General features: G+C 43.4%; 10 protein-coding genes across 21 annotated transcripts; 4 read left to right on the top strand and 6 right to left on the bottom strand.

Annotated features, from left to right (window-relative positions):
* Window positions 1-2,091: 2,091 nt before the first annotated feature.
* On the top strand, window positions 2,092-14,486 carry znf395b (zinc finger protein 395b). Of its 2 annotated transcripts, none has more exons than XM_076756209.1 (10): window positions 2,092-2,387; window positions 4,594-4,772; window positions 5,371-5,546; window positions 5,629-5,741; window positions 6,422-6,621; window positions 6,793-6,893; window positions 7,760-8,054; window positions 11,918-12,013; window positions 12,217-12,323; window positions 13,604-14,486. In XM_076756209.1, the coding sequence occupies exons 2-10, from the start codon at window positions 4,641-4,643 to the stop codon at window positions 13,713-13,715; spliced, it is 1,332 nt and encodes a 443-aa protein (XP_076612324.1). In that variant the 5' UTR covers window positions 2,092-2,387; window positions 4,594-4,640; the 3' UTR covers window positions 13,716-14,486. The 2 variants fall into 2 exon arrangements, with proteins under 2 accessions (XP_076612324.1, XP_076612325.1); XM_076756210.1 differs by having other exon boundaries at window positions 7,763-8,054.
* A 77-nt stretch (window positions 14,487-14,563) lies between these two features.
* On the bottom strand, window positions 14,564-34,673 carry pnocb (prepronociceptin b). Its single transcript, XM_076756211.1, has 3 exons — window positions 34,571-34,673; window positions 22,980-23,241; window positions 14,564-17,525 (listed from the first exon to the last, which is right to left on the bottom strand). Exons 2-3 carry the CDS (start codon window positions 23,115-23,117, stop codon window positions 16,872-16,874), a joined length of 792 nt encoding a protein of 263 aa, XP_076612326.1. The 5' UTR covers window positions 23,118-23,241; window positions 34,571-34,673; the 3' UTR covers window positions 14,564-16,871.
* A 5,932-nt stretch (window positions 34,674-40,605) lies between these two features.
* Window positions 40,606-47,930, top strand: LOC143336387 (serine/threonine-protein kinase pdik1l-B). Its single transcript, XM_076756531.1, has 4 exons — window positions 40,606-40,785; window positions 41,332-42,103; window positions 42,726-42,951; window positions 46,696-47,930. Exons 2-4 carry the CDS (start codon window positions 41,363-41,365, stop codon window positions 46,938-46,940), a joined length of 1,212 nt encoding a protein of 403 aa, XP_076612646.1. The 5' UTR covers window positions 40,606-40,785; window positions 41,332-41,362; the 3' UTR covers window positions 46,941-47,930.
* Window positions 47,931-49,678: 1,748 nt separating this feature from the next.
* Window positions 49,679-82,755, bottom strand: elp3 (elongator acetyltransferase complex subunit 3). Of its 5 annotated transcripts, XM_076756002.1 has the most exons (18): window positions 82,459-82,755; window positions 79,649-79,810; window positions 75,494-75,609; window positions 68,695-68,798; window positions 68,244-68,343; window positions 67,539-67,677; window positions 66,917-66,987; window positions 66,593-66,656; window positions 66,295-66,363; window positions 65,516-65,670; window positions 62,965-63,126; window positions 62,691-62,817; window positions 55,337-55,530; window positions 54,236-54,326; window positions 53,278-53,343; window positions 52,914-53,141; window positions 52,524-52,605; window positions 49,679-51,534 (listed from the first exon to the last, which is right to left on the bottom strand). In XM_076756002.1, exons 4-18 carry the CDS (start codon window positions 68,714-68,716, stop codon window positions 51,443-51,445), a joined length of 1,662 nt encoding a protein of 553 aa, XP_076612117.1. In that variant the 5' UTR covers window positions 68,717-68,798; window positions 75,494-75,609; window positions 79,649-79,810; window positions 82,459-82,755; the 3' UTR covers window positions 49,679-51,442. The 5 variants fall into 5 exon arrangements, with proteins under 5 accessions (XP_076612117.1, XP_076612118.1, XP_076612116.1 ...); XM_076756003.1 differs by lacking the exon at window positions 79,649-79,810 and having other exon boundaries at window positions 82,459-82,742; XM_076756001.1 differs by lacking the exons at window positions 79,649-79,810; window positions 82,459-82,755 and adding an exon at window positions 76,167-76,445.
* On the top strand, window positions 69,141-99,271 carry LOC143336107 (kinesin-like protein KIF13B). The gene is made up of 42 exons (XM_076756010.1): window positions 69,141-69,263; window positions 69,389-69,478; window positions 69,773-69,855; window positions 70,933-71,026; window positions 75,692-75,704; window positions 75,906-75,966; window positions 76,443-76,535; window positions 78,757-78,937; window positions 79,065-79,152; window positions 79,279-79,413; window positions 79,724-79,836; window positions 80,193-80,304; window positions 80,767-80,979; window positions 81,074-81,184; window positions 81,349-81,483; window positions 81,588-81,718; window positions 82,465-82,551; window positions 82,766-82,956; window positions 84,346-84,577; window positions 84,691-84,853; window positions 85,657-85,803; window positions 86,045-86,194; window positions 86,462-86,590; window positions 87,209-87,382; window positions 87,485-87,642; window positions 87,994-88,126; window positions 88,205-88,351; window positions 88,596-88,625; window positions 88,740-88,839; window positions 89,426-89,552; window positions 90,123-90,178; window positions 90,273-90,391; window positions 90,531-90,707; window positions 90,818-90,910; window positions 91,755-91,907; window positions 92,238-92,315; window positions 92,701-92,754; window positions 93,029-93,122; window positions 93,427-93,545; window positions 95,806-95,871; window positions 96,722-98,090; window positions 98,221-99,271. Exons 3-42 carry the CDS (start codon window positions 69,786-69,788, stop codon window positions 98,475-98,477), a joined length of 6,153 nt encoding a protein of 2,050 aa, XP_076612125.1. The 5' UTR covers window positions 69,141-69,263; window positions 69,389-69,478; window positions 69,773-69,785; the 3' UTR covers window positions 98,478-99,271.
* Window positions 99,272-99,546: 275 nt separating this feature from the next.
* hmbox1b (homeobox containing 1 b) lies at window positions 99,547-118,993 on the bottom strand. 6 transcript variants are annotated; one of them, XM_076756008.1, is made up of 10 exons: window positions 118,762-118,993; window positions 115,492-116,154; window positions 111,467-111,552; window positions 111,020-111,130; window positions 108,808-108,961; window positions 108,463-108,545; window positions 108,116-108,211; window positions 106,146-106,237; window positions 105,100-105,183; window positions 99,547-103,914 (listed from the first exon to the last, which is right to left on the bottom strand). In XM_076756008.1, the coding sequence occupies exons 2-10, from the start codon at window positions 116,145-116,147 to the stop codon at window positions 103,771-103,773; spliced, it is 1,506 nt and encodes a 501-aa protein (XP_076612123.1). In that variant the 5' UTR covers window positions 116,148-116,154; window positions 118,762-118,993; the 3' UTR covers window positions 99,547-103,770. The 6 variants fall into 6 exon arrangements, with proteins under 6 accessions (XP_076612123.1, XP_076612119.1, XP_076612121.1 ...); XM_076756004.1 differs by having other exon boundaries at window positions 106,146-106,240; XM_076756006.1 differs by having other exon boundaries at window positions 106,146-106,240; window positions 115,492-116,151; window positions 118,762-118,969.
* A 3,479-nt stretch (window positions 118,994-122,472) lies between these two features.
* Window positions 122,473-196,218, top strand: disp1 (dispatched homolog 1 (Drosophila)). 2 transcript variants are annotated; one of them, XM_076756110.1, is made up of 12 exons: window positions 122,473-122,625; window positions 124,723-124,809; window positions 144,245-144,322; window positions 172,848-173,571; window positions 187,889-187,918; window positions 188,442-188,565; window positions 189,050-189,177; window positions 190,947-191,041; window positions 191,429-191,526; window positions 191,619-193,208; window positions 193,434-193,697; window positions 193,825-196,218. In XM_076756110.1, exons 4-12 carry the CDS (start codon window positions 172,889-172,891, stop codon window positions 195,658-195,660), a joined length of 4,848 nt encoding a protein of 1,615 aa, XP_076612225.1. In that variant the 5' UTR covers window positions 122,473-122,625; window positions 124,723-124,809; window positions 144,245-144,322; window positions 172,848-172,888; the 3' UTR covers window positions 195,661-196,218. The 2 variants fall into 2 exon arrangements, with proteins under 2 accessions (XP_076612225.1, XP_076612226.1); XM_076756111.1 differs by lacking the exons at window positions 122,473-122,625; window positions 124,723-124,809; window positions 144,245-144,322 and adding an exon at window positions 166,916-167,036.
* A 5,248-nt stretch (window positions 196,219-201,466) lies between these two features.
* Window positions 201,467-208,684, bottom strand: LOC143336482 (toll-like receptor 5). Its single transcript, XM_076756687.1, has 5 exons — window positions 208,565-208,684; window positions 207,393-207,452; window positions 204,507-206,796; window positions 203,892-203,980; window positions 201,467-202,093 (listed from the first exon to the last, which is right to left on the bottom strand). The coding sequence occupies exons 2-5, from the start codon at window positions 207,438-207,440 to the stop codon at window positions 201,848-201,850; spliced, it is 2,673 nt and encodes an 890-aa protein (XP_076612802.1). The 5' UTR covers window positions 207,441-207,452; window positions 208,565-208,684; the 3' UTR covers window positions 201,467-201,847.
* A 1,258-nt stretch (window positions 208,685-209,942) lies between these two features.
* On the bottom strand, window positions 209,943-212,185 carry thbd (thrombomodulin). Its single transcript, XM_076756688.1, has one exon. It carries the CDS (start codon window positions 212,004-212,006, stop codon window positions 210,354-210,356), a length of 1,653 nt encoding a protein of 550 aa, XP_076612803.1. The 5' UTR covers window positions 212,007-212,185; the 3' UTR covers window positions 209,943-210,353.
* A 667-nt stretch (window positions 212,186-212,852) lies between these two features.
* LOC143335927 (thrombomodulin-like) lies at window positions 212,853-216,094 on the bottom strand. The gene has a single exon (XM_076755631.1). It carries the CDS (start codon window positions 216,077-216,079, stop codon window positions 214,415-214,417), a length of 1,665 nt encoding a protein of 554 aa, XP_076611746.1. The 5' UTR covers window positions 216,080-216,094; the 3' UTR covers window positions 212,853-214,414.
* Window positions 216,095-252,222: the final 36,128 nt, after the last annotated feature.

Raw genomic sequence — 252,222 nt, forward strand, 5'->3', positions numbered from 1 at the left:
CCACTAGCAGCAATGACATTTCAAACACACTGTTATGAATTGAAGTGTCTTAAAATGCTAATATTGGATATAATATGGTATCTGTCCACCGATCAATGTCCTCTTCAGTTCAGCAGTTATTTTCAACAAAAATTTTAATCAACCTTGTGGCAAGGAACAGGGAATGGCAGTGTCAGTCCATCTCTGTGATCCAAACTGAAATATCTCAACATCTATTGGATGGACTGCTGTGAAATGTTATGTTCATGGTCCTCAGAGGATGAATCCTCATGACTTTTATGATTTTTCCTCTGGCACCATCATGAGGCTGACGGGTGAAATGCCTCAACATTAATTGGAAAAACTGACATAGAATTTGGTACACCAATCAAAAGGTTGGTGGTTTGATGCATGGCTCCTCCAGTCCGCATGTTGAAGCGTCCTTGGATGAGATTCTGAACCTCAAATTGCTCCTGATGTTTTGCCATCAGTGCGTGACTGTGTGTGTGAATGGATGAATGTGGCATGTGTTATAAAGCACTTTGAGAAGTCAAAAGTCAACTAGGAAAGTGCTACACAAATGCAGTTCATTTACCATAATGAGCCGTACTGACATTGGTGATCCCCTGACTTTTCCTCTAGTGCCACCATGAGGTTGACACAGTTGGTTTTTTTTGTTTGTTTTTTAGTGAAATGAGGCTGAAATTTGTGGTTTCGATTGAAATGTCTATTGGATGAGTTGTCATGAAATTTGGTACAAACGTTCACGTATTTCATTTCAATTCATTGAATTTCATCCAGCATCATCATCACTTCAAAATACTTTGCTCATGACTAAATACCTTCAACACTGACGGCATTCCCATCAGCCCCAGCTATACTTTGCCTTTAGTGCTACAAATGTTGCCATGCTAACATGCTAAACTGAGAAAACAATTGCCCCGCTATGCATAGGCGCGTTAGCAATGTCATCCTCTAAGAGGAGGTGCCATTACTTCTAATGGAATATCTCATTTTGTAATGACCGAAAATTGGACTTCAGCCTATTTTTAAGGATCCACCCAAACTGTAGCTGACGCCACCCATCTAAACCGAGCTCCGCATTTACCCTTAAAATCATTAATACCTACTGTGCAATGACACATGAATGCCTCGTTAAAACCTACTGTCTTGTGTCTGTAAATGTTTACTTGTTATCTCCTGCTATGTAAATTCATTATCTGTGTCTCTCTCTGACTCAGTCTGTCTAACCAGTCAAGGCAGTTGCCAGAAGGTCTGTGGAGCTTACATGGCGTCATTAATGAATGAAATTGAAAGAGAAGGAATTCTGTCTGGTTTAGGAATCAGATTGGGACTAGGATTGGGTTTCTCTCTCTCTCTCTCTCTCTCTGACTGTGTTGGTGCTCAGACCCTAAAATCCCTGCTGACTGGATGTCTGGTGGAGAGGGTGCAGACAGCCGACACTAATCCGGTCTCTCAAACACACACACAGGCACAGGCTCTGCAACACACACACACACACACACACACACACACACACACACACACACACACTGAAAGCACATGCTAGTAGTGTTTGATCTAAGCAGGGAATTTATCATGTGATGTTGGGGGTTGATATGCTGTGCACCATGGTGTCAGCAGTTTCATTACTTTTCAGTTATTTGATTAAAACTGTTCAAATGATGGACAAATCGATCACTGATGTGTGCTTGTTTTTTTTTAAATAACAGCCAAATGACAGCTCTCTATCAGATGAATGGCAGTACTACAGTGAATTGCATATACTAGCTGTATGCTGTATCCTCAATAAATATCACTGCTATGGTACTTGGCACTTCTCAGTGAATAGTGATATCTGACTGCCTTCATGGTAATGTGTGCTATATTTTATCCAGTTTTGCATTATATCTGTCATGCATATTACAGAGTTCGCTTATTTGCATATATACACATATATAGCAGATCAAATCTCTGCAGATTCAATGCAATGCATTTTATTCTGGAAAACTGAATTGTGTATGTCTTATTCCTTTCACCACCCGCACAATTTCTAAAGCTCATGTGTGACAAACACGCATATTTGTATGTGCTTGAGACAGACAGACAGACAGAGAGAGAGACAGGCAGACAGACAGAGAGGATGCTGCTGCTGCTGCTCTGGTAACCCCTCACCTAGATCATCCTTTTGTGCACAGCGCGCCGCAGGTTGATATCTCTGCGCTCTGTCCAGCTGTCACCGCCTGCATTGGTTCACCGAGCAGACGCACGTAGGCGCGTCTCCGACCGACCAACCCCCTCTTCCCCCGGCAGACTGAAGAGCCGGCTAGCGGCGGGACAGCCAAGCAGCGACGACCCGCTGCTGCAGCTCCGACGGGACGGACAGGACAGAGGTCTCCACCGACTGAGTAAGTACGCGGAAATCTGTTGTTCTTGGCTTTTTGGACGGCTTTTTGTGCTGCAGCGAGCTCAGTAAAACATATTTGTTCTCCTTCAGCGGCGTGAGCTGGGGGAGGGAGGGGGGGGTGTTCCTCCTGATCTCTATCTGCGTCGCCGGGTGGAGATCAGTGATGTAGTTGAAGGATGAGAAACTATGACTTGGAGTCGATTATTATCTTCAAACACATCACAAGCAGCAGAATAAACAATGCTCACAATGTGTTTGTTTGGGAAAGTGTGAATTGCTTAAACCTCTATCATCGTGTGCAACTTGCATCACATTCGCAGTCGCCCTCGCGCAGGGACTCACATGGATTTTACTGCCTTCCATTAAAATGTGTGTGAGCTCTTATCACGCCTCCGTAATTACGACTTTAATGGCATTTACCTCTACTACTCCAGGGGGGGATGACGTTATTGTTTTGTGTTAATTTTAGCAGCACTGTTTACTCATACTACGTGTTCCTCCTTCGCTTAGTCGCTGCATGACGTGTGACGTGTTGAATTCAGACTTTTCGGCGACGTTTTGATTTGTCTTCGCGTTCAGCCGCAGATTATTTTCAGCAATGGGCCTTTTCCCTCGTCCAGCTCAGTCCCTCCCGGCGAAACTCGTGTCTGAACACGTTGTCAGAAAGGGGGTGTGTATCAGAGAATCCGAGCCCAGCCAATGAGCGGCGGCTCCCCGCCTACACTGTGCCACTTGTTTACTACTGAAGCTGCGCGCTGATTGGTGGAAAGGTGGGGAAAAATCGGGCTTTATGCTGCGTTCGGGTGCATGGCGAAAGAATGGGAGATCTGAACTTTCTTGTAAAAAAAAAAATATTATCAATCGAAGGATTGCAAGTAGCAAACAACTCGATAACTGATGCACTGATACCCCAGACTACCACTTCTGTATGAAAGTAGCAATTTCATGTCATAGATGTTAATCAAAAGTAACGATTGGTATTTTTTGTTGTGTCTTAGTGTGGGGTTGTATTTATTATTATTATTATTATTATTATTATTATTAGAAGGAATACTATGAAATAATACAAACAATCAAATAATCGTCATCATGACCACAATAAACATTGGTATTATTAGTTTAGAGCTGCAACTAACAATTAGCAATAATTAATATCAGAATGCGAACACTGCACACATAACAGTGTACTTGCATAGGACATACAACTCACATAAGATCCGCTCATCAATGACAGAAACACCAAAAAAAAAGACAAAAATATAAAATGAATCATAAGCAAAATATGCAAGAGTCCAGAAAGTAGTGAAGACTGGCGTCATAATCTTTGGAGTTCAAGGCGACGTCTATTGTTTGTTCTGTACAACAGTGTAAAACCGAGGAAAGCCCCACATCTGAGAATCTGACAACAGAAAATATTTGGCACTTTTGTTACTGATGCATTAATGCTACCGCTTCTATTATATATTTATTTATTTCCTGTATGTGAGCTCAGATGTGCTCTTCAGGAGACTCCAGTCAATGACTTTGACAGCCAAAATTGCCATAATACTTCAAATACAGTATCTCATGGCTGCTGAATGCTGCAAAATCATTGCTTTGAGTCATTCGACCATTTATGTTGCATGTGCCCTGAATGCAGCTTTGCCCCCATTTTGCCACTGTGAGAGACGGGCCACAGTGAAGTCAGATTACGTCTCCGGAACGCGTTATCAGTCTTATTGGTCACGTACTTAGCGTAGACAATAAAGCTTCGGCAAGATTTTGGTTCAGCCACTATCTAAATCCACACAAGTCTGTGTTCACTTCACATTCCTGCAATCATTTTTAAATCCCCTGTGGTGATTTTGCTCTGCACTGTCAGGCAGAGAGATGCAAGATGGAATGAGTACACGAGCATTTGCCAACGCTCGCTAGTTGGCAAAGCTGCCTTCTGTTTAGATCAACATATTTATTCATCAAAGAAAGTACAATATTTATCCTTGGGTGCCATGGTTCATTGTGAGCACATTCTTCCTCACTGAAAATAACTAAAGCTTCATTACTGAATGCTTTTAAGAAGGAAGCTGTTGAAATTCATATTTTACTCGACACATACCAGAGATTCAAAGCTTCTGCTGCTTTAACTCCCTTAAGAATAAGGAGTAATAATGCACTTGGTTATTTCGATCGGTTCAAGTCTCACCTCGTCCCCGGTGTCTCGTCTGCAGGGAGGTGTGACACTGTGCTGAGTCCCCTCACTGTGTGCAGCAGCACCATGGCAGCTGTGGGACCTGAGGACAGAGCTGGAGCAGGGCCAGGCGGGACGTCTGTCTGCCCGTCGGGACCACAAGCCCGCGTCTCTACGACGACGCAAAACAGCAACGGGCCAGACAGGCAGCAGACTCTGGTGAGTAGAAGGAGACTCCCATACAGGGTCCCTGAGATGAGAGATGTTTCCTTTTTACGTGTCTTATTTTGTTTTGTTGGTCATCCAACCCATAATCTACACTGTCACCGTCTATGCATCCATTCAATCGTCCAGGCAGTTTGGGTAAACACAAGTGTAGCTGTCACCAGGATGCAGCACGCAGGCTTGCATGGCATAATGGGTGCATTTTGATGATATGATGAATGTTACAGTAAGCCAAAGGCCAAGAGCCCATACTGAGAAAAAGGAAGAGCCCCCATAATCATCATTTCCTCCCCCTGTGTGCGACATAATGAACTACCTGGTCAGAGGCTGGCACACACGTCTCTTTTCATACTCTCCTCCTGGCAGGTTGTGCTGTCTGCAGGCAGGACGCCACAGATGGACAGAAAATGTTCTCTTTTCTGCGTTATTCGTGGCAGCAGTGACGGTGTCAAAGACTCATGTAAACAGCCTAACCCAAATAACGCCTGGGTTACTCTGTTCATGTCAGCTTCCATTCGTTTACTGCCTGAAAGTGGAGTGTTTGAAGACTGTTGCAGGTTTGAGCTCATTATTCCATTACTTCTGTCTGAAGGTGTACACACAGAGCTGCGTCCAGGCTGACAAAGCATTGGTGGAGAGTGGGCATCACAAGAACAAGACATCCGTTCACCTGCCGCAGAGGGAGGCTGAGCGAGGCTGGAGCAACTTGGCTGCTCCCCTGCAAGCCATGGGAGCCACAGTGCACCACACTGGAGAGGCACCATACAGGTGAGGGATGAGCAGCAGTACAAGTGTGCGGATGGACTTCATCACACTAGAGTCTAAGGATATTTCTTTGTGTTATCTGCAGCTTCCGCAGCCCAGAGTCAGTGGAGATGGATGAAATCATGGCAGCCATGGTTCTGACCAGTCTGTCCTGCAGCCCCGTCGTCCAGAGTCCTCCACAAACAGACCCTGGACCAGGTCTGTCTCACCTTACGAGGACACAGCCTCACCAGTCTCCCTTCTCTTTCCAGTACCACCTTCCAATGAAGCTTTGCAAGAGCCACATTCACTCTTATGAGCTTTGTTAGCAAAGCAGGATTGCATGAGCTGCATTTACAGCATGTGAGATAATTCAAGAAACTCATGGAACTGCAGTAGTAGTAGCAGTAGTAGTAGTAGTAGTAGTAGTAGTAGTAGTAGTAACAGGATGCACTACTAGGTCTACTTGTCCTGTCTATCCATGATGAAAGTAAGCACGTTTATTGTGTTTAAGTAGAAAATAAATAGCTTTCTGGCAAAGTGAACAATAAAATATCAATAAACAATGAACAGAGAGGAGAGGTAGGGAAGAGAGGCTGAAGTGATGAAACTGGCACCAGTGTGGGACACCTGCTGTTGTCTGTAGGATGGACAGAGAGCAGTCCCAAATGCACAGTGTCTATTTCAACTAAAAGAGAAGAGAGAATATTTAATATCTAAACCATAAGGTATGTTTTCACTGTAAACCTTTTAGGTGAGTATCACCAACTCACTGACTGCTCAGTTAAAATAACCACGCTGGCATTTTTATTATTGATGGTGTTAAGAGACAATTCAGTGTGGTATGAAGGACAAGAGGTCATTTCTGAAAACTGAGTGTGACTCTTCCTGTTTTCCAGCTGGCTCATCGTCACCAGCCGACATGGAGTGCGGCGGCGGCGAGCTCTCTGACAGCGGCAGCAGTGGCTACTGGAGCTGGGACCTCGGCAATGTGAGTCCCGCCCCCTCGCCGTCCGTCACTGAGATGGACAGCAGTCCTGACGAAGGCCTGCAAATGGAACTGGAGCAGGGAGAGGAGCTTAATGCCAAAAAGCCAAAGGTACTGAGCTCTACATGCACCATTTGGTGGAAACTGCTGTGTAATCAGCAAAGGATGTATGTTATGTTTTCTCTGTCGCTCTCTGTTCTCTGTGTCTTTATGTCTGCCTCTTTATTCTGTGTCCCACCCTCTGTCCTAACCTTTACCGGTGCTGTGGTCTTTCTCTCACAGAGCTCTTTCAGAGGGGTGTATAAGTGTCTGTGGCCCAGTTGTGGCAAGGTGCTCGCGTCTTCAGTCGGAATAAAAAGACATATTCGTGTGCTGCATCTGGGGTGAGTTGGAATACTTTTGATTTACGTGTATAATTAGTTGCATGCTTTGTCTGGATATTGCTTGAATTTGTCTGTTCTGGTGAAAGTTTAGGTACAGATAGCCAAAATTACACTGTTTTAGGGACTGTGCTCCGTGACCGTTTTCAGCTACCAACACCTCACATGCGTCATCCCACGTCACACAGGAAAGCCTTTTTTTCAATGGAGCAATTTTTCAACTGTATTTTTCAAGCATTAAATCTTTCAAAGGATGGCAGAAATGAAATATATCTCATATATCTGGGGTGGGAAATGCTTAATGTTAGTCTCCTCCTGTCCGCCTAATAATTAGTGTACAGTCTCTTATTTTGAGAGCTTTGTCCACAAAAAGAAGTTCTCAAATGCTGCAGCCGTGCAGACTTCTGCCTTAATAAAACAGTTGAAAATAGTCATTCCATTGGTTTTGAAAAAGTACGAAACTACTTGTCATGTGGTTTGTAGAATATGAAGGAATTATCGAGGTGTGTCTGTTGTTGCAGAGGTGAATTTTATCTGTTTGACGCTCTCAGTTTTCAGCTTTAGAGCCACTCCTCCGTTGTAGTCTGAGGTGGAGCAGACAGTTTAGCCCAGTGAAACATTTCCGAGCTACAAAACTACATTAAAAAAACAAGAGGGGATAAATTTTTCAGGCTGTGGAGGAGCTCTGGCTGAATTACAGGAAGTCATGAAGTGATTTCGGAAATTTTATATCTGGGCCAAAGTGAGGGCTACATTCAGTAACAGTCCAAACAACCAGCTCACTCTTTTGCTCTGCTTGTCCACTGGTCTGCCCCTTCATGTGCCAAACACACATACACACCCACAAACACATTTACCCACACACACAGCAGTGGGTCAGATCAGTCCCAGAGAGAAGAGGACTTCTACTACACCAAGATCTCCTGTGAGACCGTGGACACCAGCTCCGCTCCAGCTCCCTCCCAGCAGGCTCTGGGCCAGGCCTCGTCCTCTCATCTCAGCTGGGCCTCTTGCGGTTCCCCTCCGGCCTCGGGGCTCCAGATTCCCCCAGCTCACAGGCCCAGGTCCAATTCCAGCTCCGGGCCCGGCCCGAGCAGGCCCAGTCCGCTCAGCCAGTCGGCCCCCAGCAGCTTCTGGCAGATCCACTCGGAGCATCTCTATCAGGTGGGTGCAGCAGTGTTGCACTCGTTTGGCCAGCAGACTGTGGTGACTATGAAGTACTGGCAGGGAAAGCACGAGTCTGTCACAGAATACCAAAATATGGCATTACAACATTTTTAAACGTGTCACGTCTAGCTAACGACAGATAATAAATTCTGATGATTAGTTAGTGCAGTGTGAGTGGATGTGGAAGGAAGATTTTGAATGTTTTGTTATTGTCTAAATACTGCTTGCAGGCTGAAATTTATTCTGAGAAGATAAACTGCAATTTGCTGAGGTCATATTGAGTTTTGGCACAGAATACCTGGTTTAGTATTGACGTTTATGATCCCGAATTTCAGTGAATAATTGTTTACTTCCCAGGATGCGAGTGCTTTTCTGAAAGCAGGCCATGTTTTGGGGGTTGAACTTCTTTGAGAGCTATGAAAGGAGACAGCCCGAATTATTAAATGTCAGGGGGGAATTTACCTTCCAAACATCGTAGTTTCCTGTTGCCCATCTTTCCCATGAAATCAGAAACTAATGGATCTAGATGACTTTTTCTGCTAAGTATGTCAAAAGAACGTTATCTTCATTTTACTGGAGTTTCTGTGCAGGGGTTTCATGTTACATGGCTGTGGTGTTGTTTGAGGGGTCCTCCTCTCCCGGCGCCCCCACGCTGATACCCCTCCAACGAGCCAATGAGCTCCAACTTTGTTAATGCATCACAAAGCAGCACATTTCACTGGTGACCTGTATTTACCCTGTGCCACTGAGCCTGTAAATAGATGCTTTGTGACAGTGAGAGAGTAAGCTGTGGGCTCGCTCGCTCCCCCAAGGAGACTCGACTCTCACCAGCCTGTACAAGGCAGAAAAACACGCCATGAATTCTTCCTGTGTAGCCGTGCAGTGGTTAGAACTTGATGTGCACGTATCCATGCCCACTTGGGAGTGATTCAGCCTATACATATTGTGAAAAACGTCCCTTAGATCTTGAGAAATAAGCAAGACAAGTGATTTTTTTCATATGCTACAGATGTTGGAAAATGTGTTCATTTTGCACCACATTTGTCTTTAATTTCCGCATTGATGCAGAAATCCAGTGGGATCCTGCCTTAGCTCGAGTGTGGGTTGAATTGTGGGTCAGTGCTGCTGGTGGAGCAGTGTTTACTGTGTGTGTCATGGCTGCTGGCGGCTTGTGGCTTGAAATGCCTGACCACAGCGCTGAACTCACACTGGCATGTTTTTTTTTTTTGTGATGGGGACACACTCAGTGTAACACCAGAGGTAATGCAGGGGATAAAGTTTAGAAAACACGCACATCCAAATGCGCTAAATGCTCAGTACATGTGAAAAATGGAAAAATATAGCCCACATACTAGATAATGGTCCTGTGAAAATGGATTAGTATACCACCATGTGAAGTCTATGTGAAGCCACATTTAAATGGTTCCACTCTTACCTTACAGAGGGCACTCAGACTGGAACTCAGTCAAACCGTCTTACCACCAGACACGGGTTGCCACATGAGTCTATCCTTGGTCCATTGCTGTTTACACTATATATAAATAACATAATTCTTCCTAATCAATGCTTCAGTGTCCATTTCTTTGCTGATGATGCTGTTTTATATGCTGCAGGCTCCCCCCAGCTCAGGCCCTGACTCAGGTTCAGTCTGCCTTTGATGCTTTCCAACAATCACTCCTTAATCACACACTAGTTTGAAATTCAGAAAAGACAAACTAAATGGTGTTCTCCACCTCCGTCAGTGATGCTGACTACGCTGCAATCCAGTAACTGCTTAAACTCAGATATGCCTTTTTTTACACACTAATGTTCGCAGAACCTTTTAAATGGAATCAACTGCAAACTTCCCTCAAACTAGAGTCCCACATTGGGGATTTTAAAGATTTATTGTCTGATAGTTTCATGATTGTTGTACCTTTTTCTATTGATTCCTCATTATTGTGTAATTGTGTTGTTTCTACTTACTGATTGTGTGGTCTCTGTTGGAAAAGAGATCTTAATCTCAGTGAGACTGCCTGATTAATTAAAAATTAAATAGATAACATAAATTCATAACCACCTAAATATACATTATATGCACATAATGCAGTAACAATGCACAAAACAGTTCCCAGAAAATACACCATAAATACACAAGAAATGTGCAAAGCTCCATAGTACGCTCAGCAGTCCACATTTAGCTCGTATTTTTAACCAAACCTATTTAACAGGCATGATTCCAGTGTCATGGAAAAGAGCCTTAGTGGTACGATTACACAAAAGTGATGATATTTCTGATGTCAACAACAATCCTAGAATCATTAGTCAGTTTACAACTACACACCTTTATTGACTCACTAAACATGCAGTCACAGCGGTCTGCTTTTCACCAGCACAATAGCAGGTTCAGTCGTTGATAACAGGATCTCCACCCTAGATAAAAATCTTGTAACCAGTTTAAAGTACAGAACATAGAGCGTAACCAGGGCAACCTGAATATCACATGACTACAACATCAGGCATGAACGGTCATAATGTAATGCAATAACAAGACGAAAAGGGAAAATGTAACCTCACAAATTTTCAAGGCGCCTCTGCTAATGTAAAAGGTGGTAATATTGAATGGCAATGAAAACACCAAAGCAATGGAGAGGCAGGGCAAAAAAGTATATAATCTACAAGATGAGGATATAGTTTCAACATCAGATCAGTCTTTAAAACAATCATAAAGACACTGTGCAGGTTATAGTCATACAACCACAAACACACTCATGACTGCCACATAAAGCAGACTGAGCAGAGAGAGAGAGTCTCTACAGAAAGGCTGCGAGTCAGAGTCCTCACGTAACCCTTCTGGAGCCAAAGTGTAAATCCAGAAACAGTGAGTTAATATCACCTCCAACATGTTTGAGCAGTTCGATACTCAAGTATCCAAGAAGAGACACTGTGAGCAGCTTGTGTGAAAAGCACTGCCGCTGAATTTCTAATGTCATTGATTTGAATGTCGAGTCAGAGAGTCTGGTTTTCAGCGGTCTGGTAGTTTTCCCGATGGCGACCAGGCCGCATGGGCATTTCAGCATATACGGTAGATAATATTATTGATGTTGCATGGTACGACACTATGGACGTTCGTGGGATAGTAGTGCAAGTTTTCTCCTTGTACTTGTGTCAGCAGTGTGGGATGAGTCGTAGGAATGCAACAGGATGTGCTTCGTTCAGAGTTCAGGGCTGCACAGGGAGGAGAAATAGGACAGAGGAGAATGGGAACTGCATCACAGGAAGAGATCATTTACTGTGTGGTGTTTTGGATGTTGCCCATTGGTTACCGCAGACGGATTAGTTGTCACTATTTGGCAATTCAGCTGACGCATGGATCAGAGTTTTTGTGTTGGAGTCGTGTTTCTGGAGCCTCACAGGTAGCCACTTGAATCCTCACTTCCCCTCAGCTCCACAAAGCCTTTAAGCATCTTTCAGCTCATTGTTTGGTTTTATGGCACACAACTTTACTGTTTTGGTTCACTCAAAAGGCTTAAAAACCACTGCGAGCTACATGTCCAGCACCAAATGAGCACAGAGACAAAGCTGAATATTGGACTTAGATTCACCAGCCAGTCAGAAACATGACTGACTCCAGATGAATGCTAATGTTGCTCCTTGTCTGCTGGAGGTGTAAATTAGCCATCTGTTACTAACATGTTTGCCATATCAACTTTTATGTGATAATAGCTTGTTTCTGGTGCCCCCAGGTGGCCAAAAAGTCAGCTAAAGCAGGCTGAAATGGTACCAAAAATGAAACTTATTAACTTTTCATATGAAACAGTACATCATGTCCTACAGATGTGATGAATCATGTGCTGTCTCCTCTCTCCCGCTCCTTCCAGGCCTGTAGCCCCGTCCAGGTATCTGTGGCCTCCAGAAGCCCCGCTTGCCAGGGTTGGACCCCGTCCACCTCCGTCTCCGGCCACAGTATTGCTCCGGTGTGTCTTCTGTCCACATCTGTTTGTTTACCTGCCTGACAGCCTGTATATCACTCAGTGTCTCTCACATTTTAACAATAGGACCAGCGGGGGGACAGAGCATGAGTAAAGACCACAGTCCTGATTCACATAGATACAGCTGATTGTGTAAATGACCACAGTCTCTGTCTCCGTCATGACTTGCTGGTTGTGTGTCTCTTCAGATGGTGAAGCCTCGCTGCCGGTCTGTCAGTGTCGGGGAACAGTGGCTCCAGCAGAACAGGCTGCAGCCTATGATCGCATCGCCCTCCCGCACCCACTGCTCCTTCAGGTGAGGCATCACCTGGCTGGCTGTGTTCCTGTCCACTCTTTGACTTCCTATAGTGTCTGTTTGCACCTGGGTGAGAACTGTCACACAGCAGCCATTCGACTAGTTACACCTCATCAGGTGAAGGAGTATAAAGAGCGGTCAAACTTTCACCCAGGAGACCGGGGTTCAGGTCCTGTGTGGAACCAAAAATCAATGCTGATGTCTTTGATTTTTCTTTTTTTTTACATTTAGATTACTTTTAGCATCTGCTGATTGACCTGACAATGGCGCTACAGGGAAAGTTAAGGGATGACCAAACTTCTATTATTTTCATACTTTATGCACTAAAATCACTCGAGGTTTCGCTTTCTTTTTTTGTCCTTCATCCTAAAGTTAACATTATTTGGGGTTTTGCTTGTTCCACCCATGTCCTCCCACTCCTCTCAGGCTCATTCACACAGTACAGAGAACAGCAGGAGATCTTTGATTCAGTTGTTGGTGGAAATTCATCACTGTGACTAAATCACAGCATTAACAGTTGTAATAATTTTTCTTTAAAAACGTTTTTGTGTTCCTCAACTAACAAACTTAAAGACTAACAAACTTGTTATACTTCAGAAAACAAGAGGAACTTCACATTATTTGTTCCTCACTTGAAGTCTGATTATTTTCTTTACTGTCAAGTATTATTTTCAATGAATCAACCAGTTCGTCAATAAAATTCCTAAATTGGCTTTGTGTGATGAACCCTTAAAAATCTAGATATCCATTTATTACCCCAGAAGACAGATAAGAGCAGCACATCTTCACTGTTGAAAAGTTGGAACTTGGGAGTGTTTTTCTTGAAAATTACTCAAATTATTAATCCCTGATCAAAGAATTTCTGGGTTTTGAGATTTAGTGGTGAGGCGATGCTGTTGTTAAACTGTAGATTTAAAGGCAATGCAAAGTACTATCAGGAAGGTGCCATATATTTTAAACATGAAACAAAGCTTTACAAATGAAGCTTTATTGATGTGGGTCCATGCCTCTTTCTGCTGTTCCCTGCTTTGATTCCAGTATCTGTCCACTATCTTTCTCCTCCAGGTTGTCATTTTATCACCCACTTTGTTGCCGTCTGTAAAATCAAATTTCCCCAGCTCAGACAGGAAAGATAAAATAGATTCAATCACCTCTTCATTTGCTATCAGTCTATTTTTCCTCAGTCTCATTTTTATAGAGACTGATCACATCAGGCGCGTGTTTTCCTTTCCTGCCCTTCAGCATTGCTTCTCACCCACACGCTGCGTGTCTTTCTGCAGGAAGGGTCGCGGGGAGGCTAAAAAGTGCCGCAAGGTGTACGGAGTGGAGCGCAAGGATCAGTGGTGCACCGCCTGCCGCTGGAAAAAAGCCTGCCAGCGCTTCCCCGACTAAAAACAGCTGCATGGTGGAGAGAGAGAGAGAGCATGAGAGGCAGAGAGATGGATGGATGGATGAGTGATAAAAGAGACTTTTATCAAAAAAAGAGGATTTCAAATCGAGGCCGTGGAGAAAACAGCTGTTCTTTTACTACATGTGATTTTTTACTTTCAGCCTGTTCTGTTTCTATCCTTACAAAATGCAAATGGAGTTTTCTGTATCTTTGTAACTTGATCCTGAAAACTGAAGTCTGCGATGGTGCTAACTGTTGACTGACTTTGACCATGTGATGTGCTAAGCCTACAATACTCTCCTACTTTATCCAAAGGTCATATTACTGCCCCTGTAGCTCCACTGTATTAGACTGCTACTTGGCTGTTTCCTGTAGTCCGACCCTCTCTTCCAGTGGTTACACAGTGGTTATGATGTATTGTGTGCTTTGAGTTATGTACGAGTATTTTATACTGTTTTTGTTTTGTTTTTTTTTTAATCGTCTCGTTCAGCCCGTGTATTTGGGCCGATTCCTTTTTTTTGGGAATTTTCATGTTTTTCTGCACTTTGTTGGAATATTAACTCACAAGGATAAGCTACATTTGGTTTTACTCAACCAAGTTCCTGTTTCCTTCCTGCCCACATGTTGGCATACGACCAGTGTTAATGGTTTTATCCGTGAAGCTATGGAGTCATGGCGAGGGGATTAGCGTTAGGGAAATGAGTTTGTAATAGCAATAAAAAAAGAGGAAATATATTGTCAAACACAAATTAAAAAGCACTGAGAGTTTGAAATGTTTTTTCTTCTGTTGTTTTTTTCTTCTGCATGACAGTCCACAAAAGAAATAGCAAACTATTTTATTGTTGTTTTCTCTATACACATTTTATATGAAGACTCAGAATAATGGTATAATGTTAGAAATGTGGTCTGAAATGTACACTGTATTCACAAATTCCATTTTTTTTCTTGATTGACAAGGAAGCACACAAGCATACACGCATGCACGTGCACAGCAACACACACACACTCTCTGCAGTCGCCCGCACACTCATATGCAGAAGTTATTACATGTTGGAACCAAACACTAGTTAACACATAAACACCATTAAGATGCAAAAGGATGGATGTGACCTGCTAGTGGAGGAAAATATCTCAATGGAAACATTTTTTTTTTTTTTCACCCGAGCAGAAACGCCTTATTGTGTGCAATAATGACCACAGCTGACACACACAGTTCATTTCATCCTGCTGCTCTCAAATGGTGCATTAAGATGGAGGTTTTCAGGGCGGGTGTCATTAAGATCCTACAGTGTGATAACACACCCAATGGCCCTGCCAGTTTCCAGCGTCATGCACTTAAGAACAATTGGACTAAAGTGACATGAACAGCTCTGCAGAAAGCCCCGGGTGGAGCTATGTTTGAGAACTGACTGGGGATCAGCTTCTCTTTGCTCTTGTGGTCCGCCTTAGCAACACTTTAAATTATTGCTTCCTCATTTCTGTAATTGCAGTGTGAGTTAGGGACTGTATGAAAGTTATCACACGGGAAGAGAAAATAGTTTTTTTGTTTGTTTGTTATCTTTTCTTATTATTTTATATTACATTTTTGATATTTGGAATCTGGGTGTGGAGATAAAGTATTATGGTGCTCAGGTCTATCAGCTGTGCTCCGTTCATTCATTCAATGACAGCAATTTCTCTGAAGCTGTTTTTGTAGAAATGAGTGGCAGTAATTCCACCTCTAATGAGCGCAGTTTTGACTGTTAAGCTATTCACATATGATGCTTTGAAAGTGGCTAGACCCACTCGTTTTACACTTCTCTACACTGTTCCTCCCTTTAGCTTTTAATAATGAAGTGTACAAATTTACTTATATTCTTTTGATATATTCTGGAGGGTGTTGCAGTTTTCCTTCAGTCAATGAGAGTGTCCAAAGTTAATATAAATAACACTGCAGAGGGCTTTGCTTTCCAATAAAACTAAACATTAGGTCCAGCCCCCTCCCCATACATACCTTACATACAGTTCCTTAAATGTGTTGATTATGAGCCGTCATACAGACACGACTGATGCTGTGAGAATGAGGAGTAATAGACTCTGGTTTTCTCTGTTAAGAATTTTCTGGTCAATCCAGAGAATTACATAATTTATTTCTACAGACATGGCAAAACTGATCCCAAGTCAGTATCCGAGGGTAGCATGTTTCTTCCTCAAACACTAGAGGACAGTATTGTTCCACTGAAAGGAGCCCACGGGAGCCTGCCAACCTACAGTTTCTGATGAGTTCAGTTGTGGGTTTACAGGGATAACCTCTGCTTCATGGCCAAAATTAGAAGACAAGAGAAAGGAAAGAGAATTTTTTTTTTTTTCATTAATACTCAGAATGAAGCAAAGGGAACAAGGCTTTTTTTTTTTTTAGGAGCAATGTGGAGTTTTGCTGAGTTTGAAAGTTCAGAAAACCAATTTTACATCCATTGTGTTTAATTAATTAAGTTATTTAAGCAGAAAATTAGATTCTTATATCAGTAATTAACAATTTGTGCTTCAGCACTCCCACCGTCCGACCATATTTACATCTGACTGAACCATCTTGAAAGCACAGTGCGGCACCACTTCCAGTTTGATTCTACGGCATGTTTCTGCTCGGACATGTGGGAAGATTAGCAATTACGGTCCAGTTGAAGGCAAACATTTGTATATGATCTGTTTAGTCCCACTTCTACATCCCATTTTATAGGAAAGGGGGAACCTAGAAACACATTATGTCCATTTCTGAGCTGGATAATAATAACAACTCTCAGAACACAAACTGCAGAGTGCAAAACAACTGCTGAAGCCATCCACACATGCAGGAAAGTCACACCGTCAGGTCTCACCTCACAGCGAACCAGTTTTTCCAATCTCATTCCAATCCCTTTTATTATACCAACACACAAAAATATATTCAATTGCACTTCTCTAATTCTTTTTATTTCACAGAATGGCATGGAAATATGCTTAATAAGAAGGACATCACGGTCAAAACATTCCTTGTTACTTAGAGACACAAAGAGAGGTGCAGCAAGATGGCGGAGTCTGTTCATCTGATGACGAAGGTGATGTCAAATTGGAGTGAGCTGCTGAAAACATGATTGGCTGAGGTAACTGGGGCAGGATTCTGTGAGAGCAACGGAAACACATTACAGTTTGTTTTGCCTCCAAACCCGAGTTACAGGGATGTTGTTGAACCTGCCGCTGCGGCTGCTCCTCATGCCCAGGTACTGCCGGAGCAGCTGGTTCACCCGTTTCTGACTGTTCCATTTGCGGGCTGATTTCCGGACACCTATGAACCCACCGTAGCGCTTTTGTAGGGGCCTGATGGGTGAGCCGATCAGCTTCCTGTATCCGTGGCGCCCCCTCTGAAAGCCACCAAAGCGTTTGGATAAGGTGACGGCCTGTGAGGTGTCATCCTCACCCCCTTCTAGCTGGCTGTCGCTCTCCACGTTCCCCTCCTCCCTCGGCTTCCTCTCTTCGTCCACCAGACTGAGATCCAGACCCCGCAGGCCCTCCCCCTCCTCAGAGGATTCCAGCAGTGATGAGTCATACTGGACACTGCGCTGCTCAAAGGGTGCCTCATCCTGATCCCCCTCCTGGAAGCGCTCTGCGGCTGCAGACTGCAGCAGTTCACTGTCTGAGTTCAGGTCAAGAGAGGTCAGCTCCAGCGCCTCTCCTGTTCTCTTGAACAGAGCACCTCCCTCAGAAAGTGTAGGATGGTGCGATAGCTTCATGGCACGTCTGCACACCTCCCATGTGAGTGAGGGGGAGATGTGACGCTCACACTCCAACAAACACACCTGCAGAGGAAGGAAAAGAGTAAAGGTAGTGCATTAAACAATGAATTTGACTATGCTATCAATCCAAAGGATGATCAGAACCTTTAAATTCTGGTCAAAATCCCATGATGTGAGTTTATTTAGGTGTCATTGAAGCAGTTTCTAGCCATAGGTGGATAGTTTAAGTGGCAAAGACCTGCGAAGTAGTTGAAGTCCTTATCATAGACTTATCCCCTCTTCAGTGAGGCTGCTGAGCATCTTGGTGTTTAATTTGAGAGTGTTGGGTCTGCTTTCTCATTATGGTGACACAATGAAACAAAATGACATGTAAACTGAAAAGTTAATTACCCACAGGCAGCAGCATGAAGGCCCAAACAAAGACAATGGTGGCCATGGTGGCAACGGTATGACAAGTACTCAAAGCGAGTAAATGCCTCCGTTGCCGAGAGCACATCATTTCTGATTCCTTTGAAGCATAAATCCACCACAGAATCCCCAAAAGATTCATGATACAGGAGACTGGGCACAGTGTATCAGAGAAGAAGTGCAAAACAAAAAGCGGGAGCCTAACAGGGAGAGTTTTAGGAGAATGTACATTCATGCTGTTTTTGATTGAAAACTGAAATATCCCCACTGACATCTTAATTATGTTGTTTTATTCTTTATAGATTACCAAGATACTGCTTCACGGACCATGGCAGCGTAGCACTGTGTGATCATTTAATTGTCCATCAGATTTGATCACGATTTGTTCAGCTTCCCTCACCAAAACATTGATTCTAACAGTTGTATGTTAGCAGCTGCATGATAGGAGCCACATTAACATTAGCAACATTACTGTTCTCTGAGTTCAACGTAGATGCTTAAAGCTGCATTACTCAGCTTTTTGCTTCTTGGGACAATAACTCAACAACTGATGGACTGATGGGAGAGAGCTTAAAGGTGTTAAAATGCTGTGTGGAGTTGGTTATCAATTGTGACTTTGTCACTACGAGCCACCTCTTTCACATTACATGTAGTTATTATAGCCATTTCTCAGGTAAAAATATTGATCAGTGTAGCTTCACAGGCATCTTCCTGTGTGCACATTGCCTTCAGTAGTCATTCAGTGAGGATAGCAGAGGTTTAAACCTCTTTAAAAACTTAACAATAACAAAAATCATACCTAAAACTAAACAGGAAACAACAATCACACACTGTAAGTCCAAAAAAACTAAAAATGCACTTATTCATATACCTCATAAGCAGAAGGATTATGTTAATAAAAGACTGTTACATGAAAAAAAAAAAAAAAAAAAAACACTTATAGCAAGCCTTCACGCTTCTTTTTTAGCCTGAGGAGTGCGACTACTTTGCTGTACAACCAGAGCGAGGCTGAGACAGCAGTCTCTCGACCTGGATGCCTTATGTGTCATGGGAGTTAATGGCCTTGTTCCTGCTGTGTTCAGCATGTATGGAAAGTTACAGTATGTGCCAATATGAGATGTCCATCATGTGATAAATGTGGCCTGCACTTCTGCAAAATGATTGACAGCACAAAATTGGAAGAAATTACAAATCAGTTTGAAGGACAGCTGATAAATTATGTCGATTTTTTTTATGACTGGCCCTTCAACTTGTGATAATGATATTTTTTCTGGGAAAATGATACACGACTTTAGTACAGTGATTTGCAATTGAACTTTTTATAGAAAATGAATGTTGTCAGTGCTGAGTCACTGACTCTGCGCAGTTTTAATGACCTTCCTCTCTTATTATCATCACACCTGACAGTCTGGCGTCATACCTGAACACTCTGGTAGAACCACAACTTTATCAGCATGGAGGTAAGGACATATGAAGAACACTTGAAGTGTATCTTTTCTTAAAAGTTCCATCAAGTCAGTCCTTTTCTGTTTTTCATTGCCTCAAAACACTTGAGTTTTATTTTAGGCTGACTGAAAATAATTTTGCCCTAACATTTAACCTCAATATAAGACTGAATTTATCAGTTGTACCCTTAAATGTAGACAAACACAGGGCATTAGTTTGTACAGAGTAAATGTATCTGAAAATAGGCTCCAGCTGCCACGCTATAGAGATTTATGCATACACATCACTCCTTTCTCCTGTCTTAAACTCCCGAGTTAAATTTCAGTTTGAGGTAAGAAGCAAATCCCATTTACTCGTCAAATCTCGCTCAAATGAGATAAATTGCATTGTTATCGGAAAACCTGCTCACATCAAAGGAACGAGAAGAGAGGGAGTTCCGCTGTGAATCTATCAACGGAAATTAATTATCCATCGTAAATGAAATGAGCACACGAGGGGATTCTCCACGTCAGATCAATGGAGCAATCTAAAGGAGTTTATGAGGGAGAGCAGATGTGTGTGTGTGTGTGTGAGCGCGCACGCAGGCATGTATTTCTACACTTACGAGGGCCAGCTTAATAAAAAGGTTGTAGTGAGGATGCTTCAAAGGCTGTTTTGTCAGAAGAGTGTTGTTCAGCTTTGGCACTTACAGCAAATACAATGTTAGAGTTAAGAATCAGAAAATGTTATTTTTAGGTTTAAACTCCTCACTTACAAGGGTGTATCAAGGTTTACTGAAATGGAACTGGCCCCAGCTTGGCGCCAGGCAGGAGTCTGTACACATGAATGGCTGATGGACACATCAATGCTGCAACCATCAAGCAAACAACATGCTACTGTATCTCATGTCATCCTATCAGTACATACCTGACTTAAGAGGACAAAACCATCTGGGATTCTTTGAGGTGACTTAAGCAAAACATATGTCCAATCACACAGAATTACTACACCACACATCCGAGGATTAAACCCAAAGGAAACAGATATATTTTTTATGCATATGGGAGGCTGGTTTTCATTATGTGACAATGAGTCAAGAACCAGCTGTGCCACATGTGAACCCATCCGTCAGACAGCAGCATCCATCCAGGAATTCCGTCAACATGGGGTCAAATCCGGACTTCACGATTTATGTCCAGTTCCAGCATTCAGTGCCAGTGCAGGACAGAGTGTGGCCTTTAGGTGGTGAGTAAGAGTGTGGAGGTCTGGGTGGTGGATTGGCCTTTAGCATGTCTGACTTTCATGCAAAGTCTTGAGTCTAACTATACCTTAACCACAACTTATTTGCCATGGCCTCAATCTTTCCTCAATCACACTGTAGCTGCCGTGCACAGATATTGTGGAAAGTGTAAATTCTAAACTTATTGGCAGTGGACATTAAGAAAATGCTGCCACTGACTGCAATCCAGGGTTTTGCAGAATGGTCCAGCACTGAATACTTGTCTGGTAATACAGCTGATCCCAGATATTTAGTTCAGTGCAGGTTTGGATTTACAATTCAGCATCAGTTTTCACCCACTGATAGCAACATCAGATGGATGTCTTGTACGTGACCAGGTCGTATCGTGCTCCGAATATATTTCCACCTCACTGACTGTATTTCCATTCTTTAGTTCACTTTGTGATACAAAGCAACAAAGGAAAGGTTTGCCATGTTTCAAGACTGAATAGATAATAGATAATAGATAATAGATGATAAAGAATAGAAGATCTGCATTGGAGGTGGCTTTGTTAGCCACGTGCTACTGAGCAGGACGGGGCAGATGACTGGGCCCTTTTCAACGTGCTTAATTTTGTTAGTTTCAACAGTCTCCACCAGCACTGGAAACTTGTATCTGAAAACATAAGGAGCTAAAGCCGACCGCTCAGTTCTTGTTGTCTCCACATGCTGTACATCTCTGTATCTGCTGTAACTCCAGCATACAGTTGTATTTTGGAAAAAGATGCAGGTTAGTTACAGCGACTATGTGCAAAGGCTGCAACCTGTGCTGTAGCTCCCATTGAAGGACAACTACAAATCCCCCAACAGCCTCGACTGGAGGGGTTGAATATTGTGTAGGACCCTCCAACTGCTCCTGCTGGCTCTATATTCAGAACAACCAGACCCAATCTACTGTGCGTGCTATTTATTAGGTTCTGTTCATACTGTACATATCAAAGCTGCTTTATATTTTGTATAATGTTTTGTTTATTTAACATATCACAGTTACATCTTTTCACTGCTTCACTGGTCTTTTGTTTATTCTGTACATTACTGTATTTACTGTATGGTTAGATGCTTAACTCTAATAAAAAGCAGAATCTAAGGTAACATGTTTGCTGTTGTGCAGTAGTGTACTGAGGCTTTTTTCAAGCCTGTGAGGTGTGTTTTTCATTGCAGCGTAGTGTAATGGCTTCCACAGAAGGTGATACATTTTTATTTATATGCAAGACAATATGCAGAAACTGGTTGGAATGGTGTAAATAAAAGCTGTAGCACAGATACTAAGCAAAAGCTACCATTTACCTTTAAGATTAGCATTATGCAATGAATACAGTCAGTGGATGATATAATAGAATGCCTGGTGTGTGTGTGTGTGTGTGTGTGTGTGTGTGTGTCTGGGTGCACGTATGGATGCGTTCATGATGAGTGTGTAGGTGTCTGCAGTAATAAATCAATGGGTCCTGACATTATAACAAACACCGGCGGCCTCACACACACTCTTTCAGTCTGGAGTGGGAAACAATGGAATTGCTCAGCGGATTCCATCTGTGGCTCAATGGGAAAGCGGCAAACACAATGAGGAACTGATAAAATGTGTCAGTCACCAATGTAAGCCTGGGCTGATGATACTGAGCAGCAGTCAATTACAGAGTTCTATTACAACTCCCAAAAAGGTCCCAGCTGTCTTTCTCTGCATCATTATCAGCTAAATTAGCCGTCCTACAGCTATTCACGGACGCCCACGGACTATTTTTACCCGCTGACGTGTCTCGCACTGTTTGGAAATGAGATTGTGTGCAGCTCTGAAGTTTTGGCTGGAGTTTGGGGAGCAATCGCGCTCTCTCTGCGCAGAGGCTATAGTATCTCCATGGTGGTCACGAAGCATTGCACAACAACTGTAGCTACACATTACACATGCAAATAATCCCCCTCCACTATGAGACAGAAACAATACTAATCCTGTGCAGCTGACACCACATATCTCCAGAAGAACTGTTGAGGAACTGTTTTCTTACTCCATCTGAAGTTATAACCACTATGCAACAGCTGTAAGTTGTTTTTTTTTTAGTTTTGTATAATTTTGTATGATTATTGACAATAAATTGAAAAAAAATGAAAAATCGAAGTGCATTGCATGAGAAACACAATAATCACACTGCCCTCCTCCACCATGTTAACTCCCATACACACAGGTAAACAAAGTGCGCACAGCACTATCAAACTGTACACAACGCATTACACGGAAGCTGTTATCGTGATTGAAAATAACTTACTCCGGCAATCACAAACACAAACACACCTGAAGGCTTGGTGCAGCTGAACCCACACTGAAACACACACTACAGTGTTGACAAGGCATTTAGCGGATGCTCTTATCAACTGTGACTCACGACGACTGACACACACATACGCACACTCACCATGGTGTTGAAGGCTTGCTGCAGCTGCTGCTGCTGCAGGAGCAGACCACAGGCCACACACTCCCCCTGGCAGTCAGTGCGTCCAGGGGTGAAGAGACATGCCAGCAGCACCACCAGGTACCACAGAGGGATCTTCATCGCTCAGCACAGCCAGACAGGCAGGGACAAGCAGGAGCCCAGCAGGAAGAAGAGCTGAGTCTGAAACAAGGGTCAACAGCTGGAGAATCTGGGAGATGAAGCCTATGCGGGATCTGGATCCAGCCTACGGGGAGAGAGCAGACAGAGTGACGGGAACATTGCGTCACGTCCAATTTACAGGAATCATTAGCTGGATTTGGGCGGTCAGTCAAAGCGTTGGTGGTGGGAGAGTGTTCAGCCAACACCAGGAGATGGACAATGTGAGTGGGATGAGAGAGAGCACAACCTGAGGCAATAACTGAGAAAATGGGTGTTTTCTAGTGGGCAGGAAGTGTCCACTACAGGCTGGTGCGGTGGATCGCTGATGGAAAACATACAGCACAAGTCGAAGGTTCGTATGAGTGGATCTGTGCTTGAAGAGATCAGGGTCATCGTGGGACATGCCTCGTATCAATAAAAGCCGCTCGGCAGGGGGATAAAGCAGCAGCACATTTTATTCAGCCAGATGGGGGGTGTGAGGAGGGTCTGTGTTAGAATAAAACATGCCAATTCCAAATGGATAACACACTTAAGGTGAAGAAATGTTTTGGAATACATGAAACTGTAAAACTATGTCAAAGAAAGTGTGTTTGGTGGAAGATAACTGGAGGAATGAATGAACTTTAGAGGGTCCTGGTGTGAACCAGGTGCAGTGTCCTTGCTGCCTGACCTCCACTCCCTGACCCCCATCTATCGTGTCACTCACCACTATATCACCCAATAACACAGAGATAACAGAGAAAAAGCAGCCACTCAGAACAGCAGAGATTGCTTCTGTCTCACTAGAAACATTTGCTATGGTCTCTGCAGGTTTATGAATCCGGACCATGGCTAGGATAGACCGACATACATCATTATGTCGCGCTCACTCAGTTACGAGGGTTCAGGAAATTCATCGTTTTGTGATTTTGACAATTATTAATGTATCAACCACTTCAGCAACTTTAAAGGTTCCCTGCGCTTTTAGACCTCGAGCAGCACTAAGAAGCATTTTTTTGTATGAGTGGATCCCTGTTTTGAAAAAACACACATATAAAGTTTCCAGTAATAATAATGACTGAATATTTACTTGCATTTCCAGAGTAAATGCGACTGGAGTTCACTAAACAATCAATGAACCTCTGGTAACCTTATCTGGACTTTGTCGCCATTGTTCTTGTAATAAGTGCCAAATTGTTGGAGTTCTTTACAAGAAACTAAGAAATCTTAAGGAAATTACAAGACCCATAAATTAAAGCATGACCTTTCCTTATGTACACAGCCTGTATATTATACAATTAGCTTCTGCTGTTGGGCAATGCCTGCTGAGCACTCTCTAAACCCAGCTGCACCTTATCTGACTGTGCACTGATATTTATTCTGGAAGGATTTTTAATTTCTTATGGCTAAGACAGCTGTGCAATCACAATTTCATCATAGGAATGGTAATAGAAATTAACATAATAGGAATAATAAGTATTGTCTGCGGATCGACTTTGAAAAGGTCAGTTTCTATAAAAACAACAAAGCTGCAAAATGATCATAGTGGGGCTCAAAGAAAGATGGATGAAAAATGAAGGCCTGTTTGTGAACGGAATTTACGTTGACAATGATAAGAATTGCTGTGGATGAAAAATGCTCTCAATGCCACGTCGACCCACACAAGAGCCCATCAGAATGGTCCGGAGGTTTGACGAGGACGAGCGGCAGAAGACGCGGCTATTGACAGTCAACACAGTCCCACAGTAAAGACATCACACTGATGAGAGTGAATGGAACCCTTTGACAACACACAGAGTGGGTGTCGTATTGATGGGTGCACCGAAGTAAAAAGAAATAAATACCTAAAAACTAGCACGCCGTGACCATTCCCACTTTACCACATTACCAGTCGTAGTCAATAGCACATGAAACACATCATGTGTGACTGCAGCCCATTTACAAATATATAAATGGCTTTATGGGAAATCATTAGAGGGACCTGTTTGTTTGCCTTGCTGGGATGTTTTGTGCACTGATCATTTGCTGGCCTGCTGACTAAGCCCGTTTGATATTATGTTCTCCCTTAAGTGGCCCCTACTAAATAAGTAGAACAAGTGAGCAAACCAGCACGGCGTAAGTGATGGTGTGGGCCCTGGATGCACTCCAGCATTACAAAGATGTGGCTTTCACAAATTAATAATGTTCTCCCACAGTGTGTTAGTATGAACAGGCATTTGGGGCCACTGTGAGCTTTTCGTCAACATTATTAGTAATAAACAAAGTCATGCTGTGTTTGTCAAAAGCTTTACAATTTGACGTGAATGTCCATCTGTTTGCCTGCACACATTCAGAGGTTCACGTTGGAATATTGTGATTTAGGCTTTTAGCTAAACAATATGGGGACGGCATCAGATCATCTGAGGTACGGCAGCACATTATCAGTGTCCTTCAGGCGGCTGATATATCTTCACAAAGCTTTCGCACTTTTATTTCCTTTTTTTATTTTCTAATATTTGTTTCTTCAGTATCTTCAGCACACGTTTCTAGCTTGATTTATGGCTTTGAGGGCATAAGATCGTGAAACACGCGTAAGATAAACCTTTCAAATGTGTTGCATTCAAGTGCAAACTTGTTTTTTCAAAGCCACGGCTCGGTTCAATTTATCCAAGAAATTGTTGTGATTTTTACCAAACCTCCGTGAGTTATGCTTTATGCACTCATTTTGATTAGCCTGATTGTTAAACAAGGATTTATTTAGCTGCATCTGGCTTTCGATGAATTGGCAGGAGAGCGATTCATATCTTTCTAAGGGCTCAGAGAATGAGTCACCATGCCATCGCCTGCAGCCATCTAGCTTATGAATGGAAGCCATTATTGTTAGTGAGAAACAATTGACAAGGATATTAAGTGTTAATGGGCTACAGTGGCATCAATCTGCGGCCTTGAGATGTTTATAGTGGTGTAATAGTGGGCTGGTTGTAATGATTAGTTTTGGTCAAGGCATTGACACAGGATGGGTTAAAGAGACTGCACTTGCTCGATGCTTATTTATTGCATACTCACATCTGTTTGCACACCTCTTGTCCCCAGACGGCACAGCACACTTAACCCTTAACTACCCAATAATACATCTTATTAAGTGGAAAGTGCCCTGCTCTGACTGCTGCATATGCGATATGTTTTATGTAGAACAGTATTTCCCTCAGGATGGCCACTTGCAGGCTGCAGGTTTCTGTGGTCTAGCAGTCATCATAGCTCTGGTATGGTACAGTGCATGTGACTGGTTTCAATTTTTCTGTCTTTTTGGGATACAATCACCTCACTTAATATTTCAGCAAGCCCGTGAAAAACCCTGATGATGTCACCAGGGTTATTGCTGAGACAGAAAACCAACGTTACAAACTGGAGATGTGAGTTTTGAAGTCAGGATATCAGCCCGCTGCGTCAATTTCGAACACTTCCCTTTTTAAGCTGTGTTTAGTGAGACCCCCAACTTTGTGGAAGTTGGAAGCTGAAGTGCACCTTTAATTGACTGATTTTTGCTGACTGAAGAGCAGTGAAGGCTAGAGGATATTATTTCTTACCTGTGATGAAGTTTGATAATATCAAGGCTGAAGCATTTAAGTCAAGCGGTGAGCAGAGTTTCGTTCTTGAAAACTACAAATTGAGAGCACTTGGCCTCACTGTAAGAGTTTCTTATCTTTCTGGGTCCCTGTGTGAGTCACCCAGTACACCTGGTAGTGAATGCTAACAGCATGGCAATGCTTGTCTGTCAGTTGGTCCTCCACTTTTGTCCAGACTGAAATATATCACGTCAAAGGTTAAGAAAACCTGAATAATGTTATAAGATTGTCAGTTATTTGGTATGAATGGTCATTTAGTGTTAGAAACACATCTGACTATGAAAAGTTTATATTTCGGGGAACATCTACAGCAACAAAAAGTTATGTACCACCGGACCAATGAATAAAACATCATTCATTTATCAAAAAAGGGTCGTTTTGGAGTATTTATAATGCTGCAGGCAATCAGTAATCTGTAATTTATCTATTGTTTTTAGACTTTAACAAACAGTTTGAGCCAGAAAGAGTCACAACTTTCCCATATCTCAATAGCTTCAAGCTGAATCCTCACATCTGTGACACTTTGAGCCATGAACCTAGACACTCCTCTCTCTGCTCTATTTCGGTAATGGTTATGAAATATTGCCACTGGTCCATTTTAGCCACCCTTTCCTATAAATTTGCACACTAGTTCAGCTATCTTTTACATTTCATATCATTTGCATAATCTGAATGACAGAGCAGGCAGTTGACTGGGTGCATGGGGCTGATATATGATGTAGTGTACACGGATAAAGTGGTGATCGCTGGGAGAGGGAGGCCCATGCACACCAGGCTTTCCCCCGGGGCACCAAGACAGCATAATCCATCCAGGAGCCTGAGAATTCATTACCGGAAGTTTCATTTGAAAATAGATCCTCATCATTGGCAAATATAAACAGCCTTGCTCTTATAAATGAACGCTGGCGTGAAAGCAAAAAGAAAATGGAGTACAGCAAAGGGCCTGATGTCCCTCTACTTTCAGACAAGTCTTTCCATCTTGCACGAATGAATGCTTTTACCCAGTTGTTCCAAAACAAAATGCGTTGCTTTGTGCTTCCATTAGAGTTAACTAAGACCCTGAAAATGTTAGGTGTTTTCAAGATAAAATGCTTTTCCCTTCCAAACAAACAAGAAGCAATCAGCGCGTTCGTAAAAGGACCGCTGGTCTCATGCATTTGGTTTTGTTTTCTGAGCACACTTTTTGGCTGAGCAGAAAAAGCTTGAGTAATGTTGCATCGCTTTATTGTCCTTCAAGGGGCCGTGTGAGAATTATTTGGGTGGTAAGCACGAGTAAAGGTAGGCTAAGCCCAAAAATTCTATAGATTTTTTTCATTTCTTTCCTCGTGAAGGTGCATTTGGCCACTTTCAGATGGTAAGAATTCTGTTGTATTAGGACTTTATTCTAATTCATTTTGTGACTATAATAATAGTTTATTTGGCAGCTTATTTCTCAAAAATAGGGAGGGGGGATTTTTTTTCTCTCACTATTATCTTATGCTTGCCGTAAATATCTCTCATGAGATATTAGGGGGACGGAATAGCAGAGCAAATAACACAAGGGATGGTCTTGCTTTTTAATACAATGAACTACTAGATTCAGGCACCGTCCCAGCTCCATTGCTATTTATACGGTCCCTCTAAAAGACCTTTTTGCCAACAAGTGAATGAATGAGAGTGATCCAAGCCGCCTGTACACCGTGTACAAAGTTGCAAAGTGAAGTGTATTAATAAAACTAACGGTGGGATAAATTAGCATTAACAGCTTCAATGAAGGGTGGAGAGGAGGCCAAGGTGTCATGAATGTGAGTGTGGGAGAAGAAAAGCTCCGTGCTTGTCTCTGACAGAGCTCTGACTCACTCCATCTCATCCATTAGTCGCCTGCACGGAGCTGAAAAACACAAAGGAGTCTGCTAATGCATAGATAACCTAGGGGTCTCTCTCCCTCTGTTTCCTTCTTGCTCCCTCTTCACATCCACTTTGCGGTTCTTCTGGCTCCACTCGCGCCTCAACACTCCCTCTCTCCCCCCACTCATCTCTCAGTGTTTCTCCTTCTCCATTTCCACATCTGTGAATTATGGCTGAGATCTTTTTTATCTTTAATGACATATTGCAGAGGGTTCCAGCCTCTGGTAGTGGTGTGTGGATCTTAACTCCCCTTCATTAAGGCCAGGCTGGAACCAGGAGCCACCAAAGATGGATGGCATGAAGGTGTGGTCACTTTCTAGGAGGGAAAATGATTAAACTTCATGTTCTACCTATTAAATCTCATGGGCCATTAATGGTACTTGATTAATTCTTTATAACCCGAGGAGATTCACGAGTGTTTTATCACCACACACTCCATAATCGCTGGTTGAAAATGCGTTGATCAGATATAATGGGCCAAAGTGCTGCTTAGAGTGTGAACGGAGAGTCGAGGAAGATGAAGACAGGCCTCATAATATCGATTCCAAATTCATAGTTTCTCCAATCTCTCTCTGACATGTTATCTGTCGTGGTTTGCAGGCGGTTCTGGTTTTGTGCGTCCAGGTTTTAAACAGTCTCTGTGATTTCTCCATCCATTCTGATACAGTGGAGCTAATTTTGTAAGTGATGGTCAGAAAAAAAGAAAACTATTTGGTAGAAAGTAGTTCGACTGAAAACTGTAGACACCAAGGTCTGCAGATTATCCAGAGCAGCTAAAGCAAAGTTAAACTTTTTTACAGTTGTGTTTAGGCAACATGAGCCCTTGGTTACGACTATGTTCAGTTTAATACAGAAAACTCCACAGGTGCACAACGTATTCATCAACATTTACACACAAAATGCTTCTAATTCAAGCGTGTGCGTGTATGTTCTTTGTATGTGTAGCATGAGGGGCAACAACTCCGACAACCCTGTGCTGCACAATGACAATAAATGAACCTTGATAATTTATTGCGAAAAAACTAAACCTGAGAAGAATTCATGTTTGTTTTGATTGAATCAGCCGTGTAACCAGGCAAAATCATTCAGCTTTAGTTTTTCTTACACGGTATCGTTTTTGTTCAGTTTCAGTTTCTGACAAAAGTTTTCGTCTTTCTCTTCCCTTCCTGGTCTCCTCTGTCTTTCTAAACTTTTACTAATCTATGTAAAGCTAAATAAGAAGTTATGTTTGCATATCTTGAATTGGTTCCGGGCTGCTGACCTGTTTGCACTCTGCCTTTTCGCCCTCTGTATGCAGGGATTGGCTTTGGCTCCTTGCATCCATCAACAAAACAAGCGGTTCAGAAAATGGAAGAATGTGTTGTTCGACTGCACACAGAAATAAGACTTCAAACTACTTCTGCTCCCACTTTTACTTCAATTACAGCCAGAATCAACATTGCAAAGGCCTGCTGACCTTAAATGAAGCGGTCATGCTTGTGTACTGTGGCTTAAACCATTTAGTCTTCTAACCCAGGCTCCCTACAACACGCTGCATTAGTGCACATCATGTGGTGACTCATCGGGCCAGCATCTTGACATGAGACGCTGTATCTCTCATAGGTCACCTGATTGCTTGAAATTAGACGGTGCTCAACAAACCTGTTTAAAATTCCAACCCTAACTGAATTATTTTCTGATAGTTTCTTTGGTTACTCTCATCCCAGAATGAACAGTTTACAAGCTATAATGCAAATGAATTAGGTGTAATTTCCACTGGGAATTGAGGCGAAGTTCAACGTCCCTCTCACTTTACAAAGCCTTATTTCTGTCCTCCTAACTTTTATAGTTTCGGGTTGATTCTCAAACTAAAACCTCTCTAAGCGTCGTTCTCTGACTGTCCTGCTGCCAAAACCCAGAAACTCTGATGAAAACAGCGACACTCTCATCTGATTTGCCTTCGGCAGTTATGACCACACACTCAGAACAATCAGTTTAACAAGCAGCAGTGACTGGTGCAGCAAGTGCTTGGTATTATTTCTCCCTGGGTTTTGCCTCTCAGGCTACCCTATCTCATACCATCTATGCTATTTTGTTAATATTGTCCTAAAAAGACAATAGAATTGAACATGAGCAACGGACCAGACAGTAACACAGAGTGCCAACCACCTGCCATTTAAAACCAGCATGCATTGACATTACACTAATGTGTGTTTAACTGTTTATTTCAGTGTGATTTTTCATGGCCCAAAGCGACATATTCAAATTAAAACAGAGAGAAGCTGCAAATGTTTGGCATTCTTGCTTGAGAAATTACTTGAGCAATTAATCGTTTATCAGAACTAATGTTCCCCTTCTGGTGTTTCCTTATTCTACATCCTTGGGCAAAACTCACACAGAAGCCCAAAGAAAAACTCATGCAGCACCACTGAAACCACCACCAAATGTGACCACCGCTATCCTCTCAAACCACCCATAACAAGTTACTCTACCAAAAACCTTCAGTTTGAGGAGGATTTAGACACACAGCCACAGGATCATCTCTCCCACAGCACTGTAAATCCAGCCGCTGCAGCCACGACAAACAGTGTGTGACTCAGTGGAGAGTTTAGAGGACCAGGAGCAGGAGACGGTGCGCTTGCAGTTGTACCTTTTACTTGGAGAAAGCACCCTGAAAGCACTAATCTGGGAGATATTGCTTAATCCGGTTCAGCTGTCTGCCACAGCTGTACCAGACTTCATGATTGGACCAATTACCTGCCTGGTTGCAGCATTCAAGTCTAGTTATTGGCACACTGAGGCAGAATCGACACATTATGATGATGATAAAGGGGAAAGAAGTCAAGAGCTGAAGTCATGATGATGGTGTATATATTGCTAACTTTGAGCATATAAAGTAGTATAAGATACTGTGCATTTACATGCAATGGAGATTCTCTTTATTTCTTGAATTCTATTTGTCTTACTGTAATCATATCTGCTGGAAGAATCACAATTCCTGCTCCTGGATAACGACGTGCCTTTAGGAAATCTTATCTCATGTAGACTGTAGAGCACACAAATTGAGTGAAAACTTGATAAACTTAATCTTTTTCTCTCATATCCCGCATAGGCTATAACACTCTCACATACACATTAGTACAAATATTGAGTGGAGATATGATACTCTTTATATTCATATCTGCTTCTTTCCAAGGCACCATCATATCAGATCAATTGAGCATATTATTACTATGGTTTCCATCAATTGTACTCGCAGGGTTTCTTTTAATTGCGAACACATTTGCACCTGAGGGCAGACACTCAACTGGGTGACATCTCCTCTGCAATCATTGCGAGCATCAGATATGCCCTTCATAAGGGGAAATCACTCCAACAATCATCTCATTTAGTCCCCATGAAGCTGTGTTGATAGCCCCAAAATAATATCCTCCCAGTGCGGTTCAACTTGGATGATCGCACCCTGAGAGAGAGCAGAGTGCACTACAGACATATCATCTTTCAGTTTGGCTGATAAACTGTCGCACGGGTAGATGCAGCATTAGATGTGTGGGAGTCTGTGGGAGATGGGTGCTTTAAAGGAAAAAGGGTGGACACTGGGAATGCAGAGAAGTGATTTCATGTGAATCTTAACACTTTCCATGTCGACACTACGCAAAGTGGAGTGAAGGGACAGGCACTGATGCAGGGGAACATGTTTCATGACACTGAAATCAAGTCAAAGCATGTGGAGTAAACTCTAAAAAAAGGTCATGGAAAATGTCTTGAATGTCAATCATCAAAGCTAAATCAGCTTTTGACTTTCAGAAAACAAAGATAACACAGGGACACCACGCTCTAAATGATGCACTCAGTCCTGCAGTGCTGCTCCCCACCAGCCCCAGACTGTATTCTGCAGAGTGTTAGGCAGCTGACATGGTGTCATCATTGATCTGGCTGTTAAGCTGCGTTGACACCTGTACTAATCCATTGGACATGGAGCCAATGGGAGAGCAATCTAGCACGGCCACAACAGCTCCCTACTTTTATCAAGGTGAGGACAGTGAGGCTGGAAAAAGTGATGAACTGCAAAATACTTGACAGAAACAGATACGGGAACATCTGGCAACTTTGCTCTTCTTATTCCTCAGTGTATCATGTGGTGATGAATTCAGATGCACCGAGATCCAATACTGCATATCGGTCCGATACTGACTCAAACAGCTGCATCGGCTGATCTGGTATCAGTACATTTTTATCTGAACATTTATTTGTTACAGAAAGAAAGGTATGTTTAAGTCAAGCCTGATGTTGCTTTACACATAAAAAGCTTGTTGTTTAGACACTGGTATCGCATCAGTTCTCGGTATGGGCCATATAAAAAGACTGATAGGTGCACAAGGAGGATTTGTGTGTAAAACACTACAAACACTCTCAATTAATATTGACAGAAAAAAACTGTAAGCAGTGTAATCAGTTCAATCTTCTCGTAGGCAGCAGAAATCCTAAAAGCTTTTTTTTTTTTGCAGATTAAAGACAGAATGCTCATGATGCGCTAGCAAAACCTTTTTTTTTTTACAAGACAGAATAAATGAAATGCAAATGAAATGACATTCTTCGCCAATGATGTGAAGTATGATGAGATTAAAACAATTTTAGATTTCTGAGTAACATGGAATTTCATTTACAAAAATAAGACGAATGACGTTATTAATTATTAAAAAAAAAAAAAAGAAAAGAAAAAGTCTACATGCCAAGGCACACATTAGCACTAAAACATTTACTTTTTATGACACAACAAGGTCTTTCCTTTTGTATACCACACATTTTTACACAAAATTAAGACAAAAAACTCCATTGAAATTGGGTGATTCAAGGCACTTCTCTCCGATTACTCTGCTATACCTCTAAAATACTATATTTGTCTCCGTCCTGTAAACATGTTTCAGTCTTCATAAAACATTTCCCCAGTGTGAAGTGATTTATCTGTGAATGGCACATTAACCACCATCTTCTCCCCTGTCTGCACGAGGATCGTCTTCACTGATAATGGGAAAAGATTATGCACATTCATTACCATTATCATTAAAATCATCATTATCCTGCGCTTAGCATAATAACAGCGTTCAACTGATTCACTTCTCCAGCTTTTCTCTTACATGTTGGGGTTGACACTGGAGCTGCTTTAGGAAGAATAAGCTTTTGTCAATGTTTCTTTGAAGCTTTAGTGTGATGTATTTAATCTGACATACAATATTCCATGATCAATCACAAGAGCCAGCCATAAATAAGCTGCTTCTGGAGTGGCATTCACCGACTTCCAGCAGTGCTCTTTTGATAAATTCGGCTTAAATCTCAGGGAAAACTAAGGACTGGAGGAATGTTTCGAAAATGCATATTTATATTTGTTCTTTTTTCATTTATTTCTATATCTTTTTATGTAATCTCCTCATGTTAGATTAAAGTCAGGTACATCTGATCCCATAGCAAAGTGCAGCCAAGTATCTAACTGCTTTCTCAGCACGATCTGAGACTTTCTCCCTTGTTAATTAAGTAGTAATCAGGTGCAATGTGGGTGCTGCTGACGGTGAGTCTGGCGCCTTTAGTGCCACAGGGAGACAAACAGAGTAATGGAAAAAAAAAAAAAAAAAGGATTACTCCAGGTGAGGGGGGGTTATTTACAGAATCACCTCTGAGGTCAAAATCCAAAATCACAGAGCCAGAAACAGATAAAGCAGACGTGACGGACTCGATCGAAAAAGGGAATGAAAGAGGGAGAATCCTAACAGAGGTTGTCCTTAAACAACAGTATTCCCTTAGGATTTATTAGCCAGTGGTTTGTGCATGCAAGAGATAAGTCCTCCCCTAATTAACTGTTTTCTCATGTCTGAACAAGTGTCTTCTCCTCCTCTCGTCTTCGTTTGAACTACACAATCTCTACACGCAGGTAGGCTCACCCTCATGTGAAAAAAGTCACTTCCTTACCTGTATCTGTGACGTAAAGATGTGCTCTCAGAGTCCTCCTTCTGTGGCTACAGGAGAGTTTGGTGGTTCAGCTCGTATCCTTAGGCTAAGGGTTTCAACAACTGAACGCGTGCCTCCTCTGAGGCTTCTTATAATGGCACACCCCTTCCCTCCTGGCTCAACCCTCCATCCCCCCCCCTCCCCTCCCTTCCCCTGTATATCACCATTCACATCACCATAGAGGAGAGCTAGAGAGAGGGGTGGATTCCCCCATTCTGTTACGCACAAACCCTGGACAGACACACAAGCCATGGCCCACACTGACGTAGGAGGCATTGCCTACGCCACTGGTTTCGTCTTCATTGAGCAAATTAATGGGGCTCTAAAAATACGCATCATCCACCGTGAGATTGATCCAGAATTCCTATGTCTAAGGTGTCCATAAAACCCACAACCTCGACGGCAACCTGCTGCCAAGGTCATGGAAACAGTATCACTTTAAATCGAATGTTTACGCCAGAAATGCAAGTTAAATACAAGCTAGAGAAGCAGTGGCATGGAGATGATCATGGATCGATAAGGTTGCTCTGGGACAGAGAAAAACAAGCATTTTCTTTTTGATGATGATGCCACACCTGAATAGCAGACTATATTCTCCTTGTGAATGAAAGATTGAACAATGTAGAGTAGGGCAGTCAATGGATAGAACAAGCAGACAGCCCAGGTCTGCAGACAGGAGGTTAGTATGAGTCATGCAAGAGATTTGGGAACAGAAAACAAGATCTGTCCCAAGGTCCTGAGAGTTGATGATGTTAACCAGAAGATGAACTATGCAGCAGAAGCAGATACAGATATAAGACAGAAACAAGTGACAGGAAATTAGACCGAGGAGAAGCAGGATGAAGAATTTGGGAATTATAAGACTAAAAGTCTACAGTTGTGGTAGTAGCTCTGTGAAGATGTATGCTACTTAAAGTGGCTTTAATAAGTATTTTTAGAATAACAGGGGTCTGTCAGAATGATGAACCTACAGAGAACTGACACCTGAATCTACAGCTCCGTCTTGGCTTTACGGAGATTTATAGCAAGTTTGAGCTCCTGTGCAATCTTTCAAGACCTGGTATGTTGTCTGGACCAGCAGCCTTGAAGTCATTCCTTCATACTGGCTGAGGAAAGGCACAGAACCTGGTTGTTGGAGGGTGTCTTCTGTGCAGGCGTTTTGTTTCGTGCCTCGAAACATGCAGAGAAGATGTTCAGTTGGTTCAGCAGAGAGATGTTGCTGTCACAAGCCAGTGTTGATGTGGTTGTATGGACTTTGGCAATACCGACATAATGGTTAAAAACCACAGCAAGAATGAGGAGTCCATCTGAGTGAGCTCTCTGTTGTTCACTGATGACAAAATACAGTTAACTGAGTGCCTCATTTCTATTGTCGTTGGGGCCAGGAAGTATGTAGCTACCAAAAGAATAGCTGTAAATTCCCTCGGTAGATAGACAGGCCAGCACTTGGTAATCATAGGGTTACAGCATCCAGCATTGCTGACGTAAACACACGCACCACTGTGGTGAGTGGAATGGTTGCGATAGCTGGCTTCTTTGAGCTAGCTGCTAGCCTACTCACGCCACCTGTTGCGACCCTGCCCAAATTGAAAGCGGCAGTCAAGACCGGTAAAGTCATAAACAGGTGGGGTAATCCAAGGTTCTGAAGTTTCATTGTTTTCGTGGGTGTCAGGTTGTTTTCCTTTGTTCTGCCAAAGTCTATCAGAAACTGACAGCTGTACTCAATCTTAATAAACACAAACATAAAGACATAGACAAATGTACACGTGTAAATATTGTACTATTGAGACTGACAGAAACTGCTGCGTCCATTTGCGCTGCCATCTTGTCATCTATGAAATATTAAGGGATCATCAAAGTTATTACAAGTTTTCCTTTGAGGGACATGCATGTCAGCGCTATATTTCATGGTGATCCATCAAATAGTCAGGGGACCATCAAAGTCATTAGACGACATTGTCTGAGTACCATTAATATTTGTGTTCGTGCCAATCCATCTGGATGTAGAGACATTTCACTGGTAATGTGAAAACTGACCTGCTGGTGGCACTGGATGAAAAGTCAGGGAATCACCAGAGTCATTAGAATTCATCCTCTGGGCACCCTGGATATCTGTACCGAAACTTCAAGCAATCCATCCAATAGCTATCGAGACCTTTCACTCTAGACGAAAAATGTGGAAAAACTCATGGTAGCACTCATAGAAAAGTCAGGGGATCACAAAAATCATTAGGATTCATTCTCTGGGGTCCATGAATGTGAAAATGTAATGGCAATTTATCCAATAATCATTGATGTATTTCAGTCTACACCACAGTTTTGGACCAACTGACCGCCACTGCAATCCCTAGATGGCAGTAGCATTTGATTGTAATAATAATGATAATACAAACAATGATTGTGTCTTCGATAATAACAACAGCAACAGCAAAAACCTACTTTCTGGGTCTTGAAGTTACTCCTCATGTTCAACTCCTTGGTCATCATGTGCTGACATTACCTTTAGCTCCCTGTAAAAGTGTGAATGCTGGCCCTGAACCTGTGTGCGGTCTGATAGTGATGGATGAATTGGGTACATAGACAGAGCCCTCGGTGTGGCTGAGATAAGGAGCCCAGAAGAACAAGCAGCCGTAGCGGTGCCTGTCTGTCATTGATATCGCTGTTATCCACTGGCTGTCCAGTGTCCACAAACGCTTCCTCTGGTGGCCAAGAGGCAGTGATTACCTTGATGACAGAGAGGGTCATGCTTAACTTGGCACCACATCACATTAGAACCTTGTCAGTCTAGTTTAGGTAGAGATCTTGTAGATGTCATGAACAGGGAGCCAGTGAAATCCAGTGAGCACCTATTTGTCTGAAAAATCAGTCTCAAATTTTTTCCCAATGTATGAAAAAATGGATGACAGTTTCATCAAACACGAGCCAGCATGTTTGTTTTCTCATGTACACACTAAGGCTCTGTCAGGTCGCTCTTTTGTCACTGTTGTTGAGGTTTTTGTCATGAACATGAACTCAACCATCAACTCAAGGGAGAATATTATTATTTCCTTGGTGTAGAGCCAAACACGTTCTATTGGCTAAACATGTGTGTTGTTTTAGACTGAAGCTTTCATCATTCAGTAATTCTCCACCAGGATTAGAAACTCAAATAACCCTCGATAGAAATGTGTAATTGGATTCCAGGCAGCCATATCACAACATTAAAGCTGTGAGGGGTTTCAGTTATTCTGTTGTGATTTAATAAAATAGCTCTGATTTGGGTCCATGATTATGATAATTATTCTTATCAGCACTTCAATCAATTATCCCTTTACCATGAATCAGGGAGTGATGTGTAGTAAGCACAAGTAAAGTTAGTAAGCAAGAAAGTATACATTTTAATAGGCATTGCAAGATGTTTTATATGTAGCATTTTAAAAATGTGGAAAGAATGATAGCTGACATAAAAATAAAACTTTTTATACCATCAGTATAAATGTATTATCTGTCCCAAGACAGTAAGCACTTGGCAGTATTTCCCTAAACTTACATATCCATTACATTCCACTTTATTGGTTTAATGGCTGTCGCACCAAGTTATACTTCAACTTTCTACATTAGCAACTAGATTTAAAAGATTTTTTTTTGTAACAACCCAAAGTATCCCTAAGGATGAAAAAATGCTGACTTGTGGCTGGTGGGCTCCACGCCAAAAGAGTCTATAGAACTCAGACAGCTGCAACCAAAACTGACCGGCATTTGGCTGGAGTTTTGAGCTGAGCTCCTCGTCTCCTCTCCATCTCATCCAGCTGAGGAGTTTTACCATCCTCCTCCACAATTAAACCCAATGATGTGAAACCAAAGGGAGGGGGGGGGATCACTGCGAGGTTTATGGCGGCTCAGGGCTCTCACCTGTCAAGACACAAGTGATTGTTATTAACAGCGGGGCCGAAAATGAAAAATTACATTTCTATCCCAAAAGCCGCCTTAATTTTGCATGGAAGAAGAATTACTCGTCTGCTCGGAAAATCTGCAGCGTCAACCACCAAAAACTTTCAGAGTGTAAGCATTCAGTGAGACACAGCAGTATTTCATGTGTTTGTATATATTGATCTTATTGCACAACTCCTCTCAGATATTTTCTTTTCAGTGCCAGCTGCAGATAGCAAAGGGCGTCTGAAAGCAGAAAAGCACTGTATTTCTCATTAAAACTGTCGTGTGAAGACATCAGGTTAACACAACGGAAACATGAGAATGGCAGCAGACGGCGTGGCAGGCTCTCCGACGAAAAGCCGGCTCAGTGAGGAAGAAAAACATTATTTGTGAAAGAGTGACTGCTGTGAGATTGAGTACGGGATGCAGAGAAGTTGTTTACTGATGTTTACTCCTTGTGTGTGAGGAGTGCGGGATAGACCTCAGGATTAAATGCAAGGGTTTTGACCTCAATCAAGGAAATAATTACTGTTGCCCCTCCTGTTGGTGGACTCCGTAATTAGCAAGCAAAGCCCCCACAGACTCGCAATTAGTCTGAAAACAGAGGTGATTAAAACTATAATTCTTATTGGACTCATTAACATCTTTTTGGGGTGCCTTGAATGCTTTATTGAATTTGTCGGGAAATTCAATTCTGGCCCCTCTGTGAGGTTCCCACCAAACACTTCCTCATAAAGTCTCCAGCCAGAATGCACTCTACATTATGCCCAATGTCTGCATCCAGATATCTGTCAAAGCAAGCGAGATATGATAATACAATAGAGGGCATCTGCTTCAAGATAAAAAATAAGTCAAGTATGACTGATTCCATCTTCCTCAAGTAATGAAGAGTATTCATGATTGGCACCACTGATAAAAGCTATGGATCACATAAGCATGCACACGAGCACATATCACACACACGCACACTTCAAAGCTGCTCTTTTCTTTCACAGTGTGCTTCAGTGCAATGAATCACCATGTATCCTATTATATTCTCTCAGAAGAACAAACAAACACACGCACACAGACACACACACACACACACACACACACACACACACGCACACGCACACACACACACACACACACACACACACACACACACACACACCGCTGCTGTTATCTGTCATCACCACTGTTGCCTCTCCAGTCGATACAGATGCAGCACCCACTCATTGTACGCGTGTGTATAGGTGCGAGTGTTTTGTTCAGGTCTTTTGTGATGAAATGGGACTGCAGCAATGAGGGAACTTTGGCGTTTTCGCATTTTCGGTTCTTTTTTTGTCAAATGAAAAGGCTCGATTACAAAACTGTCCCACCTTTATATGAGACCACTGACTCAGATTCGCCACTTAAGGCATTCTCAGCGCTTCCATCGTGTTTTTTTCTTTCTTTCTTTCTTTTCTTACAAAATGCTGGTCAGGACTGAAAAGTGAAGACCCACTGAAGTATTTTTAGTCTAATGTGTGAATAGGCCAAAATACTTCCGGCCAGATATTACTTATTCTTTCTCTCTCTAAGCAATTTAGCCTATTGAGTTGCCAACTGTGCCAGATAGTTCTTCAAAATAATACAAAAGCATAACGTTTCCGTTTTGTAACATGTATTTGAAATCAAAATAATATGAGGAACTTCATCAACTTGGATATTTGTAACTACAATGCATATAAGATAAAATGTTTCTATTGCGATTATGATAACAGACATTAACATCGGCAAATGTGCGCACTTCTGACTGATTGATACGTCTGACAAACCTTGAAGCTTTGAGCTATTATCACCTTATTATGTTAAAATATATTGCTATCCCTTAAAACGAATGCTTCATTGACTGTCTTCACTCCTGAAATCAGCATTCTGTGTCCATACCTTTGAAAATCATTAATAGATGACAGTACGCGACAACCTCCTCGTTAGTATTGCAACCTGGTGATTTGAACAATTCGAATTATTGAATACTCCGCGGCTCTGCTACCAACCAATCACAGCACGCGGTAAAATTACCATAGCCAATCACGATGCACGTACGCACAGAGCGGGACGCTGTGAATTTATCGAGACGCGGAAGTTTGTCCCATTTGTTCAGTGCCATTTTATCACAATTGTTTGTCAACAATAAAAATATCCAAATTACTTGAATATGGTGTGAGACGCCGTGTGAATCTGGTAGAGTGCAGTTTGAAGTGGATTTATTGCTGGTAATGTAAGCCGAAGTCTTGAGGGTAAGTCTAAAAACTACAACCAGAACTCACCTTTAGCGAGAAGTTACGTTTCGGTTCCTTTTTAAACTAGCGCTGCTGTGGCTATAGAGGCTATGACGAATTCATTATTTAACGCTTGCCATAACTAACTTCATATGGCCTCGGGACATCTTTCCAACTTTAAGTTATTGTTTGTAAACTAACAATGGTCTATGTATCGTTGACTTCAACTAAAAAAAGTAACTCGTCACGGTAGGTTATGTTTGGACTGAGAAGCTAACTTACTGGCTAGCTCTAGCACATAACGTTAACATTACAGTAGTTGTGAAGTGTAACGTTAACATTAGCTCGACGAATAGTGGCTGAATTTTATGAAGCATAAGGTTTCATTCCGGAGCGTCATAACGTAAACTTAAAGCTCTAAACCTAAAGCTGAGGGACAGTCTGGTTAAGTGTTGTAGCTAAACGTTACGCCGTTATTACTACTAGACGAAGGCGTACACAGGCGTACAGCATCGCTACATGTCGTTTTGATCATGCTAACCTTAATTATTTTATCTTTGTTAGCTCTCACATCAGACTGCAGCTGCTGGCTGAGATGGAGGAGCTCTACACTTTAGAGAGGGAGGTAGGACGAGGCAGCTATGGTGTGGTCTTTGAGGGCCATATGGCCAAAACAGGACAGAGGGTGGCTATCAAGCGGCTTCCTTGCAGCAACCCGGAGTGCATTGAACTCTACCTGCAAGAGCTGTGGGCCATGAGATCCACAGCTAAGAACCATGTCAATGTTATTGCACTGCACAGCTGTCTTCTGCAGACAGGGCCAAGGAGCCTGAAGCCCCTAAAACCAGGAAAACTGCCTGTCCTTCTAGTTGAGAGTGTGCTGAAGGGCAGTGTGATCGGAGCACCACAAAGTCAGGAAAGGAGCAACTCTCAGTCTGACACTCAGAGGAGGATCGATTCTGCCTCTAGGCTTCAGGACAAGACCAACACCATCCAGGCCAAGGCTAAGCTACAGAACAAGACTAAATCTAATGCATCTGATGCTACAACTCCACAAAGACCTCAAAACAGAGCCAGGAAGAGACCAGCTCAGAGTAAGGAAGAGGAGTCTGGATCCCTGCGCTGCTTGGCCCTGTGGCTCGTGATGGAGTACTGTGATGGGGGCGACTTGAATCAGTACCTGCTCTCCAGGCCACCAGACGCCCAGCGCAACCACAGCGTGGTGCGACAGCTCTGCAGCGCTGTGGCCTTCCTGCATAACCTGGGTATCACTCACCGAGACCTGAAGCCTGACAATGTGCTGGTCTGTGTGACACCCAAAGGCCCTGTTGTCAAGGTAGGCAGAGTGTTGTTATGTGACAGTATTCACGTCAGATCAAGTGGCATCATCCTTGAGTCATCACACAACTTGTTCAAATTTAAAAGCATCATTGTATTTAATAGTGTTTTCTCTCAGGAGGTGTTTAATTTTCACAGCAGCAAGGAGCTCAACGCACAATAACCAATATTACAGAAAATCTGAAAGAATAATTGAAAGTAAAAATTCTGTGTTTACCCCTGTGTCCCCATACAATTAAATTACTGAGAAGATATTGATCAGATTCATGTCAGGAGTTCTACAACTTTACCACGGGTGCTTTAAAAGAGGAGTATGATAAATATTTAGCATATTTGCTTAAAGTATGATGATGACTGTGATTAAATCGATTATCAAAATAGTTTCTGATTAATTTTCTGTTTATGTACTATTGATCAATCAACTAATTGTTCAAACTCTACTGTATTGACATTTACACTAGAGACTCCCTCAGACTTCCTCAACAAAATTTTCCATAGCTTTTTTTTTTTTTTTTGAAGGGAAGAAAGTTTCTAGAGTTATACATTTGTGTAAAAACTTCTCCACCATCACAAGACATACTGTATTTCTTTTTCAGTGAGTCTCCCTGTCCATCCTCTAGGTGGCAGACTTTGGTCTGAGCAAGATGAGAGAAGGTCTTGTGGACGGTGATCTGACCAGGCAGCACTTCTCTTCCACCTGTGGCTCTGACTTCTACATGGCTCCAGAGGTCTGGGGTGGATTGACCTACACAGCGCAGGCAGACATCTTCTCCTTGGGTGTGATGTTCTGGGCTGTCCTGGAGAGAATCACCTTTGTTGAAGAAGGGACCACGCAGGAACAACTGGGTAAGTTTCCAGTAGAGAGTCAGTACAGTAGACCAGAGACTGAGAATGTCTCCACAGCAACCAGACTCGGGTGGAGATTTAGTTCTACAACACACGGTAATATGCAAATATGTGAATACAGATTTTGTCAGCATCTTTGTGCATATGGCAGAGTGTTAACATGTTGGATAACACACCACCATAGGCCTGTCATGTTGTATCCTGCTCACAGAAAGGTTGAGTGTGTGGTCAGGCAGGTGGATGACGCATCGCACTGAATCGAGTTTGACTTAATTAACTGGCACGTAATAAAAATGTCACATACTATACATCATACATTCATCAACCACGGATGGTACAATCATAAATCTAAATGGCAAAGCGATGATGATTTATGCTATGTACATTTTGATATGGATTATAGGACCTCTGCTTGTCACAATACAAGATGACAGTATGTAATTCAGCCTTTCCTGCTCCAGAAGTGCTGTTGCTGGCAGCATGTGAGACACCAGCTTCTTCGTCCCTACCTTTGGGTCCTGACACAGTGCTTTTAATAATATCCACCTACTTTAATGAAGATCAATTACATTTTGATTGTAATGCACATATACGAATGTGTAGGTATTTGTGCAGTTTAATTTCATTATTTGTGATTGCATAGAACTTTGATGTAGTGAGCTGGAGCCATAAAGGCTGTGAGGCTCTGGCCAATTCAATATGAGCAAGGAGAAGCACTTTGCCAAGCATTCCCGTCTAGCACTGCAGAACAGCATTTAGATTTTAATCTCTCGCTTTTTTTTAATGTCCTATTTCCTGTCAGATATCCCATGTGGCCACAGGATGAGGAAGCGTCTTAATGGACGTAGGGCTCAGTTCTGCTCTGCACTCCACTGTCAGAGACTAATGAAATGGCTGTAATACAGATGTCTCATTTTATTCACAAAAAATGGGTCCGGCCAGAGCCGACCTGGAGGCATGAACCATTATCCCCAAGTTTAGTGCCTGAGAACCTCCCTGAGTCACTGATACTCCATTAAGCTGAATGAAAATGGTTATGATTGGGGGGGAGAGAGGGGTTCCAGTGGATTCAAATAAAAAAAAAGGCAAAATGGAATTTAGCAGCCCTGATCACAGTCTTCTTTGTCAGTGAGAAAATGGGGAGAGGCAGCTGGAGGCTTTTCACAGACAGATAAAATGGTCCATTATTTTACTCCATCCTCTCTCAAGACCCACACACCCACACAGTTATTTGACTAGGCAGGGGAGCGAGAAGAATATAGTCAAGAGGGAAGACACAGCCCCTTGCGTTTGTCCTTTGTGAAGCCCAGTGCTTGATGTCAACGTTGGCCTTTTGCTCAGGCAGGTCAGGAAATCATTGGCTGCCTTTCACCAGGCCAGTCCTACACTTGACTGTAGACGTCAGCTCCGGCGTTTAGGCAGAGTGCAGTGTGGAGCGTCATCAAGGGCAGAGGGCTCGTGCTGTCATAACAGCCCTGATGCTAACAGTGCTCCATTAAAATCAAATCATGCTCCCAGAAAACTGAAAAAGGGCTTAAGTATGAATTGATGCATTTTAATTACTTTCACAGATAAACCTCTTTTCATTTTGGCTTGGCTACATTTTAGGGATGCAACTAATGATTTTTTTTCTCCTTGTTAATCACCTAATTTTTGTCAATCAATCATGTAGTCTCAAATCTCAAATAAAGACAAATGACCAATTCAGGTTATTCGAGCCCAAAGTTTTATCTTTCATAATTATACTGATCACCAGCCAAAACACCAAAGTTTGATTTTCATAATGATATGAAGAAAAGAGGAGGGAGTTCATCCTGGTACTTCAACTTTGCCCAACTTCTGAGGTCCAGTCAGCCAGACAGGTTTCCAGAAATAGTGACTTACTGGAGCTGCTTCACCAGCGTCCACGATTAGTTTTCATTTTTGCAGCTGCAAGCAGTTCTTGCATAGAATGACACCACTTTCTTAGTGGAAACAAGCGAACGCCAGATTGTTTCAGTTTGTCCCAGTGAAGATGTCTTAGCCTGCTTCGGGCTAAGGTACGTGTCGTTTGTTTGAAAAACTGCTCTCCTTCGTTCTATTTTTTCAAAGTTTCACGCACTTGCTCCACCTCCAACCCTGGCCAAAATTGCCGCTGACGACATGGATGATGAGACTAATTTACGATGCTGAGAAGCAGCACATCTTACATGAACCACAGGTGAAAGAAAGTTACATTTGTTCAGAATAAATTACATGGGCGCTCATGTGCAGAGGGAGAAATCACAAGCAGTGCCTAAACAAATCTCATCCATTCTTTGCACTGCAACATTGCTTTTATTATACCTGGATACATTTTCACCTCTATCCAGTAGAGTTCACTCGTTTGTTGGTTGTTAGGGAGAGGTCTTAGTAGGTAATATGGCATTGGGACATAGCTGTAGGTTAGCGCCCACTGTAGTTTCAGCTGGGAGATGTGTGCAACACCGTCACTTCATTTTATTAGTCTAACAAACAAAGTAAACTCACAATATGTCAAGAAGTTTTCTTACCCGTGTTTTCCTCATCTAACAGAAAAACACAACTGGACACCTTCTGAATTCAACTTTCTTTTATTGAACGAAGACAAACTTAATCGCCTTATTAACTCATCGTAAAACGCGCTTCATTCAAAGTCGACAGAAAGGAAATAAAACTCAACAAAACTGCTGTGGTTAGTCCAGCAGTCACTAACTCTGGTTTGGTCAATACAAACCTTTTCATTCACTGAGTTAGATGTTAAAGTATTGTGGCTCTACACTCGTTTTTCCCTGCTGCCTCTCTCCACCGTTGCTGGCCCCTTTGTGCTTCTTGGTTAGCTCGCCGGCCGAGAGTGTGTGTCACTGAGCAGCAGCTCTCACACGCTCTTCAAAGGCAGACATGACAAAAATCGCCAAAAAAACAACCGTTAATGGACTCAGCCGATATATTTTGTCCAGTCGCTCAGCCTTTAAACAGAATAAGTGTGTGGGTGTGTCATGGGTCTGTAGGGGCTTTAGATGTTAGCCACACCACATATATTAACCACACTGTATGCCCTGAGTGTGTCAGTTAAACAGCAAACTGGAGGCAGCTTACTAGAAAGCACTTAGCAGATGATGTATTTAGAAAACACGTCTAGTAATTTGGTCTCCTCTATATCATATTGACATAGAGCTGCTAGATGCAGCTTTATGTTTACAGACAAAGTAACGCTCTGTCACAGCCTGCTGCCGGCACTTTTGGTAATAGACTCTTACATGCATGTTCACGTGTAATCGGGTAATCATGCAAGTGCCCCTCTTATTAAAAAAACGTCATCATGCAGTACTCTTAACCCGCTCTTTGTACGCACTGCCTCCCAGCCGCATTCAGAGCCAACTGTGTTCCACCACTGTGTGTGTTTCTGGCTATGATGAAACTGTAAGTAGGTTAGCTGTCTGACAATATTTAATAAACACAAAGTTCATCACATCTTGGGTTCATGATCAGATGATCTGATGCTGGATTAAGTGTAATACATTTCATGTGTGTCCCAGTGTGTTCTCAAAACCTTCCACACACTTCTCTCTCTATTGGCGATTACTGGAAATATGTCACACCAGTAGGCACTTGACTACTTGCAAATCCATGTGTGGTCCGTAATCACAGAGATCAAGTGGCTCCCTGCCGTGTCTGTTGTTGCCATCAGTCAGGAGCCTCCGGCACGATGACTCAGCAGTGTCTTCTCTCGTGTTTCCTCTTTAGGTGCCTATGTGTGTAAGGGTCGCTCAGGCTGGTTGATGCCGCTGGGGGAAGCTTTGTGGGAGAACGCCGACCTCCAGCTGTGCATCCCTATGAAGTTTAAGAGAGCTCCCCCGCTGCCACCCCCTCCTGGTCCAGCGATGTGCATCCTGCTTTTAGACATGCTCGCCTCAAACCCGGATGCCCGTCCCTCAGCAGACCAGCTGGGGGCCAGAGTGCACTCTGCTCTGAAAGAGGACTCCCACTGACAGAAAGTGGGCTAAAGAGACCATAATGGCTATAACCACTGTAGCCACTACATGGAAGTATTGACCGTAGACCCCCTGACTGCAGTGCTTCCTACATGTGTAAGCAATAGCCACTTTGCTGCCACAGGGAAGTGGGGATAAGAAATGATTATTGGGAGTGCAGGTGCTATTTTTGTCGCACAAACGGAATAAACTGTGTAGGAAACCACATAAAGGGAAAATAGCAATGAAGTAGAGGGGGTCCATGCGAGCCCCTGATTGCACTGCAGACAAAACACGCAATGATATTTAAGTCCATATAGAGTTCTAGTGGGATTTAACTGAAGCTGTATTTGATGTTAGCACCATGCTGTTGTTTAGACCTTGAATGCTTGACATGGAGAATCGATTTTAGTGTGTAAATACGGCTGAATTGAAAAGCAAGGGGTTACTGCTGCTGCTGCTGCTTGTCTGCTCTACAGTGTTTTGGTGATGATCTCAGCTTTATTTCAGGTGTTCATTTTGACTTGATTTGTGGACCGTCAGCTTTCACTTGTTGAAAAGTGGAGCTAGCATTGAATTCTTTTATGCTAATTACCCTTTTTCAGATATTTCCAAAACATATCAATGTAGCATGGATCTAAGAGGTCACTGGGCTTCCACGTCTTAAATATGTAAAGTTCGCAAAAAATAACCTAAAAGTTGTTATTGATGCTATGTTTGCAACAGGTGTCTTATTTAATGCTAATGTTTTAGGGCAAATTTTGGGGTGTTTTTCTCCAAATACATGGACATTGTATGGCGAACACGTCAGATTCAATGTATACAGCTGTATTTATTGCAGGGCTGGCTTCATACAGGTGTCTTTTTCTGCTTTCTGTGTATTTAAATTTGTAATACTCGTTCTGACACGTTGCTCTATGCCATGTTTGCTTTACACATGAATTTAAATGACTTGAAAATGTATATTTTTTGCACGGTTTTCTTCTCATAAAGTATGATCTCCTCATCATTTCACCTGTTCGCTGTGGGTCTGTAACATTTTAGGATGTTGATTGGTGTATGGAGTATGGAGGGCTTTGAAAGTTGTCAAACACGCGTCACATTTTTGTGATATCTGCGCAGAAAACCAAAAGGGCAAAGCAGCACAAAGTTCACGATGACTAACGATCACTAATATAGCATCCCCTCATGAACAGGAAATTAAAGCCAGGCATTAGGATTGTTGCTGATCATATCCACGCTGAGTCCACAGCATTTATTACTGTCATCAGTCTTAGTCATTGACAGTCCATATCTCAGATTACTACCTACTTCAGAGCCTCAAGAATTGATATATATATATATTAAAGCATGAATCATGTCCAGGAACCCTTTAGAAATTTAAAATAAACATGAAATTCTAACATGACTGTTATTATGTCACATTCGTGCTTTGCGGTGATGCTGAAGCGGAAATAATGACCCATAAAAAAAAAAGGGCCTTCATAATTAAAACAGCACTGGCGTAAAAGCAGCAATCCTCTCACCTATTGTCTCAGCCTGTCCTCGAGCTCAGCAGCGTCCGCGATGTGGACGTCAACAGGAGATTTAAGCTAGCGAGGCTGGCTCACCTGACCTCTCTGCTCCCAGCTCATGAGGTTGTCTCTGACAGATCTGCGAACTTTAAGCGGTGTGAGTGAATCCTCACGCTCTGCTGGCCAGCCAGCAGCTCGGCGAGTCGACCGCTGACCTCCCCACTGCCCGAGAGAGTTCAGAGGAATTGATAGTGCAGGGTTGGATGTGTTACAAGTGTGGTGGGAGAATGTCTGCATACATATTCAGGATGGTATATTTGGTTCAGCCAAAGCTTCAGCAGTCACTGAAGTACTGCAGGTATTTTTCAAAGTTCTGGTCTTTTCAGTGCAAAATTCCCTGTTGTCTCGCTGAGCTGCATGGAGGGATGGTCACATTAAGGGGCTAAAGAGACGGTCTTTAGAAGGTGCCAACTCGATCTGGCTACTCATACTGCTGAAAGCTTATTCGCTTCAGCTGACTTCAGAGTGCATTGAGGAAGACTGTGGATTTGGTCCCCCATTTCTCACAATTGGTATCACATTAGGAGGGGATCAATTCGCAGCCTGTCTGGACAGGAGGTGTGATTACAGTGACTAAGAACTCTTTCAGTGTACGCAGGGGACTTCCTCACCACTCCTGTGATCCTCAGACAGTCCTTGATGCTCAGTCTACGACCATGTGAGTTTTCATACAGGACAAAGTGGTGCTTTGAGCTAAATGCTAACATGCTAAAATGGTCAGGGCGACAATGCAAAGTATTTGGCAAGTTAAAAGTCTGATGATGGTATTAGATGAAACATCAGAGGGTCACCGCCAACCGTTGGATTCATCATCTGGGGACCATGAATGTTGGTACAAGATTTTATCTGCACTAGTTTTTACAGTTCTGTAATGTTTGTTTTCAGTTCAGTTTAATTTCATTTAGTTTCCAGTGTGGCTTTACTCATTTCAGTTTAGTTTTTATTGTTTCAAAATATTTAGTTTGTATTCATTTTAGTATTAGTTTTTATCCCACATATTATAATATGGGAGGTATATGTCAGGGGGCAAGATTTAAGAAGTTCAGAATCGGTATCAGTTAACTATAATAACCTTGGTCTGCACCTCTAGGAGCCTTTATTTTTACTCTATGTACATTTGAATTGCTTACATAAAGGTGGTGACTACTGGTGGTGTCTTGCATCCACAACAAAGGGCCTTTTCGAGTCTTTTAAAACTTTATTATAGTAACGCAGGACTGATGATGAGCCATTATTTACAGCATTGAATTGAAATCAGATAATGCATACATGAATGTAATGCATACATGATCTGGGAGGAGAGCAGAATACAGCCTTAACATGCCCGAATCCATTTTCTCTTCTTTTACTCAGGTAACTGTGGTCGACAGGCCCTGTAACCTTCACTTCAGTGGAGTTGAACTCAACTTGCTACACTTCTGCCCTGTGTTGCAGTGAAGATTAGACCAAACTCTGCCTCCTCTGCGGCACAAATCAGCTCGGCACAGACTCAGCGAGTGTGAGCGGAGGGAAAGTCCTTTCTGATTTCACAACTGATAGCAGGAGTGAGCAAGCGTGGAGAGAAAGCCTGAGTGTGGCCTATTCTTCAATGCGTCAGGGCTGCAACACCGACACACAGCACAGCACAGTCACGACACAGCAGCCGCATCCAGGAAATTACGCATGGCCGCTCGGCTTCAATTGCTCCGTGCAGTCGGAATCTATATGAGACACAGGTCGCCGCATGAGCCTTTTTGCGCTTTATTGCTGGCTATTTCTCAAATGACAAACCCTTTCCAGCAACAGTGCGGCTGAACACAGCATTCGGTCATTGCTCAATAGACAGGTAACTGATGGAGATGTAATTGGAAAGGCTGTGTCAAATGAGCCAGTGAAAGTCTCTCATAGGGCAATCATCAGGGGTCCCCTGCTAGGGCATGCACCCTTGACATTGGGGAATACATTATAGGAGCCACTCATACACTGTGACCTTTCTATTCCAGCTTTTGGGCTATTCTCATTTAGCTTTAATTATTGAAATGTCTTGCAAAGATTTCTGCTGCAACTAGGACTTAGCAGGACACAAACAGACATTGAAATATACTTTATTCTTTGAGGCAAAAAAAAATAGTCAAGAGATGTGTTCGCCATCTAGAATTTCCCAGAATACATGAAGCCCGAGAATGCATGACAGAAACACATGAAACAGGATTAACTGCGGGGCTTTAAAAAGCAATTTATGTAACACTAATATTCAATTTCCTGCCCTATAAATCAAAATTGAGCAATTACACAACGGCTGTCCAGCGAGGACACTTCCCTCTGTTCATTCATCCCCTGCCAAACACTAATGAACGCTTGACTCGTAATGAGTTTCCTGTTTAATTGCAACATAAACATGATTAACTCAGACAAACATACAGAAAGGATTTCAGGGATACCTAGACATTCAGGATCCTCCTTTTGTCAGACACATGCAACGTTTGAGTGGAATTAAACGTGTCTCGGCAGGACTGTTCGGATCAGCACTGCTCGCTGAGAGAGTTCATGAGCAAGGCACTGCTGCTGCCCGCTAAAAACCCAACATGCTGTTGTTTGTGTGTCAAACAGACTAAAATTTAACTTTAAAACAAAAAAAACATTCTTTTTCTGTAAAGAATGTTTGGACCTAAAAGTGAACTAAAAATCTGAGTGAAGCTCTGGATTCATCCCAAATAACCTTCCTCCTCACGCTGTCTCCTTATCTACATGAAGTGGAGGAGATGCAACAGCACTGCCTGCTGTGCACCAGATAAAAAAAAAAAAAAACTGGGCTGAGAGAAGGAGCCAGCCATTATCTCCTCTGACGCTAGAAAACCAGAACAAGTTTCAAAAAACGCACGGCACAAACTGTGTCCCTGGGATATTGTCTCGATAAATAAAATAATGTGTGTGTGTCCACTGTCCAGATAAAAACAGTGTCCAGATTCAGTCCAGTCCAGGTCCATACAGGTCCTTCACCATATACGGCCCCTCCAACTCATATCCCATCTTCCTGTAATAGTTCCTCGTGCCTACACCTGCAAAACACACCAGAGAAGACAACTATTTTTGAACATTTTCCAGCTGGTAGATGTGTTGAAATCAGCTGTTTGACGCGCTGCGTTGGTGTATCAATCTAAAGTACACTGTACCTTGATTTAATCACGCATAAATGACATCGGGCTGCTACAAGCTAACCACGCACACCTTCACACACCACCACACGTCATAACTCATTATTCTGCTGGTTTATGTAGCAAACGTCCTACTACCACGCCTCATTAATCCTCTGTGTCACAGCCTCAACTTATTCGAGCAGAAGTGTTGTTTCACGTTTTACTTTTGAAATGCGTCTGATGCTGGCATCAAATACGATACGATGAGACCATTTACAATGTGAGATACCATAGAATTAGGACTGAAATAGCATTATGAGCAATCATATAAATTACTTCACCAAACTTTTCTTTTTTTTTTTTGCTTCTATCATCACTGTACTAATTAACACCATCTGCCTCTGGCTGCACATTTGCACTGGTGTGAGTTCACATCATGTCGCTCTGCATCATCCAGATGAGGATTTTCTGGAGAAGCTCTTTCTCGATTTGTTGAACTTTGTGTTCATTAATCGCCACGCCCTCCTTTGCATTCCACTCCACCCAGCCCTTTTGCACTTTGTGCTGCTGCACATAAATCCAGATAGCAGATGGAGGCCCACACGGTCTGTGCAGCCAGATCTACAACCATGAGTAAAACAGGGCTCCTTATATTAAAAAACAAAACACCAGTTATACAAATGTTTAAATGACTTAAACATGTTGTAGAGGTGCAAACATTATAAAAGACTTCACATTCACAAACTCATATCCTAAATCATCCTGGACTAGGAATTCAAATGTTTTAACTTGCCCTAGTTTTACTTCCTTTTACTTTCTGCACTGACCAATTAAAGTCATGATGTGGCTTAAACAGATGTTTGTACTTAGATGTCCAAGGAGAGGACAAATGATGCTGTTTTGTGTCTCACCTGAGATGACAGCCAATTTACTAGAGCCATGTTCATCTCTGGCAATTCTCTCTGCCTCCTCCATCAGCATCATGCCAAACCCCTAAACGGGAGGGAGGGAAGGGAACAGATAAACAGGGTTAAGTTGTGACATCATTTCTCAAAACAGTTTGAGCCACTTACGATTTATTTCCTGGTTAATCTCGGTCTTTTTGTCTCTGTCACATGGGCCAAAGCAAACACACGCCAGGAGTGAGGTCTCACAGTGTCAAAGAAAAACAATCAGGTTCACAGCTGCTAAAGGAGTCAAAATGTCTCGGTATCTACTTTATATGCAGAGAGAGAGAGTGTGTGTGTGTGTGTGTGTGTGTGTGTGTGTGTGTGTGTGTGTGTGTGTGAAAGCTTAGCCACCTGGTGCTGGAACTTGCTGGGGTCTCGGCTGCTGACGGGGACGACGCTGCCGTAAACGTGCAGCTCGCGGACGATGGACACGCCTCCTTTCAGCTCCGGACGGAAGGACTGTGGAGAGCAGCGCCGCAGACGCAGCAGGCCAATCAGGATGTCCTGCTCCGGGTCCTCGTAGGACAGGAAGGTCTCCCAGCCGCCGTTAGCCACGTAGTCCCTCCGCACCAGCTCCACCTGAGCACACACTCATCTTTGTTAGTCAATGGCTGTGCACGAAACACGATTCACCTGATAAACAGGAGCACAGCGTTTCACCCCTCGCTGACTCTGTAATGTGAGTGCGCTTCATCTCCAGGATGCGGTACATTACCTGGTAAGGCCTGACTTTGTGGTGGATCTCCTGAATGCCCACTTCTCTGGTTCTCACATCCCGACACTGCACACAGAGAAGAGTTCAAACCAGTTCAGAATCTGTTACCGCGGTCAATTTGAATCTGTCTGAAATCATAAGAACTATTACTTTAAAGGCTTTCAGTTACATGGATGAACTACAGTTGCCTACAATTTTGATTTATACTGAAAACAAAGACGACAGATTTCTGCTCTGCGTGTTTATTGACACGCACAGTAAAGTTGCATTAAGCTGCAAGCTGGTTGGAGAAACCAGGCTGAATTTGAACCGAGCACAAGATACAGTAACACATGTCTGATGCAAGCAACCATGAATGCTGTCTTTAATAATAAATAATGCTGTAAAAACCAACGTTTAGAGCGAAAAGAGAAGCTGCCACTGATGTTGCCGTGCTGTTATTTCAGCCTGACGGTTAATAAATGCCTTGCTTGTTTCTAACTGGAGCTTCCAGGAGGCTCTTTACCCCCATAGGTGTTTCTGATGAGCAGTTTGGATGAGTCTCTTTATCCTGAGGCTGTTTTGATGGAAGTTGGTAAGGGGTCTTCTGCTTCATGTGTTGTGCCGCTGAACCTGGTGAACCCTTGCCTGGTATTTTCAGGCTGGATGGATTTGACTTCATCAACTTTCTTCGTAAATTCAATAAAATATGTGGGGGTTGGGGGCATGGAAGGGAGGGTGCTTAAAATTTATGCTCCAGCAGTTCTAAATTATGTAGGGCAGGTTCTGTAATTCGTCATCGTACTCTGTCATATTCAAGTTATTGGGCCAGCATTGGTCTGTTGGCAGCTGCCACCACCAGGGTTCTACGGTGCTCGTTTCAATCACATCCCAGCTGGAAAAAGTCGATTAGCTTCCGCACTCTAAATAAGCTGACATGGTGTCTTTTAGTCTAATGCGAGAGGTCTTTGAGTCTCACCTCAGTGCCCATGTCCTTCATCCTGGCCAGCGCCAACTCTCTCAGGTTGCCATGTTCCACTCCGGAGCTCACCAGCGGCATGGGGATGTCCCTGATAGGCCGAACAAGAGCAGGAAACAGATGATACGTAAAATGATGGAAGTGGGATGGCACAGATGCAGCCACATAAAAATAAACCTCCATATATCCATCCAAACTTAACTTCATTTGTTTCTTACTGCTGAATATTTCATTTCACATCCACTGACACAGACCAGTCACCTGTCAGACACCAATCACTGTGGACCGTGATTAAGATTACTCATGACTCATGATGTCACCCATAGAAACAGCATCGACCCCACTCCTTCTCTTAGCGTAGGAGATCTGTTTGTTCCTTACTCAAAGTGTCTCTCAGCAGCTCTGTGAAAAGCTCTTAAGAGGAAACTCTTCGTTAGGAACTTTTAGTTGCTACAGGAGGCCTCCTCATGGTGAGATAAGATCCTTTGTGAGTAAGACTCCAGGGACTTTCAGAGAAGCAGATTTGCCACTGAGAAATATTTTGCAGCAAACTACATGCTGCTCACTGTATTTAATTCTATTTTGAAGTCCTTACATGAAGATTTATTATGTTAAAAAACCAGTGTGTGGGATTTACTGGCATCTAGTAGTAGTATTGTATACTACTGAAAACATATTTAGGAATATTTTATTCTATTTCTGCCATATTCTGTCAATAGATCCCCATAAAAGTTACACACTGGTCCTTTAAAACTCTGTTTTGTTTTGTTTTTTCGTTTTGATGGTGTGGTCCTATAAAAGAACCTTCAGGAGGAAATGATTTCAGTCTGCTCTGCCTTCATTTATTTGACAGAATAGTGTCCAGACTAAGACAGTTTTGACTGCTTGAGGGAAGAGCAAACAATAACCACAGCCTTGATATCTTACCAAGCAGAAACTGTTTTTACACACAATGTACTACGTTGGAAAAATCATCTGCATTAACATCAAATGTGAACAAGAATGTGATTATTTGTACAATATGGAGTTGCTCTTTAATGAAGCTTTAATCTACTGTCGACTGAGTCCAACCATCACCATCAGGCCCATTCACTGTCTCACCTCTGCACCCGGTACACTCGTGTCCAGGGCGGCACCAGCGCCAGGATTCGGGCCACTAGGTCCACCAGCGCACTGGGTGTGTAACTCTTGTACCGGCCCGTCTTCCACAGCTCGTACAGACCCGTGCCTCGGATCACCAGTGTTGGGTACAGCTTCAAGCCGTCAGGTCTGAATGCCGGATTCTCAAAAAACTCCTGCAGGAAACACACGGATCCATGTAAAAACATTAAAGTGTAAATCAGAGTTCTCTGTCTCGGCAACCCATCACAGTTTGTTTCCCTTTAGTCTTCTGAAATGGCTTTTCTGACACAATCTGAAATTTAAGACAGTCAAAGGAACTGTGTGTAACTCTCAGAAAACCCTTGTTAATAATGACCACCAAAACAGTGACGTGACGCAAGACGAAATGCTGACATCAACACTATGGCTGTAATGGCTCCATATGGCTTGCCATTTGTAAATCACCCAGTCAGCGAACGGCACAAAACAACCAATGCCAGACCCCAGCTTAGCTCAGGCTCCAGTTAGCCAGTTAGCTACTCCTGCCTTCCATCAGTCACCATTGTCATAATACATACAGTAAGTTAGTATCATGGATCACATTAGCTGGTGAAGTAATTCTGCACCAAGCCAACTAACCTATCTGCAAGCTCAGGTTAGCCAGCTAGCTAGAACTTGGCAACACTGCATGGATCTGGCGTTGGTTGCTTCGAAACGTTAGCAGATAAAGTAATTCTTGTACGGCAACCTAGCCAGTTTACCAGCCATATCAGCCCCTGGAGTCTGGATGAATTAGGTGACATAATCCACTCAAGACAGTATTTTGCTACGTTACCTGGCAAGTAACTCTGGTGTTAGCTAGCATTAGCCAGCTAATATCACAATATGTTTCATATGCTTTGCAGTAATGTTAACTTTGGCTCTGAGGAGAAAGGAAAATTTGAAAGAAATGCAGAGTTTATTTCATGCACATGGCTTTTCTTACATGACCAGATCGATGGAAAATGTAAGAACAACCAATAAAAAAAAAGGTCCATTTGCAAAGGCGCTGACTCCTAAATGCAAAAGAAGACTTCCACAGAGAGTGCATAAAGTTGACAGAGAGGCAGCACAACAGTGCTTGGTTATCCAATTTGTCATTTGGCAGATGCTTTTATCCAAAGTTATCCAATTGAAGGAATCATATTTTGGTGTCTGGTGTAGGGCAGTGAAGGGAATCAGTGGGATTTAAAGCTATTCTCCTGCCCCTGTAGGGATAATCATGAACAGAACCGTGAAGATCTGGAATCGAGGCTCATTCTCCAAAACAGGCCACATTATCAGTATCTTCTAATCTCTCTCTCTCACAGCTCATAATCACATGAGGACATGTTCCACATGGCCCTGCACTAAACCTAAAGGGAGGAGGACAATCTGACAAATAATGCTTCCACACCCAAAAAAAAAAAAAAAAAGGGGGGGGGGGGGGACTAGACACTATTTTGCACCTGCGACCATCTTGGATCATGTATCAGAGTTCCTGTTGGTGGGTGGAGAGAACCCTGTTAAGGATGCCTCCCCCAGGACAGGGAGCATCTGTACAACGGAGATAACTGAGAGAGGATCTCAGGCTGGGAGAAAGTTGAAATCGAATATCTTTATCAGGAGATCAACGGCAGACGCAAGGAGGATGTGATGTTCCCCTGCTGCTGCCCTCTTCCCACTGTGACTCCTAAACCGGGCTGTCATCCAGGCTCACCAGGACAATATATACAAGCAGCAGATAATGGCTGGAAAGAAAATCAACAAATCCCCACTTCCTTAAGTTGGCAACCAGCCCTGAAGAACTCTGTGCCGTGACAGCCTGAATGGAGTTATTATTACTAATTTTCATGGAGGTTTGCATCATGTTTACAGCATTTGCTACCAATTGTCATCCTGTTGGACACCGCAAGCAAGCAAAATGCTTAATCCCTTTAAGGGTCGCGAGACAGTGGGTGTCTTAGTATAGGACAGGCTTCCCAATCATGGGATCTTGAGATACCAAAGATTTTTCTGCAGATTTTTCATCCATTCAATGACAATGTTTGATTTCCCTTAAAGCCCCTGTAGTTTATATCATCTTTAATGTTATTCTGACATCTTGGTTCATGTGTTCCTGGGTCAAATTCATCCAGCAGGCATGGACCAACATTAGCAATCATTTGGAATTTTTGTTGCTGGTCACTTGATGAATTTCAGTTCAATGTTCACTTTCCTTTTAGCTGTTTTTGGTTTCTACCAACTCCTGAGAGAAATATCATTAACAGGCAGGTGCTCCACCACATTCACCAGCTAGTCACTCACTGTCTGATTGGTGCTGAGCAGTGCTGTTTTAAGGTTTTTTTTTCCTGAAAACAGCTGCGAGGTAATGCTGAAACAATAGTTGACGGCTGTAAAATCAAAACAGTGCGCTAAAAGACGCTAACAAGCAGCCAGTGATAATTCTCTGCTAGTCATCATGACGAGCAACCATTTCAACATGACATGTAGTGTTTGGATTTGTTTTTGAAACATAGAAATACTGATCAGAGCAGCTTCAAGTCTTTCTAATTTGGACTTGGAATTCAACGTGAAGGTAAAGGTTAAAGATGAACTCCGCAGTTTTCTTGAAAAAATAAGTTATTTTTCAGTTCCATGTTTTTTGCCAAAATGCATCACGTGTATCCTTGAGGACTAACAATGATGTGAAATGCATTTCACAAATCTGCAAAGCCAACATTATTTACATCCATGTTTGCGGTGTTCTCCTTTACTGTCATAATGCTACTAGTTGTCTAAACTCCACAGGGTACCTTTAGTTAAGACTAAACGTATCCATCCTGGACTGAAGCGTGCACTAACTTGTTAAGAATAGAAATGTGTTCAATGATTTTGACGTTCTTTCCTGGAAAATCCATAAAAATTCACTTCTACACTTTGAACACAGGGTGCATCTAGAAAGGCAGACAGGAACCTGACCTGCAGAAGTTCTCTGATGACTCTGCCATTGTTGGCCTCATCACAGATGGGGACGACAGGTCATACAGAGGACTCATCCAGGACTTTGTGGACTGGTGCCAGCAGAACCACCTCCAGATTAACGCGGGTAAAACCAAGGAGCTGGTTGTGGACTTTCGCCGGCGCCCGCACTCTCCACCAACACCAGTGAACATCCAGGGAAGGGACATTGAGATGGTGACATCTTATAAGTACCTGGGTGTTCATCTGAACAATAAATTGGACTGGACTCATAACACCACTGCACTTTACAAAAAAGGACAGAGCAGACTCTATCTGCTCAGGAGGCTGAGGTCTTTTGGGGTGCGTGGGGCACTCCTGAAGACCTTCTATGACTCTGTTGTGGCCTCTGCCATTTTCTATGGTGTAGTCTGCTGGGGGAGCAGCATCACTACAGCTGACAGGAAGAGGCTGGACAAACTTATCAAGAAGGCCAGCTCTGTCCTGGGATGCCCTCTGGAACTGGTGGAGGAGGTGGGGGGGAGGAGGATGACAGCCAAGCTGTCCTCCATGACAGACAATGACTCCCACCCCCTCCAAAACACACTCACTGCACTGAGGAGCTCCATCAGTGACAGGATGCTACATCCAAAGTGTGTGAAAGAGCGGTATCGCAGGTCATTCCTCCCTGCAGCTGTCAGATTGTACAATAAAAACAACCCCAAGTAATCAGTGCAATAGTCTGGACAATAAGCTGTGCAATAATACATGTACATAACAATCTGTAAATACGATCTGCAATTTCTTACAATTTTTTTTACAATTTCTTTCTTTTTATTTGTATTTAAATCCTCACTCTCTTGTATATACTGTTTTGTTTCTAATCTGCATTGCACTTCTTATATTAATCTTTACTAATCTTTACTGATGCTGCTGTATTCTGAAATTTCCCCTCGCAGGACAAATAAAGGAATATTGATTGATTGATTGATTGAAGTGGAAGTAGTGGAAAAATCCTGAGATGCTTAATTTGGATCCTGGAGTGAAGAAGAACCTGCATATTTTTCCCACTCACTACCACAAAGCGTGACATGGAAGATTAGATATGATGAGGAGGAACAAAGGGGAGCCACGCACGAGTTGGATGATCTGAAAGTGTCAGTGTGATAAGAGAGGAGGGGGGAGAGGCAGAGAGGAAACAGATGAAGTGACAGGAGAGATGGGAAGAAGAGCGACTGGCAGAAGAGAAGAGAAAGCATCGAGCGGAAAGTTAAGACTGGAGAGGAAAGAGAAGAAAAAGATAAAGTGAAAGATAATGGAGACAAGGGAAGAGCCGGGGGGGGAGACAAACACAGAGACAGGAGAGAGAGCATACTGAGACTGCACACAGAGAAAAACGACAGCAGAGACAAAGAAAGAAATGAAGTGTACGGAGAGGAGAGGTGACAGAGGAAGGGTTACAGGAAAGCAAAGAGACTCCGAGGGCCAAACACACATTTAATCTGCTTCCTTTCACAGTGCCGACCTGCTGCTGCCCTCAATGTTACCATCAAACACACATACACACACACAGGTAATGTAACAAATCTGCAGGAAGACACAGACTCTCCCCCACAACTTAAACCTTTTTCTGTGCAATCACAAGCCCTCGCAGCTGTTGATGCTCAGGAAATTGGAGGAGTCCTGAATGCCGTCGTAACTGTACAGCACGTTCCCGTTCTCCCCAGTCAGCGCTCACGACAACCTGCAACAACAGCCTCGAGAAAACTGAAATAGTGCTTTGCTTTCACACAACTCTAAATGACACCGGCGGCCAATCTAGCGTTTTCAGGAAAATCAATAAGACAGCAGTTAAATCGCTTCTCCCTTGTCCCCTTTCGGTGAATTAACAACAAAACTATGCATCACGGCTGACATCTGGTCAGCACTGGAGCAGACATTTTGGTTTCTCTGCTGAGTCTCGGTGTTTTATTTACAGCCCGACCAATGTATCAGCCAACATGCGCTTCTCGTAGATAATAGTCGGCCAATAAGTAACAAGAAAGTATGGTTCAGGTCAAAGTTTGAATTTCTCCAATACTCTTAGGTTCATGACCAAATACCTGCAAAACTAATGACACTCCCATCAGCCTCAGCTCTACATTGCGTTCAGTGCTAATTAGCGACAGTTAGCACAATAAGATGGTGACCATGGTAAATATGCTAATCATCAGTGTGCTAACATTGTCATTGAGCTCATGTTAGAACTGCTGCTAGCATAGCTGTAGATCCTTCATCTTGTTTCACCTTTTACAGAGCCAGGCTAGCTGTTTCCCCTTACTTCCAGTCTTTATGCTAAGCTAAGCTAACCACCTCCTGGCGCCATCTTCACTCTTAACATACAAACATGAGAGTGGTATTGATCCTTTATCGTCTAACTTCTGTCAAGACAGCAAAGGAGCGTATTTCCCAAAAAAAAAAAAAAAAAAAAAAAAAGTCGCATTACTCTCTAACTGTACCGCCACGCCAGACGCACAGCGCGCCATCATTTTCCATAAGGCCCGTTTTCCCCTGCCAGTGCTTTCAGATCTCCACGGCGTGAACAGTGGATCACAACGAGAGAGAAAAAACCCAGTTTTAAATTAAGCTAGTGTAGACGTACTGTAGCAGTTCATCAGTCGGCCCCTCAGAGCAGAACAAAGCTGTTCACACTTCACATCTGTTTTTTTGTTGTCTTTTCTCATTGTATTTGTAGCTCATTACAGAGGGAAATCAAGGCTCTGAACTTGTTCACCTCTGCAGACAGCTCCACTGTAAAGCAAAAGCCGGTGAAGCGCCACACTGGCAGTAATCAGAAAGATCAATAAAAAAAAAAAAAAGAACCAGTTGAATTAACAGGTGAAGGAGAGAAACTGCTCCTACTGCTAATGCTGACGATGACTGACATATTTTGATGAGTCACAGGGGTGCGTCACAGTCTCACCTGCACCGATTAGTAAGCGCTTTCCTTTTCCTTCGTTGTTTTTAATCACTTGAATTGTGCTTTATCAACGGAAAAATAACCCAAACGAGCCTCAAACTGAGTCTTCATTTACATCCTACAGTCAGGCATGTTGGGAAGGAGCGCGGCCTACTTCTGCTCATTCATATTAGAGCTGGGTTTCCAATCAGGGCTGCAAAGTGAGCCTGCTGTTGAGAGACATCTGACAGGATTTTCTATTGAGTCACATCACAGTTGGGACTGTGAGTCGACTGTCACAGCCTTTCCGTTTCTATTTTAAGATGCAACATGTAAGACTTGTTACTATACCACTGTGAGATAAGTAGTGATGACGCACCCCGATGCCACGCAACAACAAAAAAAAAAAGACGACATGATTGCAAATGTCACAAACAATAAACTTAATGATCAACCTGATGCATAACTTTACTGGCATCATTCTAAGTCTGGAGTTTTTACCTGTTTTGTTTCTCATGTATTAGTTCAACTTCCTCTTGTTGCATGACGCAGTGTGTGCGCATGGCTCTGTTCTAGAAATCTCACTCCCACATTTAAATCACACATGGATGAGTACACCCCTGCCAATCAGCTGCTTGCATATCAATACTGAAGGGGTGACACTTTCCCTATTGCACGACATAAGCGAGAGCAACCGTCACCGTGTGACGATTCGCAGCGCCCGTACCGTGAATTCATCTCACGCGCCCGTAAACCATCATCAGCGGCGATATCTCAGCCACCGTGAGTAAAAGGTCAGAGAGATAATTGATGATTGCGGACGGCAAAAGAGACACCACAAAGTGCTTCACAATAAAGGTTAAACAACATTCACGCAGGGCAGCAAAGTGATGAGTGTCAATAAAAAGGATGATGCATTTCATCATCAAAATGTTGTTTGGAAATGCTTCATTGACGGGATGACACAAATCACTGCGCTGACATCAAATCTGTGAAATCGGTTAGCAACCTACACAAGGTTTTTCTTATTTTGACTCCATCTTGACTTTTCTCTCGGAATTTAATAAATGTAGTCTTGTGTGGAGCCTGTGTGGCTTATGAGGACAAAATGATGTATCCTGATATTTGTTATTACTGTCTGATAATTCATTCATACTGTGATACAAACTTTAAATCCAGCAGAACCAATGACTCTGGAACTTTGGTGTCTAATGGTTTACTGACAGTGTCAGTTTTATTTTTGGAGCATTCCACAACTTTCCCAGTCTTCAGTTGCTCCTGTGCCACCTTGTTGGAAACGTGTTGCTGAACACAGCGTCCCAACTTTCTGGAATCGAGGTTGTACAACAACAGATAATGACTAATGAGGCTGACGCTGTGGACAGCTGTGTGCTGAGACCAGAGATGACCGGCTCAAGGTATAATTCTGTAAAAATAATCACATTTGTGAATGCTTACAATGAACTGCTCCACATCCCTCTCCATGCCCACATTAGGCAGATCTGGCATCATGTGGGCGACCACTTTGAAGCCGGCGTCCTTTGAAAGGTGGAACGACTCGCACACAGCTCGCACCGTGTGGCCTCTGGAGGAAACGGACATGTAGAAATGCAGAAATACACAGCTGAATTATAAAGCCTGAGGGTAAAAGGAAAAAAAAAAAAAAACCCACTACTCTATCCATCACATCATCATCAGAGGCTGCTTTCTTATCTGCAGCCGACCTGCTGACCTGTTGGTGTCGCGGGCCACGTCTTCATACACGCTCTGGACTCCTATCTCCAGCCGGGTGCAGCCATAGCCCAGCATGTCGCTGAGGTGTCGCTTCAGGCAGTAGTCGGGCCGCGTCTCAATGGTGATTCCCACGCACTTGGTGTTACTGCGCTCAGAGTACCTGCAGGAGGAAACTGTCTCAGTCATCTCTGTTACTTCTGCTCATAACATGCTCGTATCTTATCAAATCACTCTTTTTTTGATATAACAAGGTTTTTGTAATTGGACTATTTAGTCTTACTGACTACGTTGGAGTGCTCTATATGCTGGGATCATTTAACAACATCAATTTACATGCTGGGAGTTTGCATGGCTCATTATCCAGACAATTAACACTAACCTCATGTTAAGGACACGCAAATGCAATAAAGGAAACTGATGATAGCAAAAAAAAAACAAGTCTGCAATGCAATGCAAAAAAAAATGTTAAATGAGATGTTAAGTGTTTGTTAAATACATAAATGAATCTGTCATTTATACGTGGTGATAATATGTCAATGTTGTGTTTACAGCTTGTTGTGCTGTCCCCATGTGGGCAAAAACGAGGTTTTAATTAATAAATCAATTTGTGCTGGTTGGCCTCAAGGAGGAGAGGGCTTCTAATGACTTCAATTATTAGTAATGTTCACTTTCAGCCCCATTTTCATACAGACTATTTACAGGAAAAATAAACTAAAATAATAGAGATTCTTTTTTTTTGGCAAACTGCAGGTCTGCTGACTGAAGAAGCTAGAAAGCACTAAAAGAAGCAGCCAGATGTAAAAAGTGATTAGAAGTAAAAAGGTTCAATCCCCTGTCTTCTTTAAATGTAATCTTAAAACAGATTCTGAATCTGAGTCCACTGCCACTTGGAAAACTTATTTGAGTCACTGATCGAAGTTGAAAAAAAATAAAATAAAATACAAAACCAACACAAGCGAGCGAACAGACACGTCTCATCCCGGCACACCAGCCAGCTGTCATTTTCTCCACTCCAGCTGCTCCAATGACCATTAGCTCCCCCCATGCCAGCTAATATTCCTTCTGATTCTGTATCTGCTGGCAATAAATGCCCATCCTTTACAGTCTGCTGGTTGATTTACGCCAATTACAGGAGTTTATGCTCTAGAGAGGATGATCAGATTGTATGAGATGAATCAATAAAAAGTCTATTATCTCAGGCAAATATCTGGAGGTATCTTGCTGCTGTGATTGGATCAGGAGTGGCGTGAGCATGGTGAGAAGCAGAGACGTGTGCATCATGCAGGCACACGGTCTTCAAGACACAAATGCACAAATATTTCTCTCACACGCACACACAGAGGTGGCGATAAGAGCTGTCCACAGTCAAATCAAGAGCCTCCTTTTTTACAAACTGAGCAGCAGCCGTCACAATTACCCCAATCACGGCATCTTAACGAAGAACGCTGATAGCAGAGCAGGGGAAATTCAGGCAAACACTGCTTACTCACACAAGCGGTGACAAACACACATACGCGGGCAGAGACACACAATCACACGATCTGGCTTCTCGGGCCTTATCGAACTTTAGGGAATTTAAAAGCCCCCGCTGACAAACAAACAGCCTCGGCCCCGTGGAAAAGCCATTATTTGGTCAAATGGCCTGTATGACGTCTTCAGCTCTTCAACAAATGGGTATTTCTACTTTGACTTTGAATCTTCTTCAAGTCGTCTGAAAAGTTGCCGCTCATCCATACTGAGCAGACGCGCGGGCCAATTTCACTCAAAGCTGGCCAAACTCCCTAAGTGAGGAATCGATGGGAGTAACTGTGGAGGGCTTATTGAGAGCGGCCTCGCTTATTATCCTCCTGAGCTCTGAAAGGCTGCGTTCAACAGTTTTAACCTGAGAATTTTTTTAACACATCTCAGCTTCCAACAGGGCTGTTTATGAAGTTAACACATCGTGGTGTAAATGCTGCTAACAACGTGGTACTGTTTTACAAATTCAATATCTATATAAAAAATGTCCAGAAACAGTAAGTACACCACATTTTTGATTTTAAATTGCCGAAAATAAATCTGGGTAATGCCACTTACTGTCACATAGTATTGGTGGAGGAGAACTACATGGATGGATGGATGGAGGGGAAATGCTACAAATGGTAGAATAGCTCCCTCTGGTGCAGACTGTTGTTAGCTATTCTCAGATATGGTACTGGGCAGTTGCAATGTACAACCCATACAAATACTGAACAGATATAACCTTTTCAACAGAAGATAAAAAGATAAACATTGCCAGTAAAGTAACCCCATCGCTGTCACCTTCAAGGAACGCCAGCACCCAAGTAACCCTTCATAGAAGCAACCAAGGATTATTTTCATTACGGGTTCATCTGCTGATTTTTTCTGCATTTTTCTGATTGCTTGGTTTCTAAAAATTCTGAAAATAGTGAGAAATGCCGTCACAATTACCCAGAGCCCAAAGTGGCACCTTCAAAGTGCTTGTTTCACCAAACCAGTAGTAGAAATAAAACGTCACAGGAGCGACAGCAGGGCAGCGTGCTGAGTACCTGACGGCCTCGGCCACGTGGTTGGAGGTGTGTCCTGACAAGGCGTCGTGTAGGTTCCTGATGAAGTAGTCTCTGTACTCCTCAGGCAGAGCCATGAAGGTCCCGCCCATCACAATGAACTCCACCTTGTCCACGCTGTGACCCAGCTGCTTCAGCTGCGCGTCACACAGAACACACACACAAGTTTTCTACGACTGCTAATGCTGCAAACTGGCAATACTGAGACATTCTACTGCCTGTAATTGAGAGCACAGTCACGTGCGGTGAACCAAATAATGACATGTTCTCTACAACAACAATTATCATGTCTTGCAAAAGGAATTGGGATTTTACTTTAAGCAGCCAAACCTCCATGAAAAAGAGGAGAGTGTGGCAAACTGAGATTGAGATAGCACAGATATGACATGAACTGTTGCTTGAATGAATGGCCTCGCTCTGCTGCATGAGACTGATGTGGCCTGAAATTCCAATAGTACAATAATTGGGGTCAGGTCTTGGCAGGCAGGTAAAAGCCATGATAGTCATTATTGTATATTAAATATATAATCAGTGTCAGACTATCACTGCATCAGCAGAAGCTGATTTGGGGAAATGGCAGTTTTAACAAGTGCATCTTCTGACCATGTAAAGCAAAGACAGATTCCACAGCTACTAAAAACAGACAGACGTGTGAAGCCACTATATTAGATTGATTTTTGTGTAATGGCAAGCCGAGCCAAAACTTTGTGGCCATTGAAAAGACAGAAATGTGAGTGTAGACGCTGCAGGGTTACACTGACCTGCTCCACCCGATGCCTGGTCTGAAGGTAGGGGTCATAACGTGCTCGGATTGCTCTCATGGACGTCGGCTATCAGCGAGAGAGATGGGTGAAAATGATTCAAAACCATTGTAAAAAAAAATCTGCTACTTAAAAGTCAGTTAAAAGCTTTGATCTTCATTGAGAAATTAAACTAACTGTAAATACTACGACACAGAAAAACACAAATTCAAACTACAATAACAGTAATATATCGAAGTTATGGCTGACATCACAGCGAGCAGGGTTAAGAAATTGAGGCAGAATGAAACTCCCTTACCTCGTAGCCGGTGTAAGACTGTGTGGAGTACTCAAAGTCTGAGTCTGGTCCACCAGGACAGTAGCTGCCAGAGCAGAAGTTGATGAACGAGTTACAATGAACAACAATAAATCAAAAGCATCTCACAAACCTGTCAGACATGCTGAGGGTTTTCATCTTACTCTGCTGCAGTTTTCATCCTTTAACTTGTACAAATTTACACGTCACATCAATGAACATAGTCACATTCTTCTCACATCTATAGCTGACAACATCCAAGTCAATCAGAGATAAATGTCATCATTGATCTGCAACACAACGAAGACAACAATGCACAACACTTACACACAGATGTTGCCTGTAAAGCTGATGTGGGGACATCGATGTGGTTTGCACATCACAGCCACAACTGCGATCTGTAACAGAGACAGAAGCACTGAATATTTCAACTATTCTTCCGTTCTTTGGTGATCAATTGGTAAGAAGGTATCTGGAGTTGGCTCCAACTTTCAAACTTCTCCTAAATATAATCTGTCTCTTTCAGTCATATTAGCTTGTGTCTTTTTTAAACAAATACAAAACAAATGTGAAAGCTGATAAAACCTTCATTTTTAACATTCTATGATCATCCAGAGTACAAGGCTCTGTCACTGCGTCAGCATCTATTTTCATCCTGTCATACCGCGTGTTTGTTAATCGATCAACAGCTCCAAGAAACTATTTGGAAATTGTGAGAAAATGCTGTGAGAAACGTTGTTGTTTTCAAACCACAACCGACAAATCCTACACATTCTGCCTTGAACACCAGACAAATGAGCCAATCACACAACATGTATTGCAGTGACGTTTCTTCATGTGCATTGTTAGTCTGACTCCAAACTATTGTTTGGCAGCAGCCTTACAGAGCTCAGCATTAAACAGCTGACCCCGGGTCAGAGCGACAGACTGGAACTTGAGGGCTACGTACCCCACTGGCAGTGCGGATGGGTTTGGCCTTTAGTTTGGGCACCAGGGCACGGCGGTATTGAGGCGGAACGGCAGCGATGATGTCTACCAGTCGAGGTTGGGCTTCAAGTCCATATTTAGCTGAAGTCTTAGTCTTCACTCTTATGGAAACATATAACAATCATGGGTTGAATAAATAGCTCAGTGAAGAATAAATGGTTGTAATACAGCATCTTTGTAGACATTTGTAATCCTGGAAAATAAAATATGAATCAAAGCACTGAGATGAATCACCAAAATTATCTTATAGAATGTATTATGTTGTATGTGAGTGGAGACGTGATCAGCGCTATAATGGAAGATTTCCAGATTCATCAGAGAGGTTTTTAAAAGCCGATTCTAATATCAAACATTTTCTTAGGAATATATACGGACATGCAAGTAAAATTCAAAGGAGTCTTGCACAAACCTTTTGCACTTGGAAGTTTTTAAGGGATCTTTCCAAAAAGATCACAAAAGATCTGTTGCTAATTAACAGCTGTATTAACATACTGCCACAAAAACTCCACAATCACTTACTTATTACTGAATGACTGGTTGTTAATAATTCTTCAGCATTGCATTAAAGCCACAGGAAGGAAGAAATAAATGATTTTCATAAAAATGTACTTGATATCTAATGTAGTCTGTAGACAACATCCTGAAAGGATTGTGGTGTCTTACTTACTTATTGAGATTGATGTCTTTGCCGTCTTCATGAGCCTCAACCAGCTGCTTAATGACATCGGCAATAGTCATCATCATCAGCTCAGCTCGGCTGAGATCACCTGGGTAATAATCAACATAGTGACATCACTACTTTTAAAGTACTTCAATTAAGATAAATAGAGAAGCTGCATTTACAAGCTACAGGTGCAGCTAATGTTAGCTAGCTAATATATTCAGCAATAGTGCAGTTTACAAAATCCATCGTCAATAACTGGATGAACTAAGGCTTTAGCATGCACTGTTTTCAAAATAGGAATGAGGGAAATAATGCAGCAGTTATACACAGTTATGTCACTGTCATGTTATCAGACGGAAACAGACTTGTAGTTAGCATTAGCAACAAGCTATAGTCAGTCTACTCAGTTTAGAAAGCCATTTCAGATATTTTAAACACTCTGTCACACACTCACTCTTTTTCTTTGGCTTCCCCATTTCTTCCTTTAGGACAACAGTCCAATTTCCAAAAGGTTGTTGTGGGTTTGAGGAATCACATCAGTTTTTTCACCCACGAAGGCTGGCAGAAATAGTAAACAACACCACGTTATGACTGGACACGGCTCCTGACGTACGGTAACCAAAACTGTCGTAAAATAACGTAAATGCGACTTTCCCGTATTAAACTTTACATTTCGAAAAGCTTCCAACAGTTAAATGGTGCCGCATTTTTTAGCCCTGTTGCACCATTTTATTTATGTTTAATCGATGGTATTTTAGTTGTTTTTTCTGAACATGTCTTGGACAACTCTCTTTGGAGTAAAAAGCACAGACTTGTAATGCATATGGATCCACACAGCGGCGCTGAATCCCCTCTCAAACCAGTTGCGATGTGTGTGGAGCAGAGCGCGGCTGAAGGACTTGGAAGCTCACCAAATCTCACAGTAAATCCCTTTAGCTGCGAGTTGACATGGCTTGACTGATCTCTGCGGGAAGTTTCAGGAAATGCAACAGGTGGAAGACCGGAGGGAATGAACTGTGTACTGTAAGTGTCTTTTAGACTTACAATTAGAAACCAGGGTTACACAGCAGACCGTGCTGGGGTCAATTACATTTATGAGCAGTCATTATGAAAGTATTTCACCTCTGTGTGTGTTTGCTGTTCTCCAGCTCTCGTTAGCGTCCCAGGCTAGCTGCTGTATGTTCTTGAAGGAGCCTGTGGGCGTCGGACAGGGAAACAACTGCGCAGTCTTTCACACGGTTTGTTCACTGCTCTTGACAATATAGTTTGCACTTTACTTTGTTGTGTCTTCATGGAAGTTTTTACATGCTCCTTGGAGTGGGCTGAAAGTATGACAGTGCGTTTTTACAGACACTTGCGTCTCGCGCGGTGAAGCTGCAGGTTAAAAATAAAAAGATGTGTTCAGGTGACATTCGGGGAAATAAGACTCATAAATGAGTAACAACAGAAATTTGAACGTCTGTAACATTTTGGTTGAAGTACGTACAGAGTGTAATTGGTTTTACTTGTGTCCATTCAATCGTTTGCCACAGGTCAGGTGGCACCATGGATGACAACAACCTCAACGTCTCCAATGTAAAGGTCGCCGTTCGCGTGCGACCCATGAACAGGAGAGGTGAGTTCAATGACACACACACACACCTTGTGACAGTCACTCACTGCTGTTATGAGTTGGATCGTGCGTCCACTCATTAGTCTGTTTGTCACAGGTTAAACAAAGTTTTGTTTCACAGCTCAGCTCGGCTCCAAAGGGAATTAACAAGAACACTACTTCGCTGTGAAGCCAGCGTTAATTTGTAGCTTTGGACAAACAATAGAGGCTTCATTCCGCTGTTTTTACAGGGTTCGTTTTCCCCGTCAGGCTCTGAAAAGGCCTATTTTGCCCTGCTTTGGAAAGGTTTTGGCTGAAGTGCTGTGGGAGTGGAAATGGGAAAATATGGACGGGACAGTGACACCACATCCTGACAGAGAAGGGCCTATAAAGCATGCACGGTGACATGTGTAGCACTGCCACTGGCCTAAATATCTCTGACACACTGAGGAGGACTCAAGTGTCAAACTTCCTTGAGCTTACCTTTAATGTATTCTATCACCTCTCCAATCGGGTTTCCACTTTTAAAACTCCTAATATGCTTTTAAAAATGAAGTGTAACAGTGGAAAATCTTACAACACACGTGCCTAAATTCCTGCTCCGACAGGAAGTTTCAGGGCCATCTCCACCTTTAAAAACCTTCTGCTGTAGTTAGGAATGAGGAAGAGAAGCTGTGACCCTGCTTTTCCTTACTGCCTGCTCGGGGAGCAGTGAATTGGTTGGAATGTTTGCACAGGCAAGTCCTGGATGAATCACCATCAATAAAACTCTTTCCTGCCCCTCCATGTTGGCGTGGCTGTGTTATGATCACGAGGAGCTGGCACACACACACACACACACACAGTGTATGCCACCTGTTGTCCTTTTGTGTCAGTGACTACTGAGGAAAGCTATGATGACTAGTGTGCATGTGCTCTTTAAACTGAGCCCTTTTGCAAAAGCGGTTTCCTTCACTGTACGTTTCACATCTTGTTTAGGTCCAAAATGGCTACATTAAGGCCAACTCACCTGTCAGCAGCTCTGAACAGCAGAGAAAAGCATATTCTCCATGGTATCACTAAACTACATCCCTTTTCTCTTTGGCTTCTTTTCCAATCCAGAAAAAGACCTAAAGACAAAATGTGTGGTGGAGATGGAGGGGAACCAGACAGTCCTGCATCCAGCCATCACGAACATGAACAAAGGAGACGCTCGGTAAGCTGCAAAAAAGTTTCACACGCTAGTTTATCATGTTGTCAGCTCAATGCAAAACTAGTCAAGTTTTGAAGAGTCGTTGGGCAGGTAACTTTTTATTATGTATTTTTCTGCTTCCGCTGTAGCAGGTGCTAATCATTCCTTGGTGAGGCATTGTCTCTTATTCACGAAACATTTTTGGATGATTATGGTAGAGCTTTGGGCTTGGCTCCAGTCATGAATCCGATGACTTCAGACTGGACTTGACAAAAGAAAGCAGTCTGATTCTTGAGGGGCGTGCAGTGACTTGTTATGCTGTGTGTAAGACACTAGACACAATTTAAGGACTTGGACCTGACTGACACCTTGACACAGCCCTCGTCAGATGCATCTGTTGACATGTTGGTGTAGGAGATGTTATGAGTTTGTGGGACTCTTTGTTCATTCTCGCTTGGAAGTTAAATTCATTCTTGACCTCTGATATTGGACAAAATAATCCCAGTTCAAACTACCAGCTTTTTCCAGAGCTTCGAACAGATCACACAGTCTTCATCAGTGGATAGAGAAGTTGTTTTAAGTTGCCTTAAAGTGCCATGGGTGCATTTTTGATTGCTATGATATTTTTTATTTCCGTTTTAAACAGCGTCTTACCTCTGGAGGTAGGATAGCAACAAGGAGGAACCACAACCTGGAATTGAACCCAGTTTTGTGCAGTAGCAGGTTAAGGTTTTACCACATTCAAGTGTGTACACACAGTGTAATTACAATACAGGACTTCCACAAATTTAATTCCCTCAGGATTACTGGCAGAAGAGTTCATACAGACTGTAACCAGCTCATCAGGTTAGCGCCCAGTTCCCTGCAAGAAGCTCAAATCTAACCCTCACCCCACCCATCCTCCTTCTGTTACTCCTTTCCATTCTTCCTCCTCCCTCTGAGTCCTTCGTGCATCACTCCCCTCTTTACAAAGGGTGTGTCTGTTCCACCTCAATCCTGCTCAGGTACTCAAGCCACGATTTAAAGGAATATGAACAAAGGAGATGCCAGTCGAAATTCCAATTCAAGACTCAGAGTCACAATTTATGCATCCTGTCGGTTTATGCATCCTTTGTTTCAAAATCATGATTTCAGAACTCGCATCAGTGCAGTGTGTTGAAACAGCAAAGCAAAACAAGGGATGTTGTGTGTGCCAGATGTGCATTGATTGGCTTAAATTGAAAAGGTGACACTAGTGACTGGTCCAGTCCTCCCTCCGCCTTCAGTCAGCCAGGCACTGAGTCAGAGCAAGGTGCATAGATACCCCCTGAAGGTTTCGGGCCCTTCTCAGGTTTCCTTTTTCAGTAAATATGCCGAAGAGGAATCCCCTGCAGACATGCAGTATGAATCTCTGTCTTTGTAGAGAGAGAGAGACTCGTATTTCAGAGTTATCCTATGCATTTTTTCTGTGTATGTAATGTGTCTGTGTGTGTCTTTTCTGCCCTGACACGCTTCAGCTGCGGTATGCTTCCCCTTTGGGGCTCATTGTGAACAGGTTTTACTGGCTCAGCGCAACACAGACAAGCACTTCTCGCACACTGATCCCAGAGCAGCGCAAATGGGAGAAGTAAACCTGATTCTGAGCAGCCAGCAAGCAAGTATTTTTAACTGGAAAGTTTCTGTATAAAGGCACTCTTGATTAGCTTCCCAGTCGACGGTTCTATTATGAGCATAATCAGCGTTAGAGAAAAATGTTGTTTCTTGGGGGAGTCATTCACCAGCCAATCCCACAAGGCTTCTGCTGAGTCAGCTCACCGCCTGACAGCTTTAACTGAAGTGCTGTATAAGCCTCAGGGGGTGTTGATATGTTACGGCACCCTTGGAAGCTGCAACCTAGAATACAGCAGAGGCTGTCAGACCCTCAGGATGGTAGAGATTAATAAAGCCTTGGATGTACTTTCATTACTGTGGAGCCCACCAATAGCAGCTGCAGCAGGCCTGTAAAACAATAGTTTCATGGATCCCATTTTACTGCACATGCTATAAACAGACCTTGAATTGTTGCAGGAGTGTGTATCAGCCTCTGCAGAGTAGTGTTTTGAAAAGGAAGCTGCCTCTCTTGCTCTGAACCTGGCTTTGATAAGAACCCCGCTTTTTATCTTTTCATGGCATCGCAAATGTTTGCTCGTTTTATGTCCTTAGTTTGAGAGCTCGTGTGTACAGAATCTGTAATATGTGACCATCTACACGAAGAGCTGTGTGTTATCAGACTACTTAAATCTGGACTGGTTTTGTGGGCCTGTATGTTGCTGGTCATAGACTTGTTGACCTACCGTCCTCCTCCTCTCTTGTAGTGACTCCTTGGAGCTGCGAGCCTCTGCCAGTTATCTTAGGAATGTCCTCGCCAGCCCAGGAGAGGACAGGACTTAATGTTGCTCTTTCATGGACCAGCCAAGTCTCACATAGGGAGGCCTTGTTTCATGACAGCCCCCCCCCCCCCCCCAATGTGTGTGGCCATGCCTAAATTTGCAGCCTTTTTTCTTTAAAGCCCAAATTGATATTTCTGCCTGAGTGAAGACTGTGTGTTTTTGAGTTATGTAAGGTGCTGCACTTTAAAGGGGGCCTCCCTGGAGACTGGGTGCCTATGTTGAACTTTGATGGATTTATGCATAAACAAATATAACATTCTGTTTGCCACATTTCCACATTTTGGGTGACCAGCTGACAATTTGCCAAAAAGATTCAGTTTTTTCTCCTTATATTATATTTCCTCCTTTTAAATGGCTCTGTGGAAATGTGTCTGAAAATGCATATTGCTTGAAAACTCTGTCAGAATGGTGCATTCAGGCACAGTTGTTAGTTAGCTGGTTAGTGTGGAGTGCAGTTTGTTGCACCCCCCCCCCCCCCCCCCCCCCCAGTGGGCAGCCACCACAAATAAATCCTCAGCTTGTGGGATAGTAAAACTAGCATCACCCTGAATGCTTGACAGCCTCTGCAAGCAACTTGCTAAATTATAGCTTGTAGGAAAAGAAGTCTTGTAATAAGCAGAAAAGAGGGCAGTAAATAGCCGAATTCAGACTTAAAGATGCTGTTACTGATTTTGTGACCACTTGGAGGCAGCGGAAACAAAGCTGTAAACGCATCACTGGCACACCATCACATTTTCAGTTTATACAGCAAACTGCTGATTATAGTTGCCCATTTAAACATCCAGCAGATGTGAAACAACACTGTCATTCATTTAAAGTTGTGTTTCTCGCCACCCGATGAACGTAGGTCCAATGTTCATGCACATAATATCCATGATTGGTTCATGGTTGCAGATTCAAAAGCTCCTAGATATGAAGGGCACTACAAGCATTGCTGTCCATATTCATCTTCATGTATATGTAATATATATATAATCATGAAACTACATACAATAATCCATATCATTTTTATGTGTTAAATTGAACCTGAAGCTCCAAGTTAAACTAGATCAGATTTAATCTTGCTCTAACATGAATGCTGCTCTGGTGATGGACGCCATGAAGCTGCACTGGGCCACAGAACATGATTGATAATTAAATTTGACGTTTGCTTGCTGGAATGTGGTGATGTGTTCGCTGACTGATGCATGGGACACTTTTGTTAGCTGCAGTGACTGTGCCATAAAGGCCCAGTGTGTTGGATTTAGTGGCATCTCACCCCTCACGTCACCCCTCCCTTTCCATGCATGTAGGAGAACCTACCGAGGCCGCAATACTTGGGAAAAATGTGAATGTAGCTCTCTGGCTACATAACTTTTAATATTATATGTCATTTCTGCCAGTAGATCCCCCTAAATCCTACACACTGGACCTTTAAGGTGCTCTGGTATGAAGGCAGAGATTTAGCCTTGGCCTGGGTCTCTGAGAATCTAAGTGCTGCTGAAGGTCACATTCCCCACTTCACTCGCTACGAGCCAAAGAGGATTAGTCACCTTGACAGATTTTTAAGCCTCGCTACGATTAAAACACCTTTGACTCCGTATCCTTGAAACTCTCACTTCTTACTCCTCTGACTTTGACCTGGAGTCAAGTCACATTTTCAGTATGTGCTCGCTCTGCCGGAGGCTGAAAACCATGAAGTATTTCACAAGAAAAAGAAGCGCAGAATAGATATGAATCCGAAACACAGGCATTACAATGCATTTGTATAATAGACATGCTCTTTTCTTCTTATCCCAGAGCCTTCTAACAACCAACTAAAAGCAGCTTGTGCCCCCAAGTTTGGGAACCACTGGTCTTGCAGGTTAGAGAAGCAGTCTTGTGACCAAAGGGTCGATAGTCCAGACTGGCTGGGAACATGAGGCAGTACCTTACTTTAACAGCCTCTGCCAGCTTCCAGGTGTGACTGTATGTAACTGGGAGAAAGTGAAGTGGGAGTTCTGCTGAATCAGGACTCGGCTCACTTTAAGTGAATATTAAAAAGGCCTCAGGGCTCAGGGGACATGCTCCTTCGCTTTGCTCTGAATCTTAAGGTTCGTCTTACCTGCGCCAAAACGTCAGATGAATGAAAGCTGCTCGTGCTGACAGCGTTGCCTTGTGATAAATGTTTTCACATGTTCGAGCTCTGGCAAAGTTCCACTGATGTGTCAATCCACAGGCCTGTGAAGATTTAGAATAGTTAGTTAATAGTTACCTTGTTATGGTTAACTGATATTTTATTTCTTCTCTCTGTTGCCCTCAGGAGTCAGCCAAAGGTGAGTATTGAATTAATCTGATTTAAATTGTGTTTTAGATTAAAGTTAAAAGTTGAAATTGAAGGTGCTGAATGCTCTTTTGCACCGCACACATTCATTTGTGCATGACCTTTCTTCGTAAACATCTGGTGATTGAACGCTCACTCAGGCAGTCGTGTTGAGTTCAAGTCCACTCTCTCTCACCTCGTGTGTTCTCCTCAGGTCTTTGCCTATGACTACTGCTTCTGGTCAATGGATGAATCTCAAAAAGACAAGTTTGCAGGTTTGTACACTCCCACAGTGTCATTGTGTTTTGCACTCTACTTGATTTGGTGTGCTCTGTTTTTAGCTCAGTTTAACTTGCTGAGTCATCTCTGAAACTTATCTCACAACAGAATGTTTCCTGATGTTCTTGAACTATTTATGGAGTCAAAGAAAGGGGGTGTTCTGGGGGGGGCTGATGAAAAGTTACACATTGTTTACCTCCAGATTGGTTCTGTGGTCCTGCCAGGGGGTTTCTTAGCAGTGCGAGGGGTATAAATAGTCCAGCAGCTATGTCGGATGTACTGAATCTGAACAAAATGTCCACCATATCTATTCTGGGCTGTCAGTCTTCTCTTGCAGAGAAAGGGAGAAAACAGTAAGTCATGTCTGGATATGAAGAGCCCCAGAGGAGTGTATTTCTCTTCTGTCTTCCTGAAGGTATCTGGAAAGTGTCAAAGTTGAGATGTTAAAGTGTGTTTTCTGGTGTTTGTGCAGGTCAGGATGTGGTGTTCCAGTGCCTTGGGGAGAGTCTGCTGGACAACGCCTTCATGGGCTACAATGCCTGCATCTTTGCTTATGGACAGACAGGTATGGCTTAAAAATATCAAGAATAAATCCCCCTTGGTCATATTAATGGAAGTATAATATAATAGTGGCTCTGTGCTGTTGTTATACTCATAGGATATGAAGATCAGTGAAGGTGTAGTCACGCCGGCAGTTTTTTTTTATGCCTCCGCTCCGGTGACAGCCGTGAACGGAGGCACTGTGTTTCCAGGTTGTCCATCCTTTATGGAGACAAAAGGAAAACACAGAGGAGGTTTTGAGTTTGCATTAACTGGGGAACAGGAGACATTAGAAATAAAGGCCTCTCTCTAATATTAGCCTGTGTTTACAGTTGTGATACAAAGTTCCTGTTGAAACTGTGTTATGGAGATGTTGATTCAACTCTGTGGTCATTTTGGAGGCTGCAGTTTTTGGTGTGGTTGAATTTTACAGCATTATACTGAGAGCTGTTTCTAATATTTTGTCAACCCCATTTACATATAAATGATGGTAGTCTAATAAACAGTTGAGTGTATGGTATGACTTTTCTTTGCTGTAAGCTGAAATTTGCCTCTTTGACTGCTGCTGACTGTCTAACACATCTCAAAATGAACATAAGCACTGGCTGCTCTCCGTTCACGTTGTGTTCGTCAGCATGGCTTCCTGAAGCGTTTAAATGGGACTGAGCTGTCAGCGACATTAGTATTTAACACCTGTGCTTTTCCTGCTTTGACGGGTCAAAATGCTGTGAGAAAGTTCTATTTATTCACAAGCCTTTAGATCCTAATAGGACATGAATTGCTCTATTAAAGGCAGGAGCACTGAAAAGGTCAACAACAAGGTGTGTTGTCAGGTGCATTATTCAAGCCATTTCCAGTTAGGGCAAGTTCTCTTCCAGCAAGATCACCAGTCAAAACATTTTCGGTTCAGCTACACCTACTTCTCATAACCCAAATTTACAGTGGGTATTCACAGCGAGAGCACGAGGACATTTCTTGAGGGAGAAAATAATAGAAAGTATTCCTAAAAAGTTGTATATTGAAATGAATTCGCTGGCAGTGTAAGGTCCTTATGCACTACAAGTGGATTTTGCATCTGATCTTGCAGCCACAAGGCATAGACTCAGTGGTTTTATTGTTTATGGGACAAAGTTTTGGCATTGGGAGGGGTTGGAGATTATGGTAGCAGGTGAAAGTGCTGCTAACCCAGACGAGTGCTAATGAACTCTGGTGTGCTTTCAGTGATTATTACCGAATACATTCATTGTATTACACACAGTTTTCAGACCTTTTCTGACCTTTTCTGTACTCCCCCCCCCACACACACACACACCAGGAAACAATTTGGAGTTCAGTGTCCTGCTAGCGGACTGTTTGGTTAATGGCTCAGTCCCTCCGCCACCTGAGCTGTAGGTGGTAGAAATGATTCAAATGTAATAATTTCCCACCTGCTGAGTTGTATCATTTCCGAACACATGCACTCCAGACTGCCACTGGTTCACGCTGCGCCTTGGCTCTCTAAGCACGAGCTTCATGACAGCCCTGTTTCTGCGCATCACATCCATAAACTTGTGTTTTCTGACTTCAGCTTGGATCACCTTGGCTCTCTAACAAACCACCCTGCCTTCACTCAGAGACCCGAAATGTGAATCTCATCACGTTGTCAGACTGAACATGTGTCTCGACGTTCAGTTTTATTTGCTTTTTAATTGAGGGTTTCTAATTCTGCACTGCTAACTCATCTGAGTCTCTGCCTCTCAGACACTTATTTCTCCATCTCATTCTGGAGTGTTAATTTATCCTTATTGACTTTGCATCAAAGCTTAGGAGGTGTTGTGCTACATCTTTTTATTTATAATCATGCCAACAGCCGAATCATTAGCAGTGCTCTCCAGATCTGTCTTAATTTGCTGTATGATTTAGCTTTTTTTTTTTTGCCTCTCACTTGCTTCCACAGCTCTAAATCACTGAGATGTGTCACGTCTGGACAGAGAAGCATGTGCACAAAGAGACTGCTTTTCTAAATTTGCTTTTAATTTTTATGCCTCCACGTTGCAGACATTATGTCTTCAAGTTGTCAGTCTGCCCATCCGCCCGTCCCATTCTCGTGAACGCGATATCTCAGGAACGCCTTCAGGGAATTTGTTCAACTTTGGCACAAATATCCACTTGGAATCAAAGATTAACACTTTAGATTTTGGTGGTCAAAGAGCACTGTGACCTCGCCTCACTGTCTGGATTTGTAAACTGTAACTGTGCGTCTGCAGGCTCTGGAAAGTCATACACCATGATGGGTTCAGCGGAGCAGCCCGGTCTGATCCCTCGGCTCTGCAGCTCCCTGTTCAGCAGGGCTGTGCAGGAGGCCCGGGAAGGAGAGAGCTTCACCGTGGAGGTCTCCTACATGGAGATTTACAACGAGAAGGTCCGAGACCTGCTCGACCCCAAAGGGTGAGGGACTGTTTGGTCTGGTTGACTTCAAGACGGGGAGTCGCATATGAACGACCCTGCATTTGTTGAGAAAACACCAGTATATCTGGACAGAGGGATGTGGTATTAACTCTCATTCACTCTGCAGGAGTCGACAGGCACTGAGAGTGAGAGAACACAATGTTTTTGGACCTTATGTTGACGGACTGTCTCGCCTGGCTGTGGCCAGCTACAAGGTACTTGTAAAATACTTCATGAACAATGTCTAATTTCTTTTTTTTTTGCTTTCATCACGTTGGGTTGCCACGTTGGGAACAAGGTATTTCATAAAGACTTGTCTTCGATTGCGGCTTCTCTGACAGGACATCGAGTCTCTGATGTCAGAGGGAAATAAATCTCGCACAGTGGCAGCCACAAATATGAATGAAGAGAGCAGCAGATCCCACGCTGTGTTCAACATCATCCTAACACACACGCTCATGGACTTACAGTCCGGGGTAAGACACACACTCACGCACACACACTCAGCTTTAACTGTTGACCGCTAACAGGATTTTCTCTTCGTTATTCTTATGTTTTTTATCAATTGATTTAAATGGCAGAACATGTAAAGTTACAATAATTTTGGTAGTATTTAGTAGTCTCTGATGATAAATGTACTTTCAGTCAATTCAAAGATCATCATGAATCTCTTAAGGTCCACTATAAATCTCTAGAAATCACAATCTGCACCTGCAATGCCTGGGAACGAAGCAGAGTTTAATGTCATCATGTATACGTCTGTGTGTTGCTCTGGGTCCGCTCCAGACGAGTGGAGAGAAGGTGAGCAAGCTGAGTCTGGTGGATCTGGCTGGCAGCGAGCGGGCAGCTAAGACTGGAGCGGCGGGGGAGCGGCTGAAAGAAGGGAGCAACATCAATAAGTGAGTCAGCAGAAGATGAATACGTGGCACGAAGCTAAAGGGGTCCAGTTTTTACTTCCAGGAACTAAACGATGTGACCAAGCAAAGGGGATCGCTGGCTGGGATTGTGTTTGGTTTTCTGTCCTTGTTCATGCTTTGGTCTTTTTGGAACCTTGCTCATCTCATTGGCTCCTCCTTACAGTGCTGTTTCCCTCACATATGTACACTGCAGCGTGTGAGCTTCATGATTCGTGGTCTTTTTATTTGTCTTTTTGTTCTGTTACATTCTGTCCCATAAATGCTTCCCTCCCTCTCTCCTCTATCTATACTCCCCTCTTGATGCCCCCGCCCCTCCCTCTCTGTACCCCTCCCTCCAGGTCTCTCAGCACTCTGGGTTTAGTTATCTCGGCCTTGGCTGACCAGGGAGCAGGGAAGAACAAGAACAAGTTTGTTCCGTACAGAGACTCTGTGCTCACCTGGCTGCTCAAGGTACACAGAAGAAAAGCGTGTTCATGCAGACTCCACCACAGACAAACAGGACAATGATTTCTGTGCATCTTCAGCTCCTTTTGCGCTGCACGCCCACTTAATTACACAACAGGGTACAAGCGTGTTTTAAATCTAAAGAAACCGGACTTTAAAGTCTCGGAGTAATTAATTTTCTTTCGTGCTTTTTTGTTTCAAGGATTATTTTCATTCGATCTGCTCTGTTCGAAGAAGCTTTGAGTTTTTAATTTGGGGTTTTTAAATAAGCGTTTCATTTGGCTCCATGTAGCATTCTAATAATGTTAAATGTAGCTTTGCTGAATCCCTGATCTTCCTCAAACACAGCACGCTCATGAATCATCCACTCTTCACACATTTAGTCATTCTTAATCAACTGAAATAGTGTATTTTTCATTGACAGCTTTTTGATTGTCACTGAGGTAAACGCCGTCTTTCAACCTGCAGGATAGCCTCGGAGGGAACAGCCGCACAGCCATGGTGGCCACCGTCAGCCCCTCTGCGGACAACTATGACGAGACGCTGTCCACCCTGCGTTACGCCGACAGGGCCAAGAGCATTGTCAACCACGCCGTCGTCAACGAAGACCCCAACGCCAGGATCATCCGAGAGCTCCGAGAGGAAGTGGAGAAACTGAGGGAGCAGCTCACCGAGGCTGAGGTTTGGATTACCTCCGCCTGGTTTGTGCCTGTGCAAGTGTTGTTGATAACCCAGTAGTGTGCGGAGAGTGTAATGCAGCTTCTGTCACTCTCAGTCTATGAAGGCCCCCGAGCTGAAGGAGCGGCTGGAGGAGTCTGAGAAGCTGATCCAAGAAATGACAGTCACCTGGGAGGAGAAGCTCAGGAAGACTGAGGCTATTGCACAGGTAACACACACACACACACACACACACACACACACACAAATCTGTCCATTCAGTGTGAGTTTTACTCAGTTCGAACGTTATTTTCACAGTATTCTCAGCTCAAGAATAATCCGAATAATCCATGAATCAATTCAAGTATTAAATATGCAATATGTTTCCTGTAGGAGCGTCAGAGGCAGCTGGAGAGTCTGGGCATTTCCCTGCAGTCTTCTGGAATACGAGTGGTGGATGACAAGTGTTTCCTGGTCAACCTTAACGCCGACCCCGCCCTCAACGAGCTGCTGGTCTACTACCTGAAGGTACAGGCGCACACACACACACACACAGTCCAGCACTGTTTAGTGTACCATGCACACGTGTTCAGCAGCAGTGCACTGTGTGACCGCCTCTCCTCTGTGTCCAGGAGCACACACGTGTGGGCTCAGCCAACTCGCAGGACATCCAGCTGTGCGGGATGGCCATCCAAGCCGAGCACTGCGTCATCGACATCACAGAGAGCAACGGCGTGGTGCTCAGTCCTCACCGCAACGCTCGGTGTGTGCTCAACCTGAACGAACAGTAGTGCAAGCCTTGTTTGACTGTTTGCTCTAACTTGACGTGGTGCACCTCTCAGCACACCGTGATTTTGCTTTCTTATATTTTGTAACATATTCTACACTGTTGCATGTTCCATCAGCACTCTGCTAAATACACCTAACACAGAAAGGCTCTGAAATGACAGCACTGGTTAATCTTAAAAGCTCGGAGTGTTTGAGGGGTTTAAATTTATAGCTGCACAAATGGATGCTGTATATTAAAAATGGATCAGGTGAGATACTGTGTGAAAGGGGTCACCGGCATGGACTAACCTACAGAGGATTAGCACCAGACTGTACACTTCCCCTCAGCTCTGCAGACCATTTTAGCTCATTATTTTGGTTTTATAGCCACTAAATTTGTACCAGAAGGCAACTGTGTGCCATATGCCTTAATGGCTTTATATGGTAAATACAGTACATGTCAGTGTTGTGTTTACAGCTGCCCCCAATTGGCCAAAAAGTGCTGCTTTAGTAAATCAAGTAATCCAGTAAAAAGCTCACCAATGATGATGACATGGTCAGTTTCTGTATAGAAACCTAAATACAATATAATACTGTTTTTTTAAACCTTTGAGGAAAATATAACTAGGCTTAAAAATAGGCCAAATCAGAATGCAGCTAATAGGAAGTGAAAAATAGCACTGAGTAAAGTGTCATCTTTCTCATCTCAAATGTTCTGTAATGTTTTTTTTTTACCTGTAGAACGTGTGTGAACGGTGCTGCAGTCACCAGTCCAGTCCAGATTCATCACGGCGACCGAATCCTGTGGGGAAACAACCACTTCTTCAGGTCTGTTTCAGTCACAGAGTGTTGGCTTGGAATCTGCATCCGCGTGGTGTTCGATTCCTAACACCAACATGTTCCGACAGCCTTTATTTACATGTGATGACAAACTCCTCATTGTGTCTCTTCCTATTTTCACTACATCGCACTTCCTCTTTCTTTCACTCACTTTCTCACATGCATCCGCACGCAACCGCCACCTACTCATGCGCACACGCAGGATCAGCCTGCCGAGGCATATGGTCCACGCGGGAGGTGAGGACGAGGAGGGCGGCGCCGCGATGAAGACGTGTTTGAGCACAGACCAGCTGGAGGTGGACGTGGATGCGTCCAGCGACGTGTCGAGTGAGCTGAGCTTCGGCTATGAGTTTGCCCAGGCCGAAGTCATGATGAAAGGCATGGGCAACAACGGTGAGTCAGACCGAAGTGTCAAACAATCATGAAGGTGCCGAGAAACAAGATGATCACACGTTTGCTTAATAGAGTACAGTAAAATACATGCTGATGTGTTTTAGCTGAGGAGCTTGTTTTTAGGTTGGCAGTTGTGGTAAATGAAGTGACAGAGCATTATTCAGCATTTTTACATAGTTAACTGTGTAAAATCTGAAAAAAGGGGATCTTAAAAGCTGACAATTGTACCTATAGAGACATTTTATATTGCTTTGGACTTCAGATTACAGTTTAAATTTGTGTCTGTCTGTCTGTCTGACCATGCACCTGTAAACATTTTAAACTCTGTTTACAGTCCAGGCTGCCAGATGGGATGCACGCTAAATATTGTCAATGTTTAGATTGGGTTTGCATGATCTAAAAATACTTGACATATGAGTGGAAATCTGTAAACCTGTGTTTTTCTGACTTCCTCGGCCCTCTGCGTCATGTCTCTCTGTGGGACATGTCATTGAAAATGGTCCTGGACAGCAAAAGAACTCAAATAGTTCCAGGAAAAGACCAAAACTAGCAGTGTGTTCCCCTCCTTGTCTCTGACACTCACTCACCCCATGCCCTTTCTTTCCCTGAACATGTAAATCTTTAAAAATGGCTCACAGAAAACACTTTTTTAAGAGTCTACAGCCATGCTAGCAGCTCTGTGAGCCTGTTCTTAGACACTTAATTGTAATTCAGAATCTTAGCATGCTAGCATCACAGTCAAAGCTACAGTAAAGGGATTGACATGAGTTTTGCAGGTTGTCAAGCATTGGGCAAATTAACATTTTGACTTGATGATGGAGAGTATATGTTAGGATGACTCACAGTAAATTACAGTGTGTGGTCATTATAGTGAAGGAAAATGTCACCCAGTGCAACAATGACAACAATGGCGTTCTGTGGCACAGAGGTATAAGTTACATCAGCGGTTGGATACACAGCAGTAGTTCACAGGATGTCCATCAAGTTACTCCAAACAGCTTGTGCAGGATAATCCAAATATTTAGACCCCAAATGATTTCAATGTGGGCCCACGAGTTCAATATTTACCCCATAATCTTCCATATTTTCCACAATGTTCTGCTTGTGTGAAGCCTGCAGTGCTCTGAAGAGGAGACTCTGCTCGCCAAAATAGAGATAATGAGGTAAATATTGGACTTTTCGACCCGCAGTGAGCGCAGTGCTGTGAAGCAGTTCCAGCTTTTTTGGGGGGATGACAAACAATAACAGGATTTTCATTTTAGTGTGAACAGTTCATAGACATGCTAATCTTCATTTTAGAAGAAAGAATAATGACATAGAAACCTCCTCTATTTCCTCCTCTTCCCTCCACCATCCATCCATCATCTGGCGGCTCCTCCTCCGCCTCAGACCCCTTGCAGTCGGTATTACAGACCCTGGAGAGGCAGCACGAGGAGGAGAAGCGCTGCGCCCTGGAGCGGCAGAGGCAGATGTACGAACAGGAGCTGCAGCAGCTCCGCCGCCGGCTGACTCCTGAGAAACCCTCCCACCTCCTGGACCCGGCGGGCCTGCTGCCCGGTGCGGCTGCTGCTGTAACGTCACCCAGCTCCCAAAAACGCATGCGGCGCTGGAGCGAGGACAGGTGAGATCCAGCCGGATGATGGGAAGCTTTAACTGATCCCTGCTGGCCCTCAAGTCTGTGAAGGAGAAAGAGATTTCATAGATGCTTCATAAAACTTGCATGTGTGTGTTCAGAGAGGCCATGATGACTCGCAGCCTGCGGCGTCTGAAGGAGCAGATTGTTCGGGCCAACCTGCTGGCACAGGAGGCCGGCTTCATAGCCGAGGAGCTTAACAAGAGGACAGAGTACTTGGTCACTCTGCAGATACCTGCTGCCAACCTGGATGCCAACAGGAAGGTAGGATGAAGAATTTATCGAGAAACACATAAAAAAAACAACAACCAAGGAACGAGATGTCAGAGTAGCAGACGCAGGTTGTACTCGCAAGCTCAGGTTTAAGTTTAAGATTAGAATTTAAATCTCGGCAAGCTGATTTTTATAGTGTAGTGCAGGGGTTTTAAAAGTCTGACACTGTGCCCCAAACGCCCCCCAGATGAATTAATGATGACTGCCCACCATTTTGGTAAATGAGCTATTAGCTGTTCCTGTCTGCAGTGTACCCCTGGATGTACAGACGACTATCACTGAGTCACTTTGATACTGAAGAAAGCTTGAAAACCTGATCAAGCTCTGAGTTTTAAAGAACTTTTTTTTTAGGATTTTTAACTGGATTTGTGGATGTTTATTTGCAATGGACACTGGAGATAATGCGGCCTTCTGGAAGCGAGGATATGATACACATATGCGAAATATATGCATCGTGTCTGTATTTTCAGATTGGACTGAGTTTTGACTCGGAGACAAGGTATGAATTTTGATGAAAATTGGTGCAATCAGGTGCTGAGGGCTTTAAAGTACCTTAATTGCCTTCTCACAGCCACTGCTGCACCTGCTGCACAAATTGATGTAAAGCAGTTTCTGCAGAAGGAAGGAAAAGACCTTTGTTATGGAAAAAAATTGGTATGCTCCCAGAGAATGATTTGGAAAAAGGATGGCAGTAATATAAGACAGATAGTATACACAGTGTACTGTTCGTGTTCTGTTTGGGTTTTCTGGCCAACATGAATAAAAAGCAGTTTTCTCTCTCCCCCTCTTCATAGCGTGATGTAGTGCTGAGTGAGCCGGCCATACAGGTTCGTCGTAAAGGTAAAGGGAAGCAGATCTGGGCTCTGGAGAAGATGGAGAACAGGCTGGTGGACATGAGGGAGCTCTACCAGGAGTGGAAGGACTTTGATGAAGACAATCCTGTGAGTCAGATGAACGAAGCACATTATAATCTGTAGAACGTGAACTGTCTGTTGATATCTGTCAGAATGTGTCTGCTTGCTTTCATTTCTGCCATTTTGCATCCCTGATTGATTAAACGCTCCAAAAGGACACAGTATAGACAGAGTGAAAACACAATAAGAGAGTTCAGGACGACCCTGAAGTCAAACAGGTGATTCGTTCACGGGTCTCACACCGTTCTTACTTCCTTCTGTCCACCAGGTGATGCGGTCCTATTTCAAACGGGCCGACCCGTTCTTCGACGAACAGGAGAACCACAGTCTGATCGGTGTGGCCAACGTTTTCCTGGCCTGCCTGTTCTACGACGTCAAGCTGCAGTATGCGGTGCCCATCATCAACCAGAAGGGAGAGGTAGGGCTTGGCTTGGCTGGCTTGGATGATGCACACATGGACAGAAAATGTCATTTGTAGTACAATTTTTAGCCTGCCGTGTCTTTTTTCTGAAATTCACCTCTTCTTTTGTTCCTTTCGGCAGTTGTTTTGATGACAAAGTAACTAATTTAAAGCTACTCTATACAATATGTATATAATTAACAATGGAAACATGCCTACATGCAATGTTAAAGGGGTTGTCTGCACTGACTAGTGTGCGTGTGTGCGCGCGTGCGTGTGTGTCAGGTGGCCGGGCGGCTGCATGTGGAGGTGTGGAGGGGTACAGAGGGCTCTGAGGAGGATGGTCCAGGACAATCCGACGCTCAGCAGAACGTCACAGACGGAGAACCACCGGAGCGCAAGCTGCACTGTGTGGTGAGAACCTGCAATTGTTGCTTCATTCATCTCTTCATCGTGTGATTTTAGTTCTAAATGATCCAAATCCAGCAACATGTTTGAGAAAGCCCCTCCTGATAATCTGAATCATGCACCTACTGTCACTGACATGTAAGTCAGGATCGCCCGTGCAGTGTCTATCCTGTATAAGTGAGTGGAACTCGAGTATTGCCAGTGGGAAAACAGCTCCAGATTAATAATGGATCTGGCAGGCAGTCGGATTGTTGTGAGTTTCTCCAGCTCACTGTACTGTGAAATGCCACCAGTTTAATTAACTCTGGGTCGGCTTCATATCCTGGTCATCTCTTGCTTCTGTTTTTCTTGTGATGAAATGAAATAAAAACAGCGTCAGGAGGTCTTTGCAAATCTTACTTATTGACCTAAGGCGTTTTTTTTTCCCTGTGTGTAGAAATAATGTCTTGACGTTAGGAGAGAACTAAACTAAAAGGAAGTTTAACAGACCAGCACATTTCTAAAGTGAGCTCGCCTGACACTAAAAATGTGGTTGAATGTCTGGTCCACGACTTCAAACCAACAGAAACCAGGGTGATGAGTCATAGTGTTGGTCAGCATTATCCGTCCTCTCCTCTCTCCCAGGTGAAAATCCTCCAGGCCAATGGTCTGCCTCGCCACCTGTCCAACTTTGTCTTCTGTCAGTACCACTTCTGGGGGCAGGAGGAGCCGGTGTTCATCGCTCCAGAGGTGGCACCATCCACCTCGTCCTCCACCTCCAGAGACCCTCAGTGCACTGTGGTCTTCGACATTGCAAAGGTAACTCACACACACACACTCCAAACCAGCTCACAGCCTTCACCCCTGTCAGCGTTCTCACAATTTGTCTCTATTTGAGAACTAAACAAACTAACTTTTTAGGAGTTGTCCGTGGTGGTGTCGGAGGAGTTTGTGGAATTTGTGGCCGACGGGGCCGTGGCCATTGAAGTGTACGGTCACAAGCAGGCCAACCATCGCAGGAACCTGGCACTGTGGGACCTTGGAGTGATTCAAGCCAAGACCCGATCCCTCAGAGAGAGGTGCAGTGACCCAAACACACACAGCCATGCAGCCATCAAAGCTGATCTAAACAGTACACAGGACACACAAAGTCTTGCTGAGACTTGCCTGCTGCAGATGCTCCAGGCTTTAGGCTGCTGTGTGATGTTGCATGTTCTGAAAAGTGAGAAAATGAAGCTTTGTGAACCGGGTGGTAGGTCATCATGTGTTTTTGTCTCTTGCAGTCCTTGGACGTACTGTGTATAATCACAGTTTATTCATTAGTCTTGTCAATTTGTAAAATTAACTAAGCTCAGTCTGACAAAACATCAATATCTACAGCAAATACTGTGTGGGCTCTGATCTGATGCGCATCCACGCTCTGCCTGCAGGTGGAGCGAGGTGACCCGCCGGCTGGAGCTGTGGGTGCAGCTGATGGAGCTGAACGAGGCCGGAGAGTTCACAGGCGTGGAGGTTCTTCCTGCTAAAGACGTGCGCACAGGAGGGACCTTCCAGCTCCGACAGGTAGCGTGGAACTTTGTCGGTTTGTAGATTGAAGAAAGAAATCCAAAACAATCCTCTGACGTCAACCTGTACCTCCAGGGTCAGTCCCGGCGAGTCCAGGTGGAGGTGCGTTCAGTACCGGACTCAGGCACCATGCCCCTCATCACCACCTCCATCCTCTCCGTGTCCATCGGAGACGTCAAGGTCCAACAGGCGCGTCCCTCCAAAGGCGGCGAATCACACTGGGTGAGGAGGGAATCTTATCAGTTGTTGATTTGAGGAACAAAATTGTTGGACGAGTGATTTTTCTTTTTTTGTTTTTTTGGAAATGAAATGCCCTTCATCTTTGCTTTTCATGCCTGCTTTGTGCGTGTGATGAATTTGTGCGCCTGCCACCTTTCCGCAGACTCCCCTCTGTAAACGGCTTTAAACAGCACCGTTTTTATCTCCCGTTTAACTCCAACTGTTTCTCCCCCAATTAAAATTTCAGGGTGGGGATGAAGAGATGGACAGCTACCAAGTAAGTAGATGATCAATGATGAGGATGCATCAGAGTTTGCTTTTAACGGAGAGAAAATGGCACAGACTAAACCTGTGTATCTCTGCCTGCCTGTGTGTGTGTGTGTGTGTGAAGGAGGAAGACCTGGAGAGGATGAGGGAGCAGTGGCTGGACACTCTCACTCAGAGGCAGGAGTATCTGGACCAGCAGCTCCAGAAGATAGTCTGCAAACCAGGTACAGTGTCCAGGCAGCAGACATGACTGATCGCAGCAATATTTCCAGTCATCTGTTTTCTTGTCAACATGCACTTTTTCTGGCATCATGTCATTTCCTCCCACTGCTCAGTGCAATTTAGCTTTTGAAAGACCAATTCCAACTTAATTCTCCCCTTCTCATATTCTGTTGATTTAAAATGTATAATTTTATAGTACAAGCGCTGCTTTTCTTCATTCATTTTTCATAACCAGGTGGCAGTGATGTACAGCCGCAGTCACCGTTAATATAAGCCACAGTGAAGCAAATATAGATTCTTTGTCAGCACTTCCAGCAGCACAGCCGTGTGGATGAATGGGAAGTATCGCAGTTATAGCTAATTGATTAAGGCGTAGCTGACAGTGATCATAAGTCTTGAGCCCCTGATGTATACACTGACGACCTGCAGCTGTTAGAGCTAATGTGTAGTTACAGTATGTAATGTACAGTATGGAATAGGGCTGGGGAAGGGATATGGCTGGGTGTAGTGTATCCTAAATCAGAGTCACACGGAGGATGATGATTTTGAATTACTGTTTTTGGAGGTTTTTACTTTATGTGCGTGCAGATAAGTCAGAGGACGATGTCGAGAGGGAGTCCCAGCTGCTGGAGTGTCGCCTGACGCTCACCGAAGAACGCAACGCTGTGCTGGTGCCGTCGGCTGGCAGCGGCATCCCCGGAGCGCCAGTGGAGAGGTGTGTTTGCGTGTGTGTGTGTGAAGGAAAATTAACCGCTACAGCAAGTTTTATTTGCTTGTTTTTTTTCTATCCAGGAATGGTTTGCTTTAAGAACACAGTGCTTCACACTAAAAATCCAGTAGTGATGGAAATTAACTGTATAGTACTATTTCACTTCAGTCCATTTTATCTACTATGACTAGAGACACTTGGAGTACATTTTTTGCTACATTATCCACCACATTTCTGAGGAGAATATTGCATTTTTTACTACACCACATGTATGTGACAGCTATAGTTACTAGTTCCCAAAGATATTGTGTACAAAATATATGACATATTGCATATTAGATAAGACACGCCGTTGTGCGTCCAAGTAACACAAATATTATATAAAGTGGTCAAAATGATTCACATCGAGACTTTCCAATTTTCTACTCATCATCCGCTTAGTTGGGAGTTAATTGCTTGGTGCTGCTTTAGGACAGCTGCTTTGTAACTAGTGAGGATGAGTGCAGGGAGCTGTCAGCCCTCTGTGTCAGGAGGCAGGTGTTCAGTCGGAGTGCTCACAGTGCTGTTTCTCCAAAGGGTCCCCGTCCCTGGAATGGAAACACACATTCCTGTGCTGTTCCTGGATCTCAGCGGTACGTTGTTCCTCACTGTCGTTTGTGCTCAGAGTTTGACAAAATCCTCTGATATCTAGCTGAACCTGTTTTTGTCTCTCTTTCTTCTCTCCAGCTGATGATTTCCAGTCGAGTCTTTCAGCGCCATTGGCCGGAGGTCTGGATGCGTTACTCAGCGGGGAGGAGGAGGACGACTTCTTTGACCTTCATATTGTTAAACACTATGATCCAGAGGTACGGTGACGATTGATATTCAGAGCGGGTTTGAGATTTCCTCTCTTACATCTTGTCTCTCTGTTGTCCAAAATGTACCACCTACACGGTGGATGAATCTTTTCGCCGTTCATTTCCCCATGTTTTTAATGCGGTCCAGGTGAAGGCAGAGGCTTCCTGGGACTCAACGGTGCACGAGTGCCCCCAGCTGAGTCGCGTGACCTCGCCTGACCAGAGGGTCTACCTGACGGTCAGGGCGGTGGTTCAGCTGAGCCACCCGGCCCACATGCAGCTGGTGCTCAGGAAACGCATCTGCGTCAACGTCACTGGGAGACAGGTGGGTGGCCCCTGAGCTGTGATGCTTTGGTTCTAATCGCGTGTCCACTAACAAAGAGGACTGATTTGAGAACATGTGTTTGCGTGTGTGTGTGTGTGTGTGTGTGGCAGGGTTTTGCTCAGAGCCTGCTGAAGAGGATGTCTCAGCGCAGCACCATCCCCGGCTGCGGAGTCACCTTTGAAATCGTTTCAAACATCCCCGGGGTGAGTACCAGACCACAGAGTAGAAATTAATTTTTTTAGACTTCGAATAACCCCATTGTTGCCTTTAATAATGAAACCCATGCAGCCATTCTATGCTGAGTCAGAAAGTTACACAGTGGAGTACCCATTAGCCTCCTCCCAGGTTAAAGTTAAAAACACATGTTGGAAAGGTGTTACATATTTAACAGGATCGGCCATGCTCACAATAATGGATGTAAATGGCCTTTGAATGGGTCTAGGAATAAACCACAGTGTAAAGTTTTGAATTCTGCAGGCCACCATCACGGTCTAATACACCCACATTTCTAAGTGAAACCTGGTTTTACATTAAAGTCGAATCAGTAACCATCATTTTCACCCCGTTCTTTCACGAGCAGGCTGTACTTTCTTTTGGGCTTTACCATGTGTAAGACATGGAGATGATGACATGGGACGGATGCTGGTGTTAAAACTCCACCAGAATAACATGGTTCATGTATGTAGGCCTTGTCTTACCCTGAATATTTCATGCTGATTGACTGCATTCTGTGGTCTTTGTTTTGTATATTACTGACCAGAGAAGATTGTGCTGGTCAGGGTGGGGAGGGGGGGGGGGGGGGGGCGTTCTGTATTGTTTGTTGTAATTACATTTCCACTACGGTGCAGCTCATAGATTCTATCTGCAGTCATTTCATGTCGGCAGTGGAAGCTTTTAAAGGCTGTGGCTTGTAATGAAGCCTTCTATGAGGGACGCTAAACGCTGTCGTAAGCATTCATGTGATAGGCAGGATAATGTAAATACATGAAACCTCAGCAGGGTGAATCGAGTGTCTGTCCCTCACAGTCTGTCTTCCTGCTCCCACAGGACATCCACGGTCCAGAGGACAGGGAGATGCTGGCCAGACTAGCTGCCAGCACCGAGGACGACCAATCAGCGGACAGCGAGGCGGCCATAGAGAAATACCTGCGCAGCGTCCTGGCTGTGGAGAACATCCTCACTCTGGACAGACTCAGACAGGTCAGGAAACATGGTCCACGAACAGCACGTGGCTCTCGTCTTCGGAGATTTGATGTGAATCTCCAGACTTCCAGACCACATGGAATCACACAGCAACCACATTCAGCATCATTTAGTTCACTCAGAACGCCGAAATGTCTGACCGGCCTCTCATTTAATCACGCTCCTTTGATTGATGTTCACCCCAAGCAGGAGCACATTAAATCCTCATTGTCTTTTTCGCTCTTAATGCAATTTGGGAAAATGTCATTCAGAGCTGCAATTGGAACATTTTCCTTTGTACCTAGCCAAAAAAGGAAACAAATAGAGCGTGTGTGTGTGTGTGTGTAGGAGGTGGCTGTGAGGGAACAGCTGGCAGTCAGAGGGAAAGCTCCCAGACGCTGCCTGAGCTCTCCAAACATCAACCGGGTAAGAGAGTTTGTCTCTTCAATGACCCAAACATGGCAGTTTTAACGGGGTGGTGAGGACTAATCAGAGCAGTATTAGCTCAGACTATGAGTCCCGTGGACACAGAGACAGTGGAGAGTAAATAAAAACATTTCTGTATCGTGCATATGTTTTGTTAGTTGCATAGATCTGTAAAAGCACAAAGCTTCACTTACATGACCTTAACTCTGCATTTGCTGGTGGGTGTTCGCGACCTTTCTTCGACTGCTAACCACAAGATAGAGAATCATTTTTGCTTTGTTTCTATTCTGGGGTTCAGGTTGTGTTTCTTCATGCAGTTTCTTCTTCCCTGCTGTTAAGCTGTCTCACTAACGCTGCAGCTCTAACCGTCTAACCCTTTAACCAGCTGTCAGCCAGCAGTCTGGAGCTCTACTCCGCTCATAAGCTCAATGAGCTGAAGGTGAGACACGTACAGTAACTCACATCTACTAATCTTCTCATTTCTGTCCATTTCTTTATCATGTCTTCCTGTTGTATGTACGTATTGGATAAACAGTTGACAAATGGTGAAAAATGAAAAGGTAGTGGATAAACGGTTGATCCAGTACAGCTGTAGTGTTGCTGCAGTTCTTCATGGTCGCCAATAGAGGCAGCTAAAGGTCGCAGATTACTGAAATTCCTCATCAGCCGCGTGTGTGTCATCCTCTGGGTGTCCTTCCCTCTTGTGTGTGCAGGGCTGGGAGAGCCACCAGGACCTTTCTGTGGCGCCTCCTTCATCTCGGCGCACACTGCCCAGCTCCATATCCCAGAACCTGAACCCGGAGACCGGTACGACTGATAACGCCTTTATCTCCTAATGGCTTCGTTCTGTGCCTGTGAATTATCTTTCCCCATTTCCTGCCTTTGATGTCATCAGCTCCTGTTTTTGCTTTCGCCGGTGGACAAGTGTAATCGTCCATTTGCGCTGAATCTTGATTCAGCACTTGTTTTCCTGTTTGCCAACACATTTCTCACTCCCCCCCCCCGCCTCAAAAACATAATCTTCTCTTACTTCCTCTCTTCCTCCTGCCTGTGTTTTCTCCATCTGTGCTCCCGCAACCTCCTCCTCTTCTTCTCGCCGTCTCCCTGTCAGTGCATTCAGGCTTTGCTGCGTCTTATCTCCCCCCAGTGAAGGCCGTACCCAAGCTGCTGAAGTCACTGCTTCCTGGTGGGAAGGAAGATAGTAGAGACCAGACAGCTGTCCATCAGCAGGTACACTCACTCAGTCAGCTCACAGCGCTCCGGATTTAAGCTTGTATTCTGCTCGCTGTCTTATCGGGGATTTAAAGTTTCTATGCATCACCGCAGCCTGAATCTAAATATCCCCTCTACTCATCAGCAGCTAGTCCTTTTTCTCCGGTTGCCATGGAAACAGAGCTTATGTAGATAGAAACACAAATGATAAATAAAGTGCGTGAATGCCTCACTGCCCAAGATGACTGATTTTTCAGAAGTTTGCAGAAACAGAGGTGATAAACTTCATCGCAAACGGGGGAATGAAAAAAAAAAAAGAAGTAGCTCATCAAGTTTTGAGGTGTTGAGGCAGAACTCCTCTCAACCACGCCTCTGATGTATTCACCAAACATTTTGCTTTACCCTGCCTTCATCATGCATGGGTATAGTATTTTGTGCTGTGTGAAAAATGACTTTGAAATCACTTGTTTGGGACTAAAAATCAGGATGTTGATTTCTCTTGCATCGCCCAGCTTTACAGAAGTGCAGGGCTGAAACGCCGGAGCGCCCTCGTGGTGACTTGAGTATCCGGGTTGAGAACTATCAGCACGCACAGTCGTGATTGACGTGCTGTATAATGTCTGAGATGCCACAAACAGCCCCTACTGAGAGAGGAGCACACTGTGTGTAGAGGAGGGTTAATTAGGAGCAGGTGAGCGTCGTTTCACCGAGGCGGCGCCCCCGCTCGCTCCCCACCTCCTCATCCGCTGATCTCCAATCATGTGCCGTGGAGACCCGGGAGTCTGCAGCTTTTCTTTGCAGCCAAACACTACAGCACCTGATTTGACTGATTAGCACCTTGAGCTGCAGAGGGAGGCTAATCAGGGGAATCATGTGCCACGGTGTTCGCCTGGAATGGAAACCTGTCGGGCCTCGCTGGCGCATTGTTTTAGGCCATTGCCCCAATTAGCGCTTCACTCCACCCTGCCTGCTGCAGATGTTTGCAAAGGTCAAACACAAAAGCCTGGAGTGTTGCAAATATCAGCAGCCTGTTGATGTAAATTGGACGAGTGAGTGATTGTAGCCCTGATCTCATTTGTAACACCTGGCTGGAAAGCGGGACGGTGCAGCACAGTGGCCGGGCCTCATGAAGCTTCACTCACAGAAGACATTCTTGTGCAGCTGACTTGTGTTGACTTGCAGGTTCACTGTCCCGAGCCACAGAGGGACAGGATAGATGTGTTTGACCTGCTCCCTCGTGGCAGCAACATGGTCCGTGTAGGTCGCCGTTCCGCTCGGGGCAAAAGTGCAAAGCCAAATCAAAGCGCTTCCTTTCGATCAGCAGCAGAGTTTGAAGAATGAGGCGCTGATTCCCTCAGAATGTGGGTGCATGAGAGTCAAACAATCGCCCCTGATTAATATCCTGTGACTGTCTGGTAAGCACGCAGTCGAACAATTGTCCTGATTTATTAAACATCTTAAAATATCTCAAGTTATAAGAAGAAGATGGTGGTGGTGGGGGGGTTTATGACTCTCTTCAAAAATTAAAAAATAAAAAATGTGAAGAAGCAAATCACACACAATGTTTAATCAGCTGACACATCACATCCAATGTTGAAGATGGAACTGGAATACTGAATAGGGATAAATGATTGTGGGTGCAGTTATAATTATGGTGCAATTACCCTGATTGTTTTACCAGTTTATCGTGATTATCTGTCTGAGTGATCTGATGAACAAATATTTTTATTGCACTTTCTGCATCTCGTGTCAACATCTTGACTGCTGATCGCTGCATTAGATTCAATAGTTTTGCTCCCCTCTGATAGACGCGTTGATCATCTAAGCTGATTATATGCAATAATGAGACGTCTGTGCAGTCCTAATATATTGTAACAGATCTGGCCATCTGGCCTAGTTAGTTATCCTAGTTTAGTATTCTGTGAGGCCGCCAGACGAAGCGGTACAGCGTGATGCTCGGCCCACAGTATCTGTCGTCTTTTTCCAATCGTAGATTAACTTTTTCCCCACAGGCTCTGCTTCTGTCATTCTGAAGCCTGAGCTTTTTAATTCCCTCGCAGCAGCTAATCACCCCTTCACGCACACGGTGTAATAAACAGGTTTAGAAATCGACAGGCTTATATTGATATCTCATCTCCAGGTTGAACCGGACTGAAATGATACAGACTTGCTCGTGATTGCATCTTGAAATCTTCTCGTTCGGCACTCGTTTCCAGATTTTCAGTTTGATTTGAAGTGTCGTGAACTCAACATCTTTTAAATTGCCTTCCTGTCGCAGGGTTTGCCACGCATCATGGTGCAGTCAGCCAGCGTCGTAGAGGGCTTGAGCAAACAGCAGCAGCCAGTAAGTTCTCCAACACTGCTTTTATTATTATTTTATTGTAATCTTATTTATTACGTCTAGATGGGTTTTTGATTTATGGGAGGGGTAGTCATCACTGAGGCAGTTGTTTTTGTGCTTTTATGTTTGTGTATGTGACTCTCCCCCCTGTCTTCTTTTTTCTTTCTTGTTATGTAACGACTGGGGAGGCACAGTTGGTATGGCTTGCAGCGTAGCATTATGTTTTCTTTAGGTTTGCATAGATCTCTTTAAAGCTGCTCCCGTCAATATTTTTGTATCACCAATGGATCCAGAGACGACGTGCAATGTGAAAGAGGCCGCGTGTGATGATCCCTCAAGGAATGATCAGCAAACTCTCAGCTGTTCTGAGGTTTTTAGCATCTTTCAGCACATTGTTTTGGTTCACCCTCACTGCTCTGATCAACTCGCATCAGCGTTGTTTAGCAGACAGCTCATGTTAGCACCTAGCTTGTGGACAGAGTGAGCGTTTAGCAGCTGAAGAGTCAGATCAGTCCCTCAGCACTAGGTTGAGACCAGAATACTTGCCTGGTGGACAGACACCGTCCTCCTGTCAGTGTCATAGGGTGATGTCAGTATTGCCTGTACAGCTTGTTTTTGCCGCCCCCATGCGGCCAAAAACTGAGGTGCAGGTTGAAATCCATTCTAATCAGGAATTCAGACTCATAGTACAAAAAACTAGTTCTGTGAGTTAGTGTGCCGAACTAAGTTTTATCAGTGTTTTGGTGTCAAAGAGAACAATAGACGATACAAGATAAGTTGCCCTAAGTTAAGTTAAAATTAAGATTTAACTTTGGAAAAATGAACACTTTTGTTGCCACGGTTTCCCTCTTAGGTTCCGTTTGAAGAAATCCTTCCTCCCGACCTCCAAACAGAGAGTCCCAGATCCATGCCCCTCCCACCACCAATCATCCCAGAGACAGAAGACTCCACCCCCAGCCCAGGGAGCGAATCGTCAAGCGGATACATCTCGACTAGCATATCTACAGCAACGCTGTCAGAGGTCTACACGCTGAGCTGGGACCTGCCACCATCATCCGGCAGCAGAGCCGACGGCTTTGAGGCGGTGCCAGATGAAGAGGAGGAGGACTGTAAAGTGACTTATCCCGAATCTTTCATTGTGGACCAATCAGAGCCTCAGGCGTCATCGCTAGTTTTGGAAAGCAAGGCAGCGGATGAGAGGACTGAACCACAACCATCCAAACCAGACAACACCCCATCAGAATCAAACCTGAGTCAGCAAGAACCAAATCCATCTTCATCAGTCCAGGTGGAGGAACAAGGAAAGCCTGATTCAGTAGCAGAAGCAGACTTACAATTCCAGACCAAACAGGACTCAACAGCTGACCCTGTTGGATCAGAACAGTTGGACAATTTGGAGCCTCTTAAAGATTCATTGTTAGGACAAGAGAATGAAACCAAACAGACAGAAGTTTCACAAACAGAACACTTGAAACCAGAGACCCCGCTGACAGAAGAACTCGCTGCCACGGACAAGACAGAACCAGAACCGCCACTTCACGACGAAACACAACCTTCCACAGAAGATCAGTCTGAAACTGTTGTCCCTCAGCCACAGCAGCCCAAACAAGGACAGACAACCAGCGGTCAAGATCCAGATCCAGACCTGATCCCAGTTGTGTCCGTAGTCTCGGTTCCAGCTCCTGCTCCATCTGGAGATCTGGTTCTTCAGGCTTCATCTGAGGAACAGGCCACTGCTGAGGTCCCAAACCCAAATGGCACCTCCCTCCCGACTTCATCCTCCACCACAGATGAAGTCCAACAGGAAGCACCCGACAATTCATCTAAGAAAGCCTCCTCAGCTCCAGATCCCCCTCTGTCCAGTGGTCAGCCTCCCAAACCTGATGCCACGGTCGCAAATCCCTTTAAGATCCAGAAAGTGAGGTCTTCAGACCTCAAGTCCTTTCAGCGTATTCTGGCTGAGGAGGAGGATACACCTGCGCAGGTGGGCCGGACCAGCAGCCTCGGGGCAGGACTTAACCTCTCTGTGCCAATGGAAACCCTGGAAATTATCTCTGACTCAGAGGAAGGAGATGCAGCTGCCTCTGCTGTTCTTCCTGACTGGTTGAAAGAAGGGGAGTTCGTGACTGTGGGGACCAATAAGAGCGGCACCGTCCGTTATGTTGGACCCACAGACTTTGCAGAGGGCACCTGGGTAGGAGTGGAACTGGAGGTACCAGCAGGTGAGAAGAACAGGGCCCAAACCACATGCAAATATTTGACGCCATGACCTTCATGCTTTCTTCACGTACACCATAGTTATATAGTTCTATCGCCATTCAGAATCTTAAACCTGTCCTCGTCTTTTTCCAGGAAAGAATGACGGTTCAGTGGGTGGCAAGCACTACTTCCACTGTAACCCTGGTTACGGCGTGCTGGTAAGGCCAGACAGAGTGAGCCGGGGCGGTGCTAAGCGCCGTCGACAGCAGCAGCAGCAGAAGCGCCGCAGTGCCAACCTGTCTGGATCCAGCCCCAACCTGGCAGCCCTTACCGCTCTGGCCAAAGGTGAAGGTGGAGGGGCGTCCGCCGGCCGCAGCAGAGGAGAAAACCGCAAGTCATGGAACACTTGAGAGGCTCGTTATCTGGTAAATGACTAATTGCTGGACACCCACTCAGCCACATGCAGCAGCTGGTTGATGTGATTATAGGGTAAGCTTTCAGGAAGAGTGACAATATAGTGTTTTATTTTGGCAGATCTGCCACAGGTTTCACTGCATCTGGTCCTTTATTGTAAGTTTGGATCAACACACGATGAGTCAGCGCACGCTCTTCTGTTAGGAGAGGGAACCAATCACCCATCAGACCTTCATCAGTCTGGTAGAGGACTCTATCCACACCTCATGTGCTTAGTAATTGAAAACTATTGAATGTTTTATCAGAAGATGTGAATGTTTTTATGTATATAAATGCAAGTAACAACCATTTGTCTCTAATTGATCTCATTTTAAATGGCGAATCTCACACGACACCTTGATGTGCTCATAATTGTACTGTTCTGAATATATTATGCAGCTGCGTGTTTAGACTTCCAGGTATTGTAAGCTGCTCGTACCTCTTGGTAATGTTCGATGAGATGCTGATATCTTATTCTTGTGCCTTGAAATATTACTGCTACTCAGCAAATGTGCCTTAGTGAAAAACTGCTGCTGGTATTTTGAGAACCATTCAACCGGAGCTTCCTGAATGTGTTTTTCTACTGTTTTAGAAAAAAAAAAACTTGCACTTCCTTTTCTGACAAACTACTGAAATTTTGCAACATTTTTTTAATCCGCTTTGTCACTAAGTGTGTAAAGATTGTTTGGAAGTGGCTTCATTTTAAAGCGAGATGATGTGTTTTGGATTTTTTTTTTTTTTTTTCACGAGCAAGTGTTGAGTTACTCTGTGTGTTTGGGAACCTGTTGATTTGTACGTGATGTGGGGACTTTGTGTTTGGCTGCGTTTAGTATTAATCTTTGTTGAAGATGTTTTATACTGGTGCATTCAAGTTGATCTTTTTTGACCGTCTGACTGCGTATTTATTTAAAGATGAAGACTTGATATTGATAATGAAAGGCAAAAATCAACTTTTTGTATTGTTAAATAAATTTCACTCTGCTGTCACCAACTACTGTGTGATGAGTCTGAGACAGTGAAGCCAGAAAACCTCTCATTGATATAGCTTTATTCTCTTGTACATTATATATATCATACTAAAATAAACACAAGTTAAAAAAATGAACAAAGAAACTGTACAAAAAAATGTATATATACTACATCTTAATTACAGAACAGTCTACTGTCCAAAAAAGGCACTAAATTCTGAAATGGGCAATACAGTAATTTTGAACATAACTAGATTTGAGATTGATACAACAGCATTCAGTCCTCTTTTTCAGAGCTATATTTGGATGAAGTGGATGGTGTTTTCACTGGGGACACAGAAGGACATGTAGACATGTTGACCCTGACACACCACGAGAGGACACCCCTTCAGAGTAAGCACTACCACTGGAGTACACACGACACTGGGTGGGGAGAGCCCGTTCTTCAGATCAGTCTGTCTCCAGTTTTCTCCGCATCACAGAATCTTTACTGCTCGAGCACCTGAGGGTTCTTTCTTCCGTCCCAGAAATGTTTCTGTCACGCGTTCACGCTCGTAAAATACTGCTGGATTAAAACTTGTTCTTGCTAATTGGGTCATGGCATCTCTCAAACACTAAGGCAATCCATTTGAAAGTGTCTCACAGCCAGAGAGTAATCTCTAAATGCACTCTTTGTCGTCGTCCTTCCATGCACGACTTATTTCACTATGTCTAACACAATATTCTTTGTATGGGGAGAGGACGTCGCACCAAACTCCACAGAGAAAAATCCCTCAAAAACATCCTCTTTAGATCTAACAGAGGAATAGTTCACCTCATAATTAAAGTGTAGGCTTTGGTCAGTTTTGGGTGTCAGTAGCCAAACAAACAGGGCGTTTTTGCCCTTTGGTTCCATCTCTGCCATTTTCCAAAGTACTTCAGTTCTTTTCCAGTTCCAGATATGGAACACATTTCACCCAACTGTATCATGAAAACACAATTTTATTGCATTTCTAATTACTTCAACAGTCTGGCAACGCAACAAGACACAACTTGGCACAGTATTTTCAACTAAACTGAGTCAGTTTATAGTAATAAATTATGCAACTATTTCTCTAAACCATATTTTATGTGTTCTGCACATTAAAATGCTAGATTTCACTATGGAGTTTGGTGTGGCGACAGCCGCACATTCTGCGGCTTCATTTTAACACAATGTGCCGTGTGAAGCAGCTGGATCCAAATGCTCTTTCACACCAGCCCCATAATAGTTTAACATTTGCCATTTCAAAGACCGCTCAGGGGAAGGAAGGTTACATTTTAAGCTTAAGTCAAGAGCGAGTCTCTTTTCCAATAAGGTGCAAATCATCATTCAGCTTTCACAAAATAGCTTACGACCTCAGACACAAACAGGGGGAGACTGCTGTTCAGTCAAATAAGGGATGACACGAGAGAAAAAAAAAAGGTTTAAATGAGGAAAAATATATCAGGAGAAATTAAAAAGCATGATTAATTTAACAATAAAAGCATGTTTCATTTCAAAACATATGTCATTCTTTTTTGTACATTACCATAAAAAATGAGTATAAATACATATTGTTTTTATCTTTCAACCCTTTCTTTTTGAAACACAGGTCCCAGTGCTGAGTCGCTGTATTCGCAGCTTCATACACACAGAAGCAATAGATTTAAATAGAGCTTTACTAGACTAGAGTCCAGGGCTGGGAGCTATTCTACAAGCAGGATCCAGATACGAGAGTGTGTGATCCGCCACCAATGTCCACATCTGACTGCTTCGAGCAGGATTACATGAGGTTTCTGTCTGAGTTGCTGGCTAGCTGTTTTGTTTAATCCTGCTTTGTAAAATAGTTTCCCAGTTCTCCAAAACCATCGCTAAGGCAGGGCTTCCTCCAAAGCACTCCTCTGACATTTAGGGAAACGGCTTACTCGCGTCCTTGCTGAGAGTTAGATGAGAAGATTGAAAGCACTCTGGTGTCTGAATGCTAAATATGAAGCGTGGAGAAGCCTGGCTCTGTCAGAAGGTAAAAAGCTAAGAAACACTTGTACAGCTCACTAATTACCACTTTGTATCTGGATGTAAAACTGAACTGTAAAAGCAACAGTTAGTGGTTTTGTGTGCCGTGAACTAAATGTGAAGCTAGAGCCAGGGGACGGTTAGCTTAGCTTAGCATAGAGGCTGGAGGCAGGAGAAAGCAGCTGACTTTCTACCAGCACCTCCAAAACGCACGAGTTAACATGTTCCATCTCTTGTAAAAGTATAAAAAGTGCACAGGAAGTCACTGTGCCAAAAAATAGCTTCAGGTCAACTTGAGTGTTTAAACTTCTTCTCTTTTTTTTTTGTATGGCTTTAAGAAAAATAAAATATACGTGTGAGCGTCAGAGGTGCCAGCTAGCTAGATTTTTGTAGCTTGGCTTGCTCTGCTTCAGCTAACTGTCTGCAGGCTCTAGCTTCATGTGTAGCGCACAGACATGAGGCTGCCATCGATCTTCTCTTCTAACATTTGACAAACACATGAACGTCTGTTTCCTAAAATATCCAAACTATGGACCTATTCACCCCACTTTGTCTTTGCTTGTGACATGATGATCTTCAAAGATGGTTTTGGAAAAGTTCCACCCGGGGCAAAAAACAAAACAAGAGTGGAAAAGTACTTCCAACATCACCGCTTTAAATATCTTTGATTCCCTTCAAAGTGGTGCTTTTACCTTTGAGGCAATAGAGATAAAATAAGAAGAAAAACTGCCTCAGATGTTCTGTTAGTCTAAACCATTTCCAGTGTGGATTTAGTCTAATTTGATACCACTGATATTAAAAAGTCTTCTGAAAGCACATTCTTAGGCTATTATAAAGAGGCTGCGTCACAGAACAAGCAGTAAATAGCTTAGGGGTATTTGTATCATTATATATCTGGATGCTAACACCTATCTGTGCTGACACAGGCCTGCTGTCGTGTCACGCCCACGGACGATGCCACACTGCTTCGAGAAGCGTCACTGAGCGCGAGAGACGACCTACGTACGCCGGAGGAGTTAGCAGAAATCGCTTTGGATGAACGCAAACACCATATTCAGATCAGTCTTAGCTTAGCCTCTTAGCATCTTTTCCTTTGGCATGGATGATATTTAAAACAAAGCACGATTCCCCTTATTAGATAGCTTAAGTTAGCTTGATTATCACATTGACCCTAAACGGATTCTCAGAGCCTCTTAACAATAGTGTCACTGGGAAGCGAAATACCAAGGCAAAATGATTGTATATCCAGTTGCCATGTAGGCGACTGGAGTGGAAATGCAGGCGGAAGAACTAAAAGCACCGCTGCTGCTGCTGTTGGACATTAATTCTGCCGTTTTTCCTTCTTCCTCCCAAAATCTCCTGTATACTGCAAAAAGTAAAGGTGTCATATGAAATTAAGGCTACTTCTCTTTTAGCTGACTTTTTCGAGGTTTTCATCCAACAGCAGCTCTACTGGAGGAAAACAAAAAGCCACTCCGCTGAGGAACGCTAACTACAGGGGGTAGAAGACAGTGACTGGACAGTTCCATCTGCCGACATCATCCTTTCTAACAGCCCCGGTGCCAGAGAGGGAGGGGAGGAAACTCCCACCATCCATCGCTCCCCAGACAGCGGCTGGAGGCTGCTCTTCTGATGAATTGCACGATGAAGAGGTTGAACTTTGAGGGGTATGTAGGTGTGTAGGTAGGTAGGTAGGTAGGTAGGTAGCACACCATGAGGTGAGTGTGACTGAGAACCATAAGAACCATATATATATTATATATACAGTACACGTTATTTTTCTGAGGTTGACGCTGAGGTGAGAGAGACTGAGGATCGGCTCAGACGACCAGGCTGGAGGGGGAAGGAGAAGGGGTAAGGAAGAGGAGAGGAAAGAGAAGAGGTATCCTGTGAGGAGAGACTGGATTCAGGGGGAAGAGGGAGGTTCCTGGGAAACGCGATCCCAGACGAGGACCCCCTTTCTTCTTTCCGCGGAACTTTTTCACAGAGATCAGAGGACGTATAGTGACCCATTTCCGCCAGCTGTGTCAATATATTGGGTACGGAGTGGTGGGGGTGGGGGTAATTACTGTTTACATGGACTCTGTGGGAGGAGGGAGGCTGAGAGAGAAGGGACGGTTGGCAGGGGGCTGGCTGAGGGACAGATTCAGAGGGTTTACTAAGAAGCATTATTTTGGTCTCTTTTTTTAGCCCCCTGTTTACCACCTATTCTACTCCTCCTTCCCTGTCCCCTCTCCACCGCTCCCTCCATCCCAGTTCCTGTGCAGTTCATTCGTCCTCCAGGGACTCCGTCTTGATGTCGTTGGGGACCCCTCCGGTTCTGGACAGGGCCAGGATAGTGTGGTTGACGGCGGCCATCTCCACAGCCAGAGAGATGGGGTCCTGGTGCTCGCTGTGCGCTGCGCTGTCATCCTGAGACAGAGGGGGGGCGGGGTGGATGGGGGGGGGCGGGGTCAGGACATGAAACAGCAAGCATTCAAAATGTGGGAAATTCTACTTTTGTTCACAGGACTTTCCACTCCATTTTATTTTCCTGCTCAGGCTTTGCAATCATGCTGACCAATAGGTTGTCTGCAGTCACGTGACGTTAAATCCAGATGGAGGGCAGGAAGTGAAAGAGTAGGAGTACGTCATTTACGTTCAGCTGTCGTATGTGAAACTGTTAACAACGATTTAAGAATTCTTAGTCGTGTTGCTTGTAGCTTGTAACCATAAACAACACAAAACATCAGCATTTTGAGTATTTCCTATGAAGAAAATCACCTCTTGCCCTCCATCTGCAAACAACCTATTGACTGTTTGCAAAGCCCCTCCCCCAGATGGCAATCATCCAATAATGGCTTAGCAACCACAGGCAGGCATGGCACACCTGTGAAGCTTTGGATTTCTCCACCTGTTGAAGTGGTGTGTATGCAGCAGAGTCTTTTTCAGTCTTTTGAGCCTCATTCGTGAAGCATTAGACCATCTATGTGAGTATCAAGGATATATTTAAGATCCTTTTACATGGTGCTCGTTTTAACGCAGCTGGAAACATCAAGTTAGCCGAAGATGGAGCCAAGGTTAGCTTAACTGGCTACTGGCTAAAACGAGACGGTCACAGTTGTAGAACTAAAGTATGTGAATCTGAACAGGCACCATTACTCGTCATGGCCAGAAAGTTTCACTGTGATAATAGATGTTCTATTTTAAGCAGCATGTCTAATGTAAATAGCAAGATGAAATACTACGATCCTGCGACATGCTGCGGGTCAAAATAGTAAATCAACCACACAATATCTGCTGCAGTGTGTTCTTTATGGTCGAGCTCCAGTTCAGGAAAACAAATTATTTTGGATGTTTAACAAGCTGAGGTCACGAGAGGCAGAAAATGGGCGGGCGATGACATCAGGCATCAAATCCAATTTTAGTTGTGGTATTTAAAGCTATACAGAGTCTAAGTTTGATGAAGGGCCTCTTTCTTGGACTGCACTGGAGAGCAACCACAGGCACAAAGATCCGCAGCAACATGACCGATGAAACGCTGATCGAAACAGATTGCAAAAACTGAGAAAATATGAGGCAGGGGAACGAGAACCATGTGTCTGTGAGTGGATGTACCTGTGTTGGCGAGGTGGGCTCCAGTCGGTAAAGGCCAAAAGGTCGGCTGAGAGGTCTCTTGTCAAAGTAGGGCAGGTCACATGCCTGGAGGAGATCAGATGCGCCATTTAGCTAGCTACAATTCACAAAAGTCAACTCAAGTTTAATTAGAGAAATCACCCCGAATATTCAGACTGACACACTCAGCGAGTTCACGAGGTGACAACACGGCTCGTCGTTCATTAGCTGGAATGGATCACTTTCAGCTGCCGTGACTTGACAGCAGGAGTGTGAACGTTTCGCAATAAAGAACAAAGCTGAAGGGCTTAAACTCAACCTTCATCTGGGGGTTTCCACAATAACAAAGCGTGTTGCTGCTTTCCGTTGCTCCGGCTTAAGTTTCCACTGCTTACAGGGGAAAGGAGAAGATTGTGAGCTTTTGTTAATTAAAACGCCTTCAGCAAAAGCTTTGAGAGGCAATTCTTCATATCAATAAAGTAACTTTATGTGCTCCCTCTATTTGAGGACGGATATATTCAGTTGATCTGAAGGAAAACAGCAGTTCAAATGTTCTTGCGGTGCGTGTCAGAATCTGTGAACAGTAATGTGCCGGGCGAGGCCATCGGGTTCAACCCCAAGTACACACTCACTCACACATACACACACACACACAACCACAAGCTGCTGATTTCAATTATTAACACAGCCTTCACCACAGAGAGGAAACTAATTAGTAAAGTCAACTGATGCATTGTTTAGGTGGAATTAAAGACATGTATAATGCATGATCACATTTCACTAATGACTGAGATACTGAGTGCTGTCCAAGAACAGCCTTTTGCCAAAGGATGGATGTGAATGGTTGGCAAGAGGCTGATCCATCCAAACACAGGAAGAACAGGAATGGATAAATCAAACCGTCGGACACAGCACAGTACGAGATGAAGACGTGAAGCAGTAAGACAAGCGGCGACCTCTTCCTCTTGAATCAGACCAGTCGTTTACGGAACTGTCCGGAACATAAATCTGCTTTTATGTGTCTTGCGGGATCCTTAATCTCTCTCTACCTGCTCTGAGAAGTCGTTTCCATCGATGTCGTCGCTGTTGGAGTGCCCCCCTGGACTCTGGACGTCTATCCCATGACTCTCCAGGATTGTGGCTTCTTGGAGGAAGAGGATGTATCATTAGATTTACGATGGATCACTAAAAATGTCCCTCACTACTCGGGCGGCAAAGGGCTGGTTACATTTTCCAAGGGAATTTGGCACAATATGAAAATCACACCTTAAAAGTATGCCCCGTTTAACTGAACTGCGACCACATGCATGGCACTCATCGCTCGAGGAGAGGCTTTGCCAGCATCCCATTAAAGCAGAAATTCAGTAAAATGACTCTCTGTATGCAGGGTGCATTCTCCCATCAGCCCACGTTACTGCCAACACCACTGCACCATGTGAGCCAAAGCACGGCAGGCCGAGTGAATATATTGTAAATGATATTTCAGTGAGTAGCCTAAAGGAAAGTACGCAGTTTAGAACTTGTTAACGCCTTGTGCTAGTCTCTGCTAGCTAGCAGTTACCATGTGGGATGCACGTTGATTGATAATTGAACAGTTTTGAATATCTACTTCCATTCATTCTTCATTATAAAATGTTGACTTTCACAATTATGTCAGCATATAAAACAGTAAATACAGCCTGAGCAAATAACCCTGGTAATTACTCCTATATTCCCATTGATTCCCATGGAAAGTTTCCACCTTGAAAGTTCCTGACATTTTGCAGCCCGGTTCATTATATACTACACAGCAGTGATTCCCAACCACGGGTACATGGAGAGACTGTGAAACAGCTGGTTTCAGGTTTGATTTAAAAATACAGACTCACAGCGGAGACGTTATTCCAGGAGGAACAGCTGTTCGATCCACTGCGACAGTTCTGCCATAAATCCAACCTTTACCAAGTTTCTAATGTCCCATTTTTTGTGACACTGTATTCAATTATATGTTTTTTATCGAGGTCAAAGTTAACGGTGGCGTTGTACTTGACAACATTATATTGAGAGGGGGACAAAATATTAGAAACACCTTTGAATATAATGCAGCACAGTGCCACACACCAGTTTCACCACTATGACCGCTGTGCTACTTCTGTGACTGTGTTCAAACAAAAAACCCTGATGCATCGTAAAAGTCGATTTTTTGGCAGAACTGTTGGAATAAAGTGATCACTGAGTGTAAACTGTCAGCTGTCACACTCTGAACACGACGTGTTAGCTAAAAGCGTTGGTTAAATAGCTGAAAGTTAGCTAAAGTAATGGATATATAGTTGAAATAGCTAAAAAAAAAAAAAAAATGAATGGTTGAAATAGTTAACTGAAAGTGAAGGACAAATGGTTCAAACTGAGGCTCAAAGTAATGGAGTAGCAGCATTTGGATGTTTCAACCATTTCTATCAGAGGTGGGAGAACAAATACTGACCAAAGCAACCTGAATCTACGGAAAAAACTACGGTATAACATAACAAAATCAATTCACATGAGCACATTTAAAAGATGATGGACGGGGTAGATGAAGGGGTGCTGGAGCTCATCTGACAAAAAACCATTGGGAAGCACTGCTATAGAGGGCTGCATGCGACCACGCAGAAGCACAAACTTTGGCCAAACGACTGTGAATCTCCTCAGCTGTCCTCTCTGCTCAGCCCTTTGCCGAGCAAGTAGTGGAGCTCCTATTTTACAAAGCTAATTGGCACCCAGGTTAATGCAAGAGCTATTTTATAATTTAACAGCAGTTATGGGGATACTTTGCCAGAGGTCATTACAGATGTCAGGTGACTGATTAACAATCATCCACCTAATTATAGTGATGGAATGAATTAATGGCGAGCCGTTCAATGAATAAGGAAAATGTCATAATTGCTGTTATTATCAAATGTGGAATAGTCATGTTGACACAAAGGGATGCTATTAAACGTGCAGAGCACTGAAATCAACAGTGTCAGTGGACGTTTGTGGTCCCTCCCCAGAGCCACATTACCAATGTTGGCCCGTCTCTTGATCTCTTTGCGGCGGTTGGCGAACCAGTTGTAAACTTTCAGGGAGGTGACCCTCTCCAGATCAGACAGCTTCTTCCCTGAAACAAATCACATGACGGTCCGATCACACAGTGCCTCACCCGAGCCTCCTCCACTGTCACAATCTATATAACACATCCAGTGTATTAAGATGTCAAAGATGCATGGCTGACAGATCACAGAGGTTGTGTAGACAGGGATCATTTGCATGTTAATATTCGGAACATTTGCATAATACGCAGGAGTAGCTGTCAATTATCCGTTCCATGTAACTAAATGCTGCGTGTGAAGTGATGTTTCTTTGGTTTACCTGGTTTCTGAATAACAGCATTGCAGGCGTTTGCGATCTCCTCCCGTTTGGCCTCATCTGGGTACTGGTTGTCGTTGAAGTAGCTATAAATAGCAGAAGAGTCACACTGATTAAATTAATTTCACTACACAAGGACGATGCCAACAAAGCAGAGTTAGCGCTGTTTGCTGTGTGTGCGGCGCAAGCGAGCCAATATTGAGACTCTGTGACAAAAGTCACAGGCTTGTTGCCCAGCCGCTTCCTCGCGCAGGCTGCAATGTTTCCTCAACTCCGTGTGGAAATAACAGAGAAGTTATGAAACAAACTCCCAGTGATCTTTAATCGACTGCTTTTCTTCCTCCTCACCTCTCCATCACAGCCAGGCACTCTTTTCTCCAAGTGAAGCGACTTCCTCGACGCAGCCGGAAGGTTCCGGGGGCAGTGGTGATGGGGGGCGGGGTTTGCCGCCACTCCATCTCCTCCATAGGTAACGGAGCTGGCCGCATGTTCAGGGTGGCACCTGGTGGGGGTTGGGGGAGGAGGGGGAGGCAGCAGAATTCTGGTCAGTTACTGAACGTATACATGTCCACCATCCGCCTGCACACACACACACACTCAGTGCCAGTGGGAACAAAAAGCAGTAATAATGTGTTTTGACAGATGAACTGAGCGCAGCACAGAAGCAGCCAGAAAGCCCCTCCCTTCAGGAAAATGTATACGAGAAAGCAAGTCGCATTTGGCCAAATCTCACAATACATTCTGATTATAAACTCGAGCGAATAGTGCTGACAAAGACTGTGCTGCCTCGTCTCGAATCATGACCACAGCAGAAAAGAAAACCGCACAAAAGGTTTCATTTGCACTCATAAAAGTAGCCACATTACGGCTAAAAGCTTCGATATATTAAGGGGTCAGAAGCTCGGCGCAGTATCATCACCTAATTTGACACGGGCGTTGTGAGCAAGGCCTAAGTGGGTCGCTCTGCAACGGTCCAGGTTATCATGAATGGGGCATCAGTTTTCTCTGCAGCAGTGACGGAGGCGTGTGTGCGGGGCTGGGCTGAGCTGAGCTGGGCCGGGCTCAGTCTGGCCATAAATAGCATAGAGCAGTTTCCACTGCTGTCGGTGTTGGCAGGGCTCCACCGAGGAACATGCCGCAGAGGACAAGGCGTGGGATGCCTGCTGCCTGGCTATAGGTTGATAGAGCACGCGCACACGTATACATATCCCAAGCCAGCATGAGGCCTGTTGTTCTTGCTGTTAACCATTTACAGTGAAGTGTGGATTTGAGCCTGTGCAAGACAACAGACCCGCGTTTGACAGCGCGTCTGTCGTCACAGCAGCAAAACAAACATTACAACTACTTAATGGAGACACAGCAAAGGCTCATTTTGGTCTCTGTACACGAGGGCTCGGCTTTTTAATGACAGATGGGAAGCAGGACCATGATGTCATTACAGACCGTGACACTTGGTCTTGATTTTAGGGCTACAGCTAATGATTATTTTCATTACTGATTAATCTGCCAATGCTTTTCCCAATTAATCAGCTAATCTATAAAATGTCAAAAAATCGTCAAATATGCTGATCACATTTCCCAGAGAGCAAAGTGACGTCTTCAACAGTCCAAAACCCGAAGACGCTTCATTTACTATGATAAATGACAAAGAAAAGCTGCAGATTTTTGCACTGAAGAAGGTGGAACCAGCTAATCTTTCAATTTTTTGCTGGAAAAGTGACAATTAACTGATCATCAAAATAGACAGAAATCACTAAAACCATCCATTCTCCTCTCAAGCTAGACTCCGACAGCGATCAGTACGTTAGTAATACGTCTCTGAACGATTGGCTGCTCTGCAGTGGAGACAGCATGTAGCTGCGGTGATGCTAACGCTAACGCTGGGTGAGCGTGAGCGACAGAGAGCGAATGTGGAAGTGAGAGCTGGAGTCAGTCTGCAGCATCACTGCAGGGCAGGGTGACGCCAAAACGCAAACATTAACACTGCATGTTACTGCAAACGTGAGATGAAAATGTTCGTTTAAAACCAAAACCAAACGACTGAAATATGACTAAAACTATTGCACTCTCTCATCAAAAGACATTCAGGTGCCAAAGCGAACAGCAGCTCAGCTCCTCCAAACTGCTGCTGTTATAACTGTGTCTTCTTTCACCACAAGACGCTGTCTACTTCTACTTATGTCATTAAGAGCGGAACAGGAAATTGCTGGCAGTGGAGTGTTTTCCTGTAGCCGGCCCCTGCTGCGGGTGGTGAGGCTAACTCTTCTGCTATCTTTACGTGCAAGTTTAAAAACGCCCCAGCTTCTTCTTCATTCAGTCGACTGAAGCTTTGCACGAGTATTCAGAGCGGCTGAATTAAACGTCCATCCCAGATTAGGTGTGTTTACTCTGTACATTATTTCTTCCTGTCTTGGTGCCTGCTGTATGCCTCACTTTCATGGAACATGCATCTCTCTCTGCAACTTTCGCTTCCACAGTCCTCCAACAAGCAACGCAAATAAACCTGACAGACACTAACAGTCAAGAGCGAGCGGCGTGAGGGTGGAGAGGCTCGGTGTACCTGGTGTGGTTTTCTCCAGCGTGTACCAGCGGTAAAAGGCCCTCTTCTTCTGCTCGCTCAGGTCGGAGCCGTGCTGCAGCAGCCAATGGGAGATCCTGCTCTGGCTGATGCCTGGAAAGCAGCCAGACATCGAATTACAACAGCACTTTGTTTTGCATCAGGCCCCAGAACAGTTCGTAGACAACCCTCGGAAGAATTCAAGAGAGACAGAGGGGAACACTGGAGGGAGAAAGGGTTTTCTCTCTCCTCCACTCTGAATTTATTTCTTATCCGATCACTTGACTCTCACACAAGCTGTAGCCGCAGGAAGACTGCTGGGCGCTCTCGCTTCCCCTCTGATCTTCTTTGCAATGCTTAACATGTACGATGTAAAATGGATAAAATGTTTGCCTGAGAAAACACCTCAAATCTTCCATGTTTTCATGTCGTGTCAGCATCGCTCCTCACCGGTAACTTGTGCCACCACTGCCTGAGAGATCCTCCTGTTCCCCAGGAACGCTTTGATCTCCTCTTTCACCATGCTGCTGTCCCTCCTACAAACACACACAGCACAAGTAAGAACACAGCAGTACATCTAAACACAGCGTCAGCAGCGAAAATGGGAGAAGCAAGCTGGGATTTCACATCAGGAAACATACAAAGAGTGGCCAACTCCAACAGCATTTCAAAGAAGTGTTGATGATGTATGCTTCTGTCGCCTCGGACCATTCGTACGGCACACTGTACTGATTCATGTCAGATAATCCGATCTGTCTTATTTATTGCACCTTTTCACGGGAAATCTAAAAACCAAGGCTCCGTCTGAATCCGAGGTGCATTATGACAGCATCATCGATGTATTGTTCTCTTTTTAAGGCTCCCACACAATCAGCGTTGCATTTCAGGGGAGCACAAAGGCGAGGACTGTTTGAATTTCAATGACTTCAGCCACAATCAGCGAATCTATATTTTCAAAATGTATTTGGCAGACATGTTTCCACTATCTCAGTGCTCTGCGGGGGAAAGAGAAATAAAACATGCACAGACTTGCAGGAATGGAGGGTGGTGAGCGAACATGTGCAGTCACACAGTGTACCCACCCTGCTTTCTGGCTCCGAGCCCAATCCCCTCCCTTATATATACACAATAACATACACACACACACACACAAACAAGCTTGTGGCTGTCTTGGCTTAATTCCTCATCCTGGTACAGACTGTGAACACCTGTCAAATGTGTAAACTGCTTGGTGCATTTATCCATACTAATAGTGCCTTTTTATTTCTACTGGAAGGCAGCTCCAGTGACCACCTACCCCCACCCCACTTTACTCAAACCACACAGCATCCTTTGAACCAGTCAGCATCCCAGACACAGTCAAAATGGAGAGCGCATCAAAGTCCCGAGTTCTCCGTTCGCATATTTCTGAAATGAAAATGCGTCACGACTCTTGACATCCAGCATCAATATCCTCCACACCAGCATCTTGCGGCGCAGCTAAAATTAGAGCTCAAAAACGCTGCTTGTATCGACACCAGTGAATCAATGTAGCACAAGCTGCTGTACAAGACTGAGGACGAGTGGGAAGTGGAGGAGGGAGGAAGAGGGAGGAGGGAGGGGGTGGGGGTGATGTGTTAGATGCCAACTCAAAGGCCGAACCCCTGCAGAGACGGAAATGTGCATTTAAAAGAGAGAGAAATCAGAAGGGCACCGTGGGATTGTTGACAAGCTGAAACCTCGTGTCACGCCCCCGCAGCCCCGCCGAGCGAGACGCTGGAGAGCCCTACAGGCGGACAGGACGAGGGCTTTTGAACACTTCTGAACTTCTCGGGCTGTCTTAAGAGGACGTGTAATTTAATGCAGAGGCAGCGTGAATGAGCATCGGGACGGCTAGTGCGGGCGCTGAGGGTAGAGCCTGAGCTCCAAACGTCTATTCTTACTCTGACTGTTCATACAGGGGCAGCTGGGAGGCAGCAGGAGGACAGGGCTAATGTGCAAAGTGCTTTGAAGAAGAGAGGAGGTGTCTAACATGCGGGCTGTGACAGATTATGAGCGCTGGAAATGTCACAGTGAAGCAGCTATGAAGCATGTGATTTCTCACCAAACGTTACTTCGTGTTTCCGTATATAATTTCATCTAATGTTTGCAGAGGTGCACGGATGTAAAGGCTTCTCTTCGCTCCTTCTGAGAAAATGTCATCCTGAACCCTGAAGGCTTTTCAAACGTCTGCAGCAGAATACTTGTCTTTTTATGCAATATGGTCTTTGTTGACTGGAGGCATAATCTCAACAAGACGGCCTTTATGCCCGTGTCTGTTATTTTGATATTCCATCACAGAACGTACCTTTCATGTGGTACATGCCGTACAAGACAAATGTGTTAATCACAGCTGTCATGTGCTCCTGCTGTGCCTAAAAAATGGAAGCTGGCATTCTTGAAAAGAAAATGTCTGTGGTGACACTTACCGTTTCTGTTTCTTCTTCGTTTGTTCGACTGAAGTCGCCATTTATCTCGCACGCTGTCTGCACATTACGAAAGGCGCTACGGCTGGGATTGCTTTCTGATGCTTAAGAAACTCACAAGTGAATCGCAGTCCAGGCTCAATTTTTGGCTCCCGTGTCGACTGGAGCTAAAATGATTGGCTGATGAATCGAGTCAATGCACAGAAGTGAGGATTCGCTGCTTTTTCTTTACTGTGTACGACAGTCATTTAAATATCTTTGGGTTTGGGCTCGTTGGTTTGACGAGAAGATGCGAAGATGCCAACTGTGATGGGCATTTTCACCATTTTCTGTCATTTTATGGACAAATGAATAAATTCATCAAGAAAATAATCAGCTGCATTAATCGATAACACTATACTAAGTTGAGATGCACAACTGCTCAGTCCATCAGGCCTGTGTGGAGCCCATAACACCACCTCGAACTGGCTTTTGCCATCTTGCAGACGTCTCCTGTGCAAACCGTCTTTTTAATGGAACTGCCACAAGCATGATCATAAATGAACAACACTGCCAGATAACATAAAACATTCCAACCAAGTCAAGAGCGAGCCTGGCTTTTTTATCTACAGTTTAACTGCTCTGCAACACCTCGAGGCAAAACAGAACTGCACATTAAAGGTAACCTCTCTCACACAAGTGACAGTGAGGCTCTACCTTTTGCATTAGTGGCAAGAGAGCAAGTCCCCAAACATGATGATGGTATGGAATATACCAGCAATCAGCTTTTTAATCATCTTGCGTAATCACGGAGCGGATAAAAAGCTTTTCAGCACGACTGAAATAAAGTCAGACTGTGCTGGCAGAGCATTTTCAAACAGGCAGGTCCTGGTGAGCATCGTCTGCAGCCACAGACTAATTCAAGTCAACTACCTCTGTAGGTGAACCAACCAGGAGGTTTTTCTCGTTACCTCTGCCGGTTTGTTGGTTTGATTGTCTGTCAGCTTAAACTTCGTACAGACAGCAGTCCTTATGAAGCATTCAGGGACAGAGACTTCATGACCGGTACAACTGGAATATCACCACAATTGTGACAACACCTTTTTCCCAAACTAACGTGCAGCTGTGGAAATCTAAATGCACACGTCATTAAACTAATACACTAACTTAGATCTAAATGTGAACTGCCAACAATAAACTCCACCAGAGAAATTCAGGAAAGATGTTCAAACTTTATGCTTCACTCGAGCAATAATGGTGACGGTGAAGTGAGCGGTTACAGATTTGCATGTCATAGAAGAGTGGACTATTGGCCTTGGTGGAGGTCTGCTCTCTGCTCTTCGAGTTAAACATAAAACTTCTTTTTATTTTAGACAAACCCTACAGTATAGGTTTACTCCGTGGTGAGAAATGATTTCTAAATTTCTGGATCTAAAGACTGAACTCTGAACCTCGGCTTTTATGCCAGAATGGACGAGAAGAACATCATTAATAATTCCATGACAAGTGGGCAAACTCCATCTGCGGACCAAGATCATGCAATATGATCAAAAGCACCAGTGTTGTTTGCTCAGTTGCCGTTTGCAAGGTCAAGAATGAACTCTGAATGTCAGTTTCTTCAACATGCGGCAGCTGCACACAATGGAGCTCCGGTGGAGTTTCCACTTGGTGCTATTTAACTCTCCCTGACATAAACTGTGCTTTCTTGCCTCCTTGTTGCAGGCATTAGTGCCAATAAAGACTGCAGCCAAGTGGCCACTGTAACGCAAGCCATTCAGAGTGAAAGTGCAGAAAAGATGGATAAGAGCACCTTTCAGTGCTTTCTCGTGAGCTTTATACAAAAGGACATTTTGTGAAAGGATCTGTAGATACGACAGGAAGGTCACAACCACGATCTCAGATGACATCCAGCCTTACATCTCATAACATTCACTGTGCATATGCTGTACTGTCCGGTTCAACAAGCACCAAACTAAAGTTGGACAAATAGCTACAAGTGAGAAGTTTCCCAAACAAAGTTTTAGAGCTCACTTCACCGCCGTGACTACTCACCTCATCAGCTCCTCCACCTTGTCATCAATGTCCAGGTCCTCTTCTGTAGCTTCAAAGCCAAACGCCCGTGCTGCGGCCGCACTGTTCACTGGGTACCGAGGGGGAGACAGCTTCCCGTTGGGTGTGGCAGCTAGGCTATCCCGGCCGTTCTGCGACAGAGCCACAAGTGAGACCGGTGAGGGCAAAATGGCGGAAGGCGGCGGCGGCCCTGGAGGCGGGGACGTGTCGTAGCTGTTGCTAGGAGATGGCGAGAGTCCCCCTCCGCTGCCGAACTGCGTCTGCGTGGAGGTGGAGATTTTGGAGGTCGTGGAAGATGCGGCGGCCGCAGAGTGATCGCCCGTGCTGCCCTCGGCGCTGTTGTTGCCGTTGCATGACACAGAGGAGGTGGTGGCCGCCGAGGCAGTGTTGTTATTGTTGAATGATGTAGTAGTATTAGAGGCAGAGTTGTTGTTTGCCCCGCCCACTCCGTAGGAGGACGAGGAAGAAGAGGAGGAAGAGGTGCGGCGGCCAAACTTGTCGCCGTGCTCCCGGTCCAGCCGGTCCAAAGTGTCGAGCGCATGCAGGATCTCCTGCTTGGTCATGCCGGTGCGACGCAGCCGCTGCAGCAGATCTATCTGCTCAATAGTGAAGCGCGGCTCCTCACTGAACTCAGACATCCTGCTGCTGGATGAGAGACAAGACAGACAGGTTGTGAGATAGAGGAGAAAGAAGAGGAGGGGAGAGGAAACAGGAAATGCAGGGGGAAGTGAAGGAAAGGAAAGTAAGTGATTGTTGAAGATCTAGGAAGGAACGGGGAAGAGAAAGAGAGCTGGAGAACAGGAGGCGCGAGGAGGAAAGTGAGGCACAAATGAGACAGGAGGAAATGAGAGGATTAAGCAGGAAAGAGTGAAAAGGAACGCAGATGCAGATGGGGAGAAAAATGAGAATGATAGGAAAAGAGGAGTGAGGAGGAGAGAGTTAGAGGGGTAGAGAGAGCGGGGTGGGAAAGGAGAGAAAACTGCAAGAAGAAAATAAAGAGGCAGCAAGTAAGAAAAGGAAGACAAGAGCGAGAGATAGAAGTGTGAAAGAAAAAGAGAGGGAGGGGCAGGGCATAAAAATCAGCTATTTTTGGGAACCAGCAGGCAACACACGCAGAGTGCCAGAGTCACCTTGACAGCTGATGCTATCTTAACATTCTGACTGCCGTTCTTTAAGAGCTACAATATATCCCTGGCTCTGCACACCACCCACGCTGTATGTTTTTCATAAGCAAGTTGCTGTGCTCAAAATCAATGCAACTGGAATCAGACTGCGGCAGACTTTCCGTCTTCTGTGCCAGCCCGACCTATGCTGATATGATAAATGGTTTAAAAGGGGTCACTGGCATTTTTCTACATCTGTGTTAATCTAAGCTGCGCAGAGGACAGGGGAAAAAAAAAAAAAAAAGAAACGACTTGAGAGTGCACGCAGTGTTTTTAAGTTATTATGAAGGACTGCGGTGGATATGAGTCTTTAGAGGTCTGGAACACCAAGCTTTAAAAGGCAAATTATGTAACGGTTCTGCACTGAAACGTCTAAAAACAACTAGACCCATGATACATATTTTGTTGAGCTGTGTACCTACAAACATTACCCCAAATGTTTTCAAAGATATTCAAACCAAAAACCATTTTATTCAAGGTGACAGCAGGTTTCATATGGTCACCTGTCAGTGGTGTCATACCCCCTTTAAGCCTCTACTTTCTACTACGTCTGAGGCGACAAACTATCTAGCTAGTCACTCTGTTGATTACTCGTTTGCATTGCTCGCTCACGATAAAGGACAATCACCAATTTTCATGGGCACTGGCGGCTGTTTAACACCACAACTGCCATGATCCCATGCTACTTCACGATGTCGTCAAACTCAGTCGTTTGTTATTGTTTTGATTGAGAGACCCCCCCCAATGGCAGACATGACACAGTGTACCTTTAAAAAGGAGATCAGACGGTGACATTTCACACACATACAGGTGAAAGTCACTTTGGGTGGCGACTTAAATACATTACTTCTATACCACAGGGTAGCTTAGTAGCTGGTGAACATTAACTAGTCTCTTTCGTTAGCATTAAGAATTAATAAGGAAGGCTGCTGAAGCTGTAAATCATTATCAAGCATGGTTACACTGTAAAAACCTGTCACATCCGAGGAAGCTGAGAGCATCTCCATTCTTAACATGCGAGGCTCGTTGCTTGCTGCAAACAAAGCTGAGCATCTGAAATCATTGTCCATCCTGTCATGCATTGACAGGGTTAACAATTCACTCTGGATCAAGTTGGTTAAACTGGTGGAAACACACTGAGCAGAGGTTTGCCTCTGCAGACCAGCAAAGATGCAACCTAATGTAAATCAATGCCCAGCACTGCTTTACTGTAGGTCACATGACACAGATTGGACAGGTGTGTAACCCAGAGGGAGACAAAGAATTAAAAAAAAAAAAAAAAAAAAAAAAAGTTTATTACGGATCCCACTTGTACTAACTAATAATAAGAGCAGAGTAACTGAACTGGGCCTGTCTTTGACAGATGGACGAGCAGACTTGAATGTGATCGCATCCCTGACGCATTAGATGATCACCCGATAAACAGTCGACACTAGTTCAACAACTCTTTAAAGCTTACAGAAGAAATAAAAAAAAAACACATCGGCATGAATCACGTCGCTTCTTCATCATGCAGGCAAAGACAGCAGCTTTCTGACCTTAAATGCTGGTTGCGTGCGTCTGCTAATCCCAGAGCAAACTCGTTTCTTTGGCAGTGAAGTTTTCTTCTTAAAACTGACCAGAGTTTGTGGTATCTCTTTCTCCTCCATGTGTTTTTGTTTTGCTGACTGTGGGGCCTGCAGCGAGAGCACAAATCTGTCGCTCGTCTCAGCGCTGCGGGCGAGCCGCTGGTGATGCCAGCTTTCACGCCCTTTGCCCAAAAGCTAACGTTAGCAAATGTTTCTGTGGCAGACGGACAATACCCAGTGTAACGTTCAATTAGCCAGCTTGCAGCCCGCTAAACCAAAACGATTTCCATCCTTTCTAGTGCCGCTGCCGCTGAATTACTACTGACAACAGTCCACAAGCATCACAAGAGGACGGCTAGCAACTTAACACGGGAAGCAGCGGGGTTGTGAAATGATTAGCATAACATGCTAGCCATGCCAACGCTGATCCTAGCTGACGTTAGCCGCTGTCGCTGGCTAGCGAGCGTTTGATATTAATAACATCACTTTCAGTGTTGTAGATGGCTAAGTCCATGACTTACCTCGGTTCAAATCGTCCACTTCACCATTTAACTTTAGAACTTGAGCAAAGACCCGCTGTGCCTTTTGCTGCAGTCGAACAACAAAGCAATTTGATTACAGTGCCCTGTCCGACCCCTTTCCAAGGATTTCTAATCAGAGGCGAATTATTTGCCTCTTTGCTTTGTCTGTCTGACAACAGCCATATTGACAACTAACACCTCCGAGCAGCTCTGAGGGAACTGTAGTTTTACTCTCACAAAGGCGGCTACCGCGCGGCGGCGTTCTTTACGCTAAAGACTACAAATCCCTGACACGAGAGCGAGGGGGGAGCTGATGGCTCGCTGATCTACAGTTGTCACAAAAGGCGATGCAGTTTTTAATGTGACCACAGCGACTGCTCCCCTCAACAGAGCTGCTGCTCCCACAGTGCGCTGAGAGCAGCGTCTGCCTCAGAGGCCACCAGCTGGCAGACACAAGGAACAGTTGCAAACCAGTTCAGAGATCTCACCAAAATGCTCTATTTTAAAACAAGTGACAGGTAATTTATTCTTTAAATTAAGTGGAAAATGTAGTCATCTTTTCCATTTAATGAAGTTGGTGATGTAATTAACCCAAAATGAGGGATATATATCATCATCATCATCATGCCATTAGAACAGCTTTGGGGAAAACACCTTCTGAGGAGACATGTCACTACACGCTCCAGCAACTGTCAGCAGTCACAACGACATTTATTGTACAACCTGCAAATGTGTATTGATTGTTAAAGGGGAAAAAGGATATTAACAAGGATGGATTATCAGTTGTTCAAAGTAGGCAATTACCACGGCATCAGACCCTCACCTGCTTATTGTGGATGGCTAATCTTGCCCTGGATGGTAATAATCTGTTAAGTATAAGCAATCATCACCACCAAAAGCACACACACCTGAGTTTTCTTTTCATAGGCTAAGATTAAGCTTCAAACCTTGCAAACATATAGACCTATTTACATATTTTTAGTGCTTAATGTGTCAGATGCGCAGGGTGCCAAGCTGTTTACTCAGCTGGTTTAGGAGGAAGAAGGTCAGCTATAAGGAGAAATTAAAAGAGGCTTAATTCTGGAGGGGTAATGGATCCAGGTGGCTAACTTAGCATGCGCATCAATTAGACATTTTGAGTGGAAAACACAGCCCATTTAAGTCAACCATTAATATTTTTTGCTGTTTCTGCTTCATTTCAGCTTGCACCTGCTTTGCCTCTGCAGAGTTGTTGCAGCTATGCTCCTCATATCATTCTCTGTACGCTCCAGAAAAGCAAGTTTGATGACACTGTGTTGCCCGCCTTGCTTTGAAGCTTTGCTCTTTTATTCATTTAACTCACTGTCGTGCGTTTTAGACAAAGAAACAGCTCGACTAAATCTGAAAGTTGTGTTCAGAGCTAGCAGGGAGAAGGACGCACTAAGTGTCAGGTAAAATCCTATTGTATAATGCATATTTTGATCCAGAGGTCATGCGGGGAAAATCAGAACAGGGCAAAGCGAATGACAAGTGTTCTGTGCTCCTTTAACGGCTGTCAAAGTGCTTTTGAAGAAGACCGTTAGACCTTATCTGCCACAGTGGAGGTGTTAAGTAGTCAGAAGCTTTTTGAAACATTTATATTGCACAATAGAATGTGATGAATATTAATGCTGTTAAAGCAGTTGTCTGTGACCTAACAGTCATGAATAATGCATCGTGGACTCCTAGTGCTCATATATAAGGTGCTTATGGTGTCATATTTACAGTTGGCTATATATATTATAGCTTTCACTTAGAATGGAACGCCACGGATTTTGTAAATGAGGTGTGAATGCTGCTATGCAGAATCTGTGCAGTTTTGCAGTCTGGTAGTCATACTGGCCCCATGTGACAACAACAGCAACCAGAAATAACTCTCGGAGAATAAATTTGTTAGTTTGTGGATGTTTCCATTTTTTCCAAATGCTCATAATCACTTCATGATACGAATTCACTATTTAGAGAAGCACCGCTGTTGGATGATAAAAAGCTTATTGTTATGTTTCCTTGTTGGAGCATCATGATCTGTAACATCAAACTCTGACAGAACAGTTCCTAAATTCTGCATCTGTTTCTGTGATTTCCAGTTATCTGAGTCTTCCTGGTGGGAAAATAAAGTCATTTCTTTTTGTCTGAAGGAAAAAAAAATAACGCATTTATAAATGTCAAGGTTTTGCTCCAAGCACTGATGTTAGAACATAAAATGAGGTTGCAACCACCATGATTTAAAAACTTAAAAGTTTGTCTGGTTTGAGAAAGCAACAGCATTGCAAATAATATCATATGAAAGATCTCAAATTCATTTGGCTATTCGGGAATATTGAAAGTCAGAGGAGTTGGATTTCTATGAGAACTAGAGCAAGATTACAAGGAGGAAAAACAAATGAATGTCACTGTTGTTTTGCTGTAGATAAGTTGAATCCTAAGCTTTGATGTGGTTCTGTTTGTGCCAAATGATTGCTGTATAATGTATTGCTTTTGTCTAGATCTTAGCATAATGTGCTGCTACACACCTCCCAACTTTTTTGCCCCAAATGTCAAAAAGACATAAAAACTTAAAATGTTCTCATAATGGAATAATTACAAAGATAAAAAAAAGTACACTTTCCTGCGCCCAAACACAGGTGTGCCTCATAAACTAAATCATTAGAATGCATCCACTTCAGGTGTGCCACTTTAAGGACCTTGGTGTTATGCATGCCGGTGAAGCAGCATCACAACTGAATGGAGCTGAGGCATCATTAATTAATGCTATTACTCACACATGCTTTTCCTGCTCTGACAAGTCAAAATGACTGCAATGAGAAAAATCAATCCCCTACCTGACTGATCCTGGAAATGTGCACCTGTAGCATCCATTATATATGCTCACGTGCGCTGCAGGCAGTGAGACTGAAATGTATTCATGAGCTGACTCTAATGTACCCCTTTAATGTTATTTAATGCACTTTTGAACAGCAGATGAGGATGACAACCATCTTAAGAGCAGGTGAGAGTATTTTGATTTTGCAAGTTTCCTCCTCTTTTAGCTGTTCTTAACTTCCTCCTATTTCCTGCTCATTAACTGTCACAGAAACATTGTGTAGAGTGCATTACTGTCATTACAGAAGAAAGACAAACTGCTATATATGGGTGTGTGTGTGTGTGTGTGTGTGTGTGTTTACGTATATATATGTGTGTGTGTACATGTATATGTGTGTGTGTTTATTTATCTTCTGCCATTGATCTTTTCATACACATATGAGAATTATGATTCTAATTATTTTACATTATCATTCAGTATTTTGCCCTTTTAACATAGTGTAGAAATCAGTAACAGCTGTCACAACATAACCTAAAGTGAAACATTAAAGTGTGACATTAAAAGTGTTTTTAATTCAATTATAATTGTCAAAATGTAATAGTTATTCAGTTATTTAGTTTTTTTTCCCCCAGTAGCCGTTAGGATTTGGTTTTGATTGATCTATACTGTATTTTCACACCGAACCACAAATGTATCTATTTGTCCTCATTTGTCATAATTTTTACAAGCTCGTCCGTAGAAAACTACTAGAATAACATAAACATAATCAACCACTTCATAGTCTGCTAGGAGGGAAGAGGCTAGGGCACTTTGTGTCTTCTAGTCCCCTTCGAAGTTCCCTACATTTTTCCAGAAACCTCGTAATGGCTTTCGAGTGCGAACAAGGACTCAGTGCGCAGCTGCCCACTCAACATGGTTTGATGCTGGTCTAGTGGAGACATCAGCATCCGGCAGAAACTCAAGTAGAAACGGACCAGGAGTAGTTTTCTTATCGCCCGTTCGGTCTCTGCGTGTGTTTTGCCGTCCTGCCCGGTGGGTGCCATGTGAGTACGCAGCTTGTGAAGGAAAGCACAGACACACCGCTGTAGTTTAGCCAGCTGTTTTGGTCAGCGAGGTTAGCTGGCAGCGGCTAGCAGGCAGCTAACATGAACTTAGCTAGCATGGTGAAAGCAAACACCAGCGTTGGTTATGTTTTGGTGGTGAAATGAAGCTAAATAGTCAGAGTTTTGAGCTCTCAGTGAAGGTAAGACGTGGGAGGTGTTTCAAGTCCGCATATGAAGCTTTGGTATCAAAGGTTAAAGCTAGCTTGGCCCACAGGGTCTCCTGTGATTTGACATAACGTTAAGGCCGAAGCTGTAATGATAACGTCATGTTAATTGACACAAGAACATGTTTCAGCCTGAAACTAACGAAACCAACCCTTTGAAATAAATAGGGTTACACATGCCAGCGTGTGGTTAGTTGCAGCTGTTCGTTAACTCGAATGAAAGGTGTAAATAATATGTAAGGTTGTGTGTCAGTTTCGCATTATTACTTTGATAAAACAAGCCTGAAGCAGCATCATGTGGAAAATAATATGAGGGCAGTTCACGTTCTGCTTCCCAGTCAGAAATGTGGAAACTGGTGCTCTGCTCTCCTGCTGTGTTCGGCTGTATTGTTCAGGAAAATGTTCGCTGGCTGGAAACGGAGCCTGCTCTCAACCCAGTTGCTCAACTCATGTATTTGAACACCTGCTTGTGGGGGCAGGAGTTGTTTGCAGAGGAGGGAAGTCCACTTTCATTGTCAGTCAACTCTATCTGACTTCTGCAGTTATGTATGTGTCCAGTGACAGTCATTGAACACCTCAGCACTGCTTTCTTAGTGTATTTTCAGTCTCAAAGAAAATGACTATCTTGACCTCTTGTTCACTTTTGTCTCACACTATTGTTTTCTCCTGTTATAGTCACATCCCTGAAACCAGTCTCTTACATAATATGTGTTGCTTGCCTCCAAACACTCCTGAATCAGCTCCTGTGTATTCAACATTTACACATCCCCAGGCTACTGGAGATATTACACTGCACTGAATTCAGTATTTGTGATCCAAGCAGTTGAAGTCTCATTCAAACTTCATGGCAGTCAAGTTAACTTCAGATCATATTTAGAAGAGGACGAATGGCTTTTTACTGGAAAGAGTCAAAGGGTCTTTAATACCATATGCATATGCAGTGGTCACTATGCTCTGTGTCAGTCGCTTGTGGCGAAAGTGTTTCTCTCACGAGCATTACCAACTAATCCTCTTCTTATAGCTTCTCAGCATCATATGAACGTGACCAGCAGCTCTCGAGCCAATTACCTGTTTAGATGAGAGGCAAAGAGCACTGGGTCAGTGGGGTGGACTGAGGGAAGGCTTCAGCAGGAGTGCTGTGTTGAAGCCCTGGGCGTCGCTCACTCACTAACTGTTGACACTTGTTAGTGAGTGACCTCCAGTCAGTGTCGCTGCAGCCTTCTTCTGAGAGAACCCCACACAGCCCCACAGTCTCGATTAACCAGTGAGATGCTTGCTGTTGTTTGGTTTTTTAGAGAGTTTTTCGGTTGGTCTGAGAGAAGCATTCTGTTGATGCCGAGCTTCAGAGACTGTTTTAGTTTGTTAGTAAGGTTTTGATTTGCGGTCTTTTTGTTAATCAGCGTTATAGTTCAGTGTATTTCCCTCCTGTTTGGAATTAAAGTTGCCACAAAATCATACTTTATTAACCAGGATATCAGTCAGCATCGGGTGCTAAATGGAGCTTTTCTAACATTTTCTAGACATGAAGAGAAGTGTCATCATGGGTAATGTCTACTTCTGTTTCTCAGCCAGATTGTGATAAAGATGCAGAGGTGACAGTGTGACATCCAGCAGATGTCCAGCCTCATCCCATCAGTGCAAGTGACCCCATGTGCTTGTTGGCATTCGCTTTTCTGGAAGTGGAGAATTCTTTACAGGCCCATCAAAAGCGTTTTTATTCTGAAATGTTTTCTCAGGCTACCCATGTTTCTAACAGGCAACATGTGACAAATGTCATTTTCTGTGGATCTACAGTTCGTGGGAGAAATATTTAATCTGCTGGGGAATGTTTCTCTGTTTTTTCCCTGATTTGTTCATGTTTTTCTCTCATCAGAGGTTCCTGGAGGCTATCAGGCGAGATCAGCGCATTGCTTTTGGAAACAAGGAAACACAAGCACAGAGCTCATCAGAAGAATTTACAGTAAGCATTTGGAACATGTTCAATGTCTTTCAAACCTGTATCCCAATCTAGCATGCAGTGTATACACACGTACACGCACACATGTGCACACACGCACTCCCCAAGACCAATTATGATGCTTTATCAGTGTTTTTCCACAATGAGCGAGAGCATCATAATAGCATACATTAGCAAAATGCTGTATGCATTTGTCACTTAACAGCTGTATACTTTAATTTACTTGAATTTTACTGGTGATATTCCGAAATTTGCAGGGAAAAGTAGAGTTGTTTTTTTTTTCTTTCCTCATCATGCTGTCTATTTGTACTGTCATCCCTCAAACTGGGCTGTCTGTCCTCTCTCTTTGTGATCCTTTTGTAGCTGCGTGCATAATTCAGAAAAGGCCACTAGGGGACAGTCTTATGCTTGCTATTCCCCAAGATCAGGCCTGCACAGAGGCTTTCCTGTTGTGTCTTATGTTTGATGTGTATTGAAAGTGTGTGTATTATTACATATGTGTCAGTGACTAGTTTAGCAAAGTGCATTTGTGTAATAATTATCCCAGCACTGCTCAGTTTTCTTTGGAATATGGATCTATTGTGATTCGCTGCTTTTTATGCCTCCATATGAGCGACAGCTGTGGCTAGAAGCATTATGTTTTCAACGCCATAACTCAGGAACTGAAAGGGAGATGGTGACCATTTTTCACATTTTGTCAGATACTGAATTGGTGACATTAATCTGTGCTGATTGTACAGATCTTCTGTGTTGACAGGCTGAAGACGTGTGTGAAGAATCCGTGTTTTACGATCTGTAGCTTCTTTGCAGCAGCATCCATATTTGCAGCAGAGTAGCTCATCTCAGGCTCATTGGTTTTGATGATATTGATCTTCAGGTGATTGTTGTTTTGCCATGTGATGAAGCTCTCCATCAGTCTTCTGTAAAGATAGTATCTAAGTGAAGAGAGCATGTTTGTCACTGGAAAGTATTTGTTGGAATCCTACATGTCTACATAGTGCAAAAAACACACTTAGTACCTTTTTTCTTAAATTCCTTGAAAGTCTTCACGACTATATGACATGAGTCTGGACAGACATAGATGTAGACTGCAACTTGACTGGTTGGCAGAGGCGTACTATGGTGTAATACCGTATAAGGCTCTAGAGCCTGTTCTCAGAGCAGTTTTCGCTTAGTTTTTTGCAATTTCAAGAGAAACTGCAATCAAGAAAGGAGCCAAGTCTGTCCTACTGATTTGAACAGATAAATGTCTCCCACTCTTTTCAATGTGTCATTTACTTTTAACTCAATCCCCTCAGCGATCTTTACTTTCCCCCCTCCCTACTGACCCTCACCATCTCTGTCAGCTTGTTATATCCGTACCCCCCCTTTCTAAGTTTCTCTGAATCCCTCCATCCTGGTCTCCCTGCCCTCATGAACAACTGGCCGGGACAGCTGGCTTTAACAGCTGCTTGCCGTCTCATTTTTGGCCCGTCTCCATCTGGGCAAGTTTTTCCATAGTATTGTCTTTTTGCCAGCCTCTCTGTTTCTAAATCAGTCTTTATGCTATCTTTGTGCCACCTTTCAGTTTGCCTAAACCAAAGTCCAGAGCTTTATATAGTAGTTTTTTTTTTGATATTGATGATGCCTCAATTTGCTCTTGTAGTCTTGATTTGTGTGCTGCCACAAGTAGAATTCATCCTCATCCTTGGAAAAAGCTCATCATTTGTATCTTTGGACTTTGCCAGTAACATTTAACAAAACTGATGTTTTTGTGCATCAGCATCTGTTGTGTGTGTCCTTCTTTGTTTTCTTTTGCTCTATTTACCACCATTGTCTTCTGCTGACGACACCAGCATTCATCTCCACTGCCTCAGAATGAATCCCATGTGTCATCTGCGCTTTAATGGCCTGGTCTGAATCGTCTTTTGTCCATCTGCTGATAATATGCTGTAATCTTTCCAGATTGTACTCGTTGGCATTTAGATGAGGGGAATATTCCCTGAGCAACGGCAGTAAAGGAAAATGAGGTCATGCTCGGACAGTCTGAAAAGTTGTCAGAGTTGGAAAAATAGGCAATAGACGGCAGGTCTGCACCTGCATCAGGACATCAGATATCCATATCAACGGCCTCATAGATGACTAAATTCAAACCGACCGTAACTCTCAGTATAAATCACCTCAAACTATCCTTGTAGTTGAAGGATTGAGCCATCAAATGACCTGCTAACCTGAGTGACCTTCTGTCCTGTTGCTAATGTGCAGTTGTTGGTATTGTAATTTATCTAGCCATGCTATGAGCTGCGTCCTGTGTTTTTTTTTTTTTTTTTTTTTCTCCTCGGGGTGGCACGGGGTAGTCAGACCAGGAGTCGCTTGCTGCTGGAGGCCTGATTGCACACTTGCGGTCTATAATTCAAACTGTTGCTGCGTCTTTGATGTTGAGCTGAAGGATGGAGACACTGGTGGATCTTGTGGACCCCCGTGGCACCAGTATGGCTAATCGCTGTCTGTCTTTGTAGAGACTTCCAACTGCTACACAGCATGGATTTGTATCTTTTGGTGCTGGCAGGCTGGCTGGCCGGATCCAGATTTCTGAGAGAGATGTTCTCCCAGCCCTGAGGAGACAAAGCCTTTCACTATCAGGCCTGTCAGGGGCACGGATTTACATTAGCCTCAGATGGATATTTTGCTTTCAGTGGGGATGAAATTCAACCCAGGACTCAAATTTCAAAGTTTTACTTCGTCTAGCAGTTTAACTAGTCTGTGAAAAGATCCTTTGGAAAAGCTGTCATTAATCATTCAAAGGCAAAAGTTAAGTTAGAGGAACAGAAGTGTTGACTGAGAGGAATTCGTGAAACATAAGGAGTTAGTGAATTAAAGGTCCACTGCACGAGATTTCTGGACATTTATTTGCAGAATATTCCAGAAATTAAATGTGATATTTCCAACTATGTTTTCATCGGTGTATTGTCTTAGACTTAAAAATAAGAATTGTTGTGTTTTTGTTACGTTAGAGTGAGCGCTTTATCCCTACAGAGGGACCAGGTTTTTCATGTTGCACAGCCACGTTTCTACAGTCGCCCAGAATGGACAAACCAAACACTGGCTCTAGAGAGTGGCGTTCGCCATCACCGTAGGTTCTCCGACATGCTCGGAAAGGGAGGGTTGAGACAAGAGGCATTCAATTGGTTGCAGTGTTCAGCTTCACCACTAGATGCCAGTAACTTCTACACTCTGGACCTTTAAGGTGATTTGATTTTATAAGAGCTACTCACAGCAAAGTGTGCAGCAACATCTCAATCAAGGTTATGCCGTTTACAAAGCAGTCTCACCATATGGTCCATTCATAACTGTTGTGGTGCTTTTGCTTGTATCTGCAATCCTTTCAATATCTCCAATTTAATCTACGATTAAATAAAGAATGCATCACGAGTTAGTACCAAGAAAATGAAAGATTAATGCTGCAGCTTGTGAAACGGCACCTGGCTTTGCATCACATTTGACTGTAATTTTAGATGCTGAATTAACTTTGCATAAAAATGTAACCTTACAATGATTAAAGTAATGATATCTTACATCCAGTTGAATGACCTCATGAGAAATGAGATATCATAAGTCAAAGCCTTATGGCATTACAATTCAAATTCAGGGCAGCTCGTCCTGTTGTGAATTAAATCTTCCAGTTATTAAATGAAGAATAAATAGCTGCACTCTCTGTGCCCTTGCATATCACATTTCCTCAAAGCCAGAAGGTGAAGAGGACAAATAAAGGAGAGAGAGAGAGAGAGAGAGAAAATATGGTTTAGAAGTGACTTTCACGTTGTGTATGAATTAAAAGTGCTTTTTTTCCTCATCAGAATTACTGGCTGACTCTCTTAAATAGTTTTGACGACTGACTTACGATGCTGGATTTATCGACCAGCTTATTCCAATGCACACACGCACTCACACGGTGTAATTTAGAGGAAATCTACAGGAAATTCAGCATGCAGTCTCCATCTGCCACACTATCCATTTTATATCTCCTCCTATAAGAATGATTTCACTCTAATCAGATGAAGAACCACAGCTTTCCACTTGTGCTTTCAGTCTTTTAAATATCTGAACAACCATTGGATGGATTGGCTTGGAATTATGTGCAGACATTCGTGGTTCCCAGAGGGTGAATCCCACTGACTGCTGATTCTTGAGTTTTCCTTTACTGCCACCAGCAGGCAATTTTTGGCTTTTAGTATGATTTCTTTACAACTGTTTGATGTATTTCCATAAAATTTGGTGCAGAAATCTAGTGATCCATTGCTTCTTCTGAGCACTGCCCATAGATCAAAGTTTTTACTCATTGTGGAAATATCTCAGCATGTACCATTTTAGGGTTCCTATGCGTTGTGTTGTCCTGTCTTCTTCTCAACTTGTTTGAAATGGTTGAATAATGTTAAATTGGTGAGCATGTTTGGTTTAGTTACTAAAGTTGACATGGTTCCTAGCATGTTTGGCCTGCAAGGTTTTATGGTTTGTGATTGAAATCTGGTTTGGAGCAATGGTTACAAATGTGTATGGGCATTGTGGAATGAGTTGGATAATAAAGAATGGGAAGCTAGGGTCAAAACAATGAACAGGAGCACAACTATATGTGAGTCAAGCAGCAGCTAAATACTGGTTAGCAGTATGTATTTTAATATTTGCTAGCACTGTCTTATCAAATGCAGTGCGGCATTGTTAAAGTATGTAAAGCAAATGGACCATGACATGATTTTGTGTTAAGCACTAATTAGCAAATGTTAGCATAACAATGCTCTAAACTAAGATATCAGTCATAGTGAGCATTATATCTGCTGAACTATAAGCATATTAGCATTGTCATTGTGAGCATGTTGGCTTGCCGAAATAAACATCTAGATCAAAGCACTGATGTGCTGAAGTGCAGCCTCACAGAGCCGCTAGCATGGCTGTAGACTTTTTGGTAGTCTTTTGTTTTGTCTCAGAGATATTTGACAGTGAAGATGATCTCTTAGCCAAGATATAGTAGAAGCTGCTCAGGTATGAAGATGCACAAAGGCAAATGCTTAATGCTCAAACCAGATCCTTCTGAAAACTTCTTGATTACACGACCCCTTCTTTGATTGTAGTTGGCCTTAAATCTTGGGTGTGTCTCTGGCATGTGAATGATCCCAGCAGGCAAACTTGAGCCTCAGCAGACCGAGGCATGGATCCCATCATGGCATCTTGCAAACCATCCATCACATCAGCTCCTATCTCGGTGTCTTTATGGACCTCGTAATTGAAAGCAGGCTGGCTGATAGGTCATTTGCCTTTTGTGTCCTGGGCTTTAGATTAAAGGAATCAATGGTGCCTGGTGCTCCTTAAAAAAGCATATGTGGTATATTACAAGCTCTGACCACTACACACTGCTTTCAGCTATTTGACCTGGAGAGGGCCCTGTGTGGGAAGAAGTGCTCTGAGAAACAACCCCTGTCTCTGTCTTTTGCATCACACGGGACCAGAGCCTTGCCATATCACTGCCTGCGCCACAGCTGTCACTGTTTGTATATTTGATATACTGACGGTTGCCGAAAAGGAACAGGTGTTGCGTATTAGTGCCACTATTTTATTCTACACCCCCCCCCCCCCCCCAAAAAAAGTGGACTGTGGTCAACAGAGTTGTCAGAGTGTATCATAGTATATAGCAATCTGACTTTTAAACTGAGCTATGCTCCAAAGTTTTCCTGAGGAAAAGGAAGAGGCACAGAAAGGGAAAATGAATTAATGTGGTTCAGGTGGAGTGACCCCAACGACGGATCAGAAACATCAGAATGTCTTTGAACGTCGACCTTTTTCCGTCCCGCTGTCTCATCTCACTGAGTTCTATTGGTCTGTATTGAGTTTGTAGGAATATCAAGCACAGATGGAAACTTCGCCATATTTGGTTTGACATTTATGTCCCGTATTTTTGGCAGAAATGGATATTATTCCACAACCTTATCTGATTCTTTTTTTTTTTTTACATGATCCCTAAACTTAGGCCAGTTTTCCTTTCCTTCATTGCAACACGTAGCCTATTTGTTGTCACAGAAGAAAAATTCAATAGTTACTTGAACTGTGCATAAATCTCAACTGCCCACATGGTGTGTTTACATTACTGACTGCCTGACTTTATTATTTTTAAGTCTCCTTGTGCTTTCCTAACCTACTACCAGTAGCTTAATCAAATAGGTTTTTCATTATGGGCCATCACTCACATATCAGACTATCATTTTCTGCCTGATTTTTTTTTTTTTTTAATGCGTTGATTTTCTAAACGACACATTTTGAATCCTTTGCCACGCCTCGACCTGCGGAACACCGTTTGGCTTCCATCACCTTATCAGTCTTGGGTTGTGTGAGACAGAGAGTGTAAGCCAGTGTGTTGCTTCACTGCGTTCTTCCTTGGTTGTTTAGCTCTTCAGACAAATCCTCATGGACAGGGCTCTGGTTCCCCCCACAGAGAACAGCCTCATTAGGATTTGTTGCACAAACTGGAGAATGTTGACTGGCTGAGGGAGCAACAACGCCTTCCCTCCAAGGGACACATGTTCCTCGCTGCGGCCTGACCCTGGAGCTCTGGGCCTTGTCGAATCATATTTGGCTCAAATGCCTCCCAGTCAGGGGCTCAGTTTCACCCGGACCAGCCTTATCCTTCCTCACTGAGGCCTGTATGCAAAACGGAGCTTAAGGTTTTAATAAATGGCCAGCTTGTTGAGGCAACATAGAGCACTGATGTTGCCATCACGAGGTGTGGAGTTTGGTGAATATCGCACCCTGCACAGTGACTGTTAGGGTGCTAATGTAGTGAATCAAGGCTTAGAGAGCAAACTGCACTCAAGCACACTATTCAGTCTGCAGAGAGTCAAGTGGCTCACTATGGGTATTTTTAGAGCTGCGCTGTACACCTGGAATACACATCAAAACAGGGAGGGATCCATTCAGTTGCACCATTTGCACTTACAAAGATTGTAGTACAGCAATTTAAAATTAAATCAAAAAGCCCTTATATGGTTGCATAAACGTCCCATTCTGAAAATAGTGCTGTTGTGCATATGTGCATGACGTGTTTATTAAATTACAGGTAAATGTGTAAGAGAGTCTATTTAACCATTTGATAATAAAGCATTAGAATAGATGGTTCTAAACCACATTAGGCATTGCACCTTTTCAAGGATAGACTGCAAACGTGTCAGGCTACGTCATGATGTGCCTTTGTAAGACTTAAGTAAAGCTTTTCAATTACTCAGACAAACCACCCAATCTGCTTTATAGGGGGCGTTCTGTTTATCACCTCCTCTCTCAGCCAGATGTAATATCATTGTCATTCATGTTTGCCATTGACAGTCAAGGATCTGATGAAAAAGGGTGCGTAGTTAATGAATTGGCAGACCGTAGCAATCTGCCAATCTGGGCACAGTAGATAAACAGTGTCACCTTCACCTTGGATTAGCAAAGGGGCAAAAACAAAAGATTGACACTAGAGATACCAGAAACAATATTATGGAAAAAAATCAGATGTTGTGCATTAGGCATGAGTGTGTCATCCACAATGGGAGAACAAAGGAACAAAGCTCGTGATTGTCCGTTTCAGAACGGTTGAATCATTCCCATCTCTTCCAGCTCAGCTTTCTGTCTCTTGCCCTTTTCCATGTCTGTCTCTCACTTTGACTCCCACGACCTTCCTGTGTCTCACAATACCGAGAGGATATCGTGAAGGTGTCTTGCTCTCTGTCAGCCCATTAGTGTTGAATGGCTGAAAGGGCTCGCCCCCATAGGGTCCCATGTGAGCCAATGTTGAGTAAAGCTTGACATATGGAATATGCTACTTTCCACTGAGTCTCACTGACTCAGTCACTTAATGTCGTTGATCCTTTTTCCTCCAAAAAGGAAGAAAGTTAAAAACATTCAACTACATTTTTTTAACACATCCTGTTATGCTGTCTCTTTTGATTTATTGATGAGGAAAGTAATTTCCTGATGGATTTTCTATGATTTTACATCATGTGGAAAAAGACTGGACAAAGGATAAACAGCGCGCACATCAATAACCATAACTCTGACCAAAGTCGAGTGATGACATGTTTTACTGCACTGAGTAATAGATGTTGGCATGTAAACTATGATTTTGTTGATGGGCAAAGATGGACATATTTTGGTGCTATATTCATTCATCGTCATTAATTAAATGATGAGTTTTCCTCTTGTTTTTTGAAGTGGGGGCTCACAGTGCAAAGCAGAGTGAAATGGTACAGTGAGGGTGCACATGGCATGGAAACTGATTTCTAATGATTCTGTGGACAGAAGCATGACCCACATGTGTGGAGCGGTTCGCGTTTACATTATCAGGGGTTATGGTCGGGGATGGGATTATTTGTGACCAAACATATCATCACTTTTGTTTCCAAGGCAGTACGCTTTGCACAGCAAGGATCTGGCAACATGTACTCAACTGTCACTGAAATGTAAAAGAAATGGAAATGTGGCTCCAGTCAGACGACGATGAAACAACATGTTTCGATAATGCTTTACTGTTGTTCTGGGATAATTAGTCAGGAGGGGAACTCCGCTTGGTAAAGTCACAGAAATGGCAGAGAACACAGCTGCACCTCACACCATTGACCTTCTTTAAGCTGATTGACAGGACAAGTCCAAATTCCCCCACTACTTTACACCAAATTGCACCTCAATGCTTAATCATGACTAACAAGCACCTGACTGTGCCAGTCCGCCCTCTCAGTGGATTCAGATCACCTCATGGCAAGTTACCAAGATATTAAAGCAGTGCTGGTGGAGGAAAAAGAAAAGTGTGTGTGTGTGTGTGACTAATCTGTATATCATCCTGCGTTACCACCCATATTGGCAAATAGTGAAGGAAAGAAAGGTTTGGAAATGAGGAATTTATACGATCAGACAGTCCCCCGTGCCCTTTCAACTTATTGGCCCTCAGGCGCGATGACTGAGTGTTTAGGAAAACTACAAAACTGATATTTTGACATTTTTGTTCTTCTGAAAGTCTTTCTGTTCTGAAAATGCCACTTCCCCAATGACCTTCTCTCTGAAACTTTTGTCATTACTCAATCTCCTCACACAACGTCTGCATTATGCGACTGAACCCTTTGCTCCCAGCCCCCTGATTCAATTTTCTGACACTGTAGAGACCCATAATACCTGAGAATGTGCCCTGTGACAGAGCTGAGAGGCAGCATGGATGGAAAACTGGTTCTTAATAATCACAGATGGAGAACTGGCTTATCCAAACCCCTACAGGGCAAAACTTTTTCCTCCTCTGGCTTCTTTGATCACTGCTGGGACATTGGTACATTCAACAAGTTGTTTGCCATGAGATTTTGCTTTACCTCATGCTCTCTATGCTGCTTCTCCAGGAACAATAATTTCCAGGGGCGGACTTTACCATTAGGAAAGTTAAGCAACTGCCTTGGGTCCCCAGTTAAAAGGGGCCCTTAACAGCAATACATTTTAATTGCGTTTAGATGTAAAATTATGTCACTATTCTAATTCGTGTCTATCCTGTAATAAAAAAGGAGACTGTGCAGTAACATGCTGGGCTCAGTGGTGGAAAGACTGCCATCGAGAAATACTCCACTACAAGTCAGAAGTTTTCCATTTAAAGTTAACTTGTTATGTGTTATTAATATGCTTTGCAGATTCAGATTTTACACACAAAATGCAGCATGTGATAAACACAATATGAAGATTATTATAGATTGAAATATCCCGCAGTGAATGAAGTAGTTAAAGTAAGAAGAGGACTTTTACTGTTAACGCAGTAATTTCACAGTTTGGTATGAATAGTTTTACTAAAATATAAGATCTGAGTAGTTGCTTAACCAAGACCTGTATTCTCATTTAGAGAAAGAGTGAAAATAAGGCATGACAGGCCCTGTGCCTGAGTTTTCCTAAGGCCCCTGAATATCTAAATCCACCTCTGATGATCTGATGAACACATGGCTTGGGGAGGCCTGCTGTATGTATCAGCTGCTGTACTGAAGTCGGATCTTCACTGCATTTATATAGCTTTTAAGCTTGTGTGATAATTACCTCATGGGAACAAAATGTAGCTGATGTACAATATGAGTAAAACATTTCCTATTGGGTGGAGTTCAGCTTTGTTAGGTGGTCACTGTCATGAAGGATGGAGAGTACATGGGGACTCAGAGTAGGGTGTGCTCCTGACGCCATCGTCATCAATGTACAGTAGATGACCACTTAAGGAGGAAATGCACAGATTTAGTCCTTCCTCAGACATGTGTCTCTCACTCTGTCTTTCTCCTCTTCCTCGGCTATAATCTCCTGAATGGCGTCCAGGAGTCTGAAACCTTAATTCAATAAAAGATAAATTGGAAAAATGTGCAAATGTAAGGCATATCTTGGGCTTGCCGACCAGAGGAAGATTTTGGGAGCGCATTTCGTGCTCCGCTTTTCAACTCAACTGCCATCTTCCCTCCTTCATTTTCTCTATGTGTGCTGTAAATCGTCCCAGGGTTCCATCTGCTTTCTTGCTGTAGAACACTTAAGAGACTGTTCGTTAGACTGACACAAACCAGAGAGGGTTTGTAAGGGTGGGAAGGTACTCCCAGGGAGGGGTGAGCGAAGGCAGGGAGAAAGAGAGCAATCTTGGCCCTGGCCCAAGACACTGACTCTGGAGGGGCTGTTGTTTGGGTCACAATGCAGAGCTGGATGGATAGGTACAGATGGAGTGATAGATGGAGGAGGGCTGTAGCAGAGGGTCAGCCCAATCCATTTCTTTTGTTTCACTTGACGAAGACCTCTGTGGAGCTTTAACCCATCCATAAATTGGACTAAAAGGCTGACCATAGAGCTGCTGCCAAGCAGAGCGATTTAACGTGCCTCCCTCCCTCTCTCTGTCTCCTCATGCCTCTCCGGGGAGAGGATCGCTGTGACTGTATATGCTACGTCACTAATAATATACTGACCAGTGGAAACTTTATTTCTAAATAGAAAAGGTTTCCTAACATTGAGAAGCTCGACTCCGTAGCGCTCTGCCTTTTTACGTCCTCATCTTCATCCTATCTTACATTGTCCTCTCTTTCCTCCGAAGTTCTGGAGATCTTCAGCCAGGATTTCAGAGGTTGTTTAGTGATTTAACTGTGTTTAATTTTGGTAACGTGGAGTTTCATGTTCATTTTTGCTTGACCCTTTGCTTTTTTAGCCCGTGTGTGTGTGAAGAATCATATATTTTTCTTTCTCCACCAGCAGGTCTGCCCTCTTCCACGTGGGTTAAAATAGACAAAAACCATGTTCACTACACTGCATGCCAGTTTGATAAAGTTTTATGGACCACACCTGCATTAAAAAAAAAATCACATATAGCACATGTATGGTACATGTCAACATTACTGAAGGACAGCAGCGTTTGGCTTGCGTTTCCTTGGCAGTGTCTTCTGGAGCAGAGCGGGGGGGTGGAGCAGACTGAATAGGAGCAGTACCTGAAAGCCTTTTCATACAGTATTTCCCTAATGCTCGTTTTGTTTTGGGATCCTGGTGGACGCAGCAGCTCTGAGTGGCTGACTGTGACCCTGGAAAGTCTCAGGTTAGGGCCTGTGGGGGCTGAGGGTTCTGGCAAAGCTGCCTGCCTGGCTTCTGTGTTCGGGTATATTTACTAATGGCACTCACTCGGGTGTTGGCAACTCCTCAATCCCCCCTATGTGGTCTCTGTGGTCCACACTGCATGGTGGTGTGGGGTAGAGGCAGGATGTATGGAGCTGCTTTTAACACAGGCCTGAACTCCGGGCACAACTGAGCAGCTCTGGTCAGAGAGCTTAAGCCCTCCACTTCCATTCATTTCTTCCTTTAATTGCAGTTTCTCCACATTCGCTTCCTCCGATCCCTTATTTTCAACCACGGAGCAACTAACAATTATTTACATCATTAATTAATCTATCAGTTATTTCCTCAATGAATTGATTTTGCTTTGTGTGACCAACAGTCCAAAACCCAAACATCTTCAATTCAGATGTACAGAAAAGAAAAAAAATAATCAGCGAGTTGTATCGAGTGTTTTAAAGCTTTGTCTGTCGTTGTCAAACGTCCTGGTCATAGTTCAGTTGCGTGTGCCAGCTGCTAATGTGCGCCATTAGTATGAAGTGAACAGTAAATGTGTCTCATGGCATGGAGAAACAAGTTAGAAAATCACACTGCGAGCATATAAATGTTCATGAACAAAGGAAAGCACCAGTATTAAGAAGAAGTATTTGTAGCACTATTTGCAGCAGCAGCAGCAGCACATTGTCAATTTCAAGTTAATTAAAGCAGTCGTTCATACAAAAGAGAGCCTTTGTATGTTTCTTAACTTAAGACCAGTTAGTTGTTCCTTTTGTCTTAAGAAACCCAGGCCTATTAGGACATGTGGCTTGAAGCCAGACACCCCCCTCTCTCTGAAAGCATGAGGGCCCATACATGTACAGATGAATGCACACAACTCTTGGCGAGTCTTACATCACCCTGTAGGACTCCGCTCCTGATCGTCCCTGGCTGCCAGCGCAGACATGAGCCCCCTCACAGGACGGGACATCAGACTGTTCCTCCTGATGACTCCACAGTAACGCTGCTGTCTTTCTGCTACGTGCACACTCTGTCTTTCTAAACATCTTGCCTATAGCTGACAAGGTATGCGGAGGAAGGAAAGTGACAAGCTTTGAAGATGAGCTTGTAAAAACTAAACTGTACAGAATAGAGATTATTTGATTGATTTGCAGATTATAATTATTTCTAGAAAGGTTTGGATATGTGCATCAATCACTGTCCTGAGTTATCCATTAAAGTAGATACTACCCATTGAAGTAATGTTGACAGTCCACTATTTAGTCATATACAGTCCGCATATACTGTTGTATATTATACTATTATTACTGCTGTTAGTTGTAGTCCAACCAATACTTGATATCTGAGGGCAATACTAGTATCAATATTTGTGAATTTGAAAAAATCCAATAATTATATAGAAGCCTATCCTTTCGTAATTGCAAATTTTGCAAACTGCAAATCTTCATATCAGCACTGATACTTGTATCTGTAATAATCTAAAATTTGATATAAAAAAAGATATAAAAGTTGAAGTATAGTATATATAGTAAGTATACTCAATATTTTCACTAATCCAGTGGCCTATGTGTGTGTTCCTCTTTGCAGTGCCATAATCAGAACATGTTTGTGCATTAAGGTGGAAAACAGAATGAAAAGTCCTGCTTCACCTGGTTTATATGTAACCACAGGCAAATTACTCTTTACAAGAGCCTTGAAGAAGTAGTATTATGTTACTGATGTTGGAGTATAATCCCGCTGACAGATTGTATGTAGAAATACTGTTTGCTCTCTTGCGACTCAGAGTGCAGTTGGGTCTGGTCTATGTCAGCTGTCATCAGCACTCTGGCAGGTCAGACCTGAGCTGTGCCATCCCTTCTGTTACCGTAAGCACAACAGGTTTATAGACCTCTGGAGGCTCTGTGCTACAGTCAGGCCTGCTGCTGCGCTTGGTGGACTTAATTGTGATCTGTGGTCTTTTTGTCTCTGGGGTCAGTCATTCTCATTTACTGGATGACTGTGGTTCAGGTTAATGTTGTGATTACCCTTGCATGTCATGGATCGGTGGATTTTTTTTTAAGTCACATTGTTTTAAATCTGATTTATTGCTCACCCCTTCTCCCATCTGTGCTGTCCAGTGGGAGACCATCTGAAAATATGATAAATGGATAGGTGCAGATTTAGATTTTTGGAGCAAAGGCAGACACCACAAACTATAGAGTTTTCACATTTACTCTATGCAGTCATGGGCTTAGATCTTGAATGCACATCTGTGTCTTGTTTGAGTGTGTACACTTTCCAGAATACTAAAGCATAATGGACTTACTATTAGTTGAATTTTACTTAATAGTTTAATAACAGGGAGTTATTTCTCCTGCTTGTCATGACTTCTTCAAATAATGACTTATTATTGCAACCCTGCTGTCACGCTCACTGCTCCTTCTCATATACTTCCATCACACCCTTCCTCTTTCCATCCTCCCTTATTAGAGAAACAGAACAAGCTTTGTTTTTGTAATAATCACTTGGGCCTAAATCACATTTCCAAAGCTTGGAGGTCACAACAACTTCCCCTTTGGGGTTTGATTTAAGTGGCACTTAGGCTCGCTACTGTAGCTAATCACAAGGATTTATAGAGTGCATCACCAAGGGGCCAGAGGACCAAGGAATGTTTGCTGGCACCCTGCTGCAGGTGTTACAAACCTCTTTTCTTTCGTCCTGTCTTTCTTCCCCCTCATCTATTATAGCTGCTGATGGAAGGCAGCTGGAAGACCTTGCTTGTTCTCCACTTGTTGGGTTAAAGGGGGTTCTGTTGGTGGAACATAATGCTAGCAGACCCCTCCTCCTGTCGCCGGTCACTCCCCAGTCCGGAAAGTCACGTAAAGCTTTCATAATTACATTGATCTTGGGGGTGGGGGGGGAGTCTTTTACGACCTGCTGACGCATTCAATCACATTTCAGCATGGTCCTTGTTAAGGGCTCCTGTGTTTTGCATATTCCAAGTTCATGTCCAACCCTTAGCACTTCTCGTGTTTCTGGTAATTGGGAGTTTTCACATGGCCCTGAAGCAGAGGGCTAAAGGATGGAGGACCTAAGGAAGGGAAAGAGGAAGAAGCAAACAAGAGGGGGAGGGAGCAGCGTTGATGGGCCGAGAGGGGGTTGTTGCTCTATTGAGAAACTGCCAGAAACTCCAGAGGCATGTACTACAAGATCCAGATGTTGTAACCCCTCAACATACACCCAACCCCATCCTACTCATGTCTACTGTATATAACCTTAGAGATGGATTACATTGCATCGAAGGCGTTGCAGCACTCTTGGACGGCACTTGTGTTGGCACCATTGTCCATGGTGCCTCTCTGTTTTGTTTTCCAGGCTAAATACAGGAAGTCATTATTAGGCTCTGCCTTATCCAAGGAAACATATCTGTTCCCCCCCACCCTCCCTCCTCCTACCCTCTTTGAATTTCCACCCGATCATGTCTTTGGTCTGGTTTGAGTGAACGCAACAGCGGGCCAGGGCTAATGAGCTTGCTGTGATCTAAGAGCAATGCCATCTATAGGCATTCACTCCAGCCTGTGCCAAATGCCAAACACCTAACCTGGAAATAGAAGGGAATGACGGAAGAAAACCTTCACATTAGAACCTTAAAGCCCATATTTGGAGAATTTAAATCTGATTGTTAGCTGGTTTTGGCAGAAGTGCCCAGGGAAGTCAAGATCATTTGCGACACAAGAGTGTCAGTCCAGGAAGAAGTAGTCCCAAAATGAATGATGAGGTAAATGAAAGTGAGGGGTGAGATGGGAGGGTTGTTCTCGTTCGTAACTCTCACTCACCTTCCCCAGTCCTCTTTTTCCTCCTAATCCCTCCCTCCTCTTCCCCATCCTCCTCTTCACTGAGTAATCTTTGGCATGAGAGGTCAGCGTTGTGTTCCAGCAGGATGACCTTTGGTAATGAGAAGGCAGGTTCGTGGGTGACCTGGAAGCGCTTTGTCCGCCTCTCCTGGGAACACAAACAGTGACGGTACTAAGGTACACAGAAACAGCTGCAAGGCTGCCGTCTTGTGTGCTCCTGCCTGCTCTGATGCCCATTTGTCATTTCAGTGGAAAAACAGAAATATAAACAAAAGCCAAATCCCCTTGACTGATTCTCCTCAGGTTTTAGGCCACTACCTTCCCAACTTTAAGATTCTACGTAATGTTTGAGAAAATGCTGTTGTCTGACAACTGTTGTATCTGAGGAATTATAGAGTTAACTGTGGAAATCATTTTCATGTTAATAATTAATATCATGTGACGCATTTCCTTGTGGCTAAGGCCTCAAGCCGATGTCCGTGTTGTCCGATCTTTGAGGCCGTACGAGTGCCCACTTTCTAAAGAACCAGCTCTTTTGTGATCGCTGAAACTCTGCTTCCACATACTTGTTCCTCTCTTTATCTTGGGAAGATTTTTTAGTAGCGCTGGAGTGAGTGATCCAGCCACAAAAGATAGCGGTGACAGGTGTGTATGTGGGTGGACGTGCACTTGCCTGCGCATGTGGGTATTCATCTTTTTACTTTCAACACTTTGGACAAAGTATTTGAAAAGGCTACAGCGAAGTTCTTTCAGATGGCTTTTAGTTTGTAATGGGATTAAAACTTAGGGCTGACTTGATTCTGACGTCAATTTATCCCTTTTAATTATCCCATCCTGCCATCATTTTATTTGTCCACATTACCAAAACCTGTTTTTGTCTTGCTGTTGCCTTCACGACGCTCCCTCCATACACCACTGCTATCATTGCTGCAGATCTCCCATGTTGATATCCCTATGTCATCTGATACAAGCTTCTTTTTTTTCTGCCTTTTAGAAACCAACTGGTCCCGTATGAGCTCCTGTGTGACTTTCAGAAGCAATTTACATATCTGGCATTAAATCGAACAGCTGAAAAAAGACACAAGTGGAGAGAGGAGCGGGTAGATGCTTCCTGGCTTCCATCCATGAAGTACAAAGATCGCTAATCTGCTTGCACAGCCCATTCCATTTCTTTTTTGTCCATGACTTTGGAGTACTTGAGAGAAAGGGCATCATTCAATGCTCTTTAAAGTACACACAGTGTTTTACTAGCATGTAAATTCATGACATATCATTGACCCACCAGTGGAAAATATCAGGGAGGGCCAGAGAGAAAGGAGGAATGAGCACAAATGGCAAAGTGCCACAGTAATTCTTGGCATTGATCCCCTATTGAACAAGCAAAGTTTTCTCAAGGCTGCTTGAGTTTGAGTTGATCCCATCGCAGGGAGAGCGTGCTCTGGCTTTTCACGCTTTTCATTTTCTACTTGAAAGCGGCGCAGTTATGAGGCTACTTTGATCCCTTACAATTGGGAGAGACCTCCATTAGTGCAGAATGAGACAGTAAGCCCTTTGGAATCCTATAGGCACAAAATAATCTTTGAAAATAATAAAAGAGCGGGGATTAGGACACGTTCAAAGATAGTTGGTGTCTTCAGATGAATTTATCGTCCTGATAGCCAATGATTGGGTGTCGCTCATTATTCAGACAAAACAAACAAGCGATGAGTGATTGGCTTTCATCCATGTTGAGTTTGATGAGGTCATGGAAAATATAGTTTCACGACTGGTTGAAAGTGTTTCTGTGTATGAATGCTTCATGCCGTTACATGTTGACTACTTGTTATGAATCAGTGGTAAAAATGGTTAAAAGGAAATGGTGAATGTCTCTGTATGACATAGAAACACCAGTGTTTAACATATCTGCAGGACACTGGCTGACCTGGAGCCAGAGGCGCAGGAATAAGCCAGACTTCAGTGCTGTCTTGTCTGTCTGGAGATGGCTCTCACTCAGAGGAAATGAGTCTACGATACACAGGCATTGCTCAAATTCCTCTCCTTGTGTCATTGCCGCTAAAGCAAATAGCGGCTTAGGGGAAAGGATCCTGCCACTGAATCAACAGATTGTTTGTGTCTTCACAGGCTCAAAGGGAACATTTTGAGAATTGTGGAAAGGTAGGAATTTGGGGAGTAGTTCCCTTTTTAGCCAAAGCCTATTATTGTGAAACCAGTGACGTGAGTTTTTGATCAGCCCCTTCCATGGAAGAGTGCTGTTTTCAAAGCTTAGTGTCTCTGCCTTTACACCTACAGTTTTGAAGAGTGTTCTGTATTGGGAGGGAGAATTCTGGACTTGGATCCCCAGCATTTGATTGACTCTTTTGGAAATGAGAGCAGACTGTGACTCGAGCCATTGGATTAATTGGTGCACACATACTTGACCAGTGACATGGGGTAGATGGGGATTGTCTGTGAGATGGTTGTATGCGAATTAATTAGGGTCAATCTGGGTCTGCCTTGGACTAAATCAGCATGGAAGCCTGGGCTTTTCCACTCAAACACACTATTGTTACATGTTTGTAGTGAGCAACACTGAAAAAATGGCTGGGAGAAAGACTTTGAGCCCTATGATTTTGATTTTTAGGGACCATCCAATCCCTTTAAAACAAACCTACACAACATGTTTGCCAGGCAATTGATTAGAAGGTTGATTTGAATGTCAGAAAGAAACATTGTGATGTGTTGTTTGCTCTTCAGAATAATGTTAACTTTTACTTCAGTGTGTCTGCATCAGTGACAAAAAAAAAACAAAACAGCTTTACTTTGTAAAACAGACCACATGGAACATATGTATGGAACATAGAAAAGGGAACATGTTCCTGATTTAAAAAGTCATTTCATTCCAAGCTTGCATTACATTCTTGCGTTTTAATACCAAAGACGCAAACACTATGAGGAATTCAAGCAGTTGTTTCTCCCAGCGCGGCTCTCAGTAGCGTGTTGTGCATTTGTAAATTATTTAATGTTTTTAGTTTGAACAACTTCCACACTTTGACTGTTTCAGACAAAGAGGCTGGGGAGGAACTCTGAGCCATTATGTTGAGTGAAACAGGCCCCTCTGACCTGAAGTTGTTACCCTAAATTGGCTAAAAGTCCCTCCTCTCCTCATCTGTCCGCATTTCAACTCCCTCTGTGGCGACCACTCTCTTCATCTTGTCCCTATCGACGCACACCTTGGTAATTGCTGATGCGGACCATATGTGGAGCTTGAATGGCCTTCTGTTCTGTAGAGCCATTAGACAAACTCAAGGACATATTATAACCTTGTTATTACGCTACCTGTGCCTTTCTGCCGTCACGGGCAGGGAGAACTAGTTCTTTCACCTCTTATCAAACCTTCTCATCTCCTCTTCTCCTCACCTGTCAAATCATCACCCATAGCATTTCCTGCAAGTGCAGAATAGTCCTCACTATGATATGTGACTGTTGTTCAGTGGCTCTGTAGTCTTCACCATGAAGTGACCTCCTCAGGCCTTATTACCAGACTGAGTGGACCTGGCAGTGTTGTGACCTTTCAGCTGGAGGGTCAGTGTGTTTAAATAGAGGGGGAGAGGACAAAGCTGGTTTAGTACATATGTGTGTGTTTGGGTTTTGCTGTTAATGTTTTTACGTGTGCACTGCAGCCACTCGGCTCTTAGGTCTCCATGAGCACTTTGTGAACACATTCTCAGTCTTCCTCCTCTCCTTCTGTGCCAATTAAAACAATTTCTCTTCCATCACTTGTTTTGCAGGCTCGTCTCTGGAGCTGGAAAGCTTTGAATCGCTCGTTTCCAAAGGATTTTCATGGAAAATTAGCAATAAGTTTTTCTTCCTATTTAAGACACAAATGCACCCATTGTGCAAGTCTCGCTTTCTCCATTTGTGCTGCTTCTCCAGTGGAATTCTTTTTTTTCCAAAGTTGGTCGGGGCCCCAGTCTTGATCCTAATTGGGATTCTAACTTATCCAGAAAAAGACAGCTGAATATGATCTTTGTATGTCTTCACAGATTCACCTGTTCCTGTGAGGGGTTTGAGAGTCTGAACGCATGAATAGATGCAGAGCATGGTCCATTGTCATCCTACAGGTAAGAAACGTGACGCTGTGATCAAACATCAGATGTTGGAGGAAGACAGTAATCAGTTAGAGATCCATCCCAACTGAAGAACGGTGAATGAATATAGCTGTGATGATCAGTGTGAGCTGCGTTTGTTGATTTGTGGGTGCAGTTAAGGGAATGGTACATGTCTCCCCTTCTACAAAAGGAAGCAATCAACTCACTAACTAGCTGTTTTTTGTGACCCATCCTCAGACCTTAGCATTAGATAACATTGTCCACAAAATGGGTGTAACCCACAGCTAAAACAAGGCTTCTAATTGGTTAAATTCCTTATTTACTGCGATATTTTTTTCCCCAACACAGCCCTGATTTTGATGTTGCCGCCTGATGTTCTCATGTCAAAAAGCTTTTGAAGAAAGCATTTATCGCAAAGCCAACATAAAGTCATCCCTCCCCTTGGCTCAGTACAGACTAACTTAATGGAGTGAAGTCCGTATCCCTAAATCAGTATCCCTTGATCACAAGCAGCCTAATAAAGAAAACATGTAAGAGAGTTAGGAACTGTGCAGCAAAGCCGTTCCTGGTCCTCCTCCTTCCCCCCGTGCCTCTGTCTGACGAGTCCAGACAGGCCTCCGGTAAAAGGTGAGGATGTTTGTTCTTCACCTTGCTACAACTGGGTCAGTGAGCAAGGTAAACGTGTTTACCTACGCCTCACAGCTCCCAGCGCCCTCACAGACCTTTAGGATGGTTCACACTCCAGGAAGAAATACCTTCTGTCAGGAAAATGTCCATTTCTCAGCCGCTTTTTAATGATGCTGTTTTTCAGATATTTGAATGTGACTTCTTACGTGTGAATTGAGTGTGATTTTACTCTCAAAACATGCCTGTCGGATGATTTGTGGTTATAGCGGTGTGTTATGGTGTGCTGTTCACAAATTATCCCCACCAAGAAAAATTGTATCAACAGTTCACGGTGAACTGTGTCCCTTTTACCTCCTCCAACACATGACTTCATGTTGAAGTATAAATCTAAACTCTGCATGCTCAGGTAATCACCAGCGCGCGCACACACACTCACACACACACACACACAAAGACACATTTCTCTCTCACCCTCACTCAATCTGTCTCTCTGGTTCGCTCTGCCCTGACCTGCTGAAAGGCTTTCAGGGCCATGTCAGTCAGCCAACAACTCTCTCTGTTCAGAGGCTCAGCAGGTTCAAGTCGGACGCCAGTCTGCACTCCCTCCTCATTCCTTCACATTGGCTGCCTTGTCGTGTTAAGATGTAGTACGCATAGTTGCGTGTGCACACGCGCACACACCAGCATAAATAGTTGCATTCAGTGCATATGAATATGTTTGTAGTTTCATTCCTGTTTGTGTACTTTGTCATGCGTGTGTTAAGGCTCGGCTGCGTAACATGTATGTGCCTGCATTCATTTATTATTTTGTGTGTGTGTGTGTGTGTGTGTGTGTGTGTGTAATTATGGGTGAATTTGGAGAATAGCTAGAAAGGAGCAGCTGTGGCTGCTTTGTAACATGGACAGCGTCTGTTGTTGATTCGGCTGAACTGGAGGCTTCAGTGCTGCCCAGCTTCTCCTGTCTACAGCTGCTTGGAGTCACTCTCTGACAGACTTCAGAGCCTTTGAAAAGCTTTTTTAGAGCCCAAGAGGTACTAAACTTTGACCTTAGCCCAGGGAAAGTGGAAATCTGCATAGAATAATAGTTAATTAGTGCATTTTTCGGTGACGTAGTGCTCAGCGGTGCCTGGCTGTGTTTAGAGTCTCAGCACATTTGAAATACACTTGAATAATTTTCCTCTGCATGTGTTCTCCCTTCTGAGTGTCATCATTTCCTGCAGGAAATTGTGGTCATAATCAAGTCGACCAAAATTACAGTGATTAACGTCGTGGCAGTGGCATGAAGGAAATAATTGTAGGTAGTTGGAAACGGAGCTAAAAATAATTTGATCAATAAATTACAGTTATGTTAGCAGAATTATTAACTTCACTTGCAATGCAATGCATTAGTCACAATGACTCATTCATTTAGCTGGTTGGACCCTGCAGTGTGTTTGTCATTGGTGCAATGTTGGCCATTGGCTACAACGTATTGCAGTAAGATGTGACAGGGTTACTGATGCAGAGGGTTCTGGCAAAAAATAATGCCTCCACCAATGCAACCCTCTGCTTCAGCTAGAGCCTGACTGATGAGCCAATATACAAACCATTCATTATTGCAGTTACATTGGCAAACAGAAATTAAAAGCACAAAAATGCTAAAGCTATATTTGAAGTACTTCAGAAATGATGGTGCCTTGCATACTGACAGGTTGTTTTTTTTTTTTAACTGTAAAATGTTTTGCTCCACATATATATTGGTCATATTTTAGAATATCCAAATTTAATGGATCCTTATGAAAAATGTTGATTGTTAATGTTTGGATTTTTTTTTTTTTTTTTTTTTTTTTGTATTAACAGTAAAGCCAGTATATCCTCATTGGCTGATCTGTAACTTCAGCTCAATGCTTTATGTACTGTACATTGGGTGTTCAGCTGTTGATTGTCAAACTTCAAACTTAGGGTGTGCGATATGGCCACAATTGTCTAACATGACAGAGTAGTTGTTCTATAAAGCAGTGTCATCAACACGCACGCTTGCTCACTGTGCAGCAGGGTAGCAGTGCACACGCTGTGAATGGCAGTGTGTAAATATGGCTGAAGGGATAGCTTCCATGATGGAAACAGCATCGCTAGATCTCCACCGATTTCTGTTGTTGCAGTGTATATACCGTCATACCGCCTGGCCCTGCTTCAAACTGCTGTACCTTCAACCTTGGAACGTTTTCTTTTCTCTCCTGGCATTGCGATGCAGTGCTCTGATTAATCACCACAAAGCTTACACTGGGATTGAACAATCATCGTATAGCCTGCTGAGCTAAAGCAGACATATCTGACACATCTTATTTTGTCATCTCTTCAGTGATGAGATGGCGGCCTACAGAACTGTCTCACCCACATACCACATATGTTGATATAGCTCTTTTCCATTGATGGTTATAATATAATAATATACTAATTTTGTATTTCAGCCTGCCTCCACTATAATATGCAATGTATAACCCCAGACTCTTCCAAATATCAAGGAATTACCACAATGAGATTTTCATGAGATATAGAATCAGTCCATCAACAAACCATTCTCAGATGGCTTTTCGGAAAAATGGACTTGGCAGATACACCCGAACACATACCGAGTGACAACCAAAGGAAGGCGGCTACAGGGAGAGTAAAAAGCATTCATGACGGATTTCGAGATGTATCCTCAAACATGTCTGCCAATAACCAGCGACTGATCCTCCCTCCCTGCTCTCTGCTAGCAGCTGTGTTGACTGTCTCGTGCATGGGAACCCTTGATTACTAGGCTGACTGTACATTTGGGCTGAGCCTGGCAGCCAGTTCACAGTGCCTCCCCCTCCAAAACACGGCACACAAAACACAGCCCGCTTAACTTTGATCGTGGAGAGTTGTAAATGATTGCTGCTCCATCATCCAAGGCCTCAGGTTATCCAGCAGGCTTTATTAGCCTAATGAATGGCTCGGGCATGTTTATCTATACTACAGTACGTCTGTCTGAGGACGCCTCTGGCAGCCGTTTCATGTCCAATAACCTCATGTTGGCAGACAATAGCATGTTTCTTTCTTCATTAGAAGCTTCAGCTGCGATGGCTCCAGATGATGTCTTTCTTAAAGTTTATGATTTGTTGATTTTAATAATCTGTTGTGTTCCTTGATGCGATAGGGAGGCATTAGGAAAACACCACTCCTTGATATAACAAGACACAGGTGTAGTGAAATGACATCAGTGCATAAGCTCAGTTGGAAGCGGCTCCCCAGCCAAAAAAATGATTTAACTTGATATAACATCCACACTTTGATTTATGATCAACCTTGCTCGGTGTAATGAAACCACATATTAACATCTAGGGACAATAAATGTGATGAAAAGCCTAATGTTGGAATATTTGAATAAAGTCTTGGTTAGTGATCAACAACAGATGCTTTTAAAAATCACAGACTCGCTTTTTCACATAATTTGAACTCAAAATGGATTGTCAGCACATTACTCCTGTTAGCCAACATGTTCTTCCAATCCTTATTTACCTCACGTAAACCACCAAAATAACTGTATTTCTGCTGCATTCAAGGCATCATATGTGACGTAACTGATCAACTTATGGAAGCTTTGCATTGGAGGGATGGCCATGGCCAAATACACCCCATCACCAAACTCTAATCAAATAAATCACATCAAATAAAAAAATGTGACCCATAATCCAGCTGGTTTGACTCAAAAGAGGTTATTAGAGGAAAAATACACAGTGCACTCAGTGAATGGAAGTTTAATGAAGTGGATGGAATCATCAGTGTCTCCACTACAGACGATGACAGACTCATTCTGTTACTGGATACTGGACACATAACAGATGTACACAGACAAATGAATAGTTTTTTGCTGATCCCTCTGAGACATGTTATCAGTGCTTAGATGTTGACTGATCGTAACGGCGGTAAAGCTGCTTCACAGATTGACCGGCTCAGGGATGGCCAGTCTGACTACTCACCGAACGACTTAGACTTTTTCAGGGACCGAGTCAGTCATTTGGAGTGCATTGGATGCCTGTGTCACTGCCTTTGTAGCTCACAAACACTCCCTCCACCTGAGGTCAACCAAAGTCTAAAGCCCTAGCACTGTATTCTCTCATAGATCCACAGTATGTAGATTTGCCAGTCTCCTGCATAATTCAATCCAAAGTCTGAGAAACGTTTGCTTTGAATTCAGTGACTCTGTTCCTTTCCAAGCTGTTCCCAGACGGGAAACAGATCTTATAACCAGGGAACCAGAGAGGAAATGATGAATGAAGGAAAGGCACGGACGCACAGCTTCAGATCAATGCAAATCTGAGCTCTGTTTATTGTTGTAGGTGCTCAGGTTTTGTTAAAGAGAGACCGGCCTTGATCACAGTCGTAGGAAGCCCGACCTATACATCTGTGTTTGACACCTGGCTGACCCTCTCTACATGTATGTGTGAGTGTGTACATGAAAGATTATTTTTTCAGTAACAGATATCCAAACGTGGAGTTTTTTAACGCTGTGATTGAAATTTCCTTTTGCTCCTTACTGACTCTTTGAGCTTGATGGAGTTCTGGTGGGGACAGAGAGGTGTAGAAGTTTGACCCTAAAGCTCAGGCCAGTGAGGACTTCCTCATGTTCATTCTCTCTGGATTTCCCACAGACCACTACCAGGAGCATGTTTTTTCATTTCATATCTAACTAAACAAATATTGTTGCTTTGACACAGACAATTTAAATTTGGCTGCCCCCGTAAAGCCCTGCTTTGTTCTGCCTCGGCAAAACGACCATTGGGTTTCTTCTGCGTAGAAGTAAATCAGTAGGATGATGAAGCCTGGAGGGACGTGTATTCATAACACCAGTGTCTCTATTCTCATAGTCGGCTTTGTCTAGTGTTGTGGGTCCTCTTTGCTCCATTGTCTTGTGAGTTCCTCTGGTGGTCTGTCATGTAAACAGCTCACAAAGGGGAACCTTCTACACTCTCCTTTTCAAAAGCGCTGTCTTTTTTCTGGGGTCTGTGTCTCTTTCTGTGGTCATCTTCTTGACTGTCTGCCTGTCTCTGTCTCTTTCCCCCTCATCCTCTCTCTTTATGTTTCTCCACCTCCATCACACACCCACGCACAGACCTCCCATCTCCAATCATTACTGGCAGTGGATCTGTCCCGGTGCAGAGCCAAGAGTGTATTGGGGTTTTAGGTGCCAGTGGGGAAGGAAGGACCCTGCTGGCTTGTCAGTGTCTCTGACCCCTCTGTCACAATGGGTCCCTCTCCCCTCCCACTCGTTTCCCTGCCAAGCTGGGAAGAGTAAATATTTATCAGCCCCCACAACAATGGCCAGCTCGGAGGAGAAAGAGACTTTGACCAGAGCTCATGCAAGGCCTGTAGGCGAGGCTGGTGTCAGTTGGGGCCTTAAGATTGGTTGCAGGAAGATTAAGATGGAGCCTCTGAATGTTGTGGAGAAATACAATATGCTCCCCAAGTTAGTGGTTACATCACCAGAGTTGTCCTGTGTCCTGACACCGAAAGTCCTGAATCCAAGATGGTGAAAAGCAAAACAAGTTTGTTTACACACAAGACAGCAAATTACATTTTTGGTTGAATGTCAATGGATGCTTGAATCTTGACAAATAGTTTGTTGGGACTAAGAATTGTATTATGATTTTAACAACCTCAAATCATATTTAGTATTTGAACTCATTATCTTTTCAACCACAGTACTGATGTGGCTGTAGGGTTGGTTGGTTTCCAGATGATGTGTCCCTATGACTTTGACGAGACCCTGACTTTTCCTTTGGCGTCACCGTGACGTTGACATTTGAGGTTTTGGGTGAAATGTCTCATTGCAGTTAGATTGTCATCTTATTTGGTTCAGACATTTTAACAACTTTGGAGAACACTGCTCATCAGTGCTTTATATTTAGTGCAAATTAGCTAATTTTAGCGTGCTAGCACACTTCACTAAGATGGTGACCATGGAATGCATTGTACCTGTCATCATGTAAGCATTATCACTGTGAGCAAGCTGAATCTAGCATTTAGCTCAAAACACCACTATGCCAAGTACAGCCTCACAGGTCTGCTGTACACTCTTATTCTCATTTGTTCTTTGGATTGAATGCCGTTCAGTTAATTAACTGATAACATTTGATGGAATCTGTTGGATGGATTTATATTATGGACCTCTCTTTTCCCTGTCCTTGAGACAGTTTCTTCCTGTCCTCTCCCCTGCAGAGTAAGATTAGTGTCTATAAAAGCCCGCCACCGTACATCACAATTAATAGCCACGTGTTGAGGACAGGGCCTGGCTGTAGCTGCATAGAAACAGATGGTGCTGAAGAGGGTCATTGTTCCCTGCGTCACGTGCCACCACTCTCAAAGTGACATTAACAGCCCGAAGGCTTGGCGGCCTGGTCCGGAGGCTGGCAGATAGATGGACCCTACATTGTTGTACAGTACTTTTGCACAAAAAGACTGAGGCAGATTTGGAAGTTGATAAAGAAGAAAGAGTTAAAAAGACCTGAGGGCACACTAAAAAGATGGCAAAATGATAGGAGCCTTGTTATCAAGCCATACTGTCGCATTTCAAGATTGCAAACAAAATCTGGATATGTTTCTGTCCTGTATTTCACATTAAGACATTGCTTTGACTGATGTGACAACATAATGACAGTCTAGTCCATCATATCAGAGAACAGGGCCTGTCGCTCGCTGCAAACACACAGCAGGATATACAATGGAAAGCAGACTGCATCTCTGTACATGTCTTCAAGCAGCAGTATTGTTGCAGCTGTAGGGAGATGAAGAAGAAATACCTCGAATATATTCAGCACAGAATGTCATGTAAAATGCGATCAAGGAAACACCTGCTTAAATGACTAACACAGAGTATATTACAAGCAGGTGCTTCCACACATGTTCAGTTGGAGGGATAATTAGGCAGTTAGGTGTTCCTGATGGTCATGTATGGAAATGTTGGATCGGCTCATTTGCTAAATATTTTAGAAGATGTTGCTCAACCATCTGATGTTGCAATTGGAACAAAGGCGAAGGTGTTGTCATCCAGGAAGTGTCATCCATAACAGTTAAGAAGTCAACAGGAACAGATACTCCGTTGAGGCTGCAGTGCATAATCCCCTCAGCTCACCGAAAAATACGCTTTTGCAAGTTTTTGTTGAGTTTTGCTGAGTGATGAGAGAAAACTGGTGGGATTGACACTCTGAGCACAGCTGATGTAATGCTGCACCGCAGAATCGTGAGATATGAGCCCATGACCTTTCTTTTGACTGCTATTTGTTAACCCTTATCTCTGAGGCTCCAATTTCATAAACACACATACTCTTTATTTTTTTAACCAATAGGAAAACACAGCCAGTGATATATATATATATTTTTTTCCAAATCAAATCAAGGACATCAGCTTGTTGGCATGCTCTGCCTCTCCGTTAATTGGCCCAGTAAGATTAGTTCTGGCGGAGATCCATAACGAGACACTAATTTGTGAGATATGGTGTGAAATGGCAGGAGGTGAAGGTTTGGCAGACATGAGGCTGGCGCCGGCCAGAAAACTGCGTGTTTGAGACGCCTGACTTGCACTCTGTAGTTTTAAGGCTCTCTTTGTTGGAAACGTGATGTCTCTGCACATTTCAGCTGTAGGTGGGATTATTCTGGCACATGCAAAGTTATACATTTATGGAAAGCTTGAACTATAACAGTAGAGGTGCACTGATACTAGCTTCACATCGACAAGAGTGGTGAGTAACTCTGAGAAGGGATGATAATGAAACGGGCTGCTTACGCTCAGGGATGCATTTCTCATTCTTGTTTGCGACACTGACTTTGCTTATTGATGGAATTTTGAGATAACTGAAGATTTAATGGACTCCAAGGTAAGTGAACATTTATCCTTCAACGCTGAGGTTCAGCTCTTAAGAGATTTCTTTTTGCGTGAAGGGTTGAAGTTCAACATGTAATTGAGCCCCCCTCCTTAGTTACTGTTGCGACGCGTTGTTAATGTTGCTAAGCTCTCCTTTCCTGCACTGTACATATGGAGTTTACATTGATAACATTGCTCAAACAAACCACATCAACATGTAGAGAAATGCAAAGCTTGACAGGCCTGCTGGTGCCTAATTAGTTACTAAGATATGATTGGACAGTTGCTTTTTGGAGGGGGGTGGGGGTTAGTGAAGGGTCAGTTGAAGCACAACACAAAAAAGTAAAACTAAAGGCTCCAACACCCTCATAGTGATATTTAATTCAGCAGGTTCCCAAAGGTTGACAAACAGCAAAAGTCAGTGACACTCGCTGGACTTCTGCCATGAGAATGAAGTTCACGAGTCATGTTTAAATACATGACGCCAGAAATAATTTAGACACAACAAGTGCAAGACAAGCTCTGGCTCCTCTAGAATTTAAAGCCTAACAATACAACAGGAAGAGGATGTGCCCTGGATCAGAAGTTGAATGGAGACATGCTTCAGTCAGTACAGGCACAGACATGATAAATCAGGCCAAAACATATGAGAATCATTCTTCCCCATTAGCTTAAAGTTACAGGTAGCTATGTAGAAGATTGTCTGAATTAACCGCAATTTCGCATGAACGGAAAGCTGCAATCATCATATGCATTAGTGCAATGTTCTTGGCACGTTGTGAATGAAATTGAAGCTCTCCAATGTGGAAAACATCAACAACAACAGTCTTGGCAGACCGTTGAGCATTCAGAGATCAGATTCAGAGGATGTATTTCTTTCCAAGGCGTCTGGAATTGATCTGTCTTGGTTTCACAGACCTTATGCGGAAATAGTTTAGAACAGGTAAACCAGAATATGTCCCCAAAGCCCTGATGTAAAAAAAAAAGTAGTCAACCAATCGTGGGCAGTGCTGCAGTGAGTGTTGTTCTGTGGCGATGGCAGCCCAGTGTGGCCCTTCTTTTTGCTGCCATATTACATGTGAAAACACACCAATTCCAATTTAAGTTGTACTGAACATCCAGCTTAAGATTTTGCCGTGCTGGATCTGCACCATTCCCAAAGCCACAGATATCATTGGTTCACCTCTGGTTCTCCCATTATTATTCTTTTTGAGGGAGGCCAAAGCACCCAAAGCATGATGTAATTCCATAAGCCTGTCACTAATAATTTCCCCCTCATTTTTAAGGACTCTGAGATTAATGCCAGACCGAGCCTGGGCCCTCGTCATTTTCAGGGTGTGGAGGTTTTATTCCCCCCTCGTCTGCTTTTGCAGCAATTTTACACTGTTTATAAATATTTATGGACGTATACAGACAGCTAATAAAGTCAGCATTGGCGAAAGGAAACTGGACAACTTTCCACTTATTTTCATTTTTTGAGCATTACTGTGCCTCTCTGCCGCCACGCTTCCCGGTGCCAGAAAGCTGTACCCGCCATTTGACTCATAATAATAACAACTTGTTTTCTCACATAAGAAAGAAAAGAAAAATTGCAAGCAGACCTGTGGTCCAGTAAGGTATGCGTGTCCATGCCCGGCGAAGACAAACACACCCTCATGTGTCCACAGTTAACGTCTGCCGTGCAAGTGGCGGCATGGACGGACGGGCTGAGGGGTGTCGCACATGCGTATACACACACAGACACGCTGTACATACCCGCACGCCGTGTCACACACACCTGTGCACACACAGACACCTGTAAGCCCTTTGTTCTCTCATGGCACTGGATCAGTTTCCCGTTTGATGCGGAGTTTGTTTTTGGTTGTCGAGGCTCAGCGGCCACGGAGGAGTCAGATGTTGTGTGAAGTGGACGAGCTGTCAGGGGGAGAGAGGGGCACCGTTACTGTTTCAGTACAGTTAGTTTATATCCTAAAGATGGCTTCTCTCATGATCAGAATGATTTCATGCATTAAGTTTTAGGAATGAGAAAAACACCTGCCACTTGCATTTTCTCTCACCTTGTCCGTCTCATCTATTTCTTTCACGCACACTCTGTTCACAGTATTAAAACCACCTCTGTGTGTGTGTGCATGCATGTGCGTGCGCATGTGTGAGAGAGAGAGATACAGGAGTACTTATATGGGATTATTTCTAGGGTCCATTTGTCAAAGCGCACATTTATCATTGAGCCCACTGGTGTCAGACCTGCTGCTTTCCCACCACTTCTCTATTACGCTGTGCTGGTACTCACTTTGACACTCAACACCTGACCGACGCACACACACACACACACACACACACACACACACACACACACACACACACACACACAGAGTCAGTCACACACAGAGGATAAATGAATTCAAATAAATGACCCCGAGTGAGAGACAGTTCACAGTCCTCAGTTCAAAGTCAAGAGGAATTCTTTACATTCTTTTTAGTTATTTTGCATTTTCCCCTTTTCCTCTTCAAGCTGCTTCACCAAACTGCCTCTGGACCCTGAATGCTTTGCAGGCTTGTTCGTGTTCAGTCCCTGCAGTGTATTTAGTTAATAAGCTGTGTTTCAGTTATCATGAAGTCAGACGGCCTCTTTCAGCTGCTCCTCAGCCAGACAGGCTGCTCTCTCACCTGCCTGTGAAAATACTATTCAGCTCTCCTCTTACCTGCTAGCCCCTTCAACCTTCACGTGGAGTTTGGTCTTTTCAGTGTAGGCGCATTACTAACCTGCATTAATTGAAAGATCTGTCTTCAGTTTGTCAAGATGCATGAATAAACTTAAAAAATCTATGAAAATCTGGTTCTAGTTCAGCACCTCTTCAGACCTCCAAGAGAAAGAGTTTATTTAGATAAAGGTGTTTGGTGTGCTGGATCATGGCAACCATAGTTTCACATTTACTTTTCTGTTGATCGGCCAATTGATTAATCAACAAATTGTGATTATAAAAGCTCTTGATTAGACTTGGCTTTGTCTCTTAAACTGTCCACCACTCTGGCCTGCAGGTAGGGAAAGAAATGAGAGAAGAAGACAAGCATGTCGTCAACACGTCGTCAACGCGTTCTGTGTGCAAGCTGAAGAGAGGGAATTCAAGGCAGAAAGTCTGAGGCGGAGGGAGAGATGGAGAGGCCAAGTTGTGAGAGAGATGTGAAATGAACTTTGTGTTCGACTGTCATTTGTGTGTGCGTGCATGTGCGTGGACAAGAGAGCAGCTGCAGAGGCCCTGGTTCCCGTCTCGCTGGCGCACATTTCTCCACAGGGAGCGGGAAGGGCTCCAAGTGCCCTGAGCTCGGCTCTAACCCCCAACCCCCCAGAACCAGAGACAACCCACTCTAACACATGCATGTGTACCCTGTGTTACTGCACATGGATACAGTCAGGTCCAGAAATATGTGGACAGTGACACAGTTTCCGTAGTTTTAGCTCTGTATGCACCACATTGGATCTGAAAAGAAACAATCAAGTTTCAGACTTTCAGCTTTAATTCAAGGAACAGAAATATCGTATGAAACGTGAGTAGGCAATCGTTTTTATACACAGGGGCTGTAATGTAATTGGATGCATTAACATAATCCTAAATAAAATGTTCGTTTTAACAGTGAGTGCCTGAAGTCTGGAGCCCATGGACCCAGCCAAATGCTCAGTTCCCTCTTTGTGATGCTTTGCCAGGCCTTCGCTGCAGCTGTCTTCAGTTGTATGTTCGTGGGTCTTTCTCCCTTTTAGTTTTGTCTTCAGCAAGTGAAATGCATGCTCAGTTAGGTTGAGATCAGGTGATTAACTCAGGTGATTGCAGAATGAGGATCCACTTCTTTGCCTTAAAACACTCCTGAGTTGCTCTCAGAGTCTGTTTCGGGTCATCGTCCTCTGGACTGTGAAACGCCGTCCAATCAGCTTGGCTGAATTTGGGTGAATCTGAGTGGACAGTACAACTCTAAACACTTCAGAATTCACCTGACTGCTTCTGTCTTCTGTCACATCATCTGTAGTGACGCAGTGCCGTTGGAAGCCATGCGTGCCCATGCCATCACACTGCCTCGTGCATGATGTGGTTTGCTTTGGGTCATGAGACGTTCTGAGCCTCCATTGACTTTTCTTCTCATCATTCAGGTACAGGCTGATCTTAGTTTCATCCGTTGAAAGAATGCCAGACCTATTTCACTTGCACTGAGAACTCCTTTGACCACATGTTGGTGGTTCATGAATGCAAATGCCGCACTTGGAATCTACTCCAGACAGAAGTCGATTTTGTGCTGCTTGTTAACTAGGCAGCACTGCCAACCTGCATCTGCTCGTCAGTGAGTCCATTCACCACATCGTACACTGTTTCCCAATACTACAAACATCATATTGGATTAGGCACACTGGTATATTGCTGTCCTCTACTTTTTGTAGGACTCTACTGAATAGTTTGAAGCTTCAAAGCTTCATTCATTTTGTTTGAGGATTTATATACAGTCCAGTACTGTACGGATATTCCATCAGTTACTTCATTTTAGTTCAGATATCCAGGTTGAGCTGCGACCAGGTGTTTGAACAGCTTCCTCCTTTGAGGTGAATAATTGCACCGTAATGTATCGCGTAGTTTTCTGTTTTGTTAAAATGGATTTCATGAAATTGGTGTGGAAAAAGGTGCACTGGTACTGGAATAATACCCAGCCCTAAATACACATGGACCTAACTAGACATGCCTCATACACTCAAAGGCCCTCTCACTTGCTTCTTTTCTGCCTGAGTGTCACAACAGCATCCAGGGAAGAGTCGGCTGAAGGGGTACAATTTAGCCTTTAACAATAGAATAGAAGTTGTATAAATTATACCTCTGGATCTAACGTACACATAGACCAGCTCTCTGGAGCCAGAGAGCCTTATTAGTGAGTCTAATGGAGCTCCTTCCTGCCTAGCTCTGTACCGACCCCCCCCCCCCCCCAAACCCCAGAGGGCCCTCCAAGAGCCCACTTGTCCTTCAGTGAGATGACACAGGATGAAGTCACTCCATTTGCCTTGGCACCAGCATCTTCGTTTGAGGCGCTGCGGTGATGTGCCAAGGGCCGTGTTCTCACAGCAAAGCGTTCTGCCCAGTCCTCTATGAGAGGGACAAGGCCATAAAAACTTAAGTATCCTCTGTGTAGCACAACAAATTGCAGTGTAGGACAGAGCATGCCAAACTCAAGCGGGGCAGGAAACACTTTTTTTTTTGCTCTGTCATCCACAGGGGACATTGCACAATTCAACTATATTGCTGTTTTCCCAGCCAACTACATCTGAACAGAAAATGGATTGACTGGCAAGTGATGGCTGTTCTTGAAATGATACAATCCTCCAGCATTTGATTTGTGCTGGTGGTACTTGTAGGGTTTAATTCAGATGACTAGAATTAATCTGTTGATCTGCTTCCAGGTTGGTGAAATGCTGGGATTCACCTGAAATGAAGAGCGACTCTAACATCAGAATATTCTTCAGAAACACTTTTACTGAATATGATATCAGGCTTTTTAAGCTTCAGGGGACATTAGTAGTCACATCACACAGTAAGAGCCACATACTTAATGAGCGAGGCGAGTGAAAACATTGATAACGAGATGTGACGTGTCAGGATCTGTCTGATTCATTCTTGGCAAGCGATTTTACAGTATATTTCTAATGTTTGTTTTAATAAAAGCTGGGAACGGGCTCTGAAGCTCACAGTGGCCCTGACGTAGTTAGAGAAATTCTTTTGGTACGCACAGTAGATACAATATGGTAAAGAGCAAGCAGAAACAGATTTTTTCGGGGGGTATTGACATTTTGAGACAGAGTGGTATGAACTCTTGCAGTGACACTTGTATTGTAGTAATAACTCTAAACAGTATCCCACAGGTCTTTGAGTCATTTGCGGTGGTTGTAGCCGGGGTGAATAAAATACCAATAGCAACAGAACAGACAGTCAGTATTGTAAATGTGTTTTGTGGCAGCCATGTGTGATATTCTTGTGGTCGGACACAAATAACACTATGTACTGTTTGAAAAACACTGCAGTGGATAAGAGCCGAACACTTGATGGAAAACAGTCCCAGACCAAACAGCGGAGAAGAGTGTGTGACAGACGTCCGGGCAAGTAAAGTTTAGCTCGTACACTGAGCTCGTCTGTCCGCGATAAGGTCGGCAAGCATGGAGATGCTCGGGGAGCAGACGATGAGTGAGATGGACAAAGGGCTTTGAAGTGGCCTGGAAGTCGCAGAGAATGTCGAGACTGGCCTTGTCTGCATCCCGGCTGCTGTGGTGACACTTCAGCTTCAATATTTCTCGGATGTCTGCCGTTTGTAGTGTTTAATCTCCTCTCCCCCGATCTTCCTCTGCGCCCCTCCCTCCGTCATCTGTCGCTCTCACCATAACGCCTTTCCATCAGTCTTTCTCCCAACATTTTGTCTCTCTGACTGCCAAAAGGTTTATGACGGCAGGATGTGATCTCACACCTCCACCAACATTTTCAACCACACACAAAAAAATTGATTTTTCCTGCCTGAGGCTATCTAGGCCCCCACCCTCGGAGGCCCCGGGAGAAATTTGACACACGGATGTCATCTTTCAACTTCTATCACAGTTTTTCTCGACACCCATTGCTATTCTAGACTCTTACCCTCTTTCTACTCTTATTTTGAAAGTACTTTAAATATGTTTTAACACCTTCATGTCCTTCTGTGTGAGGATGTAGGTTTGCTATGTATTTCTATACCGTATTGTACATTTATATTGACCAAAGCAATCATTGAAGTCAATGGTCAAGCAGAAGTTTCAACCATTCTCTGGTTTCCAGCTCCTTAAATGTGAGGATATTACTGCTTTTTTCTGTAAATACTGAAATATATTTGGGTCACAGACACTTGGTGCACAAAATAAACAATTTAAGGTTTAATCGACTACGCGATTAATCGATCAGGAGCAAAAATAACAGAGCAGATAATCAATAATGAAAATTACTATAACTTGAAGCCCTTGTAATACAATTTATCATTGGGCCATCTATTTAAAAAATAACAAATACCAGCTAAATGTCTGCGTTGTAATGCACTAACTGAAGACTCTCGAGGCCGAACCCCCATTCAGATGGGATTAACATAGCAGGGGAAGGTGGGGGATGAAATATTCACTGTGCTCCTCAGTAATTTAGCTCATCATTTCGAGCCACATTTTAACCATCTGGAAATGGCAGGATGTGGTCTGTAAGAGACATGGACATCCTGCAGTACAGAGCCGACAGCCTCCCAATGAAAGCCCCGAACACAGACATGAAATACACATTGATGTCATTCAGCGTGACTTGCACTTCCCAAAGCCTCATATGATAATAGAAATCCACATAGGAATTCTAGAAGAAAGAGACCTCAGAACTTGTAGAGAACCGACACATTTTTAAGTTTTATTCTGTGATAGTTGTTTGAACATCCATGGGTAGCAAACAGGAACCACTACTAGCTAATTCTGCACTAGGTTTAATGGTGCCAAAACAAAAAAAAAAACCCCAAAATAAAATAAAGTACTGCAGCTAAAATGAGGCAAACATGTCGCGTCCCTCCTCAGACGAAATCATGCTCTTGTATTCTTCCATATTGTGGCGAAAGAAAAGACTTTGTCAGACATGTTGGCATAAACAAACGGACACAACTGTGCGAAACTGTCATCCTGATCGTCCATGCTGTGATTTTCCCTTTGCTGGTCTCCATATTTGTGATTTAGGACATTGGACGATATAAATAAAACTGACTTGCATCCTGCTGTCTTTCCAGAGGCTGGGAGACACACATAAAGTGTTTGTTGAGTAGGGGCTTGGGGGGGGGGGGGGGGGGGGGGTGCTTAGTGTAAAAAGGCTTCTGGCTTTGTGTATGTTTGGGCAGTTCCTCAAAGGCTGTTTTCCTTATGAGCAAACGCTAACTTTGGTCCCCTCAAAGAGGAACTCTCCTCCATTAATTCACACACACAAACATCTGTCCTCCAAATTCCTCCTAAACAGCCCTTTGTGTGAATTGTCTGTCTGTCTCCTCTCTGCATGTCTGTCCATCTGCCTCTTATCCTTTCCCTCCTCCTGACTTTCCCTCTTTCCGTTCTGCATAACTTCCCTGTTGCCCTGTTTGTGTTCGAGATCAAACCAAGGCTGCTCAAACAAATTAAGATTTCTTTTCTCCCTCCTCCCTGCTCTGCGGTTTGCGGACACTCCTCATTCACTGGACTCTTCTTCTTCTGCTGGTGCTCCTTCTCTTCTCCAGGATGAGAACCCTGCGTTCGCATACCAGCACTCTCCCTTCTTTATGTTCTCCTCTCTTGGCCCTCTTGTCCCCTCCCCACCCCTGTCCCTCTGAAAGACAACAGAAAGAGGAGTTTTGATTGAACTGTGTCTTTTCCCAGAGTAGGAAGTTGCTCAGGCACTTAAGAAAAGGGAAGAGGGAGAGATGGAGTGGAAGGGCAAGAAAGACAGGGCTGATCTGTGTGGAGGAACGACAAAGGCTGCTCCAAAGCCCCTGACACCATGTGAAATCCTCAGGAAAAACAGCCATAATTAGATGGCTGAGCCGAGCTTTATGCCAAAAGTACGCACATTTGAATGTGATAAAGCAACAGCAGTGAAACAACAGGCCTCTGTTTCTAATTTTTAAACATTGTCTTGTTCCTTGGCCAGATCATTGCAGCTGGCCTGTATTGATTCTACAGTTTGAAGGGGAGCGTTTTCTCCAGTCTAAGTGCCGTGCTCTCCTCCGCTGCGTCTCTGATATATAAGCGTGCTGGTATTCACTCCAAACATTCATGGTGCCCAGATGACATGTCGTCATGACTTCGGTGATCCCCTGACTTCTTCACTGGTGCCGCCATGAGGTTCACATTTGTGGTTTTGGGTGAAATGTCTAGACTAACGTCTGAACTACTGGATGTATTGTCTTGAAATTTTGTTACAAACATTAACGTTCCCCCTCAGGATGAATTGTGATAACTCTGAAGATCCATTCGCCTTTCATCTAGCACCATCATCAGGTCAAAACTTAAGCCTGTCCAATGCTTCGGTTTTGATTAAGAACTTGAGAACTTAATGACATTCCCATCAGCCTTAGTGTCAAACCTGCTAAACTGCATTGCGAGCATGTTAGCATGCAGAAGTTAGCATTTGTTACAGCCTGCTAGCTCTCTAACATCTTGCTTTTTATTTATCTCAGATTGATCTTGGGACCACTTCGGGAGGTCCTGACCCCCAGGTTGCGACCTGCTCCTTTAGGGTGATTGAAAATAAAAATACTTAGCATTCAGTTAGCCTTTCACTTGGACAAATCATTCTTTTGGGTTAGCTGCGATCACAGTGATTGTTTCTGTGTGGCTCTGCTTTGATTTAGTCTCTCAAATTGTTTTGAAATCATAGCACATTAAAATGATTTCGTCATCCACCAATCAACAAGTATCCTCGCCTTTGGGTTTTGCACCTGCCAGCCATTGTGAGTCAAACATGTGCGTGTGATGTCATTCACACCTTTGAGCTGCCAGTCAACACCTCGGAGAAGAATGTTGACTAGAAGTGCAGCTAAACGGCTCTGCCAATCTCTAATTGTTCCAGCCAAGTGCTTTCACTTCTTTTTCTCCCCCCTCTCTCTTATGTCTGTCATTTTCTTTTATCTCTGTGGTGTATATGAAAGGAAATGATAAGAAACAGACAGCGAGGTCATCTGGATACAGCATGTCTCCACAACCACAGAAACATGGCTGCTCCACAAACTTGTTCTGCTCCCGTCCTCCAAATCTGTGGAGAGGATAATACCAGGCATAATTCAATGCATACGTCCTATCTTTGTCGCAGGTCAAATGTCAGCCTTAACTGCTATGAGAGCTGTATTGCTAATCTGATCAGCTAACTGCTAACAGGCTAACTAACTGGGAATAGGTTAGTGCTAGTCAGTCATCATACCTCCTCAATGTTGTCTCCATTTTGTTTGTACTAGCCCAGTTTCTACCCCTCCCCTGGAATTTAGATCTAAAGGTTGTACATCACTTTGTTCAATAATGAGTTATTGAAGGGGGGAAACAAAAGCTCTCCAAGAATCATTAGCCCAGTCGCCAACGGGTCAGCAAGTTTACATAGTTCATTCAAAAGCTGTGCTCCTGTCCTCCTCATAACAGTCTAAAAAATCCTTCCTCTTTTATGGAGCTTGTACTCCAACAGAGGAGGGTTGAATAAAAGTGGACGGTGGTGTCTGTCCGTTCCAAAGGTCAGGGCTGTCTGGACGGCTTCCTATTGGTCAACTATGCAAATTTGAGTTCACCAAAGGTGAAATTGGCCTAACAAAAAAAAAAAAGTGCAGTTTTACACACTGAAATGAATTGACTGGGAAATGCAGCATTTCCAAAACATGTGAGGATGTGAATTATAGCGATTTTGACGATGGCAGAAACTCAACCATAGATTGACAACAGAAACAACTCCACCAACCACAGGTCTTTCTAACATTGAGGTCCAAACTGTCAGACAGTTATAGACTGGTTGACTCCACAGCTCCACAACTTTATTTCAAGCACAGTGCTTTCATACAGAGTGCACACATACACACAGAGCTACACACAGTGGCTGCCTTACTTGAAAACATTACAAAGAAAATGTACAGTAGAAAAACGGCTGGATTACACCATCTCCTTACTACTAAAACATGCATGTGTGAGACACATGGTTCCTTGTGAATGCTTAATCAAGATTTACTTTTTTTTATCAGATTTACAGTGTACAGCAAAGAAGCCGAATTGAAATTGAATCATATACAAGCCCTGCTGTTCCTAAATTTGAATGCAGGGTTACTCGGACTCTGCCGGTCATTCCTCAGCCCCCCTGGGTCCTTGTGAGCAGACGTCAGGGGGCTCAGTGCTAATCAGGTGGGAGATATCCGTCCTCACAGCCAAGGTGTTGAAGGGATAGGGTTTCCCTGATTTCCGCATCTCAGACCTACAGAAGCCAGGGAGCAATGTGAGCAGCGCTGCTTGAGAGCGCCTGTATGCCTTTTTTCCCCCCTCTCTCTTATTCATCTCTTATTCATTCAGTCAATTACAGTCGCACCTTTTTCTGTTTCTCTTTGTTCGTTCCGTTGTCTACATCCACTCGAGTGCTCCTTCATTTCTCACTTTTTCTTTCACGGTCCCCCTCTTTCCCTCTCTTTCTCATTAGCCAGACATTATCACATGCAGGGGTAGCTGCAATGCTCTGAGGGCTTCTAGGATTACCTGCCGCCTTCCTGCATTTATGTCGAAGCGCATTACGATCCAGCATCTTAACGCTCTGCCATTAGATCACTGTTAATGTGCTTTCCAATCACACGACGAGTTGGATCATGTTTAAACTTACAGGATGAAGCCTTTTGTGGAGAGACTTTTTTTTTTTTTTCCTCCTCTCTTCTCTGTTTTCTCCTGTTTTGCAGCTGTTTGAGGTTTTATGCCCTCTCTGTGTTCGACATAGAGCGAAAACAACAGTTTGCCATTTGGGCTGCACGTCTGCTCTGTGTGCCACATATCCACAGTGTAAGAGGGGTCGTTATTTGGAATCACCCTCGGAAAAATGATTTAAAAGCAAGTTTGAAGATGTATTAAACATTATTTTTGACACGCCGTGCCAAAGCCTTAAATAGTTTCAAAACAACGTGTCCTCCTCTGTCCTTCCCTCCTTCTTCAACTATTTCCCCTTCCTTTTTTTTTTTTTTTTTTTTTTTGTTGTCCGCTAAACCTGTCACTTTGATGAGTTGTGTGCAATCATTCCAGGGGCCTTTGGGCTTTCACCAGGGCCTCCGTCCTTCCTGGTACAGTGGGGGTCTTTGATGTGGTTCCTTCTTTAGCTCCATGTGGGCAGACCTTGGCTCTGGCTAGCTAAAACCAAACTTAGCTTTAATGCATTTTAACACCACTTTTCAACTCCTGGTTGATCTTGGTGGAGGTAAGAAGCTGGACCGTGGTGCTAGCGCTGAAAGGTCTTGGTGTTGTTATTTCATTGTCCTGAGCTGACCGGGCACATGACCACGGCCAGTGGGCCGCTGACGGCCTGTGTAATAACTCACAGGCAGCTCTCTCACTGCTGTGCCCAGAGCTGGCCCGGCATGTTGTGGACTATGTTTGGGTCCTGGAAACAACAGCAGCGAGATGCGGTCTGAAGACAAGGCCACTTTGGTGTGTTGTTGATTCCTGGAAAATGGAAGTGATATAAATGTTTTTTAAAAATAAAAAAGATGAGTGTACAAACACATCTCAAATTACAATGTTACACTGACAAATGGGATCTACACATAATGTCATGTCAGACAAGAGAAGGACAACGCAAAACAAAGCGCTCTACACAACTTATTAGTCCCAGTTTATTATTATTAGAGACAACTACAAAGCACTAAATGGCGTAGGCTTCGACTGGCCCCGGGGGCCAGCTGTGAAAGAGCGCCTCACTACTGCGGATGATTACAGCTTGCTATATGAACTGTGTCCTAATCCTGGTGGACAGCTGAAATTAAAGCCAGGTACGGCCCTCTGCCTTCCCAGCATTCCCTGTGATAAACCTCCTCCCCTGCTGAGAAGAATCAGTTGTTTGTGCATCCACAAGAGTCCCCAGTCTGTAAAGTTTGGGTGTTTCTTTCAGCAAATCAGGGTCCAATGAAGATGAAATATTGTAATTCACGTTAATGCAGTTTTTTGCATTGTGCCCAGTTTGTTTTTTTCACTTGATGCCTGTGCAGGTTGAACTGTTTCTTTTAACTCTTTGTGGCTGCATAATTGCTTATGAAATGTCCCAGGTTTGTCATGAGTTGTGTCCTGACCCTGGTTAAGGGAGGCCGTCGTATATTCTGAAATGAAAACACTAAGTTGAGGATGTATTGACTTGGACAGTTCCTCCCCCTCTGAGGTTTGAGAGAAACCGCAGTCACCCAGGGCTTTTGTTGCCTTGGGTGGGGATGCAACAGTAGAGAGGAAAGAGCATTTTAAAGTAGTTATTAAACTAAACCGAGAAGAGCCGCCAACACATCTGAACAGTAATCTATAATTTAAATAAACTGAGTAAAGAACGGGTGCGGCCTTATTAAAGAATTATGTGGTTGAATTTCAGATAATTAAAGACTGTTTACTGTCTCTGTAAGTAGGGTTGTTGAAAGCCTACTTTGGTCATTTCATTTATAAAACTGACTTTATAATTAATGTTCTGTCTAAAACTCTATTAATTATTGTTTAATCTCTATATACTAGTGTTTGATAATTGTGTCATGAGGTGTTATCTTGAGATGAGCTCACTTAAGAGGATCCCATGCTGAGGTGTGAGCAAACAGGTTCAGCTGCTTCATCCGTGACGCTGATTTCTGAGACATTGAGCTGAGAGAACTTTGAGTAAAGGGTAAAAAACTTGAAATTATTCAAAACTGCATTTTTAAAGTCAGGTCGTCCTTCATTTGTAAACAGTCTTTTCCGGTTGGTTCCAGCGTAGGCTAGGCTAGCGGCATACCTGCAACCTGTGTTTGTAAATGTGACTTGTGCTGGTGAAAGTAGTTTAATGAATGAACTTAAAATGTGACTTTTGTATTGAAAAGAATGGACTTTTGAAGCTGAATTGAACGCAGCCCACTGGTACATTTAATGAAGTTAGCTCACATTCACCTCTGCACTATAAGATATCCACATGTGTAAATATGATAATTTTATTATGTGAGTTTGGCGGGGATTGCCCACTCGTCTTCCCACGTGAATGTTATCTACACATACTGTTAGGTTTAACTGTCATTTATCCAGTAAGTAGCTTGTTCGTGTGCACCATTTTTTTTTCTTAGTTTACTCAAACGTTGCGGTGACGCGCATGAGTGGTGGGCTTCCTCGGCGCGTGCCAGCTGCGTGGCAGCGAGCGGGTTAAAGCAGACGGAGTGACCGTCCTATCAGTGCTCTGCGGGCCGGGCCAGCCCACCGCCTCCTGCCTGCGGAGAGAGCAGCCAGCCGGGCTGCTGGATGTGCGGCTGTTTGTCATTCTGGCAGGACACACTCCCACGAGAAACGGCCCGCTCTCCCTCAGAACTTGTTGCCTTTTCGCGGTGTGTTGTTTGTTTAGCAGCGCCTGCGGATATCTGGAGGAAAACCGGAGGATTTTTTTTTTTTTTTTTTTTTTTTCTTTGCTTTTTGCTTTTTGTCGGTGGTGACGAAGCGCCGCGTGCTGCAGATCTCACCGGCGATAACAGGCGCAAAGCACGGTATGATACTCCTCACACTCTCTCTGTCTGTGCCCTGCTCGTACATTTCCTCCACACTTGGGGAAAGTCAGAGTTACGTTCGCTCCGTGCGTGAATGTGTTCAGAAGCAGAGACAGCCAGGATGAGGGAGTTATGTGCAGTTTGGGTCCATGCGCGTCTGTTGATGAGCGTCAGTGTGTCTGTCCAAGAGCTTTGGCTGGAAGCGGAGTAGACTGGTGTCTTTTTCCCTGCAGCGGTGTCTGGATGGAGCTGGTGTTAGTGCACTAAAAAGAAGCATTAAAAGTGGGTTAGGGTTAATTTGGATTTGAGATTTATCATCTCAAGGCGATCGACCACCAGTAGACTCAAAGAAAGCCTGCTGTGGGAAAAATATTCTTTTTTTTTTTTCCCTCTAAAGATTATTAACATGACTGTCAGGAGCTTGTCCCTGCTTTTCTCATCACCCCTGACCACGACAATCACCCAGCCCGAGTTTGCTACGGTTCCCCTGATGTAAAGGTGTACCATCATTAAGATTGAAGACAGACATTAAAAAGCAGCCAGACTAAATTTTAATGAGTGCATCATCCACCACATCCCTGAATCTGATAGAGGAATAAATCCATTAACTAGTTTCTTATGACTCCTGCTGAGACGAATTTCTTTATTACCATTACATTGACAGTCTTTAAAGTAGCTCATCTACCTTTCAGTGTGTTGAAGCACCTTTGCACCATCTCATTCATACACGCCATCCTCACGATTGTGCTGGAGGGTTGATGGAGTGATTCAAACGGCAGGTTGACTCACTGTGTTCACTCAGTTTACCTGGAGACTCGGCGCTGTAGCCCTGAGCCAGCGCTGTCAAATGTTTAACGGCCCAGCTGTGAAACAGGACTCCGAGGGGGTCAAATATGTCCAAAAACTCACCTGACATCCAGAAACACATCAAAGAGTATGTGAGTACCCAGCAGGGACCACTCTGCCTGTTGTTGTCGTTATTATTATTATTGTTATTAGAAGTAATGTGGTTATTAACCGTCTCTTGACTGATTCCTGGTAATTACCGCCTATTAGCTTTAATTAAAGGGATCCAGGACGCCTTTCCTTGTGTTGCGTAGCCGTCTGTCGCCCAAGGTCTCTCCATCTCTCTCACACCCCATAATCATGAACTTCACATGAAAGACAGCAGAAGAGGCGCTTCGTCATCACCTGCGTTATCCCAAACCACTCGCCCTGGGAATTAATGCTTCTGTTGGTTTTGGGTTGACTTTTCCTGGTTATTTAAAGGTTACACACACTGAAAAATTCGTCTTACCAAGGACTCAAACGGGGGTTTGAGGGCGACTGGGTGTAGCTGTCCTTTCTGGCAGGAGTGATCCCTTAAAGCTGTAGTAAAAATGGGGGGGGGGGGCACTTCATCACTTTTTGGAAGTCTAGACAGAGTTTGACCCGTTTGATTAAGTGCTCAGGATTCAAGGTCACTTGATTTCATGCTTCCTTTAAATCAAGGTGGACCAAAGACTCACAGTCAGTGGTTGAATTTTGACATTCCTTCTTGCTGTAGTGAATTTAAAGAGATGTATGCTTGGCTCCCCCTTCCCCCCTTCCTAAAAGTATTTCTCAAAGTTAAGTTATGCATAATTTAAACACAGCCATTCAGATGTAGTACATTTGAAACAAACCAGAGGATGAGTCAAAAAACCCCAATTCCACCACTTCATACGCTGCTTCTTCATTCCTTATTTTGTCGCAAGCATTATACCTAAGTTCCACCTAATCACTACCAGGTTCCACTGGCTGCACCGCTAATGTACTTTAAATCCGTTATTCTGCCGTCTCTTTGATCAAGAACGCCGGCTAAACTTCCCTCCTAAATCGATGGAGCGGTGGAAGCGTTCTTCTGAGCCGCCGTTCCAGCGCTTCATGGTGCTGCTCGGCCCAGCTGTCAGCTTTTATTTTGAAGAGAGACACAAGACCCTGCTTGTGTCCGCACAGTCTGCTCTAGATGTCTCACCTGCCTGTCAGTGCTCTGGTAGACACACACTCTCATGCGCACACACAAAGCTGAAAGCTAAATTCCTTTGGACACAAACAGCGAAAAGCACACAAGTTACAGTATATTCTCCGTGAACTTTTTTTCTTATTTTATCCTATTTTCTGCCGTTAAACTGTGGCGTTTCCGTCTTGCCTCTTGAAGTCATTACAGGCTGACAGCTGTGGGAGCCAGACTAATGACTTCATCTGGGTTTCCCTCAGTTCTCCGCTATTCTGAGCTCTTCAGGCTCCGGAGTTATTCTTCCTCTCAGCCCCGTCCTCCCAGCCACCCCTGACCCGGCGGGGCCGTCACGCTCATGTTTCACCGCTCACTCATGTTGAGGTGTCACAGAGCGCATTGGTCACATACGCCGCGTGTCTTTCGCTCAGTGTCGGATGGGAAAAACAGGCCAGTGTGATGTATCACTTGGCGCTCAAACGCAAGCACATCCATTTTGCGGCGAAGTATTTTTCTGGGGTCATGGTTTGGGTGAAATTAAAACCTCTGTGTGTGTGTGTGCGTGTAGGTTTCTGTGGGGCGGTGAAGTAAACAGTTAAGGTTAATCTCAAGGAGCATACAGAAGAAATTTAGATATTTCAGCCTGAGAGTAAGATTTCAAGTTCTTTAAAAAAGTTTTCCAAATCAGAGAGGTGAGATCAAAGTCATTTTTGAAGTCGCTTCAGTGCCTTTGAGTGGCCATTGTGACAGCACAAAGGAATCCTATTTTACAGGATGTGGGCGCATTATTGAGCACTGCAGTAATCAGTTTAGGTCTGCAGCATCTGAAACATGCTCCACGTCATCGGCCTCCACTTTAGGGTTTATCTGTCGATGGCATCACAGATAGCAGAGTCTTAGCTCTGTCTTCTTGCGTCGGGAAGGAGGCATTCACAGAACGGGCTGATGCCAGGCCAAAGATGTGACATGTAGAAGCTCTACGCAGGGGAAAAGGAAAATGTTTTCCCACATGTTTAGAGTGTGAGACGCGTCCTCGACACTTAGCGTAAACATCTGGATGAGTTTGTTCCAAGTTTTTCATGTTAGAGCTTAAACAATTAGTTATATAATCAAGTGGTAACAACAAATTTGATAGTCAGGTAAAAGTTTGCTTAATCAATCAAAAATGTTCCGACTTCAGATGTGAGGATTTGATGTTGTTGAGACGGTGATATTTTTCTGATGGACATTTTTTAAAAGGTTTTCTTGGAGATTAAGTCAAATACTAATAAGCAACAGATAACTTGATAAAGAAAATAATTCTTAATTTCAGCCCTGCGTCATATTATCTCCCAGTCCTGTGGATGACTGAGCAGATGATCAGGAAGTGACATTGTGTGAACTGGCACAGTAATGCTGTAATGGCCTCTGCGTGGTCATCGAAATGAACCCTGAAGCATGGACGATCCGCTTCTGCTCCGAGACTCAGGCCACGTTTCAGTCAGCGATGTCGAGGCAGGTTTTTGGCCTTTGGGAGATTTAAGTATTAAGTTCTTGTTTAATCCGTAATCGTCGAGCCCAGTGGAGGTGGTGATGTGATGTTGGGAGGCAAACAGCCGTCTTGACTCAGAAACTGCCTGAAAAATGTTGTGTGTTATTTAAGCAGCCTGACCCTGGTTTCATCAGCAGTTTCTCTGAATTGTAGGTCTCATTAATGAGTTTTTTACTTCTTTTTCACCCTTATTGATAGTGATAGAAGAGATACGAAGCATGTTTGAATTTATTATCAAAATAATGACAAATGAATTTTCTAAGGTTGATTCATGAACTAAATGCTTCTGTGTTCTTTTGCCTTTCAATTACATTTTTTTCACAAGCTACACCACCTTCTCGCTCTGTCACACACACACACACACACACACACACACACATTAAAGCCTTACAGTAGGATTGTTTCATCCTGGCTCATGCTGGCTTTCTTTCCACCGTGGGCTTGTATTCGGGGCTCTGATCCAGCTGCACGGCCCACCTCGACCCTGCATCACCTGTGAAACACAACTCAACCCTGTGTCAGGTATATCAAGGCAAAAAGCCGCAGACACACGTTTTTTTTTTTGGTTTTTTTTTGTCCTCTCTCCTCACTCTCCCCTCCCTGCTTTGCTGAAATACCCCACAGAATCACATTTTCACAGCGCGGTCTCCTGCGAGTGTTTTGTAATTTAAGCCGGAGCACATATAGGGGCTGAAACTGTAGCATAACGTGAACCTTCTGTTTTTTCTCACTCTGTTGGAACCAGTTCTTTTAGCCTCCTGATGCAGGAGTGTCTCATGCTTTGTAATCTATACAAACACTGAAGATTTATGTCGGCTCTTGCTCGTGCTCCGTAAATCATATTGATCTGGAGATGTTTGATGTGACTGCTGTGTCTCCAGTGAGATGATAGAAAATTAGTTTGCCAAATATTTTAGTGGTGATTCAGTTAATCATCCAACTCTCCTCCCCGTCTAATGTTAGCGGGCAGTTTTTGTTTTTCTTTGTTTTGCAGGATAACCTTGGCATTTTTTCTGCAGCATCAGCATTGGTTGTCATTTCCACTTTAATCATTTACCTGACCTCTTAAAACCACTGGACAGGTTGGAAATTAGAATTAAAAGCTGAAAAGAAAAAGGGTCCATATGTTTTATCTGATAAATAAAAGTCAAACTGCTTGTTTTGGACCCTTGAGAACCAGCTTTTCATCATGTGTGTGTGTGTGTCAGGTGGTGGACACTGGACATCAAATATTCAGCACTGATTTATGTGTTGAGAGTTGAAAATGCTGTTCTGAGAGGTTAAGGAGGCTACTTTTGTCTAAGTGCTTTTGCATCTATAATGCCATTAGTGTGTGTCCTCAGTTTGCAAAACAATTTCATTTTTTTTTTTTTTTTTGGCTGAGTGTGCACGTATCCTGGAACACAGCTTTCAGCCCGATCATTTTTCTCACTCGCTTGGCGCCACTCATTCTGAATGGAAACGGCTCTCCTGCTCAGTCTCTGAGGATCTGTTGTTTGGGCTTTTTTTTTATGAGACTGTCCAGTCTAAAATAACAGAGATCCCTGTTGTATTAGATTAAAACTCAGTTGTTCATTTTACTTAGATACCAGATGAACACATCACACATGTGCACAGCATCTTCCCAGCATTTTGTCTGGATGTAGTCCAGTCATCCTCCGTGTCCTGTCCAGCTCTGTGGGAGTAGTGTCACTGCTTGTTTGTTCTGTTCCTGACGACTAGCAGATACACAGCTGAAAAAATAGATCCGTTATAATCAGATTAGTAATTGCATAAATTCATACGTTATATCTTTTTTTTTTTGCTTAATCCATACAAAAACTAGTGTGTGTCAAAACTAATTGCACTTTTGATTTGGGGACTATTTCTTGCTGGGGAGCAGTGATTCCCTGGTGTCTCTGCTGGTTGCCTGATAACCTCACATTGACGACAAGACTCCAGTCTTGTGGCCAAGAAATAATCCAGCTCATAACTCCACATTTAAACCACAGAACTTTGGTTTTGTATTGATTAAAAAACAAGAACTCGCCTTCAAACTCAGCACGGCTAGCTGTTTCCCCCTGTCCCCAGCCTCTATGCTAAGCTAAGCTAACTGTCTTCTGTAGCTCCTTATTCAATGAGCAGAGAGGATTTGTGTTAAAATCAAATAGTTTCCAAAATCTTCAAAAAGTGTCCAAAAATGCAAGAAATTTTCGTTTTAATGTTACTTTAAACACACAGCTCACATTGATTGTTCTCCTGTAACATTTAACCTACTTAAACACAACCTAAACCTCTTTCTGTCTGTTGTCTTCCTGTCCCTCAGAGGAGTGACAGTGTCCTTGCCAGGCCTGCTGGGAAAGGACCATGGCCCTGAGTGATGCAAGTGGCGACCCTGTGGCCCTCAGCAACGGAGGGCACCATCCTCTGGGTGCCAACGGAAATTCCCCTTCAAACATCAGCACACCAGTCGCCGGCGGGCAGGACCCTCTCACAGCTGCCTCTAGTGGTGACTGCCCTGCAGCAGATGGAGACGAAGGTGTCGTAGTGAGGGACACAGAGTGTAACGTTCAGCAGAAGCAGCAGAGGTCTCAAGTTGTCCAGCGAACGAACAGGCCGAGCCAAAACGGTGGCGTGGTCAAACAGAACGGCTCCCTGAGGAACCTTCTGCCATCCTCCGCCGCCTCTTCCTCCCCTGCCGTCATAGATTCCCAGAGGCTGGCCAAACACCACCTTCCCTCCACCCTGTCCCCGTCCTCTTCCTGTCCTCCTCTCCAGCCCCCGCCGCTCTGCTGCCAGCACTGTCACTTCCACTCCACCCTGTGCTGCCCCTGCGGACAGCCGGAGTGCCCGCTCTTCCAGAATCCGGGCACAGGCCCAGGACCCGGCTCCGTCCCCAACCCTGGGACCGCTTCATCCTGCCCGTGCTGCCTCTCTGCCTGCACATACGCTCACCCCCATCCTCCTCACCAGTCCTCCCTTCTCTGTCTCCATCAACACCATCACCCACGCTGGCAAGAGCACCTCAAGAACCAGACTCCTGGAATCAGGTACGGGGAAGAGAAGTGCTCCAGTTGCTTGTGTGTGTGTGTTTGCTTGTGTGTGTGCAGCTGATTGTGTGTTTATTGATCCCAAACTTATCCCCAGGCTGAGCAACAGAGGGTCTCTCACAGCCCTTTAGCCCCTCCATAACCCCTTTATGTGCCCCCATGCTTGATAACATGTCACATCCATGTTTAGGGATCACGTCAGGCCTGGAATGCAGCAGTGGTCACGGCTGTCAGGGACCATGCAGGAATGTTATTTTACCAACAGTTTTCTCCAAATAGAGGCCTGTCATGGTATGACACCAGTAATGGTTACAGGAGTTGCACCACCATGTTGGAAGAATGACAACAAATGAAGGTTTGCCACTGTTTCTGACTGATGTTGCTCAATAGCGAACTCTTTACCCCTTCAGGCAGACTTGTGAGTCGTGGTTTTGGGACTATATAAAACTGACTTTTGTTTTTCAGACTCCTTATAGTAGGTTTTCCCAGGAAAAATAGAACAGGATGCCACGAGACGGCAACAACACCAACAAAATCTACCGCATAAGCACCACCCACGCTAGGGCTAGGTATTTTCAAAGATCCTTTGATCATGGTCCCCGTGGGTGACCAGATTTTCTGTTTTAGACACATCACGTTTTATTTTTCCTTTGATAACCCTAACCCTTCAAGTCAGGAACTAACTAATCGATAAGTAAACTAAGAATCTGACTGGCGTGTACAGCTGTTGGTACTTCTGATGCTTCAGTCTGTGCTCACAAAGTAAGGCTTTGCCTGTGAGGCTATCAAAAAGAGCACACAGACAACAGCTTATTCCAAAAATGTCAGAAGTCAAGAAAACAAAGAACACGAGTACGTCTGTTTGAGAAAAAACGAGCCATAATGAGCCGTGAAGTCTTGGTTCAGAGTGAAGTTAATGCCACACAATCGTCTTTGTTGACACTCTATAAACATCATGGAGCAGCTTGTAGCAGCTGGAAACACACTTCCAACATTTAGGCCTGAATTGTGCCCTCAGGCCTGAACGCGTTAGTGTCCGAGCACTGTACGAGCCGCAGTTTGAATGATGTTGAGTCTCTCACCCTCTGAAACAGGTGGCCCTCCTGGATGTGAAGAAGCAGTTAGAAGACGCTGGTGTTTAAAAGGCCCTTATTTGTGTGCTGCATCCTGTTGTGATTTTTTACAATTTTATACGGCTGTGTTGGTTTTTCTTCAAATCAAACCAAGCACGCCCGTGTACGTAGACACACATGGCGACCATGCTTTCTCCCGTCGAGGCAGAATGTTAGCGTTGAGCTCATTTGTTGGTAAACTCCTTTTTAGTTGCTCGAGTGATCCACACATAGTGAGTCACTTCTTTCCCTTTTACTCCAAAACCACAGGCCTTCCACCGCATTCGAAACTGGAGCCATGTAATGCCTTGCATGATCATTTGCATAATCCTATATTTACCATCTCCACAGAGAAGGGTAGGCAGGAGGTGAAAACTCTGCAGAAGTAATTATTTACTCATGTCAGCTCCTTTTTACGGCAGCAGCTCGTTGCGGGGAATCCGATTTGCATGAGGCTTTATTCCTCCGTACTTCCAAACGTGGAATTTTCCTCACTGAAACGAAGTTGGAACCCCCCCCCCCCCCCACATCATTTTCATTAGGACGTGGGACGTTGTGGGTGGCGATGAAAGATGAGGTTTGTGTAGCCACAGTGGGAAAGTACAAGCAAACCTGGTGTGCACAGACTGAACCCTGGGTGGGCAGAGAGAGGCCAAACAAGATTGTGTTGCAGGCATTTAGATGCATTCACCGGCATCTGTGGCTTTTTTTCTCCTCCCTGCTACTTTCATTTTTTTCTCTCTTTAGTTTTTCCTCTCACTCTACTAACACACACTTTCTTCATGTCGCTCTCTCTCTCTCTCTCTCGCTCTCGCTCTCGCTCTCGCTCTCTCTCTCTCTCTCTCTCTCTCTCTCTCTCTCACTCTCTCTCTCTCTCTCTCTCTCTCTCTCTCTCTCTCTCTCTCTCTGCCCCTCCCTTGTCCTTCTCTTGTTCCACATCAGAATGGAGAGCAGATGTGGCGTGGGACGTTTGCGTCTCTAATGCTGAACCACGCTCTTATTTACCAAACAGGTCCCTCTTGTTCAGCGATGACAGGTTTGAATTACAGACCCAGGGTTCGCCCCAAGACTGCATCCCCAACTCCCCCCTTTCCTGTACATCAATGTTTTGTGTGTGTGTGTGCATGTGTGTGTGTGTCAGATGGTGAGATTGGCTGTAAAATACGATAGACCTGTCTCAGTAGTGTAGTTTTGCCCTGAACCCAGACGTTAACAAAAACCTTCAGACCTTGTCTCCCTTTTCATCCAGTCCTCCATCCCTGCGCTGGAGTTCGGTGGTAGTTAAATATAACACACACACACACACACACACCGTCTCACACATGGACATAAACCAGGATACATTATATCCTTAATACCCTCGATAATTTGAGGGTATGGAGTCAGACAAGATGGTGTCAGATATCGGTTTGATCTGCCTCATGGCTGTGATCTGACAGATTAGCCGAGGGATTACATCCGTGATCACTGCACACACGCACACACACACATACACACGCTGATAAGTTGTAACATTAGCTCTTCGGGGAGACCTTTTTATGTGGGTTTCACAACAGGGGATTTTTATGCCCCTGTTCTCAGCTTCACAAAACATTAATCCATTTACCAAGATTAGCCACCGCTTTGTTTCCTAATGTTTCTATTTTGGGAACGATCAAAAGCCTTTGGGCCTTTATCCGTGTATGAAATAAAGCAAATCTTTGGAGAAGCTGAGGCGCGACTCAGCAGTTTCTGGAGAGTGGCGAAAAACACAGATTCAGCCATCCATCCTTTATCTGTCTCTTTTTCTTTTTTTTTTTTTTTCTTTCTGGGTCTGTTTAAAGTATTAAGACCATGTCTGCGTCTCTGCTGTAAGATTATCTCTCATGGCCATTTTGTGTGTATTATTTAAGATCGGACGGAAACAGTGTGTCCTTGGGATGTCAGCTGTTTGGCCCGGGTCAGCTCAGTGTGTGCCAGCAGGTTTAAAGGCTTCTGGTGAAAGCCTTTAAGCCACAGCGCAGGGGAAATACAATTTCTCCAGTGCTGTGGCAGCTTCTTTGAGAAGTTGTACCACTGAATGTGTGGTTTTTACCCTATATGTTTTTTTTTTTTATTTTACACTTGAGCATGTGTGTTAAAATAACAAAAGTAGGTGTTAAACTTTTGCAGCCACGAATGAATGAGATTTCTGCCACTGCTGTCGAACAAAGCCCCGAGCATGAAGTCAGAAAGTGTTAATCTGGAGCACGCTTTAAGTGCACTCTTATGGTGGACGCAGTCCTGAATGAGGAGGTGTCAGCAGAGAATGAGCATAACACAGATTACACTGTAGCTTCAGGGCACCTGAGGTTCAACTAACCTGCCCCTATCTCCACTGATGACCCTGCAACAGCCACCAAACAGCTCACTGACACTCAACCATCCGGGGTCATGTCACGTATTTAACCCCCCCCCCCCCCCAGTTCGCGCTCAGCTCTCCTGGAGCTAAACGTTTCTGCCCTCTTCGCAGATGCCTCTCGCAACGGCTCGTGTTGTTTATGGCAACCACAAGTTTGGTTTAGATTCATGCCCTGTCAGATAGCAAGAATTCCTGTCTCTCACTCCCTCCGACGAAGTCTCAGGAAAGGTCAGCTTTTATTATCTTGAGCAAGTTTGAATTTTGTAGTATTTGCAGGCGCCAGGTGGTTTGGTTGCTATGACGCATGGAAAAACCGTATGAAAACATAACAGCTCTGAAAGTGTGAAGCGCTTCATCTCGTGTAGCTGTTTATCAGGAGGATGGGTCTCAACGTTTTTTTGTACGTCGGCACAGTTGTGAGCTTCACGTGCCTTCGCTGTCGTTTCCAGATCTTCCTCTGTCTTTGCTGTATCTTCTTTCTTTTTGCTCCCTCCGTCTCTCGCCCTCCGTCAGACAGCTGCAAGCCTCAGTCAGCGAGGCTTTGTCTGAAAGTGATCTGTGTGCGCTGCATTTCAGGGTGTCAGCTTGACAAGGCTTTGCGCATTATCAAGAATAACAACTGTTTGCAAGGCCAAATAAGGCCTGCTGGTGCTGGGGAAGATGTCCATTATGATGAGACTATTTCAGATCTCCCCTGGACAAATCAGTTACTTTAGTGCAGTTTTTAGAAAGTGCAGCCAGTTTTTTCCAAATGCTAACATACTAGCTTGACAGCTGTGAGTGCTATCAGTAGCCATGCTCGTTGTGTACGTTCATTATGATGTTAGGTGTATGAGGCTAGTTGTGTACAGCTAGCAATGGCAATGATGCGCTTTGCCTCTCTCCCCAGTGCTCTCTTCTGGACTCAGCAGTATTCAGGCAGTGCGCATTCATTTGTTTTGGGGTAGTGGGATGGAATTTATTTGGTTAGATATGTTCAAATCTAGCTTAGCTCTTGCTTGTTTCTCCAGCGTAACCACCCCCAGCTCTAAGATCAAACGATCTGATGGCGCTCCACACATTAAGCGTCCAAAAAACTGAGAAAGAATCTTGTGCAAAAGATTATTCAGGACACTTGTGATGATGCAGAGTGAGGACAGGCGCGCGTATTAGAGATGCTTATTACGACAGATGATCACACAAACACACAGGTTCAGTTAAAGGTAGGACACTCTGAGTGTGAAGCTGAAGCTTTTTCCGCCTATTCTCGATGTCTTTGAGAAATGCAGCGCACACACTCACACACACACACACACACACGCACACACACGCTCAGACACCTTCACCTCGATGTCGAAGCGCCTCGGGCAGTGAAAGTTTGCCGTGTTCAACAGTGTTTTCACCTCATACATACCTCGACACAGGACCAACAGAAGCAGGTCAGAAAGAGCTTTTCTTCCCTCGGGGAGAAACCGTTCATCACCTGCTTTGACGGCTAAAAATACTTTTACACTCACGTTGTAGGCATTTAGCTGTGTCCTTCACAGCAAATTACGAGTGCAGCGGCAGAATAAGCGCCCATCTGTCTGGAACTGCTGAAAGATCAAGTAAAGCGCAAGAAAAGGAATGAAAGGGCTCAGAGCTGTTCTTATTCTGTTGATAAAAATAAGATATTAGAATGTAAGAAGGTTTGTAGGAGGAAGGGCGTTCACATGTCGAAGAGAGACACCTCTGCTAGTTGTAAAATGGTGCTGATAAGTGACCCTCAGGGCCCCTTTACCTTCACAGTTAATTTACATTGACAGAAACTACCAATCAGGGTCTTTTAAAATCCTGCAGGCTTCCCTTTTTCTGCTGTTTCCCACTCTTTTATACCCAAAGTATTCAGTTAAAAGTTCACGGTACATGTTGTTAATCTCAACTGAAATGAGAAGATGCCATCTGGAAAAAAAGAGTGTGTGGGCGCGTTTGTGTGTATTTTGTGGCTCCTGGCGCTGTGATGGATGGGTGAGCTTTACTAACATCCCGTCTAATCCTCCAGCACATGGAGCTAAAAGGTTAGCCCAGGATAAATGTGCCATGTATGCTGACATTTTCAGTATAAAACTGAGATATGCGTGTCTCACTTTGCTGTTGTATTAGGAATAATATGATTAAACTGAACTTTGACAAGCATGTGGCTGCTTTCCCTTTTGCAAATTTGAGCATTTTATATGAGGAAAGTGGAAAGATATTAACATGTCATGCACTGGTTAGTGACTTTAATGCTGTCCACTTCTCTCCCTCTGCTCCATAATTGAAGTCTGGTCCGGAGAGACAGCTTCTATTTTCTCGTCTATACTGTTATTGAGTAACATCAGCTGTGGGATCATGTAAGCAGACTGTGGTCTGTGGTCCCATGGCAGAAAAGCCATTATGAGAGCAAACTCAACTGATTTTATGGACAGTGGTAGTCTCACACCAACTCATTCATTCGAGCTCTGCCCTTCATCCCCTATAAGCCTATTCATAGACATTTGGAAAAAGTAATTTGGGTGGTTTCCGTCCAAAATAGTCCATACAATAAATAAATGTATGTATTGAAAGTAGTGTTATTAAATGTAACAAAAATCCCCTCTCCTGTTCAGTGGGTAATTATTTGAATTATTGTTGAATTCAGTATTTCTTGCTAGCTTGCAGTCCTCTTCTTCCCTGCCTTTGCTGGTGTATTACAACAAAAACCAACAAGAGACATACCACTTGTATATTATTTCAACTTCACCATGTCATCACCAACTCTCATTTGGTCAAAATAAACCCTTAATTCACTGAACCGCCTCATTCATTTTCACCTTTGAATGTGAGGATTTTTAAAAAAAATTCGATTATACATTCAAATTTAGAGTATCCGTGGACAGCCCCACACTCAACAGAAGAGTTGAAAACACTGCCGATCACTGACTGCTCAGAGGGAATCCTCGCTTGAGTCGCCTCACGAACATCCTGCACATAAACCGAAAATTGGAACCGCAATTGTTTAACTCATTCGAGCCAGATTCTGAGAAGACGGCAGCCCGCAAACCCAGGCCATGGTCAGCTGACAAAGTGCAGATGTTCCTCTGTTCGTCTGGTCGCTGATGAAAGGACCTCAGATAGAAAAGATATCCTCCATTGTTCCCCGTGTGTCAGCGTCTCATTGACGGTCTCGTCCTCTGTTCCCCTGCTTTCTCTCTATGTTCATTTCTGTCAGTACCCCTCCTGTATCTCCCCCCCCCCCCCCCCCGTCTTTCAGTGCAGTTCCTGAGTACGAGGCAAAGCCCATAAAGATAGCCATCCCAGATCAAAGGCCCGTGCTGTCCCATAAAGCCGGATCAAAGCCTGATGTGTGAGCATGACGTTGTCATAACTTCTCATAAGCTGACTGAGCAGCTAGCCGGGCCTCAGCTGGATAAAGATGGCTTGCTGCTGCTGGCTGGTTAAGATTATCAGAGCACTTTGAAGAGGATGAACTACTACATGTGTCCAGACGACAGCAAACTGTATTTGGGTTTGTGGGGCTTTAATTTCTTTGATCCATTTGGGGCGTACTTTATAGACTAGTTAGGTCAATGTTTTACTGACTGCTCGTGCTGAGTTGATATTATTGGACGTTATCAACAATATCAGTTATCAGCTGCAAACATTTTCAGCCTGTGTGCACAAAATCGAACAGTGGGCCCGCTGCAGGATGCTCCGAGGCTTAAACTGAAAGAACTGCAGAACTCATTGGTTCTAAACAACTGAACATTGAGCGTCTGTCTTGACGAGAGGTGAGGCTCCGGACGTTTTTCCGAAAACAGGAGCTGTTTGTCGTTGCGGCTGCAGCAGGCTGACAGATAAAAAAGAAATGAACTGGTGCGAACAAGCCTTTACTCTTCTTCCAAATGAACTGACCAGAAACATCACCGCCTGACTAAAATAAGCTAACCAGCTCCACCACATGTAAATCAATTAGTGAGTGCAACAGCAGTACAGTCAGCCAGTGAATTACTGGTTCTCTAAATGCTGGTGTGGGATTCCCAGATGTTTTTAGGAGCATCATGGAGGGTGTAAAACAGTTTTATTTACTGGATAGGACATCAAGAGAATTCATTTAGTTATGAGATTATTAGATCAGTTAAAGATTAGCTTGGGTTCTATGAAGAATGCTTCGCTGTGATGAACCCACAGCGTGTGCAGTCGATCAGTGTTTTCTGTCATATTTGCGTCTGTTATTTTATATTTGAACTTCACATTTAGCTTACAGTGAATTGATGCTCTTTCCTAATGGAGTGTGGACTAAATGCATGTATATATGAGCTTTTATGTCTTCATCTCCACACTCACATTTACGTGAAGCTTTCTTTCAAACAGAGCTGGCCAACGCCCCTTTTTCCAGTTTCTTATGCATCACCCTTGTCTGTGCTTTTATTTCCTCTCCTCCACTTTGTGAACTTCTACTTGGAATTTTCCAGACCACTCCACCCCCAGCACTCACCCCTTCCTATCATAGACACACACACACACACACACACACTCACACACACACAGTCTCTGAGGGAGTAGGGAGGACAGGTTTTGACTCAGCCTTCATCATTAAGGCTCCTTGCGTCAGGGCCTCAACTGGGGCCAGGTTTCCTAAAATCAAGTTGGTCAAAACAGCATCTAATGCGTTACCTTTGTTCTATTTCCTGCGAATGAGATGCAGCTGATCTTCCTTTAAATTAGGCTTGATAAAAGGAGGCTGGAGCTATTGTTAGCCACAGGTGTCTTCATGTCAGCAGGCAGAAAAAAATCTAGTAGATGAAGTTTAGCAAATGATGAAAGGAAAAGAAGTTAGAGCCTCAGAAAAGGAAAGAGAACAAATAGTGCCCCTGCAGCTATCGTGTCCTCAGACGGCCCCGAGTCAGACACAAAGGGACGGCAACAAAGCCAGAGCAGCCAATAGATTGATGGCGCGGTGCGATGAGGTAATAATGGAGTTAGGAAAGTGTGGAGTGAAAAATGACCCTTCTACAAAGCAATCTTGACACCACCTTTTTCTCTCTCCACCTTTTCTACTGATGAATGACACCAGCAGCAGTGTGGCTACACACACAGTCTGTGTGTGTATTGTTATTTTGGCTGCAGTATGCTGGATTTCAAAGGAAACGCTGATAGACAGCGAGGTTTGCGTGCAGGCTTTCAGCATTTGTATTGGCTGTGCGGTGTACGCAGTCACCGCCTCGGGGATGAAACGTTAAAAAAAAGGACTTCAGTATCGCCGTGGTTCATCATCATGTGTCTTTAAATTTTTTACCCGTTGCCCAGCAGCACCATCAGAAGCTAAATTATCTGTCAAACGAGAAGCTTTGCCTCTGCCTCGACATGCATCCTCTCTTTTACCCATTCGGTTTAAACAGACCTGTTTGTTTAGAGGCTTAAGTGACTCATCTTGTTTTAATAAGGTGCATTTGCTCTAAAAGGGGAATTCACTGTGCCCAAGTAACTTCCAAGTTTCTCCTCCCAAGTCTAAAATAAATGTGCTTTGTGTTGGGAGAGGTGGGGTTCTGCGTCGGGCTGAGCCAAACGTCGTGGTGGACCGCAGGCCGTGATCCTCAGTTTTTGGTTTCCTTCACATGTTTGATTCCCGCTCCATGTGTCGTCGTCTGCGTGTCGGTCGGACCTCTTTTTCTAACCAGCAGCATTAACAGATGCCTGTGGGAGGAAGGCGAAGGGTCTCTGGTGCGGTAGCAGGTGAAAACCATTGGTTCCACCTCTGGAGGTCTTCTAGCTAACCCTGCTATTCTCGCTGGCCACACACACACACACACACACACACCCACTTAAAGCTGGCTTGCTTACAGTTGCTCTCAGCCATGCAGTGTAAGGTTGGCAGGTTAAGAAGGATTTCTGGATTCAGATTTTCTGGCCAGGCACATTCATTCATGTGGAACGGAGATCCCTGCTGGCACCACTTGTGGACTCTACTTTGCCTTGTAGTTGTACTAATCACATAAAGGGCTGCACTTTCAATAACACACGATCCTAAATAAGTTTTTCTTCACTTGAAAAGGAATTTTCTTGCTCCGTTGCTGATCTTTCAGGAGGTTTCTGTCCCGACTGCCCCTCAACCTCGCACCGGTCTGGGTTTGTGAGTTTAAAGCCCTAAAGATGAGACGAGGAGCAGCCATAGTAAAGACGTTACGCTGACTGACAGCTTGTAACTATTGGCTACAGTGCTGAAATCCCGCCTGTATGCGTGGAATTTGTGCGCGCCTGTATTTCATCTCCAAGAATTCCGGGGAATGGCAGGTGCAGCCAGAAAAAGGCCGAGCTCACCAGTGGATACGCATGCATGCAGAGAACACGTTGACTTTCATTTCAAACACCTGCGATGCCGTATGCACAGATGCAGAGACAGGAGACACAATGGAAGTCCTCTCCACAGCAGGGACTGTCCTTGTGTTGCTCTGAAACGTCCTGTGCCTCCGGCTCTCCGGTTTATCCCCTGTGATAATGAGAGGAGAGTGTCCCCGGCTGACCTCCATTTAAACTCGTGTTTAAACAGCACAGGCCTGTTCCAGTGTTTATTGGAGGCCTGTTGGAAACACGATGCCCTGTGAATCACACTGTGTTACCGCTGAAGCTAACGCACCGCCGAACATGCAGCTTATCATCTCTGCTCTTTTATTGCTGCGCTGGCCTTTTAGATTTGGTTTCCTCTGAGGAATTGTTTGCCAGGATTCCCTTTGAGGTTGGAAGTGTGTTGAAGAAAATATTGATACACAAAGTCGACACTTTCTAACACTTCTTCAGGCACTCTTCTGACGGATTTCTCTTATTTACTGAGTTATAGACAGAAAAGTGTTTACACTGTTGGGTTTTATTACTTGTTTAGAGAAACACTGCTGCACTTATTCCATCCTAATTCTCTTTGTTAGACAAAACCCACTTGTCATGATGTACTTAAGAGGCCTGATGTGGACCTCTCTGTCTGCATGTGAACATAGGCGAATGTAAACGGTTCATTTTCAAACATCACAATTGTTTATTGAACTGTTTGTACTTCACAAACCGCTAACACTGATGTAGTTGTACCCCCCCCCCCCCCATGGGCCCATTTGATATTTACAGTCTTGTTAAAGTCTTCCTCGTATACACTTTGGCTCACTTTGGGGGATTGTTAATATCCCTCTCAGTATTCCGCTTTAACCATAAGAGTCTTTGTATAAATATACACACAGGCCTACTTATCAGCCACAGAGCAGTGTTTTACTGCCTGAATGGTCTCATGATGTCATTTGGATGGGAGCGCTGGTCGCCTGGACCTATTTCATGGCTAGGTCGAGCCTCTAATTGTGTGCAGCGTTCCAGTGAGGCACTAATCAGGGCGAGGCGGGCCCAGCAGCCTGACGGTTGACACTAATTGCTCTTGCTCCGACTTGAAGGCCTTGTTCATGAAATATTTACCCGCCCGTCTGTTGACAGTTAACCCCCCGCCACCACCACCAGTACCACTACCACCACCCTCCAACCTGTCTCTGAACCCTCACCCTCAACCCCCTCTGGCACACACACACACACACACACACACACACACACACACACACACACACACACACTCCTGTACAATAACACACACATACATGGGCAAACATGGCTTCCATCTGAGTCTCTTATGTTCCCTGGTATAAATAATTCAAAAGAAAAGTTCTTAATGTCCCATGTACTGTGGGGTAAGTTGTTTTTTTCTAGAAATTTCCATAAAAGACCTTGACCTTGGAAAATACCCAAAACTTGGAAGAATTTTTCATACGTTGTAAGAAAATATCACATTTTGAAAGAGCGGTGAGACACAAATTTTCTGCGACCCATGTTTTGACAATGCAGTAAAACCAAGAACAAGCTTTGGTTCAAGCACGTTGACACCAGTTAGCTTTCGTTCCTGAAGGCGTGAGTACGCTGGACATGAAGCGCTTGTCTGATTGCTGCATCTCCTGAAATCATCTCCACTCACACCAACAACACTGGAGCTGAGGAGGTACACACAAGTGCAACACTATGAATACCGTTGAGGAGTCCAAGAGTGTCGGCCATTATTCTCATTTCTATGTTTCATTGTCTGGCCTTTATGATGGTACATTGCCACCATTTTGGATCATCACCCTAAAACTTCACTCCAACTTTCATCTGGGACAGCTCAGATTTGTGTGTAGGTCCTGTAAGCACACACACACATATACACAGCTCACCCCCACACACACGCTCAGCCCCCGACTGCTTCTCTGTTTCTCCGCTCTGTCAACACAGCGCTGAGTGAGCGGCTGGCGGTCTGTGTTTACCTTATTAATTTGCCCAGTGATCCAGAAACACTCTCCCCCTGGAAAATAGAATAACACTAAAAGGTTACTCAGGGCCGGGGGAGAGGGAATGAAAATAAGAGAGAGGGCAGAAGCCGGGGAAGGAGAGCGAGAGAGGGTGAGGAGATAGAAGGCTGGATGTCGAAAGCGAGAGGGAGTCTGCCTTCAAGTTTGCTTTCGAGGTGTCATGAGCCCCTGTGATCAGAGAGTCCGGGAGGAAACCCGACGCTCTGGGTTGTCATCCTCCTGAATTTAGAGCCTCTGTGAGCATCAGTCAACACCACCTCTCACTATTGCTAACCGCCAGCCACCCCACCACCCCTCTCTGGGCCTTTCTTTAGGTTTATTTCCATGCGCGTGTGGCCAAATCTTGAATTCATCTCTTGAAATCACAACAAAAGGTCACCTGAGATTTATGGAAATGGCATAAATGACTGCTTTTAACTTGATGGATTCTTGATCTGTCTCATCTTTATCGTTCAACATTCTGGGGCCAAATGGCCGCCTCAGGTATGCCGCGCGTCTTTCCAATTGGCTGAAATGGATTCGGATTGAAACGCTGCAGACCAAAATTCAACACAGGCCTTTCAGTAGACAAATAGATTTGCCTGAAAGCACTTTCATGAATCCGTTCCAACTATTTCCAATAACTCGTCTCCATTTTGGGCCATATCTTTGTCCTGAGGTCTGCAGTTCGAGGCCATACATGGAGAGCCAGGAGACGGAGCGCAGTGAAAAGAATTACATTAGCAATACAGAATCTTCCCTTGGCTCCTAGTTCAAAGAAGGGCAGGGAAAATGTGCTTTGCATTAGGAGTCGTCGCTTTTAACCAGGTTAAAGGTCATTTTGTAAGTTAGAGGGAAAACCTTTTTCATATATATCACATATGAATCTCCAGAACAGCTGAAATGAAGCGTTCCCTGTTTGTGTCAGTGTGCACCTCGGAATGGAGACTGTGCCACTTGACATCTGGCTGTCATATTAATGTGTCCAGTGAAACTTTAAAAGGGATTTATGGCCCGCCCCCGTGGAGTAAAATTCCTCGCCAATAGCCCTCGTTCATTTGTGCTTCCCATTACCACTAATTATAACATTCCTCAGATTTCACTTTGACGGCAAAACAGGCAGAAATGCGACAACAGCCTCTTTGGCCCCCCCTTGCCAGATTGCTTAAATCACAGCACTGATGTCCTGAGTGCTAATAACCCGATTGGCTGCAGCGGAGGGCGACCTCAGAACTCACTTCCTGTTCCCTTGTGCCGTTTTGAGGGTAAATTAAGGCCACTTTTTGTACTGCGGGGATGTGAATACAATCTGTGATGGGCTATTAAAGCAGACCGTTCATCTGAACAAATGTCTTTTCTGGCAGAGTTTGCCTGAAAAGGTCCGTCTAATTCAAGGAGTGGCCCGTCTGCAGTCTCTGTCCTTCGTCTGGGGGGGGGGATGGTTATTAATGTGTCCCAGTGAAGCGAAGACTCTACTCTCTCCTCTACCTAAGACACTGAAATCTTGTGGAGCTACAAGACGTTTGCAGACTGGAGGACATGACACTGTCTGCTGGCTCTCTGTCACACTCCTCCCTCTGTGTTCTCTTCACATACACAAGCTCTCATTTTCCCTCTGACCCTTCAGCTCGTATCATTTATCTCCTGCAGCCCCGCTGTGATCAGGTGGCCATATCTGATTCTCCCACTTCCTCTTCTTCCCTCCTCTTCCCCTCCACCCGGGGCGGTTGCTGCTCCCGGCATACCAGACTCTCCCTCACCGCTCCCAGGAGGAGCTGACGAGAAGTCCAGATAGATCCTGAGTGTGTGTTGGTGTGTATGTGTGTGTGTGTGTGTGTGTGTGGGTCAAATGCCCCGGTATCAGGAGGCCACGTTACAGGATACAGTACATGAGAGAATAAAGTCTCTCTAATGTGTGTGTGTGTGCAGCAGTACTGGCGTGGCCTGCTGTGTGATAGAGCTCTTTATTGATTCATCAGACTAGATTGAACAGGTTTTTGTGAGGTTGTGTGTTGCGTCATGGGTTTAAGTTGAGATCAGATTTTTCTTTTGAATCAAGCTTGACACCCCCTTCAGGTTTGATTTGGGCTCAGTCAGAAATCCTTCAGGGTCAGTTTGAGCCAGGCAGGAATTCTGGGGTCTGTGTCAGCCCGCAGTGTTAATATTAATGTCTCGTGCGTGTCCTCGGTTGTCTGCGTGTGGCACACGTGTGTTAGAAACACTGTTCGCTTGTGTGTCCCATCTGAGAGGGATTTGAAAAAGGAGCAGGGAGCATTATGATGAGTTCAGTGGAAAGTGGTTTTGACAGCCACGTCAGGTTTAATGTTTGCAGTGGTCCAGTACCCAAGGTGTGCGCTGCTGCTGGGGAAGAAAAAGGACGGGGGATTATGAAGAAAAGATGTGCGCTCTTGCTCAAAACTCTCTGCAAATCTGTTTTTGATTGGCTGTTTGCTTTGACTTAAAACATAAACCTGATTTATCTCCCTCTTTTTGTTTTTCAGCCCTGCAAGGCCCTTTCGATTCCCCAAAAGGTAAGACCTGCCAAAAACAGTTTCTACTGCGTACTCTCCTCCTCCACCTCCTCCTCCCTTTATTTCTGTCATCCATCCATCACTGCTCCCGGGGAGCCGTCATTCCTCAGTAGTGAGTCATGAGAGGTATCGATGGGAGTCGCGTCTGTCTCTCTGTACCTGGCCTCTGTTAACCAGCAGCTTGGATCTCCTCATCTCTCCATTACACTGCAGTAAACTCTGCTGTCTCAAACCTAATCCAGGAGACTGTTTAATAGAGGATTAAGGCTTTTTCACGGCTTTCAGAAAAGGTTTAGGGCCAAACTCACAAGCGGTTTGCTTATTGATGGATTCTCTCAGTATACACAGCAGGACTTGAGACAGCTTCTAACACTATTTGAGATGTCTGTTTTTCTCTCTATGTATACGTAATAGGAGGCATTTACTGTCCTTGCAATCCCAAAAACTTTGTATAAGCTGTTGCCACAGGTCCCGTGTTGCCCTCACTGTGTTCACTAACTTAAAGTCTCCTCCTTGTTTCCAGCTATGCTGAGCTGATAGCCGATTGGCCGGTGGTGGTGCTGGGGGTGTGCACGGTGCTCATTGTGGTGTGCGCCCTCGTGGGCATCCTGGTGCCTGACCTGCCCGATTTCTCGGACCCGCTACTGGTGAGCACAGACCCTCGTGCAACACAAAGAGACCTGAATCCTCACGATGTGTGTTCTGTGGAGTCAACAAGATGGCTTCAGCCCAGGAGCTGTTTATACACACAAGTGTACTGATTCAGAGAGAAGTCAAGTTTTAATTAGCCAAAGCACTTTCACAGTATTTCGTACTGAGTATCATATCACTTCAATTTGTTTTTCCTTGAGCACTGAGTAGGTGTGATTCTGCGTATGTGTTAGGAGTAATGAGCTCACTTTGTATGTGTGAATGGATTTCTGTTCCGCTTCCGTAAGCTCATACTGGGAGCAACAAGCAAGCTTGAAGAGTGCAGTGTTGAGAAGTTGAATGGATAGCTAATGTATGAGGACTGGAATGATTGATTTGCATCAGTTATACCATAACTTTGTATCAGCACGGTGAAGGACCGTATAATATTGTATAATTCAAACTTGTTTAGCTTATTGTTACTTTCTTTCTTCACGAAAGGGTTTTGAGCCACGGGGAACAGCCATTGGCCAGCGGCTGGTCACATGGAACAACATGGTGAAGAACACAGGCTACAAAGCGACGCTGGCCAACTACCCCTTCAAATACGCCGATGAGCAGGCCAAAAAGTACTCCACACTCATCTCTCACACTGTCCACATGCAGTTTCTCGCTTTCTTTTTGAGAGCATTGACTTTATACCGAGAACATGCCATTCAAATACCTTTGGGCTCCTATTGATGTAGAAACTCTGACAAAATGCTTGATTCTCTTTTCACATGAACAGCACTACAAACCAAAGCAAACTATTGTTCATACGGCTGCTTAAATATAGCCTCTGTGGGGGAGGGGGGTGTTGAAGGATGCTGTTGACAGGCATGCTGAAAAGTCCGAATCCCCTCTTGAAAGAAAAGGGGAGCGAAGTAGAGATCTGTCCATCCACAAGGTCATCCACTGTGTTCTGTCAGTGGGAGTCTGTTCACTAATCAAGAGCAGGTCTTTGCATGTTTATGTCTTTCTGTTTCTCTGGCTGTTCAGCTCTTCAGGCCTTGGTGCTCAGCTTCAAAGCGCTGCTCATGTCTGACTCTCCTGCCTCTATCAATATATGCTGAGCCACATGTTTTCGCTGTATTTGCCTTAGTTTAGATTAAATTAAGGCAAAAACCAATTCAGTCACATTTTTTTTTTAATTCTTAATTATTTGTGGCTTTTAATTGTTGCTTTACCTTATTACACTGACACTAATCTCATGACGGTTGTCTCTGATCATGTCATTGCATTCAGGTCATTCTGAATCAGATTTTGTATCCTGTCTGCATGTGGTTAAGATTAGAATTTTGTAAAAATTGCAGCCCCACTGTGCTGATTAGAAAATGGATCCTTTCAGCTGCAGCCTGTGTCTTCCTCCCCTGTCTCCCGCTGTGTCTGTGGCTGTCTTTGTCCTCCTCTCTGTCTCTCCTCACAAATCTGTCTGCAGATGTAATTGTGTACTTATGTGCGTATGGCGTACCGAGAGGCCTCCGCTGCTGTCAGCAAGCTTGCCTGCCTCATCCCCTCTGTCTGTCAACCCCTCAGGCTCTCTCTGACAGCCACCTGATTACTCTGCCATTCTCGTTCGCTCGCTGGCATGTGGGCACCACACAACACAGGAAACACGACTGCAGCATCATTCTTGCAAAAGAGAATACACACACACACACACACACACACACACACACACACACACACACAATGCCAAAAACTTGTCTGCACGTCACCCTCCTGGGCCCCCTGTTCAATCAGAGCCACGATTATGATTATTATAATAATGACAGCATTATCCTAGTACTGTATTTGAGTCATTCATCTCATTTTTTGGGGAAAAGCAATTACTGTTGCTATTTCATTACTACACATCAGATCTGCTTCCTTCATTTTGCGTCATGCTGGCTTTGCAGCCCTGGACACAGAAACATCTCTGTGCACTGTTAGGTGACTCTGCACAGACTGTTTTCCTTTGTTCCGTCTTGGATTGAACTGATTAGCAGTGAAACTGTTTTCTTCTCCAGGGCTGCAGTTTTTTTTTTTTTTTTCATGTCCAGTCCTTTAAAAAAACTTCCAAATGATATTAATGATATGTGTGAATTTTTTCCCAACAACCTCAGGTGATGCTGGAAAACCTAAAGAACAAAATAAACACAATATAAAACAAAGACTTGCTGCCAAATGCAGTCATAGCTCATTAAAGACTCATTAAGCAGAATGAGACTCAAACAAACACTGTCTGAGGATCATGGCAATTTTTCCGAGTTTGAAATGAACTAGCAACTTTTTTTAGAGTTCTCATTGTGACTGATTAAATAAAACAAGCTGCTCATCTAGGTAATGTAGACAGTGCTAATCTTTTACTGTTTTGTAGTCACCAAGAGCCCAGGTGGCCTGAAGACCATTTTGATAGAGACAAACGGCAAGCAGAGTGGGACTTCAGTAAAGAGTTCTTCTGTGATGTTCCAGGTAAGGTTTTGAATACAGAAAGTATACCAAAAAATAACGAAATTAAACTTCCAAAGGATCTTAGGCAGTCTCAGATTAATCTCAGACACTGGTATGATGGGGAAACATGTCGGTAATAGCATTGACTCTGTTAACAGGGATGTGCTTTGAATGGAATTAAAAACCATAAAGTCATTAGAAATGAGTGTGTTTATAAAACACACTGTTGACCCAAACAAGCAGAAGGTAAAGCTGCATATCTTTTGCGTAGCTTTTTTTTCATTTTTCAGCCACAAGATCTTTGTCAAGCAGATGGTAGAATTGTCTTTGTCTCATATTTCCTAACTTTTATTAATTCAGGAAAGATGGTTTTCCCATTTGAGTAATAAAACTCCTTTCTTTATGCAGGGGACAGTTACTCGAGACTGGTGTTCACATCAGCTGAGGGGAAGAACCTGTGGAGTATTCAGGCCATCAAATCCATGTGCAATCTGGACAACACAAGGGTACGTACAGAGGACAGCACAGTCCTCTGCTACGGACTGGTAGTGATACCAGTTTTTTTAACTGAATGTTTATAATTTGTCTCTGTTCCCAGGTGCGTTCCCATCGTGACTACTGGAGTCTTTGTCAGCGCACCAATGATGCCTCCTGTTGTCCCAGCTGGACACTTGGTAACTACATTGCCGTCCTCACCAACAGGTCATCCTGCCAGAAGATCACAGAGCGTGATGTGTCGCACACGCTCAAGATCCTGCGCTCGTGCGCCAAATACTATCACAATGGCACTCTGGGGCCCGACTGCTGGGACATGGCCCTGCGACGGAAAGACCAGCTGAAGTGTGCCAGCGTGCCCCGGAAGTGCACCAAGTATAACGCTGTGTACCAAATCCTTCACTTCCTGGTAGACAAAGACTTCCTTAGTCCCAAGAGCCTGGAGTATCCACCACCTGTGCTCAAATACAGCATGCTCTTCTCCCCCACAGAGAAAGGAGAGTCTATGATGAACATTTACTTGGACAATTTTGAGAACTGGAACTCCTCAGACGGCATCACGACAGTCACAGGGATTGAGTTTGGCATCAAACATGACCTCTTTCAGGACTACCTCCTCACAGACACAGTGTATCCTGCCATAGCCATAGTGATTGTCCTGCTGGTCATGTGTGTGTATACACGTTCAGTTTTCATCACTCTGATGACAATAATAGCCATCATCAGCTCACTGATTGTGTCTTACTTTCTGTACCGAATGGTCTTCAACTTTGAGTTCTTCCCCTTCATGAACCTCACGGCCCTCATCATCCTGGTAGGCATTGGTGCAGATGACGCCTTTGTGCTTTGCGATGTGTGGAACTACACAAAGTTTGATAAGCCACATGCTGAGCTGGCAGAGACAGTCAGTGTGACCCTACAACATGCTGCCCTGTCCATGTTTGTCACCAGCTTCACCACTGCTGCAGCTTTTTATGCCAATTACGTCAGCAACATCACCGCCATACGCTGTTTTGGTGTCTATGCGGGCACTGCCATATTGGTGAACTACATTCTCATGGTGACATGGCTTCCAGCTGTGGTGGTTCTACATGAACGCTACCTGCCTAATGTGTTCCCCTGCTCTAAGCCTCCACAACAGGAAAGAGGTTACTGCACCCGCATGTTCTGGGCAGGTCTTTGTCAGAAGGCTAACAAATGCCTGTTTACAGTGTCTGAGGCATCTAGGATCTTCTTTGAGAAAGTGCTGCCCTGCATTGTCATCAAACTGCGCTACCTCTGGCTCTTCTGGTTCCTGGCCATCACCGTGGGTGGGGCCTATGTAGTTTGTGTCAACCCAAAGATGAAGCTCCCGTCTCTGGAGCTGGCAGAGTTTCAGGTGTTCCGATCGTCACACCCATTTGAGCGCTACGACGCAGAGTACAAGAAACTATTCATGTTTGAGAGGGTTCATCATGGGGAGGACCTCCACATGCCTATCACCATCATCTGGGGCGTGACACCTGTAGATAACGGGGACCCCCTGAACCCCAAAAACAAGGGAAAGCTGATGCTGGATACCAGCTTCAACATTGCCAGTCCAGCATCTCAGCTGTGGATCCTCAACTTCTGCCAGAAGCTTAGAAATCAGAGCTTTGTCTTTCAGTCAGAGGAGCAGGACTTCACCAGCTGTTTCATCGAGACATTCAAACAGGTCCGTATTGCTTGTGTACTAAGTATATATGTACGTATGTTAAAGTAATGATGTGTATGTTACTAGACTTTGAAGGACATCTTATTGACACTACCCAATATAAAACAAAGTCGGAAGCTGAATGTGATCGAAGGGGAATACAGAATTTACGCCTCAGTTTAATGTTGAAGATCCTGAAAAGTGTCAGTGAATGTTATCAACTTTAACCCCCCCTTATTTGAATAGTGGATGGAGAACCAGGACTGTGAGGAGGCTTCTGTCTACCCCTGCTGCAGTCAGTCCACCTTCCCCTACAAGCAGGAAGTCTTTGAGTTGTGCATCAAGAGAGCCATCATGGAGCTGGATCGGAGTACCAACTACCATCTAGATAGCAAGACCCCTGGGCCTCGATTTGACATCAATGACACCATCAGAGCTATAGTGTTGGAGTTCCAGAGTACCTACCTGTTCACACTGGCCTATGAGAAGATGTACCAGTTCTACCGTGAGGTAGGGCCTGTCAGGTTTCATGTTTAATTCACTGTTCATATCACCTGCACACTCTCCTAAAGTTGTTCCATCAAGTTTTGTTTCTGCCTTGATCCTCCTTACATTAATGATTGTGGTTCTGCCACAGGTGGATGCTTGGATCAGTGAGGAGTTGCGGTATGCTCCAGCAGGCCTCAGCCATGGCTGGTTCATCAGCAACCTGGAGTTCTATGACCTGCAGGACAGTCTGTCAGACGGCACTCTGGTTTCCATGGCACTGTCAGTGGCTGTGGCTTTCAGCGTGATGCTCCTGACGACTTGGAATGTCATCATCAGTCTGTACGCCATCCTGTCGATTGCCGGGACCATATTTGTCACCGTCGGCTCCTTGGTGCTTCTGGGCTGGGAGCTGAATGTTCTGGAATCGGTTACCATTTCTGTTGCAGTGGGGCTGTCTGTGGACTTCGCCGTCCACTATGGCGTGGCTTACCGGCTCGCCCCAGAGCCTGACCGTGAAGGAAAGGTGATTTTCTCCCTCAGCCGCATGGGCTCTGCTATTGCTATGGCGGCACTGACCACCTTTGTTGCGGGGGCCATGATGATGCCCTCGACCGTATTAGCCTACACCCAGCTGGGCACGTTCATGATGCTGATTATGTGCATCAGCTGGGCCTTTGCCACCTTCTTCTTTCAGTGCATGTGTCGGTGCCTGGGACCCCAGGGGACCTGCGGCCAGATCCCTCTGCCCAAAAAGCTGCAGTGTCAGGTGTTTTCTGAGGTCACATCCACGAGCCCCCCATCTCAAGGGAAAGGCTCCGGCCTGGGGAAGTATCAGCTGGACGGCAGGGGTGGGGAGGTGGAGCATTATGAGTTAGAGCCATTGGCATCCAGTCAGAAAACTGAAGCTAAACCCAGAGAGGAGCAGGAGGTGTGTGCTCAGATTTTCAATGGGATTCCTCCTCACCAGCACACTGCCCCTTATTCACACATCCATTATAAGAGTAAGACTGAGATTGGCAGAACTGGCCCTGAAAATGGGCTTGTAGCCGCACTGAGCACACCATCCAGGTGCCAGTACTCTCAAAATACTAACTGCACATGTGGGGACCCTCCTCCTCCCCACCTGCCTCAGCAGTGGTCTCCCCACTCGTGTGCTAAGCCTCCCCAGGACTCTCCTTCTTGCCCTCCCACACCTCAGCTCTTCCCCCTCTCAGGAAACACCGCCAGCAAACAAAACGCAGCCATGTTACCTACAAACCTGGACCCAGTCTACACACACATGGAGTGCCGTATGCACTATGTCCACTGTCCCCCTGCCCATTTCCACCACTGCACCCAGGGAAGAGTAGTGGCCCCCAGGCAAGGACCTGCCCACAGCTGCCATCTCAGGAAGTATTGTGTCCACACTGCAAGCCTACAGGCTGGTTCAGCCAGAGAGCAGAGATCCACAACCACAGCTGCGAACCAGGACACAGGCCCAGCTCCTGGTTCAGTCACTGGCTCCCAGCCTGTGGGACAAGAGGATGATAATAGACATGAAATGAGGCCCTCAAGCCCCGAAAGTAGCCAAAAAATTAGCACCCCAGCCCCAACACAACCTCAGACTCAATGCCCCTCCCCCTTACCACACACAACAAGTCATGAAAGACAGACAGCAGAGGACAGTGACTATTGTTGTGGTGATAACCACGTGTCCATCACAACCACAGATACAACAATGCAGATGGATGCTTGTTGTAAAATCCCTGGCAACCAGGAGAAGCTTGAAAGTGTTCCCGTCACACGGGAGGAAAGTGTCAAAACGTGCAAGCGGAACTCCAAAAGACAGCGGGCGTCCTCCGCCTCTCCAAAGAAACTCTACTGTTTTAACAGGACGTTGAAAGTGAAGTGCAATTCAGCTTCAGAGTTTAACGTGCCAAAAACTGAAACCAGCGTGCCTCCTATTGCAATAAACACTAATCCCTCTTCAGAAAGCTTGTGTTGACAATAAATTGATATTTTAACAGAACAAATGGCAAACGTCCAAAAAAAGGAATGACACATACAGTGTATCTGTGCAATCAAACAAGGTTTGTGATGTGTTTGTTGACCAAGTGCCTCAGTGTGTTTCATAAAGCAGCACGGACCCACTAAATATATTCTGTTTACATGTTTCTTGTATTCACCAGGTCGTCATGTGCCAGTTTGTGTTTGATTTCACAGTGAAACACACGCTGTTGTTAAAGCTATTACATTATGGGAAGTCAATGGTCATCTCACAAAGACACCTCTAGGAACTTCTGCTTACCGAAGTGTTATACAGCAGCCATTTGCACCAACATTAAATCGTACAGTATCTACATTGTGATATTGTGTGTAATTATCAATATACATTGTCAGACATGATCACATCAAGTGTAACAACAATGTGCCACATTTTACAAGCGATTGCCTGACTCTTTTTGTATTTGTGGGAGCTAGTGTTCGATTCTCAGTGTGCTCTCGTGCTCAAGTCGCCACATGCCTCAGATGTACTGTATGATTAAAATGTCTTTTTTATCACCATTGTCCCGCTGTCTCATATTGTCTGCTCTTCCGATATTCTGTATACAGTGCACACACACTTGGACCTTGAAAGGAGATGAGGTGCACACCTGTTTCATTGTCTCATAACTGCCGGCGCCTTCAGTGCTATCTATTACATCTGGCCTGAGGTCATTTGCTGGATTTAAACTGGGCTCGGCTGCCTGCTCTTTATGCTCATGTAGACTTATTTTACACAAGAATAATAATCCTGTTTTATTCCTGCTTGTGATACAGGTCTCAAGTCCAGGTTCTTTCTTATACAGCATTTCTACTCTGCTCCTGAGTACCAAACCATTTCAAACCTGAAGTTAATAGATTTAAAAAGAAAAAAAAAACATTTACGTTCTACGCCTCATTTCATGCATTGCATCAACGGAGAGAAGTGCTCTAAACTTTTTAGGCCTGCCGAGGCAGACAGTGTTAATTACAGGGAGACAACACTCTGGCACAAAGCACTAAGCAAGCAACCCAGCTGCCATCAGCAGCGGTTATGCTCGTCGAACAAATATATATTTTGAATGAGTTACTCTTTGGAAATATTTCCAGGCAACATTGGAACAAAATCTGCTGACTGTTCCGCCTGTTTTCTCTTTGAACAGGACCTATTTGTGACTGTGGTTTGCATATTAGCCTAGTATATGAAACGAGCTCAGAGAAGTCCCCTCCGCTTGAAAATAGGTTTTTGATCATGTGCCTGCAGTCAATGACTGAGCGTCACTGTGAAGAATTGTATGTGCAGTTTGACAGTAGAAGGCTGTTTTTACATTCGTCTGCTGTAAGTGTACACAAACGAGATGTGGAAACTTGAAGCCTCCAATGCACAAACGTTGAGAATGGACTTTCCTGTAAAGCACGAGACATCTGTTCAACAAGTTCAACTTCTGAAACGGCACATTTGCATAATCAGATTCAAGATTTGTTTTAATGAGGGAGAGGGAGATGTAAATTTAAGGATTTTAACCTTGAAAAAAAACATCAGAAACACAGTCAAAGTACAGTGTTTTATGTACGTCTTGAAACAATAAGCTATAGTCAATATGTTTACAATAATAATGGCGGACAGCAGCAAGCTGTTTTCAGCTAAAGAGCTCTGATGAACACTGTGAAATACATGACCAGTACCAAATGACAGACTGTGGAAGACAGTGTAGCACTTAACAACTCGAGAGCCCGTGGCTTCTCTTGCTAGATGGTAGAGACCAAAACAAGAGCTGAAGAGAGGGTGAATATTGCAATTATATCATGCATCTTTCATTGAGTGCCCAAAAACACAGTTTCAAATGACAGCTAGTATCTGCTCAGTGTTGAAATAGATGACTGTACTGAATGCTAACAAGTTCATAGCTAGTTTCTGCTTCCCCCAAGTGGACAAAAATCTGCTGTTGCATGTTTAATTCATAAAGCAGCTGTTCTGTATAACCAGTCCTCAGTTGTAGATCTCCACTGTTCCTGATTGAGCTGTCTGTCTACAGAGGTGACAGACGTAGACATAATATCCCTCCTTTTTCATGCCTCTGTGACCCCTTCAACCTCACTCTCCGTCTTTCTTTCTGCTACTAAATCCATTTAACCGAGTGCAGAAAACACCTGTTTCCCCAGAGGTCAGCTGGGAAAAGAAGTCGTCATCCTCTCCAGTCGTCCTTCTGCTCCCTGTCTTCTCCTCGAGTGTGGAACGTGGAGGCTGATCTGCTCTCAGTTAGTTCCACAGTGGGTTGGAGCTGTGCTTTGGGGACAGCAGAACTCATACTGATGCGCAGAGCTGAAGTTAGTCATCTCTCTTTGGCTCGACAATAGTCATTCACACTTTGGATCACAATCCAGTGAGCAGTTCCTCCAGAGATCCCACATGTCGCAGCGTTTCGCTTTATGTGGAGTTTCAGAGCCAATCTTTTTCTCACTATCTTCAAGGGTCGCTTTGACGTTTCAAATTTAGTGTTTTATTTAGCGTCCCAAGCACTTTTCACATTGCGGTTGCTAGTTTTTGGAAAAACATAATTAACTCATCACAAGGCATTAGTTTCAACACGAAATGCTAAGTTTCCACCACAACCTTGGCTCGGAAAAGCAGCTGGAAAATGAAGGATGATGCTCCTCTAGCTTGAAAACATTTCACTCCAGGCAGGCTGATGGTGCCAGAGAGAGGGGAGGAAAAGTACCACTGTGCTTTTCAGCTGGTTCTGTCCTCTCATCCCTGTCACGCCCCTTAACCCCAGAACAAACTTCCACAAACAAACAAGCCCTATTAAACACATTACGTAAGTAAACCCACACTGGGCTCACTTGATGCGTCTGTGTTGAAGGAAAGATCTTATTTTGGCTCACAGAGATCAGCTTGTGTTCCTCTCCGCCTCAGATCCCCCATAGCTGCCTTTATTCTCCTCCTCCTCCTCCTCAACCATTGCAGTGAAGATGAGTCCACTTCCCCCAGAGGATCCCTCCTCAGGCTTGCATGAGCATCCCTGTAATTATATTTGCTTAAACAGAGGTTAAATATTAGCTATGGCCATGGGGCAGGGTTTATTACATTTCCCCGCGAGGGAGAATCTCAGAAGCATGTGTGTCTGTTCTAAGTATATTCTGCAGGCCTGAAATAACTGTGAAGAGGCCGCGGAGCTGGAGAGCTTGTTTACAAGGCAAACATTTGCTTCCACTTTTCAAATTAGATTTTGGTGGAGCTGCTGGGCTGGTCCAGATTTATGGAAGTGAGACAGGTTTCCCTTCTTTCTTGGGTGATCAGTGGACAGGAAGTTTTTTTTTGTACCATTGAGCTTTTTATCTATATGGAGCTTCAAAGAGACAACAGCTCTTAAAAGACATCAAGGCAATAATGAGTCAAAAGCATTGCTGATATATGCATAAATAGTAATGTTACTTAAACAATTACTTTGAGAAAAAAAAAAAGATATGAAAAAGCATAGTCCATTGTTTTTTCTTTTAATAAAGGGACAAACTATTTTTTTTACATTTTTTTCTTTAAAATGAATTAACACTTAACACTGTTGATTCACACATGTAATCACTGAGATGGACATGACTGTGCACGTCCAGGTTGTGTGTGTGTGTGTGTGTGTGTGTGTGTGTGTGTGTGTGTGTGTACTTGAACATCTATCCTTGTGACAACCAATTTGAGTTTTCGACCTTGGCAGTGAGGACATTTTTCGCAAGCGAGGACATTTTGCTCTTCAAAGGGCTATTTGAGGTTGTTAGTTTAGAATAAGGTTTAGACATTTAGTTGTTGTTTTTGGAATATCCTGGTTATTTTTTGCAAATATAAACACCACATCCTGGTTTCAGAAACCTGGACAAAGCCTAAATCTCCACTTTAAGAAACCTGGAAATCAAGACACAACATGTAAACATCATACTCCCAATGAGGCTCAAACAACACTAGCAAAAGTATTTTTGCCATCAAGCTAATGCTAAGAAAGTTAGCTAGCTAACATTAATGCTAATTAGAAGTTCACAGCTTTGAGTTCATGTCTCTGAGCAGAGAACAACAATGGAAATAAGTCTTGAGTGTTTTGTGATGTTTCATATTTTTGTGTTGTAAATGACATGTAACTTAAATATCCTTTCTGATAGTGTCAACAAAACTAAAACCTCAAAGTAGTGTTTGATAGCTACACTCCCTTTGCTAGTTTAGCTTGATGGCTAAATTATGTTTTAGCTTGGTGGCGAAGTCCTCTGGAAATGTGGTTAGGAAAACAGGAAATGTTGTTTGGGGGAACTGAGAATGATTAAATGTGTGCCAAACCCCAAAATAGACCTAGAGAAATAACAAACTAGTGAACTTTGTGAATGTCCCTTGGGGATGAATAAAGTATCTATCTATCTATCTAAACTAGTGAAAGAAAAAAGAACAATGAAAGAAAAAATGAACTGATTGTTAGTAAAGGGGGAAAAAAAGCTTTCCTTTTTTCATGAAGTGATTTGAGGTTAAAGAAAACCCCTTTTAAATTAAATTGTAATGATTTATTTGTCCCTAAGTATTAATTATTAATGTGTTTGGTTATATTTTTGAGTGACCTGTGTGTGTGTGTGTATATATATATCCTCTTTTTGGGCCTTCATATAGACATTACATCTCCATTTGGGGGTATTTCAAGTCCAACACTGGTAAAAAAAAAAAAAAAAAAAAAAATCGCAGAAAATATAAACAACTGCACAATAAAAGCAGGTTAGTCAGATGTTAATGTTTCACTGTGTTCAGATTGATAGACTGTCCACAGTGTATAAGCAGCAGCAGCCTGCAGACTGGCTGTAATGTTCAGAACAGCTGGCTCATAAAGGCTGGGAGGATGCAGGCGGCGGGGCCAACAGGACGGAAGCTTTCCTCTGCCCAGTAGCTTCCTGTTTTCAGACACACAGCTCAAATGAAAGGAAACCAGCTGACCTCAGATTCATTCTCATCTTACAGCCCAACAAACTCAAATGTTTAGAGACATGCTGTTATTTGCAGATGCTGTTATACTGAGCTAGAGTCATTATATGTGGCACACCCAGTGCAGTTCTTAACAGTTCTGATGTGGAGATCATTAAACTCTCACTAATTAACACCCCTGGTTTTCACTGATCATTCAAGAGTGACAGGAAGAGCCAGTAAAGACAGCTAACACTCGCCATCTAGTGGTGAGCATATTAAATAAAATCCAAAGGGGTCCCTCATGATATCTCGGAATCAGGCCCCTGAACAGTCACCCCATGTAACCATTTTCTTAAGCATTTTCTTAAGGTGGACTCTGATTCAGCCATGAAAATACACACATGTTGAGAAATTAATTACACTACTCAAACCATAAAGAATGTCTCTTAAATATCTTAAAAGCCTTTTCAGCTAATGAATAGGAATTTTGTTTTTTGATTTTTTGCATGAAAATCCTTGACAGTCAGTCATTGGTCACTGATAAAAACACACTTTCCATGTAGGGCTTTGCTGCTTTTCTGTTATGTCGTCATAAATATAACACCTGGGGTTTTTGACTGTTCATCAAACATTTAAAATAATGTTTAAGGGAGAGGTTTGTCTTTTTGATTTTACATACAAACTCCCATCTAGAAAAGGAATTAAACAATTCTGCCAACAAATGTATTTGCACCAGCGGTATTGGTGAGAACAGCTGACTAGCACATGCCTACCAAACATTGTCATTATTCTTGATGAATCCGACACATTACACTTGCTTGATGTTACATTTAAATCCATTTACATAACAATCGTTCGTACTGTACATGTCATTGGGTCATGGAGTGCTGTAAACGCTGACAAAAAATGAGAAAAAGCAATTATAAATGTATTAATCACTGTGCCACAAATCAACCAAAACACTGAAAGATATGCAGCAGAGCCGAATCAGCAGGATCTGGTCAACATCTACATCTGGTTCTGTACAACTCAACTATGAAGTATGTTCTGGAGCATTTTTTTAATGTATCATTTCCTTTTTTGCTTTGAAAAAGGTAATTTGAACTGGCAAAAGGAGGAACTTCTTCCTTGTCTTGCTAAGGAACCTGAATCCTAACTTATCGGTGACACTTCAGCAGGATGGACGTTGGTATCAGCAGGTTATCTTGACTAACAGTGGTTTTCTTTAGCATACAGTCAGAGCTCACATTGGATTTGCTCTGATGTTCTCAAGCCTGACACCGTCTTCGTTCTCACGCTGAACGTCAAACTGTGCAGGCTCAGGTCTGTCCCCTGCAACATTTTTCACCTTAGTGTCTTTGATTATCTGTGAGACAAGCCGCTCATAAAACCACTCCAGGTCCTGAGGGTCCTCTGGCCAGACGAGGTACTCTTTCCTCTGGACGAAAGCTCTGACTGCGTCGTACTTCATCAGCTGGTAGTGAGGCACCTTGAGTTGTGTTGTATTAGAATGGACATACGGGATAATAGAGGAGATCAAGAACTTCCGTTTCTATTTCAGTTCAGTAAAATTTGCACAATGCCAGTTTCCTGCCAAATGTAAAGCAATATTAACTTAAATCTGCATGAAGCCTGACATCTACTGGTGAAAAGTAGGCACTGACTTGCCGATTATCTGCCAATCCTTGGTGCTACTCGGCCTCTGGTATTTTCACATACAGTTGTCCAGTTTCACAAACAATTGGTTACTCTTTAAGGCAGCTATAATTGATGTATTTTTTGTTAATGCTCATAACATATTTTTAAACAGTGGATCACATCTCTACATGTATGTGAAAGATGTCTTGTGGAATTGAGCCTACAAAGAATTTTCAAGTTCTTCTCAACTCTACGGAGCTTAATAGCCTCTTTCAACTCCCCATCTGCATTCTGCAAAGACCAGCCGTACTCTGCCTCTGATTGGCTCGTGTTTGTTGCCTTTGTTAAGTTGGTTAAAACTACTGTGATTACCTGTCACTGAAATGCAGTTACTTTTCAGCGTTTAAAGCATGAATCCTCACATTCATTTCTTTTTCTTCTTCTTTTTTTTTTCTGATCCTGATCAGCACAATACCAGCAGGTCCAGGGCCACAGCCTGCCGCACTATCTACATTACATTAGCTGGAGAATGACAGGATCTTGCAGCTGTTATGAGGAGCATTTCCAGCTGAGATAATTTTTTGGTAGCATATCCATTTGTCACAGAATTGGGGCAAAACTACACACTTGAAAGGTGTTTTTTCATATTTGAGTGGTAAAGTCAAACAAACTCTGAAAAAACCCTGACGATGAGGACTTTGTCCTGTGTGCACAGAAAGTCTGTTTAGCATTCCACCTATATGTTTTTATGGAGTGGCTGTTAAATGTTAAATTCTGTTAGCCTATATTAGTAGATTTCAGTATTGAGGTTCAATGACATTATTATTTTTTTTGCATTATACTGACCCACAAACCTCTTGTTGTGCTGCTGAAGCACTCATACGGAAGTGGACGTGGTAGATAGCTGCTGAGAAGTACATATTAGAAACAGGAAATGACACCGAATTGTCACCAGAGATTTGGGTTCTCTCCAATCACAAACTTGTGTGGTCCCTTCTTGTCCGTAATCTAAAATGTGGTTGTCTTGTGAAATGTTGTGGTTCCTGAAATGTTGTTGTGTTTGTTTTGACCCTTGGGGCCAGTGTAGGTTAGGTTTAAGCTTACCCAAGTAAGCTAACAACTAAATTTCCCCAGTGTGGGATCAATAAAGTGTTATCTTATCAATCAGAGGCAGAGTAAGGCAGGTCTTTAACATGGGTGTGGCAAAAACATGTTTTTTGACCACAACTTTGCTGTTTTGGTTAACTTTTACTGCTCTCATCAGCATTGTTTTTTTCAGCTCTTACATTAATGATTATATTAATGCCATATAAACCCTCTATACAATACCTGCCTAGCACCAAACAGCAATAAAGAGACACTTAGAGACCAGAATTGGTAGAGACCAGACCCAGAACTGCAATTTGTCAGGTGGCCAGAAACAAGACTCCAAACAAATGATAATGTTGCTCTGTATCTCCCTGATGTGTAAGCAAACAACTACATGCTGACTGCTAGTTTCTGCTGCTCCCACTTTGTCAAAGAAAACAGAAAACAAACAAGAAGATTATTTTAACTCAATATCTACTCACGTATAAAAATCCTAAATTTCTTTTACCTACCCCCAGAGAATGGATATAAAAAAAGTAATTCAACAGTCTAATACACACCTTCCCTACCACCAATATAATCAGGATCTTTGTCAGCTCCTCCAGCATCCGCCCCTGAGCCAAATTGAACGCCTCCAAGCACCAACCATCTACAAAGATGCATTACCCAGTTAGTTCCTTTTACCTCTTTACTTTTTTCAATTCATTTTGTGATTCAAAAGAGGGTGAAACGAAAGATTAGAGAAAGAGAGCCTAACTATGGCCATGGTGCTAGCTCACACTAGCTTTCAGAAACTCAGGACTGCAGTAAGTGTCTTGTTTTTTTTTTAAAGGAATAGTTCAGTATTTCAGGAAATGCACTTATTCACTTTCTTGCTGAATTATAGATGACAAGAACATCTCAACTCTTATATCTTTTTGTTAAATATGAAGAGAGAGATAGAATGTACAGCTTGCTGACTGTTAACATAGCCATAAAATGCAAAACAGGAGAACAGTTAGCCTGGCTCTGTCCAAAGGTGAAAAATACCAGTACCTCTGAAGCTCAGGGAACCTAAGAGAACCTCAAAATTATAATTATTCCTGAATGGAAAAGAATGGAACAAATATCTCAATGCCTAAAATTAACTGTTGCAATGCAACTGTTTCAACAGATCACAGTCAGAAAAACTGTACCTTTAAGGAACTCCTTGGAGACGATGCACACAGTCTTTCTGCTACCCCAGATGGCGTCTCTGATGTTGGAAAGATGGTCTTCACCTGGCAGGAAGTCTCTGGCCTCAAAACAACAGCAGAAAATGTTCTCCTCTGAGAACTGTTTATCCAACTTCTTCAGCAAAGCGGCCTCGACCCACCCATAGTCACTGTTACTAAAGCAGAAGAAGGCATCGTACTGCATCATGTCCACAGGAAATTCCAGTTTTGGGCCCTCCAGAACCCTACGGACGATCTTTTTGTAGATGATGAATATGTGCCCTCGGAGTCGGGCGTAAACAATCCCGCTGAGGATGACCGTGGTAATGAGGAGCACAGAGAAGATGAAGAGAGCAAGCTTAAGACCTTGGATGGCCTTTTCGTCATCTTCCTCACACGGTTCCATGATGGTGGAGTAATACAGCAGAGGAACATAGCGGAGAGCAGCTGGAAACTCGCATCTGAACTCCTCAACTGGACTCAGAAAGGTTATATTTGTCGTGGTTAGCCAATTCAGGAAGCTCTCCAGATGGCAATCGCAATGGAACCGATTTACTGTAAGGCTGAGGAAACTGAGAGACCGAAAAGTTGTAGGGTCTGGGGAGGCTAGGAAGTTGCTTTTGAGGTGGAGTTGTTTCAGGCTGACTGGAAAGACATCTGGCTGCAGATAGGTTAAGGCATTAAACGAGAGGTCAATCTCTATGATCGAGGTGAGACTGCTGAAAATTCCTTGTGGGAGAGTCGCGAGTGAGTTAAAGCTTAAATTTAGCCCGAGCAGATTCTCGAGATGATCAAACAGGTCGAGGCACTTCCCCTGTGCCCAAATTATCTGCAGGGAACTGTCGTGAAGATCCAACACTCGCAAACTATTATTACGAGGTCTTGTAATCTTTGGACTTAGTGTGCACCACTTGATGAAGTTGCTACCATAGAAGAAATTCTGGAGACGATTGAAATGAGATAAAATGTCATAAACGTCCTCTAAATTTGTTAATCTGTTTTCTGCAACATCCAGATACGTACTGTTCCTGCCCAAGTCCATGATTCCGCTTAGTGAATTCAACTTATTGTCAGCCAAAAGAAGATAATCTATGTTTGGTAACGACGCAGGAAAACCCAGGTCTCGCAGTGAGTTTCCAGTCATATATAACGCACGTAATTTGGGAAGACCACTGAATGCTTCGTCTCCCAATGCACCAATGTGGTTGTGAGACAAATCCAATACCCTGAGGTCTGTCAGATTGGTGAATGTGTGAGAATATATTTCTCCAAGGAGGTTGTATGACAGGTTGAGCATTCGTAAATGTCCTTGAAGACCGTCGAAGGCATTTCTGTTAATCTGATTGATTTTGTTTTTGGAAATGTCAATAATAATTGCATCCTTTAGAGGACTAAAAACAGCTCTCTGCAAAGCAAATATCCGATTTTTAGACAGATCTAAAATGTTAACTGTACTGTTTATGAGCCCTTCGAATGTGCTTTCATTTGGATCAGCAAAGTTGTTATATGAAAAGCCTTTGCCTATGGATCCAGAGTATATAAGATGAGCAATTGGAGTCCCCACGATTGCTTTAAAAAATTGATGTAATGTGTTCACGGTGAACCCTGTGCTGGATATGTCAAGGACATGAAAAGCCATCCCTCTGAAAGGGTTCCCGCACCTTTCCCAGTCAAAATCTCCACTATACGAGCTGTATAAGTGATTGGATTTCAGGTCCAGGAGCGTGAAGTATTTTCCCTGGAAACCAACAAGATCCTCTTCACATAATCTTTCAATCTGATTCAATGTGAGGTTTAGGTTTGTAAACTTAGTGAGTCTTGAAAAGAACAGTCCAGGTCGCACTCTCACTATTTTGTTCCCAAAGAGATCAAGTGTTTCTAAGGACTGAAGGTGCTGCAGATAGCTTTCTGCCAATATGGAGTCTTTCAGATTGCAATGATCCAAAGAGAGGTGTTGTAAATTGATCAGTCCTGCAAATGCCCTTGGCTCCAGCTGAAGGCCAATATTGTTTCCAAGAACCAAGCGTGTCAATGCTCTCTGCCTGAGAAAAGCGTTGTTCCTTATGACAAGCGGCACATACTGTTGTCCGAGGTCTATTTGTAGCAGTTGATTATAAGCTCTGAGCGAGGTGCTGTTGATCTCACTGATGTAGTTCAACGGCAGGTAGAGGTGGGTGATGTTAGATGGCAGAGTGGGAACCCAGTAGTGGTTCTGTGAGGTGCAAGCAGCTAGAAGGCCGTACAAAGTGCATGATTGGTAGCATGTGGATACCTGCCAGTGGGAAAGTTACATTATGTCTGTAAATTGAAACTCAACTCACCAGTTAAAGAAACTGTCCAACATTTTAGGAAATATGCTTCTTCTCTTTCTTCCTGAGAGTTAGATGAGAATATCGTTACCACTCTCAAGTCTGTATGATACATAAGGAACCAACGCCAGCAGCTGGATAGCTTAGCTTAGCATGAGGACCCAAAACAGCATTTGAGCGCTTATTAACTGTAGAAAGTTAACATGTTGATTAAGGAGCCTTGCCGTGCTGCTTGACAGCAACTCTCAGGCTAGCTAGCTGTTTGTCCCTGTTTTCAGTCTTCATGCTAAGCTAAGCTAACTGGCTGCTGGTGGTAACTTCATATTTAGCACACCTGACTCATCTGACTCTCGGCAAGAAAGTGAATAAGAATATTTTAAATTTGAATATGCAAATTTCCTCAGAATTTCTTTCATTCCTGTCAGGCAGGTATCTGTTTTACAGATTAGCTTTCTGTTTTTCACACTTCATTTCATTTCTGGTTACTGTCTTATAACTGTTCACTCTGAAGAAAACAAAGGACAACTGATCAGTTTTAAGCTAAATGTTTTTCACATACCTGCAGGTATAAACCGATGAAAACCACGTGAAGAGGCAGCCTCCTCATTCTGTCCTCCCCCTAACAAGACGTCAAAACAGAAAATCAAAAATGACCAGAGCTTTAAGGATGTAATGTTGTTGTGTTGGCTCAGCAGTGTATATATTAATGTTACGTAGGTGTTGAACATTTAGAAAGTTAGAGAGGAAAAAGGGGAAGTGTGCCAGACTGTGTTCTTTAGCAGGTTCGGGGTCACCGGTGCAGCTTCAGTGGCGCACTGCTTGGTACACAACCACTCATTCCTGATTCCTGCTTTATGATACTCCATGCAACTGGTTGACATGTTTGTCATGAGCTAATTCCTGTAAATTGTACTGCTGCTGCACCTGCCATAGCAGACACTATTGTATTGTGTGTCGGGCTTCAGCATTATAAGTCTCCTCACTGTTTAAGGTTTACTTCCACCCTCTTGTCCTAAACTATTTGTGTTAATAAAATGTAATGAAATGAAATCATTTATTTCCCATCTATTAGAGAGTGGTTTTACACACGTTCAGTTTACAAATCATGAGGCGTTTCACTTCTTTTGTGGCTCTAGAGGAACTTTCTAAAATCTGAAGAAATTACCCTTGAGAGATGCTATGAAGTTGCCTCATGGGAAATGGAGTAATGTTTCAATTCCACATTTTTATTTTTATTTTTGTAATTTATGGAACAACAAAGAAAAAAACAGAACTTTTTGACTGACAAAATTATTGAGTGCTCCCTCAATAATTACATCTTGGCAACAGTTAACCAACAAATATTACGAACTTTAACACATTTTAAAAAGCAAACATGATAAGTCATTTCAGATCAGGTTTTTGTACATCAGATTATAGTTCCCAACATTAGCAGACAAGCGTTAGGTCTGCCTTATTAAACATCAGATTCAACGAACAAACAAGCAGACAGTCCTTGGGGTGTGCAGCAGTGTTAGAGTGAAGTGTGTGTGCGCGCCTAGGTTTTTTTTTTTTTCAATCTTCTATCAAGAGCACAGTGTGTGCTCAATTTAACAGCTTTTGTTTGGGTTATTCGCGTCGGAGACAACAGAGACGCGTCTCAACACGTTGAAAGAAGAAAGCGACACAAGAGCGCTCCTGGCCGCAGAGACTCTCTGTACATTAGTTCACATAATTCAGAGAAAATCTTACCTCTGTCGGTGTTGTGCAAGCTGGAAAAACCTTGGCTGAGTTCCTTCTGAGTGCAGAGTCGGTGCCTGCTCCCTGCGGATCTGCCGCACCACCTTCGCCTCCACCTCTACACTTCCTCTGCTTGAAAAACAGCCCGGAGACACGTGTGCTCTGACAGCTGTGGACGTGCCTGACACTTATTTTGTGTCGGTCTGACAACACAGAGCCATGTCGAAATTTCCCCCGATGAGCAAATCTGTGGTTCCTCTTTCGGGGACACCTCCACTGCTCCAGATGTCACTGTGGATCCTCAGATTGTGCGCTGCTTCATCTTTGACCACATCCACCAGCTTCAACTTCAGACCACTGAACTCTTCACCACTGACAGCTGACCTACTACTACTACTGATACTATTACTGCTGCTGCTCTCATGTTAGTACTGCTAGTTATACCACGACTTCTTTTACTACCATACCCCTGCTAAAGTAGTACTACTATAAATGCTCCCACTACTGCTGCTGCTTATTGTTCTTTGCTGTTACATTCTTTTTTCATTCAGTTACTTAAGATGTAAAGTACCAGGACCTCCAAACTGCACTTTAGGCCTGTACTTCAGTAAGTGTACGTGGTTACATGCCACCACCACCAAGAAAATATGAGCAACAGAATTAGTAGTAGTTGCAGTCGCAGTAGCAGTGGTAGTGCACTACCACTGCTACTGCGACTGCTATAATAACTGTAACTAGCCTACTTCTGCAGTTAGTACCACTGTTTCTAGTACTACTACTACATTACCACCACCACTATTACTTCTTGGCTCTTACTGCTACTGCTACTATTACACTACTGCTACAGCTTCTGTTGCAACTACAACCACTAGCACTGCTGCTGCCAGTACACCCACTTCTACACTTGTTACTCCTATACCACTGCTACTGCAACAAACTCTCACTTCAAATTATATCAGTGCTACTGCTGCTTTTTCTACTACTAGTACTCCTTCCATAATATAAGTTATTATGATGGTATTACAAACAGGCCTTCATTTTGCTGCAACGTTTTCTATCACTCCTCAAATAGGATTGTGTGATGGATTTGTAATTCTAAAATTTTTTCCTCGTAAGTATTCCTTATATTTCTCTCCCTCTTTCTGGGAAGTTTGTGCCTGTTGTGATCTAGGCTTATGTGTGTTTGATGAATAATGTGTGTGGAGGACATTAGCATAAAGGAGTTCATCATAGTAAGGAACTGTGCGCTTGCACCATCCCTCCTTCCATGAAGGTGAAGTTATGAATGACCTGTAATTCACTCATTTGTCCGGATGGTGGGGCAGTCAGCCTGTGGCTCAGGCAGGAATGGATGAGAGGGATATCACAAGAAAGAATAACAGACATGCCCTTCGTTCACATGTTTAGAATTTTATAATGTTCCAGCATGAACTTTAAAAAATAAGCAAAGTTCTTTGTCATGTTTTATTACAATGCATCTGTTGTATGTGAGTTGAATGGTAGATAAAACCAGTTTTGCGGCAGTGAATATCCGTCCTCAAAAACAAAACCCAACAAAACAAAACAAAAACAACTTAACATTTGCACAATAGCCTGTTTATAATCTCTGTTCTCGTGAGAGTTCATAGTGACTTTATCTCCACGTCACCACGTCCCTGTTCTTCTGTTTGGCTGTGAAATCTACATCCTTCAAAACTGCCTTTGTAGCTCTGTTGACGAGGCTTGACCTGTACATTCACATGTCGTGCTTTAGCTGTCCCTCCTGGACTTTTTTTTTTTTTTTTTTTTTTTTTTTTGAAGTCTAAGTGTCACTCGTCACGTGCCGTAAACCGTGCGCTTCGTCGTCCTGCGCTTTGAGCGCACTGGCGCTCTCCAGCTTCCCTCTGCCGGTGAGGAAGTGATGAGCCAGAAAAACCATCAACACAATGAAGAAGACAGTGCACACTATTATCCCCACGAGACCCCCCACTGTCACCCCCGAGGGTTGCCTTGTTGGGTCTGGATATGGCACAGGCGATGTTGAGTGGATGTTTGGAATCGTGGGCGCTCCGGAGCCCTCCGATCCTCCGTCTGCGTCCGTATCATCGTCGTTTTTTACGCACCTATAATGGCCAACTAGGGTATATCCTGGAGAGCATGAGCACACGTAACTGCCGAATGTGTTTTTACAGTTTTGGTCACAATAAAAGAAAGAGCACTCGTCGATGTCGATGCAAACCGTGTCTGTGTCCCTTTCCTCTGCAATATAACCGTCAGGACAGTAACACTGGAACTTGTCATTCGGGTCACACTCGGCGACACATTCCTCCTTCCCGCAATAGAGTTTACACTTACTCGGTGACTTTGGGTCCTCTTGATATCCGTCATAACATGAGCACTGGTAGCTACCGGGAGTGTTGGTGCACATGTGCTCACATGGAGCGGACGCGCACTCGTCCACGTCGACGCACAGTTGGCCGGTCATCTTGTATCCATCCTTGCAGACGCACTGAAACCCGCCGATGGTGTTGACGCACATGAAATTGTCCCCGGGACACTGCCGCTCGTCCGTGCAGTCGTTGAAGTCCACGCACGACCTGCCGTCCTGCGCCAGTTTAAAGCCGTGGTCACACATGCACGCGTAGGAGTCTCCCTTATGGTAGCAGGCGTGCGCGCAGCGCAGCTTCAGGCACGGGTCCTCTGTGTCCACTTCGCAGGTGACTTTGTTTGCGCGGTTGATGGCTTGTCCTGCCGGACAATAGCAGGAGGGCACTTGTTTGGGGTCCATTGCGCATTTGTACTCACACCCACCCTCTTGGATCTCGCAGCTCCAGGGTGCCTGCAGCCACTGTTGGGCGAAGCAGACGTATTTAATCTCAGATGGCATCCGGACAGCGGAGCTTCCAGGGGGCAAAGACAGCATGTCACCGACCCCGAACCCCATGGGCGTCGTGTAGGTAACAGACTCACCCTCTCCAACCGCTAGAATTGTGCACGGCTCATTGAAGGTGTACTCACAGAGAAACCCGGCCACATGCTCGTCGCATGGTTCCTGAGTCCATCTATAGTCGCTCTCTTGGGAAACTGAGACGCAGCGATGAGAAGAGCAGCTGCTGTCAAAGCTTGGCGCCCAGTTGAAGAAGTCGCTTTCGCTGTCTTTGGTCACCCACTGGAAGCCTTTTAGGTCGGCAGCAGCGTCTGGACAGCCAGTTGTTCGACGTAAACCGATCCAGAACCGCCCCGTTAAGTTTCCCAACAATATAGAAAGAATATCATGGGAAACAGACGTGCGCACTGTCATCAAGTGGCTGCCGCGACCTTCACATTGATTCTGAGCGGCCTCGTAATCGCTGGGCTCCTGGAACACAGCGACACACTGGTTCCCGATGCAGTAACCGCTGTTCGGCTCTATCCCGCCGGCTCTTCCCACCAGAAAAGCCAACATGACGGCCAACAATCCCGTTACATCCTTCATGATTAAACCTCGGTTATGTCCGTTTAAGTTCTTGTGCGTTCCAGCAGTCTGTGGGCTTGTTTGTTTGAGAAAATGTTTTGCTCGTATTTATAACCCCCCAACTCCATGTTAGTGCCCCGGCGGAGGAAGGAAGTATCTCTTAATCTGCCTGCTGCGCCTTTCACTGTCCCTTCGCAAACTTTCTCCTCGGCACGGCGGACCACATCCCCAATTACGCACGCATTTTACGCACGTACGCACCGACGCCGCGCAGACGTAAGGGGGCATCCACCCAACGCCCCCTGTTTGCAGAAGCCCCTCCCAACTCCACTTCACACAAGATGTCAGTCCAAACGAGAGGTCTAGTTCCGTGCTCAGACTTTCGATCCAATTATCCTCGAAACAAGTTTAAAATCTGCGGTGGTGGTATAAGGCGAGAAAAAGAAATAGGGACAATGCAAAGGAAGGTTCTTCCTTTATATATTTATATCTTTGTTTATTTCTAATTATTGTTTTTATTTCTAATCATTCTGTATGAATATTGCTCAGGCACTAATACTAACTTTTTTGCACTTTGCTCTGAATAGAGGCAGTTCAATGCCTGAAGTAGTATAAATGTAGTAGTATAAACACAAATATATATATGTGAGCTTTTTGTGGGTCGCACACTAACTCAACAGTTTGAGCGTAAAGTCGAGGAGATTAAAGATTTATGCTGATTCCTTTCACAGGAAGCATCAAAGCAAAATGCACCTAAATATAAAAAACTCGATATATGCCGAACACTAAAACTATTAGATGAAGTATAGATTGTATAGAAAACAAAAACAAAACAAAACAAAACAAAACAAAACAACCTTTGTCTCCAACTTTCAATCTTTTATTACTCAGTAGTGACATGTTCACTCGCATGACATCAAACACTGCGATAAGTGAAAGCTTGCATTAAGCCTGTTATACAGACATGTATTGACTGGGCACATCAGACTGAGGTGCAAATGTGTTTTCATATATATGGAGACCATAGCAGCACAGATTTACATTCACGTTGAGTTGCTTTCTCAAAGCCTACTGCCCAGCATCTGTGGCCCCAAGAGCAGTCAGCTATACAGTAAAGTTATGAACATTCAACCTCATGAAGATGTCAGTGGTAGCAATGAACAGCCAGTATAGCACCTCAGGATTATCAGTGAACATGGAAACATGTAATTACATTACACTTCTGTTCCAATGCACATAAACCAACAGAACTGTGACTGTAACTGTTTTGTGTGATACCATTTGCAGTATAATGTCTTAAATAAATAAATCAAGGCATTCACCCAGAAACACCAATATCTTTGACTTACAGTAAATAAACTAAACATGGGACATTTGAGAATGTGGGCTTGTCATTTTGGAATATACACACCAGATGTGTGCATGTGGAATTGGTCTATAAAGCGAGACAAGCCTGAACTGAAACAGTTCCCACAGCAACCGATACATCCCAAAACAAACAGTGGTCCACTTTAAAAGCAGATATACCTTATATATGTCTCAAATATCATAAACCAAAATGCATAACCATAGTTCATGAGCAGACAACACCAGAACGCAAATAATGTGCATTCGGCTAAGATGAACATTCAAAACATCAGTACTAAAAGTTCAAAGCGTTATTTTACCAAACGATAAAAACCATCGAGTTTTAACTTAGGTAGGTTACAAGTACAGTGTATTACAAGCAATATGTGGACTCGTGGTATGGTGAGTGAAAGTGTCGTGCAAAGGCTGAGGCACATTTAGCTTTTTACTTTAAAGAGCTTAACTACAGTGCAGTACACTGTGATTACAGTGTAATTAGACAGCAACAACGTGAAATATAACATAAAACCGGCTCTGTCGTATGAGATTCTTGTCATTCATATGTCGCTGACACAAAAATAGGTCTTATTTTGCTGGATTTGTAACCCTTTTGAAGAGAATGACCTAAAAAAAAAAAAAAAAAGTGGCCATACTAACTTTTTAGTACCATTACTGTTACACTTTTTTTCTGATTTACAGCATCTTATTTAATATATATAACTCCAAAAATTGGCCCAATTGAGATGGAAACCCAATTTGTTTATACTTCTGCAACAAGGTTGATAACTAGGAGGCAAATAAACAACAATTCATACAGGAATCTATTATACATTCAAAAAGCACTATGCTGTTTTCCTTTAAAGTCCTGTATCTTCATTTCATATGTATCCACTACTATCATGTACAGTTTGACTTTACAGGATGTGATTGCTTGTAGCTTTAAAAGATAAACAGTTTCCGTTAACACTGCCTATGGATAACTGGAAAAGTCCCATATTGTCGGCTATATCTGATGTCTCTGAGGACAGAAAAACAGTGCAATGTGACATGAGAAGGAGGTTGAAAAGCAGCCCACTGCCTCATTAGTGCGACTGAAGTATCTGTGAGTCATTTTTAAAGGGTTTGTCAAAGGATAACCTCTTATATGTCTCCGTGGTCACCTGCTGCAGATATAAAATATCCATATTTGGATGTTTGAAGGTGGAAAGCTCAAACTTGCCGCAACGTCTGGCCGTGTATTGGATGATGAAAAACAGCAGCGCGGCACACAGCACCATGAACATGGTGATGCTCAGGATGCTGCCGGTCTTGATGTAAGAGGGCACAGTGACTGGGTGGGTGCCGGCCGGTGTGGGGTATGGAGTACTTGAGCCTGAGCCCTCTTCCTCCTCCTCCTCCTCGATGGGCACACACATGTACTCTTTGTACAGCTTGAACCCCTCATCGCACAAACATCTGAAGCTGCCGAGTGTATTTTCACACTTGTGATCACACGGCTTCTCCTGCTCACATTCGTTTATGTCGCTGCAGATGGCTGTGTTGTTAATTGTGTCCAGAATGTAACCATCAGGGCAGAAGCACTGAGGTATGCCCTCCATCTCATTGTCAGTGTTGGGGATGCATCTGGCTGGACAATCTCTCTCCGTGCAGTGCATCTCACATTTGGTGGGATCTTTGGGTGACACCTTGAACCCCTTCCTGCACACACACTCATAAACCCCATTGAATTTATCACACAGCATGTGCTCACACCTTTCACAGATTGTGACGTTCACACACACTCCATCCTCTGCCTCGAAGCCATCTTTGCAGATGCACTGGAACGCTCCCTGGGTGTTCTTACACTCCTCACCCTCACCTGTGCACGGGTCCTCCTCCTCACACTCGTTGATGTCCACGCAGCTCCTCCTGTCCTTCGCCAGCCTGTACCCTGTCGGGCACTCCTGCTCACAGTCTGCGCACGGATCCGCGTCGCAGGTGATTTTGTTGGGATGGAGAGTTTGCCCCGCGGGACAGATACAGGTGTGCGTCGTAGAGTTGCAGTTATGCTCACAGCCGCCCTGCAGCACCTCGCAGCTCCACGGAGCTCGCATCCAATCGCGGGAAAAACACACATGCTTCGATTCCGGATGTTTAGCGCCAACCTTCTCCGCCACAGCAATGGTTCCTGGTGGAAATGTTTCGGAGTCTTTCACCTCGAAGCCCATAAACGCGGTGTACTTCACCTGTGTGCCTCCAACTGCCTGCAACCTATTGCACGGCTCCTCGAATGTATATTGGCACAGGTATCCGTCCAGGTTTTCCTGGCACGGCTTCCACAACAGCGTGTAGTTCCTTCCCGTCAACATGGAGATGGAGGAGCAGTTTAAGGGACCTGTTGCAGCTTCCTCTGTTGGCCCGCCGGCACTGTGCTGCTCCAGCCAGAAACTACGGCTGAACCCGCTGGGTAGACTCGTCAGTATCGTCTCTATCTTTGTCAAACTGAACACAAATAACTGTCCACCAGAGTCTTTGCAGCTTTTCTGTGCGCCCTCAAAATCGCCGGGTTTCTGGAACAGCGCAAAGCACTGACTCCCGGTGCAGTGACCGAGCTGAGAGCGCACCGGTTTGTCCAGCCCGCAGAGGAACAGCACAGCCAACAGCACTGCGTGTGTCGTCCAAGTCATCATGTCGACGTTAGGAAAGTTCAATATCGTCGTAAAAACGTCTGTGTTCGACGATCCGAAGCTGGACTGGAAGCTCAACATAGTCCCGTTTATAAAAGCCTGCAAGTGGAGGTTTTTTTTTTTTTTTTTTTCAGGAGAGGAAGGAAGTTCCGTCCTGGCCAGTGGTTTAAGCCCCGGTCTGATTGCTCAACCCCCACGCTGTCCAAAATCCTTATCGCAAAGAGACTGGCCCATCAACACACACACACACACACACACACACACACACACACACACACACACACACACACACACACACACCCGCGGGTAGATGAACTTTTAATAAGAGGAGGATGAGCAAAATCTCTTAATCCTCCCTCATGAGTGACTCTTCCCCATCTTGATTTAGATGATATTCCTGTTAGTAAGAGCCTCATGGGAAAGAGGCCGCTGCCAAAAATCCAAGTCTCACATACAGTGACACACGTGTGATCTTTAGAGTTTCTTCTTTTTTTTTTTTGTCCGTCATATATAGGCCGACAAACAAAATGCTCCCTAAATACGTTAAGCAATATAAGACCAATTTAATGTAAAACAGATGTCACAATCTGACATTAAATATTTGTTATTTGAAATGTTTAGAATCTCCTGGTCTGGATAAACCTATAAATCAAACTGTGTTTAGAGGCAGATCCCAGTTTAGCATCAGTGTCACTTTTTATCTTGACCTTCATATTTGCCTTGGTTGAGAGCAGAATAGCTGAAGGAGAAAAGAAGATAAGGCAGTTCAAATAAATCGGTGTATTGGGAGCAGGACGTTTGGCCACATCATGATTAAAAACACATTGAGATTTTAGGGAAAAGACAATGAAAAAGCACAAATTGGACACAAAATAACAAAGGAGTTGAACTGCATGTCAGAGTAATGTAATGTTTAATATGAATAATGTAAAAAAAAAAATGGAAAGAATTTCGAGAGAGTGGAACGTTTTCTGGTTTGTAAAGCTTTATATTCTCACCTCTGAGGGAAATATTGCACTTTTTTAATCAAAGTTTTTTGACTTTACAGGTAAAGTTATACATACAATACATTCAACCACATTTCAAAATATGATTTACTTATGTTGGCATATTTTAAACAATACCTATCAATATCCTCATCAATATAAATGTGTTGGATTTTGCATCACCTTAAAATGTGACCTGCATGTTGTTCTTCAATAAATGAGCATTTTACAAGGTAAGATTTGTCAGAATTCTCAAAAAAAATCCATTCAAACTTCAAAAACCCACAAAGAATTTTCACCTCTTTTCAGTCTGCAACTTTACTGCTTTGGTTCTGTCTCACCAGTCTTTTAACTAGCTCAACTAACTGCCCAGCACCAAATGGCAGAGAGACAAAGTTAGCCACTAGCTGGTGAACATAACAGAGCAGGTAGTGGCCAAAGAGCCAGACACCTCCCTCAAGAGTTGGTGGAGACCAAAACAGAGCTAAAAGAAGAGCGAATATTTGCCAGGCGGACAGAGACACAACAGTTTAATACTGTTTTTTATTAGCATATTAGCAGCCTTTGTAAGGTGATAATCTGTTGTGTTTTCATCTTGTTTCTTGCCACCAAGTGGCCAAAAAAAGACCTGTTAATGCAGCTCAACATTTTTCGTTCCGAAGTGTTAATTTTGATTCGGTCTTTTCACAACTGCTTGACTTCCTGTGAATAAAGAATGTGAATACCAGCAGTGTGGACTTTTTCTTGATTACCATGACGAAATCACCATGTGTAACATTACAGCTGAATTTAAAATGCGTAATATTGGAAACCTGAACAAAAAAAACCCCTCCTTCCAGGAGGTACGCTGACTCATGGACTTGGAAGGCGGACGAGCTTCCTTATGATACAATAATAACTACAGCGGGAGAGACACAATTGTCTAACTTATGGTCAATCTAAATCAATCATCATCCTTCTACTATTCAACAACTTCTCTCAGATTTATGGTGCCAGCAGAGGAGGAAGAGAGCTGCCTTCCACTTTCCTCAGGGGGGGAAAGTGACTGGACGTTGGAATTAAGAAAAGAGGGCTGGACACACTTCGTCAGCCACGGGATGCAGAAACAAAACGTGACAAGAACAACATTATGTAAACCTGCATTCTCATATCTTGAGCTGCTCTGTTTCCAGGTGGAGTTTTTTTGGTTGAGCACATTTGAATGAATGTGATCACATCCGATTGATTCCCTCCCAGAGTGACACAGAGTGACTCAGTGGATGTAAAAGAAGAAATAATGTTTCCACGCCATACAGAATCATGAGCAAATTATTATGTAAATGACTATCAGCAGTAACCAAATTTGTATTCAGAGATGCGAAAATTGACTTTTCAGGGTAACTGTATGCGTTTATGACACAGTGAGGAAGTACCCACAATTCACAGAGGTGGTAGGCTCCATGCTATTTCAGTGCTTATTTTCCGTCATGAGAGAGGTGTGGTGGGATGGAATGGGGTGGAGGGGATGTGACCGAGGCGTACGGGGAAGGGAATCCTTTGTTCATGCTGCAGAAACAAAATAATCAGTTCAGTGTTTTTATTTGAGTGGTGAGCGTTTAATTTGAAGATTCTGACCTTTGCCAGCACGCCTAGCAGCGAGCGGCATGGATTCAGTCCAACACAGTAACACACACTTCTGTGTAATATCAACAAGAAGTCCGCTTGGCGACAAGAGCCAGGCCAGTCGGTCCCAGTAAATATTTTCTCTGATATCTATCTTTATGCCGAAAATGACTGCACCCAGGGGAACGTTCAAGACGTGTCTGAGGACTGTTTTGTTTCTCCTAAATCAAAGCCGACTCTTTCCAGTCGCCATGTTCGCTGTGTTTTCATAATAAAACCATCTGATGCAGTTTCTTGGGCAAACTTTGGTGCCACTAACAACATCCTCAGCGCGGTCTTGTTTTAATTGGATATTTGTGATATTGCTCTGAACGTTTTTTTGAACATGTTAAAGCAGCTTCATTGTGACTGACTGGTGAAGGCCTCTCTAGTTTCCTGCTGCCTGTGAAAGATTAGATACATACGCCCAACTTACGGTCAAATGTTAAGGACAACGTCCTCAGCCTGTTGCTGAAGTGCAGTAAAAAGAAAGCTTGGCTGGACTGCAGCAGAAATCTACAGAATATATCGGAAAGTAATCCTCCTCCTCCTCAATCAATGTCACCTTCAACGTCCTTGACACATTCATCAGTGCTCATGGACCCCGCTTTCCACTCACACACACACACAGACACACACACACACACACACAAACACACTTACTTGGGTGACATTTGAGGAAATTAGATAGACTTACCCTGAGATTCCAACTTGTCTGACTTGCTGTCTGACTCGATCTACTCTGTGCAGATTGACGCACCTTCCCTCAAAAATAGACTCAGTGTGCAGCCGGTGGAGTTGCACTCATTGACTAGAATGGCAGCGATCAGCTCTTTCATACATGTGGCGGACGGAATATGGATGTTCGGCACCCGGCAGAATTTAGGGGTTACATTTATTCCTTGAGACTTACCCTAACCTCTATCCTAACCCTAACCACTCCTTGCCTAACCCTAACCAAACCTAACCTCAACCACTGACCCAAAAATCCATTTGGAGACATGGCTTTTGTCCTCAATTGCACCAGCTGTCCCCAGTTAACTGGTTTTGAAGTGCATCCTTGAAACATCCGTTTTCCGTCCATGACGCGTATGATGGAGCTGATGGCTACCATTCTGGTCAATGTGTGCAGTTCCACCAGGTGTGTAGAGTCTCCGCATCACAAGTGTTCCAGAAGCGTATCTAATGTCCTGTGGAGAATACACACTGAATCTATTTTTAATGGATGACGTGTCAATCATGACACTGTCCACAGAGCAGATCAAGCCGGACGGAAAGTCAGACACAGGAAAGGTGTGAAGAAGCCAGTAAATTTTCAAAATAAAACACCCCGTGCTTTTAACTACAAAGCTGACCAACCTATGTTAGAAGGCCAAAAATCGAGGAAAATAACCAAATAGACACGATCTGAGCAACAAAGCTCGGCGGGCAAGACGCTCTGCTTCTGAAACCAGTAGGGAGACGCATGGAGGACGGAGCGAATGAGTGTTGCATTTGTGATGTCACAAATACGTGCCCGGTGGAAATCCCGGATAAGTCATACCCATGCACGTACACACAGCCTGCACACTCAGTGCTTAAACATAAGGAGCCATGTTACTTCTTCTATTAAAGGCAGCTGCGCTTAAAAAAAAAAAAAAATTGGCCTCACTTTCACATCCTTTCCAAAACTAAATTATGATAATGTAATAGTTCATGTGTAACCAGTAGTTTGTGTAAAAAACCTCTGAACCGTAGAAAATTAACTGATTTGTAGCACTATAAACATGTCAGACGCAGTGTTGCTCTGCCAACCCTTCAGTGAAACCTCATACACAATATACAGACAAGAACCACCACAGCAATGTGGAATAAAATGCTAATCCTAAAAAAAAAATTGTGTTGAAGCAAGTAGAAAATCCCCGATATCTGGTTTCAGCAGTTGATTTGACTTCTTCAGCGCTGATTAACTGGCAACACAAGCTAAAAAAAGCTGGGCTACAACACTAACTTTGCCCAAATCTTGATTTTTCTGGCCTCAGTAACCGACAGAGAGGGCAGGGAGTGGTAGAAAACTATGGATGTCATGTTTTATGTTTTCCACAGTCAAGTTGAGCTGAATTACAGGGGTTCTGGCGGTTGTACACTCATTTTCTGCTCAGATAACAGTGGTTGGCAGTTTGAAGTCCTGCTCATCTGAAGTTTCATTTTCAGTTAGTGCCAATGGAATTGCTGTGAGTAATGGATTCACTCGACGGAGCAAGTAAATCTAAACAAATTTTTGGGATGAGTTCAACTTTGGTCAGCTTTGACCTGTGAATTTGTGCTGTTAACCACTTGCAAGTCTTCATAGCACTGAACTCTAAAGGGATGGAGACCTGTGAAGTCCAAAATAGGGGAATATCTTGGTAGAGGGAAAAGAGAGAGGAACTATAGAAGCCACTGTAACTGACTTGTGCTAGTGAGTTAGCTGTTAGCTTGCCGGGTGCAGCACTTCACCAACATAGACATTATGTCTCTAGCACCAACTATATCGCTGAGATGCATTGATTGATTTCACTGTACCATCACTGGTCTAATCAGGCCTTTTTCACCCTGCAAGAAAAATCCAATCACCAGCTTGAACCATCAGCTATGGATGAGTGCAGCAACAGTGATTGCAGTTTGGTGCTTTCTTGCAACCAGGAAACATTCTGTTGACTTTCTTCTAATGGTTTAGCCCAGAGATGCACCGATAACGACTCGGTCAGAACAGATACAGATACTTGGGCTCTGGGTAGTGGGCCCTATTGAGATCTGAGCATCTCCATTTTAGCCATCATGGTGAGTTGTTGAAGCTTCCAAATCAGTTTTAGCACTTGAATGTATTATTGATAAACCCTGATTGCTTTTTTTTCCTCTTTTCAACATGTTATGCGTCATATTATCGGGCTCACTGAGATCCACCTCAAACACTGCGAACTTTTGGATCCGATGAGATGTTTTTAACAACACTCCTGTCCGCTTGACTCTACCTGACCTTCCCCATTAACAACAGCGCAGATCCTGTTGGATTTTACTAGCATGAACACAATATTTTCCTAACCGTTAACCTGAATGGAAGTTTTACTGTCAGTTTCATGGCAGCTGCCAATGACCTTAAGGTACGGCCAAGGACTACAGAGAGTGTGAGAGAGCTGTCACCAGTGGAGGAGGAAAAGGCATGTGTTTCCATGTCCTGGATGAGGATAAAAGAGAGGAGAGATGAGGTTAATTTACCCCCGTGGCCTCACATGCACACACACACATACACACACAAAAGCATGACACTTTCGTTTATCAGCCGTCCTGTGCCACCCACACCCTGAGGAATTGACTAAGCGCTGTTGCTATGTCATGGGTGGTAACAGTGGGCACACATCGAGAACATGACCATCCAGATGACCCTACATGCCACACACCCCCTCCAGGGAGTGGTTGGTCTTTATGTAAACACACACACACTGAGTACAACTTATCAGCTTCCTAGAAAACATTACGGTTTTCCGTTAAATTTGCAAAATCTATAGTGGGCAGATTTTTTTGTTTTGCCTTAGTTTATTTGAGGTTTTAATCATTTTGGAAGTGTTATTCTAATGAGTACCCCTGGTTTAAGATTGGAAAAATCAAAGCTGTAAGATCCTAGTTTGATTTAATCATTTAAGCAACAAATAATGAATATTATTATTAAATAAAATTATACATGTGGACCTTTAACAGCATCAGGTCTAAATATGCAGTGGTGCACTCCAGTGCTGGAGAAAGCCTTTCTGAATTGAAAATGTGGTGACACAAAATTTAGGTAGAGCTCTTTATAAATCAACCTCAAGCATGAACTGATAATGATTATTATGAAGGTTTGAGCTTTTAAACATTTGCAGAAAAGCTTAACCTATATGCAAAATCAAAGAGTAAACTGTCTTTTTTTATTTGGATGTAACATTTTTTAGCATTATACCATAGGTTTGTTATAGGTTAACATTAAAATGAATCAGTGACTACTGACTTACATTACTACCCCAATTAATACTGTCAACCACACTCGAAAACAGTATTTCAGTACACTCCTACATCATAGTACACAGCTGTTTTTTTTTCATTTTCTATCATTTACAGTGGAAATGGCACAGTAACATGCTGCTAAAATAATACAAGTCAGAAAATGTACTTTTCTGGTTCTAAACTTATACTCAAATATTTTACAGTGCAGATTTGTGTGTTCTTTATATCATGGTGATATCTTCTGTTATTACAGTTAAAACACATGCTGGACTTTCCATCTTTTTAGGCTGTGTTGATTTCCAACACTGTACACTCATTTTTCAGAACAATCCCAATGGCAGACACTCATTTGTTTTCTTATATATACCAGTAACAATCACCGTCATTCTCCAGAATTAGTTCACTCCTGGTTTGGAATATGATTGTTCATGCTTCAAAGGCTTCCGCTTTTGTAATTTCTTCATCAGAACCATGACATGAAGTAGTGGCACTGCTGCCTTTTTTTCTGGAGAATGAGTTTCAGCAGTTTAAGAACCTCATTTGCAGATTGTGCCTTGCTCACAGTGATGTTACTGTTGCACAGAATAACATGTGAGCAAGCTGGAGACGCCTCATTTACAGACCAGATAGAACTTATCAGTGTGTTGTTGAGTCATGCTGTAGCTGGATATAATGCTGTGCTTTTAAACCTGTAATCAAATATCTTTTGGTGTCTTGGGGGCAGTGGAAACCTCATCACCTTCAAATTGAAGTGGTGAACTTGCTTTTTTACACATCCCACAGCTACAGAGCAACATTATCATTAAGTTGGAGTTGTGTTTGAGTCCCACATTCACCCTCTTTTAGCTCTGTGTTTGGTCTCCACCAGCAGCTAAATGAGCAGCTAAATGCTCCATTATGTTTGCCAGCTAGTCTCTATATGAGTGTGCCTGTTGTTGTGCATTTTTGCTGAAAAAACTCCTGAGAGGAATGATGCTAGGAGAGCGGCGAGAGTGAACCAGAACAGTGAGGGTTTGGGCTGACATTGCTTTCATTAAGTTAATAGCTAAGGTCTTGGAACATGGTAACATCTTGACAACATAGTCTGCCATTACAAGTTTTTAGTTTAGCTCAGGTCAGTTTAGTTATCTAACAGACATTTGGGAACATAGTTGTACAGCTTGTCTTCAAATTAAAGGTAACCTGTGCAGTTTTTGACACCTAGTAGCACTATGAAGCTGTCTATTTATGAGCATGTGCACCTGGGGGATGCAATACACAGTCGTAGCGATAGTTTTCCCCGTAATCCACTGATCCACAGGTGGCACTGATGCACCAAGAAACCAAACAATGCACAAAGGCACAGATGGAGAGAGCTAGTAAAGAGCCAGCTCGCAAACATGGATGTAGACAATACAGGATTTAAAACGCTGCAAAGCATTTATGAGGACGGACAAACAAAGTGTACAAATACTTTCTGGTAGTTTACAGTGCAGCTTTTTACCCTGTTGGACTTCTTTTAAGCGATTCTCAGATCTCACCTATGATCTTGGCATGCACAGTGTTGTTATTTTCAATAAGAATGGTGGCCCAAACTACAAAGACAGGATCTATAAATATCCTTTAACATCACTGGTGACCTCACAGGAAATAGTTTCATTAAACTTGAAGAATTTTAGAATTTTTCTTCCATGTGCCGCTGTCACAATCAGTGGTGTGTGATTAGTGCTATTGTGACATAGGAGACTTTTGTCAACTCTTGCATGCAACTGTAGAAAGAGATATGAGAGTACTGCTCTGAGATCTGCTTTAAAATGTTCCTCTGTACACCGAGAAACTGCTCTCTCCTTTAGGTAACTGAAACCTGATGCAATCCCAGCAACACCCACAAAGCGGTGGAGCAATGAACGAGGTAATATGTTCAGAATCCTGTCAAAAATATTTTGGCCCTTGGTCAAAACGATCTATCTCAGAGTCATGCTTTTGAAATTCTGGCAGCGATGCACCTTTCTTTCCCTCCTTGACCCTCGCCGACCTGTGAGGAACTCGCTCTGAGGATATTGTGTTTCACCATCTGAGATGCACAGATAAATATTGGTTGTGTAAATCACGTCCTGTGTTGAGGCCCGAGGAGGGGAAAGGTAGATCCCCTCCCTCAATGGCAGGAAATGCCCCCTCGGGACTCCTGTGATATCACAAGCTTTCGGGTTAAACAAGCAAAATATATTAGAACTTTGTCATCTTAACATCTTTGTTTTCAGTCCCTTTGACTGTGTCTAGAACAAAAGGGCAAAAAGATTATAAATTCAGAGGATTTATGTTTGTCAAGAACATTTCAGCATCATGCTAATGATGAAAATGAGATTATTAGTGCACTCAAAGCTAAATAAAATGAAACAGATCAACATATCAGGATAACATTCTTGGTTCTCGTATGATTGACACAGGTGGGCTTTATTGGCTTTGGAACAGACGCTGCAGCCGAGGTCATGAACGGCATTTTGAGGTGAGCGCAGGAAATTACTGCATGAAAATATCTGGCTCACGTTTTTGTGTATAAAGGTTCTGTAACGCATTTAAAGTTTTTAACAAGTCATATGACAGTGACTCAAAAATCTGTTTGTCTGGGTGACTGTGAGTAAACCATGACAGTTATTTTTATAAACTTTCTGTCTTAGATTTGCTTTGTTTCAGCCATGACGGCTAACTCTACAGGGCAGGTAGCGCACAGTGAGTTTGTCATAGATAGACCTAACTGCTGAGTTTGCAAAAACACAAAGAAAACAGTGAGTTTGAACAGACTAAAAAGCTCCACAGGGTAGAGGAACTGCAGCCGAGAGATACAACAATCAGAATACAGTTCATGGTGCTTCTTGAGTCATCATTAGGTGCTCAGTGTGTCTTATATGGGGTTTAGAGGTAGTTATTTATTGGTTTATGTATATGTAAATATGAAAATGAAGCTTAAGTGAAGACTATATAGATAATAGTTGTCCCACTTAAGAAATCTTTAATAATTGTTTGATGGTAATTATTTTTAGATACTTTACATGTGTAAGTTATTGTTAGTTCAGTGGGACAAACTAATGCATGATTAACCAACAGTAAATACTAGTTAACTTCGTCCTCAGTGTCTTATTTTGTTGAAAAAAACTGACAAAGATTATTCCACCCTGTTTTTAATGCCAATGCATTCAAGCATTTTCTAAAATGTATTTTTTCATTATTAGAATGACGCAAACTGCCTTATTCTGTCTTGTTTAAAGCCACAAAAAATCCTTTGTAGAGTGTTTAATCAAGTAGGATTTTGAACGCAGGAATTTTACTTGTAATGAAGTATTTTATAGTGTGGTTTTAAGGCTCTCAATACTCCCATCGCTGTCTGTGGGTTTGTCATGATGACACCTCTCACATAGTCATCTGATTCACCGTCAACATAAAAATGATTGATTGACTTATGAAACATTAGGTCCTGTAATGTTTGATGGAAGTTAGATGACGTATTGCAGAATGATGGGTCATGTTAACGTCCGTTACTGTGATTAGTCTTGAACACAGCTCCTCTAATCCTTCATGCCACAGTTAATTGCTGGAATCTCCTGACCTGAATAGGCCTCATCTCACATGAAGGCAGGTTATTGTCCGTGTTTTTGAGAGAAGCGGAGGACAAGCCAAAGACTCCAAAGCTCCTGACCCAGGCCCATCATCGCCTCCGTCGGACAGGAAATCACAGCAAGACGTTGCAGTTTATTGTCTGTTTTCATTTGCTGCTTTGGAAACAGCAGAGGGGCGGGTTCGAACACAATGCAGATTTATTGGCACATGTCACTCCATTTCCTACTATTGTGTTTTATGTCAAAAGGAGCAAACTAAGTAGGTGATTGAACACACTTTCTAACACGTCCTGTGCAACATATGCTCTTCTCCCACACCAGAGAATCAAAGCTGAGATGGTGGAATTGTAAAGGTACCTGGGTGCTCAGCCAAACTGGACTGGACGGACAATACAAATCACTATGTAAGAAAAACCAGACCAGACTGTTTCTGCTGAGGAGGCTCAGGTCTTTTGGACTGCAGGGGACTGTGTCGTAGCACCAGCCATCTTCTGTGGAGTGGTCAGCTGGGGCAGCGGCATCTCGACTGCTGACAGGAAGAGACTTAACAGACTGGTTAAGAAGGCCAGCTCTGTCCTGGGACGCCCCCTCGCCCTAGTAGAGGTGGTGGGAGAAAGGAGGATGATTGCTTACCATATCCATACAGATGGAGAACATGTCCCACCCCATGGAGGACACTCTGACAGCACTGGGCAGCTCCTTCAGTGACAGGCTGCCTCACCTGTGTGAAGGAGAGACACTGCAGGTCCTTCCTTCCTGCTGCTGTCAGACTTTACAATCAACACTGCTCCCAGTAGACCCCACACACCCAAACTGACAGATTCACTCATGTGAGATATCAGTGCACACTAACCTGGCCAATAACAATGCAGTAATGTAAAATTCAACCACCGTCTATCTTATCTTATCTTAAGGTCCTGCACCATGTCCTCTGGTCTTCTCATGCCACAGTCAGCAATAATAAATATGCATTGTCGGTCAGGCCTTCAAGACAAGCTTGCTGAGAAACATTTCAGGTGACATTCACCATTTGGTTCGGTGCTGCATGCCATGAAAAACTGGAACATTCATTTCCATGTTCATGAATCTATAGTTTCAAGACTGTGAACTCATAAGTAAGAAAACACATGCTCATTTTAATACACAGGGGATTTGCTGCTCAGGCTGGAGGCCTGCTTAGTCTGACATGACCTTCAGCTTATGGTGGCTGACGTCAGCAAACTTTAGTCAGCAATGTCACTTACACAGCAGCCTATTACTGCTTTCTACCTTTCTAACTCTTTACTTGTGTTACTGTCATGCTATATTTTAGCATATCACATATAAACATTTCAGTGGTTTTATCACAAAGAATGGATGCAGTGACTGTTTCCTGCTTGTGGTCGCTGTGGACGTTGCTCCATGTCTGCTGGCTTTGAAAATACTGTTTGCAAGCGCATTCAAAACAATAACCTTACGGGAATAAAATATTAGTGTTGTGTTGTTGTCAGCATGTTCTGCTGCCTCCAAGTGGCCCAAACAAACAAACATACAAAAATAATGTCATGCAGCTTTGAAGCAAATAACTCGAGAGAATCTTGGGAAATGTACCATTATCATGTACCATTATTGCTGTTTGTGGCTGCAGTGGCAGCTGTTCTGCAAAAGTAACACAGTCTTGCTTTACTGCTTAGGCAAGCTGTTTTGTTGAGATTTCGACAAGGACTAAACAATTAAATCACTTTTGTACAAATAATTATGATTTTTTTTTAAGGTGTAGAAGCTCATGAAACTACCTGGATGCCACTTTTAAATGTTGTTTCTTTGCAGAATGTCTACAGACTGTGTGTCTTGTATAGATTCCCAAAATTGCTGATCTTGACAGATTGATTGTCAGGAAAATCCACCGCATTGTGTTTCCAGCACCACAAACTCAGCGTCCCCTGTGCCGCTTTACAAAGCCTCGTAACACCAGCGTTTCCCCTCAGATTTCCTTCTCGCTCCTCTCAGTTCCACCTGGACGGCTGCTGCCCGGTTACAGATGGATGCGTGGAGGGATGGACAGGAACACCCCTCGCCTGCTCTCTCTACTTGTGCGGTAAATAAGACTGCCCCCCTGAGGAGGCAAAGCTGGCACACTGACAGAAATGCTCTGAACTTCCTGTGACCCCAGAAACAAGAACAAACACTCTGGACCCTTGTAAAGTGGATGTAAGTACCAGTCTCTCTCTCTCTCTCTCTCTCTCTCACACTCTCACACACACACACACACACACACACACACACACACACATTAATTATATACTTGTCTGACTGTTTCCATTTTCCGTGTTCTACATGTGCTGGTGCATACACGCATATATTTTCTGGCTCTTTACACACCTTTTGTTCTACACACAGGAACACAAAAGTCAACACAGACATATAACATTTGACTAGCTGATTGTTTTCACGCCGCTGGCTGAAGTAACATGAGAATCAAAGCATGAGAGTGGAAGCCTCCAAGTCAGGAAGATTATAGAGACTGGAGAAAAATCTAACTGATATTTAACCGTACTTGAAATGTCCTTTATAATCATCCCTGGTATTGTATATCCGCATGTGTGCACAATTGTGGCGGTGATGTCTCTGCTTCTTCAAATTTCTGCAGTAAGCATGTTTCCTCACACCTCTTCTCATGCACGCATTTTCAAGTTGTGCATAAAAAAACCAAGTGGAAATGGCACAAAAAAAAAATCAAAATATTGCAAAAACGTACAAGCAAATAAGCAAAATGTGACAAAATCCAACAGGAACAGACTCAGGGAAGGACTCATGGTGAACATGAAGCATGTGACCTATTTGTCTTAGCTTCCACTGAAGAGAAGAACATCAGGTCCGTGTGGAGTGATGAGGAGACTGCAGCCTTTCTCAAATGAGCACATGAAACAAACATTTCCATCGTGTTTTCTGCATTTTGTCCACCGTTCGATGTTTACTCTTTTAAGCACGTCATCTTGTTACACACTCTTCTTCCGCAGTGGCTTAATGGCACCAGCTGGAGAACTGCTGGTGCCAGAGTTTATCTTGTTGACCCTATTAGCATTCACATAGTGGGCGAAAACACTCATTCATTCACCTTTTCTTTTGCTGATTCTGTGGAAATTTGGTGGAAAGATGCAGTTGACGTGCAAGATGTTGTGGCGCAGTACTTCATTGGATTAATGATTCATCTAATAGAAAAACAACTTATCTTAAGTTTGCGAGGGACTGAGCTTCAGAATTTAAACAGACTTTTAGTTTACAGGAAGTCAAACTAGTTGTTTTCCACCTTCCCCACTTTTAAAATCAACTGACTCTTCCCATGCAGCTCGGTTATTTGTGTAACCCTTGACCTTTTCAGTCCCGTGCTGAGGTAGTTGCACGTACTGCATATGAAATGCAGGAGAAAGCTTTCATATTGCAGTACAACAGACTCAATTGGAAACAGAGCATTTGACTTCACATTTCATTTGTCAGTAGTCTGGAGTTGTGGTTGTGTGTGTGTGTGTCTGTGTGCGTGTGAGTGGTGAGATGGTGGGTCTTGAGCTAATCTACCAAAGAATTCATGGATTTTCCATGACTGAAAGCATCTAGAGTTCATGTTCATGCCGTAGGTTGTCGTTTTTCAGGGCAACTATTCCCACACATCCTGTGCGCTTGTCTCCACAGCTTTGGTGTATTATATATAGACACACTACATGTATAGGATGATGAAAGAAGTTGAGGAAATTGATCTTCCTCAGTGGGAATGCTTGGGTTAGTACCACAAAAAGCTCCCTGTAGTCCTTGCTTCATAACAGTGACCTGTGGGGAGGTCAGTTCCTTGGAAGGTTTTTCCGAATTCATGTGTGTGCTCTTGAAAGGGGATGTGTTCAGGCTTTGCTTACATGATGTGAGTCTGACCTGTTTTCCCCGCAGCAAAGCCTCCCAGGAACCCCCTGCGTAAAACAACCGCCTCCCCAATGCTCTGACCCGTGGTTAAGGCTGGACCTCTTTCTCGGTCCAGTTTTGTAATATGTTTTGTTAATAGCATGAATTTCAAACAAATATGAGCAGCAAGGAAGTAACCTGCAGCGTCAAGAGTCTCTGTTTGGAGACTGTTTTCCCTCCAGCTGGACAGATCTGAGGGAAAGAGCGATAATCTTTTACTGTTGTGTAAAAAAATGGCAAAGGTTGTGAAATAGTAAAAATTAGACTTAGAAAATCCTTTACTTAAAACTGCAAACATGACCCTTTTGCCTTAAATTACAATTTTAGTCAAAGACAGTTAACAATAATCATATCCTATTTGTACTGCATCTGGGTGGAGAGTGATAAATGCAATGGGACTGAATGGACCTCCACTTTAATGCCTTAATAAATACAAATAACTAATAAAACGTATGTGCCATTATATTATATCAATTCATGACCTGTTGATCAGAGTACAATACTATACAAATATTGACTTAAAACATGCATGTAATGACATACAAATGACGTATGCAGCATTAACTGTTAACTGTTTGAATTATCAGAGAGAAAAAAAAAAAACATGGAGGACGACGTGACTAGAAACACTGTATTCTTTTCTCATACCAGCACAGTTTGTGTTCTAAGCTGATAAAATGGGTGTTTTCTTACATAAACATGGCACCAAGTTCAACAGTGGTGGCAATAACATTGAATGGGCATAATGAAATGGAAATCTTGTGCAACGCTGACTTTGTTGCTGCTGAGTGAAGTAAAGCAGAATCAGAGATGTGTCGAAACCCTCCTACTGGACTGATATCATCAGAGGAGAATGGTGAGGTCATGCCGGATGTGGCACAGTGTGATGCTGAGTGTGTGGAGGCTGAGATGACCATTGTTTGCCCAGAAAGACACAGGTTTGATAATTAAATGATATTGTGCAGGACTAGTTGAGGCTGAAGGGAATAACTATGGTTTTAGTGTTTTGGACCTACTGAGAAAATAACCAAATGTTTATCAGTACTTTGAGAAGTTCTCATGATATTGTTTTGGTGAGTAGCTTTGGTTTTATGAGTCTGGTGTCACTGAAGGAATGAGAACACGTAGGAGAAGAATTGAGAATTCATGCAAAAACAGTGAATGCTGTGTTAAGTCTGCTTTTCAGATATGCTCTTTTTTTCAGCATGAAAAAGTTCATAAATTCAACTCGCTGTCAAACAATGGCCCAAGTTGTAGGCCGCTACATAATTGTGCCATTGTGGAGTTTCCTTCTGGTTAAACAGCAGCGACTTCTCAGCCCATGTTTTTCCACTCAACACAACACATCTGGAAAGATGCTGCAGCTGTCAGTATCACCCTGAGGCTGCAGCCTTGTTGCTTATAACCATGTATGAACTGCTGAAATGCCTGGTTTAACTTCCCAAAAACAGTCTTTTTTTATTTCTAATTTGCATATTCAGCTGATTCAAATTAATGTTAGTTCGCTTGCAGCTCTTCTCAAAGCCTGAAAAGTTTTGAAACTTCCCACTGACACTTCAGAGTTTTTGCTAATGTTCTAATCTAACCTCTTAACCCTGCAATAACTGTAAATGATGTTCTTACAGTGATAACAATATTAAATTGTGGCCCTTTTGGTGCAGCTGAAATAAGCTGCAAACACTGTCATATTTTCACCTTTAAGTTGTTACAGCTAACATGCTCGCAGAAAGTTAGCAGCAGAGCAACGTTAGCATTTGGAGTTGTATTTGTGTCCACCTGATGAATCCAAGTATGTATTCACTCTCCTTTCAGCTCATGTCTCGGTCGTCCACCAGCTCCTGAGGGAAATGTTTAGCTCTTTAGCTGCTAAATGCTCCATTGTGTTCACCAGCTAGCCGCTAACTGCATTTGTCAGCTGTTTGATGCTGAGCAGGTATGTACACTGGGTTTTAAGAGCTTTCAGAGCAGAAACAGCTGCTGGAAATGATGCTATGAGAGCCAGAACAGTAGAGGTGTTAGCTGAGCAGCTACGCAATAAACTATAAAGCTGCATAAAGCTGAGGGGAGCTGCAGGGTTGGCTACTGATTCTCTGCTAGTTCTCGACTATAAACAACATCTTTCACTTTACATATAGTAATTTGATCCATTGTTATTCTAGAAATATTGATTATAGCAGCTTTAAAATTAGTGTGATGGTAGATTCAACTTAAATGTGGTATTTCAAGTAAAGAATTTAACATTTTTTTTTTTTTTGGGGGGGGGGGGGGTAAAATAAAATATAAAAATGTGCAAGATACACATAAGGAATCCATATTGCACTGCAGTAATTGCAGAACATTTCGCACCTAATTTGTGGTTTTCCCAGCTTTCATTTCTCTAATCACATGTTGACAATATGTGTTGGGACCTGACACTTCATTTGAAAGCAGACCTTCAGTTCCTTTATTGCTTGCCAAAAGCTCTAAATTCTCAGGCTCTGTTTGAATGTGCGCTCCTTGTCTTGGCACCACTCTCCCGTCTAGCAAACACTCTGGTTCCTGGTTGTGCTTCCTTCTATTTATGTTCTATTGTCGATTTCAGAGTTACAGGAGAGTGAGGAGCTGTGGGTATCCGAGAGTTGGCTGGCTCAGACGGAGAGCTCAGCGCACAGTAGCTCCTTGGAAATGTTAATAGTATGTACAGTAAGTTTGAACGGAGCCATTTTAAAAGATGGATGGGATGGATTTTGGTGCAGAAAATGCAGCGGGAGCCCTTGTTCAGGACCAACGGATAGCTGAAGTTGAAAAAAATATCTTGAGCCTGCAGGAAACACAGCTGGAGTAAAAATACTGTAAATCCACATTATTTAGGATCCAAACAAAAACACAGATGATGGAAAAGACAATTCAGAAACAGGACTGTCAGGATGATGGATGGATTACTAAAAGCTGTATATGTCATTTGTTTTGTATGTTTAAGTATGGTGAACTCAATAAAACCTGAAATTAAAAAAGAAATAGTGATTATTTGATTTCCAATGCAAGTGACAGTTGGCATTCAGCACCTGTGTTGTAGCTTTAACACAGCAACGGACCAGATTGGACCAGACTGCAGATGATGAATGGCTAAGGTAGGTCAAATGCTGTCTGACTGAGAAACATCATATTCTAAACAATCAGAGAGATGCAACACATTTTGTTAAAAGTGTCAATGATGTTTTTGTTTAAACAGAGGAAGCACATGTGACTGCTGGATGCACTTCCTATTGTTATTGTAAGATGTTTGGATGTTAAGTCCAACCTTTCCCTCAAGTCATCAATCTGACCTGAAATGCTGAGAAATTTTCCTTTTCAAGGTCAGACCATTTTAAAATTGCAGACGCAGATGAAAGTAAAAAGAAAGCTGTTGGTTTTACTTCCTGAAAATCAGGAGACTTGATGTCCTGATCTTAAAATAGCAAAATGGTTCTTGGCAAAGGCAGTAAATCAAAAACATATGCAAGAACACATTTAAAATATAAACAGGACAAGTACTCAAATATGTTCATTTGTAGAATGAGTGTTTTATATACATCAGTATTGTATTTGAGTTTGGATCCAAAACTCTTAACCTGGACAGACTTTAATACACACCTGTCCATACATACATACATACATACATAGTCCATAAAATCTTTCAAAAACTCACAAGAATTATTGAAAAAATCTTTTGGGAACTCACAAAAGTGGCCACTCCCAATTAAAGAAGGGGAAGATAACGCGTCAGCAAGATTAACTTGCTTGTTGTAAAAATGCTTGTTGAGACACTGCACAGAACTATTGCAGAGCTTGATGAAATAGTTGGGGCCTGAACTGGATCAAACTTTAAGACTGAGTCTGGGCAAAGATAATAAATTGTCCTTGCAAGTGAGACGATAGCCATGTTGGACTTCCTCCACTGCTCAGAAATGGGACATGTCTGCTTATTGACCCGCTCTATTAGATTGCTTCCACATGCCTGATCTCCTTTCTTTCCTACATGTGACCGTGCAGCTCTTTAAAGTAGAAACAGAGAGCTTTTCAACCCCCTCTAGAGTTTCCAAGTGGTATTATTGTTGGCGCTGCTGTCGCAAAGACAAGCGGATCATTTTCAGTTTTCCTCAGAGCCAGTTTGCTTCCAAATTTCCACGAAGAAATGATCAACACCACTTTGAAACTATATATTCACACAAGAGGTAAAGTGAAATTCTCATAATTTCATATGGAGTCACATAATTTGAGTATTGCTTCCGGCAAACTATAGCGTCAGGGTGGAGGGCGGAGTAGACGACAACATGAGGACAAACAGCACGAGTTCATCCATTCGTTTAATTTCTGATGAAGACATGAAAGCAGGTCACACATCTGCAGGTGAAACTGTGTAAAAATTCTTAATAAATGGTATAGTCGATAAAATGTGATTAAAATAGACATTTTTTCTTACATTTATCCTGCTCAATAAGAATTAGGAACCAAGCTTTGGATCTACAATTAGTTCCTAGAACAACTAAAGTAACTCTAAACTTCAGACTTCATGAAGCGGGAATAAGGGATGACAGGGTTGGATGAATATTATTGGGCTAGATTTGGGTTAAATTTGGCTCGCTCATGTCCAGCCAGGATCAATGCATACATAGATGTGGGTGTCATCAGCATAGTGGTGACGACCTGACATCACGGCAGTACAGGAATAGAAAATCCTGCCCTAGCAAGTCCTAGCACTCAACATAAGTTAACTTACAAGTCTTCAGAAGTCAGACATTAGCTCCAATCAGCATCCTGTGATGACATGCTGGTACAGGTGTGGTTTAGGTGTGAGGAAAGCGAGATCAGCGACTGTTTGTTCAAAATCAACAGTGGTGGCTCCTAAAGAAGTTAGCATGGATGTTGCTCCAACATCAGTTATGTTGGAACTGGAGAGTATTTCTACATTGAAAGAAGAGCAAAGCACTGACGGTGATAGAAAAGCAGCACTCTTCTCCTGACAGGCTTCAGCAAAAGTTGGTTGTTAGCCTGTTATAGGTGATGATAGACAGATGGGTCATCTAATCATTATTTGAAAGGGCTTGCCCTTTTCCAGAAAGTCTCCAGGAATGACTTTCCAGATGATTTTGTGTGACAAACCATCTGGCAGGTCAGATTTGTGTCACACATGGTTGCTAGGAGATTTATGATGCATCTACTACTGCATGCAACTCTGTGACGCAAAGGTTTGCCTTGTTGGATGACTACTAAAACACTAGTCTATGACTCAGCAGGTAAAGCACAGCTGCTGTCTGCAGTCCCCACTGAGTTAAACCACAAAGCCTCAAATGGTTGGCTGCTGTGTCCCACCTGGCTGATGGTGGTCAGTGAATGTACTGAGGTCAAAAGGGGATTAAATACTCATCAATTAAGCATTTTTAAAGAAAGAAAGAAAGAAAGAAAAAAAGAAAGTAATATCGGTCGAGAAAACTGACAATTGAACTGTAACATTGTATTTTCCTAATGTTAGTAGGAATACGAGGCCTATGGGTTGCATGCGATGGACAGTGCTACACACATGGTTCTGGTGACAATCGCCTGCCAAATATTTTTTGAAAGTGCACTTTTTCCAAACAGTTTCGACTTCCCAGATGCTTCTGTAAAAACTAGCTAGCAAGTGACAGAGCAGTCCAAGATGTTAGCTGAAAGTACTGTGGTTTGATCCTGTAATAAAAGGAAACTTCCATGAAGTCCTTGGTGACTCTTTTGCTCCAGTGTCACAAACAATGTTACAAAATCTAATTCTGACATCACGATGAACATTATGGGGACATTTGTGGTTTCAGTGACATTATATGATTAATATGTGCGTCAACGTCATGATCTGAGTGGAGCCAAAGGAAATACTAAAATCAATCATGATATCATTGAGGAAAGTCCATCAGTGTTGCTCCAGATGCTGACCACACAATCCAGTGAATTTAACTGGATGTGACAATGGTATGTTTCAGCAACTCCTTGATGCTGTACATCCATCAAATGCCACGATATTCATATAATATTCAATGCAAATGCTGCCAGGGATCCTGGTTTTATTATTGAGTATTACAGCCACTGTTCTGAAAATTGAGTTAGATATGAAAGCTGTAATATTACAAGAGAAAAAAGCGTAATATTATGAGATTTTAAGACTCCACCATAGTAAACAGAGTAGTCTAGTCAGTCAGCTTTTACGTGCCAATGACCTGAAGTTATAGGCTTCACCAATAAGCACCTTATTATTACAGATTTTAGGATATTCAAATTGAAAGTTTCACATATGAGACAATGACTGTAATGTGCTTTGAGTCAGCAGCTGGAGCACAGCAGGGACCTGCTTTCTTCCAGACAACTGAGCCCAAGAATGCAGCCAAGGCACTGGAAAATGATTCAAGCTCAGTGGGCTTTATTACTCTCTGAAAATCATATGGAAGACAGCCAGAAGCTGCCTGTGTCATGTGTCGTGTATATTCTGCATTGTGTTATCACTTGGGGTTCTGTTGGTATGGTAATATCCTATTCAGACTGACACAGAGACACCTAGCCCCATGTTGGCAGTCTCTAAATTTAGTGAAGTGGTTGTGTGCTGCTTTTTATTGGGGTTGTGGGAGGGTTAGGGTAACAAGACGTACATCGGCCAAGTCCTCATCCTTGAAGCCTATTCTTTTATAAAACCAAAACAAACTGGACACGCACTTCCAATAAAGCATAAATCTCAGCTTTGTGTGGTTTATTGTCTAACTTCACCACCTCTGTCAAAGAACAGCGTACAGCAACTTTTCAGTGGGATGCATCCTGGACTTTTGGAGACAATCCCACATGAAGCCAGGTGCCTGCTACAGATTGAGCTGTAACATGTCGATCACCTATGGAAGAGCCAAGTGAGGGGGGATCCAGAGGTAACAGGCCAGAGTTGCATACTGGCCATATGAAAGTGACACTGCAGGCCAAACTCAAGTCTTTTGTAAGTAAAAATAGTAGCTGTGGGCTACAGAATGGACTGTCAGGAAATGTTAAAACATGCACATGTAATCCAATAAACCTAATCTAAACATGGCTAATGACATTTTGTTCCTGAAGTCTTTTTCTCATGACTTTATTCTGGCAATTTTATAACTTTTTTTCTAAAAATATGATGTGAGCGGCTCATAAACTTAAGCATTTGTCTCAGAAACTGATGATCGTCAAAATAAGTATGACCTGTTTTCCTGTAATATCGGAAACTTTTCTCAAAATCTGAGATTTTGTTTCGTTCACTGACGGTGGTCCTATTTAATACTCGAGCAAAATATTTTCTTTGGAAATGCCGAACACATTGCATCTGTAATGCTTCCCTTCCACAGTTTAAACACACTGCATGCGATCAGTTGGCATAATCAAGTTTATAGTTGTGGGGTGCAACAATTTCCATGTGCGTTGTGTTCTGCTAAAGATGTCCTGGACGGTGAGCAGTATTTGAGTTGGCAGTCATGTCATCCCCCGTTTTACAATAGCAGTGGAAAAAAGTAGAAACAAAGTGATCTGTGAGAGGTCCCCTGTGTGAAAGTGTTACGAGCAGGCCTTTGGCGTCATCTGTGACCCGCTGCTTCTGTCTGGCCTGTATCACTGTGTGTCAGTGAAGGCTGGTTTGTGGCAGAGGGTGTAGAGAGAGTGAGTAAGTGATGTGTTTATGGGAGCGAGTGTTCCCTTCATTCTTCAGATATGATGTTGAAAAAAAATTAACAGTGACTTCTTAGTAATTCTGACAGACAAATGATTTGACGTCAAGAAGCACATCACGAATTTTTGGGACGCACTTCCTCTTTACTCACAGGAAGAAAAGTTACTCCCACAGAAAAGGACATTTTCTCAAGTGCTGCGTCGCATTTTGTCAGTTAATGATTAATTTTCCACTCCAGACATAATGAAGACGAAACGCTCATTTTTGCCGCAAGGGATTCTTTTGACCTTAAAAACGTTCATTTAAAGCGTTTAGGGAGCATCTTCCCTTTTGGAAAGAAAATCCTGGGAAAGCAGTTTACTGGCAGCAAGCATGAGACAGTTCAATTTAGTGTCATTGAGTCAAGTTTGACTTTATTTCTGTTGTTTCTCATCACACAAAACATGTGTTAGAAAGCTTAAGAAAGACAAGTCTACCTAGATTTAAACAAATCAATAAATGCTAGGCTAATTTATTATTAAGAGAAAACTATATCATATTATATTATAATATACCCTGGGTCTTTTTTTTATTTGTTTGCAAATAAAAACAAAAACATTTGTTCTGATAACATTATTCTTACCAAAGAAAGTGCTGAGATCTGGGAACATGACAGCATATCAGACAGGCCTGTAGTGTAGCTAGACTTCAGGGCAAACTGAAAGCGTGTGGACCTGAAATGTTGGTAATAATCCCTCATTACGCATGAAAACTGTGTGCACACAATGACAGTAAGTACAGTGGGTCAAAGTTGAACCTGCAACACAAGGGTCTCACTGTTGCAGGAGGTAGTCAAGCTAGTACAAGCATGACCACCAGTGGCTGTGGCAACTATTATTACCATGTGCTCTTATGTGGACCAAGCTGTTTACATAAGATCAATCATTAAACACAATCAAAGTAACATTAAAATGATTTTATCTTAATATTGCTACTGATTCATGATGATACTGTTAACAGAAGCTGTTGATGGAGAAGTGGTTTCCTAGGTGGCTGGGAGCTGGCTCCTTCTCAGCTGGCACTCATCTTAATCAGCGCAGTGTAAAGACTGTGGACTGTTGAAGACTCTTCGGCAGATTGTTTCTGCTACTCAGTGGTATAGTCGGCCAAGATTACCAGTGTTTACCATTATCTTTCAGTGTTTGCCTCTCTGTCGCCCGCGATTAATTATTTCTGTCTCTGTTTGCTTCTCCTGGGTCAGTGAGTTCACCTGCATCCATCTCCAGTCCCAGCGCCTCTGCCACCAAGCCGCCCAGCCTCGTGCCTCTGCCTGCCTCACGCCTCCAACCCTCTAGCACCATCACCTTGCTCTACCTGTGCCTCCATGGCTATGTGCACGCCATGCAAGTACTCTCTCCACCTGAGCGCTGTGCGCTCCAGTGTATATTGGAACAGTAAATCACCTCTTACCACATGCCTCACCTGCTGTTCACTGGATCTCCCTGCTACAAGCTACCACCTTGCACATTCAAATAAATTCCTTTTACCCACTTCCCTGTCTGCGTGTCTGCTCTTGAGTCCCATTCCCACCCGAACCTTAACAACACGCTAATAAAAAAGAGTGTTTTAGGTTTAGAGGACTGTATTATTATCAGCAGTATCAGCATTATTAAAACCTACTACACTGTTCCCTTTTAAGAAGTTTAACACGGCTTCCAGTTTTGTATGCAGAGCTGAAACAGTTTCCATCCCTTGTTCATTCCAGTAAAAGCACTTCCATCTTTCCATTACACGTATGTCATCACTCTCAGTGTTCTCTGGATTTCTTTGGCATTTCAAGCGAACCCATTGAAACATTGGGAGTGTGTCACCTTGAGTGTTTTCAGCTGTCAAGGTTCCACCTTGTCAGCCATTGGCTCTCAAGTGGCCTTGAGCCTTTATCGGAATTCGTGTGCCAGCACTTGTTAAACAAAAAGTGACAATAATTTTTCAATGCTTGTTAGTCAACATATTCAAGGCCTCCGGAAATTGTCCCTTCCCTGATGAGGTACCTGATTTTCACAGTATTACTAACATACAGTGCTTGGATACGTTTTTTATTAGCTGATGATTTGAAAGGAAAATGTGTCTTTGTCCACACATCCCCTTTGGCCACAACGTTGTTTGTGTCACTATGGAGGTCATTTAATAGATGTGGCAATGACATCATAATAAAATAGACCACTGATATGCCAAGTCATAAATCCAGTTTGACAGCTGCTTGCTGCAGTGCCAGTTGCATTCTGTTCCACCCATAGGTGTTCTCCTGTGCTAGTGGGGTGATTTAGTCCTTCCTACAACTAGAGGCCATTGTTACACAGACGTCAGCCATTAGTTGTTTTTTACGGGTTTCTTTTGGGAGACCACAAGAACTCCATAATTCATTTACAACGAGGCAAACCACAAAAAGAGTCATCATTGCAGTGAAAAAGTCTCACACTAAACTCACTTCATGGAATAATCAGCACTAAGGTCTGTGTTGATTTAAACTCAAAAAGCAACTTGCCAGAGCGCACGGTTTGGTTAATTGGCACAAAGAGTCTTCTAATAAAACTTCCCGGAACACCACAGCTTTGGAAAGGACTCTGCTCGGTCTCTGGACCGGAATAAATCTGAAGCTCAGCTTTTTCCCAGTGTAACCATCCCAAAACAAAGAGCCCAGTCAGAGGATGGATTGAAGACATTTTTGAAAAGTCTGTTTCTCAGTTGCCTCTATCAGCTGTAATTTAAGCATACATGGAGGGTATCTCATTCCCTTGTTAATGTCTTGAATTGGATTAAAACCCTCACGTCAGCAGGCTTATAATTATGCTTAGTTTTAGTCTTATATTCACTGTAACTCATCTTCTTGCCAAAACAAAGTGTAATTATCATGGTTTAAACAGAACAGATAGTTTTATTCAGCAAAATTGATCTTCTAAAATAAATTTCCTAAATTAGTTTTATGTGTTTATAGAGACTTTTATCATTTGTTCAGATTGTTTGAAATGAGTTTGGTTTGAGTTCAGTGGCAGAGCAGGAAGTGGTGCAATGCTCTATTCCAACCAACAATGAGTGATCTTTCCAAAACATTAACCATGACCACAATCTTTCCCTAGGCTGACTTGCCATGAGCTGATTTCTTGTCTAGCTATGGGAACTTGTTGTTGGTTGTTGGCGTCTTGAGTTTTTATCAGTGTTGGTGTCCAAAGTGAGATCATGGCAAAACTTCCACCATAATTAAAAAGTGCAACATTTTAAAGCTGCTCTAATCGAATGTATTTTCATATTAGCAATGGATCAACAGAATATAATATGAAAGGGGTCACTTGTAGTGACAAAAACGCATAATTATCACCTGAACAGCAGTTCCACTCACTGCAGCCTCGTTGTTTTAGTTTTACAACTTTATGCTTTGGTTCACTCTCAAACTTCAGCAGACAACGGTTTTCTGTGAGAAAGTTCTGATAAACCCTGTTAACAGCAGCACAACAGAGCAGACAGTGTAAGACAAACTTAGTGACTAGCTGGTAAAAATAGTGCAGCATTTAGGAGCTAAATTGCTAAAAGACAAATGAATGCTACTGTTGCTCTACATCTGCTGGATGGATAAAGAGGGAACTGTTGGCTAGCATGTTTGCCATAACTTTAGAAGGTGATAATATGTCAATATTAAATTCTTAACTTGCAGTCAAACAGCTAACATTATTAAAGTTAGCAACTAGCTGGTGAATAGCCAGTTTTATACCTGCAGGAACTGATTATTGCACACCTGGAGGCGACGGGAACACATGTGAACATAATATTGTCATATCATCACAACTGAAGTTAATATGGTGAACTTGTTTGCAAAACAACATTGTGAGAGCCGTGGGAATGAACCAAAACAGTAAAGCTGCGAGCTGGACAGCTAAACACGTCAAAACTCACTATAAACCTCCAGATCAGGTGATAATTCTCTGGTGATAAGTTCACCTTATGGGCGACCCCTTTCACATGGCTGCTTTGTTTTCATAGTGTCATTTGAGACACTGTTATTATAAAGACATCCATTATAGCCGCTTTAAAGGTCTGTATGGATGTGTTTGTGTTTGTGTTGTGTTTACTTGCATAGAAGTGGCTGCATTTACATGCATGGATAGTGACACAAACTGAACTCATGGCATGATAAGAACAGCCTGAAGGAGGACAGGAACATTTAGCCAAATGGTTTATTCAAGGCAACAGCAGTCAAGTGCATGATGTCAAAGGTTCATGTAAACAGCCTAATTCGAGTTAGACCTTGACTGGAGTGTGGCCAGCAGCCCGGTCACTGCGTGCATGTGAATATAGTCCTCATGATTTTAAGGATTAAAAATAGAGTTTTAGAACTTTCCAATAAAATAGTTCTTTATTTTTACTCCTGTTGTGCTTTTCCCCATATTTATTTGGAATGATTAGTGGGATTTCTGAGTACTGAACATTCAGTACTAGCGTGACATTAGCAGCAGCTATGGTCTGTGCTCTCACTCTGACATGATGTCTGGACAGGAGAGAGCAAGAAAGAGAAAGGAAAAAGTAAGACAGGAGATCCACGACACTGTTGTAATCAGCCCTTTTTAAATTCCAGTCAGTCCTCTTCATCCGCTCCTACTTTTCAATTTTCAGCAGGATATGTTGTTTTCTGTTTCTGGGTGACCTGACGGGATTTAAACCATGTGGGGAATCAGGCTCAATATTAATGGTTTAGTCTCATTTTCTGGGGTGTGGACCAAGGAGGATTTTAAGAAACAGCGCAACAAGAGACACTGTACTGTAACCGAAGCCCTCACTGACCTATCCACGGTTATGCAACAGGCAGAGTGCAACTCCATCCAGACTAGCTTAGAGTATAGTATTATAGATTTTACTGGCTTCCAATGTGCTGCATAACTCAGGCTGAGAGGGAGCATGTACAAACCTCAAAACCTGGCCTCAGGAAGAGGCTGAAAAGATGTAGATGTGAAGATGTTTTCTGCTCCTTCCTGAAATACCTCACACTGCGTAGTGTGTTTAGATGTGTGCAGATGTTTAAGTGCTGCACAGACAAACGACTTCAAACAACCAGCTTAACGTCAGAGAATAATATTTGGAATGAAAATCAAGAGTTGTATTTAGAAATGCTTGCAAAATGTCTGTAATTGAATTAGTCAGTTAGAAAAACAAAAGCAAATGACACAAAATCATGTCTGATCTCTAAGACCACCAGTCTCCACCCCTGGCCTGCTGTCAGTGCATTCACCAGAACTATTCGTGGAGTGATAATTAATCCGCAACCAAAGCCTATAATCGCTGTGAGCATTCCTTCATTTTGGCTCTGCCTCCATCAACAGAAATGATTTCAGAAGCTCGTCCAGCCCGCAGAAAATTATGATCCTGCTGATGGTTGTTAGCCTCCCTCTTCCACCAGAATAGCTCTAATTAATGATGTTATGTTCCATTGAACAGCTAGCAGATATGATGAACATAAATGGTATCAAACTGAGCTCCTCTTCATGCCTCTGCTTCTCTGTCTGCATCTCTGGCTGCTAGATTATATAATAATACAACAGATATGCAGTGGATGCACAGAAATGTAAGCATTTGTGCAATACATGAACACCAACAACATAGATTAAACTCATTAAATCATCTCGCTGTCAGTTGTTTTTTGAACCTCCACATGCACATGCATGACCATGAAAGGGTCTGGTCATCAGCGTTCATCCTGCATTATAAAAGATGGGAGCTAGCTGACGAAGAAGAAGAAGAAGAAGAAGAAGAAGAATCAGGGGGAGACGTTCCCCTTTATTGTCACACAACATGCACATGCAGGACACTGCACACGAAGGTGAAATTTGTCTTCCGCATTTCTCCCATCCTGGTTGTCCTTCCTCCACGGCAGACCAGGAGCGGTGGGCTGCCATCCAAGCGGCGCCCGGGGACCCAATTCCTTTTTGTCACCATTGGTCAGGTGGTGATCTTCTTGCATGCTTTTAGTGGGGGTATATTTTATGGAGGATACCCCAGGTGAACAGGGGGAGAACATGCAAACTCCACACAGAAAGGCCCTTTTTGTGACCTTAGCTGTGTCTCTGTCATGGGTCCAGTTGTGGTGATGGCAGGTGACCACAGTGATGAAGCTCACAGCATTGGGTAGTCCTGTAACCTGTGTGCTCATTATTTTTATTAACTTAAAGCTGCCAGAACATTCTTTTGCTTATCTGAATCATTTATTACAGATTGAAAACACTTTATATCATTGTATAAAACATCTGATGGTATAGTTTAGCAGATTTAAAACTATTTCATATATGTTTATACATGCATATGTTTCAATGTTTGTATTAACATCACGTCTCATAACCTGCCACACAGTCATAACCTTCTGATCATGTGCAACTGTGGACGACTTACAAGTAGGTTTTCATGATGAGAACAAAAGGAACATGATGCACAATGTCCAAGAACAAACTAAATTCAATAATGCAATAAGAATAATATACAAAAGCAAAAACAATGAAGTTTGACATAAAAATCAAAATGGAAAATTCAAGGTTCACTGTCTACCTCAGCAGATGCAGTTCACTCAGTTGTGAGGCAGAGGTCTGATTACTCAGTCGTAATCCAGTAAAAACTGAAAATGATGTGCTTCTGATTGACATGTTAATACCCCCTCGTTCCTCACAAGTCAGGATTGAAACAGCAAAAATTCTGCATGAGTAGAAAGCAAGTATGCACCACACACACACACACACACACACACACACACACACACACACACACACACACACACACTAATCCCTGCTGTGTTGTGTAGTGGCTGGTATTTCCTTCATAATCTTCCAGCTGTTTTCTTTTGCAGGATCAGTCAGCTGTCTGGCTGCTCAGACTGTGGGAAGATCCTCCTCTAAAAAGTCTGCCCAGTGAGAATCCCATGCACGATGTATTTCATGATATAGGTGTTTATATTTGTTTTTTTTTTGGATATGCATAAAAATCACATCCCAACAAAATACCTGTAAATCCACCCATAACGATGCATAGAGCCAGTTTTACTAGAACATTTACGGTGCTGCAGCAGCTGGCTTGACTTGAAGACACGTCTTTTAAAACTTATACACAAGAAAAGATGAAGTGCATGTGTGCCCATAACTTCTGGAAGGTTTCAATGGTTGTATTTCAAGACACTGTCCATTGTCTGGAGAGAGGCGTCTGTTTATTCAGGCTGGAAGAAAACTGGAAGAGTTTTTGTGATGCTTGCCAGTGTGCTGAACCTCTCCATTGTGCTTAAACGCAATGACAGTTTTATAGTCGGCTAAATGTCTGCTCTGTGCTCAGTGGCCGGGGCGATCCAAGTGGGGTACTGACATATGAATGATCCAGAGTGTCGAAGTTGATCTTTACACTAACACAGTGGGCTGGTGTGGTTTCATGTTTTGCATCTTGGATCACGTCTCTTTTGGGTTATAAATTATTCTGTTTTTATAATCGTGTAATTATAACAGACACTTCTGCTGGGAGTGTTGAGTTGTTTTGAAGGCAACCCAACATTCAGAGTAGAAATGAGTGGAATTAATTAGTGAATGAAAACTGTGTCGCTGATAGAGAAGAGAAGCTGCAGGTGGTTGAACGTGACATGACTCTGCTGTTGTACTGATGGGATTTGTGCCATGGAAATGTAAATGATTGTGAATTTACATGCAAACCATTAGAGCAGAGTGACCGGCCTGTATTTGTTTGTGCTGCGCAGCTCTGATTTAAGACTCAGCCATTATTTGTATATCAGCTTTTATTTGAGAAGTTACACTCATTGCATTCAAGAAGATGAAAAAATAGTAAAAGTACAGAAGTACTATCAGCAAAATCTGCTAAAGGTATCAAAGTAAATTAGTAAAGTACTTGTTCTGCAGTAAAATGTACCCTGTGACTGTCTACAGTCACATATGATTCTATATCAGATTGTTAACACTGATGCATCAATGTGTGAGCAGCATTTTAGTGTTGTAGCTGCTCGAGGTGGAGCCACTTTATCAGTTGGCTAGTTAAGTCCAGTGGTTCTCAACCTAGGGGTCAGGCCCCTTCAAAGGGTCACCAGATACATCTGAGGGGTCTTGAGGTGATTAATGGGAGAGGAAAGGAGATAAACTTTCTGACACAGAAAGGTGGAGACTTTCCTCTCCTGTTTGACTTTCTTGTGGATGATTTTACCTCTTTGCTGTTCATATCTCATACATCTGCTGATCATCTTTAAAAAAAAACAAAAACAAAAAACAGTCATTACATAAATTACTGTCTGCAATCCAGTCGCCGTCTTAAAGATGACATCACCGGCTGCTGGACACTATGGTAACTGTGACTGAAAACAAACAAGCACACTTTTCCCCCACTTGTTTCCTCAAGTGTTGGTCTTGATTGTTCAAGAGCTCCCCCAGCCCACCACCGCCGCCACCTCCAAACACTTCCTGGTTTCTCCTGCACCGCCATCTATCACACTCCAGTTGTTTTCAAGCATTCCTCCCCTTGGAGAGTCACAGTGCTGGGTCACAGTTCAACATCTCTCTGCATTACAGCTGTAGCTTTAGAGTATGGGCACCAGCCAAAGCTGTCTTTACACTGGGCCCGCTTCCCTTCAGTGTGATCCTAACGGCCTGAAACCAGATGTGAAGCGTTGTTCACTCATGTCCTACCTCACCATCGGGCCTACAGCTACACTAACAAACACAAGACTTAAAACCCTGAAGCTTGATTTGCTGCTCATGACAGAAATGACTGATTGTTATGAAAGATGTAAGCTCCCTAATTCAGGGTCTTTGGTGAAAAAATACTTTTTTTGTGTGTGTGAAATTTTCAAGCCGCAAGAAGACGAGCGGCTCAACATTCCACAGCTGAGTCTCGACTGTGTTTTCAACCAGGATAAACTTTGTTAAGTCTAATTGGCAGGCTGGATCCAGAACATGCTCCTTGCATTTGGCTGTTGGGAGGGGATGGATAAAAGTTGTAGTCTGTGACTGTCTGTCTGTTTGTCTGACTCAGTGCAATCAAATTCAGCTCGAATGGAAGGGGAGAGTCATGAGTATGATTAGATGGCGTTTAACCCCAAAATCTTGCAATGGCTTAGCAATGCACATGTTTTTGTTTATTTCTTTGCTGCTCCGCAATCAAGAGAAAGAGATTGGAAAACATTGGTGCAAAAATATTTACCACTGCAGCTTCAGATACCCAGACAGTTACATACAACATTTGACAAAAATCCATCACCATAATGCCAGATACAGATGACTGAAAACAATTGATTTATTTATTATTTTTTGTTGTTTGCAGAGCAGCAGCTACAAATAGTAGGCTAAAACGGCCTTCCTCTGAGTTACACATACTGCTTCAGATTATACTGTACAGTAAGACCAATGATGGATTGCTCAGTCACTGCACAGGGGGCCTCTGTTCTGGACAGAGGCACGCTCATAAAGCTAAAGCAGGACCTTTTAAAGCTACTCTACTCGGCTGGAGTTCGCTGCATTTTGAGAAAGGTCATGGGTGATCAAATGAAGTCCGATATGTTTTATTTCTAAGTTTGTGAGCAGTAGTAAAAGTGAAGGATTTTAACTTTCACCTTTCACTCAAAGCTGGGGTTGGAGACCCCACATCTGCCAATGAGAGCGAGCTGCCTGGGAAACGACGTTGTTGTTACTCACCTCCAGGTTGTGCTGCACAAAGCTGACTCCGTCTTCATGGCCGTGACTTCAGTTACAGCGTTTTTCCTCTGTTCTTGGCAGTTACTGCTCTCTGCTGTGGGTGTAGCGTTATGCACACCCACAGCAGTACTATAGTTAATACTCACAGCGGTCAAGCTAACATGTTAGTATTGAGAAATTCTGGCTGCCTTTCTTGTCTGACTAGCTTGCTATAGCTTTAGCAATATATCTGCCTAACCTTGTGGAAGACTCTGGTCATGCCAAATGAGTGTGTATACTCACTGGGAAGTCATGGGTAGGCAGATACGAAGCAGGTAGGCCATTTAACCGTTTCATTAAAACTGAATGAAATGATTGAATGGCCTCATTACAGGCCAGCAACAGCCACAGATGACTGATTTATTGATGTCAAGAGAAGTTCAACAAATATAGCAAAAATACATTACCTACCCGAGCTCTAAGTCCAAAGTTTTACTTGTAGCAGTTTGATAAGTACAGATCCTCACTCACAAAATGCCATGTCTTATCACTTCTTTTCTTGCTTAACCCCCCACATAACTCCTCTTCCCAGTAGTGTTTACTGCTACAGCCCTGAATATCTGACCTGAGCAGCAAAAAATACAATCCAGAAAGACAAGTCAGCCATAGATCATTTACAGCTCTCCAATGCTATAGCAATTTCGTCTTTAGTAAAAAGATGCTTATGGTTAAGTTAGCATGTAACAAAAAATAAAGATCATTTTTAATATGTGTAGATCTTTTTTTTTTACATTTCTGATCAACATTTTACAGAGCATCAACATTAATTCCTTAACTGAAGACAGATAATGAACACAATAAAGAAGGAAAAGGAAAGGGTGCGTCTGATGCACTGTTCTTATTTTCAGATAGTGAAGCTTTTGCAATGGCTCAGTGTCACAGACTCAGACTTCATATGCTCTCTGCTGCTTCAACATGCAGAGGAAGCACACAGGAATAAGGAGGGGAGGCTCTGTGAGACTTGAATTATGAGACACCTGAGGGAAAGCAAGAAGATTTGCCCCCTAAGAGCAGATTTAGCAATGATTTCCACAGAAGACTCCCGGCACTAGTTGACATCCTCCGGCTGAACAAGCTATCAGTTGTTTTTTGATGCAGGCAGCCTTGGAAATGACCCTAAATCCACAGTAGTTTGGTTTCACAATTCTTCAGCTGAGGATCAGAGGAATCTCTAGAGCAGGATGTGTGAGGTATTTTGTGTTATTTTGAACAAAAAGTATGCCAAGAGAGTCTTATAATGCTCTAAACGAGAGGAGATCATTGGAATGAAAAGGAATTAATATTAGCGTTGACAGACTTAACTGGAAGCAACTTACTGACAGCTCACATTTCTCTGTGATAAGATCCCCCCTGAAACACACGGACAACTCCTCTGCTGATTCCTGTGTTCACACATACGCACGGATACACACACATAGGAAAACCAATCAAATAAGCACGCACACACGTACAAATATCCGTCCTCATTCTCTCATTTCCTGGCATGAAAGACGAGCCGAGGTGTCAGGCGAGGGCGTTCTTGCATGACTGGCGTGCTCTCATCTGCTTTCACTTACGTCTCACCCGCTCCATGTCATGACCCTGGCACACAGCGCAACTGGCTCGGCAACTCTCTGCGTGGCTCGCTGTGCATGTTTCCAATCCACAGCTCCCTGGCCAGCATTTGTCCCATGATTTTATTTTCCTGATCTTCTCTCTTCTCTGTTTTTTCCACACACACACACACACACACACACACACACACACACACACACACACACACACACACACACACACCCTCTGCCATGTCTCTTTCTCATTTATCCACCCTGTAACACATTAGCTGTTAGTGCCTCACAGTCTTTGGACTCCTCTTGCTGTTGTTTACCACCGCTTGGTAACTTGGTAACTGGAGCCCTGTTTTTTCCAGCCTATATTTGTGTACGTTAAAGTGGTACGATTAAAAGTTTGCTGTTAAGTTCCTGTTTGTAGTGTACCCACACATGTATAGACAGCTAGCACTGGATTACTATTATACTATACTGATGATTCTCAGCCTTTTTTTTTTATGACTTCTCGTTGGATTTATGGACATTTATTCATGCCACAGCCACTACTGGAGCTCCAGCTGTTGACCACATTGCTTAACAGACCAAATCAGTGGGCCAAACTAAAATAACCAGCTTCCTGTTGTTTTCAGGACAGCAGTATCTTTGCCATAAGTCTCACTCTACTCCTCCCCCCCCCCTGCAACTCTCTGTGTGCTTCACAGTTTGAAAACCCCTGCTTTAGATCCTACAACTCCCACAGTGCACCTCCATAGGGTTTTCCATCAGACCCTCCCTCCCTGGCAAACACACATACCTCTCAAAGTCTGTGGCTTCACTTTTTAAATGCAAAATTTCTATAAAGAAAAAAGCCAGAGACTCCATGATGGTGAGTAGAGGATCCTTTATGCTGTAATGTATTAGTGGTTTTGTCTGTCTATTAGCTGAAAATAAAATTCACCACAATGACAAAGACCTGAGGCGATTCTTTCATGTTTTAACACTGGATTGCCACTTTGCGCCTCAACCTCTTATGGAAACAAACACACCACAGTCTGTTTTTGGACATGCTTTTCTCATGACTTCTTCCCATAAAACTGTTTTCACACTCTGGGTAGTGCTCATTTTACCAACAAACAGATCTTAATTTGTAGAAGTGCTGGAATATCCCTTTAAAAAAACACCCAAACTTCCATCACTGCGTGCTTAAACTCAAACCCAAACTTTTTTTTCTTAGAGCCAGACTTAAATGAGCGGATGCCTCTTTTGTTTGTCTCTCATGGATGAACACATGGAAGACACAGTATTTCACTGCCAGTGCCTTAACAGCATTCCAAGGATTTATTGCTAATGTTGGTTAAAACACCAGGAAACTTAGCAATGGGCGGGGAAGAAGAGGGGCAACTAGGAAGTGTGAATGTCAGGGCCTGATGTAGCCGGTCTGAAGTGGGTGAACAACTAAAAATGTCGGGGTTGTTTTGTTTTGTTTTTTATTAGTGATCATACATCATATGCAGGATAAATTATTATACAATTACAACAAATATACATACATGCATTTAAGGGATGGCAACACTGACAGTGAAGATTTTAGAATATTTAAAAAAAAAATGGCTTTGCAAATGTTTCATGATGAAGGAAATCCATCCAACATGTTAGCTAAGCCTCAAGGATACATTCAATGGATTTTGGCGTTTGTTTACCAGAAAAGAGGTGGTACCTTTAACCCACATTCCCGAAACTGCACTTCATGCTAATTAAGTTCCACTCCTGATCACAAGCCGCCACCCTGAAACAGACAAAGATTTGCTCATCAGTGACATATTCTTATTTGGTCCTTGTCGTTGTAAAAATTCAAGAATGCACACATTTTCTGATGTGATCTCCACACGTGATGTTAGCTCAGAGTGTTTCTCTGAGCTGAAGCAGCTGGTTTTAACCCCCTGTCGGGCTGAGCTTCACCGCCGTGGCTTCGAGCCCGATGAGGTCATCTGTTTTATCATCAGGCCGTCATGCGAGGGATGTTTACATCATTTGTACAATGGGATGTTTCGACCATGGGATTGCTGTTAATTTTTATTTCCCTGGGTACTGTGTCAACTCCTGATGTGCCCAGAAAGTTGAATCCAGACTTTTTTTCATGCAGTTACTACTTCGAAGAAATTCTCTTAAACAACTCTTGACAATTAGAACAACCACAAATGTGGAAAATTGCTTTTAAAATGGTACTCCACCTAAAATCTAATCCAAGTCATATTCTGGTGAAAATGTCACCTTCTGGAACAGAATCAGCATGAGTATGATCTCATTATATTTACATTTTTGGCCAGCTGGGGGCAGCACAACGAGCTCTACATGTAACATCAACATGCTATCATCTTACAAAGCTGATACTACATATTTGCACATCCAGCAGATACAGAGCAGCATTAGCATTTACTGAGTCATGTGTCTGGTCATATGATACATGTAAGTGCAATATTCACTTGTAGTTCTGGTTTGGTCTCCACCGCCTCCTGAAAACGCACCGCTATGTTCACCAGCTAGCTGCTGTCTTTGTCTCTTTGCTGTTTGGTGCAGTGCAGCTGGTGTACAGTCAGTTTTTATCAAGGTTTTTATTTTAGTGAAAACAGCTGTTTGCGCCATCTAAACATGATGCCAGTGAGAATTGAAACAGTAAAGCTACAGGAAAACCAAAACAATGAGCTAAGAGATGCTAAAAAGCTCAGTAGAGCTGAGGGCTTCCTCAAAGTTGGGTGATAATTCTCTGCGGCTTTGTCACTCTGAGTGACATCTTTCAATCATGACATTTGAACCATCATATAAAGAAAAATACTGAGTATTGTAGCTTTAAAAGATTTGTAACTCTGTAGTGAAACAACAGCTGTGATGTCTGCACATTGAGGTACAAAAGCATCGCACACTCTGCATAATATTTTTTCTGGCATGGATTGTAAAGTCTTCCCCATGGTCCTCAGCACTGTCCTGAGTGTGTAATTTGCTGTTGCAGTGAAAACATCTCTGATGTAATTGGAGGGAGGCACAACCAGGGTGAAAGCAGGGAAACTCCTCTATGTGTGCTGCTAGAATGAAATCCTCAACTGCAGTGTCTCTGGACAAACCTGGCAGATCCATTTTCAACTTTCTGTCCCTCTTTAAAC

Source organism: Chaetodon auriga, chromosome 18 (genome assembly GCF_051107435.1).
Source record: "Chaetodon auriga isolate fChaAug3 chromosome 18, fChaAug3.hap1, whole genome shotgun sequence".
NCBI classification, from domain to species: Eukaryota; Metazoa; Chordata; class Actinopteri; order Chaetodontiformes; family Chaetodontidae; genus Chaetodon; species Chaetodon auriga.

Excerpts from the sequence above, each read along its gene's own strand:
- znf395b (XM_076756209.1), top strand. The coding sequence starts at position 4,641 with ATGGCAGCTGTGGGACCTGAGGACAGAGCTGGAGCAGGGCCAGGCGGG. Across the intron at positions 4,773-5,370 it reads CAGACAGGCAGCAGACTCTG|GTGTACACACAGAGCTGCGT; the intron begins GTGAGTAGAAGG and ends TTCTGTCTGAAG. Across the intron at positions 8,055-11,917 it reads ACTCGGAGCATCTCTATCAG|GCCTGTAGCCCCGTCCAGGT; the intron begins GTGGGTGCAGCA and ends CGCTCCTTCCAG.
- pnocb (XM_076756211.1), bottom strand. The coding sequence starts at position 23,117 with ATGAAGATCCCTCTGTGGTACCTGGTGGTGCTGCTGGCATGTCTCTTC. Across the intron at positions 17,526-22,979 it reads AGCAAGCCTTCAACACCATG|GTGTGTTTGTTGGAGTGTGA; the intron begins GTGAGTGTGCGT and ends CTTCCTCTGCAG.
- LOC143336387 (XM_076756531.1), top strand. The coding sequence starts at position 41,363 with ATGGAGGAGCTCTACACTTTAGAGAGGGAGGTAGGACGAGGCAGCTAT. Across the intron at positions 42,104-42,725 it reads CCAAAGGCCCTGTTGTCAAG|GTGGCAGACTTTGGTCTGAG; the intron begins GTAGGCAGAGTG and ends TCCATCCTCTAG. Across the intron at positions 42,952-46,695 it reads GACCACGCAGGAACAACTGG|GTGCCTATGTGTGTAAGGGT; the intron begins GTAAGTTTCCAG and ends TTTCCTCTTTAG.
- elp3 (XM_076756002.1), bottom strand. The coding sequence starts at position 68,716 with ATGGGGAAGCCAAAGAAAAAGA. Across the intron at positions 67,678-68,243 it reads AAAGACATCAATCTCAATAA|AGTGAAGACTAAGACTTCAG; the intron begins GTAAGTAAGACA and ends TGTTTCCATAAG. Across the intron at positions 66,988-67,538 it reads CCATCCGCACTGCCAGTGGG|ATCGCAGTTGTGGCTGTGAT; the intron begins GTACGTAGCCCT and ends TCTCTGTTACAG.
- LOC143336107 (XM_076756010.1), top strand. The coding sequence starts at position 69,786 with ATGGATGACAACAACCTCAACGTCTCCAATGTAAAGGTCGCCGTTCGC. Across the intron at positions 87,643-87,993 it reads ACCCGATCCCTCAGAGAGAG|GTGGAGCGAGGTGACCCGCC; the intron begins GTGCAGTGACCC and ends CTCTGCCTGCAG. Across the intron at positions 92,316-92,700 it reads GCTCTCCAAACATCAACCGG|CTGTCAGCCAGCAGTCTGGA; the intron begins GTAAGAGAGTTT and ends CCCTTTAACCAG.
- hmbox1b (XM_076756004.1), bottom strand. The coding sequence starts at position 116,147 with ATGTCTGAGTTCAGTGAGGAGCCGCGCTTCACTATTGAGCAGATAGAT. Across the intron at positions 108,546-108,807 it reads TGCCTGGCTGTGATGGAGAG|CTACTTCAACGACAACCAGT; the intron begins GTGAGGAGGAAG and ends TGCTATTTATAG. Across the intron at positions 106,241-108,115 it reads CAAGAGACGGGCCAACATTG|AAGCCACAATCCTGGAGAGT; the intron begins GTAATGTGGCTC and ends TCTTCCTCCAAG.
- disp1 (XM_076756110.1), top strand. The coding sequence starts at position 172,889 with ATGGCCCTGAGTGATGCAAGTGGCGACCCTGTGGCCCTCAGCAACGGA. Across the intron at positions 189,178-190,946 it reads GCCGATGAGCAGGCCAAAAA|TCACCAAGAGCCCAGGTGGC; the intron begins GTACTCCACACT and ends ACTGTTTTGTAG. Across the intron at positions 193,209-193,433 it reads TCATCGAGACATTCAAACAG|TGGATGGAGAACCAGGACTG; the intron begins GTCCGTATTGCT and ends TTATTTGAATAG.
- LOC143336482 (XM_076756687.1), bottom strand. The coding sequence starts at position 207,440 with ATGAGGAGGCTGCCTCTTCACGTGGTTTTCATCGGTTTATACCTGCAG. Across the intron at positions 206,797-207,392 it reads TCATCGGTTTATACCTGCAG|GTATCCACATGCTACCAATC; the intron begins GTATGTGAAAAA and ends TCCCACTGGCAG. Across the intron at positions 202,094-203,891 it reads TTATATTGGTGGTAGGGAAG|GTGCCTCACTACCAGCTGAT; the intron begins GTGTGTATTAGA and ends ACACAACTCAAG.
- thbd (XM_076756688.1), bottom strand. The coding sequence starts at position 212,006 with ATGAAGGATGTAACGGGATTGTTGGCCGTCATGTTGGCTTTTCTGGTG.
- LOC143335927 (XM_076755631.1), bottom strand. The coding sequence starts at position 216,079 with ATGTTGAGCTTCCAGTCCAGCTTCGGATCGTCGAACACAGACGTTTTT.